Genomic DNA, 288,358 nt, shown 5'->3' with positions numbered 1-288,358 from the left:
TAAAGACTGGAAATCAAAAATATCTCCATGATCCTCACCAATGTTGAAGAGGAGAAATGGATAGGAAGATAGGGAGACCATGCAATCTTCAAGGTCAGAACAGCAGCATTGCTCAGCACAAAGTAACAAGAGGAATTGCTATTTGTGATACATAGCCAACAGAAAAAGCTCTGTAAATTGAGACAGACTCAATTGGAACTTATGCAAAGACTCACTGATCACATAGATGTAGTCCAGAGCTCCATTCTGAGGCAAGTGGAGCGAATTACAGACACACAGCAGGAACAACAACAGAAGCAAAAGATACGATCTTGCCAGAAGGATGTGAAAGAAATAAATATGTAGATCAGAGTTCTCAAAAGTTTTAATGCAGCAAGTGAAAGCAAAACAATGGTGCAAACAGACAGCAGCCCAAAAGGGATTAGTAAGCCACCACAGAGACAGACTGAGAGTGATTGAGTGAATAACAGACAGTATTTGCTCATTACAATTGAAGTTAATGTTAATACCTTTGTTGGAAAATGTTATTGTGTCTTGCAGTATTATGAGGACATACTATTGTGTTTGTTTTCTTTAAAGGAGAAAGATCTGTTATTATGTGTGTACATAATAAAGAACTTCAATTCCCAGTGTGCAATTCAGCTGGTTCACCTGGAACTAGATGTGATGTTGGTGAACTGGTGACATTCGCTGTTGGTGGGCTCGAGTATCCAGAGTAAAATGTGGTTGAGCTGAAGACATTCTGGAAATAAACAATGTCTTAGCTTTTTACCCACACAAGTTTGTCTTTGATAAGAACAAACATTACCAATATAATCACCAATATTTCAGACACATCATGACTTTGTGGCACTGCTCATCAAGATCTATCAACCAGATGACCTCTTTAAAAAAATAATTTCTCTATCCTGGCAATTTCTCTTTCAATATTCTTTGTTAGTTTCTGCATAGGAGAATACAGAGTACAAGAAGATATATATTATAAGTCAAAGGAAAAAAATGAAATAGTACCAAATACATTGTATTAAAAATACAGTTACAATCACAAAACCCTGTATTCATAAAAATGAAATTAAATCATAATATTGAAATATAATAATTTTGTTATACAGAAAAAAACATCTAAACCCACTACCAAAGTCAGCGCTGTTAGGAAAAGCAAGAAAAAAGGGGGAAAAACCTTATCATGTAATAAAATACATTATTAGCCACTATCTGTACTTTTACAACAAATTAAAGATTTTGAAAATAACTCAGAAATGGTCCTCATAATGTATAAAAGTCTTGACTAGATTCAAAAACTGAACAAAGGAACTTCTCTAAACTTAAGAATGACATAACATCGCGTAACCATTGAGCATGAGTAGGCGGAACAGCATCCTTCCTTTTAAGCAAGAGTGTCCTCCTAGCAATAAGAGAGATAAAAACCAAAATATGCAAGTCAGGTGTCTTCAAAATAAAGTTTTTTCCTCCAACAATACCAAGAAATGCGGTCAAAGGGTTAGGCTTAAAATTTAACTTGAAAAGTACCGAGAAAGTTTGGAATACTTTCTTCCAATATCTTTCAAGGCTTGGACAAGTCCAAAACTTGTGAAGCTTCTCCATTATTACATCTATCACAGAAAGGAGATATATCCGAATAAAAACGAGATAGCTTATCTTTAGACATGTGAGCCCTATGAACCACTTTAAATTGTAAGAGGGAATGACGGGCACATAACGATGAAGTGTTCACTAATTTAAAAATTTCATTCCAAGTTTTCTCAGAGATTGAAGTCTGTAAATCTTGTTCCTAAAGGTTTTTTAATTTTGTCTATAGGAACATTTCTCATTCCTAGCAACATACCATAAATATTGAATATTGAATCATTATAAAAAGGTTTCAAATTAAAAATTACATCTAATAAGTACATATCAGAACTTACAGGAAATGTATATAGTTGAGAATGCAGAAAGTCTCTAATTTGTAAATAACAGAGAAGTGAGTTTTAGGTAAACTATATCTAGTTGACATTTGCTCAAACAAAAGAAGACTTCCTCCAACAAACAAATTCTGGAAGCATTTAATACCCAATCTATCCCACTCTTTAAAAAAGGAATCGGTCATCGAAGATTTAAAAAAAATAGTTAGAACAAATGAGAGTAGACAAAGAAAATCTCAATGGACCAAAAGATTTCCTAAATTGTACCCAGATCCTCAAAGTATGTTTAACTACCAAATTTTCAGTTAGTTTACTGAAGGATAAAGGGAATGAGGATCCAAGGAGAGAAATAATAGAAAATTTATTAACAGAGTTAGCTTCTAAAGAAACACATATCAGACAGTCTTCACAGTTAATATAATATGTCCGAAACCTAAGATTTTGTATACTTCTCAATAATAAATCCTAAAATTTGGTAAAGCTAAACCTCCATTCCTCTTAGATTTTTTGAAGATGAACTTTATTTAGTCGAGAACATTTGTTTTTCCATATATAAGAAGATATAATAGAATCGAGAGAATCAAAAAAAGATTTAGGAATAAAAATGAGTAATGCCTGAAAAAGGTATAAAAATTTAAGTAAAATATTCATTTTAATAGAGTTAATTCAGCCAATCAAGGATAACGAAAAAGGCAACCAGTTTGACAGTGTCCTTTCTACAAAATTCAGTAAGGTAAGAAAACTTTCATTAAAAAGCTATTTATCATTCTTGGTAATTGTTGCACCCAAGTAGGTACATTGATTTCTTAAAATTTTAAAAGGAAGGTTAGTATTAATTGATAACAAATTATTCAGAGGAGAAAGTTCACTCTTATGTAAATTCAGTTTGTATCCTGAAAACTGGCTAAAACAAGAAAGCAGAGAAAGCACAGGAGGTAATGAAATCTTGACATTAGAAATAAAAAGCAATGGGTCATCAGCATAAAACGATACTTTATGAACAGTCCCTTTCCTTAGAATACCTGTAATATCATTAGATTCTCGAAAAGCAATGGCTAAGGGTTCTAAAGCCAAGTCAAAGAGCAAAGGGCTCAGGGACAACCTTGTCTAGTTCCACGTTGAGGTTTAAAAGGTTTGGAATACTGAAAATTGATAAGTACCCTAGCAGAAGGAGATATATAAAGTAATTTAATCCATTGAATAAAATCGGGCCCAAAATTAAATTTTTCTAAAGTTTTAAATAAATGATTCCATTCAACCTGACCAAAAGCCTTCTCAGCATCCAAAGAAATCACACATTCCAATATCTCCTTAGGAGGGGAATAAACCATGTTTAACAAATGACAAATATTAAAGTGGAAATATCAATTTTTAATAAATCCCATCTGATCATCAGAAATGATAGATAGTAAAATATTTTCAATTCTACATGGCGGAACTTCAGATAGGATTTTAGCATCAACGTTAAGTAAAGAGATTGGTCTGCATGAAGAGCATCCGGTTGGGTTCTTATTCTTTTTAAGAATAAGCAAAATAGAAGCTTCATAAAAAGATTGTGGCAACCTACACAACTTAAATGAGTCCAAGAAAACTGCATATAAATGAGGTATAAGCAGTGTGGAAAAAGCCTTATAAAATTCTGCAGAAAATCCATCAAGACCCGGAGCCTTCCCCGAGTACAAGGAATGTACAGCTTCGGCAATTTCCTCATACGAAATAGATTGATCCAACTGTTAACAGTTATCAACAGAAAGTGTAGGAATGTTTAATTGATCTAAAAAATTATTCAATACAATGTTATCTTTGGAAGGGTCAGAACTATAAAGATTAGAATTAAACTCTTTAAAAATATCGTTTATTTCTAAATGGTCAGTTGTCCTATCACCATTGGCTTTACAAACTTCTTTAATTTCCCATTTAGCTATGAAGGTTTTTAATTGTTAAGCCAATAATTTACCTGTTTTATCTCTGTGGATATAAAATTGACTTTTATCTTTTAAAAGCTGAGTTTCAATTGGATATGTTAAAAGAACATCATATTTAGTTTGAATTTCAACATGCCTTTTATATATAGCAAGATCTGGAGCCAAGGCATATTTTTGGTCTAATTATTTAAACTGATTAGCTAACTCAATTCTCTCTTTATTAGCTTTTATCTTGACACTTGCAGTATAGGAAATAATTTGACCTCTAATAAAAGCCTTAAAGGCATCCCATATACTAAGACTAGAAGTCTCTTCCAAAGCATTCTCTTCAAAAAAAGGAATAATTTGTCTCTCCGGAAATTTTAAAAAACCTTTATCAGATAACAAAGTTAAATTAAAATGCCAAGATCTGTTTATTTGTGGAAGACCAAGGAGATTTAAAGATAAAAGCACCGGAGCATGATCTGAAACAGCAATTTCTTTATATTCACAAGATCGAACTAAAGGAATCATTTGACTATCAATTAAAAAGTAATCAATCCTGGAATACATATGATGGACATGAGAAAAAAATGAATACTCCCTATCTAGTGGATTTAAGAAACGCCAAACATCAAAAATACCACATTTCATTAAAAGAGATTGAATAAACAAACCTGATTTATTAGGTGTCACTGTTTTAAATGATGACCTATCTAAAACTGGATCTAACCAGCAATTAAAATCACCTCCCATCACCAATAAGCAAAGGCTCAAAATTGGCAGAAACGGGAAAAAAATGCTCAGAAAACCCTGGATCGTCTGTATTTGGAGCATACAGATTGGAAAATACCAATAATTTATTATCTAATTTTCCTGACACTATGATAAAACACCCATTAGTATCAGACACTACTTTATGTTGGATAAAGGGAAGCTGAAACTCCCCTAGACTTAGCCTGGAACGAGGAGTAAAAATGTTGTTCATTCCATCTACTGAAAAGATGTAAGCTGTCACAATTATGTACATGTGTTTCTTGTAAAATAATTTTAGGGGCCTTAAGTTTTTTAATATAGGCAAATATCTTATTCCGCTCACATGGTGATTTAATCCTTTCACATTAACACTGAGTAAGTTAATGGTATAACCCATTATTAATACTATTTAATAGAGAAATTAAAGTAATAACCAATAAGATGAACATTAAAACCAAACAATAGGCCTTGAAATAGGGTAACCAAGCAACAGATTTGGCTAACATCCCAAAACAGCTCCCAGAAAGAGACACCCCTCTCCCCCTCCCAAAGTCAGAAGGCCAGCCAAACAAAGGCTGGCAGCTACAGCCTCCCAAAACAACCTGCTGAATTTGACTCCTAATTAATTTCAAGGTCAACTGTATTCCAAGTTAGACTAAATAACGGCCAAAAAACAATTTAACCCTCATAACAAGAACACAAAAAGATTAATTATTATAGTTTCAAAACAATAGAATGAAAAATACCCAAACTAAGCCATATTGATAAAAAAAACCTCGAGAAAAGTGTATAAAATAATAAAAAACTTAGCAAAATTCATAACATATAATCACAGTCAGTATTAACTCATTAAAATCTTATTCTATAAGTAAAGCATTTAAATCACAAGGAAGTTTAGCTGTGAAGGTTCACCAAAAGTAAGGGAAGCAGTTATTCATATAGCAAGATACTAAACAGTCAATCCATTGTTTTTAAGAACTCCTGGGCTTCTTCACTCAAGCAAAACCATTCTTTAGAACCATCTTGCAAAGTGATTCTAAGATGAGCAGGATAACGAAGAGACACTTTAAACCTTTGTTAAAAAGTTCTGACATAACCTCTTTGAATTTAGCTCACTCATTCATGACTTCGGGTGAAAAATATTCGACAATCCTAATCTTCTGACCCTTGTAATCAATCATTCCTCTTTGACGAGATTCACGAATTAAACGTTCCATTGTTTTAAATTCATGAAAACAAATTATAACTGATCAGGGTTTGGCTCCCGGAGGTGATCTGGGCACTGGTGATCTATGAGCTCGATCGATCATAGGTGCAGATGGTAAGATTTTAGGAAATAATTGTACCAAAAAGCTTGCAAAGAATTCAGTAGGCTGATCACCTTCCGTTAACTCTTCAAAACCCAGAATTCGTAGGCTATTTCTTCTACTTCTGTCTTCTAGATCGATAATCTTCTGTCTTAATTTCTCATTAGATTTAGATTGCTTTTCACAGAGCTTTTGCAGGCCATCCATTCTTGCGTCCAAAATCATCAGAGTTTCTTTATTCTCTTCAATTTGTATATCATGTTCAGTTAAGGTTTTTTGAATAGAATCCAATTTTGCGTCCATCAGTTTAAATTCAGATCTAAGTTGTTGGAACTCGTCGGAAGATTCTTTTCTGTGTTTTCAAAGCAAATCCATTATATAATCCAAGGATGCAGGAGCATCTTCTTTTTTAGTACTTTTGGCGCCCGTCGTACTCATAGTAAAAAATATCACGTTTAAAAGTGAGATTCAAAAACAGATTGGAAACAGTAAAGTAAGTGAGATAGGAACGACTGCAAGAAGCTGTTACTCCATTCACAACCAGCAGGAGAATTCTTCCTGGCAATTTAAAACAAAAATATTTTCTCTATTTTCAAGTTGTATAAAAGGTACTTCTACTTGAAATGCTAACTAAATCTCTTTTTCCATGGACATTGCCTGACCTGTGGTTTCTGACATTTTCCAGTTTTATTTCAGACTTGCAGCACCTGTTTTTGGTTTTCATGTTTTGTTACTTCACATCTGATTAATAATTCCTTTCATACCGATCCTTCTCACTGAACATTAAATTGCTCCTGTTTCTGCCAGCTCACATTGTTTTGCTTTCTAACCTGAACCATTATTCCCTAACTCTTTGACCTTGTGATATCTGTGATTATCAAAGTGAAAAACTTGAAAAGCAGGAAATCTAAAATAAAAGAGAAAATGCTGGAAATCTTCATTAGGTTTGGCAGCTTCTGTGGAGAGTGACGCAGAGTTAGTGTTTCCAATCAACGACTTTTCATCACAATGGCAACACCCATAAAATACTGCAGAAACCAGGGTGTCAGGCAAGTTCACCTGTTCCATTTTCGACACCTCCCTTCCTTTTCCAATCTCTCTTCTTCTCTCTCCAGAGACAGTTTAACTACTGATATCTTTATAAATCCACTGATTCTCACAGCTACCTGGACTATACATGTTCCCACCTTGTCACTTGTAAAAAATGCCACCTCCTTCTGTCAGTTCCTCTGTCTTCGCCGCATCTGTTCTCAGGATGAGGCTTTTCATTCCAGAACTAATGAGATGTCCTTCTTCAAAGGAAGAGGCTTTCCTTCCTCCACCATCAATGCTGCCTTCACCTGCATCTCTTCCATTTTGCACATGTCTGTCCTCACCCCATCCTCCAGCCAGCCAAACAGGGATAGAGTCCTCACCAAACACCCAACTATCCCCCACATCCAGCACATAATTCTCTGTAACCTCCGCCAACTCAGACGGGATCCCACCATCAAGCACATCTTTCCCACTCCCTCCACACACTTCCCAATTTCCACAGGTATTGCTCCCCATGCGACTCCCTTCTCCAGTTGTCCCTTCCCACTGATCTCCTTCCTGGTACACATCTTTGAAAGTGCCACACTTGTGCTGACACCTCCTCCTTAACTATTATTCAGGGTCCCAAACAGCCCTTCCAGTAGTTCAATAGTTCCAGCTATGTCAGAGAAATGAATACAACATACATCCTGAAATTCTTTTTCTTACCAGACATCCCTGAAAACAGAAGAGTGCCCCAAAGAATGAATGACAGGTAAAACATTAGCACCCAAAATCCCACCCTACACCCACCTCCCACGCACAAACAGCAGCAAAGTAATGACCTAACCCCACCCCCACCCACTCAGAACACTGAAAACCGCGTCCTTGGGATATCAAAAACTGGCCGGTCATGACCCCTTGTGGGCGCATCGCATCCCTGCAAAGAACCAAAGTCAGAGTGTAACTCCAGGTCAGGATCTTCAAGTGAACCACATCCACCTTATGAGTCTGTTGGGGTCATCTACTGTATCCGGTGCTCCCAGTGTGCCCCCCACCCCATGTCGGTGACACTTCGCCGAGCACCTATGCTCCGCCCGCCAGAAAAAGCAGGATCTCCCAGTGGCCATCCATGTCAATTCTACTTGCAATTCCCATAACGACATGTCAATTCATGGTCTCCTCTACCTGTGCGATGAACCCAGAGTTAGGCTAGAAGAGCAACTCTTTATATTCCAGCTGGGTAACCCCAAAACTGATGTTATGAACATAGATTTCTCAAACTTCCAGTAATTGGCACACCTCCCCTCTTCTTCACCATTCCCCACTCCCATTTCGCTCTTTCACCTTATCTCCTTATCCACCCATCACCTCCTTCTGGTGTTCCTCAACATTCCCTTTCTTCCATGGTCTTCTACCGCTTCCTCTCAGATTCCTCCTTCTCCAGCCCTATATCTTTTTCCCCATTCAACCCCAGCTCTTTACTTCACTCCTCCCCCTCTCCTGGTTTTACCTAACACCTATCACCTACCACCTGGTAATTTTTCTTCTCCTTGCCCCAAGACATCCTCTGACATTTTATCTTTTTCTGCAATCCTCGTGAAGGGTCTTGGACCAATACACTGACTGATTGATCTTTTCTACAGGTGCTGCCTGGCCTGCTGAGTTCCTTAGGCATTTTGTGTGTGTTCCTTGGATTTCCAGCGTCTGCAGACTTTCTCGTGTTTGTGATGTCAGTCAGCAACTACGGAGAGGAATAAGCAAAGTAAGAAGCAAAGGAGTAAGCAGTCTTGCATTGCCATTTCCTGTTTTCACATCCCCAATTCCTGTTTCTGTTTTTCCATTGTCTATTCTGACATTCCTAATTCTCATTCAATTCTGTTGACTGGCAATGTTGTCTGAGCTGCTAGCAACAGCAGGGGATTCTCAAACCTGTTTTCCTTGTAATTATGTTGGAATTTGCTTTTCATTTTGGGAAAATGTGTTTTTAATTTTTCATCAATGATCTCTTTTGATACCATCAATCAGTGAGAAATCTGTGGATAGATTCAAATTTGAATGATTATCTGATCTGCTTTCACAATTTTTGGCAAAGAAAAGCATTTTGGCAATCAGGAATACTGAAATATCAATTTTGAGTGTTGATGCCCAAAAATCACTTTATTAAGAAAAACAACCTCAGTATATTATTACTAATTAAAAATAATCCAGGAGGCAGATCTGGACTACAGGTTGAACTGCAAGCAACCAAAAGACAAATGAAAAGGGAGATATATCACTGTACTAAGCTTATACTGGTGAACAGTCCATGTTCCAAACCTATACTGGGAACAGTCCATGTTCCAAGCCTATACTGGTATCTGTCCCCCACTTTTCCTTCACTACATCGACTACTGCATTGGCGCTGCTTCCTGCACGCATGCTGAGCTCGTTGACTTCATTAACTTTGCCTCCAATTTTCACCCTGCCCTCAAGTTTTCCTGGTCCATTTCCGACACCTCTCTCCCCTTTCTAGATTTTTCTGTCTCTATCTCTGGAGACAGCTTATCTACTGATGTCTACTATAAGCCTACTGACTCTCACAGCTATCTGGACTATTCCTCTTCTCACCCTGTCTCTTGCAAAAATGCCATCCCATTCTCGTAATTCCTCCATCTCTGCCGCATCTACTCTCAGGATGAAGCTTTTCATTCCAGGACGAGGGCGATGTCCTCCTTTTTTAAAGAAAGGGGCTTCCCTTCCTCCACCATCAACTCTGCTCTCAAACGCATCTCCCCCATTTCACGCACATCTGCTCTCACTCCATCCTCCCACCACCCCACTATGAATAGGGTTCCCCTTGTCCTCACCTACCACCCCACCAGCCTCCAGGTCCAACATATTATTCTTCGTAACTTCCGCCACCTCCAATGGGATCCCACCACTAAGCACATCTTCCCCCCCCCCCCCGCTTTCTGCAGGGATCACTCCTTACGCGACTCCCTTGTCCATTCCTTCCCCCCCATCCCTCCCCACCGATCTCCCTCCTGGCACTTATCCTTGTAAGTGGAACAAGTGCCACACATGCTCTTACACTTCCTCCCTTACCACCATTCAGAGCCCCAGACAGTCCTTCCAGGTGAGGCGACACTTCACCTGTGAGTCGGTTGGGGTAATATACTGCGTCCGGTGTTCCCAATGTGGCCTTCTATATATTGGCGAGACCCGATGCAGACTGGGAGATCATTTCACTGAACACCTATGCTATGTCTGCCAGAGAAAGCAGGATCTCCCAGGGGCCACACATTTTAATTCCACATCCCATTCCCATTCTGATATGTCTATCCACGGCCTCCTCTACTGTAAAGATGAAGCCATACTGTAAAGATGAAGTTGGAGGAACAACAGCTTATATTCCGTCTGGGTAGCCTCCAACCTGATGGCATGAACATTGACTTCTCAAACTTCCGCTAAGGCCCCACCTCCCCCTCGTACCCCATCCGTTATTTATTTATATACACACATCCTTTTTCTCCCTCTGTCCCTCTCACTATACCCCTGGCCCATCCTCTGGGTTTTCCACCCCCCACCCTTTTCTTTCTCTCTAGGGCTCCTGTCCCATGATCCTCTCATATCCCTTTTGCCAATCACCTGTCCAGCTCTTGGCTCCATCCCTCCCCCTCCTGTCTTCTCCTATCATTTTGGATCTCCCCCTCCCCCTCCCATTTTCAAATCTCTTACTAGCTCTTCTTTCAGTTCATCCTAACGAAGGGTCTCAGCCTGAAACGTCAACTGTACCTCTTCCTAGAGATGCTGCCTGGCCTGCTGCGTTCACCAGAAACTTTGATGTGTGTTGCTTGAATTTCCAGCATCTGCAGATTTTCTCGTGTTTATATCACTGGAGAACTGGCTTGTTAATTCTGTTGGAGAAAATAAGCAAATGCCAAATCTGTTCCATATTGCTCTGAAAATATGGTTACTGGCAGATGGAGGGAAACAGAATGTGGTTTCTGAAATAAATTTTGTCCTTCCTACTCATGAGAGGAGTGCATGTCAGCTGTCCTTACTCACACACTTGATTTAACACCAACGGTGTCAAAGAATGAGAAGTCCCATTTCCTCACTGCCAGCAAACTGAACGTGAAATTGTTGATGTCAAATATTTCACATTTTAATAATTTTGTTATTCACATTGATCTGATTAGGTTTGTGTTGCTGAATTCCCAGAGTTCTCTATTTTATGACCATTCTTGATCACAAGTAGACTATGGATAATATCAGTGCATTTTTAGATTAAATCCAGTTTTGACTAATTTGTTGCAGTGCTAGCTCACACAGGCCTTCAGTACCCTGGGGCTGTTACCGTCCAGTCCAGCAGCCTTGTCATGAAGTCATCTCTCCAGCTGACTCTTAACCTGACCTGCGGTCAAAATCAGGCAGGGGAGAGTGATCATCCCCATGAAGGTAGGATACTCCAAGGTTGGGGAGTTTGGAATATAAACACTCACCAGAGAGGAGGAAGGGTGGAGGTAGAAGGCTTTGAGGTCGGAGGATGTGTGGCTTGGGAAAATGGGGAAGGGGTAGCAGGAGGTCCCATGTTGAACCTGTTGAAAAACAAGTACAATTGGTTAGCCCTATCCAGGCAGCCCTTGATCTTCCTTTCCTTAATCTTGAAGCCAGTGATCTGCTTCATGCCCGACCACACATCCTTTATGCTGTTCTGCTGGAGCTTGTACTCCAGCTTCCTCTTGTAGGATTCTTTGCACTTCCTCAGCCTTACCCTCAGTTCACTCCGTACTCGCTTCAGTACTTGTCTATCTCCAGACCTGAATGCTTTCTTCTTCATAATCAAAAGTTCTTTCAGGCCACTAGTGATCCAAGGCTTGTTATTGGGGAAGCAGCGTACAGTCCTGGCTGGAAAGATGGTGTTCTCACAATACTTGGTATAGTCTGTGATACAATCAGTCATTTTGTTAATGTCCTCCCTATGTGGCTCACATAACACATCCCAGCCCATCCTCTCAAAGCATTCCTGTAGTGTCTCATTAACATCTTGATCCATCTCCGTACAATCCTTGTTGACGCAGGCTGCTGCTTAGAGGTAGCTTTGGTTTTGTTTGGGATGGCCTTCACAGTGTCGCTCATTAAAAGTATTGAAGAATTTAGAAAAATTTGCGCAACTAAGCAGGTTTTGGAACTATGAACATTGGTTTCCTCACTGAAAACAAAATGTCCTGGAAACTAATGTGGTGAGGATTTCAACAGGCCAGGAAGCATCAATGGAAAAGAGTAAACAGTCAACATTTTGGGCTGAGCCCCTTAATCAAGATGAAGGATCATTATGAGCATCTTGGCCCAAAATGTCAACTGTTTAGTTTTTTCCATAGGTGCTGCCTGGCCTGCTGAGTTCCTCCAGCATTTTCTGTGAGTTGCTTTGTTTATGATTTTCATTTTCCACCATTAGCTGGTTTCACCTCACCAGATTTATAGGCAGAGCACACTGGGTGTGTCACCTACAAATTATGAAAATGCTGCATAAAGAAGATGAAATTTTCACGTAAAAATTCAAACAATTCCTGGAACATTCTTTCATTCACACAAAATAGCATGAATGAATCACATTTAAGACAGGTCGGTGCCAATGAATTTTAATACGTTTTCTTTGTAAATATGTTGGAATTTGTTTCAATTTTGGGAAAATCTGTTTCATTTTCAACAACGATCTCTTATGATCCCACCAACCAGTGAGCAGTCTGGGGATAGAGTCAAACTTGATTGATTATCTGATCTGTTTTCACAACATTTAGCAAAGAAAGACATTTTGGCAATCAGGAATACTGAAGTATCAATTTTTAATGCCCAGACACAGCAAAAACGAAAAACACAAAGATTACTTAATTCAGAAAAACAAGCTCAGTATGTTATTAATATTTAAAAAGAATTCAGGAAGCAGATCTGAACTGTACAAGTTGAACTGTAAGCAAGCAACAGGCAAGTGAGAAGGGAAGGGTATCACTGGAAAACTGGTTTGTTATTTCTGTTAGAGAAAATAAGCAAATGCCAGATCGGTTCCATATTGCTCTGAACGTGTGGTTACTGGTAGATGGAGGGAAACAGAATGAGGTTCCTGAAACAAATTTTGTCCTTCCTACTCATGAGAGGAGTGCATGTCGGCTGTCCTCACTCACACACTTGATTCAGCACCAACACTGTCAAAGAATGAGAAGTCCCATTTCCTCACTGCCAGCAAACTGAATGTGAAATTGTTGATGTGAAATATTTCATGTTTTCACAATTCTATTGTTCACTTTGATCTGATGAGTTTTACTTTGCTGAATTCCCAAAGTTCTCTCAGTTATGACCATTCTTGATCACAAGTAGACCATGGATAATATCAGTGCATTTTCAGATTAAAACCAGTTTTGTCTCATCAGTTGCAGTGCAAACAAAGTGTGCAAAGCAAGTCAAGTCAAGTCAAACAGAGAGTGGATAAGGGATACAGCCTGTTCAAACCTGCACACTCCAAACTTTCATGGAAATGATTCAAAGGCCAAACAATATTTACGAGACGTTGATGCTTTTCATTCCCAGGTACGAGAACATCATTGGAGTTAGTGCTAAAGCAGATTCTTCTCTGAAATTCTTGTATTCACTTTAGAGTTGCAAAGGCTGAAATAGGTCTCATCAGAAAGTAAGTCCATGCATTCTCTTGACATCTTTTTTTCTATATTATGTTTCTTTTGTAATTATACGGTGGTTCTCTTATCATTTTAGGAAAATATATTCTGTCACATCCCATGCCTTTTTCATACTGGAGAGGGGTTCATAGAAAAATATAACTTAGACATAGCTTTGGTTTTGTTTGGTATTGCTTTCACGGTGTTTCTCATTAAAAGTATTAAAGAAATTAGAATGTTCAGGAGTACTAAAATTATATTGATATATGTTGAAAAAGAGAAATAGCAAAAAAAATTCATGCAACTAAGCAGGATTTGGAACTATGGACACTGGTTTGCTCACTAGTAAAAAACTGTGCTGGAAACTAATGTGGTACAGGATTTCAGCAGGCCAGGCAGCATCAAGGGAAAAGAGTAAACAGTCGCTGTTTCAGGCTGAGCCTCTTCATCAAGATGAAGGGACCTTTTGAAGGGACCTGGCCCAAAATGTTGACTGTATAGTCTTTTCCATAGATACCGTTTGGCCTGCTGAGTTCCTCCGGCATTTTGTGTGTGTTGCTTGGATTTCCAGCATCGGCAGATTTTCTCTTGTTTGTGTAGTGCAGTATTTTCTGCTTTCCCTACTTTACTGTCCAGCTTGACCTGATGAGGGTCCCTCTGCCAGATTCTGTGAGTTTTCTATTTTATCTCCGCTCTTTGTCACATGTGCATCACAGTTGAAGCCAGCAGTGAAAGCAGATTTCCTGGTTTATTTGCATTTCTTCTCTGGGGTAGTATCAGATTTGAAATATCCTGCAGATAACCTTTATTCGAACAATGAAATGTTTGAAATTATTTGGATTATTTGAAAAGGTGATTATAATTTGCATTTTATCTGTCTGGAGGAGGGCAAATGTGATGAACTGAATGGGGATGGGAGGGGAAACACAATACTAGAGTGTTGGGACACAATTCGCATTTGTTACTGATGTCACGTGACCAGCAACAATGACTATATAATTGAGTCAGGTTTTATAAACAAACATGAACATTTATTAAACTCTGCTCAACAATAGAGAAAAGTATTCAAACGACCAACTTAACCGGAAGCTAACTGCTATACGGCAACTCTGGAACAGTTCTTAAAGTGGTAAATTTGAACACAGTTTTAAAATGGTAAATTCGAAAGTCCAAGTGATTTACACAGTCAATAAGGAGAGACTTCTCTGGAAACGGATTTCTTTGAAGACTTGACTTTACTGCTGATTCTCCAAAGGATTCAGGAGGAAGGAAATAAAACGGCTTAAAGGAACTGACCTTTTCCTGGTGAATGAACACTGCACAAACCTTCCTGATCTTACAGGGGTTCTCTCAGATGCAGGTCACTATTTCTGAACGGAGATTCAATAAGGTCGATCCTGTATTAAACCACCGAACGACACCGATTTTACTCGATCCTTCGGGTTCCTGTACTATAGTAAGGTCTTCACTCTCCAATACTAGACTTCCAATAGAAAGTAAAACTCCACTTTAAGACGAAACTGTATCATGAGACGATTATGCAGCATAACGGAGCAACTGACGAATTAAACAACGAATCAACTGCCTAACTACAGTGGTTTCCCGTTATATACCTGTTGAGAACGTGTCATCACGTGGCCTCACACTGGCAGGAAAATTACATCACCCCACCATCACAAGACCATTACACCATGCTCACAAGATACTCAATTAAATCATGGTCATCAGGCAGTCACAAGATACCCACGAGGTATGTAACACTGAAAATGCCCGGCAAGTCGAACAGTATCTGTGGTGCCAGAAGCTGAGATCACTCGGACATCACAGCAGCAAATCTATTAGACCAGCTTTCTCACAACTTTGGCGTATGAACACTGGGTGTTGTTTTTGTGGAGATGGCATACTCTCACTGTGAATTTGCGAATCTCCCTGGCTGCTCCATTTTCTTCCACGTTCCATAAAACCTGCTGGTTGTTTAGTTAATTGTCTGCAATGAATTGCTCCAAGTGTATAAGTGAGTGGTAGTAATTGACAGGAATATGAGGGGTCAGGGAATAGGATTTGATTAGTTTAGAATCAGTGGAAATGGGTGTTTGATAGTCAGTCAACACACACAAAAAATGCTGGTGAACGCAGCTTCGTCAGGTCCTGACGAAGGGTCTCAGCCGGAAACATCGACTGCACCTCTTCCTATAGATGCTGCCTGGCCTGTTGCGTTCACCAGCATTTTCTGAGTGTGTTGCTTGAATTTCCAGTATCTGCAGATTTCCTCGTGTTTACTTGATAGTCAGTGTTGACTTGGTGGGCTGAAGGACATGTCTCCAACTGTATGACTCACTACTGGCCAGAACGATACCAGTGGAAAATGCCTGTCTCTGCAGCAGCTCCATCATTCTCTCTCAAAGTTGCCCTGGTCCACAATTCCACTTCCTCTCTCAGCACATTCAGTGATTCCTTTCTTCCTTCATCTTTGTCATCAAAATTCACAACAGTTCATGAATCCTAATACACTTCAGGCCATATGTTCTGTTGTGTTTACACTGGCAGAACGACACCAGAGTACTTGGTTTCATTTTCCAATGTTCTTCATATTAATAAACTCTTGACTTGCATGGTGTTGAGTTCTTCTACCACTACACTGAACATAGAAACATAGAAAACCTACAGCACAATACAGGCCCCTCGGCCCACAAAGTTGCGCCGAACATGTCCTTACCATAGAAATTACTGGGCTGACCTTTGCCCTCTATTTTTCTAAGCTAAATGTACCTATCCAAAAGTCGCTCAAAACACCACATCATATTCGCCTCCACCACTGTTGCTAGCAGCCCATTCCACACGCTCACCACTTTCTGAGTAAAAAACTTACCTCTGACATCTCCTCTGTACTGACTCCCCAGCACCTTAAATCTGTGTCCTATTGTGGCAACCATTTCAGCCCTGGAAAAAAGCCTCTGACTATCCACATGATCAATGCCTCTTATCATCTTATACACCTCTATCAGGTCACCTCTCATCCTTCGTCACTCCAAGGAAAAAAGGCCAAATTCACTCAACCTATTCTCATAAGGCATGCTCCCTAATCCAGGCAACATCCTTGTAAATCTCCTCTGCGCCCTTCCTATGCCTTCCACATCCTTCCTGTATTGAGGTGACCAGAACTGAGCACAGTACTCCAATGGGGTCTGACAAGGGTCCTATATAGCTGCAACATTACCTCTCGGCTCCTAAACTCAATGTCATGATTGATGAAGGCCAATACACCATACACCTTCTGAACCACGGAGTCAACCTGTGCAGCTTCTTTGAGCATCCTATGGACTCGGACCCCAAGATCTCTCTGATCCTCCACACTGCCGAGAGTCTTACCATTAATACTATATTCTGCCATCACATTTGACCTACCAAAATGAACCATTTCACACTTATCTGTGTTGAACTCCATCTGCTGCTTCTCAGCCCAGTTTTGCATTCTATCGATGTCCCGCTGTAAGTTCTGACAGCGCTCTACACTATCCACAACACCGCTAACCTTTGTGTCATCAGCAAACTTACTAACCCATCCCTCCAGGTCATTTATGAAAATCACAAAGAGTAAGGGTCCCAGAACAGATCCCTGAGGCACTCCACTGGTGACCGATCTCCATGCAGAATATGACCCGTCTACAACCACTCTTTGCCTTCTATGTGCAAGCCAGTTCTGGATCGACAAAGCAATGTCCCCTTGAATCCCATGCCTACTTACTTTCTCAATAAGCCTTGCATGGGGTACCGTATCAAATGCCTTGCTGAACTCCGTAACCACCACATCTACTGCTCTTCCTTCATCAATGTGTTTAGTCACATCTTCAAAAATTCATTCAGGCTTGTAAGGCACAACCTGCCTTTGACAAAGCCATGCTGACTATTCCTAATCATATTATACCTCTCCAAATGTTCATAAATCCTGCCTCTCAGGATCTTCTCCATCAACCTACCAACCACTGGGGTTAGAATCTCTGGTCTATAGTTTCCTGGGCTATACCTACTCCCTTTCTTGAATAAAGTAACAACATCCGCAACCCTCCAATCCTCCGGAACTTCTTCTGTCCTCATTGACGATGCAAAGATCATCGCCAGAGGCTCAGCAATCTTCTCCCTTGCCTCCCACAGTAGCCTGGGATACATCTCATCTGGTCCTGGCGGCTTATCCAACTTGATGCTTTCATTAAGTACCTCTGCTATTTCCTCTGGTTCCATACACACTTTTCCACTGTCACACTTGTTAGGTCCTATTCTTTCACGTCTTATCCTTTTTCTCTTCACATACTTGTCGAATGCTGTGGGGTTTTCTTCAATCCTGCCCGCCAAGGCCTTCTCATGGCCCCTTCTGGCTCTCCTAATTTCCTTCTTAAGCTCCTTCCTATTAGCCTTATAATCTGCTAGATTTCTAACATTACCTAGCTCTCTGAACCTTTTGTAAACTTTTCTTTTCTTCTTGACTAGATTTATTACTGCCTTTGTACACCACAGTTCCTGTACTCTACCATATCTTCCCTGTCTTTTTGGAATGTACCTATGCAGAACTCCACACAAATATCCCCTCAACATTTGCCACATTCCTTCTGTACTTTTCCCTGAGGACATCTGTTATGATCACTATCTCCAAAATGCTCCCCCACAATGCACTTATTTCTTTAGCCAACAGTATTTCAACATTCTGCATACATTTTACAACCTCCATCATCTTTATTCCATTCCTTCTGGCCTTATCCTTTGCAGATCTTTTCAATACTGACCACCAATGTAAAGTTGTTACTCTCTCTGACTAAACTCTCTCTTAGTTCAATGTTTAACAGTGAGTGGACTAAAATTTCTGCTCTTAAGATGAGTGTTGAGCTGATGAAAGACTTTGCAAAAGACCAATCTCAACATCAGCATCAAACCTATTGTTATGTCTGGTCTTTTTTTTGTTTGGTGAGATTACTTTGATCTCACAGAAGCTGAATGGTGTCTCTGAGACATCACCACACTTTACCTCTGGGCCATTACCCCACCAATAAGCATTTGGCCATTGTCAAATGCATGGATCTCCCCACCATCACACCCAAAATAAGTGTATCCATGCAATGGGATGTTGATTGGGTTGTTGCATATGTTATGTGTCTGTTCTGTGCCTGTTTCCTGGTCTGTCTGGCCTGCATGTTATTGCACTGAGCTGCATTTTAAATTTAATCTATAATGCCAATTTAGATTTGAAGGTTGGTTGCTGAAGTCAATATTTTGCAATATTTCCTGAGCACAAAACATGCCCTAAAAATAGTCTGCAAGGTGCTAAACTGAATTAAACTTGCAGCTGAACAGCTTTCCGAATGTGGCAGAGCTGGGCATTTCTGATGAAAGGTCATCAGTCCACAACATTAACTCAGGTTCATCTCTCTACACTGCTGCTGTACACAGAGGGTATTTCCAACACTGTCTCTTCTGTCAGATTTCCAGTAACTGGGGTGTTCTGTGTCTCCTCTCCACTGGTACTGGCACTGACAGAGTCAGAGCTCACATTTGCTGTCTTAGAATGGACACAGCTACACAGACACAACATACACGCAAACTCAGAGATGCAGAGACACAGACATACACACACAAATAAGAGACTCAAGCACATTTATATATGTAAGCCTTTGCATGTGCACACACACACATACTGGGAGGGAGAGAGAGGGAGAGAGAGGGAGAGGGAGGGAGGGAAAGAGAGAGCAAGGGAGATTGGGAAGGAGAGAGAGAGAGACAGTGAGACAGGGAAAGAGAGAGAGAGGAAAAAAAGAAAGAAAAAATGTCATTCATTTACATGGAGAAGAATGCCTTGATGATTTTTGATGGTATGATTTTATCTTGATCCAATGGACGAGTCATGTCTGAGAGCTGACATTTGGCTTCTGCAAATTAGCAAACAGTTCATTCGACTAGAACTGTGGCACCTTTTCAGCAACAGGATGAAGTTATCGCTATCCGTTCTGAGAAGAATGCTGCAGGTTCAGGAAGGGAGTAGGTTAGAGTGAGAGAGGAAGAGTCAATATTCTGGTTCCACCTAATTTCTCTTTGTCAAATGTTGTTTCCATTGACAAATCCACTCCCCGCCCCCCCGCCAACTCACCTTACCTTTTCTGCAACTTCAACTAACTTCTTTTCTCTCATTGCATTTCTGACAAAGGGTTTTTAACCTGGACATTGAGCTTTGATTCCATCTGCGTGACCTGCTGATTGTTTCTGGCATTGTCTATTTTTATGTTACAAATCCTGTTTCTGATCAACTCAAACCTTTCACGATAACTTTGTCATTGTGTCTGTAATTGTTGATGCAATAACTTCAGCGGCACAGTAAATGCTGAACATTCATTATTTCTCAGTTTCTATTTGATGTGTTTTGTTAAAGGACATTTGCTGGCATTAATGATGGGAATAATTGGTGTTCTTTTTTTATACATCTAAATATATTTTAGTTCATATGGTCAATATTGTCAGAACCTGCTTCTTTGTTTTGCAGGAACATTTGACAAAACATCTCAGCTCCACACTCTGATCTCCATGCAGAAGCAATATTTCATTGTCTTAATACTTGCAACTGCAGGTGTGTTGTACAAATGCTGGAATTTGGACGGCAATTATTCCATTCAAAGTTACATTTTTGGAATATCCCGGGTGTAAAACAATGCTGGTACAAATGTTTCTGATCCTCCATTCCCAAATATAAAAACCAGGATTATGTTTCTGGAGTCGACTGACAACGTAGAGCCAACACCATTAGTGATGTGTTCAGTGGAATCTGCTGCTCTCCGAAACCCAGACAAACCAATCTATTACTTCATGAAGGGATTCAGTGGCAACTTGAGCCAGTATCCACAGCCTGAGTACAAAGGAATCTCTTTGCTCGCCTCAGTGGAGAATTTTACCTTTCTACTTTCAAATCTCACTGAACTGTTTGAAAACACTCCAATGAACAGCTGGTATCAACCGAAATATCTGATTTTGTTTGGCAAACTCAGTGTTTGACTCAAAATAACTTGTTTTTAAATGAATGCAGAGTCTCTGTGGGAATGCTGGGAAATACAATATCCAGATCAGAAACACTGAATGCAGTGAAAGGCATTGTCACATCAACAAACATTTCCTTCCTTATTGTGTACTTTTGTACCAGTGTGTTGTTTCTGAGCAGATGTTACTACAGGCCAGATGTTGGAGGTGGGCAGACATGCTCATGGACACCAAAGGGAAAGGAAGATGGTGTATTTTGAGACAAGGTAGTGCTGTACAGAAGAAGGAGACAAAATTAAAGTGTCTAAATATTTAAACTGGACACTCTGGGTCTCAACTGCAGTCTGAGCAGAAATACCTGTACAACAGTCACCTGCCTAACCTGGCTTTGGATTCTCCAGTGTAGAAAGCACAAGAATCCTGATGCAGTGCACTAAAATTGGTAGAAATACAGATAATTTTATGTTTGAGCTGAAAAGAGTAATGGGGTACATTGAAGATAGATAAGAAACTTCTATAAATAATGACCAAAGAGCAGAAATTTTTCCTCTATGTACACGTAAAGGTGCTGTGAGATGGAAAATGATTACTGGTGGTGATAGATGTTACAGGATGGTAACAGGGATAGATAAGAAAGGGAGGGGATGAGTGGAAACCAATAAGCGATAGACAATGAATAAATGTGACCTGTTGACCTGTGGGGTGGAGGTGAGTAAAGGAGCCAGTGTGTAGGTGATGGGCAGATGAAGGAGGTAAGGGAGTGGAAATTAACTGGGTGATATTGAGAGGGAGAGTGGGAGATGATTTGGAAAGAAGTCGGTGTGTGTGTGAGAGGAGCTGAGCAGGTCTAGAGGGGAGAGAGAGGGACGGGGCCAAGAAAGTTAATTAATTCTGATTAGCTCCCATCTTTCACCTTCCATTCCTTTCACAATCAATTATCTGAGGCCCTTTGTTGTCTCCACCTCCCAGCCTCTGTCACAATCTCCACCTTTCTCTCCTTTGCAGGAATTTGTCTGTAAAACCTGCACCATGAATCTGTCTTTCACAGCCCGGAAGGTCCAATCACATGATATATTTGTTATATAGGTCTTGGCCCGAAACGTCGACTGTACCTCTTCCTAGAGATGCTGCCTGGCCTGCTGCATTCACCAGCAACTTTGATGTGTGTTGCTTGAATTTCCAGCATCTGCAGAATTCCTCGTGTTTGCATATTTGTTCAGTGAATATGTACTGTTTCTTATCTCTCTTGTCTCCTTGTTCTACACTCTGACACCAAATGGCAAAGCCCTAATGACTAGTTTAGCAATACTATGAATAACTTTCCCACTTTGTAGTGTAATGGATATCCTTTGTTCTAATTGAACTTCTTTTGTAAAAATTCTGTAAAATTTAAGTTTAATTTATGTTTTGCTGCTTTCCTCATGATATGTGCCTATGATTCTATTGTAAGTACGTTTTTCATTGCACTTGTGCCTAAATGTACTTGCACATATGACAATGAACTCGCTTTGGTTTTGTTTGTCACATGGTCATTACAAGGCCTATTTTGTGATTAGGCAGCACACTGCACTCTCCCAGTAATGAGGGTTTTAACATTAATACAAATTGTACAATTACAAGAACATTCTTACTTTGTGCACTATAGTGAGTTAACGAGTAGTGTGAGTTCATTATGAGGCCCATTTTATACTGACATTTTTCTACAAGTGGGTTGGTAAAACTTATATCATCCCAATAAACAAATTCCAGCAGATTTACATATCCCGTTGCTTCCATTACTGAATATCCTAGTTCCATTCCTATTGTTTCGACATCCAAGAAGTTAACTACATGCAATCCTCTTCCAACAACTCCGAAGAAAGTGTCCATTAAGTTTACTTTATCTTCTCCATGGAGAACGTTGTCTCAGAATCAGAATCAGCCAGGCTTATCATCACTGACTTGCATGATGGGAAATTTGGGTTTTGTTTTGTCCGCATTGTCGTACAAAACATAAAATAACTGTAAATTGCAGAATAAATGAATGGAGCAAAGTAAAGGAATAGTGAGGTAGTGCTGATGAGCTTCATGATGGAAGGAAGAAGTTTCATTGAGTGTAGGACTTTAGGCTCCTGCACATTTTCTATAGCTGATTGGTCAATGGTGTTCAACCTGTATTATACAGTGTCTTCCATTGTAATCACATGCTGCCGACTCTCGGCACTCTTGTGGTTCCCATTTTACCTTCTTCTTAAAGAAGGCCTTACTTTCCTGTCGGCTCTATGACCCTAATAGCCTAATAAAAGCAATGCATAAGATTCCCAACTTATCTCCCAAAAGTATCAATTTCAAATTCTCAATTTGGGTATACATTCATCAGCAAATTTTCCAAAATTTATTATCACTGACATATTGTGAAATTTGTTTTGTGGCAGCAGTACAGAGCAAGATATCTGATAGTAGAGGAAAAGAAAATATTCTTAATACATTGATTTTGGGTCCTCATGTTCTTGTATCTCTTCCATCCCCGAAGGTAATAATGAGGAAAAGAAGCATGTCCCAGATGGTGAGGGTACTTCATGCTAAAGTGGACTTACAATTGTCTGCATTATGGGAAGCAGAAGGTAGAAGTTGAGGATTGCTTTTCTGATTGGAAATGTGTGAGAAGGATCGCTTCTGGGACTTCTGCTGATTAACATCAATGGCTTTGATGTGAATATCAGAGGTGCAGTATGAATCATAAGTTTGGAGTGCGCAGGGATGTCAGTGATACTGAGGAGGGTTGTCTGAGGCTACAGCAAGTTGTAGATCAGTTCGATGGTTGGCAGAGTGACTACAATTGGAATTCAGTCCTGAAACATTCAAGTGATGCTCTTAAAGATAAAAATTAGAATTATTTGTCACATTGAAACATACAGTGAAATCATTGTGTCAAATCAAATTAATGAGATTTGTGTAGGGGTAAGCCTGCAACTGCCGCCGTTCTTCTGGGTCCAATATACCATGCTCACAACTCACTGACCCTAACCTTATGACACGAAGCTGGGTGGCAGTGTTAGCTGTGAGGAGGATGCTAAGAGGATGCAGGCTGACTTGGATAGGTTGGGTGAGTGGGCAAATTCATGGCAGATGCAATTTAATGTGGATAAATGTGAATTTATCCACTTTGGTGGCAAAAATAGGAAAACAGATTATTATTTGAATGGTGGCCGATTAGGAAAAGGGGAGGTGCAACGAGACCTGGGTGTCATTATACACCAGTCATTGAAAGTGGGCATGCAGGTACAGCAGGCGGTGAAAAAGGCGAATGGTATGCTGGCATTCATCGCAAGAGGATTTGAGTACAGGAGCAGGGAGGTACTACTGCAGTTGTACAAGGCCTTGGTGAGACCACACCTGGAGTATTGTGTGCAGTTTTGGTCCCCTAATCTGAGAAAAGACATCCTTGCCATAGAGGGAGTACAGAGAAGGTTCACCAGATTGATTCCTGGGATGGCAGGACTTTCATATGAAGAAAGACTGGATGAACTGGGCTTGTACTCGTTGGAATTTAGAAGATTGAGGGGGGATCTGATTGAAACGTATAAGATCCTAAAGGGATTGGACAGGCTAGATGCAGGAAGATTGTTCCCGATGTTGAGGAAGTCCAGAACGAGGGGTCACAGTTTGAGGATAAAGGGGAAGCCTTTTAGGACCGAGATTAGGAAAAACTTCTTCACGCAGAGGGTGGTGAATCTGTGGAATTCTCTGCCACAGGAAACAGTTGAGGCCAGTTCATTGGCTATATTTAAGAGGGAGTTAGATATGGCCCTTGTGGCTACGGGGGTCAGGGGGTATGGAGGGAAGGCTGGGGCGGGGTTCTGAGTTGAATGATCAGCCATGATCATAATAAATGGCGGTGCAGGCTCGAAGGGCCGAATGGTCTACTCCTGCACCTATTTTCTATGTTTCTATGTTTCTATACGTGATTGGGGAAGAACATACAAGCTTCTTACAGACAGCGGTGGGATTTAAATCCAATTGGTGATTGCAGGAAGCTCATCCTTGAGTGACCAAAGACAACAGATGTAATGTTTTATGGCTCTCACTTCAGCCTTGTGCATCAGGTGACTTTGTTTGTTCTTTCCAGCTCAGACTGGTTCAAGTGACATCCGCCAAACACCTTGTCCTTGTTATGATATACTTGTACATGCACCCGTGAGCAGGCAATTAAAGTTGGTGCGCATGCACCATTGTTTTTACATGAAATATCTGTCTCGAAACATGATGGCAGCGGTGGAGCTCAGAAAATTGCTTTTTTTAACCGCAGCACCCGATATTTTCAACTTGCAGTTGGCAGCATAATAATAGCGCAACTCTGAAACATCGGAGGGTGAGGGTAAGAATAGAAAACTGTCGACCGAGACGAGCAACCAGCCACAAATAGAGACGGGTGCAGTAGCAATGTCTGGAGCTGAGACAGCAGAATCTCAGCGGCACCCAGCACCCGCGGGCGACCCCGTGCCGGGGAACCATGGTCGGGGCGGAAGTCCTCCCCGAGTCAGGGGCACCCGCCTGCCACCGGCCGGGACAGTCAACCGCGGAGTGATAGACGGATGGAAGACATGGCAGCAGATGTGGACTAACTACAGCGTCGTAGCACAACTGCACAAACAAGTTCCAGCCTACCAGACGGCACTATTTTTACAGACAACTGGACCGTCAGGACTTGAGGTCTACAACAGTTTTGTGTTCGCAGATGAGGCTGAAGGCCAAGACCTCACAAAGATTTTAGCTGCATTTGACAGATATGCTATCTGTGAGAAACATGAGATATATGAACGGTACATATGAGAGACAAGATCGTACTGGGCATTAATGACTCCCAATCCAGAAAACGTTTGATACAAGAGAGAAAGCTATCGCTCAATGACTGCATTGACATCTGTAAAAGCACAGAAATGGCTGAATCACACCTACAAGCATTCAGTACAGCTGCAGACAGCAGGTCCGCTACTGTCCATGGCATTAAACCTCGCACTAACAGGAAAGGTTCAAAGCATCCTGGACAGAGGGCTGGTGCTAGTGGTGGAGCCAGAGTAAAAGGCACCTTGAACGGGCACAGAAGCAAAGTGAACCCTTGCGCGTACTGTGACACGGAACATGCACGAGACAAGCAACAATACCCAGCATACGGAACGGCAATCTTTGTACATGCATTGACCCTTGACCATTGAACAACGCGCTGAGGAGAGAACACTACCCCATTCCGGTGATAGAGGATATTTTGCCAGATCTTGACCAGGCTAAGGTTTTCAGCAAATTTGATATGAGTTCTGCATTCTGGCAAGTGAAATTGGACAGTGAATCAAGCGTGCTCACCACTTTCAATACACCTTTCGGGCGGTATAGATGGCTCAGACTCCCATCTGGAACCAAAATCAGAGATTTTCCAGCGCAGACTGCATCAGGCGCTGGAAGGACTATCGGGAGTGATCTGCGTCGCAGACAACATTCTGGCGTACGGTAAAGGGGAAACGCGGGAAAAGGCGATCGCTGATCATGATGTGAAACTTGAGCAGCTATTACAGCATTGTGCAGGGCAGCATATCAGGCTCAACAAGAACAAATCTGTCTTCAGAGCGACAGAGATACCATTTTTGGGGCACCTCATCACGTGAGGGACTTCCGCCTGATCCTAAAAAGGTCGCAGCCGTTCTCAACATGCCAGCAGCCACGGATGTGCAGGGAGTGCAGCGATTGGTCGGATTTGTCAACTACCTGAGCCGTTTTCTACCAAGTCTCTCAGATACCCTTCAGCCAATAAGACAGCTGACAAAGCCAGATGTAGCATGGGAGTGGTCAGCTGAGCAGCAAAACTCTCTCTCCAAGATCAAGCGGATGGTATCCGAAGCACTGGTGTTAGCAAACTACAATTCTAAGGAAGAGCTAACCATCCAATGTGACGCCAGCAACAAAGGCTTAGGGGCAGCACTCCTCCAGAATGGACATCCGATCACAAATGCAAGCAGAGCGCTAACGGACACAGAAACGCGTTACGCAGCGATCGAAAGGGAAATGCTCGCAATCGTTTTCGCACTTGAGCATTTTCATCAATACACCTTTGGCCGCTTCACAGGAGTACTCAGCGATCACAAGCCGCTCGAAATGAAAGTTAAGAAGCCGCCAGTGAAGGCACCAAAGCGCCTATAGGGAATGCTTCTTCGCCTGCAGAACGATGCCTTCGACATCACCTACTGTCAAGGAAAGCTCATGCACCTTGCGGATACACTATCATGAGCAGTTAGCGGTACTCCAGGCCAGGAGAACAGCTTCAACGAAGTCAACATGTCATCGCACCTGCCAATCTGCGATGAGCATCTAGAGCAGATTCGCGTAGAAACAGCGAAAGATGACACACTACAGATGTTGAAACGCATAATCATCAGTGCGCGAATATGACACGCTATCAGAGTAACTCACATCTTACTATAGCTATAGGGATGAGCTCGCAGACCAAGACGGCTTAATCTTCAAAGGTGAGTGTGTCATCATACCGCAAAGTGAGCGAAAGCAAAAGACGGAAAGAATTCATTCCTCACACTTGGGCATAGAAGGATGCCTCAGACGCGCACGCGAAAGTCTTTTTTGGCCAGGCATGAGCAGCGACATCAAGCAATATATTGCTACATGTGATGTTTGTCACACATACGAAATGAGTCAGCGGAAAGAATCGCTTATGAGTCATGGGGTACCTGCTCGGCCGTGGGAAAAGATGGGTACCGACCTGTTTACATTCGAAGGAAAGGAGTACCTCGTCACCGTTGATCAGTACAGCAATTTCTTCGAGGTAGATGATCTTTGCGAAACAACCAGCGCAGCCGTTATTCGCAAATTGAAGGCTCAGTTTGTGAGATATAGTAGCCCAACACAAGTGGTTAGTGATAATGGGGCACAATACACGTCAGCGGAGTTTCACAAATTTGCACCAGAATAGGATTTTGAGACTTGTGTAGCAGCCCCAGAAATAGCAGAGCGAATGGAAAAGCTAAATCAGCAGTTAAAACAGCTAAGCGGATCCTCACAAAGAGCAACTAATTGAAATTGAAATATCTTTATTGTCATTGCATAGTACAATTTGTCAAGCACCAATACAGCAAAAATGAGTTTGCAACTCTCGTACTCAATGCTATAAAACAACAAATAAAATAAATAAACAATAAATAAAATCAAGTCACCAGCCAGTACAAGCAATGTCCAGCATTACAAAAGCACAACTCAGATGCATGACAGCCATAAAACCAGGGTTAAAGTAGCAATATAACAAATTTATGGATGATGCTTGATCGACTGGTTCAGAACAATTATAGCTCTGGGGGAAAAGCTATTTTTCAGTCTGGAAGTGCAGGCATAGAAAATCTTGTAACGTCTGCCAGATGGAAGAAGTTCAAACAGGTGATTGCATGGGTGTGTATTGTCCTTACAGATGCCTGTAGCTTTCCTTAGGTAGCGTGAGCTGTAGGTGTCCTCCAGGTCTGGGAGCTGTGTCCTGATGATCTTCTGTGCGCTAGAGACGACCCGCTGAAGTGCTTTCCTATCAGCTGCTGTACAACTAAAGCCTGATTTATACTTCTGCGTCAACTCGACGCCGTAAGTACTGCGTCACCACAAACCCTACGCAGAGCCGACACGGATCCCTATGCCATAGCCTGATGCGCACCTCTCCCAAAATGTAACTGCACGTCGCAGCAATGCAGACCGTAACAACTGTGATTGGTCCACTTGGTAGCATCGCATTTCCTCCTACGTATTTCCAGTTGCATATTCTTCTCTGCCATTTCAGAATTGAGAGAGAAGAGAGAAGAAGTTTGGAAAATGGACCAAAGCGAGGAGGGGTTAATGGAGGAAGTCCGAAAATATATACATTTGTACGACTCCTCATCACCATACTATAAAGACTGCCAAATGGCATCAAATTCATGGAATGAAATTTCCAAAATCATGGGTCTGGACGTCACGGAGTGCACAAAGAGATGGAGAAACTTGAGGGACAAGTACATTCGCGCCCGGAAAAAACTCTCCAAGAAGAGCTGGGACTCAGGTGGAAAAAAAACCTACGTTTTATTTGCCTCTTTCTTGGCTGACACCACATATTAAGCACTGGGAAACAGAGTCAAATTATGACGACAGCAAGGTAAATATAACATGTTCTTTGTATCATAAACCTTCCTGTTGCTAGGCTAGCTAGCAAGCAAGCAGTACTGTCTAGTTGTAAACACAGCATATTGATTTGCGGAAAGGTAGTTCTTCCGTGAAAGAGAAATGTAATATGTAATAGGCTTTAATTGTATTTAGCTTGCTCATAAAGCAAACACAGCAACCAGTATTCTGTCAATGTAAGCATATGCCATTTTCTCGTTTTCATAGCTCTGCTAATCCGTGTACAGACACTGAATGCATATATTACTTGTATGTATAATAACAAAGACTAACTTAAACTATTTGCAATTTCCTTCATAATCACGGGATGGAAATGATTCAGCCTCTGGGTTGTCCAGCTCCTCAGTTGCTGAGGAAAACCAACCACCAGACATTCCATCTTCAAGTGCAGAATCATCATCAAATAGTGAGCTAGCTCCTCCGCCCCCCCGCCCAGCTCCTCCGCCGCCCCGCACCAGCTCCTCCACCCCCCGCCCAGCTCCTCCACCCCCGCACCAGCTCCTCTGCCCTCCACCCAGCTCCTCTGCCCCCCACACCAGCTCCTCCACCCCACCGCCCAGCTCCACCACCCCTGCGCCAGCTCCTCCGTCCCCCACGCCAGCTCCTCCACTCCCCACCCAGCTCCTCCGCCCCCCGCACCAACTCCTCCGTCCCCTGCCCAGCTCCTCTGCTACCCCGCGCCAGCTCCTCTGTCCCCCGCACAACTCCTCTGCCCCCCGCGCCAGCTCCTCTGCCCCCCGCCCAGCTCCTCCTGGCTACCTAAGGAAAGCTACAAGCATCTGTAAGGACAATACACACCCATGCAATCATCTGTTTGAACTTCTTCCATCTAGCAGACGTTATAAGATTTTCTATGCCCGCACTTCCAGCTCACCAATGATTACATGCGGGATTTTGACTCCTGTTCATGGAAGATTGGCTGGTGGGGGCAGGTTCAGTTTGTTTTCAAGCAGCAAAGAACCAAATCTGCTCTCCCTGAAGATGCCCCCGTCACTTTCACATCCATATCCCCCTACATCCACCATGGTAAACCGATATCTGGCATCGCAGATAGTCATCAGGACAATGGGGTGTGCGCCCTTGTAGTTGTAGTAGTCACTCCCGGTGTGCAGCGGTGCCTTGATGTTCACACGTTTTCCGTCTATACTGCCAACACAGTTGGGAAAGTTCCATAGTCGCCAAAAATCAGCTGCATTAGCTTCCCATTGGGCGACTAAAGGGCAGGGAAGGAACTCTGGCTGCAATGCTTTCCATAAAGTTGTACAGACCTCTGAAATTATGGAGGACACTGTGCTTGATGCCAGTTTGTAGCCAGCTGCTACAGCCTGCTGACTTGCACCTGAAGCTAGAACTCGGAGGGTGATTGCCAGTCTCTGAGTAATGTCTATAGGCATACTGTGCGTACATTGATGTGAAATAAATGGTTGGAGACGATGAACCAAATCGTCAAACCTACCTACTGACATCCGAAAATATTTAAAATGCATTTCCTTGTCCATGTCTCTCAGTGAGTGGACAAGCACGGCAAATTCACCCTCCTTCTGTCTCAATCCGTTCAATGGTTGTACACACCATCTCCTCCCACGTCTTCTCTCTTTTCTGTGTTGCTGTAATTTCAATAAAAGTAACTCTTGTTTGACACTTATAAGCTCCAACTCCAACACGATGCGCTCAGTCGCCATTTTGTTTCAACACGAAGAAACGCAACACAGTGGCATAGAAACCCCACCGCCAACTAGCGGTTTGGCAGTGAATTGCAGAGCAACACAGACACAGCTATGCACAAGTATAAATGCTCACAACGTGCGTAAACCACTTGCGTAGGTTATGGCGTCGAGTTGACGCAGAAGTATAAATCAGTCTTGAGATACCACACAGAGATGCAGTATGTTAAGATGCTCTCTATGGTGCAGTGGTAAAAGGTCACTAACATCTGTTCAGGTAGACCAGCTTTCTTCAGCGTCCTGAGGAAAAACAAGCGTTGCTGTGCTTTCTTAACTATTGTAGTGGTGTTAGTGGACCATTTAAGGTCTTCTGAGATATGTATTCCCAGAAACCTGAAACTGGACACTCTCTCCACTATGAATCGTGAGCAGATCCCTACCTCACACTTCTAGACCATCGCAACACAACTTCGCAAGGGCTCAGCATGAGTCCTGCCCAGCGTTTGATGAATCATCACACACACATGCTCCTGCCTTCAACAGCGAGTTTACTGGAACCCAGAGTTGAATGCGAACGCGAGCATATGAAACAATGCATCCAGCAGCAGGCCGACAATTACAACAAATCAGCCAAAGATCTTGCCCCACTCGACGAAGGGGATACCATGCGCATGCAACCCCTGGAGCAAGGGAAAAAGAATTGGGAGAAAGCAATTGTGTGATGGCACCTTAATGAGCGTTCATATGTAGTTCAGACCCCTACTGGGATCTACCGACATAATCACACACGTCTACGAAAGACAGCTGAGGAACCGCCTGAAAAGCTAATCACATATGAACAGGCAAAACCAGGTCAAACAACCGAGATCAATGACCACAGTCTGCCTACCGCATCAAATGCGCACAGCCAAACACTAGCAGAGCCTAATGACAATGACTACAGTGTGCCCACCGAATCAAATGCACACAGCCAAACACTAGCAGACACCAATGACACAACACAAACACTAACACAAACGTTGAAACATGCAAATAACAAACAACAGGACTCAGACAAAACAGTAAAAACTCGTTCTGGCCGCACAGTGAAAAGGCTACAATATCTAGAGGACTTTGTCCCATATTGAATAATGGCATAAACAATTGAACAATAGTCTGTGACACTATTTGTCATTTTAAAGTCATGTTTATACTCAAAGAAGGACTATGTCCTATTTGAGGTTGTGTAGTTTGTAGTTTGAAGTTAAAGTCGAATTTTAGTATGTTTTATATTTTGAATATATGCTCATACAAACGGAAATAATGAGTGGTATGTATTTATGACAGGCATAAGAGACATAAGGCATGATCAATGAATGCTTTGAAAGTTAATTCCATGAAAATACACTGGAAAGCAGACTTCAGAGATATTGAGTTTAACTGTTAACACAATTGTTCCTTTTCTTTGTTTTGATAAAAAGGGGGATGGTATGATATACTTGTACATGCGCTTGTGAGCAGACGATTAAAGTTGGTGTGCATGCCCCATTGTTTTTACCTGAAATATCTGTCTCAAAACAGTTCTGACAATCAGATCATAGGCTGTCTGCAGTTTCCTTCTGCAATTATGCCATTTTACATAATAAATGGCTTCATATCTGAGAATGAACTCAGGTTTTGCATATCATTAGCAGAAACTCCTTGTGCTCATGTTCATTTGCTCTGCTTAAGCTCTCCCTGAGAAAAAAAAACATGTTCACTAAATTGTGACCTGATATTGCACAATGAGTGACATAATTAAATTGACAGATTTTCCAAACTTACTGTCTAAAAATATATAAAATTATTTTGCCCATAATTGCAATCTAGAATGCATTCATTATGAAACGTGGAATTCTGACCAATGATCCAATCTGTTCCAATACCCCTCTCTTCAATGTAATTGCTATCAAAATTGAAATCCAATTTCCAATCCCAGGTTTACATGTTGTAACTTGACAATGAGAGTATTTGCCAGTGACCATAAAGCAGCTGCTCCACAGTCAGCTCACTGTAGAACGACAAAGCAGAAATCGACAAGCCTTTCAGATGTCAAATATTTAATATTTTTGTATTTCGAAGACTGATTGTTCTGTATTATTAGAGAATGACCAGTTGCATAGGAAATTGTCCATGAATAATTTACATAATTCAAGGAATGATATTTTTAAAAATCAGATAACAAGGCAAATAAGATGATTTCTGTGCAAAGGAAAATACTGATGCTGAGGAAATTTCTGGGAAAACTGAATTGACTCTTGGATACAGGGAAATGATTGAAAAGCATGAGTACCATAAAGTCAGAAACACACAGGCTTACAGTTCACGTTGTACTGCATGAAAAGCTCCAGATATGAGTGTATATCAGTGACTGTCACACAGATGCTCTTGAGATCTTCATTTGACAATGGCAGACAATGGACAATGGAATGGTGAAACTATAATGCACTGTCACATATCATTTTGAAAATTGTGCACTCAGACATTCAGTTTGTTGTCTTCAGCTGATTATGTATGTTGTAAATGTGGCAATAAAATCCAATGCAAATTTTCCTGCCATTCTGCATTCCGTACTCTACACGATAAACATCTTATCTGAGAATGATCTTGGGTGTAGCAGATCACAAAATGGTAGCCCCCATTCCTTCAAGTACAGATATCTGGTTTGTCTACTTCTGGGGAATGTACTGTGGATACAATACGATCTTTCAAGAGATTCTTAGATAGGTACATGGAGCTCAGAAAAATAGAGGGCTATGCAGTAGAAAAATTCTAGACAGTTTTTCGAGTAGGTTACGTGGTTGGCACAGCATTGTGGGCTGAAGGGCCTGTAATGTGCTGTAGATCTTTATGTTCTTTCAACGTTTATATGTTTCAGTGACTACAGTACTGTGGTGCCTTGGGGGTGTGGTCAACAGCCTGCCCCAGCATTCCTCGTAACCAACACTATTTATTGTTCCTGTGATTATGGTGGGATGTTCAAGTTCATTTATTGTTACATTTTAGCTCAGATTATACAGTCATTCGCTTGTGTGTTTGTGGGTCACCCTGACCGTAACCAGGGTGTGGTAATAATCACCTCCCCGTCTGAATGTGACTGAGTTGGTTCTCTCCCTGGGTCCTAGTGCCTGGTTTGATTTTGTGCTTGTCACAATAGAACCAACAGTCACATAGAAAACACAGAAAACCTACAGCACAATACAGGCCCTTCGGCCCTCAAATTTTTGCTGAACATGTCCCTACCTTAGAAATTACTAGGGTTACCCATAGCCCTCTGTTTTCCTAAGCTCCATGTACCTATCCAAAAGCCTCTTAAAAGACCCTATCGTATCCACCTCCACCACTGTTGCCAGCAGCCCATTCCAAGCACTCACCACTCTCTGCATAAAAAACTTACCCCTGACATCTCCTCTGTACCTACTCCCCAGCACCTTAAACCTGTGCCCTCTTGAGGCAGCCATTTCAGGGAAAAAGCCTCTGACTATCCACATGATCAATGCCTCTCATCATCTTATACAGCTCTATCAGGTCACCTCTCATCCCCCGTCGCTGCAAGGAGAAGAGGCTGAGTTCACTCAACCTATTCTCATAAGGCATGCTCCCCAATCTAGGCAACATCCTTATAAATCTCCTCTGCACCCTTCCTAGGGTTTCCACATCCTTCCTGTAGTGAACTGAGCACAGAACTCCGAGTGGGGTCTGACCAGGGTCCTATATAGCTGCAACATTACCTCTCAGCTCCTAAATTCAATTCCACGATTGATGAAGGCCAATACACCATATGCCTTCTTAAACACAGAGTCAACCTGCGCAGCTGCTTTGAGCATCCTATGGACTCGGACCACAAGATTCCTCTGATCCTCTACACTGCCAAGAGTCATACCATTAATACTATATTCTGCCATCATATTTGACCTACCAAAATGAACCACTTCACACTTGTCTGTGTTAAACTCCATCTGCCACTTCTCAGCCCAGTTTTGCATCCTATCAATGTCCCGCAGTAATCTCTGACAGTCCTCCACACTATCCACAGCACAATGTCTGCCACAGTACATTTATTGTCAAGGAACGTGTCAATTATGCAACCGTGAGATTTGTTTGCTCACAGGTAGCCTCAAAGCAAGGAACCCAAAAGAACCCAATTAAAGAGGGAAAAAAAGAACAAATATAAAAATAAAAGACCAACCCCCAATGCTCAAGGGAGAAAATAACACAAATCATACAAACAATTGAAGCAAACAACAGCATTCCGAACCAAAATTAAGTCCTCAGATCCAAACCCCAGAGCAGCCTGCAGCAGGCCCAAAGTCTTGCTTATCAGTTCATCATGTTAGCAGGCACAGAGCACAGCAGCCAGGGCAGTCTTCATATCCTCAGCACCAACGAGAGTGGGGTGACCATCGCGGAGAATGAGTGAAAATGGCTCTCGCTCTGGATCCCAAAACTTTGCTTTTTCAGTCTATCTGGGCTGGTATTTAAATTAACACAACAACAGAACAGTGAAAGGCACCAGCACCCTGGAGCGAGGACTGAGCATCCCGGAGAGTGAGTGAAATTAGCTGTTGTCTCCGATCTGGGTCAGCATTTAAATTGTCTAAACAATGATGACTACATTGGATAATAGCATAAGTAGGTGGATCAGTAAGGAAATTTCAAACTCCTTCTTGATATTTCCCAACATTATGGACCAAACTGTCCTGGAGGCTTGTTCCACACTTGTAGGAACCTAGGGCGATGTCAAGTTGAACAATACTTGCACAGGTCTATATCTTCATACCAGAATAATTTGTTCTTCTAATACCAGTCCAACTCCCTTTGTATCTGTCTAAACCTCATCACCTAACAAGGGACTAGTAACAGTGGCAGTACAATGGTTGTGGTATCAGTTGTTGCCAACTCCACCATGGGGTTAAGATGCATACGGAAGATCTTGGGGATCTGGAGCAATGGAATTTTTGGCCACCAATACAGATTCTTCAACTGTTCCATTGTTCTATCTGCTCCATGATGCCCAAAAATGTCAAGGTAACAATACATAATCTGGTTTCTTTCACCTTCTATTACCACAAATTTATAATCCCATTCCATACCTGTATTCTTGGGTGTTCCCCATAGTCTTCAGAACTTTGTCGTCTCTGTGCCTTTGCTAACTCCTGATTCTGTTGCTGTATCTTGACTAAGTCTGTAGGTGTACAGTTTGCTGTTTTCTGTGTCATCATTCTCTCCATATCTTGATTCCATTTCACCTTGCATCTTGCTTCTAGTTTGGCTAACTCATCAGCCTTCCTGTTCTCTTGTGGGAATGTCTTGAAGTGAGCTTCACCCTTTTTACTCCATTAGTGTTTTCTCTTGTCTTCTCAAACATATATTTCAACAATGGTGCAAATCATATTGGTTTACCATCTGCTGAGACATAGCCTCCAGCTTCCCATGATGGTAAGTATTCTGTCAAACTATTTCAAACATACATACTATCTGAGTATACGATTGCTCCTGAATGATATCTGTCTGGATGGCTGACAACAAGAGCTATAGCAGCAAGTTCTGCCTTCTCATCACTTATGGTTTTCGATAGATTGATTGCAACACTTTTGATCTCTACTCCTTCCTCATCCTTTACATATAAACCACATCCTGTAAGCCTCTCTCCATCCTGAACTGATGATGACCCTTCAACAAAGATCCGTAAAGAGGAATTTCCTGGTCAAATGACTTTATTTTCCTCTCTTGATCTTCAAGTGGGGATGAATGGTTCATTCAGTAGTTGTACTAGAGTCACCTGACACTCATGAAGATCACACTGACAAGTTAAATTGTCAGTGAGCATGGTTGCACTATTATCTATGACATTGTAACACTGTAATAGCAGTGTCCGTTAGACTGGTTGAGATTGTTTGACTACCTCATCCTTGAAACGGCCATCTAGGAAAAGTTAAATTGGAGCATGCTCTATTACAATGGTGAGTGCAATCAGGCCCATAGTTTAAGTTAAATGTTCAACTGACCAAAACTCTTAATTGTCTTTTCACTTACCACAGAGGTTGCCTGACCTGTACTGTCTTTAATTATTTGACAAATTCATGTTTCCTCTTTTGGATCAGCTCAATCTTTTCGAGATACTTTGTCACTGTGTTCTTTATAAAAGAACATCACCTCAACACAGTAAATATTGGACATACCCATATTTTCCTGATTTTTCTTTCTCAACCTTGGATTGTACTGGTAATCTATGATTTGATTCCTTTGAGAATGTGACATTTTGCACTTCTATTCTGTTAAAAAAATATAATTAATGTGGGTGATACAAAAAAAGAAGCTTGTATTTTTTATTTCACAGGATCTTTTGGAAAAAAAAAATCTCAGCTCCATACTACGACCTTTATTCAGAAGGGATGTCTTACTTTCAGGTGTACTGCACAGATGCTGGGAATTGGACAGCTACTATTACTTTCAAAGCTACACCTTCAGAATGTCCAAAGTGGAGAATAATTCTGTTGCAGATGTTTCTGATCCTACAACCCCAGACAAAAAAAATTGAGGATTATATTTGTGGAGTCGGCTGACAACGTAAAGTCAATGCCATTGATGGTGTGTTCAGTGGAGTCTGCTGCTCTCCAAAACTCAGACAAACCAATCTTTTACTTCACGAGGGGTTCAATGGTAACTTGAACCAGTATCCACATTCTGACTACAGAGCCGTCTCTTTGCTCTCTGTAGTGAAGCTTCTTGTCATTCTCCTCTGAACTGTTTGAAGACACTCCTTTAAAAGATGACCAGTAACATGAACTTATTTCATTTTGTGTATGAAATGGTTGACTCAAATTAACTTTGCCCAAGTAGCACCATGCACGTAGTGTGTGAAAATGATGGAAAATGCAAAGTTGTCTGCATCACCTGGTCAGAGGTACTGATTGCAGTGAAAACCTCAGCCATATTAATAAAGATTGCTTACATTTCATTGACCTTTTTGAAAATCAGTGTGAATTTTCTTAGGGCACCTTTTTTATGGCAGAGCTTAATAGGTTGTAACTTTTGATTAATGTAACCGCAAAGTTTAATTAATTTTTAACATTATTGTAGAGCTCAATTTCCACACGTGTACCAGCAAGCATTGATCTGGGGGATCTTCCAGTAATGTCTGTCTTCCTTGTTCACCTCCACTTTTCCTCAAGACCTAGTTGGGTCAGGGTGTCACATTATATCTAATCTTGTTGATTTTGAACATTGAACATTGAACAGAAAACAATATAGCACAATATAGGCCATTTGGCTCCAAAATTTTTCCAATCATTTAACCTACTTGAAGGTCAATCTAACCCTTCCCTCCCACATAGCCCTCCATTTTCCTTCCCTCCATCTGCCTATCTAAGAGTCTCATAAATTTCCTTAATGTATCTGCCTCTACCACCACACCTGGCAGTTTGTTCCTTGCATCTACAACTTCCTGTGCAGAAAACCTGCTTTGGACTTCACCCACCCTATGCTTTCCTTCCAATACATTGAAGTCATGGACCCTTGTATTAGGCACATCAACCCTTGGCAAAAGTCTCTGGCTGTTTACTTCAAAGGTTCAGAGTTTCATTTTATTGTCAAAGTACGCATGTACAATACAACTCTGATATTCATCTTCTCTAGATAGCCATAAGATACAAAAAAACCATGGGTATTGTTGACAGAGAAGACATCACCCCCACCCCCACACAAAAAAGGAAAAGGAACTAAACTCACAGCAGTAGATAGTGAGGAAGGTTTTCAGAGCCTGCAGGGGGACTTGGACCAGCTGGAAAAATGGGCTGAAAAATGGCAGATGGAGTTTAATACAGACAAGTGTGAGGTATTGCATGTGGGAAGGACAAACCAAGGTAGAACATACAGGGTTAATGATAGGGCACTGAGGAGTGCAGTGGAATAGAGAGATCTGGGAATACAGATACAAAATTCCCAAAAAGCGGCGTCACAGGTAGATAGGGTCGTAAAGAGAGCTTTTGGTACATTGGCCTTTATTAATCAAAGTATTGAGTATAAGAGCTGGAATGTTATGATGAGGTTGTATAAGGCATTGGTGAGGCCGAATCTGGAGTATTGTGTTCAGTTTCGTCATCAAATTACAGGAAGGATATAAAAGAGTGCAGAGAAGGTTTACAAGGATGTTGCCGGGACTTAAGAAACTCAGTTACAGAGAAAGGTTGAATAGGTTAGGACTTTATTCCCTGGAGCGTAGAAGAATGAGGGGAGATTTGATAGAGGTATATAAAATTATGATGGGTATAGATAGAGTGAATGCAAGCAGGCTTTTTCCACTGAGGCAAGGGGAGAAAAAAAAAACAGAGAACATGGGTTAAGGGTGAGGGGGGAAAAGTTTAAAGGGAACATTGCGGGGGGCTTCTTCACACAGAGAGTGGTGGGAGTATGGAATGAGCTGCCAGACAAGGTGGTAAATGCGGGTTCTTTTTTAATATTTAAGAATAAATTGGACAGATACATGGATGGGAGGTGTATGGAGGGATATGGTCCATGTGCAGGTCAGTGGGACTAGGCAGAAAATGGTTCGGCACAGCCAAGAAGGGCCAAAAGGCCTGTTTCTGTGCTGTAGTTTCTATGGTTCTATGGTTCTAACCCAAACCCTCAACCCCCTCCCTTGTAAAAACACAGCAACAATAGCATTAAAAACTCCCAACTCCTTTCTCATGCACAAAAACTAACAGATCGTCCATAAAGAAAAACACCAACAAGAGCATCATACCCCAAATCGCCAACCCCTCCCTCACACAAAAAGTAGCACATCACCCACCTGCCCATTATCAACAAGAAATAAAACACTGTAAACTGAAGGATTCCAAGATAAACTACAGTCCAATAATCACATAAATCTCAGAATTTCAAAAACATCTTTGCATCAACATCGAGGAAAGTGGCTGCACAAACTTAGTCCTTTCATGAGGAGCAGCCTCTACGCCACATCTGAACACCTCCATCTCAGCTACCAACCACTGTCAACCCCACAGACTGCTGCCCTCTTCCATATTTGCCTTGATGCTTCAATCTTCCTCATAGCTTCAAAATGGAGTCAATCCTGACCCCGTGCCCTGTCTCTGGTCATCCCCATGATGCAGTTTGTAGTCTCAGTTCTCTCTGGGGACAGCAGAGTGTGAGATCATTCAATAGAATTCCAAACTGTATGCCTTGATCTATGCCTCATCTCATCTTGTCCAACTCTGTCGTCACTGTTCATCCCCCCCCTTCTGTCCAAAGAGAAAAGCCCTAGCTCACACAACCTATCCTCGTCAGACATGTTTTCCAATCCTGACATCATCATGGATAATATCCTCTTCATCCTCTCTAAATCTTCCACGTCCTTCCAATAATGAGGCGATCAGAAATGAACGCAATACTCCATGTTATATAACTTTTATTGTGCTGCAACTTTACCCTACAGCATTTGAAATCTACCCCTGACTAATGAAGGTCAACACATCATACACCTTCTGAACCACTCTATCAACTTGTGCTGCAACTTTGAGGGATCTATGGACCCCCAAGATTCTTTGTTCATCCATACAGTTCAGAATCCTGGTGTTAATCCTGTATTCAGCCTTTTCAAGTTTGACCTTCCAAATTGAATTATTTTATACAACCGTCAGTGACTTGTGGTGTTATGCTCAAAGTTCAAGGTAAAATTTATTATCAGAGTATATACACGTCACCCCATATAACCCTGAGATTCTTTTTCTGTGGGCATACTTACCAAATCTATAGAACAGTAACTGTAAATTGTAAACTGTAAACAAACTGTGCAAATGCAGATATAAATAAATAGCAATAAATAATGAGCATAAAATAAAGATAAAAGAGTCCTTAAACGAGTGTAGTTATCCCCTTTTGTTCAAGAGTCTGATGGCTGAGGGGGAGGAACTGTTCTTGATCCTGCTGGTGCAAGTTCTGAGGCATTTGTACCTTCTACCTGATGGCAGCAGTGAGAAAAGAGGATGGGCTGGGTGGTGAGGATCTTTGATGATGGATGCTGCTTTTCTATGGCAATGATCCATGTAGATGTGTTTAATGGTTGAAAGGGTTTCATCCATAGTGTATTGCGCAGAGTCACAGGTGTGCCCACAACAGGCCATGATACAGCCAGTCAGCACACTTTCCACCACATATCTATAGACCTTTGCCAAGGTTTTTGATGACATGCCAAATTCCGCAGACTCCCGATGGAGTATAGGACCTGTTGTGCTTTCTTCGCAATAATATTTATATGTTGGGACCTGGACAGGTCCTCTGAGAGAGTGACACCCAGGAATTCAAAGTTTCTGACCCTCTCCACCTCTGATCCTCTGATGATTACTGGCTCATGGACCTCTGGTTCGCTCTTCTGAAGTCTACAATCAGTTCCTTGGTCTTATTGACATTGAGTAAGAAGTTGTTGTTATCACACCACTCAGCCAAATTTTCACTCTCCCTCCTGCTTGCTGATTCATCACCACTTTTGGTACAGCCCACAACAGCGGAATCATCAGCAAACTTGCATATGGTGTTGGAGCTGTACTTAGCCAGGGTTTGTTGCCAAGTTTGTGGAACAGGTTGTGTTGAAGCAGGGAGTCTGCAGAAGAGTTGGATAGATTGAGGAGAATGGACAAAGAAGTGGCAGGTGGAATGCATTGAAGGGAAGTGTGCAATCATGTAATTTGGTAAAAGGAATAAAGGCAAAGAACGAGGTGTGTTTGATGGCTCTGGGCTTGTATTCATTGGAGTTTAAGAGAATAAAGATGGATCTCATTGAAATCTGTCAAATATGAAAGACCTAAACAGAGTGTTGGTGCGTGGCCAAGTGGTTCAGGCATTCATCTAGTGTTTTGAAGGTCGCTAGTTCGAGCCTTGGCTGAAGCGACGTGTGTGTCCCTGAGCAAGGCACTTAACCACACATTGCTCTACGACGACACCGGTGCCAAGCTGTATGGGTCCTAATGCCCTTCCCTTGGACAACATCGGTGCCGTGGAGAGGGGAGACTTGCAGCATGGGCAGCTGCTGGTCTTTCATACAACCTTGCCAGGCCTGCGCCCTGGAAACTTTCCAAGGCGCAAATCCATGGTCTCATGAGACTAACGGATACCTGTTAAACAGAGTGAACTTTGAGAGGATGTTTCCAATAGAAGGTGAGTCAAGGACCAGAGGACACAGCCTCTGAATAGAAGAATGTCCCTTTGGAACAGAGATGAAGAGGAATTTCTTTAGTCAGTGGGTAGTAAATGTGTGCAATTCACTGCCACAGACAGCTGTGGAGGCCAAGTCATTGGGTATATTTAAAGTGAAGATTGATAGGTTCTTGATTAGTACAGGCATCAAATGTTACATGGAGAAGGCAGGAGAATGGATCAGTAATGATCCAGTGAAGGAGCAGACTAGATGGATTTATAGTGTCATTTGAAAATTTACTTTTCACTTCCTTATCCAAGTCATTCATAAAAATCACAAAGATCCCTGTGGAAGACACTGGGCAGTATGTGCTCCAACTATTACTGCCCTCTGCCTTCTGTGTGTAGGGTGATTTTCAATCCACAGAGGCAGGTTTCTCTGGGTCCGTTATTTTAATTTTCTGAATGAGCCTACCATGGAAAACCTTGTCAAGGTCCTTACTAAGATCCATATACATCACATCCACTTTTCTGCCTTCATCAATCTTTTGTCACATCCTCAAAGAATTCAATCAGGCTAGTGAGGCATAGCCTACCCCTCACAAAGCTATACCGACTATCCCTAATCAGACTACACTTCTCCAAATGCTCATGAACTTTGTCTCTGAGAATCTTCTCTAATAGTTTCCCCGCCATTGATGTGTGACTCACTGGTCTATAATTCACAGGATTATCGCTATTAGCTTTCTTGAACAAAGGAATAATACTTGCTATCTTACAATCCTCTGTCACTACTCCTGTGGCCAGTGAGGTCACAAAGGTGGATCTGAATGTTCGATGATGTTTCGTTCAAGATCACTGACGAGCACAGAACGCAACTACACGTAGATCAACCGAGAGGCCCTTAGTCTAGAAAGCGGAATAAAGAAGTTCCACCACTACCTCTACGGGCAAAAGTTTACGCTACAGACAAATGACCAGCCCTTATGTCCACTTTCAAACCCAGGAAGAAAATTCCAGTATTGACTGCTACCCGGTTATAATGCTGGTCGCTGTTCCTAGGAAAACATTCTTCTGACGTAGAGTTCAAGGGTACTAAACAACACAGCAACACTGATGTCTTGTCACGTCTTCCATTATTGGAAACTGAAGAAGAAATATCTTCATACTGTACTGTAACCCAGCAAAAGTGTTCCACACCGCTTTGGAGGACCAGTTGCTGTTAACAAATTCCAAAATACAAAGTGAAACATTGTCAAAAGTCTAGAAAACACGATGCAAGGACGGCCAGCTCATGGTAACCCTATGTTTCCAGAGTTTTCAGTGAGACAAGACCAAATATCAGTATGTCAAATAACATTGATGAGTGGATGTTGTGTTGTGGTTACCTCTAACTGTGCAGCAGTGTTAAAAAATCTTCATGAAGGATACCTGGTATAGTCAAGGTGAAGAGTCTCACAGGGAGCTACGTGTGGTGGCTGGGAATAGATAAACTGATTGAAGACTTGGCCAAAAGCTGTTCAGCGTGCAAAAAAGTTCCAAATGTACCCACACAGGCACCGTTACACCCGTGGGAATGGCTGTCATCATAAGGCAAAGAGTACATATTGACTTTACTGGGCCATTCATGGACTCCAACTTTTTGATTGCTGTGGATGCTCATTTGAATTGGCTGGAGGTTATACCAATCAAGTCAACCCCTCAGCAAAGACTGTCTCTGCTCGAGGGCTACCTTCACCAGAAAAGGTTTATAGAACAAATTGTGACAACGGACCACAGTACAAGTCAGATGAATTCAGACTGCTCATGAACAAAAATGGCATCAGTCATTTCAAGTCAGCTCCTCACCACCCAGCAATGGATGGTTTAGCTGAAAGGTTTATCCAAGCATTCAAGAAGTCCATTAAAGCAATGGACAAGGAGGATGTTGCTCTACAGCACAATGTGTATAACTTCCTTTGAGTGTATCAGAACTCTGTTCATGCGATGACAAATCAAACACCTGCAATGCTGTTCATGAGAAGGAATCTGAGATCTTGCATTGACCTCCTCAAACCAGATCTATGGAGGGAAGTGAAAAATTGAAATGAATTGAATTGACTTTATTTCTTACATCCTTCACATACACGAGGGGTAAAAATCTTTATTTTACAATGTGTAATCATAGTGATTTATAATAGTTTATAATAAATAGAACAGTCAACATAGAAATAGACTCAAATCAGCATGAGTTAATCAGTCTAATGGCCTGGTGGAGGAAGCTGTCGCAGATCCTGTTTGTCCTGGCTTTAATGCTGTGGTACCGTTTCCCGGATGGTACCAGCTGGAATAGACTGTTGTTGGGGTGACTCAGATTCCCAATGAGCTTTTGGGCCTTTTTACACACCTGTCTCTGTAAATGTCTTGAATCATGGGAAGTTAACAACTACAGATGCGCTGGGCTGTCCTCACCACCCTGCAGAATCCTGCGATTAAGACAGTTCCTATACCAGGCAGTGATGCAGCCAGTCAGGATGCTCTCAACTGTGCCCCTGTAGAAAGTTCTTAGGATTTGGGGGCTCATACCAAACTTTCTTATCTGTCTGAGGTGAAAGAGGCGCTGTTGTGCCTATTTCACCACATGACTGCTGTGTACAGACCACAGGAGGTCCTCGGTGATGTGGATGCCGAGGAACTTAAAGCTGTTTACCCTCTCAACCCCAGATCGATTGATGTCAATAGGGGTTAGCCCATATCCATTTTTCCTGTAATCCACAACCAGCTCTTTTATTTTTGCGACATTGAGGGAGAGGCTGTTTTCTTGACACCACTGTGTCAGAGAGATGACTCACCTCATTATTGTTTGATATTAGGTCGATCAATGTAGTGTTGTTGGCAAATTTAATTAGCAGATTAGAGCTGTGGGTGGCGACACAGTCATGGGTATACAGGGAGTAAAGGAGGGGACTTAGTACACAGCCCTGAGGGGCTCCTGTGTTGAGAGTCAGAGGGGTGGAGGTGAGGGAGCCCACTCTTACCACCTGCCAGCAATCTGACAGGAAGTCCAGGATCCAGCTGCACAAGACAGGGTCAAGGCCAAGGTCTCTGAGCTTCCTGTTGAGCTTGGATGGAATTATGGTATTGAATGCTGAACTGTAGTCCAAGAACAGCATTCTCACATAAGCATACTTCTGCTCCAGATGTGTAAGGACGGTATTTAGAGCAGTGGCTATTGCATTGTCTGTTGATGGGTTGTGTTGGTAGGTGAATTGTAGGGGGTCCAGTGTGGGTGGCAGCATGCTGCAGACGTAATCCTTGACCAGCCTCTCAAAGCATTTGCTTATTATTAAGGTGAGTGCAACAGGACGCCGGTAGTTCAGACATGTTACCTTGGTCTTTTTTGGTACAGGGACAATGGTGGATAATTTGAAGCAGGAGGATACACTACACTGGGAGAGGGAGAGGGGGAGATTAAAAATATCAGTAAACACACCTGTCAGTTGTGCTGCACACATCCTGAGTACTCATCCTGGGGTGCCGTCTGGTGCCGCTGCCTTGCGACTGTCCACTCTTTGGAAACGTCTGCATACCTCAGCCTCAGAGACGACCAGGTTGCAGGTTGTAGCGGTGGCTTTCCTCGGAGGCTCAGAGTTAGCGACATCGAACTGAGTGTAAAAGCTATTGCGCTCGTCTGGGAGAGAGGCCATGATGTTGGCGGCACCACAACGTTTGGCTTTGACGTCTGCGATAGTATGCAACACTCGCCACAAGTCACACATGCTATTCATTGTGAATCTTGACCCAATCTTGTCCCTGTATTGTTGCTTCGCAGCCTTGATAGCTTTGCACAGATCGCAGCTGCTTTTCTTGAGTTCCTGCTGATTGCCGGCAGTGTCAGCTCAGTGTCGCGCGATAAGTGCTGCTTGCATGGAAATATTGATCCAGGGTTTCTGGTTTGGGAAGACCCTGACCAACATCTGGGGGACAACATCGTCGATGCACTTCCAGATGAAGCACGTGACTCTATCAGTGAACTCGGAGGCATCCTCATCATGGAAGACATTCCAGTCGATGGCATCGAAGCAGTCCTGCAGCATGGACGCCGAATGGTCGGACCAACAGTGGACACTTTTAACTATGGCTGCCCCGTGTTTTAGTTTCTGCCTGTACATTGGCAAAAGCAGGATCGAAGAATGATCTGGTTTTCCAAAAGCTGGGTGAAGGAGAGCTTTGTAAGCATTGTGGAAGGGAGTGTAGCAGTGGTCAAGTGTCTTATCACCACGAGTGCTCACCTGGATGTGCTGACAAAACTTCGGAGAGACTTTTGTCAGCGACACTCGATTAAAGTCACCTGCGATGATGAAGCAGCCTCTGGGTGTGCAGTCTCCAGTGTATTGATGATCTCGTACAGTTCCTTGAGAGGCAGGTCAGTATCAGCATGCGGCGGAATGTACACCTCTGTGATGAAAACAGCCGTGAACTCCCTAGGCAACCAGTAGGGTCTGCACAGCAGCACCAGGTATTCCAGGTCTGGGGAACAAAACAATAAACAGATCAGCCAGTTGTCAAGTGAAGCAGCAAGGAACTTCAAAATTGGGCAGGAAGACAAGTGGGCACCCAGTAGCATAGCTACAAGAACTGGAGCACTGATGTACACAGTGAATGTTGGAGATCATACATGGAGATGTCATGTGGACCAGATACAGAATGCTCAACTGAAGAACACACCTGAGTTGATTGCATCCGAACAAGTAGGACACATGACAGCCACCGGACTTGCCTCTCAGTTATGATGTCACTGACCGAAACGTGACGCCGGCAACTGAGAGCATCGTCTTAGACAAGACACCGACCAAACCTGATGCCACTGCACAGATCCAGAGACACAGTGAGAATGTTACTGTTGACAAGACACCTGCCAAACCTGATGCCACCCCACAGATCCAGGGGCACTATCTGGAAAGAAGCAAAGTGCCACACAAAAGACTGAACCTTTCATATAGTGAAGCTAGTCATGGAAAGCATGTTTATTTGAATACGGTTTGTAAAAGGGAAATTGTTGAATCTTTTGTATGTATACTGTTTCATTAATCTAAAGGGGAGGTAGAGTAATGTATGGATCTATTTCTTCTCGAGTAATGACTCCCCTTAGCACTGTGCATGATCTGTTACCCATGCATGCATTTTGATCTGTGGTCTGTGCATGTGAATTGATCTGTTGACTAAGCATCCTCATTGTTCCCCCCCTCTCTCTCTCTCTCTCTCTCTCTCTCTCTCTCGCTCTCTCTTTCTCTCACACCAGCTAAGGCCATCTCCTGCGTGCATGCTTTTATTTTAATTGATACGCTGCTGCACGCACACAACAGATCCCAACAGGGTGTCACTTGTTCTCAAATGAATTTTCTTCAATTTTAAGCTTTCATTATTCTGATATAAATTTTATCTACTTCTCCCTGCCCCCAACACACACAATGTGCTGTGTATACCGAGAGTGAGATAAGCTTTTTAGAATGTAATTTGTCAGTGCCTTTGTGCCACATAGGCTGTGTCAGTCCCACTTTTACCTTTTATTATAAAGGGAATTTTTTGCCCTCGAGTTAATGGGATTGTTGTTTGGATGCTTCAAGCATGATTTATTATAGATCACTTTAGACTGCAGTTTGTGGTTGAGCCAGTTTGAACCTGTTACAGACTTCCTTTGCCAGATAACAACCCGGTGGAAAACCCATTTATCTGTCTGTTACACGATCAGCTGTGTTTATCTCTCTGCTGTGATAGAGCCAACAATACTCTGTTCCTGGTGGCTGTTTACTGTCCATCCTACATTTCCTCTTTTGGGCTGTGACTAAGCCATTCTTGTCACAGTAACTAACGAAGCTATCGATACCACTAATTGTACTTCCACTAAGATGAGGGTAATTGTTCCAACCCAAGGGCTGATGTAAACATTTAATCACCAATTCCAAGCTTCTTCAAGTGCAGTTTTTTCTCGTGATGTCTCCTCATTTCCATTCCATGGTTGCATATGTGTTTATTCTCTTCTGACCACTCGTATATTAAATCTTTACCTTCCACAGTCAGCATGGAGCAGTAAAATGGGCGTTAACTCTGTAGCCAAAATCTGCCTCAGAGTCTCATCGTTGTCACATCTTAGGATCATGAAGTTCATCATCGTAGATGTTTCTGACCTCGGAACTGCCGATGTTCTTGCCATGATTGATATTGGACATGTAAGTGCTCTGATAATTATGTTATGCCCTCTTCGGGTATAATTTGTGAACTCAGTATGGAACAAAGGTCTTAATTCACAGCTGGTGCGACATCGGCTGAGTTCTGATGATGTACAGGTTTCCCCCGCCATCCGAAGGTAGAGCGTTCTTATGAAACGGTTCGTAAGCCGAGATGCCGTAAAGCGAAGAAGCAATTACCGTTTATTTATATGGGAAAATTTTGTGAGCATTCGCAGACCCAAAAATAACCTACCAAATCATGCCAAATAACACATAAAATCTAAAATAACAGTAACATATAGTAAAAGCAGGAATGATATGATGAATACACAGCCTATATAAAGTAGAAATACTTTTCTACAATCATTGCCGGCACTGTTCGCCGGAGTGAAAATCTCACGCAAGCGCTCTCCACAGAAATACAGCGCAAGCGCTCTCCAGTAACCTTTAAGCTATGAAGCTGCCAAATCATACCAAATAACACGTAAAAATACACAGCTGATATAAAGTAGAAATAATGTATGTACAGTGTAGTATCACTTACCGGAATTGGGAAGACAGCTTGTCGATGATGTGTTAGACTGAGTCGTCGCAGGTTGGGTGGTGCAGTGGCCCCCACCCTCCAGGCTGCCGACCGATACGTTGCCGCAAGGCATGCAGGAGTCCAGCGGTAGCCGGGAGGTGAAAGAGGAGGGATACGCTCAGACTGATAGTTTGAGGTATGTCTATTTGAATGCGAGGAGTATCATGAACAAGGCAGATGAGCTTAGGGCATAGATCAGTACTTGGAGCAATGATGTAATGGCCATTACAGAGACTTGGATGGCTCGGGGGCAGGAATGGCTATTTAGAATGCCAGGCTTTAGGTGCTTCAGAAAGGACAGGGAGGGAGGCAAAAGAGGTCGGGGTGTGGTACTGCTGATCAGAGATAGTGTCGAGGCTGTAGAAAAGGAGTAATTCATGGAGATATTGTCTACAGAGTCTTTGTGGGTGGAAGTTAGCAACAGGAAGGGATCAATAACCCTACTGGGTGTTTTTATAGAACACCCAATGGTAACAGAGACATCAAGGAGCAGATAGGGAGACAGATACTGGAAAGATGCAATAACAACAGGGTTGTCGTGGTGGGAGATTTTAATTTCCCAAATATTGATTGGCTGCTCCCTAGAGCAAGGGATTTAGATGGTGGGGGAGTTTATTAGGCGTGTTCAGGGAAGTTTCCTGACACAGTATATAGATAAGCCTACAAGAGGAGAGGCTGTACTTAATCTGGCATTGGGAAATGAACCTGGTCAGGTGTCAGGTGTCTCACTGGGAGAGCATTTTGGAGATAGTCATCACAATTCTATCTCCTTTACCATAGCATTGGAGAGGGATTGGAACAGACAAGTTAGGAAAGCATTTAATTGGAGTAAGGGGAAATATGAAGCTATCAGGCAGGAACTTGGAAGCATAAATTGGAAACAGATGGTCTCAGGGAAATGTACAAAAGAAATGTGGCAAATATTCAGGGGATATTTGCGTGGTGATCTGCATAGGGACATTCCAATGAGACAGGGAAACGGTGGTAGGGTACAGGAACCATGGAATACAAAGGCTGTTGAAAATCTAGTCAAGCAAAAAGAAAAGCTTACGAAAGGTTCAAAAAATTAGGCAATGATAGAGATCTAGAATATTATAAGGATAGCAGGAAGGAGCTTAAGAATGAAATTAGGAGAGTCAGAAGTGTCCATGAGAAAGTCTTGGCAAGCAGGATTAAGGAAAACCTCAAGGCATTCTACAAGTACGTGAAGGGCAAGAGGATAAGACGTGAGAGAATAGGACCAATCAAGTGTGACAGTGGAAAAGTGTGTATGGAACTGGAGGAGATAGCAGAGGTACTTAATGAATACTTTGCTTCAGTATTCACTACAGAAAAGGACCCCGGTGATAGTAGGGATGACTTGCAGTGGACTGAAAAGCTTGAGCATATAGACATTAAGAAAAAGGATGTGCTGGAGCTTTTGGAAGGCATCAAGTTGGATAAGTCACCGGGACTGGACGAGATATACCCCAGGCTACTGAGGGAGGCAAGGGAGGAGATTGCTGAGCCTCTGGTAATGATTTTTGCATCATCAATGGGGACGGGAGAGGTTCTGGAAGATTGGAGGGTTGCAGATGTTGTCCCCTTATTCAAGAAAGTGAGTAGGGATAGCCCAGGAAATTATAGACCAGTGAGCCTTACTTCAGTGGTTGGTAAGTTGATGGAGAAGATCCTGAGAGGCAGGATTTATGAACATTTGGAGAGCCATAATATGGTTAGGAATAGTTGGCTTTGTCAAAGGCAGATCGTGTCTTATGAGCCCGATTGAATTTTTTGAGGATGTGACTAAACACATTGATGAAGGTAGAGCAGTAGATGTAGTGTATATGAATTTCAGTAAGGCATTTGATAAGGTACCCCATGCAAGACTTATTGAGAAAGTAAGGAGGCATGGGATCTAAGGGGACCTTGCTTTGTGGATCCAGAATTGGCTTGCCCACAGAAGGCAAAGAGTGGTTGTAGACGGGTCATATTCTGCATGGAGGTTGGTGATCAGTGGTGTGCCTCAGGGATCTGTTCTGGGACCCCTTCACTTCATGATTTTTATAAATGACCTAGATGAGGAAGTGGAGGGATGGGTTAAATTTGTTGATGACACGAAGGTTGAGGGTGTTTGCAGATACTGTGGAGGGCTGTCAGAGGTTACAGCGGGACATTGATAGGATGCAAAACTGGGCTGAGAAGTGGCAGATGGAGTTCAACCCAGATAAGTGTGAGGTGGTTCATTCTGGTAGGTCAAATATGATGGCAGAATATAGTATTAATGGTAAGACTCTTGGCAGTGTGGAGGATCAGAGGGATCTTGGTGTCCGAGTCCATAGGACACTCAAATCTGCTGTGCAGGTTGACTGTGTGGTTAAGAAGGCATACAGTGCATTAGCCTTCATCAACCGTGAGATTGAGTTCAAGAGCTGAGAGGTATTGTTACAGCTGTATAGGACCCTGGTCAGACCCCACTTGGAGTATTGTGCTCAGTTCTGGTCACCTCACTACAGGAAGGATGTGGAAACCACAGAAAGGGTGCAGAGGAGATTTACAAGGATGTTGCATGATTGGGGAGCATGCCTTATGAGAATAGATTGAGTGAACTTGGCTTTTTCTCCTTGGAGCGATAGAGGATGAGAGATGACCTGATAGAGGTGCATAAGATTATGAGAGACATTGATCGCGTGGATATTCAGAGGCTTTTTCCTCGGGCTGAAATGGCTAACATAAGAGACACAGTTTTAAGGTGCTTGGAAGTAGGTACAGAGGGAATGTCAGGGGTAAGTTTTTTTACGCAGTGTGTGGAAGGGGCTGCCAGTGACGCTGATGGAGGCGGATCCAATAGGGTCTTTTAAGAGACTCCTGGATAGGTACATGGAGCTTAGAAATAGAGGGCTATGGGTAACCCCAGGTAATTTCTAAAGTAAGTACATGTTCGGCATAGCATTGTGAGCTGAAGGGCCTGTATTGTGCTGGAGCTTTTCTATGTTTCTAATGCAGACAGCTAACATGTTACAAACAACAGGAATTCTGCAGATGCTGGAAATTCAAGCAAGACACATCAAAGTTGCTGGTGAACGCAGCAGGCCAGGCAGCATCTCTAGGAAGAGGTACAGTCAATGTTTCAGGCCGAGACCCTTTGTCAGGACTAACTGAAGGAAGAGTTAGTAAGAGATTTGAAAGTGGGAGGGGGAGGGGGAGATCCAAAATGATAGGAGAAGACAGGAGGGGGAGGGATGGAGTCAAGAGCTGGACAAGTGATTGGCAAAGGGGATACGAGAGGATCATGGGACAGGAGGTCCGGGAAGAAAGACAAGCGGGGGGGGGGGAACCCAGAGGATGGGCAAGAGGTATAGTCAGAGGGACAGAGGGAGAAAAAGGAGAGTGAGAGAAAGAATGTGTGTATAAAAATAAATAACAGATGGGGTACAAGGGGGAGGTGGGGCATTAGCGGAAGTTAGAGAAGTCGATGTTCATGCCATCAGGTTGGAGGCTACCCAGACGGAATATAAGGTGCTGTTCCTCCAACCTAAGTATGGCTTCATCTTTACAGTAGAGGAGGCCGTGGATAGACATGTCAGAATGGGAATGGGATGTGGAATTAAAATGTGTGGCCACTGGGAGATCCTGCTTTCTCTGGCGGACAGAGCGTAGGTGTTCAGCAAAATGGTCTCCCAGTCTGCGTCGGGTCTCGCCAATATATAGAAGGCCATATCGGGAGCACCGGACGCAGTATATCAGCCCAGCCGACTCACAGGTGAAGTGTCGCCTCACCTCTAATGCCCCACCTCCCCCTCGTACCCCATCTGTTATTTATTTTTATACACACATTCTTTCTCTCACTCTCCTTTTTCTCCCTCTGTCCCTCTGACTATACCTCTTGCCCATCCTCTGGGTTCCACCCCCCCACTTGTCTTTCTTCCCGGACCTCCTGTCCCATGATCCTCTCGTATCCCCTTTGCCAATCACCTGTCCAGCTCTTGGCTCCATCCCTCCCCCTCCTGTCTTCTCCTATCATTTTGGATCTCCCCCTCCCCCTCCAACTTTCAAATCTCTTACTAACTCTTCCTTCAGTTAGTCCTGACGAAGGGTCTCGGCCTGAAACATCGACTGTACCTCTTCCTAGTGATGCTGCCTGGCCAGCTAACGTGTTAGTTACTGTAAACATGGAAAACTGAAGGACTGTGTAACTCTTTAACTCTAATTTTAAATCAAGCACAGTTAATTTGCTATTCATAACTAAGTAATTGGATTTATTTACATTTGGGGTTTTCACAAGATTGTATACTCTCACAGAAAACATTCCATCATGAAATAATCACTCTTAATTAGAGAATTCCTCATAATGAGATCACAAACAAATTCTATCTCTTTACTTGAAAAGGTTTAAAATTGCCCATTCTGCAGCTGCTTTCCTGGTGTACAACTCCAGAAAACAGCTCTAACTTCAATCAATGAATTTATATTCAGTCACTTGCTTGGTGCACCCTCCTGTGTTCGCATGGTGCATGAACAAACTGGACCAAGACAACTCAAGGACTTGGATTATATATTTTCCGCTATCTTTGTGACTGTATGTTTTCTTATATTGTAACCATATGTTACTACGTGCAGTGTGCTGTGTGCTGTTGGTAATGTTTTACACCTTGACTCGGAAAGGAACACTGGTTTATTCAGGTATGATTGAATGATAATTAATTAAACTTGAAATTTATATTCCAAGTTACTTTCACCCAGCAGATTTGCTTAGCCTTGTGATTATTATTTCATATTACCACATCTTATTTATTCACAAAATAACAAGCTCTTATTATTACATGATTAAATGACCCCAGCCCAGCTCCTCTCTCTGTCACGATCTACTCCCACGAGTTCATGTGGATGCAAAGCTTTACCAACCAGAATCTTAACAAAAGGGTCAGAACTTGGGCTAGTATCAGAGGAAGCATTCAAGTGAAGGAAAAATCATGTATTGAAATGGACAATAGGATCACAGTTATTTGATTAAATATGTTCCCAAAAAAAAAGTGCAGGAGTTCTAGATATGGAGCTCCAATTCATTACCCTCACAAAACTCCAGCCCACAACCTAATATTGAATCCAGCAGACTCTATTTTCCCTACCCTATGACATCATACAGACCCCAACAGTGTTGAAAAAAAAGGCCTTTGTTTGTGCTCAAAGGTGCAAAGCTCTTTCTGTCTCATGCAGCTTCCCTGTTGTGCCTGACAATGAAGCTTTTCTATTCGGAATCTGTAGACCAAACCAACCAGGATCCATCGCTGCTTGAATGCAGATATTAAGGCACCTTGTCAATTCTTCCCAAATTGTTGTTGTTCCCTCTGGCTATTTATTGATCCATTTCAATAAATGACTGCCCCTTCACCCGAACTATCCCACTGGTTTTTAATTCCCTCTGGTTAACAAACCCAGTATCACAGTCTACTGACACTTACCCAAGTTGTATTCCATTTGGTAAGACATCAGTCTGTTTTGTTTCACCACGCCTCTGTGTGTACCCATTCTCATTGTTCCTTTAGCAAACACTTTTACAAACTGGGCTGGCAGATTCAGAGCACCCCAACTCACATGCAAGTTGGCTAGATTGCGTGCAGGGAGAAGAGCAGATGATGCACCCCTCAGTTTAGATGTTGTTGTTCTGGGTTAGGCCAAGATGAGATGTAGGTGATAAGACAGGAATTTAATGCTGTGAGCTGAATTTCCTTCTCCTGTATCTTGTATGTCAGTAACCTTAAGTGTTCACTCTGTGCTGAAAGCATTAGTTTTCAGTTCCCAATGTTGATGCCCTCTCAATTCACTTTTTATGCCTCTTTTGCAATGGTTTCTCCAGTCTTTTACTAAATTGCCCTGAAACTGAACCAAATTCCTCAGCATCAGTATTTGGACTGCTGTGATTGGAATTCCACAAACAACAAGGTATGTGATTTAATTGGAAACCGTGCATCAATGTTAGTTGAAGGAAAATAGCTGAGGAATCAACAGAGTTTATGGTCAAGGTCAGGGCTCTGCGGAGTCAATGTGGGAGGCAGAAGGGATTGACATCTTGCATCAGAGACCAGACAACAGCAGAATCGATTTCTGGGAGTAGCAGCTCAGAATCTGAGACACGAGCGAGGCCGATTCCATAGTCAAGGGCTGACTCTCAGCTAATTATTTTTTAAGGAGCAAGCTGAAGACCAAGGGAAGCAGGTGAGGGGTCACTGTAGGCCGGATGGCAGTGAAATACAAAGATAAATAACTCATGTGCCCTGGCTCTGCTCTGCGGTGATAAAAACCCAGATATCCCAAGAGCATCCAAAGGCGAACTTTCCTGAGTAAACAGAGCCCAGATTTCCATTCCCAATCCTACCCCAAACAGCATCAAAAAGGGCATGTATTTTAAATGATGCCATCAAAAGTTCCTTTCTATGAAATTCATTGTGGGAATGACAAGGGTGATTTATGACCAAAGTTACCAGTCAACTGTTTTCTATTTTGTGATAGAAGTGTGCCACCTAATGCAGAAAGGTAACATTTCATTGGCAACAGTAACATCCAGTGGGGTGAAACCTTAGCACTTTTGTACAGCAAATCAATTTTTGTAGAAAGTGCTGTGCAGGAAGCAGAATTTGTGACATATATCATAGCAACTTCTCCCAATGAAGGCAAATTCTTCAGAAAAGTGCAATGAATGATTAGGCATAACATGATTAGGAATAGTCAGCATGGCTTTGTGAAACGCAGGTCATGCATTACGAGCCTGACTGAGTTTTTTGAGGATGTGACTAAATACATTGATGATTGTAGAGCAGTAGATGTAGTGTATATGGATTTCAGCAAGGCATTTGACATGGAATCCCATGCAAGACTTATTGAGAAAGTAAGGAGGCATGGAATCGAAGGGGAAATTGCTTTGTGGATCCAGAACTGGCCTGCCCACAGAAGGCAAAGAGTGGTTGTAGACAGGTCATATTCTCTTTCCAATATTTTATTAGTTTCTACATAGAAGAATACAGAATACAAGAAAGTATATATAAAAGGTCAAAAAAGATTTTTTAAAACTACCAATTACATTATATCTATTCATAATAACAATCTCATTATCCCATATTCATGTAAGTTAATCATTAGTTACAGTAAAATATACTAAATTATTACAAAAAAGACTCTAACCCCTACCAAGACCAAAGCTGTTTATTAAGGAGAAAAAAAGGTAAAAGACCTTCTCATATAATAAAAAATAATAATAGCCAAGATCTGAATTTAAACAATGAACTGAAGGTTTTGAAAATAATTCAGAAAAGGTCCCCACAATGTTTGAAAGTCTTGACGAGATTCAGAAATTGAACAAGGAATCTTCTCTAAATCTATTCATGACAAAACATCACATAACCATTGAGCATGAGTAGGAGGAAAAACAGCTTTCCATTTAAACAAAAGCGCCCTCCTAGCTATAAAAGAGCTAAAGGATAAAATATGTAAATCAGATGTCTTCAGCTTGATATCTTGCCCTGCAACAATACCAAATAGGGCTGTCAGAGGATTAGGCTTAAAATTGACTTTGAAAAGTAAAGAAAAAGTTTGAAAAGCTTCCTTCCAATATTTTTCAAGACTCGAACAAGTCCAAAACATATGAATTAATGAAGCTTCTCCATTATTACATCTGTCACAGTAGGGAGATATATCTGAATAAAAACGAGATAGCTTATCCTTGGTCATATGAGCTCTATGTATCACCTTAAATTGTATGAAGGAATGGTGAGCACATAACAATGAAGTATTAATCAGTTTAAAAATTTCATTCCAAGTTTCCTCAGATATCGATGTCTGTAAATCTTGTTCCCAGAGATTCTTAATTTTATCTAAAGGCACATTCCTCATCTCCAGTATCATGCCATAAATATTAGATATTGAACCATTATGAAAAGGTGTCAAATTGAAAATTACATCTAATAAGTTCTCATCTGAGCTTATAGGAAATGTGCATAATTGAGATCTTGTAAATATCTAAAAAAGTGAGTTTTGGGTAAGCTATATTTAGCTGACAATTGCTCAAATGAAAAAAGATTTCCTCCAACAAAGTTACCAAAAACATTTAATATCCAACCTGTCCCATTCTTTAAAAAGTCATGGAGAGTTTAAAAAAAAGTTGGAATAATTGGGACTTGAAAGGGAAAATCTCAAAAAAACAAAGTGTTTTCTAAATTGTATTCAGATCCTCAGAGTATGTTTAACTATTAAATTACCAGTTAGTTTACTTACAAATACAGGAAGTGAGGATCCAAGAAGAGAAATAATGGAAAATTTATTAACAGTGTTAGCTTCTAAAGAAACCCATACTGGGCAGTCTACATGATTAATATAGTACAGTCAAAATATAAGATATTGTATATTAACTGCCCAGTAATAAAACCTAAAACTAGGTAAGGCTAAACCTCTGGACTTTTTAGATTTTTGAAGAAAAACTTTATTTAATTGAGGACATTTATTTTTCCATATATAACTTTATACTTTATTGTTGCCAAACAATTGATGCTAGAATGTACAATCATCATAGTGATATTTGATTCTGTGCTTCCCGCTCCCTGGATTACAAATCAATAATAAATTTAAATTATAAATCGTAAGTAGAAAATAGAAAAATAGGAAGTAAGGTAGTGCAAAAAAACTGAGATGCAGGTCCGGATATTTGGAGGGTACGGCCCAGATCCGGGTCAGGATCCGTTCAGCAGTCTTATCACGGTTGGAAAGAAGCTGTTCCCAAATCTGGCCGTACAAGTCTTCAAGCTCCTGAGCCTTCTCCTGGAGGGAAGAGGGACAAAAAGTGTGTTGGCTGGATGGGTCGTGTCCTTGATTATCCTGGCAGCACTGCTCCGACAGCGTGCAGTGTGAAGTGAGTCCAAGGATGGAAGATTGGTTTGTGTGATGTGCTGCGCCGTGTTCACAATCTTCTGCAGCTTCTCCCAGTCTTGGACAGGACAACTTCCATACCAGGTTGTGATGCACCCTAGAAGAATGCTTTCTACGGTGCATCTAGGTTATTGTCTTCGCACCATGCCACCAGGTTCTTAATTTCCTCTCTGTACTCAAACTCATCATTACCCGAGATACGGCCTACAATTGTTGTGTCATCAGCAAACTTATATATTGAGTCCGATGGAAACTTGGCTACACAGTCATGGGTGTACAGTGAGTACAGCAGGGGGCTGAGTATACAGCCCTGTGGGGCACCAGTGCTCAGAGTGATTGTAGAGGAGAGGATAAAATAGAATCAGGAGAGTCAAAAAAGGATTTAGGAATAAAAGTGGGCAAAGCCTGAAAAGCATATATAAATATAGGTAGAATATTCATTTTAATAGAATTAATTCATCCAATCAAAGATATTGAAAGAGGTGACCAATTTAATCATATCCTTTTTACATGGTTCAATAAAGTAAGAAAGTTTTCTTTAAACAGGTGTTTGTAATTCTTAGTGACTGTTACACCCAGATTGATTCCTTACAATTTTAAAAGAGAGATTACTATTAATTGATACCGAATTATTTAAAGGAAATAATTCACTCTTATGTAGGTTCAATTTATATTCTGAAAACTGGCTAAAATGGGAGAGTAAAGAAAGTACGCAAGGTAACGAGGTCTCAACATCAGAGATGAAAAGCAATATATCATCAGCGTAAAGGGAGATTTTGTGAGTAACACCTCTCCTTAAAATACCACAGATATCATTAGATTCTCAAAAAGCAATGGCTAGGGGTTCTAAAGTTAAATCAAAGAGCAAAGGACTCAACGGACAGCCGTGTCTAGTTCCGCAGTGAAGTTTAAATGGCTTGGAATTTTGAAAATTGGTAAGAACCCGAGCAGAAGGAGATAGATAAAGTAATTTAATCCATTGAATAAAATCTGGTTCAAAATTAAATTTTTGTAAGGTTTTAAATAAATGAATCCATTCAACCCGATCAAAGGCCTTCTCAGCATCTAAGGATATCACACATTCCGATATCTCTTGAGAAGGAGAGTAAATAACATTTAATACACGGTGTATATTAAAATAGGAATGTTGGTTTTTAATAAATCCAGTCTGACCATCAGAAATAATAGAAGGTAAAATATTTTCAATCCTACGAGCCAGAACTTTAGAAAGTATTTTAGTATCAACACTGAGTAATGAAATTGGTCTATATGAAGAGCATTCAGTTGGGTCCTTGTTCTTTTTTAGGATAAGAGAAATAGAAGCTTCATAAAAAGATTGAGGCAAGCTACTCAACTTGAAAGAATCTAAAAAGACTAAGTGTAAAGGCGGTATAATTAATGAAGAAAAAGCCCTATAAAATTCTCCATTTGGACCCTGAGCCTTCCCCAAGTGTAACGAGCATATAGCCTCGGCAATTTCCTCGTAAGAAATGGGTTGCTCTATCTGTTTGCAATTATCTGCAGGAAGTGCAGGGATATTTAATTGATCCAGAAAATTATTTATTACAGTACTATCTTTAGGGGAATCAGAACTATAAAGTTTAGAATAGAATTCTCTAAAGGTATCATTTATTTCAAAGTAATCAGTTATCCTATCACCATTAGTTTTACAAATGTCTTTAAATTGTCATTTAACTACAGAAGTTTTTATTTGGTTGGCCAATACTTTGCCTGATTTATCTCTGTGAATGTAAAATTGAGTTTTATCTTTAAGAAGTTGAGTTTCAATTGGATATGTTAATAGAAGATCATGTTTAGTTTTAACTTCAACATGTCTTTTATATAAAACAAGATCTGGAGCTATAGCATATTTTTGATGTAATTGTTTCAATTGATTTGCTAGTTCAGTTCTTTCTTTATTAGCTTCATTCTTAACACTCACAGTATAAGAAATAATTTGTTCTCTAATATAGGCCTTGAACGTATTCCATACAATAAGATTAGAAGTCTCTTCCTTTTTATTCTCCTCAAAAAACAAAACAATATGCCTCTCTAGAAATTTTTAAAATTCCTTATCAGATAACAAAGTTGTATTAAAACACCAAAATCTGTTTGTTTGAGGAAGACCAGGGAGATTTAAAGATAGAATACAGCAGCATGATCTGAGACAGCAATCTCTTTATATTCACAGGAATGAACTGATGAAATCATTTGACTATCAATAAAAAATAATCAATCCTGGAATATGTATGATCGACATGGGAAAAAAAATGAGTACTCCCTATCTAAAGGGTATAAAAAATGCCAAATATCAACAGTACAGTACCACACTTCAATAAAAAGATTGAATAAACAAAGCTGATTTATTAAGAGACGCTGGTTTAGAAGATGATCAGTCTAAAATTGGTCTAGCCAACAGTTAAAATCTCATCCCATCACCAGAGAATAAAGACTCAGATATGGTAAAAATGGGAAAAAAAAGCACAAGGAATCCTGGATCATCTACATTTGGGGCATACACATTGGCAAATACTATTAATTTATTCTCTAGTTTTCTTGAAACTGTAACAAAACGTCCATTGGTATCAGACACTACTTTATGTTGGACAAAGGAAAGTGTATTATCTATAAGAATTGAAACTCCTCTAGATTTGGCCTGAAAAGAAGAATGAAAACAAAGTCCATTCCAACGGCTAAATAAATGTAAATTATCACTTATGTATGTGAGTTTCTTGTAAGAAAATAATAGAGACCTTAAATTTCCTAATATAAGCAAAAATCTTATTAGGTTTAACAGGGTGATTTAAAACTGAGTAAATTAATAGTTTGAGCAACACACATCAAAGTTGCTGGTGAACGCAGCAGGCCAGGCAGCATCTCTAGGAAGAGGTACAGTCGACGTTTCAGGCCGAGACCCTTCGTCAGGACTAACTGAAGGAAGAGTTAGTAAGAGATTTGAAAGTGGGAGGGGGAGAGGGAGATCCAAAATGATAGGAGAAGACAGGAGGGGGAGGGATGGAGCCAAGAGCTGGACAGGTGATTGGCAAAGGGGATATGAGAGGATCATGGGACAGGAGGTCCGGGGAGAAAAACAAGGAGGGGGGACCAGAGGATGGGCAAGGGGTATAGTCAGAGGGAGAGAGGGAGAAAAAGGAGAGTGAGAGAAAGAATGTGTGTATAAAAATAAATAACAGATGGGGTACGAGGGGGAGGTGGGGCATTAGCGGAAGTTAGAGAAGTCGATGTTCATGCCATCAGGTTGGAGGCTACCCAGACGGAATATAAGGAGTTGTTCCTCCAACCTGAATGTGGCTTCATCTTTACAGTAGAGGAGGCTGTGGATAGACATGTCAGAATGGGAATGGGATGTGGAATTAAAATGTGTGGCCACTGGGAGATCCTGCTTTCTCCGGCGGACAGAGCGTAGGTGTTCAGCAAAGCGGTCTCCCAGTCTGTGTCGGGTCTTGCCAATATATAGAAGGCCACATGGGAGCACCGGACGCAGTATATCACCCCAGTTGACTCACAGGTGAAGTGTCGCCTCACCTGGAAGGACTGTTCGGGGCCCTGAATGGTGGTAAAGGAGGAAGTGTAAGGGCATGTGTAGCACTTGTTCCGCTTACAAGGATAAGTGCCAGGAGGGAGATCAGTGGGGAGGGATTGGGGGGACGAATGGACAAGGGAGTCGCGTAGGGAGCGATCCCTGCGGAAAGCAGAGAGAGTGGGGAAGGGAAAGATGTGCTTAGTGGTGGGATCCCGTTGGAGGTGGCGGAAGTTACGGAGAATAATATGTTGGACCCGGAGGCTGGTGGGGTGGTAGGTGAGGACCAGGGGAACTCTATTCCTAGTGGGGTGGCGGGAGGATGGAGTGAGAGCAGATGTACACGAAATGGGGGAGACGCGTTTGAGAGCAGAGTTGATAGTGGAGGAAGGGAAGCCCCTTTCTTTAAAAAAGGAGGACATCTCCCTCATTCTGGAATGAAAAGCCTCATCCTGAGAGCAGATGCGGCGGAGATGGAGGAATTGCGAGAAGGGGATGGCATTTTTGCAAGAGACAGGGCGAGAAGAGGAATAGTCCAGATAGCTGTGAGAGTCAATAGGCTTATAGTAGACATCAGTGGATAAGCTGTCTCCAGAGACAGAGACAGAAAGATCTAGAAAGGGGAGGGAGGTATCAGAAATGGACCAGGTAAACTTGAGGGCAGGGTGAAAGTTGGAGGCAAAGTTAATGAAGTTAACGAGCTCAGCATGCAAGCAGGAAGCAGCGCCAATGCAGTCGTTGATGTAGCGAAGGAAAAGTGGGGGACAGATACCAGAATAGGCACGAAACATAGATTGTTCCACAAAGTCAACAAAAAGGCAGGCATAGCTAGGACCCATACGGGTGCCCATAGCTACACTTTTTGTTTGGAGGAAGTGGGAGGAGCCAAAGGAGAAATTATTAAGAGTAAGGACTAATTCCGCTAGACGGAGCAGAGTGATGGTAGCCGGGAACTGATTAGGTCTGGAATCCAAAAAGAAGCGGAGAGCTTTGAGACCTTCCTGATGGGGGATGGTCCAAAAAGAAATGGAGAGCTTTGAGACCTTCCTGTTGGGGGATGGTCCAAAAAGAAGCGGAGAGCTTTGAGTCCAAAAAGAAGCGGAGAGCTTTGTCCATTTTTAATATCATTTAAAGGAAGGGTTAAAATGTAGGTTAAAACCAACCCATAAACATTGAGAAATGGTAACCAAGCAACAAGTTGGCTAAAAATTCAAAAATAGCTTCTGAGAAAAAAAAACATACTCCTACCCATCTTCCAAAGAAAGAAGCCATCTACAACTACGGACAACCCCCCAAAAAACCTGGTGATCGCTCCAATTAGTTTCAAGGTTATTTATATTCCAACCTAAACAAAATAATATTCAAACAAGAAATTCAATTCTCGTATATCAAAAATACAGTATTAAAAAATACAAAAGGAAATTAGTTACAAAGGTTTATCAAAAGTAAAAGATACAATTATTCATACAGAAAGACATTAAACATTAATCTTATATCTTCATGAAAAACAGACTAAGCAGTTAGCCTTCAAATTTAAAAAAATCTTTGTGCTTCAGTATTCAAATCAAATCATATGAAAATATTGAATAAAAGGTCATCAGATATCTTCTAATTTAAAGGGAAGCATTCGAAGGATCCATCTTTAATGAGATTCTCAGTCAAACTGGGTAGCCAAGGGACGGCTTGAAACGGCTTGTTAAAAAAAAATCTAACAAAGCTTGTTTAAACTTAGCATGTTCTTGCATAACCTCAAGCGAATGATCTTCGAGAATCTTGATATTCCAACCTATAAGCAATCATACGCCTTCGATGGGATCTGCGAATTAATAGTTTCTCATTTAATCTTGTGTCTTCATGTAAAGACAAATTAAACAGCTAGCCTTTGGATTTTAAAAACCTTTGTGCTTCAACAGTCAAACAAAACCATTTGAAAGATCCATCTTTAACTGTGATTCTGAGTCGGGCTGGGTAGCGAAGGGAAGGCTTGAAACCCTTGTTAAAAAACTCAGACATAACTTCTTTGAATTTAGCACTTCCCTGCATAACCTCAGGAGGTTAATCTTTGACAATCCTAATCTTATGACCATTATAGTCAATCATGCCTCTTCGACGAGATTCACGAATTAACAGTTCCTTTGTTTTAAATTCATGAAAACAGATTATTACTGATCTTGGTCTATCTCCCTTAGGAGGTCTAAACTCGGGAGATCTGTGAACTCGATCAATCATAGGAAAAGACGTCAAAATTTCCAGAAATAATTCTTGCAAAAAGTTTGCAAAAAATTCCATAGGATGATGACTTTCGATTGATTCTTTGAGACCCAGAACCTGCAGGTTGATTCTTCTACTTCTATTTTCTAGGTTGATAATCTTCTGTCTTTTTTTTATTGATTAAAAAGAGCATTGTTACATAACCGGCAACAATCAATATAAATCGCGTCAGGTTATCTAAAAACAACCAAACATTTATTAAACATGGATAAACAATAAAAAAAAACGAAAACCTTAACCAGAAGTTAACCGCTATGCGGCCATTCAACAAATTGTCACTCGGTACTGGTTCTTAAAGCCATAAATGCGAAAACAGTTCTTAAAGCAGTAAAATCAAATACAGTTCTTAAAATGGTAAATTCGAAAATCCAACAGATTTATACATTCAATTGGGAGAGACTTCTCTGGAGGATGATTTCTTCCTAGACGCAACTTTCCTGCTTGTTCTGTCCAAAGGATTCACGATGAAGGAAATAAACGGCTTAAAAACAACTGACCTTTATATCTAGAGAGCAAACCTTGCATGAACTTCCTTGCTGTTTTGGCAGGAGTTATCTTTGATGCAGGTCACTACTTTTTCGACGAAGAATAAATAAGGTTGATCCTTTGTTAAACTGCCGAACGTTACCGACTTCTCTTAATCCTTCAGATCCTGTACTTCGATAAAGTCTTGACTCTCCAATACTACTGTGAAAAGGTACATCAACAAACCCGGCAGAAATTGCCAGTCCGGCACTGTTGTACCTTACAATAGAACGTAGAACTCCATTTTAAATCAAAACTGCGTCATAAAAAAACACACACAACAGAGCAGAATCTCTGACTAACGTTCTAACTGGAAAACTAACTGCATCACCCAAGGGCTCTCACTTTTATATACCTGTGGAGAACAGATCATCATGTGACCTCCCATTGGTGGGAAAATTACATCAGGTGACCTCCAAGAAAAAAAAACTATTACACCATGGTCATAAGATTGTCACAAGATATCCATGAGATATGTAACAGCATATATACAAACAAGAGGCGAATTATCTCAAATATATATATATATATATATATATATATATCAATAACAATACATAAAGGTGAAATAAACATTATCAAAATCATGCATAATATTAATCTGATATAGAATGTATAATAAGTTAATTAATTCTCTTCTTATCCATTCATGAAGGGAAAAAAGACTTTTTGAAATTTTATGTGAAAAACAACCCCCACAGTTCTATGCAAACAAAGACAAAAAAGAAAAAAAAGGACTGGACCCTCCATCCTCAGAGTAAAACCAAGAAAAGAAAGACTTTCTGATCAAATCCAAAACTTCAGAAAAATAACTGGAAGAGAGTCAGCGCAAAAATCAATAAATCAAATCATACGAAAATATTGAATAAAAGGTCACCAGATTTCTTCTAATTTAAACATGTATCAAATATCCGACTTCTTATTTTCTCTAAACTTGAACAGGACATGATGAAGGAAGGCCAATAAAAAACAGAAGGTGGATTAGGATCCTTCCATTTAAGTAAAATGGCTCTCCTAGTCAATAAAGTTGAAAAGGCAATCATCCGCTGAGCTGAAACAGGAATATATCCTGCTTCTGATGGAATAATCCCAAAAGTTGCTGTAAGTAAATTTGGTTGTAAGTCCAGATCCAAGACTTTTGATAAAGTTTTAAAGACATCTTTCCAAAAATTATCCACTTTTATGCAAGACCAAATCATTTGAGTTAAAGTGGCCACCTGAGTATTACATCTATCGCAAATAGAATTGATATTGGGCTTGATACAGGCTAATTTATCCTTTTACATATGGGCCCAATGCACTACCTTGAACTGTATCAAGGAATGATGGGCACAAATAGATGAAGTATTTACCAAATGAAAAACTTTGCTCCATTGATTATCTGAAAGTAATTCTTGAAATTCCAATTCCCAAGCACCTTTAATTTTATTGTTAGGTATCATTCGTAAATTCAATAACCATTTATAAATTGTAGCTATCAATCCTTTTTGAAGTGGTTTAACCTGAAAAAGGGTATCTATCATATTAGGTGAATAAGCAGATGGGTAATTTGGAAGCAAAGTATGTACAGTCCGGATTGGAAGCAGCATCTCCAACACCATCACACTGAGCATGAGGGGCCCACAGGGCTGTGTGCTCAGTCCACTGCTGTTCACTCTGCTGACCCATGACTGTGCTGCAACACACAGCTCAAACCACATCATCAAGTGCGCTGATGACACGACCCTGATGGGTCTCATCAGCAAGAACGATGAGTCAGCATACAGAGCGGAGGTGCAGAGGCTAACGGACTGGTGCAGAGCCAACAAATTGTCTCTGAATGTGAACAAAAGAGATGTTTATTGACTTCAGAAGGACATGGAATGACCACTCTCTGCTGAACATCAGCGACTCTTCCATAGAGATCATTAAGAGCACCAAATTTCTTGGTGTTCACCTGGCGGAGAACCTCACCTGGTCCCTCAACACCAGCTCCATAGCAAAGAAAGCCCAGCAGTGTCTCTACTTTCTGCAAAGGCTGAGGAAAGTCCATCTCCCACCCCCCATCCTCATCATATTCTACAGAGGTTGTATTGAGAGCATCCTGAGCAGCTGCATCACTGCCTGGTTCGGAAATTGCACCATCTCAGATTGCAAGTCCCTGCTGCGGATAGTGAAGTCATCTGAGAAGATCATCGGGTCTCTCTTCCCACCATTAGAGACATTGATACCACATGCTGCATCCGTAAAGCAAACAGCATTATGAAGGACCCTACGCACCCCTCATACAAACTCTTCTCCCTCCTGCCATCTGGCAAAAGGCACCAAAGTATTCGGGCTCTCACGACCAGACTATGTAACAGTTTCTTCCCCCAAGTCATCAGACTCCTCAATACCCAGAGCCTGGACTGACACCAACCTACTGCCCTCTACTATGCATATTGTCTTGTTTATTATTTATTGCAATGCCTGCACTGTTTTGTGCACTTTATGCAGGCCTCGGTAGGTCCGTAGTCTAGTGTAGTTTTTGTGTTGTTTTACGTAGTTCAGTGGAGTTTTTGTATTGTTCATGTAGCACTATGGTCATGAAAAACGTTGTCTCATTTTTACTGTGTACTGTACCAGCAGTTATGGTCGAAATGACAATAAAAAGTGATTTGACTTGACTGAAAAATTCCTAATTTGTAAATATCTAAAAAAGAGTGCATTAGATAAATCATATTTATCTGCTAACTGAGTGAAAGACATTAAACAATCCCCTATAAGGAAGGAACATTGACTCAGACCATGAGAGGCCTGCGTCGGGCATTTTCATGCCTTACAAGGTGCAGATTGGAAGTCTGTGTGGAACGCCCCTATAAATAAATCTGAAGAAGTTATTATTCTTTTAATTTTCCAAATTAAAAAGGCCTGATCTAAAATTGATGGTTTAAAAAAATAGTTAAGATGGATTTTACTAGAAAGAACAAAATTATTTAACTCAAAAGATCTGTGAAACAAAAGCCAAATTCTTAATGTATGTTTAATAATGGGATTAAGGTCTTGTCTACCAATCTCAGAGAGCAGAAAAGGAAGAGGAGCTCCCAGTAAAGAGGCCAAGGAATACCCCTTCACCAAGTTTTTCTCCATATCTGCCCAGGACAGTCAGGTATGTCTGAATAATGAATCCAAAAGGTAATATATCAAATATTAATTGCCCAGTAGTACAATCTAAGATTTGGCAAAGCCATACCACTGTTCTTTTTTAATTTCTGCAATAAAGGTTTACTCAATCTAAGATTTTTATTATTCCAAATATAAGATGAGATTTCAGAGTCTATTCTATCAAAAAACAGCTTAGGAACAAAGGAAGGGACTGCTTGAAATGTTTATAAGAATTTCGGTAGAACTATTATTTTAATAGCGTTAATTCGACCAATTAATGATAGCATCTTAGGAGACCATTTAAAAAGTATTTGTTGCATATATTCAATTAATAGGAGAAAATTATATTTATACAGGTCCTTAAATTTTTTAATAATTTTAATACAGTACCAAGATAATTAAAGTGATTTTTAGCAACACTAAATAGTATTTGATTGTATTGATCCAAGTGATTATTAATAAGAAATAACTCACTTTTGCGTAAATTTAGTTTATATCCAGAAAAACTACTGAATTCAGAAACTATAGATAACACAGAAGGAAGATTTCTTACAATCTGAAATATAGACTAACAAGTCGTCCACATACAACGAAACCTTCTGTACTTTATCCCCTCTCCTAATACCCTGAACATTATTGGAATCCCAAAGAGCAATAACAAGAGGTTCTAAAGTCAAATTAAGTAATAGAGGACTGAGAGGGCAACCCTGCCGGGTACTTCTGTATAGTCTAAAATAAGGAGATTTTTGATTGTTAGTTATAACTGCAGCCATAGGAGCTTGATAGATCAATTTGATCCAGGAAATGAAACCCAGACCAAAATTAAAGCTTTCTAAGATCTCAAATAAATAAAGCCACTCCACCCTATCAAAGGCTTTCTCTGCGTCAAGGGAAACAACACATTCAGGTTGTTTGGATGGATAGGAGTAAATGATGTTCAATAATCTCCAAATATTAAAATGTGAATATCTATTCTTAATAAATCCAGTTTGATCATTAGGAATAACTTTAGGTAAAATATTCTCAAGCCTATTAGCCAAGATCTTAGAAAGAATTTTAGAATCCACATTTAGTAACGAGATTGGTCTATAAGAGGCGCATTCAGATAATTTTTTTCTTTTTTAGGAATTAATGAAATTGATGCCTCATAAAAAGTTCTCGGGACAGTCCCAGAGGATATAGAATCAGCAAAAATTGGACATAGATGGGGTGTAAGTATTTCAGTAAAAGTCTTAAAAAATTCCACTGTATATCTATCCGGTCCCGGAGCCTTACCTGATTGAAAAGAGGAAATAGCCCTTACTATTTCCTCTTGTTTAATATACTGTCTTAACTTTTCGTTGGACTTCGATTGCTTTTCACAAAGCTTTTGCAATTCATCCACTTCCATTCCATTTCCAGAAATGACAAAATTGCTTCGTTATTTTTTATATGTTTATCATGTTCATTAAGAGTTTGTTGAACAGAATCCAATTTACCATCTATTTGTTTGAACTCAGAGCTGAATTGTTGAAACTTCTCAGAGGCTTCTCGTCATGACTTTGCAGCAAATCCAAAATAGAATCCAAAGAAGCAGGGTGATCGTTCTTTTTAGTACCTCCGGCACTCCTTCCAGTCATATTGAAAGAATATCACACTTAAAAAAAAGTTTCAAGACAGGTTGGAAATAGTAAGATAATTAGAGTTGGAGCAACTGCAGATTGCTTTTACTCCATCAGCCACCACCAGGAGTCTCTCAATGTGTCATATTCCGTATGGAGGTTGGTGACCAGTGATGTGCCTCAGGGATCTGTTCTGGGACCCCTACTCTTCGTGATTTTTATAAATACCCTGGATGAAGAAGTGGAGGGATGAGTTAGTAAATTTGCTGATGACACAAAGGTTGGAGGGCTGTCAGAGGTTACAGCAGGGCATTGATAGGATGCGAAAATGGGCTGAGAAGTGGCCGATGGTGTTCAACGCAGATAAGTGTGAGTTGGTTCATTTTGTTGGGTCAATTATGATGACAGAATATAGTACTAATGGTAAGACTCTTGGCAGTGTGGAGGATCAGAGGGATCTTGGGGTCCGAGTCCAGGACACTCAAGGCTGCTGTGGTTAAGAAAGCATACAGTGCATTGGCCTTCATCAAGTTTAGGAGCCGAGAGGTAATGTTGCAGCTATATAGGACCCTGTTCAGACCCCACTTGGAGTACTGTGCTCAGTTCTGGTTTCCTCACTACAGGAAGGACGTGGAAACAATAGAAAGGGTGCAGAGGAAATTTACAAGGATGTTGCCTGGATTGGGGAGCATGCCTTATGAGAATAGGTTGAGTGAGCTCGGCCTTTTTCCCTTGGAGCAACAGAGGATGAGAGGTGACCTGATAGAGGTGTACAAGATAATGAGAGACACTGATCGTGTGGATGTTTCTATGAGTGAAGGATTGTGGATAAATTCAATGTCAGTCACTGACTGCAGTAACATGGAATCATGTAGCAATTCTATGGATTTTTAATTAGCCCTCTTAGGCTCTTCTTTCCATGCTTATCTCAATTCTTCTAATTACCCCCAACAGTTTCAAAATGAGCCTTTTTATGTTATTGTTAGGTTGCTTTTTAAGCAATTTTGCCTGAAAATTGTAAAAACTTTTAAAAAGTAGCATGAGCACCTTTGACTTTCTCAGCTGTTCTGTTACTTAGTAAGATCGTGGCTAATTCATTATCTCAAGTCCACTTTCTCATCCAGCTCATATATAGTATCTTCTGATAAATTGGTGTCCAAAAATTTATAAACTGCAGGATGAGATATACACAGTTGAATATCCACAGCCGTCTGTGGTGGAGACCTTTAAAGATTCACAAAGTTGCACGGAAATTTCTCCTCAGCTCGGTCATAAATGGATGATCAGGAAACAGCCTACTCATATATTTCCTTAAATATACAGACCAATACTACTCAGTTCTCCAGATGTAACCTCATTACCAACATATAAAATAAAGCATGAACTCTCTCTAGTATGACAAAGAGTATGACAAACCTCTCAATTGACCTCATCATGACCCTTGCAACTTATTTGTCTACTTGTATTGCTCTTCCTCTGTAACTCTGACACTATATTCTGCATTGTTATTGTTTGCTGCTTTGTACTATAAATTGAATGATCTATTTGGATGGCAAACAAACAAAGCTTCTCACCGTATCTCAGTATACGTGGCAATAATAAACCAAATACCAATTTTGTATTCAGTTCCCCTAGCAACTGAATGCTTTTGTTTCTGGCTAGCAGAATTATGCACAAAGACACAATTTTCCATTAAAAGCTTCTTCATGCCATGTTTCCACTTCTGAGAGTGTAATTTGTTAAAGCTTAAGATTTGCAGTAATTAATGCCCTGTTAGTCTGCGGGTGATTGTGGATTTTAATTACTAAATTTAAACTGAGTAGCGATGAACAAGAGCACATTGACACTTCACACTTTTATTGTCAAACAAAAGAGGATAACTTCACTCGCCCCAAGATTGAAATGTACCCACAACCAATGGACTCAATTTCAAGGACTCTTCACCTCATGTTCACAATATTTATTGCTTATTAATTAATATTATTGTTTCTTCTTTTTGCATTTGCAGTTTGCTGTCTTCTGCACTCTGGTTGAACACCCCAGCTTGGTGGTCTTTCATTGATTCTCTCGCAGTTGCTATTCTATAGATCTGTTGAGTATGCCCACAAGAAAACGAATCTCAGGGTTGTGTATGGTGACATACATGTACTGTTTTAATAAAAATTTACTTTGAACTTTGAAATAAAGGGAGTTTCTGTGTGACAACCACTGATGGACAATCACACCTGGAGTTGGGCAACTAGTCTTAAACAAGCTGTACACCAGTAAGTTCTCTGACTTTATATCCTCTTTCATTTCAATCAATTTCCCACATCATGAAGTTAAATGTTATCTTTCCTTTGTCAGCATTTTCTTTAGCATTGATAATTTTCTTTGCACACAAACAATTTTTTTATTTTGAAATCTTTATTTTTCTTCCCGTGAAAGCACCAAAGTGCCCTGGTAATCTCAAAAGTTTCCTCTAACTTTAATACTTTTTCACTGAAAGGACTGTCAAATGCTGCTGCTTTCCTGTTCTGCAGTGAGTTGACTGTGGAACAGCCACTGCCCGGTGATTGCCAACTGCCCTCACCGCTACGGTGTATCACACAAACTTGGGATTGAAAATTGGGAATGAGCAATATTTTTATATGTAGTTGGACAATATACCTGGAAAAAGTATTCAATTGGTGCCCCACTTCCAGCAACAGTTTATTTCTTAGCAGAATTCATAAAATTCCAGACATGTGCTCCATATGCAGTTGAGAAAGTGCGATCTATATCCTCCTTTTCCCAGTGAGCATAGGACCTTCTTCTTGCTACACACAGGATTGGGTAGAACCATTCTGTGATCCGTAAAGAGATGCCATTGCATTCTCTGCCAGTGAAGGTAGCTGGATTATCAGTGTTGCACCATTTCTTCAGAACACGGGTAATCGGACAAGGACCTTGTTGACCCAAATCCCTCCAGCGTAATTGGCCACAAAATCTTCCAAGCATATCCAAAAAAAAAAATTATTACTGTTATAAGATCCCAATGCCGCATTATTGAAAGTTCCTCCTCCTTCTAGACAAAGTTGGCAAATGGTATAGACTTCAATGGTATAAAGTCAGTATCCAGTTAGGTGCCCCCACATTTTCAGAGCAATGCTAATCTGGAGCCATCATCAAGCACATGGGTCCAAAACCTTTCCTTCTCTGGATTTACCTGTGGTAGAATAGACAAAGTTTAATTCATTATCTTAATTTCAATTTTTTTTCTAACTTTCCATGTTCCAGTCTCTGTGTCTCCTCCAAGTGTGAAGGACAGTTCAGCCAGAGAGCTCTGCTTGTAGTGGTTACAGTCACCACACAAAGGCGCTACAACCAGTACTCTAAGGGAGCATGTGAAATGTTCGCTCCACACAACCCCACACCGCAGAATGTGCACCTTGCTTCCAAAGAACCATGTCAAACACCCTCAGACTAGTCCCTCAATCCTTGTTAATCTGGTAGCTCCTGTGGGAACTACCAGGGGCTGCCAAATAGAGAAACGACTGTGAACACACTTCTACCAGATGTGGTGCAGAGTGAGGATGCACCGGGCAAAGTATGTAGAGATGCAAAATCTCCTATAGGCACTCTTGCTGCTTGTAGTGACTAAAGTGTCAGTGTCATACAGCACAGAAATGGGTCACCCAGCCCACCACATCTATACCAACCATTATGTTCATATCTACATTAGTCATATTTTCTAGAACTTAGTCTGTAACCTCCAAGTACATGTTAAATACTGTTCACGCATGGTGTTATTCTGACTCCAACCACATTCTGAGTGGAAAAAAAATCCTTCCTCAGATCCACACTAAACTTCCCCTAATTTGTATATGAGTGGCAGAATGAAATGGGTTAGAGAAGAATTAGTGTAAACCAACCCTTCGGATGGCTGATGCAGTTAACCTGGCCTGAAGGAATTACTTGCATGTTAACTCTCTCTACGGACACTGTCACTGTAATGCTTTGCCTGGGTTTTCCCAGTCATTATCTGAAAGGCTTCTCCTGAGAAATTCATGGCAATGAGACTGACAGCCCCTCCAGGGAATACCTCACTTCATTGCCACCTGCTGGCATATTCCATTTGTGCACCATTTCTACCTGGTCTTTCACATTCTCACCAACTGCCTCCACCTACCATCACATTCGAGCCTTCCCTGCTTGCTTCTGATGCATTATCCAGGCTGTAGAGGTCTCAGGTAGAATATCAGCTTCTCATCCTGAGAATACCTTTGGTATTCTCCATAAGAAATTACCGTGGTGTGAAGCTTTCTGCTGTATCATCTGGAACACGGACAGTCCAAGAATAGGGAACACCTCATTTCACAGGCCATAGCACTCCATACGGAGCAAATGCAGAAAGGAGGGCAACATACACTTCCCAAATACAAGGAGGTTATTTAGATGCCACAACTTCATAACATTGATCAGATGAATATTTTTCTGATTATTACATACACATCACATACTAAAGCAGGCACCATCTCAGCAGTTTGGGTACAGCTCCATATTCTGAAGAGGGCTCAGACACCACAATAATGTAGTTAATCACTGCCTGACAGTCCAGAAATGCACCACCCCTTCTAAATTTGCACTACCACTTTGGATTGATAGTGTCTGCTGAAAGAACTGTGCATTTCTAGGAATCAGTGAGAGCTGCAATGCATTGCAAACCTTGACACATGGCTTAGGAAATTCTGACTGCAAGAAGAAAAGCTGGAATAGGCTTTCCAGCCAATCAGTAATATTAGGACTTAACTTTCAGGCTCACTTTTCTTCATTAGTACACTATCTATTAACTCTTCTTAAGTAAAAGGTCCAGTGATTCCTCATGGCTATCCTCCCAAACATACTTCACAGCCTCTTACGCAGAGAATTAAAAAAACTCACCATGCTCTGAGTTAAAAAAACTCTTTTCTGTCATAGAGCCATAGAGTCATATAATCACCGTAAACACCTGTTCTCTCATTCCTGATTCACCACAGAGCATATTAAGCCTACCTGTGCCCCTCGTGATTTTATACACCTTTATAAGAATGCTCCTCATACTCCTATGCTTCAATGAAACAAGTCCCAACCTGGTTCATCTCCCTCAGTACCTCAGTCCCTCAAGTCCCAACATATTGACATATTTTCTATAGTAAAACTGAACACAAAATTCCATCTGCAGCCTCACATAATCCAAAGCACAACTTTGATACTCAGTTCTCTGACTGATGAAATCCAGTATCCTAAAAGCTTTCTTCAAAAGTTTACTGCGTTGCAATTTTCAGGGAACCAGGTACTTATACTCCCAGGTCCCTCTGTTCTGCATCACCCCCAGGGCAGTCCAATTCACTATGAACATTCTACCCTTTTCTACCTGGCCAAATTGCACCACTTACCTGAATTAAACCCAATTTTCCATTTCTCAGCCCATTTACAGAACTGATTAAGACCCCTCTGTAAGTCCTGTTAATCATCTTCACTGTCAAGGACACCACTCATTTTAGTGTCAGCTGCAAATTGACTAACAATACCTTGTACATTCTTATCCAATTCATTGATAGAGATAACAAATAGTGATGGGCCTAAAGACCTGGAGAACACCTCTAGTCTTGGGGCTCCTACCTGAGAAACAACTTTCCAAATCACCCTTCTGAATGTACCTACCTGTTACTTTGAGAAAGTGACTCACTGGTTCCAGACACCTGAGTCAATGGAAACATCATTTTTTCCATCTACCCTGTCAAGTCCAAGAATTTAATAGGTTCAATGGGTTACCTCTCATTCATCTAAGCTCAAGACAATTTGCGTCGATCCTGCTTTATCTCTGCTCTAAATCACAACCTTCAATCCCAATCTTATGCACCTTCACTATACTCTCACTTTGCAAGTAAATAGTTTATCTGATAGGGAGATCAGAACTGTACACAAATTTCCAGAAGTATTCTTAATGGTGCTATATTTAACTCGAGCAAAACGTCTCTGTTCTTATACTCAAATTCTCTTGTAATAAAGACCAACACAGAACAGTTCCATAAAACTTGATGGTTTAGATCTATGCACAATAGCCCTCTTCCCCTCATTCTTTGGTGTCCACGAGCATGTCTGTCTGCCTCCAACAGCTGGCCTGTCGACCCAGATACTGCACCGCCACACTCACCTTGACCACCAAATGGCACCCAACCTCTCCAGGGCTCTCTGTCTGCGTAGTCTTCTGGTTCAGGGTGGTGGACATGATAAGGACTGACAAGTAACTGAATAACTATTGTATAGCACAGCTAAAGTTATAGAGCACTTTGAATGGCCAGCAATCTTATCTGGGCAGAAAATGTGACCAGCTTCAGCAATCCAAATCAGCATTCACAAGGGACATCATCAGTCTGTATGCATACTTCATGTCTAAATGTGTATACTTGGTATGTACTGCAACCAGTAGTGCCAGTTCAAATTATGTATGCTATGACACTAATGCAGAGTAACTGTATCTCATCACTGGAGAACAAAACCTCTGAAATTCAATCACACAGAACTGAACACAAATCATTGTTACGTACGTGGTTTTTGACCGAAGAAAAGATGGATGGAGTTGCTTTGCACTTTCATGCAAGGATGTTTATTCGGTGCGTCAAGAACTAAACTTACAAAAATAGTGAAAAGAAAACTGGCAATATTTACAAGATATTTACCAGAAAACAATTATAGTTACATACTATATCCAGTATGAACTCCTGACAAGTCGATTTCTCTCTCCCTGCTACTCAGAGCAGTCTGCCCATTTTTAGGTACCAGGACATAACTTCTTTAATTAGCCACAAAGTTAACTTAAAACTACATGTGAATTAGAATGCATTCCACAATGTAATTACAATCGTATTAGAAAATAAACATAAGTATCTACCTTTAGTACAGTATACAAACAATATATACACATCTACGCATCCCCATTACTAATGAAATAGAACATTCCACCATGTATGGTAGGAAATAGTCCTGGGTATGACTCTAAACTGCAACTGGTGATGAGGCTCTGATTGGGAACTTTCAGAGCTTTGGGGAAAGTGGAGTTACTCCTTAGTCATTCATTGTTTCCAGGGCCGCTCTGACCTGGAACGGTAGCACCTGCAAGGGTTCCTGCTCAGGATACGAGCGAAGGCTGACGGCAGATCTAGCAGGTTCAGTAACTGAACTTAAGACGGAGAAGGCGGATGAGCTAGAACCTCAAATATCAACAGCTATAGTACAGGCGGATGAACATTTGGGAAGAGAAATGGCAATTTCTTTAGTTTGCCCAACGGAAGGCAATAGCAAACCACCGTTGCTAGATAATAGGTTTCCTAGAATCTATTTGCTAAGAAAACCACGGCCAAACTCACAAAATGTATCACACAACAACAGCGTCAAGAGGATCTTCAAGACAATTCTGAAGATGCTTCGCTCAGTAGGGTTGATTCTGGGCAGCAGGGAATCCCCAACCATCATCAAACTACTGCTCATAAAATTCAAGTAACACAAAAGAAAATTACTGCCATTTGGAATGTATCAAGCAGGAAGATTGGACAATGTGATAAATGAAATGGAAAGACTAAAGATTAACAACATGGGAATTAGCGAAGTTCGTTGGATAGATGCTGGAACATGTCAGAATAGAAATAAAACACTAACTTATTCTTGTGGAACATCCCATACTAATGGAGTAGGAATTCTTATGGATGAAAACATGGCAAAAAGTGATTTAGGACATTGGGTAATATCAGAAAGATTGCTCCTTGTTAGATTCAGAGGACACCATTTAATTTTAGCAATTATACAGGTTTATGTGCCAACAACAGATGGAACAAATGAAGATATAGATAAATTCTATGAAGAGCTTGAACAAGCAAAGAATGGATGCAAATCTCAAGATATTGTTATTGTCATGGAAGATCTAAATGCTAAAGTAGGACAAGGTGCTGATGGAAATACCATAGGAAAATTTGGACTGGGGAAAGAAATGAAAGAGGTGAGAAATGGGTAGAATGGTGCAAGATGAATCAGTCAGGTCATTATGAATACCTACTTTAAAAACTATCCAAGACGCTTGGGGACCTGGAAAAATCCAAGTAATAACACTAGAAATCAGATTGACTTTATTACTATAAACCAAAGATTTAGAAACTCAGTGACTCAATGCGAAACATATCCAGGTGCAGACTGTAATAGTGACCATTACCCAGTAGTATGTCATGTAAAAGTAAAACTTAAAAAACCAAAGAAGCAAAAACCTGAACAATCCATTGACTACTTGCAATTAATTAAAGAAGAAAAATTAAGACAAAAATTTACAATTGAAGTAAGGAATAGATTTCAAAGTCTAGAAATAGAATCTGTTGAAGATGATAGCAATCATGTAGGAATGAAGTTTACATCTCTAAAGGATGCCTTGGTAGAATCAGCAAAGTCAGTGATTCCTAAAAAAGGAAAAAGCACAGAGAATAAATGGATGACATTGTTTGAAATTTGACAGGAATTGTTTGAAGACGATCAAGGCGAAAAACCAGAAATTTAGAAAAACATTGAAGGTCCAAGTATTTTAAAACCTGAAGTTCGTAATGCAATAAATAAGATGAAGAAAGGAAAGGCAGCAGGTCCTGATGAGTTAGTAATAGAACAAATTATCGCTCTTGAAGATTATGTAATTGAAAAACTTACTGATTTAATCAAAGACATTTATGAGACTGGAATAATACCAGACGAGATGAGAGCATCGGTACTTATCACTCTTCCTAAGAAACCTGGAGCAATAGAACGTGATTTACATAGGACCATAAGTTTAATGAGTCATATCACCAAGATACTTCTAAGAATTTTGATGACAAGAGCTAAAAGTAAGATACAAGCTGAAATAGGTAAAGAACAATGTGGTTTTGTGAAAGACAAAGGTACAAGAAACGCAATATTGATGTTAAGGATACTATCAGAATGAGCTATTCATGTACAAAAAGATGTGTTTGTTTGTTTTATCAACTACACAAAAGCATTTGATAAAGTGAAGCACAATAAGTTATTTGAAATATTACAGGAAACTCTAGATCAAGATTTGAAAGACCTCCGCCTAATCAGAAATCTGTACTGGGAACAAACTGCCCCTGTAAGAATTAGAAGAAGAGAGTCAGTTTACAGAAATCAAAAGAGGCATTAGACAAGGGTGTGTTTTCTCTGCTGATTTATTTAATGTGTACAGTGAAACAATATTACAAAAAATAAGAGACATCTTGGGAATCAAAGTTGGCGGTGAAAACATCAATAGTTTCAGATATACCGATGACACTGTGTTAATTGCAGGTACGGAGGAAGAACTACAAAACTTAATTGATATAGTTGTTGAAGAAAGTGCAAAAATAGGTCTATCTATCAATTGCAAAAAGACAGAATGTATGGTGATATCCAAAATGAAAGAGAATCCTATCTGCAGGATGAGAATAAACGGGGAAGACATAAAACAAGTACAGAACTTTTGCTACTTAGGAAGCTGGGTGATAACAGATGGCAGGTGCGACATGGACATCAAAAGGAGAATAGGGATGGCAAAAGACACCTTTACGAGAATGAAGAGTATAACTGACCAATACTAAACTAGGCATGACAACCCGCCTCATAGTACTGAAACGTTACCTTTATCCAGTTATGATATATGGCTCAGAATGTTGGACAATATCTAGTGTGACGAAAGACCAAGTTATCAGAAGATTGATGCTGATGAGAGAGATAAGAGAGACAAAGGGAGAAGCGTCCACCAATGTTAATGAGAGACGAGAGAGATTAACGAAAAGAGACACAGTTCTGAGTATTGACAAACCGGTTGCTTTGAACCCGAACTGTTCGAAGTTTGATGGACAGGCGATACCCCAGCAGGGGGATAAAAGGAACAGGTTCGCTAAGGCAAGACAGACATACCACGAGATCACGAGACCCTGGAAGTGCCATGTGCCCCCACAAGTTGGTGAGAGTTTTGGAGGTCTGCTCGTGGGACCGACCATAGACGCACAGGGTGAAAAGGTATGATCGGTGGGAACCTGGTGTGTGTTTCCGCCCTTGCCTGGGTGCCGGGTTCGCAGTGGAAGAACGATCGTATCCGGAATGGAGGGGTCACAGTCGGTGACCTCAGAAGACAGTAAAAGGGCTCGCCCAAAAGCTAACTGCGAGGAACATCAAAGGTCTGTGAATCGAAATTTGCATATTCACTCTCTCTCTCTCCAACGGCACAACAGCAATTGCTGCGAACTGTACTCAGCTGAACTGAACTCTGCGTCGCTTGAGACTGATCATTTTACCCCTAGACTGCGATAGAGCTTGATTGATTCCTATTATCCAGGTTCTGTGTACATGTGTGTTTTATCATTGCTAACCTGTTGCATTTATATCCATACGATTAGAATACCGTGTTACTTATTTCTTTAATAAAACTTACTTAGTTCCAGTAATCCAGACTCCAACTAAGTGGTCCATTTCTGCTGGTTTGGCAACCCAGTTATGGGGTACGTAACATTAGTAACATGAGGATACGAACTGAAGCAGCAGAGATGTGGTTTTGGAGGAGGATGCAAAGAATATCATGGACGAAACGAATATCTAACGAGGATGTTATTGACAGTGCAAACACAAAAAGTGAAATAACGTACGAGATCATGAAAAGGCAACGTAACTTCATTGGACATGTGATCAAGAAAGAGGAGTTAGAATGCATGGTAATTATGGGAAAGATTGAAGGGAAGACAGCAAGAGGAAGGCAAAGACAAACGATGATAGAGACAGCAGCCAGAGAACTGGAAATGAATACCAATAAATAGATCCACTTGACCCGAAACAGGAGTGTGTGGGCCATGGCATCAAAGCTCAAACTGGGCCCGGCACCTGATGATGATGATGATGATGGTAGGAAAGGCACCACAAAGCCAAACCCTCTAGGAGCCTTTAGTAGAATATACCAGGGGGAAGATATTGAAGTGCACACACTCAGTGCAATGACAGCCGAATGACAAGTGTCTGTGTGTCAAAGACAACTCTCTGTCACAATCTGCATCCAATCTCGCAGCAGTCACATTAAAGAATTGTTATAACAGAGAAGGAGGCTACGCATGATCCCCAGCCCAAGAGGTTTAATCGGACCTTGCTAGACATGCTGGAAACCTTGGAAATCGGTAAGAAGAACAAGTGGAGTCGACATATTGGACATCTGGTCCACTGCTCCAACTGTACATGAAATGAAGCTACCGGGTACTTGCCATATTATCTGATGTTTGGGCGTGAGGTGAGGTTACCAATCAATCTTTGTTTTGGGACTGGCGAGGAAGATCTACCACCGAAGACTTATCTGAAGTATGTGTCTGATATGAGAAGGGAGGTGAAAAAGGCTGATGAACTAGCTGAGGTTGTGGCTGCCAAGCAGAATCAAGGAAATAAGAGGAGGTATGATCAAAAGGTTAGGTTCTCCCATCTCATGCCGGGAGACTGAGTCCCGTGACAAGGTCCTGAATTACCCCTATGAACTGTGCTTTGAGAGAGATAGAGATAGAGATAGAGATAGAGATAGAGATAGAGATAGAGATAGAGATAGAGATAGAGATAGAGATAGAGATAGAGATAGAGATAGAGATAGAGATAGAGATAGAGATAGAGATAGAGAGATAGAGAGAGAGAGAGAGAGAGAGAGAGAGAGAGAGAGAGAGAGAGAGAGAGAGAGAGAGAGAGAGAGAGAGAGAGAGAGAGAGAGACAGACAGACACAAGGGTAGCTTTGGATGATGTTATGGGTTTTCTGCAGCATGTTTACATTTCTACAAGGATGCTGCCTGCTTGTAAATTCTTACAGACAGAGAAGGGAGGAGCTGTTTGAGTGACAGTTGGTATTCGGCATGGTGAGATAAATAGAAGGTCAGATGATAGACCTGAGACACATGGTTTTGGACACTGAATGAGCTTTGTTGTGCCCACAGAAAAAGTGGGTTTTGGAGGATCAATCAGTGCCTCTCGCAGTGTGAAAAGGGTGTGACGGGTGGGGAGTTATTTGTGTGTCCAACCCTCGGCCGGGTTGATAATTCCACCACAGAAGAACGGTCCCCTTTGTTGTGGTCACAGTTGGTGACCTTTAAAGGATTTCGGAGGACAACGGGAAGATCGACAGCGACAACACACCTGAAGACTCAAATCTCTCCCTCTCTCTCTCTCTCCATCACTACTCAACTCAATACCACGAACTGAACTGAACTTTACTCATCACTGTAAGACTGTCTATTTACCCCTAGACTCCAAGAAGCTTGGTTTTCATACATTTCCACACTTACTTATATATAATCATTACTAACCTGTTTGATTTATCTGCATTTATATTACTGTATTGCGTAGTTCCCAATAAATACCATTAGTTAATAGCAATACCGGACTCCGAAGTGTTTTCCATTTCTGCTGGTTCTTTAATCCGTCCTGGGTTCCTATCAAAATTGGGGCCTGTGTCCGTGATTTGAACAAATTGGTTGGGGGGAGGGGGCCTGTTTGAATTGATTGGGGAAAATCCCTTTTGATTTGCTTGTGTGGAATGTCAGCAGAAATGCAGTTTGAGGTTAGTAAGTCTGTGGCAGAACCAACCCCTGAGGCGTTGGATGATACTAAAAGAGATGTGCTGTTGGCAACTGCTCAAAAGTTAAGACTAAAGGTGACCACTAAAATGAGGAAAGCTCAGATGCAGACGGTAATAGCACAGCATTATATAGCTAAGGGAAAGTTTGATGAGGAGGCATTAGAGTTATTCGTTGAAGGTAAGGTACTTACTGAGACTGAGGTTCAGTTGCAATTGCAATTGAAATTAAAACAGCTCGAGGCTGATGAAGCAGAAAAGCAGAGGGTTCATGAGGCTAGAGAGGCGGACAAACAGAGAGAAGAGGCAGAAAGACAGAGACAGTTCGAGAGGGAGATGTGGCAGCTGAGAGGTCCAGTCTTGGACCCTGCTGATTTATACAGCTCAGGAGGGCTTGTGTTGTTTGATGAATTTAAAAAGTTCTGTCCCCTATGATGTAAGGGCATACCTCAATGAAGAGGTGTCCCCTGCGGGGGTCTGCTAAGATAGCAGATGAAGTTGTTTAAACATGAGGTTGAGACTCCAGATGAGAGTTACCCAGAGAGTAGCAGGGAAGTTCGGGGTGACCTTGAATTTGAAACTGGGGCAAGTGATGAAAGCCCAGAAGAGGCAGCTGTCCCGATTGCCTGTGTTCAGGTTGTTGAAGTACCTGTGGATTCACAGGGTACTGAACCTTGTGTTGAAGCTCAGTTAAGATCTGAGGTGTCTGACTTGGTTGGAAAGGAAGGTAGTTCTTTTGTGTCAGATGGTTTTGGTTCAGTGAATAAGGGGTTAACCTTGGTACCAGTGGAAATTGAGAATTCTCAGTCACTTGTATTAGACAGTGTTCTAAAAGTTAGTGATGAGATAAAAATTGGTGAGGTAAGTGTTACAGAAAATAATGAGAAAAGTGTTGTTCCTGGACTTTTGAATAAAGTACTGGGGAAGGTTGGATTGGTTGCGCGACCTTTGACCCTGCTTGCAGGACAAGGGCCTGCTGAGGAAGTATGTCCCCCTCTGTTGAATTTTGCTTTGACATTTGGAGGTAAACACCTTCAAGGTTATGATGTTATTCATGATGATGTTGTTCAAGTTAGGGGTGTGGAGAGACAAAACTTGAGGTGTTGTTGTGACCAGGAGGGACTAACAGTAGTTGTTGCTATGGAGACAAGTCAAAGTAAAGGTCGTAGAAATGAGATAAATGGATTATTTGGCCTCTTCCACAATGTACACGTGGTTTTTATAAGTCTGGTGATGGTGCTAAGTTTAGTAAACAATGTGGGGAGGTTGACCCCTCTACAAGCTAAGGGTGATTTAACAATTCAACTAATGAGCCAAGCTGTTGCTAATGAACCATACAGAAAGACTGATGTTTATCCCACATGCGCAGTTACTTGGAGCATGTTTAGGAAGTTTGCTGAGGCCCATGATAGCAAAACTAGAAGTTTAAAGTATGATGATGTGTCTCTACCTTCCATGTTACAACAGGATTTGGAGAGTAAGGTGTATGAGAAAGGTTTGTCCTTATCGAGGAAGGAATTTATAGAGGAACAGAATAAAGATTCCGAAATGGTGGCTTTAAGGGAGACAGCTCTCACAGAAGAGGAAGTTCAGAGAGACTCAGTAGGATATTATCTTAAAGATGGGGTGTTAATGAGGAAGTGGAGACCAGCCACTGTGCCTGCAAGTGAGGATTGGGCTACAGTGCATCAGGTAGTGGTTCCAAAAGTTTAAAGGGCTGAAATTTTAAACATGGTTTACAGTATGCCTTTAGGTGGTCATTTTGGAGTGGGAAAGACAGTGAACAGAATTATGAAGGAATTCTACTGGCCTAATTTGAGAGGGGATGTTGTGAATTTTTGCAGGACTTGCCATACCTGCCAGGTTGAGCGGAAACTTAATCAGGTTATTCAAGTAACACCATTTAAACCGATACCTGCTTTTGGTGAACTTTTTTCTAGGGTCATAGTGGATTGTGTAGGCCCATTGCTAAAGACTGCAGCTGATCATCAGTATCTGTTAACAATTATGTGTGCTGTGTCTAGGTTCCCTGAAATCGTACCTGTCAGAAACATCAAGGCCAGGACTGTGGTAAAAGCATTCTGTGAGTTTTTCACACTGATAGGTCTGCCCAAAGAAATTCAATTTGACCAGGGTAGTAACATTACTTCGAGAACATTCCAGGGGATAGTTCGAGAACTGGGAACTAAGCACATTGTGTCATCTGCATATCACACAGAGTCCAAGGGAGCCTTGGAACGGTTCAACTCCCCTCTTAAGACCATGATTAAAACAGATTGTGTGAAGAGTGGGAAAAATGGGGATGAGAGGGTTCCCCTACTCTTATTTGCTGTTGGAGATACAATTCAAAAATCATTGGAGGGTAGTCTGTTTGAACCTGCGTCCGGTCACAGGCCAAAAGGACCTTTGACCCTACTCAGAGAACTGTGGTCTCATGTGGAAATATGGGTCAATGTGCGGAAAAGATATAATAAGGTTTGTGACCTTGCAAAGGAAAGTTTGCAGAATGTTCAAATTAAAATAAATCACTTGTTTGATAGGATGGTACTTGTGGGTACTGTTATGAAAACAAATGGAGTCATGGAGGCTGAAAATGAGATAAAAAATCATTTTAACCCGCTGAATCTAGTATCAACAAGATTTAAGAATTCCATTGTTTTGAAAAGTATTACTGATGAGGTCCATCAGTTGGAACCTACACCACAAAAACAAGTGAAGGAACTAATTAGCAAGCATAAAGATTTATTTCCTGACATTCCAAGACAGTGCACCAGTGCAGTGCATGACGTCATTGTAAATTCAACCCAGCCCATCAAAGAGCATCCTTACAGTATGAATTTAGAGTAAAGTAAAATGGTTGAACAAGAAATTGGAAACAAAAAGGAACAAGGAAAGAGAGTGGACGACTGTATTGATAGAGTAGATTTAGATATGCTAAATACCTTACAAGGATTGACTTGTTAAAAGGATACTGGGGTGTTCCTTTGACAGAGAGGGCTAAAGAGATATCAGCATTTGTGACACCATCTGGACTGTATGAATATAATGTTTTACCCTTCGGGATGAAAAATGCTCCAGGGACATTTCAAAGAATGATCAATTTTGTGATTAGAGGTTTAGAAAACACAGGAGCTTATATCGATGATTTAGTAGGCTGGAATGACACATGGAAAGAGCATATTGCAGCGGTAGAAAAACTGTTTGACAGACTTTCCAAGGCCAATCTTACTGTGAACCTTGATAAGAGTGAGTTTGGCCATGCCACAGTTACATATCTGGGCTATGTAGTAGGCCAAGGCCAACTGGCTCCTGTACAGGCCAAGGTTCAAGCTATTGCTGAGGTTCCCGTTCCAACGGGCAAGAAAGCATTAAGAAGGTTTTTAGGAATAGTTAGGTACTATCATAAGTTTTGTAAGAACTTTGCTGACATCGCTCTCCCCCTAACAAAACTCCTGGGGAAGAGTGAAAGACTTGTATGAAGTGATCTTTGCCAGAAGGCATTTGAACATCTGAAAACCATCCTGCGTTATCACCCTGTGCTCAAGGCACCTGATTTTTCCAAGCTATTCTCGATAGCAACAGATGCTAGTGATGAAGCTGCTGGGGCAGTACTGTAACAGAAGGGAGTGGATAACATTGAACACCCAGTAGCCTATTTCTCAAAGAAATTTAATGTGTACCAGAAAAATTATTCCACTGTTGAAAAGGAATTGCTAGCACTTATTCTGGCTTTACAACATTTTGAAGTCTATGTTTGTCCTGCCCAGAGACCACTTGTGGTTTACACGGATCACAATCCAACGGTGTTTCTAACTAAGATGAAGGATAAGAATAGGTTATTAAATTGGAGTCTGATATGGCAAGAATATGACCTGACAATCAAACATGTGAAAGGTACTGACAATATTATAGCTGATTGTTTATCCAGATGTTAAGTTGGAAATTGTACACACTTTTGCTCTGTCATCTGATGATTATATATGTATTGTTTCAAACTCTGAAATTTCCAGTTAAACAAAAATTTTGCCTTCGTCAAAATTTCTTTTTTGAAGGAAGGGGTTGCGACGGGATCCTGAATTACCCCTATGAACTATGCTTTTGAAAAGAGAGAGAGAGACAGAGAGTTATTTAACACCGACATCTTGTTTTTGAGAGAGAGAGACAGACAGACAGACAGACGAAGATAGCTCTAGATGATGTTATGGGTTTTCTGCAGCATGTTACAAGGATGCTGCCTGCTTGGAAATTCTTACAGACAGAGAAGGGAGGAGCTATTTGAGTGACAGCTAGTATTCGGCACGGTGAGATAAATAGAAGGTCAGATGATAGACCTGAGACACATGGTTTTGGACACTGAATGAGCTTTGTTGTGCCCACAGAAAAAGTGGGTTTTGGAGGATCGATCAGTGGCTCTCACAATGTGAAAAGGGCATGACTGGTGAGGAGTTATTTGTGTGTCCAACTCTCGCCAGGGTTGATAATTCCACCACAGAAGAACGGTCCCCTTTGTTGTGGTCATAGTCGGCAACTTTTAAAGGATTTCGGAGGACAACGGGAAGATCGACTGCATCAGCTCACCCGAAGACTCAAATTTCTCCCTCTCTCTCTCTCCATCACTACTCAACTCAATACCACGAACTGAACTGAACTTTACTCATCATCGTAAGACTGTCTATTTACCCCTAGACTCCAAGAAGCTTGGTTTTCATATATTTCCACACTTACTTATATATAATCATTGCTAACCTGTTTGATATATCTGCATTTATACTACTGCATTGCGTAGTTAATAATAAATACCATTAGTTAATAGCAATACTGGACTCCGAAGTGTTTTCCATTTCTGCTGGTTCTTTAACCCGTCACAGGGTACGTGACAGTCCTCATGAGGAATTTGGAGCTACCTGGGAAGCACAAGTTAGCTGACCACTGGGCTTCTACACCCTATGTAGTGGAGAGCCAGATGCCAAATGCACCAGTTTTCCGGGTGAAACTAGAGGATGGGAACGGGCCTGTCAAGATTCTCCATTGGAACCACCTTCTGCCTCTGGGACAAGAGGTGCGTGTTGACCCAGAGCCTGACCTGGAGTGTACACCGAGTAACAGGACGCTGCAGTGACACAGAGTGTCTGAAGGATCAACAGAAGGAGAGGTTAGACCAGCCCCCACCCCTGAATGGGGTATGGACTTGGAGAATGAGGAAATGGGGGTGTGGTATATGCTGCCCTTTGCTAACTCCCCACTGATTGAGGAAGAGTTTCCCAACCCTCTCAAGCTGAGTCAGGTGAAATCAGGGGGACTATCTGTGGACAGACTGGGTTTCAGTGGGACCATGAAGGGATGAAGCGGGGCTCAGCCAAGTGGCAGAGGGATCTCAGTTGGAGGAAGGCACGAGTGATAGACCGGGGGAGGCACCGCCATGTAGACCAGAAGTATCCCAAGGAGTGTCTGAACCTGAAAAAGTAGATGACAGGGTAAGGAGGTCTCAAAGAATCAGGAGACCCCCGGATAGGCTGGGGGAACAGTGTGTGCCACCTATTTCCTTGGTGAGCTATGTCAAGCCATTTATGCAAACATGAGAAAATCTGCAGATGCTGGAAATTCAATTAACACACACAAAATGCTGGTGGAATGCATCAGGCCAGGCAGCATCTATAGGCAGAAGTACAGTCGACGTTTCGGGCCGAGACCCTTCATCAGGACTAACTGAAAGAAGAGATAGTAAGAGATTTGAAAGTGGGAGGGGGATGGGGAGATCCCAAATGATAGGAGAAGACAAGCGGGGGAGGGAAGAAGCTAAGAGCTGGAAAGTTGATTAGCAAAAGGGATACAGAGTTGAATAAGGGGGAGGATCATGGGACAGGAGGCTAGAGAGAAAGAAAGGGGGAAGGGAGCCCAGAGGAAGATGGAGAGCAGGCAAGGAGTGATTGTGAGAGTGACAGAGACAGAAGAAAAAAAGAGGGGAATAAAAATAAATCTGGGATGGAGTAAGAAGGGGAGGAGGGGCATTAACAGAAGTTAGAGAAATCAATGTTCATGCCATCAGGTTGGAGGCTACCCAGACAGAATATAAGGTGTTGTTCCTCCAACCTGAGTATGGCTTCGTCTGCACAGTAGAGGAGGCCATGCCTCCTTTGATATACTGCATCCGGTGCTCCTGATGCGGCCTCCTATATATTGGTGACACCCGACGCAGACTGGGAGACCGTTTCGCTGAACACCTACGCTCCGTCCGCCAGAGAAAGCAGGATCTCCCAGTGGCCACACATTTTAATTCCACGTCCCATTCCCATTCTGGTATGTCAATCCATGGCCTCCTCTACTGTGCAGACGAAGGCACACTCAGGTTGGAGGAACAACACCTTATATTCCGTCTGGGTAGCCTCCAACCTGATGGCATGGACATTGACTTCTCCAACTTCTGTTAATGCCCCTCCTCCCCTTCTTACTCCATCCCAGATTTATTTTTATTCCCCTCTTTTTTTCTTCTGTCTCTGTCACTCTCACAATCACTCCTTGCCTGCTCTCCATCTTCCTCTGGGCTCCCCTCCCCCTTTCTTTCTCCCTAGGCCTCCTGTCCCATGATCCTCCGCCTTCTCTAACTCTGTATCCCTTTTGCCAAACAATTTCCCAGCTGTTAGCTTCTCCCCCCAACAATATCTTCTCCTATCATTTCAGATCTCCCCTCCCCCTCCCACTTTCAAATCTCTTACTATATCTTCTTTCAGTTAGTCCTGACGAAGGGTCGGACTGAAACTTCGACTGTACTTCTTCCTGTAGATGCTGCCGGGCCTGCAGCGTTCCACCAGCATTTTGTGTGTGTTGCTCAAGCCATTTACACCTGGGTTGGACTTGTGGTTTATATGAAAGGATGGAAAATTATCTCAATGTCATGAGGACATGACTAATTTTGGTGGGGGAAGAGTGAAACACCCTGGGGAAAGACTTCACTGCTAACATAATGGTCTTTCTGTAGAAGCAGTGTTTGGGTTATGGTTAGAGATAATGGGTGCTTTGGAATGTGAGCCGTCCAATGAAGGGAGTGTGTTTTCATATTGTGTGCTTGACACTGGTGAAAGCTGGGTCTTTTGTTTGGTGGGAGGTGAAGGGAGAAGACACCAGAGAAAAGAGGTCATAGAACTCAACTTGGAGTGGGGTCATGATTCAATGAAGCCTAGGAAGATGGATCGGCGAAGGGGAAATGATGAGCTCCAACTTGTGCACATTAGACTATTTCATAAAAATGGGCCTTTTCCTGTTTTGCTTTTTCTTTACTAACCCTTTAGTCAAATTAAGAATTACAAAGCTAAATCATTTAATTGTATGTGGAGTACTGTCTGTTATTTCACGGTACTTATTTATAACGGTAACGAATCATGCAGCATCCACACAAACCGGGGGTTTTGGGGTGGACTTGCACCTCAATCTCACACATCTGGAGGGGCTGGGGATAGTCTTCCCTAGACTTACGCAGTTGACATAACCAGAGTCTTTCACTAAGAATCCTGGACAAGAAAAGTATTTCCTCTTCCTCATCAACCACAGCTAATTGTAAGTATACATGAATTTTTAAAAAGTGTTTCAGCCCTAGCTAATCTTCAAATCTTCCCCAAACTTCTCTTTTTATTTAAAAGTGATTCTTGAATATCGCTTATGCCAGATAAAATGGGTCTAAGCCTACAGAGTAAAATTACAGGGGAACAGAGGAAGCAGTGAGAATAAACAGCACCTTCACAACAGAGAAAGTGTGGCCTTAATGAGAGGGCAGGATCAAATAAAATAATTAAGCCTTAATGATGCAGACTACTGCGTTAGAAACCACGATGTCTCCCAGGGTTAAGCTGCTGAAAATTCCAGCCCTGTTTCCACCCAGTCAAATGACCTGTGCCAGTTTTGTTTCCCTCAGAAAGGAGCTGATAGAGGATAACAATCCTTTACAGTCTCATTGAGACCTCCTTGCTTTCCGTTCCAACACTATTGAAAATTCTTTAGCATGAACCAATACAACAAATTGGTATTAGACATTTCAACCCTCGAGGAAATATACTACCTATCTACTCCATCTGTACCTCTCAAATCAGGTCTTCCCTCATCCTCCGCCACTCCAGAGCAACCAGCTCAAGTTTGTCCAACATCTCCTTATAGCTCCTGTCCTCTGATCCAGACAACATCCTGGTTAACATGTTCTGCACTTCCTCCAAAGCCTTGACATCCTTCTTATTAATGAGATGATCAGAAGTGAATGTAATACTCAAAATATAGCCAAACTAGAATTTTATAAATCTGTAATATAACATCCCAACTCTTGAACCCAAATCCTTACTAAGTATACTACATGTCTTTTTTTACCACTCTATGAACTAGTCTAGCCCTTTCAGGGAGCTATGGAATTGAACCATAGATCCTTCTACACATCAACCTGTCAAGGGTCCTGCCATTAAAAGTGTACAGTCCTGTTACATTTGATCTCCCAAAATGCAGCACTTCACATTTGGACAAGTTAAACTTCACCCACTGTATCCTTTACCAGTCTTCTATGCTATTCACAAAACCATCAATCTATTTATCATCAGTAAAGATCGGCTAACTATTTATTTCCATAGATGACGTCTGACCTGTTGAGTTCCTCCAGTATTTGTGTGTTGCTTATATACAGCAGAGGTCCCAGTATAGATCCCGGCAGAATACCACTAATTACAGACTTCTAGCCAGAATAAATGTCATCGAACATCACCATCTATCTTTCATGAGCAAGCGAATGCTGAATCCAATATGCCAATACACTGTGTTTCTGGATGAACCTCCCATGAGGGACCTTATCAAAAGCCTTACACCACATAGACAATACCACAGCTATACCTTCATCACCTCCATGGAAAATTCAATCAAGTTAGTAAAACATGACTTGCCTCACACAAAGCCACGATAACTGTCAATAACCAGACTATGATTTTCCAAATGCTCATAAATCCTATCCCTAAGAATCCCCCCCCACCCAGGAACTTCCCTACTACTAAAATAAGACTCACCAGTCTCTTGATTCCAGGCAAACACCAGGAAATCTGCAGATGCTGGAAATTCAAGCAACACACACAAAAAATGCTGGTGAACGCAGCAGGCCAGGTAGCTTCTATAGGAAGAGGTACAGTCGACGTTTTGGGCCGAGATCCTTCGTCAGGACTAACTGGTAGTCCCAACGAAGGGTCTCAGCCTGAAACGTCACCTGTGCCTCTCGTTTCCAGGAATATTCCTATTTTCCTTCTTGAATAATGGAACAATGTTAATTACTTGCCAGTCCTCTGGGACCTCACCCGCAGCAATAGGGGACAAAAAAGATATTAGTCAAGGCCCAATACAACCACTTTATCTTGAAATTCCTTAGAAAATTAGCACACTCCACATTGATCACCTATCCGCCACTTCCCTCTCCTTGGTAAATACTGATCCAAAGTACTCATTTAGGACCTCATCCACATTCTCTGCCTCAAAGTACATTATTTCCACCCTTATCCCTGAGTGGTCCTTCCCTGCCCCAGTTATCACCTAGATCTTCATGTATGTATGAAGTGCCTTTGGATCCCCTTTAATATTACTTGCCAAAGACTTTTTATGACCCCTCTGAGCTCACTGAATTCTCTTCTTGAGTTCTTTTCTGGTTTCTTTATAATCCTCAAGAGGCTCCACTTGATTTTAGATTCTTAACCTTTACATGCATTTCCTTTTTCATCTTGACCAAATTCACCACAAAGTCCCCTTGCCTTGTCACACTTGTCCTTTCTTCATACAGGAATATACCTGTCCTGTACCCTGTGCAGTTTGTCTTTAAACCACCCTCCATATGTCAGATGTAAACTAATCCAAAAATAACCGTTCCCACTTAGCCCCTGTATAATATTCTTGTTTATGTCCAATATAATATTCCCTAACATGTTCCATACTTATCCATAGTTATCTTAAAACTTACAGAGTTGTGATCACTGTTTCCTAACCATTCTCCCACTGAAAGGTTAGACACCCAGCCAGGCTCATTACCCTAAACCAGGTCCAGTATGGTCCCTCATCTTGTTACAGTATCTACATTTTGATTTAAGAAACCCTCCTGAATGTACCTAACAAATTCTACCCCATCTAAACCTCTCACACTAATGAGGTTCCAGTCTATATTAGGGAAGTTGAAGCCATCCACTACAAAAACCCCTGTTGTTTTTATACCTTTTCTTGATCAGCTGCATCACTGCTCTTCAATGCCCCTGTGGCTATTGAAAGGATCTGCAGCTTAAGAGGACAAAAAAGATATTGGGCAAGGCCCAACACAACCACTTTCTTTATCTTGAAATTCCTCAGAAAATTAGCACACTCCACACTGATCACTTATCCTCCATGACCCTATTATAGTGATTGCACCTTTCTTTACTTTTTTTTAAAAAGAGTTCTTTACTCAGTGAATGAGCCCCTCCTTATGTCCCCTCTGACTGCAGCTGTGATACTCTCCCTGATTAATAGCATATTTCTCTCCCAACCCTCTTTACCTTTATCTTTTCTAAGACACTGAATCATGGAACCTTAAGCATCCATTGCTGTCCCTCTCTCAATTAAGTCTCTGTTATGCCACAAAATTGTAGTGCCATGTACTGATCCACACTTTACATTCATGACCCTTATTCCTAGCTTTAAAATGCACCCACTTCAACCCATCATCCCATTGTATTTTAAAATTCTCCTGCATGTCCTTCCTGGTCATGATATCCACCTTCCTCTCAATCTCTCCACTTTCTGACCTGGTGCTTTGTTCCCTATCCCCATGCCAAACTAGTTTAAAACCCTCCAAGTTGCACTAAAGAGCCTCCCGACCAGGTTATCAATTCCCCTCCAGTGAAAGTGCAACCCATCACTGGTCATCTCAATCCAGAAGAGTTTCCAGTGTTTCAGGAACATGAAACCCTGCTCTCTGCATCAGTTCCCCAGCCACTCAATCATCTATTCCACCTTTCTATTCCTGCCCAGAGATTATTACCTATGAGGTCCTGCCCTTCAGCTTCGTTATACTCCCTACAATAACTGTGCAGGACCTCTTCCCCCTTTCTATTATGGCACTGGTGCCAAGTATACCACCGTTCTCACCTTACCCCTTGAGAATGTCCTGCAGCCACTCTGGGAGATCCTTAACGCCGGCACCTGGAAGGCAACACACCATCCCAATGTCTCTTTCACAGCCACAGAATCTCCTGCCTGTCCCCCAGTCTCCTACCACCATTGCTCTGCCCGACTTTACTCTTCCCTGCTGAAACGCAGAGGCAAACACAGTGCCACTGACCTGGACCTACAGAATAAATGGAATAAGTAGAAGGTGATTTCGAAGGAGTAAACAAAAAAATGCAAGGATCAAAAGGGGCACTAATAAAGGGAAAGAGACAGGTATGAGAAGGAGACAGAAAGGTTACAGCAGTACAACAACTAATACGAGCACTAATGAGTCTAGGACATACCATATACTATACAATGAATGGCAAGTTACTAGGAAGTATTGATGACCTTGGTGTACAAGTCCAAACACCCTTGAAGGTGGTAGCGTGCATAGATAACATGGTGCTGACCAACTACTCACACTCTATCCACAAGTCCTTCATCTCAGGAGAGAAACAGAGCGGTCTCTCAAAAATATTGGAGGAGCTTGTTTTGTTTTGCATTGGCCTTTATGGTGTTAACAAACACATAACGCTCCACTGTTTAATTTTTGACTGAAACATCATGATGCACAGGCATTCCCAAGCAAACAAATGTGTGTGAGAGTGTGAAAGGTATCAATATTATCACAGTTAGAAATAAATGAGCTGCTTTTGCTTATGGTGAATGGATTAAAGCTTCCATTATTCACCAATGAAAGTGACTAGGAAGATTGAAACATCGAGGTGAACGTGAAAGGCGAGCGAGCGTTCAGCACTAGCTACCTGCCTTTTGAGTCCTCTGCAGCCAGAGGAGCCTGTGTGGCTCGGAGGATAGGCCTGTGCACTTACTGTGTTTAGTGTAGGGGGAGGGGAGTTTAGCAGCAGATGTTCTTGTTGCATTTTTGCACAAAAGGGATAGGGGGGCTGTTCTTTTTTTGTGTGTGAGTGGGTTTGTTGTTTCGCTTTGAACTTACTTCTACGGTTTTTCTTTGTTTTGTTGCTATCTGAAGAGTCTGAGAGTTGTATACTGCAGATACTTTGATAATAAATCAATCTTTGAACCTTTTTTTTTAAAAAAGGGCTCATTTACCACAGGTAAGGATGGCAGATTTCCTACATCAAGTAACCTTTGCTAAATATAAAATTTATTTCAAATATTTAAATAAAATTCCCTATATTACATTTAAGTTTCACAGAAAATGAAAAGTATCAAAAAGACATAGAGGCTGGAAATGTTTAATAAAAAGGGAAAATCTGAATAATTAGATCAACCAGTATCCATGGAAAGAGAAACATTAATATTTCCCATAGCTGGGCCAATAATTTTTGCTCTTTGCATAGATGCTGCGTGACGTGCCAAGCTTTTCCAGCATTTTCTATTTATATATTACATTTCACAGATGGCATCTTTGGGATTTGAATGCAGTTCTCTCAACTGTCAGATTATGATTCTAGATTAACACCTGAGGAACATAACTATCAAACAACCTCCATATTCGCTGTATAGCTAAATGTGGACTTCTAAGATCGGGGACGGCAGGGTCGAGAGAGTGGAACTGCCTCAGCATAATGGGTTTTCCACTTTAAAAACTCAGCCGCGCAGGTATCCTGTTATCGTCGGACACCACCACTTTACTACGATACACTGAAATCAAAGTTGAATCAGAAAAGATTGCTTTACTCCACCTGCGTACCTCAAGCTCTTAACTGCAAAGACTAATGACTTAGAAGTCTTTCTTCCCGGACTTGCTGTCCTATGATCTTCTCATATCCCTTTTGCCAATCACCTGTCCAGCTCTTGGCTCCATCCCTCCCCCTCCTGTCTTCTCCTATCATTTTGGATCTCCCCCCTCCCCCTCCAACTTTCAAATCTCTTACTAACTCTTTCTTTAGTTAGTCCTGACGAAGGGTTTCGGCCTGAAACGTCGACTGTACCTCTTCCTACAGATGCTGCCTGGCCTGCTGCGTTCACCAGCAACTTTGATGTGTGTTGCTTGAATTTCCAGCATCTGCAGAATTCCTGTTGTTTGCATTTTTCTTTCTCTCTCTCTCCTTTTTCTCCCTCTGACTATCCCCCTTGCCCATCCTCTGCGTTCCCTTCCCCCTTTTCCTTCTCCCTGGGCCTCCTGTCCCATGATCCTCTCATATCCCCTTTCCCAATCACCCGTCCAGCTCTTGACTCCATCCCTCCCCCTCCTGTCTTCTCCTATCATTTTGGATCTCCCCTTCCCCCTCCAACTTTCAAATCTCTTACTAGCTCTTCTTTCAGTTAGTCCTGACGAAGGGTCTCGACCTGAAACGTCGACTGTACCTCTTCCTAGAGATGCTGCCTGGCCTGCTGCGTTCATCAGCAACTTTGATGTGTGTGACTTAGAAGGGGCTGGTATTGCTTGTCACAAAGTACTTGGTCATGAACGGGAATATGACCAGGTTTCTCTTATGCACTACTGAGAACATTGCAGGACAATCTCAGCAGCGGCAAGATGAGCTCCACGTGACTTTTCTAATAACGCTATATTCTTACCTGGATCTCTTAACATCTTTTCTATTTCCAACCGGTACCACGGCCCTTGAACTTCCTTCAAGTAGATCCTTAAGTAGCATCTGAGCACGAACTCTCCGCGTTTCTTCGCTCCTCTCTCTCACCAGCGTGCATGGAGTGTCGGTGCCGCCATAAGTTTTCACCCATGATGCGAGTGTCCATCCCCACCTCTAACCGCAAGGCCCAACAGAGCAGCTCCGCGACAGCTGCCTGCGGGTTGCAGCGGCTTCCTCATCCCGGCCCTTGATGGTGCTGTCACGGAAGGCGAACGCGCTTGCGCCCTGCTGGAGGGCGGGCCGAGAATCTTGTCCCTGTAGTCTGCTGGCATGGTGTTGAGCGGGAAAAGCTGCGGATCAAGCCGGACAGTAACGAGTGAGTAAACCTGACAGGCTGGGGCAGCAGTGAACTGACGTGCGTGTGGATTTGCAGTTGACAGGCCTTGCCGCCTGGGCACTGTCCAGTGGTTGTGATGGTGACGGGCTGTGGCTGCGCAGGCTTCCCGGACCGGTACGGGCCTCCTACAAACACGGCTCTAAAACATCTTTTAAACCCCCTGGGCTGCACCGTTAAGTGAATTCTTAGCTCCGTTAACTAGAGGGGGCAAAAACACTAATTTGTCTGATGGCTCATTTCGAAAGCTGCAACTTTACTCTAAAGCCTATAAAGTGCTTATAGTTCAAAGGCTTGATCCATACGATCGGCAGTATTTTAGCGTCAATATACAGTGGATTCCGATGAATTGGGGCAGGAGCTTATTTGGGACAACTCTTAAAGAACAAACACAAATCGAGAAATTAGCCAGGATTCGCTCCGTTTGTTTGGAGACATTATGCCACCCATTTGTTGCGGGAGACGGTCAGTAATGTGCTTCCAGCAAACAGTTGCGTATGCTTGTGTTAAGTTACCATTTAGGCCGAAGGACGCTGATTCAAAAAGCAGTGATTTTTTTATATGTTGCTTTTATTTTCACTTTAAAACAAATTTGAGACCCTTGCCGACGTTCCACAAAAAGATTTGACAATAGCCGTAAAAATTACCCTGCTGGACCATCCGCCTAACACCAGTTATCAGCCGACAGAGATAACTGGAGTGCTGAACTCCACATCCGCAAGATAAACTGTGAGAAGAATGGGCTAACAGGGATATCAGGAAACATCCCAACGATGAAAGCGTGATAATCCAGATGTTGAAGAGGCCATCAATTAGTGGGTTTCCATTGTAACTGGAGGTGTGGAAATCGTGGGACCAATATTAAAAAACGTCAGAGAAGCTCGCTAAAAAGCTGGGTCACTAAGATTTTAAAGCAGTCTATGGTTGTCGCGAAGGAAACAACCGTACAGTAAATGCACTACAGTAAATTCAAGAAAAGGTACTGCTGATAGTGTAAACATGGAAATCTACAGAACTCCCCAAGTAGCTTCAATTGTTTTGTGCAGATAATATCTGCAATACCGATGAAATAGGTCTTTTTTTCATTGTGTCACGCAGGACTGTTCCCTTTGCTGCAAACACGCAACACTTATCAGGTTCAAAGAAAGCAATAACGGTGTTGTGCGTTCAATTATGTCAGGAAATGATAAAAGAAAGGCATTGTTTATTATTGGGGAAAAGCATTAAATCTCCATGCTTTAAGGGGCTAAGAGTGGATTTTCAGCATCTGCAGACTTTCCAAGACAAAACAGCCAACTTGATTGGCACCCTGGCAAACACATTCACTCTCTCCACCTGATGCACATTGGTTTGTGTGTGTGTGTGTGTACCCATAACTAAATACACAAAGAACACATTTTGGCTCCTGAAGCATCGACTGTACCTCTTCCTATAGATGCTGCCTGGCCTGCTGCGTTCACCAGCAACTTTGATGTGTGTTGCTTGAAAATCCAGCATCTGCAGAGTTCCTCGTGTTTACATAAAGAACACTGCAGAGTTGCCGAGTTTACTGCAGTAGCACTTCCCAAACCTGCAGTTTCATTGTGAAAATTAACAAGAGCAGCAAATGCAGCTGCAGACCCCCTTCCAACTTGTAAAATTCAAAGTAATTTTTTTAAATCAAAATACAGTACATATACGTCTGTCACCCAGGTAACTTAGAAATATTACCATTCCTTCAACATTGTTGATCTAAGTATTCACTGGCACTGGTGGCAGACTTTCAGCAGAAGGACTGTAGCAGTTCAAGAAGATAGCTCACCTTCGCCAAACAAAATGCTGGAAGAAGTCAGCAGACCAGGCGGCATCTATGGAAAAGAGTATAGTAAACATTTTGAGCTGACCCTTCAGCAGGACTGGAGAAAAAAGATGAGTAGTACAGTTAAAAGGTCAGGAGAGGGGAGGGAAAAACACAGGTGAGAGGTGAAACTGGGAGATGGAGGTGTGAAGTAAGAGCTGGGAAGTTGATCGGTGAAAGAGGTACAGGGCTGGAGGGGGGGAATCTAATAGGAGAGAAGGGAGTGGAGCATGAGGGAGGCAAGGAGATGTGTGAGAGAGAAAAGGGAATGGGGAATGGTGAAGGAGAGGAGGAGGGGGGGCCATTACCGGAAGTTCGAGAAATCAATGTTCGTGCAATCTGGTTGGAGGCTACCCAGACTGAATATAAGGTCTTGTTCCTCCAACCTGAGGGCAGCTTCATTATGACAGAAGAGGAGGCTATGGATAGACATATTAGAATGGGAATGGGAAGTGGAATTAAAATGGGAGGCCACAGGGAGATCCCGCTTTTTCTGTTGGACAGAGCATAGGTGCTCGGCAAAGCAGTCTCTCAATCTACATCGGATCTCACCGATAGACAGGAGGCCACACTATGAGCACCGGACGCAGTAGATAACCCCGACAGTCTCACAGGTGAAGTGCGGCCTCAACTGGAAGGTCCCAGCTCTTTACTTCACCCCTCCCTCTCTGGTTTCACCAATCATCTTGTGTTTCTCCCTCCCCCCCCTCCATCTTTTAACTCTACTCTATCTTTTTTTTCTCCAGTCCTGCTGAAGGGTTTTAGCCCGAAACGTCAACTGTACTCTTCCACTGATGCTGCTTGGCCTGCTGAGTTCCTCCAGCATTTTGTGTATGTGGCTTGGATTTCCAGCATCTGCAGATTTTCTTTTGTTTGTCACCTTCACCAAGGGCAGTTAGGGATGATCAAAACATGCTGGCCTTCCCAGTGATACTCAGATTCCAAAATTGAATTTTTAAACTTAAATTCAGCATTCAACTTTCTCCTACTGGTGCTTTTTAATTTTTTCAAATGGCCAGAATTTTTATAAAGTAATACAGGTTGAAAACAGACCATTCAGCCCAACTCATTCATGTCAACCATGATGCCCATAAAGATAATACCATTTTCCCATGTTTGGTTTGTATCTGTCTAAACATCTATATATGTACTTAACCAAAGTCTCTTAAATGTTGTTACTGTTCTTGCTTCAACCACTTTCTGTGGCATCTCATTCTCTATATGCTCTGACTGCTTCATGAAGAAGTTGCTCCTCAGGTCGTTCTTAAATCTTTCACCCCTCACCTAAAACCTATTTTCTCTAATTTTTAGTTCCTCTTCCCTGGGGAAATGACTATCTGTGTTTACCCTATCTATACCACTCATAGTTTGAAGCAAGTCATGAAGCAAGGGCCTCCGCAATTTCTTCCCTAGCTTCCCACAAAATTCTGAAGATGCATTTGGTCAGGCCTTGGGGATTTATCTACCTAATGTGCTTTAAAGCGACTAGCATTTCCTCCCTGGTAATTTCATGTATCATCCCAGGCATCATCACTTACTTCCCTCATTTCTTTAGCATCTATCATTTTCTCCACAGTAAATCTGAGGAAAAATATTCATAAAAATTTCATCCATTTCCTGTGGCTCCACATATAGGTGACCATGCTGATCTTTAAGGGGCTTAAGAACAATAAAATTAAATATTGTCTCCTTAGCCACCCTTTCAGTTGTAGTATATCTATAGAAATGCTTGGGATTTTCTTTACCCCCATCTGCAAGATCCATTTCATGTCCTTATTTTGCTTTCCTGATTTCCAACTTGTGTATTCCTACACTTGTTATCACTATTGAGAGACTTAATTCCCCATTGCCTAAATCCAATGAATGCTAGTTTCCTGACTAGAGCTCCAATATCTCTCATCAACCAGGCTTCCCTGTACTTGGCCAGCCCTGCCGTTCACCATAGCTGGAACATGCTGCCTCCTCTGGACTCTTGATAGAACACTTTTAAAAGCTTTCTACTTGCCAGTTATCCTTTTACCAGCAAACAATCTTACCTATTTGATTTCTGCAAGATCCCTTCTTGAACACATTTAAGGGATTCCACCCTCTCGAAGTCCATTGTATGATGGATGGTCTAGTCAATATTAGGGAAGTTAAAATCTCCAAATAAAACATACACTATCTATAATTGCTCTACTTATCTGTTCTTTCAGTACCTGCTGATCATTTTGGGGATGGGGGGCTCATATGGTAGTCCCATCAAAGTGACCGTCCCCTTGTTTCTAAGTTCTACCCCTATGGCCTCACTGGATGAACCTCTGGGAATATCCTCTCTGTTACTATGCCATTCCTAATTAAAAAGACAACTGCCCCTCTTACCCGTACCTCTGTAAAGCCTATAGCATCTGTATCCTGGAACATTAAGCTGCCAGTTCTGCCCCTCTCAGCAATATTTCTGTTATGGCAATAATATCCTAGTCCTCAGAGCCAATCATGTTCTGAGTTCATTAGCTTTACCTCTTAAGGCTTTTGTGTTAAGTAAATGCAGTTTAAACCAGTGGTCATTACTCACTTGCTCTTGTTGACTACAGTGTTTTCCTCTGTCTTCTCATTTACCATTCTACTACTCAGGATCCCACTTCTGTACCAAACTAGTTTAAACACGCCTGAGTAACATTAGTGAAACTTCTAATCAGAATATTGCTGTGCTCCCAGTTTAAGTGCAGCCCATCTTGTACACTTCATCCCTATGTCAGAAGCCATCCCAGTGAGAACCTGAATTTCTTCCTCCTACGTCAGCTTCTCAACCACCCATTCATTTGATCTTTCGTGCTATTCCTGCCCTCCCTACAACTATATAACCTATCTGAAACCAGATAATTGTGAAAGACAAGGCAACATGGATTAATGTACTTAACTCGCCCTTTTAGAATTACTTAGCGGAACAGATAGATTTACTTAATAAGTTTAGTAAATGCAAGAAGAATCCCTTAGCTAGGTTAGTAGCAGAACTGGTGGAGCAGAAATGTAAGAAGCTGTAGGGGTGGGTTTGGCCCAATACCTCACTGGCACATCTCTATCCACAAAAATCCCCACCATTCGGGCCATGCCATCTTCTCATAGCTATCTTCAGTAGGAGATACACAAACCTGAGGTCCCACACAATCACATTTAAGAACCACTACTTCCCTTCAACCATTCAATATTTGAACCAACCTACACCACCCCATTCACTACCTAGTTATAACTACATTATGACCACTCAGTGCTACAATGAACTATTTTTGGTTCTAATTATGTTGTGACGAGAATACACATAAATTAAGATGTTTGCTGGCCTGGGCTAGCACCAGTGGCATCAGCAGTTGGTCTGCCACCTGTCTTCAGGGGAGGGAGAGATAAGGAACACAGTGAAGCACCATTTGGAGATGTTAATGAAGGAGCCATCAGTCTGGGTATTGTCAAGATCGGCTCCCTCTTTGAACCCTGAACTGTTTGAAGTGATGGACAGGCGATCTGGAGATGTGTAATGAAGGGACGGGAGAGAGAGCTGTCTAGAGCGGCTCCCCTTTGAACCCTGAACTATCTGAAGTGATGGACAGGCGATACCCCAGCAGGGGGATAAAAAGGGACAGGTTCGTTAAGGCAGAGCACACGACACCACGAGTTAACGAGACCCTGGAAGCGGTGCCCCCCCGCAAGTCGGCGGGAGTCGTTTGGAAGGTTGGTTGCGGAACCACGCCTTAGACGCACAGGGTGGAAAGGTACAATCAGCGGGAACCCGGTGTGTGTCCGCCCTTGCTTGGGTGCCAGGTTCACTGCAGAGGATCGACCGCATCTGGAGGAGGGGTCACAGTCGGTGACCTCAGGTGACATCACAAAGGACTCACCCGAAAGCTGCTTGTGAGCAATATCGCAGGTCTGTGTGTGGAAGCCGTTTTGAATGATCAGTCATTCTCGTTCTGTCTCTCCCTCCCCCCCCCCACGTTGTCCATCGCCATGGCAACGATTACTGCGAACTGAACTAAATTGAACTGGACTTTGTGTCACTTTGAAACTGGTCATTTACCCCTAGACAACGATAGAGCTTGATTAATCTCGTTATCTTAATTCTGTGCACATGTGTTTACCATTGCTGAACTATTGCATTTATTATCCTTTCGATTACTGTGTTGCTTGTTTCTTTAATAAAACTTTCTTAGTTCTAGTAATCCAGACTCCAACTGAGTGATCCATTTCTGCTGGTTTGGCAACCCAGTTACGGGGTACGTAACAATGTTCTTTCTGTATATCTTTTAAATTTATGTTTAATTAACTTTTCTTGTGAATGTTGTGTTTCTAATGCAATGTGCCAGTACATGCATGTACTTGTGCATACGGCAATAAACAGGACTTGGACTTTCCAATGTAGGAGCTGCTCCCAAGTGGTACACATGGCACCTCCCATTGGGATAGATGTCACTCCTAGAAATGGTTATTTTCTCAGCGAAACTGTTCAAGTAGAAGAGTGATTGTTTTTTATGTCATTGATGATTTTCCTATAGACAGGTAAACATTTTGAGAAGACCATGGAAGAAGGGAAGTAGATGCACAGGCTGCTTGCAGATCCCTTACCCTGCTGGGGACCCTGTCTCAATGAACTGATCTTTATTCAGGGGTTTTATTAAAGTTTGACATGTGGTCTTTGTTCAGGAGGATGGTAAGCTGAGACTGCTTTGGCTGTTTGAAGATTTCAGTATCAGAAAAGCTTTTTTTTCCAGTTGATTTGCTGGAAAATTGAGAGCATTTTGGCACTTGGCAAAATTCATGAATTGGAAATCTTTCCTATTGATTTTGTGGCAAAATCTAAAACTACGTGTTTCAGAACTTATTAATACAGCATACTGATACAAGCCCATAGCTGTTCCTGATCTTCCATCTCTTTTCATTTCTTATTTAAAATTTTGTTTTTGGGCTGTTGGAATAAGAAAGTCACAATGAGATCCAACAGAGAATTGAGAACTTTTTTACCCAACAACACTGGAAAATGGGGAACAGGAAATGCTTGAACCAAATATAACTGATGCTTTTAAGGAGAGAGTGGACTAACATGAGAAAGAAAGTAGTTATACTAGTAGGGTTACATAAAAAAGACAAGAGGAAGCTTGTGGGGCATTGCCACTAGCAGAGACCATTTGGGTTGAATGAACTGTACTTGTGCAATGTCTGTTACAAATTGCGAATGGAACTGGACACCCTGTCATCACAGAGTCTGACAGCATAGAAACAGGTCCTTTGGCTTACTGCATGAGAATGGGATACATGAAAACAATTTTCTGTTTTTGATTGTTTCAATATCCTGTGCTAATCTTCAGCCAAGAACATTGTCACAGTTCATTGACTTTGTTATATCCAGTTCATATACTGTTTATGATATTGCAAGTGATATATTGAATTTGTTGAAGATTGGTACCTGTAATGATGTGGATGATAGGAGGCAGCCAAGACAAATTATTAACTTGCTACTGCTGTCTGATTTCACATGCTTCAACCTTGCAACAGCATTCTGGGCTTTGTCGTTACATGTGGAGGCAGCTAATGAAACCTCTTACTAGCTGTTCACTGGACATGCTGAGCTCAAAAGTTTCTATCAAAACCTGTGTTTATAGTATCAGTTACTTTATCAGCATTTTTATCATTTTGTAAATAATTCACTGTGGTTTATGGATTTGACTTTTTGCATGTGTTTTGCAGCAGTTTGAGTTATCTATGAAGTGCTAAGCGATGCAATCAAATGCATGCATCATGACAACAGATGTACCATTATTTAGTCAAGATTGTCAAAAGATGGCAGGAATGCAGAAAGTACCTAACTCCTCGTCTGAATAGTAAGTATGATCATAGGGAAATACTGTGGGGAATTGCTGTGTGATCAGGCAAAAGGAACGCAGTGAAATCGGATTAATATATATCTACAATAGAAGTTTGAACATTACAGCATAGGATCTGGATCTACAGCCCACAATGTCTGTGTCAGCATAATGCTTAGTTAAATTAATCTGTCCTTCCTTCATGATCCATACCCTCACAATCCTTGTATATTCATAAAGTCTCTTGAACAATTGTATCTGCTTCCATTCCCGCTCTGGCAGCACATCTAAACACCTACAAGATTCTGTATTTAAAAAAAAAAGCACAGTATGTCTCCTTTCAACTTTTTGCCTCTTACTTGAAAGCTCTGCCCTTTAGTATTTGACAGTTTTACCCTGGGAAAAGATTCTGTTTGTCTATCTGTGCGTCTCATAATTTTAGAAACTTCTATCGGGTCTTCCTTCACTCTCCAGTGTTCCAGAGGAAACAATCCAATTTTGACCAACCTCTCCTTATAGCTAAAATCCTCTAACCCAGGCGACATCCTGGTCTAGCAAATCTCTTCCGAACTGTCTCCAAAGTTTTCATATCCTTCCTGTATTAGGGGTACCAACACACATGCAATACTCCAAGGGTGGCCTAATCAATGTTTTATACAACTGCAACATGACTTACTGACTTGTATAGATTAGGCCCCTAGTGACGAAGGCAATCATGCCATACACCTTTTTTACCATTCCTTGCTACTTTCAGGGAAGTATGGAATTAATAATAAGACCATAAGATTTAGGAGTAGAAATAGGCCATTTAGCCCATCGTGTCTGCTCCACCATTCAATCATGGGTTGATCCACTTCATCCTGTCATCCCAAGTCCCCTGCTTTCACCCCATACCGTTCAATGCCCTGGCTAATCAAGAACCTATCTATCTCTGCCTTAAATACACCCAATGACTTGGCCTCCACAGCCGCTCGTGGCAACAAATTCCACAGATTTACCACCCTCTGACTAAAGTAATTTCTCCGCATCTCAGTTCTGAAAGGACGTCCTTCAATCCTGAAGTTGTGCCCTCTTGTCCTAGAATCCCCTACCATGGGAAATAACTTTGCCATATCTAATCTGTTCAGGCCTTTTAACATTTGGAATGTTTCTATGAGATCCCCCCTCATTCTCCTGAACTCCAGGGAATACAGCCCAAGAGCTGCCAGACATTCCTCATAAGGTAACCCTCTCATTCCTGGAATCATTCTCGTGAATCTTCTCTGAACCCTCTCCAATGTCAGTATATCTTTTCTAAAATAAGGAGCCCAAAACTGCACAGAATCCTCCAAGTGTGGTCTCACAGTGCCTTATAGAGCCTCAACATCACATCCTGGCTCTTATATTCTATACCCCTAGAAATGAATGCCACATTGCATTTGCCTTCTTCACAACCGACTCAACCTGCAGGTTAACCTTTAGGGTATCTTGCACAAGGACGCCCAATTCTCTTTGCATCTCTGCATTTTGAATTCTCTACACATCTAAATAATAGTCTGCCACCAAAGTGCATACACTTTCCAACATTGTATTTCATTTGCCACTTCTTTGCCCATTCCACTAAACTATCTAAGTCTCTCCAGTGTCATTTTGTATTGGTCCTATATCTACCCTCGACTCTCTTTTACCCTTTATATACTTAAAAATCCTTAAGAGTTTTCATTGATATTAGTCGCCAGCTTCCTCTCATAATTCATCATTTCTTTCCGAATGACCTTCTTAGTTTCCTTCTGCAAGTTTTTAAAAGCTCCTCAATCTTCTATCTTCCCACTACCTCTGACTTCCTTGTATGCCCTCTCTTTTGTTTTTACTTTGGCTCTGACTTCACTTGTCAGCCACGGTCACTTCCCTTGTCTTCCCTTTGAAAAGTTCTTCTTATTTGGAATATATCTGTCTTGCACTTCCCTCATTTTTTGCAGAAACTTCAGCCATTGCTGTTCTGCTGTCCTTCCTACAAATGTCCCTTTCCAGTCAACTTCGGCCAGTTCCCCTCTCATGCCATTGTAATTTCCTTTATTTCACTGAAATACCGATACATTAGATTTTATTTTTTCCCTCTCAAATTTCAAAGTGAACTCGATCATATTGTGATCACTGTTCCCTGAGGGTTCCTTAACCTTAAGCTCTCCTAACACCTCTGGATCATTACACAACACCCAATCCAACACAGCCTATCTCCTAGTGGGCTCAACAAAAAGCTATTCTAAAAAATTATCCCTTAGACATTCTACAAATGTTTTTCTCTTGAGGTCCAGTGCTGGCCTGGTTTTCCCAATCCACTTTCATGTTAAAATCCCCAACAATTATCATGACATTGCCTTTCTGACATGCCTTTTCTATCTCCTGCTGTAATTTGTAATCAACATCACGGCTGCTGTTTGGAGGCCTATATACAACTGCCATCAGGGTCCTTTTACCCTTGCTATTTCTTAACTCAACCCATAGAGCCTCTACATCTTCACCTTCTAATCCTATGTCATCTCTTTCCAATGATTCAGTATTATTTCCTATACACAGAGCCACACCACCCCCCTCTGCCAACTAACCTATCTTTCTGATACACCGTATATCCTCGGACATTCAGCTCCCAATGGCAGCCATTCTTTAGCCAAGTTTCAGAGATGGCAACAGCATCATACTTGCCAATCTGTAGCTGAGTTTCAAGATTGTCCATTTTATTTCTTATGCCACGTGTATTCAAATACAACACTCTCAGTCCAGTATTTGTTGCTTTCTACTTTAACTGCACCAAGTCTCTATTGCCCTGTGACTCATGCCACTGGCTTTGATTAAGCGTCATCTCCTGCCTGTTCTTTTTGTAATCTCAGTTGTACGCTATCTAATAGGTAATGCTACTTCCTAATAATGAAATATGTTTCCAAATTCCTAATTTGTTTATTTTTTTTTTAAATTTTCCAACCAAAAGAGGGATATCCTATTTACTCACCTCTAAAAATGTCTTACTGACTTCTTTCAATTTGACATCCAAGCTAAAGTGGTTACCAAAAAATTGTGGATTGAAGTAACAGGTTGAAGAGCCTGCCAGCCATGCATCCAACTGCTTGCATTTGAATTGCGTGCTTTAACTCTTCACTTTATTGAGAAACCAAACCAGTCAAAAGTAAGTTCAGGTTCCAGAAGGTGCGCAGCAATCTGACAGCAACTGTGAAACTTCCTGAAACGATCACCCACCAGACCACTCTCCTGCTTTTCTGCTTTAACTTTGTCTTCTTTCCAACCAAATGAGTTATGCCGCGCCATTTATCATTTCCTTAAAGATTCTTGCTGACTTCCTATACTCGCCGAACAAACAGGTACTGCTGACTACTGTCCATGTATTGCGACACCAAATATGTGTCACCTATGCCATCCACTCTTTGGGCTTGAATAAAGCCAGATTTACTATGTGGCAGTTTCAGCTATGAAATATCCAGACATAACTGGATTGAAATCTCTTGCCATCTTCCCTAGAATGATTTGGAATTTTAGAGAAGAGATCATTATTAGTGTATCACTGTTGGATTTATACTGAGGTGCGAGGAATGAAAGCATAAAATACGAGTTCAATAAATGAGTCCACTTTATGAGGAAGAGAGCTTCACCTCCTCAGTCTAGGATAGATTTGGATCTAGGCTGCAAGACTAAAAAATAGTAATCAAACCATGGCCCCATGCAGCCACTTTCACCAGTAATTATCCATGCTTGTGATAAACCTTAGATATGAACAGTCATTTCTTTTTGCCATTAAGCGGAGCTAAGGTCCCATGAGTTGAAGGATGTGAAATAGTTGAAATAATATTTTTGCATTTAAAACAGTATTTACATGGATTATAATGCAACTACGCCTATGGAGAGTGAAGTAATCCAGACTGTTACTGAAGCCATGCACGAGGCCTGGGGAAATCCCAGCAGTTCATATGCTCCAGGTATGTTGTGCATACGAACACACCTATGTGACCTCTAACAGGATGTATCAGATCACACTTATTCAAAACATAAAATGCTGGAGATGTTAGGCATCTATGGCAAAAGAAATAGAGTTTCTGCTTTGAAATTGAATAATCCATGTTTTGATGATCTCTTGAAGCAGGTTGTAGTTCATGTTCCCAAGCTTTCAAGTGTATGAAACCGATGTAATGGGAGTTTTGTAGGTAACACAGATTAGATTAAAGCATGGATCAGCATGTAGAATTATGATACTGTAGCCATTAGTGAGACTTGGTAGCAGCAGGAGCAGCACTGGTAGCTCACTGTGCCAGAGTTCCATTTTTTAGATATGATCGGGGGGAAAATAATAAAAGCAGAGGGGTGCCATTACTTACCAGGGAAAATGTCACAGCAGTGCTCAGACAGGACAGACTTGAGAGCTTTTCTACTAAAGCTACTGGGTGTAACTGAAGAATAAGAAAGGGGTTTATCATGTTAATGAGATTATATTGTAGAACACATAATGGACTGATCTGAAGGAGCAAATTTGTAGAGAGGTAGCAGACAGTTACAAGAAAAATAAGATTGTGATATGAAGTAACTTTAACTTTCCACATATTGGCTGGGATTCTCCAACTAAAAGTTTGTCAAATGTGTTCAGGCAAGTTTACTTAATATATAGAAGGAACGAGACAAGGCAGATAACAGAAGTCTGTATAGGGGAACACATTGGATCTAGCAATCATAACTTAATGAGTTTCAAATAATTATGCAGAAGGATGACCTGGGGTTGAGATTCAAAATTGGAGAAAGGCAAATTTTGACGGCATCAGAAAGGATCTGGTGGGTGTGGATCGGGATAGGTTGTATTCTAGCAAAGAGATGTTGGTAAGTGGGAGACCTTCAAAGGTGAAATATTGAGAGTACAGAGTGTGCATTTTCCTATTAGAGTAAAGTACAAGGCTAACAGGTTTAGTGAACCTTGGTTTTCAAGAGATTGAGGTTCTGATTAAGAACAAAAAAGAAGTGCAGAGCAGGTATAGGCAGCAAGGAATGAATGTTGCGCTTGAGGAGTATAAGAAATGCAAGAGAACACAAGAGGGAAATCAGGAGAGCTCAAATAAGGCACTAAGTTGTTCTGGCACACAAGGCGAAGGAGAACCCAAAGGGTTTCTGCAGATAGTTTTAAGGGCAGAAGGATAGCAAGAGACAAAATTGGTCCCTTGAAGATCAAGGAGGTCATCTATGCATGAGATAAGAGAGATCTTAAATGGATTTCTTGCAGCTCTCTTTTCTCGGGAAATGGGCACAGAGTCTATAAACTAAGGAAAGATAGTAGTGAGGTTATGTACCGTATCTGGATTACAGAGAGAAGGTGCTTGCTGTTTTGAGGCAAAATATGGATTTGTCCCCAGTCCCTGGCATGGTGTCCCCTTTCACCTTGTGGGATGCTAGTACAGAAATTGCAGGAACCCTGGTAGAGGTAAGTAAAATATCCTTGGCAACAGGTGAGATGCCAGAGGACTGAAGCACAGCTAATGTTGCTCTGTTTCTGTACTGTAGTGCTCTTTGACTCGATATAATACATATAGTAGAATAAGGCAGCCCATCAGCCCTTTATGTTCAGCCGTTTTAGTCTGATTTTGATGTACGTTACCTTTTCCATAAATAAACTAATATATTTTAAAACTAGGAACATGTTCTGAAAAAGTATGCCAGTAGTGCATAACTGACTGGAATTTAGACATATTTGATTCATATAATTGATTTTTTACACTAATTACCAATTGTGCAAATGCTATTACTTACTTTGAAAACCATAGGACTGCCATATTCACTTTTATTTTGCACGTATAAGAAGTTCAGGGCAGTGACCTGAATAAAGCAGTCTTGAAGTGCAAAATATTCTGTCGCCATCAATAATTTCCGTCAAGATTATCTGGAACTTCCTCATAATTTTGAGGGAAACTGCAATATTTTTTAATAAAATGGGCACTGGTAAAATTTGACTTGTCCTTTTAGTCACTTTTAACCGGAGAGAAAGATCTTTTCATAAAAGTGTACAAGTACAAAATTTTTGATGCACAGAATACCCTATGAGATCCTGACTTCTTGCTAGATGTGATATTGCAGTTACTATCCTCAACGCTGATTTAAAAACTTTCCATAGATGCTCTTCACAAATCATCTACTTTAAACAATGGTTAACTCTAGAAAGCCCACTGCAGTATAAGATGCTTTTCTTTTTCTGAGAGCTCCTTCATTAAAATAGATGGTCCTTTTTTTATTCCTGGCCATTTTACTTTCTCATTCCACTGTTGTCATTGAAGCTGGAAAACACATTAAGAAAACAGAAATTTTTGAAGTTGTTGGTTAACATCTTATGCTATTTAAACTTGCAAATCAGAATATGTTCTACTTTTAAAAATTAAAGACAAGTTCTTGCAACTATTTTTCTTGTTACTAGGTAGGAAAGCCAAAGAATGGATAGATTGGTCAAGGGAAACCATAGCTCAGATGGTTGGAGGTCGCCCACAAGATATAATTTTTACTTCTGGTGGAACTGAGGTAAGAATACTCTTGTATACCAACGTATTGTAAATGCATTCAGGGACTCTCACTCTCAAATGCCACTCAAAGATAACTCACTCCACCTCTGCCATCTCTCACCCTAGTTCACACCCCATCTCAAACAGCAAGCACCCATCTTATCCCCATCAAGCAGAGAGTAAATTCCATGGCTGTTGTACAAGGCATGGATATATCATAAACATCTAATCTGCGTATGGTTCCAACACAGATGGATGTGGCATTGATTATCCTGAGTAATTGATAATTGTGCTTAATTATAAATCCTCTTTGCAGTGAGCTTAGTCCATTTGGTGTTGTGTTGAAAGTCCTTTCAAACAAGGCTTTCTCTGAATAGAGAACTTTTCAAATAGGAATGCAGTGGATTCCCGTTAATTGGGACACATAGTAACCAGTACATTTTAGCTCAATTAAGCGGCTGCTCCAATTAGGCAAAGGTTCATGACAAGAGCCAAAAAGGTATAAAAAAAGATAAACTATTGTTTAACTGAGTAACAAATTTAAGTGAAACACGGAACAAATTAGAGCACTACCAATACCACTGCTGTATTCTGGAACTACGAATTAGTTCCTAATAGATATTGACGAGGTATGGGGTGCCCAGGGAGGGGTAGCACCTCTGGTGAAGGTGCTTGTCATGTCCATTCCATGGGGACTTTTGGTCCCTATCAGACTCTCGGCTGTCACCTCTAGCTCCAAATTTTGAGCGCGGCCACACTGCTTCAACTTCTCCTTCATGTGCCTTGCGCGTTACACGCTTGGGCGATCATGGCACTCCACATCGAACGATCCCTCACAGTGTCAATGATATCTCGCACAGTTAGATCTGTTAGTTCTTTCACAGTGTCCATATATTTTCTTCTTTGCCTTCCTCTACCGCGTTTCCCAAACATATGCCCTTGTAATGAAAGACATTCTATTTCTCCCTTTCTGATGACCTGGCCCAGGAATTTAAGTTTCCCCCTCATTTAAGATTCTCATTAAAGATCTTTTTGTATGGGCATGTTGGAGTACTGCTTCAACAGGCAGGCTAAACCAGGTGAGGGTAGCCGGCAGCCACATACACCAGTGAAATAGGGAGATGCCTGTTCTAGAATGCAAAGTCAGCTCCGGCAGACTGAGTGGATGAAACTTACAGTGATATCCAACGGCCAGGAAGCTGGCTATGCAACGATCTGTGGAAAGCGAAGGTCATGACAAAGCACAGAAGGAGTCACGGTCACCCTCTGCAACCAACGGAGACCTCAGTTGTGATGTTTGTTTGTGCTACTGGACCCGGACTTCCGAGGTCAAGAGAAGGAAACTGTCCCAGTACAACAGCTTTTCCACTTTAAAAAGTTTCACTCACAGGTTTCCTATCATTGTCGAACACAATGGATGGCCACCCACATTTATTGACAGAAGAATTTATTCAATGTACAGTATGTCATATTTTGATTGACTAAATGAACAAAATCAGCGCAGACACCTAATGCAGATAAATGAACTGCCTTCATGCAATGCTTTCGACAATTGCGTCATCCAAATCTTCATCTTCATTGTAACATTCAAGATAATTGTCAATACTTTCATGTTCTTTGTAGTTCCTAAATTGTTGAAATAGTGAAATCTTTTCATTTTCTCTGCTAGTTTTGTCTGGCATCTCCAAACCTAAAAGCTTGAACCCACAGTGAGCAAAACAATTCTGAGTTGTCTTACTGCTTCTTTCTCATCAACTAATAGCAACAAAAGGGATACTTAATGAATACTTTGCTTCAGTGTTCATCAGTGAAAAGGACTGTGGCAATTGTAGGTGTGACTTAAAGCAGACTGAAATGCTTGAGTGTATAGGCATTAAGAAAGGAAGTTCTAGAGCTTTTGAAAGGTATTAAGTTAGGTAAGTCACCAGGACCAGTTGCGATGTACCCCAGGTTACTGTAGAAAGCAAGGGAGGAGATAGCTGAGCCTCTGGCAATGATCTTTGCATCATCAATAGGGACAGAAGTACCAGCGGATTGGAAGGCTGCAAACATTGTTCTCTTGTTCAAGAAAGGGAGTAGAGATAACCGAGGAAATTATAGACCATTGAGTCTGACTTCAGTGGTGAGTAAGTTGTTGGAGAAGATCCTGAGAGACAGGATTTATGAGCATTTGGAGACTTAATCTGATTAGGGATAGTCAACATGGCTTTGTCAAGGGTAGGTCATACCTTACAAACCTGATTGAATTCTTTGAGGATGTAACAAAACACATTGAAGGTAGAGCAGTGGATGTACTGTATATGGATTTCAGTAAGGCATTTGATAAGATTCCCCATGTGAGGCTCATTCAGAAAGTAATGATGCATGGGATTCAACAAGATCTTGCTTTGTTGATCCAGAATTGGCTTGACCACAGAAGGCAAAGTGTGATTGTGGATGGTTCGTATTCTGCATGGAGAACAGTGACCAGTGTGTTCCGTGGGGATCTGTTCTGGGACCCCTCCTCCTGTGATTTTTATAAATGACCTCGATGAGGAAGTAGAAGGGTGGGTTAGTAAGTTGTTCATTTCGGAGGGTCAAATTTAAAGACAGAATATAATATTACTGGTAAAACTGTTGGCAGTGTAGAAGAGATCTTGGGGTCCATGTCCATAAGACGCTCAAAGCTGCTGCACAGGTTGACAGTGTTGTTAGGAAGGTGTATGGTACGTTGGCCTTCATCAACCGTGGGATTGAGTTCAAGGGCCATGAGGTAATGTTACAGCTATATAAGGCATTGGTTAGACCCCACTTGGAGTACTGTGTTCATTTCTGGTCGCCCCATTGCAGGAAAGATGTGGATGCTATAGAGAGGGTGCAGAGGAGATTTACAAGGATGTTGCTTGGATTGGAGAGCATGCCTTATGAGAATAAGTTGAGTGAATTTTGCCTTTTCTCCTTGGAGTGCTGGAGAATGAGAGGTGACCTGTTAGAGGAATATGAGGGGTGATTGATAAATTTGTGATCTGTAGGAGGAGTCAATTTTAGAAACCCTAGCACATTTATTTTTCAACATAGTCCCCTCCTACATTTACACACTTAGTCCAGCGGTCATGGAACATACGGATCTTGGACTTCTAGAAAGTGCCTACAGAAGGGGTGATTGGTAAGTTTGTGGCCTAAGGTAGAAGGAGATGAGTTATACAGCTCTCGTTACATGCACATGCAGTTCAACTCTTTGAGTGATTATGCAGAAAGTTTGAAGTTAATAACTCATCTCCTTCTACCTTAGGCCACAAACTTATCAATAACCCCTGCTGTGGGCACCTTCTGGAGGTCCAAGATCCGTATGCTCCATGACTGCTGGATTAAGTGTTTAAATGTAGGAGGGGACTATGTTGAAAAATAAATGTGTTAGGTTTTCTAAAATTGTCTCCTCCTACCTTAGGCCACAAACTTATCAATCACCGCTCGTATAAGAGGCATTGATTGTGTGGGTAGCTAGAGGCTTTTTCCCAGAGCTAAAATGGCTATCACGAGGGGGTATAACTTTAAGGTGCTTTGAAGTAGGTACAGAGGAGATGTCAGAGGTACGTTTTTCACACGGAGTGGTGAGTACATGAAATGTACTGCTAGTGAAAGTGGTAGAGATGGATACGATAGGGTCTTTTAAAAGACTCTTCGATAGGTAAGTGGAGCTTAGAATAATAGGCTATGCAGTCGGGAAATTCTAGGCAACTTCTGGAGTAGATTACGTGGTCGGCACAAGATTGTGGGCCGAAGGGCCTGTCGTATGCTGTAGATTTTCTATGTTCTATGTTCTAAAACTCACTGCTTTTTGAACACAAACACACGCAACTGAAGCCACTTAAAAGCTGTTTGCTCTAAGCATGGTGTAGTGTCTTATGGCCACACAAGTATACACAACTGATGCTAGTTAAAAACTTTATGGCAAGTCTCCTGTCCCAATTAAAGGGCATAGTGTCCCAAATAAACAGAAGAAATCCCGGCTATTCTCTTGATTCATTTTTTGTTCTTCAAGAGTTGTCCCAAAGAATCAGCTGCTCTGATTAACCAAAGGCCAAATTAACTGGAATCCACTGTATTTAATAATATAGTGCACAATGTATTATCACTTACATTATATCTAACATTGCATGCCAAAAAGTGACAAAAAATACAAAATGTTGAAATTAATACCCTCGTTTTCTATGCATTGGCTCCTCAAAAGATTGATAAGAATTTGAAACACCCAAACTTCGAGTCAGCAACTAGTCTCAACTAAAGTTCCAAAATGTTTGTGTTTTCCAGGCTAATAATCTAGTCTTTCATACAGCAGTCAAGTACTTCTTGGATCATCAGCACCAGTTGGTACAGAATGGTGGGGGAATGGAGCTTGGAGAGATTACTCAGTCATTACCTCACATTATTACATCAAATGTTGAACATGACTCTGTGCAATTGGTGGTGGAAAATCTGGTCAAGGAGGGAAAAGCAAGTGAGACTATATTGATGGTCTTTTTTTTTTTGAAGTACTGTTTAGCTTCTCTCTTTAAGGTGCTAATTGATGGAAAGTTTGTGAATATTACATAATATGCAAGGCTGCAAAAAGCACTGAACAGTTAATGTAGCTGCTATATTGTGACGCTACATTACCATTTGGTTTGACTCATTCTTTATTATTTTGTTAAAAGCAAAAGCAAATTATCAATGACTATATCCTCCCATGTTCAAATAAAAATGACTTGTTCACTGGAGGAACTTCTTCTCTCTCTAGGATGGACAACCATTTAGATATGTTTTGTTTCTTCTTGGTATAATGTAACCCTCATCATCTAAAGATTTAGACAAATTACATGATAAACCTTGGCAAGTTCAGTCCTTTACATGTATATATGTGCACCTGAAGTCCCCAAATTTGTTGACTTAAGAGAGACTGCAGATGCTGGAAATTGGAAGCAACATCAGGCAGTATCTTTGGAGAGAAACGTCTCACCTGCTGGAAGAACTCAGCAGGTGAGAAATTTCCCTATGTAGATGCTGCCTGACCTGCTGAATCTTTACAGCAGTTTGTGTGTGTTTCCCCAAATTTATTGGCAGATCGTGGGATCTAGCGATTTTTCAATCTGCAGGTTATTTTAGGAGACCAAGAATGTGTGAAAACTTGTTGCTCTATGATCATTCAATTTTAAAGTTTAAGGAAAGGAACAGTTGCAGAGCATATGAAGCTAAAGGAAAGAATCTCAGGAAAAGACGAAGACAAGATACTAAGGACAAAGACAGGATGGCAAGTTTTGCAGAGACTGATACTTATATACTGAAATAAAGGCACATTCCTGAGAAAAGCGCAGGACCACTTAGAAGAGGCATAGCATTATGCCATGTGTTAACACTTAGCCAATGAGAAATGAAAACGGGATGAACTGTTATATAACTGCTATACTGGTTTGCTACCAGCAGGTGGAGACAAATCCACATATTGTAAAAAATACAGGTCAAAATATGTTAGTGAAACTACAATTTCAGTCTTGTTTAGAGCTAATTAATTCAGCTAATGCATTATTAAAAGCATAAAAATACCAATTCCAACACAACCTAGTAACTACAATATTCTAATGGCAGAGTGCAAACTTGCTGAGACTTTTCTTTGCATTTAATGCTGGGGAATTTGTACTGGCTTAGACCTGGTATGGGATCCTTGAGCTGTTTTCATATAAGGCTTTATAAAACCTACAAAAGGTTTTATAGTTGCAAGGAGCAGAATTAAGATATCAAATTTTTAATTATTGGTGTTCATTTCTGGTAATATACTTTGGGGAAAAAAACAGCTATGAAAACTATGAAGTATTATTTAATTAAAGTTTTTATTGGACATTTTCTATGGAAACTGCTGGAGATGCTTTTTTATGTAAACAGACAGCTACTTTACCCCCCCTCCACCCAAATTCCCCAGGATAAGCATCTGTGGAGGTTGGAAAAATGATGTTCTTCCATAAACATTGAATGGGTAAAAAATAATCTGATTTCCACCTATGCCACTCAAAAATTAGTTTTGGCCCATTTTTTGCTGACTACCCATATAACATATCATTCTTTGCCACATGTTGGACCTCTGCTTGTAAGATAATGGAGTCTCATAATATTGGCCTATTGATTATGCAAAGCAAATTTCTGTGCCCAGTTCAATGATCTGGAACGGTCTGAGAGTTTGCTGCCAATACCGCCAATGCAATAGCTCTAAGATTTGCTATGTGCCTATAATGTTAAGGGTCAACAAACTTCATAAAGGAGTGCAGTTTAGGAAGGTTGAGTTGACAATTGAAACTTTCAGGCCACCTTATCATGATGAAGTACCTATCCATATTAATCTTTTTCACCAGCACCTCATCCACAGCTTACTATGGCTTGGCAATTTATGTGCTTGGCCAGATAGATACTACTTAACTGTATAAATACCTGCCTCTACCATCTCAGGTAGTATGTTTCAGATTTCACCCACCTTCTGGTGAAAAAAAATTATTCTTCAGATCCCTTCTAAACTTACACCTTACCTTTAACCTATATCCAGTGGTTATAGACATCTCTGCCTTGAGGATTTTTTTGGTCTACTTATGCCTCTCAAAATTTTGTATACCACTATTGGTTCTCCGCCCCCCCCCCCCCCCCCCCGACTCCTCTGCTCAAAGGAAGGAGGGAAACCACGCTTATCAGGTATATTGTCAAAAGTGAAACGTTCCATCCCAGGTTGCATTTCATCTGCACCCTTTCCAGTGCAGATTCAGAGACTTGACAGCGATGGCAGTAAGCAGAAGGTCCTGCTGGTTGGTTTGGCTTCCCATCATAGAGGCTGAACTTTCAAATATTCAAAGCTATTGTATCTGGTGTATTGTGTGCTGTCCAGGTCGTCACCCAATGAGTTGCATCTCATCTGCATCCTTTCCATCTGCAATCACAGCCTTCCTATAGGTTATTACCAGAACAACTTGCATCTGCCCAGGAAAAAAATGGTTGCTATGATTGCAAGACCTACTCAAAGGGTCAAAAATCTTCCAAGAGCATACAGGTGAAATACGTTGGAAGTCTTTAAATATAGTAGATTCCAGTTAATTAGGTCATTGGTTAATCGGGCAGGGCAGCTGCTTATTTGGGACAACTCTTAAAGAACATAAACAAATTGAAAAAATAGCTGGACAGGTAATAGCATAGCAGTTAGCGTGACATTGTTACTGCTTGGAGCATTCTTGAATTCGGAGTTCAATTCCATTCTGTAAAGAGTCTCTGTACTCCACGGAATACATGGTGCTCTGGTGTCCTCCCATAGTCCAAAGATGTATCAGGTGTGGTAATTGATCATTGTAAATTGTCCTGGGATTAGGTTAGGGCAAATCAGGGTTGTGGGGTTGCTGGGCAGCATGGCTTAAAGGGCTGGAAGGGCTTACTCCACAATGTATCACTAAATAAATAGACAAACAAACTTTTAAAGAGCAAAAACTAATCAAGAAAATAGCCAGGATTCCCTTTGTTATTTGCGACACTGCTGCTTAATTGGGGCAGGCGAGTCTCGCTGAACTGTTTCTAACCAGTGTCAGTTGCGTGTGTTTCTATTCAAAAAGCAGTGCTATTGTCACTGACGGTTGGTAAGGAATAAACAGTAAGTCAATTCAGAATTGTTTTGTTCACTGTGGTTTCAAGCTTTCAATCTTGGAAATGCCAGAAACAGTCAGGAGTGAAAATGAACCAATTTCACTACTTCATCAAGTTAGGAACCACAAAAAATTTGGAGGTATTGACAATCATTTTCAATGTTACAATTAAAATGAAGATTTGGAGGTTGCAATCATCCCGACAGTGTTATGTGAAGGCAGTTCATTATCTGCACTAGGTTTCTAGTGCTGATTATGTTCATTTACAGTCAAAAGAACATAGCATGAGTGAATTCCTCCATTGATAAGTATTAGAAACTAATATACAGTTTTATAGTACTGTAGTAGTACAGGTAGTTTTATAATTTTTTTCTGTAATTTATTACATAACTTGTTACTCAGTTTACCTTTATTATACTTTTTTAACTATGGGGCAGCCACTTAAATGTACTGGTCCCGATGTGACTCAATTAACCAGAATCCACTGTATAGCAAAACATTAAGATTATTAAATATATGAAGAGAAAATGATTATATTTCTCCTTTGCAGAAGCTACATTTTTGCCTGTTTCCAAAGAAACTGGATGCATCCAAGTTGATGATGTGATTGCTGCTATTGGGCCAAGCACTTGCCTTATTTCTATTATGCTCGCTAACAATGAAACAGGAGTTCTCATGGTAATTATTTTATTAATTTTGGTTTGGGAATGTTGATCTCACTAGGAAACATAGTTTTTATTATCCAAAACAGTCCTGAGAATGGAGTGATGGGCTGCATTCCTGAACCATTAATAGAGTTTGTATTGCTTAGTCTGTCTCTATGGAGGATACTAAAGAGACCACAAAGTTCATGCAGTAACAAGCTGCTGAAGTACAGGTCATGAGTAGGTTTCCCCCTTGAAGAAACTTTGCTAACAGGTTGGCTATTATGACTAAAACAGAAGAGTGGAAAAATTGAGTGGAAAAGCAAATTGTGCAGAAGATATGAAGAGTCTGCAGAGAGATATAGATAGGTTAAGTGAGTGGGCAAGGGTCTGGCAGATGGAATACAATGCTGGTAAATGTGAGGTCATCAACTTTGGAAAGGAAAATGGAAGAGCAGATTATTATGTAAATGGTAAAAAATCGCAGCATGCTGCTGTGCAGAGGGACTTGGGAGTGCTTATGCTGAATCACAAAAGGTTGCTTTGCAGGTGCAGCAGGTTATTAAGAAGACAAATGGGTGTTGGCCTTCATTGCTAGAGGGTTTGAATTTAAGAGCAGGGAAGTTAAGCTGCAACTGTACAGGGTACAGGTGAGGCCCCACTCGGATTACTGCGTGCAGTTCTGGTCTCCTTACCTGAAGAAGAATATACTGGCTTTGGAGGCGGTACAGGGGACGTTCGCCAAGTTGATTCCAAAAATGAGGGGACTATGAGGAGAGATTGAGTCACCTGGGACTGTACTCACTGGAATTCGGAAGAATCAGAGAAGATCTTACAGAAACATATAAAATTATGAAAGGGATAGATAAGATAGAGGCAGGAAAATTGTTTCCACTGATAGGTAAGACTAGAACCAGGAGGCATACCCTCAAGATTCGGGGTAAAAGATTTGGGGCAGAGATGAGGAGGAACTGCTTTTCCCAGAGGATGGTAAATCTGTGAAAATCTCTGCCGAATGCAGCAGTGAAGGCTACCACAAGGTTGCATAGATTTTTGCATAGTAGGGGAATTAAGGGTTATGAGGAAGAGGCAGGTAAGTGCAGATGAGTTCGTGGGCAGATCAGCCACGATCTTATTGAATGGTGGAGCAGGCCAGATGGCCGACTCCTGCTCCTATTTCTTATGTTCTAAGAGGTTGGGTATCTTTGGGTATGTAGTACCCAAATGAGAAACAGTCTGACTTTTTATTTGTAAGTTTTCAAAAATTTGATGACATGGGTTCTAAATTGTGCATATAGATGAGGGCTGGAGCTAACAAGCAGGGAAAACTGAATGATGCAACGACCTATTAGGTAGAATTGTGTGGCTGACTCTACATAACAGGTCAGGCTGCATGCAATAAGGGAGTGGTACAGGCATAGAAGGCAAATTAAATCTGAAATTATCAAGAGAGATTACAGATGTTTATAGCGCTGATGAAAGACTAACCTAAAATAATAATTTTTCCACAGATGTTTCTGATTTGCTAGGATTTCAGGATTTTTGACTTCATTTTATATTTGCAGCATCTGTGAGATTTGATCTTTGTTATCGCAGCCTGACAATTTTATAATTGCTTTTATTGCTGTTCTTCAGGTCAAAACTTCCTGTGCTGTTGTCTGTCTTGCTGTAATTCTACATTCAATTATTGGAAAATTTATATTTCACATAAAAGCAGAGAATGCTGGAAATACAGTAGAGATAGTATTGTTGACAGTGAAGAAAGTTATCTGAGTTCAAAGTAAATTTATTATCAAAGTATATATGTGTCACCATATACTACACTAAGATTTTTTCTTGCAGGCATTCATAGTAAATACAAAGAAATACAACAGAGTCAATGATTTAATAAGAACTTCAGTAGCAACTTTTTTTACACAAAGGATGGTGTGTTGTGTGTGTGAATGAATGAATGATCTGCCAGAGGAAGTGTTTGAGGCAAGTACATTAACAGCATATTAAAAGACAGTTGAACAGGTACATGGATAGGAAAGGTTTAGAAGGATATGGGAAAACATGCGCAAATGGGACTAGTTTGCATAGGAATCTTGGTTGGCACAGACCAATTGAGCCAAAGGGCCCGTTCCTTTGTTGTGTGACTATGACTCAAAACAACAGCTTATGCAGCATGCAAGCAGAGAGAGAGTTTGAATTTCCAGTCGGTGATCTACCGGAATCAGGAAAGTATTTACTTGCACGTGATTTCAGATTTATTTTGTCATCTTCAACCTAAAACATTAACTGTTTATTTCAGTGTTTACGCATCTGCAGTTTTCAAATTTTTTCCCACCCTCCATTGCAATTTATACATCTTACCTTAACTCTTACCTTTTCCTGCTCCTTCAGCCAATCTACCACCTCTTTCCAACCAATCTGCCATCCCATTCACCTCCTGACCAGTCTCTCACAACCACCTTACTTCCCAACCTGTCTCCTCTCCCCTGTCAATTCCTTATATCTGCTTCCCTCACACAATTGACAACCTGACCCATCTACCCCCTCCCCTCCACTGCTGTTACTCCTGACCCGTTACCTCCCAACCCATCTCCCGCTCCTGTAACGACATCCTCTCCTCACTTACTTCCCCATCTGAGTCAAACCAATATGCTTTGGGCCATCAAAAACATGTCACTTTTCTTTAGTTGTTTAATGGCACTGATTAAAAACTTCATTTGACTCATGTTTTATTGTTTGGTGACCTGGTGTTTTCAGCTCTGCACAGCAGCACCTTCCTGAAATTATTGTTAGCAGAAGTCATGTAAGATTCTGGCCTTGATTTTGTTTTTGCGTTATCTTTTGTTTCAGCCAGTTGCAGAGCTGTGTCAACGAGTTAAGATCGTAAATCACCAGAGAGGCAAGGTAGCACCCAAGATTCTGCTACATACAGATGCAGCCCAGGCACTTGGCAAACTGCCAGTAGATGTGCAAGATCTCGGTGTGGATTACCTTACAATCGTAGGACACAAGGTAAAATACCATTCTTGAAGTTTCTGTGGTTTCTATGTTTTTCTATGGTTTCTGTCGTTTTTCTATGGTTGCTATGTGTGCAGGTCACTGGAACTAAGCAGAGAATGGTTCAGCACAGCCAAGAAGGGCCAAAAGGCCTGTTTCTGTGCTGTAGTTTTTCTATGGTTTCTAATGGAAATCAAAAATAAAACTGAGGATGTAGGAAATGTAAAACAAAATGCTGGAAATGCTCAGTGAGTCAGGGTCCATCTGTGGGAAGGGAAACAAAGTAAACTTTGCAGATCAGAGACTGCTTTGTCAGAATTGAAAGCAGGCAAAAGAAACTTCGGAAGTTGCAGGGAGACTAGCTATCTATGCTTGGTGATCTGTCTGAGCTCATTTACCGTTCAGTCACATCATGGCTGTTCCCTATCTTAGCTATTTACCTTTCCTTTATACCTAAAAGTACTATCCATATTTCAAAGAAAAGAATTACAAATTTTCACTATCATTTTGTAAAACAAAATTCTGAGTGAATGTGAAAGAGATGTGGGGAATAGGTGTGTGCAGTGTGATAGTTCTTTCAGCTGATAACCAGATTCCTTGTACTTGATTAACAGAGTTACTACCTGAACTGGCTTGGCTTAATTTGCTAGTGTTGCCATCATTGCAACTTTGCATGGGATTGATACCATCCGCTGCTTACTTTGCCTGTCTGTATCATGCCTATGTGCTACACATACAGTATGTACTACCCAATTTGCCATGTCAAATGAAGCACTAAAAATATGTATTTGCAATCCAAATTGGGAGCTGATCCACACGCATAATTCCAAATAAAAGGCTGCCGTGCTACCATTTTCATGATCCCATTATGTAAAACAAAATGGCATATTCTAAGTGGTTACAGATGAATTGAACCATAAATCAAAGTATTCTGAGTGCATAACGTGCAAAGCATGTACAATTAAGTATTGTTTCCTTGTTGAAGATTCGTATTCCCGTTGTCTCCTATAGTTTTATGGCCCTCGCATTGGAGCCCTGTATGTTCTAGGGCCAGGCACGAGCTCACCAGTGAATGCCATGTTCTTTGGCGGAGGTCAAGAAAGGAAGTTCAGACCAGGGTAAGTTCTTGGAAAAAGTTTAGTGATACTTGTTCCTTTTCCAATTGTATAATTTATCTGTTAAGTTTTATCTATACAGGTGTCCCCTGCTTTTCGAACGTTCGCTTTACGAAACCTCACTGTTACGAAAGACCTACATTAGTTCCCTGTTCTCACTAACAGAAGGTGTTTTCACTGTTACGAGAAAAGACCGCGCGGAAAAAGCAGCGCGCCCCAAGCAGCCGCTCCTCCCCCGGATTCGGAACGGCATTCTCGCCAGCATTGCTTAAACACGTGCCTGTGAGCAGCCGTTAGCAAGATGAGTTCTAAGGTATCAGAAAAGCCTGAAAGAGCTCGTAAGGGTCTTACACTTAGCGTAAAACTAGATATAATTTAGGGTTTCGATCGTGGTGAACGAAATAAGGACAAAGTGAGTTTGGCTTGTGGAAGTTGACGAAGATGATGTTGAAGAGGTTTGGCATCCCATGACCAAGGACTAATAGATGAAAAGCTGATGTAATTGGAAGAAGAAAGGATAGCAATCAAAACCGAAATCGAAAGCGAACGGACCAAAAGTGAAGTCGTCCAGGAACTGAACGTGAAGCAACTGCGTGAGATTTTCACTGCAATGGTAAAGTGCGAATTTAATTTTGAAAGGGTACGTCGGTTTAGGGCATATTTGCAGGATGGTTTGAGTCCTTACAAAGAACTGTATGATCTAAAAATGCGCGAGGCTAAGCAGTCAAGCAAGCCTTCCACATCAGCCACAGCAGACGACGAACATCGACCTTCGACATCAAAGCAGGCGGACATAGAAGAAGATGACCTGCCTGCCCTGATGGAAACAGACGATGAGATGACACCCCAGTGTCCCACCACCACAACCCCCGGGCCGCGGACAGATACCGATCCGCGAAGAATGTAGCGGTAGCCAGGACACACCCAACACATCTTTAAGAAAAAAAGCCGAAATAAACCAGCTAATTAATTAGGTGCCGCCTGGCATGTAAATGTCGGCCCAGATCAGAGGCAATTGCCGATTGCATCATCTCTGATCTGGGCCAACATTTACGTGTCGGGTGGCACCTAATTAATTAGCTTGTTTGTTTTGGCTTTTTTCTTAAAGATGTGCTGGGTGCATCCTGGCTACCGCTGGACCCCTGCATGCTCCGTGGATCGGTATCAGTCGGCTGCCCGGAGGGTGGGGGCCACTGCACCACCCCATCCTCCGACGACTCAGCCTAGCACACGATCATCAGTGTGTTCGGCACTGTCCTAATTCCGGTAAGTGATACTACACTGTACGTACATTATTTCTACTTTATATCAGCTGTGTATTTTTACATGTTATTTTACATGTATGATTTGGCAGCTTTATAGCTTAAAGGTTACTGGAGAGCGCTTGCGCCGTGTTTCTGCTGAGAGCGCTTGCGTGAGATTTTCACTACAGAGAACAGTGCAGCAATGATTGTGGAAAAGTATTTCTACTTTATATAGGCTGTGTATTCATCATATTGTTCCTGCTTTTACTATATGTTACTGTTATTTTAGGTTTTATGTGTTATTTGGCATGATTTGGTAGGTTATTTTTGGGTCTGCGAACGCTCACAAATTTTTCCCATATCAATTAATGGTAATTGCTTCTTCGCTTTACGACATTCCGGCTTACGAACCATTTCATAGGAACGCTGTACCTTCGGATGGCGGGGGAAACCTGTAGACTTAAAAAGGTGCAAAATACCAGATTTCCAGATTCTTCAAGAGCAGATAGCTTGCTGTTTGTTTTAATTTTATTTGTGACAGAGTTGGAAAACTTTCAGTAATGTATATGCACAAAGAATGTTGTAGAAATAGAAAGAAAGCTTAGATTATTAATTCAATATTTGACTTTGGCTTATTGCCTATCATCCACTGGTTGAGGTCAAACAAGCCATTCATTGCTCTCTTAAATTCTGGAGAAGCCTCTGGGAAGGACAGAATCCCCACGGAGATTTTCAATTCAATGGCTCCAGTTGCACTAAGGGTTTTCCATACCAATCTGAGGAGTATCTGGGAAAATGAAGGCATGCCCAATGAATTCAGAGATGTTTTGATCATACCTGTCTTCAAGAACAAAGGCAGCAATACTGAATATGGTAACTATCGCAGCATCTTGCTGCTGTTGATCACCCACGTCATTTTCAACTGCCTAATTACCACCATGTCAGAGGTGAACCTGACCAAAACACAGTGTGGGTTCTGCCCTGGAAGGAGCACCATCAATATGATGTTCACACTCCATCAGGTTCAAGAAAATTGTATCAAGCAGAACTTGGATCTGTATGTTGTTTTTGTAGGTTTTACCAAAGCCTTTGACAAGGTTAACAAGGAAGTGTTGTGGACAATCTTGTCAAAGTTGGGATGCCCACATAAGTTCATCAGTCTTACTTGCCTCTTCCTCGATGATATGATTGGCCTTGCCCTTTCAAATGGGGAAAAGTCAGAACTGTTCAATATCCCAAATGGTGTGAAGCAAGGGTTTGTGCTGGCCCTTATGCTGTTCAACCTCTTTGTCACATGCGTGCTCAATCACGTGGCCTGGGACCATGAACACGGGGTGTGCTTACAGTACAGACTTGGTGGTTCATTGTTTTACCTGCTTCATCTAAAATCCAAATCTAAGACAGTTAAAAGAGTCATCCTTGAAGCACTCTATGCGAACGACTGTAGCCCGCACAGAGTCTGATCTGCTACTGGTTATTAACAGGTTTGCAGAAGCCTCGTGTCTCTTTGGCTCATTATCACTCTGGTCAAAACAAAGACCTTGTTTTGGCCTGTACCAGGATCTGCTGCTGTTGCCACCTTCCATCAGTATTGAAGGCACAGCACTGAGGATTGCAAAAGAATTTAAATACCTTGGCAGTGTCACCTCCAGCACCTGCAATCACATGTGCTAAGTCAGCACAAATCCAGATGTCCACTGAGATCAACTTGTACAAAGCTGTTGTCCTCAATCGTCTCCTGTATGGTTGTGAAACGTGGATCATATACAAAATCTGGAAGTCGGTACACTTCCACATGCACAGCCTGAGATCCATTTTAGGTTATGTTAGGTAACGTTACCAAGAGGTAATGTTGCAGCTATATAGGACCCTGGTCAGACCCCACTTGGAGTACTGTGCGCAATTCCAGTCGCTTCACTACAGGAAGGATGGGGACACCATAGAAATGGTGCAGAGGAGATTTACAAGGATGTTGCCTGGATTGGGGAGCATGCCTTATGAGAATAGATTGAGTGAACTCTGGCTCTTCTCCTTGGAGCGACGGAGGATGAGAGGTGACCTGATAGAGGTGTACAAGATAATGAGAGGCATTGATCATGTGAATAGTCAGCGGCTTTTCCCCAGGGCTAAAATGGCTAGCACGAGAGGGGATAATTTTAAGGTGCTTGGGAAGCAGGTATAGAGGAGATGACAGGGGTAACTTTTTTACGCAGAGAATGGTAAGTGCGTGGAATGGGCTGCCAGCGGCAATGGTGGAGGCGGAAGCCATACGGTCTTTTAAGAGACTCCTGGATGGCTACATGGAGCTTAGAAAAATAGAGGGCTATGGGTAAAGCCTAGGTAGTTCTAAGGTAGGGACATATTCGGCACAGCTTTGTGGGCTGAAGGGCCTGTATTGTGCTGTAGGTTTTCTATGTTTCTATGTATCCATTGTCGTGACTGTATCACAAATCTAGAAGTCCTCAACATGGTAAAAACTACTGGTTTTTGAAGCCATAATCCTGAAAGCATAACTTCTCTGGACCAGGCATGTGCATAAGCATGAAGGACTCCAGACTCCCTAAACAGCTACTCTATGGCCAGTTATCACAGGGCAGCAGAAACCATGGTAGACCTCGTATGCGATATAAAAACTGTGTAAAAGCTGGCATTACTCATAGTGGGCTTGCTCACTGGCTTATGGAACCTAGGACATGAGATAGAACTAGTTGGCATGCCTTGTTTAAATTTGTTCACAGCACTTAACTTAGAAGATCGTGTCATGCAGACCTGGAGACCTCCCGGCAGAAGAGGAAAGCAGCAGCAACAGCCGTGCCTACAGAATCAGGACAACTTGCTTGTCTCCACTGTGCTGTTGTCTATGCTGTTCAAGAGTTGGTCTCGATAATCACCTCCAAACACACATCTGATGAGATACACGAACACAATCACCATCATCAACATCAACAAACAATCAACACTGTTTTCTACTTAATAATGTTAAGCATTTGAAGTATCTTCTGCACATGAGAGGTTTGACAGGAATGCAAGTTGTTGATTGCACTTCCTGGGACAGTCATAGAAGCATCAGCCTGCATAGTGCCTTGAAGATTTAATTAGAACATAGATCATAGAACAGGAGCAGGCATCTTGACACACGATATTGTGCTGAACTAATTAAATTAGAAATCAAATGTTCAACTAAAGTAATCCCTTCTTCCTACAAAATGGTATAAAATTATTGTATGGTTCCTTTAGTAAATTAAAATGGACTGTTGACCTCACAATCCACTTCGTTATGCCTTATTGTTTACCTGCAATTTTTCTGTGACTGTTACACTTTATTCTGAATTTTGTTATTGTTTTACCTTATTCTACCTCAGTGCACAGTGTAATGACTTGATCTGTGTCAATGGTATGCAAGACAAGCTTTTCACTGCATCTTGGTACATATGACAATAATAAACCAATTGCAATTCCATTTCCAATTTCTCATTCCAACACATGTCCTCTAATCCAGGCAGCATCCTGGTAAACCTCTTCTTCACCGTCTTCAAAGCCTCAATATCCTTCCTATAGTGGGGGTGACCAGAACAGAATACAGTATTCCAGGTGCTGCCTAACTGGAGTTTTAAAAAGCTGCAACATAACTTCCCATTCCATATGCCTTCTTTACCACCCTATCAATCTATGTAGCTACATTCACAGAGCTATGGATTTGGACCTCAAGATCTCTCTACATATCAATACTGTTAAGGATCTTGCTATTAACAGTGTACTGTCACTTTACTTTTGATTTTGCAAAGTGCAGCACTTCACGTTTAGGCAGGTTAAAGTATCATCTTCTATTTCTCCACCCATATCTGCAACTCATCTGTACCCTGGTGTATCCTTTGGTAGTTTTCTACTCTATTCCAAATACCACGAAGCATTGTATCATTTGCAAACTTACTAACACAACCATCTATATTTTCCTCCAGATTTTTATTTATTTATACACACACACACACACACACACACACACACACACACACACACACACCACATTAATAGCAAAGATCTCAGTATGGATCTCTGCGGAACACCATGAGTTGCAGGCCACCAACTAGAATAAGTCCCATTGATCCCTACCCTATGTCTTTTATTAGTAAACCAACTCTGAACCCAAACAGCCAATTCCCCATGAATCCCATGCAGCCTAATCTTCTGGATGAGCCTCCCTTGAGGGATCTTACTAAAATCCATGTAGGCAATGTCCACAGCTCTGTCTTCATCAATCACCTTCATTGCCTTGAAAAAGCATGTCAGACATGACTTGTTCTACACAAAGCCATGCTGACTGTCATAATTGAGCCATGATTTTCCAAATCCCTAAGGATCCTATTCTGGAAATGTACTTTATGTGTAGTATCAAAATGGAACCCGTATTGTACCAGAGTGCTTTGCTAATTGCGTTTGTGCAACATTACACCGATGGGCCTTGAGTATATACAAGCTGCAGAAAAACAAGTGGATTCAGTTACTAAATGAATGCCATGTACAGTAATTAAGTAGACTTACAGAACACACCCTGTCCTTGAACTGGTGCATTTGTGTATAAATAAGTGACTACGCTGTTTGTTTTCTTGAAGCTACCACCGGCTCTTGTGCAGCAGTGCCTTCCTTTATGGCAAGTAAAATAAACACGCTTATGATTGATCCACTCTGAATTAATTGTTGTTTGTTATAAGACATAGCTATCCATTGATGTGCTACTTGCCAGTTCTCCAAGACCTTTCCTGTGGCTAGAGAGGACATGAAGATATTGGTGAAGGCCCTGCCAATCTCATTTCTTGCCTCTCTCAATAACCTGGAATATTTCCCACCAGGCCCTGAGGACCTATCCACTTTAATGTTCTTTAAGAGACCCTACACTAACCATTTCTCTATATTGAAATGCCTTAGCAAATTAGCTGTTCCACACTGACCTCTTCTTCCCCCCCCACACCCCGCAATCCTCGACACCCTCCTTCTTGCTAAACACTTACGCAAGTACTGATTAAAGATCTAACCCACATCTTCCCCTTCCAAGCATATGTTCCCTCCTTTATCTTATAACTTGCTCCCTAGTTATCCCCTTGGTCTTCATGTATATCATTTCTAATTAAATAAGTATAGGACAGACTTAGAATTCTCATCATTTCTCTTCAGATTGGTTTAGAATCAATTGCATGCATTTAAAGAATGGTAATAATACATTAATTTTTCATCTTATACTCACAATTTGTATTTTCATACCTTTCAGTACAGAGAACACACCAATGATCGCAGGACTTGGGAAGGTAAATAACATATTAAGGCTTGTTCTGATTGTATGAAATAGAATAGGCAGCCAGTACCCAATTTAGTTTAAAGGTTTGAATTTATGATGGGAATTGAAAGTCTATTGAAATTTGTGCAAGACCTGTATGACCACGGCTGGCTTTTCTTTGAGTTACACTAAACTTGCTTTTACCAGTTAACAAATAATGCTCTTTGCAGTTGGAACTTTAAACTTAATTTATTGGTGTCAGATCAAGCTCCAGTTTGCCCAAGAAAATGCTTCCTGGTTTGGGATAGAGCAATGTCAAATCAAGTCCTCTTAAATGATCTGAGTGACAGTGAGTTAATTAGGCTGACTTTAAAAAAACAAATAATGAAACTTTAGCTGTACAAATCTGAGACGAAACAGAAAATACTGGTGAAATTCGGCACGAAAGGCAGCATCTGTGGGAAGGTTCAGCTAGACGTTTCATCAAAACTAGGAAATTTTAGAGAAAAAAAAGCTGTAAAGAAGGCAAGTAGGATAAAGACAGAGATTGGGAGAACCATGAGAGCTTGTTGACACCAGTTGATGTTGCCTGGATGATGGTGAAGATGAATTCTTGATGGCAGCTAAACAATATGGAGGAATTGTAAACAAAAGGAGAATAGAAGAGAAAAACAAATAAAATTGTGCAGGAAATGTGGGTTACGATACAGCAGTTGCTGAAAAGGAGAACTATGCGAAACCCTAGCAACTAGGCAATATTTGTGGAGGGAGAGAGAGAAACTGAGTTATATGAGAGTGGTTTGGTATTAAATATCAAAAAATTGCAAATTTTGGAAATTTGAAACAAAACACCTGAAAACTTGAGCAAAATGGATATCATCTAAATCATGCAGGTCATCCATCCTGGCTTCAGAACTCATACCTGAACATATCCCAGTACCACTTCAGATTCTAACCAAGTATCCACAGACTTCCCTGCTACCATGAAACGATCTGGAATATAAAATTTTCTCTTTCCATAGTCGCTAAATCACCTGACAAGTTTTTCTAGCATTTTCTGTTTTTATTTCATATTTCCAACATTGTAGATTTTTGGTTTTAGTTTATGTAAATTATAAAATCCATAAGCATTATGCTCCTGTATATGGACACTGCTTACATTATAATAATTCCTGCCTTACTGTTTAAATGGGCAATTGTAACAAAGAGAGAAAAGTAACATGATAACATTTGTCTTCATCCTCACTTTCCTGACCTGTTTCCCCAGGCTGCCGAGCTGGTTGTTAAGAAGCTGGAGGTGTATGCCAGTCACATGAAGGAAATAAGAGATTACCTGGAAGCAAACCTGATGGTATGTATAACTGTATTTAGTAATGGAAGATTAATTTGGATGATTAATGTGAGATGTTATTTGATTAGTATAGCATGCTTGGAAATCATTGTTCATTTCACAAAACTAAAGCAATGGATACTTTTATTCTCTCATCATGTGCAGAAGTACTGTAGGAAAATCTGTGACTTGGGTGTTTGTGGTAGTGTCTACGAGGACTGAGTTCAAGACCAAAAATTACTATTAAATATTATAAGACTATTTTATTCAATGTTTAAATACTGTAACATGGGTTCTACAAAAACATAAGTATCCATCCTCTAACTGTTAGACAATTGTTCAGATTGCTGTGAGATGTGGACCTTGGTTTCAACACACAAAATCCACCCATGCTCTAAATAAGTCCATTATTATACTGTTTCCTCACGGTCCCAGAATCCATGATGGGGGCCCGGTATTCTCTGAACTCCACAGATAATTTAAAACATGGCCATCTCAGTTGACATGGGTTAATTGATCTATTCATTATCTATTCACTCTGTCTTTCAAGTCCTTGACCATCCCTGAGTCTTTGTGACTGATAATCCAACCATAGTCTTGTTATGAGGAAGCAGGTTCATGGGTTTGGTAAGTGAGACAGAAGGCACTGCTTACGAATAAGCACATTAACCTTTATTCACAGAAAACAGTAAAACATTTGTCCAAACATCTGAGCCACCCTAAGTTACAACATTTACAACACTAACATTCAGTTAGACTTCAAACTCAACAGGTGCCTCATTCAACAAACATATGAAACTAAGTGTGCACATGGACTCTCCTATATCTACAGCATACTTTCCCAATGGTTCTTCAGCACTGGTTGCAGCCTTTGTGAAGAGCAGCCCCTGGAGGCAAAGGAAAGCTTACGAGTCTTTTGCACATGCTATCCTCATACCCGTGAGGCTTCTGAAAGCAGCTTTCGAGCAGCGAGTAAACTAACCCTTCAGATTACAAGTCTCAGTCTTCTTGCCTCATTTGGTCTCCTGCAATTGCACTATCTTATCTAGAATAACTGCTTACACCCACTCCCACATCAAGGACCTTCCACCATCCTGTGGCAGGAGCTACAGGTTCCATGTCAGCTGTCTTAACCCATAGAACTAGAGTGGAAACCAGTCATTTTAATCCCAGAATATTCCTTACCTCTGACACAATCACACCTTATCCACAGTTCCTTTTCGCAATTTTCAAGGGTGATAGATCTCTTACATTTTGCAGGCAAATTGAATATAAAATGGTCTTTGTAGACTTCACAATCTCCAAGGGAAGCAGGCTATTTGATGGAATTTGTTGTTGTGATTAATCAACAATTCCGTTATCATAGTGCCATCGTCAATAATAAAATAAAACAACTAAAATAACGGAACCCAGAACATAGACATACTTACGACTCAAGCATTGTTTTTTTTTAATTGTGCTTAAGCATAAGGATAACAGCTTGGACCCCTGTCACCCACACTATTCTGAAGTCTGAACAGAAAACTGCTATTTTTATATACAAATGTTTGTAGTATTGGAATATCAGCTATGGATATTGATTATTGTAATTTGTATATGTTTGAATTCTTTACTGACGATGAATCATCATTCACAATAGAGGTGATAAAGTTCATCGGAACTTTGAGCAGACAGCCGATGATATTTTGAAGTTACTATAGACAATAGTGCCTTAGTTGTTGGGTATGTTTCACATCCTTCTGTTATCTCGCCTGTCTCTGACACCCCCTATAGTGTAAAGAGGCACTATATTTCTCCTCGGGAGAAGTCACACTATAGAGGCCTCACTCATTTGGCTTGAGTACACACTGCCACAGTCTAATTGATCTGTAGTAAGCAGAGGCGTCTCCGGTGGTTTCACTTCATAGAACACAGAATAGTACAGCACAGTACAGGCCCTTCGGCCCACAATGTTGTGCTGACCCTCAAACCCTGCCTCCCATATAAGCCCCCACCTTAAATTCCTCTATATACCTGTCTAGTAGTCTCTTAAACTTCACGAGTGTATCTGCCTCCACCACTGACTCAGGCAGTGCATTCCACGCACCAACCACTCTCTGAGTAAAGAACTTCCCACCCCTTACCTTAAAGCCATGTCTTCTTGTATTGAGCAGTGGTGCCCTGGGGAAGAGGTGCTGGCTATCCACTCTATCTATTCCTCTTATTATCTTGTACACCTCTATCACGTCTCCTCTCATCCTATTCTCTCCAAAGAGTAAAGCCCTAGCTCCATTAATCTCTGATCATAATGCATACTTTCTAAACCAGACAGCATCCTGGTAAATCTCCTCTGTACCCTTTCCAATGCTTCCACATCCTTCCTATAGTGAAGTGACCAGAACTGGACACGGTACTCCAAGTGTGGCCTAACCAGAGTTTTATAGAGCTGCATCATTACATCGCGACTCTTAAACTCTATTCCTCGACTTATGAAAGCTAACGCCCCATAAGCTTTTTTAACTACCCTATCCACCTGTGAGGCAACTTTCAGGGATCTGTGGACATGTACTCCGAGATCCCTCTGCTCCTCCACACTACCAAGTATCCTGCCATTTACTTTGTACTCTGCCTTTGAGTTTGTCCTTCCAAAGTGTACCACCTCACACTTCTCCAGGTTGAACTCCATCTGCCACTTCTCAGCCCACTTCTGCATCCTATCGATGTCTCTCTGCAATCTTTGACAATCCTCTCCACTATGTACAACACCACCAACCTTTGTGTCATCTGCAAACTTGCCAACCCACCCTTCTACCTCAACATCCAGGTCATTAATAAAAATCACGAAAAGTAGAGGTCCCAGAACAAATCCTTGTGGGACACCACTAGTCACAATCCTCCAATCTGAATGTACTCCCTCCACCACCACCCTCTGCCTTCTGCCAAGCCAATTCTGAATCCACCTGGCCAAACTTCCCTGGATCCCATGCCTTCTAACTTTCTGAATAAGCCTACCTTGTGGAACCTTGTCAAATGCCTTACTAAAATCCATATAGATCACATCCACTGCAGTACCCTCATCTATATGCCTGGTCACCTCCTCAAAGAACTCTATCAGGCTTGTTAGACACGATCTGTCCTTCACAAAGCCATGCTGACTGTCCCTGATCAGACCATGATTCTCTAAATGTCTATAGATCCTATCTCTAAGAATCTTTTCCAGCAGCTTTCCCACCACAGACGTAAGGCTCACTGGTCTATAATTACCCGGACTATCCCTACTACCTTTTTTGAACAAGGGGACAACATTCGCCTCCCTCCAATCCTCCGGTACCATTCCCGTGGACAACGAGGACATAAAGATCCAAGCCAGAGGCTCAGCAATCTCTTCTCTCACCTCGTGGAGCAGCCTGGGGAATATTTCGTCAGGTCCCGGGGACTTATCTGTCTTAATGTATTTTAACAACTCCAACACCTCCTCTCCCTTAATATCAACATGCTCCAAAACATCAACCTCACTCATATTGTCCTCACCATCATCAAGTTCCCTCTCATTGGTGAATACCGAAGGGAAGTATTCATTGAGGACCTCGCTCGCTTCCACAGCCTCCAGGTACATCTTCCCACCTTTATCTCTAATCGGCCCTACCTTCCTCCTGTCATCCTTTTTTTCTTCACATAATTGAAGAATGCCTTGGGGTTTTCCTTTACCCTACTCACCAAGGCCTTCTCATGCCCCCTTCTTGCTCTTCTCAGCCCCTTCTTAAGCTCCTTTCTTGCTTCCCTATATTCCTCAATAGATCCATCTGATCCTTGCTTCCTAAACCTCATGTATGCTGCCTTCTTCCACCTGACTAGATTTTCCACCTCACTTGTCACCCATGGTTCCTTCACCCTACTATTCTTTATCTTCTTCAACGGGACAAATTTATCCCTTGCATCCCGCAAGAGATCTCTGAACATCGACCACATGTCCATAGTACATTTCCCTGCAAAAACATCATCCCAATTCACACCCGCAAGTTCTAGCCTTATAGCCTCATAATTTGCCTTTCCCCAATTAAAAATTTTCCTGTCCTCTCTGATTCTATCCTTTTCCATGATAATGCTAAAGGCCAGGGAGCGGTGGTCACTGTCCCCCAGATGCTCACCCACTGAGAGATCTGTGACCTGACCCGGTTCATTACCTAGTACTAGATCTAGTATGGCATTCCCCCTGGTCGGCCTGTCCACATACTGTGACAGGAATTCATCCTGGACACACTTAACAAACTCTGCCCCATCTAAACCCTTGGAACTAATCAGGTGCCAATCAATATTAGGGAAGTTAAAGTCACCCATGATAACAACCCTGTTATTTTTGCACCTTTCCAAAATCTGCCTCCCAATCTGCTCCTCCGTATCTCTACTGCTACCAGGGGGCCTATAGAATACCCCCAGTAGAGTAACTGCTCCCTTCCTGTTCCTGGCTTCCACCCATATTGACTCAAAAGAGGATCCTGCTACATTACCCACCCTTTCTGTAGCTGAGGTCTCGCTTGAATACAACTGTCCCAGGCTATCTTTGCCTTACTGCAATTTCCACAATAGTATTAAGTGACCACCAAGATCGCGGATGATAAACTCAACAGGTTTCACTTTCTATCCAGTTCCTTGTAAAGTACAATTATGATGAGGTGTGAAATGAATAATCAAGAAGTGATGACTGGAAGATTGTAAATGTTAACTGTAATCCTGTGCCCTGCAGATTGCAGAACTGGACTACAAAACTGGTAGTTGCTGTGTGCATACATCCATTGATGCTTCTGGACACATCTTCAGTGATGTTCCTGGGTGTTTCGGGTCTTTCAACATCATACAACCTCCTCCAGGTGACCCAGCCGGGGCTGATCAGACCCCAGCTTGTGTCCAGATGGCTAGCTACTTATGACTCCATGGCTCCCCTCTTTTGAGCCACAGCCATCTTGAGGCCCTCTCTGCCGCATCGGTGGTACTGCAGATGGCTCTCCTCTTCCTCTCTCCCTTGATGCCCAAAATGCTGAAGGCTCTAACTAAAGAACGGGCTGCGAATCCCCTACAACCAACCTCCACTGTGAGACACCTCGCTCTCCATCCAGCCTGCTGACAGTTGCTGACCAGTCCTGCGTACTTGGAGAGCTTCCTTTCAAAGGCCTTCTCCAAGCGATCTTCCCATGGGACTGTCAGCTCCAGCAGCACCACCTGCTTAGTCGACTCAGACACTAGGACAATGTCTGGTCGCAGGGTGGTGGCTGCGATATGGTTGGGGAACTTCAGCTGCCCCTCGAGGTCCACCAACAGCTGCCAGTCCCTTGCAGAGGTCAGAATGCCTGCAGATGTTCTTTTGGCAGGTATTGGCTGCTCCCCAGCCCTGACAAAGGCAATGGTCTGCTTGGAGGGTCGGGACCGCTTCGCCCACTCAACTCCTGCACTGACGGCTTCAGCGATGGTCTTCAGGACCTGATCATGCCTCCACCTGTACCGTCCCTCACCAAGTGCCCTTGCACAGCTGCTGAGGATGTGCTCCAGGGTTCCTTGCTTGGAGCACAGTGAGCACGCAGATGACTCTGCCTTGCCCCATGTGTGCAGGTTTGATGGGCTTGGAAGCATATCATATACTGCCTGGATGAGAAATTGGATGCGGTGTGGTTCAGCTTTCCAAAGATCAGCCCAGGTCACTTTCCTCTCAACCGCATTCTCCCATCTTGTCCAAGCTCCGTGTTGCTTCATTCCCACCGCCTTGCAGGCTCTCATCTCCTCCACTACTGCTCTCACCTCCTCCTGAACTAGACAACGCCTTTCCTTCCCTCTGGTGTCCATAAGTCGTATGGCAGAGAGACTTCCTGCTCCAGCTTGTTAATTAGTGACTGCTACTGGAAAGGTAAATTTAGGTGTAGAACTGTATTGGCAACATTCACCACCAGAGCTCACAGCAACAAAGCAATTAATTTGGGTGCAGTTCATAGTGGTGGCTGGAATCTATTGCAAGATAATCTGCTTGATATCACTACTGCCAGCCAGATTTAGTTTAACATATTAGTTAATCTAGTGCTTCATAACTGATATTCTGGTTATTGTGTATAATTAAAACAGACTTCTTGTGAATGTATACTTCCCTACAGGCAGCTGCCTGTATCCTAACTTGCATTGCCTTTTTCATCCATTGCTACTTTAGTTCTCAGTTGAGCAAAACCCCTGAATTAGTTCTTATGCCCCACCTCCACCCCAATGCTCCTGTCCCCTGTCCTGATGTAGAATCTCAACCTGAGAAGTCAATTATCGCTTTGCCTCCACAAATGCTGCCTGACCCTCTAAGTTCCTCTCATAGTTTTTTTTTTGCTTCAGATTCCAATATCTGCAGTCTCTTATGTTCCCTTGTTGTTCCTTGTTGTTTCCAATAGTGGGAGAGTCATGAACAAGGTGACACAGCTACACATTAAGTCACCTCCTGAGGTGTGTAAATATTTCTTCTCTCAGAGCTTACTGAATCTTTGGAATTCTCTCCCCTGTGAGTGGTGTTGGCTGGGTTATTAGGTGAATTTAAGGTGGAGTTTGATAACTATCTGAAAGACTGGGAATTGGCAGAAACCAGCAATGAAGAGAAGTTGAAGCCAGCATGGTTTATCTACGGTCATATTGAAAGGTGGAGCAAATTGGACAGACCTGATAACCTACTTCCGCACATGTTTTCTCATGTTTTTGAGTGTGAAATATCTGCACCCTGCATTCTTGAACACATGCATATCCCTGACTTGCATTGGCCCCTCAGTCTGATGTTCCCATATTCAGACTTCTCTCTTTCTGTGACACCTACCTGACAATGTTCTCAGCGTTCTGGTATCATATTAGATTAGAATAGATTCAACTTTATTGTCATTGTGCTGAGTACAGATACAAAGCCAATGAAATGCAGTTAGCATCTGACCAGAAATTCAAAGAATAGTGTTATTTACAAAATAACTGCGAATAAAAAGTAAGTGCTACACAAATATACAAGTACTGAGACAGTACAATATGGATGCAGTACTGCTTAGTGCTGTGATGTGAGGTTCAGCAGGGTCACAGCTTCCGGGAAGAAGCTCTTCCTGTGCCTGCTAGTGCGGGAGCGGAGACTCCTGTAGCGCCTACCGGATGGGGGAAGAGTAAAAAGTCCATGGTTAGGGTGAGGTGCATCCTTGATAATGCTTTTTGCCCTGCCCAGGCAGCGCTTATCATAGATGTTCTCAAGGGTGGGCAATTTGGTGCCAATAATCTGCTGGGCAGTTTTCAGCACACGCTGGAGTGCTTTGCGGTCCAGTACGGGACAATTGCCATACCACACTGAGATGCAGTTGGTGAGTATGCTCTCAATGGTACAGCGGTAAAAGTTCGTCAGTATCCTGGGACAGAGGTGAGCTTTCTTGATGCTCCACAGGAAATAAAGGTGCTGTTGCGCCTTTTTGACCAGGATGGATCATATGTAGCCTTTATAAAGCTCTGGTGACTGCTCTGGAGCGCGTTATTAGGTTACAGGTGTTTTTGAAATGCAGACTATTGTATTTGTATTCATGGGTAATTTTTTTTCTATTGGTTGAATAGTTTTTACTTAAATATGTTCTATTTTGTGCCAGGTGCATCTCACTAAGTAAATTCTCTTTTTATTTTGTATTCTCTAGTTTTATAGTGCTGGCTGTTCAGTCAAAGTGTTGGCCTCTATGCTGACTGTTTTCATTTATAGGAGTTATTATTTTCAGTCATCACTGTAACTAAAAGATTTTTATAGTCTATGCAGCATCTTATTAAGAGGAGAAGCTTGGATGTTGATCCAGCCTGACCTTGTCCCTTACAGACAAAGTAAACTGGTGGTCAGCTCAGATCCAATTCTTATTAATTACAATGAGATATCAATTATAACAAGATGGTCAACTAGACCTTGTGCATTCTAGGTATGTGAACTGTCGTCAGTGGAAATTAAATAGGAAATGATTCCCTGCAATTGTGTACAAGTCTGGATTATATTGAATGTCTTATTGTATTGTTGACAGTATGTACAGTAACATCTGACCATGTGACTGACTAGTTTTTCTGTTCCTGCCCCAGGCTGCCTTTGGAAAGGAAAAACTTCATTTCAACAGCCACTTCCAGGAATCAGACAGGTTACCAAATACCTGCAATGTGTCCATTCTTGGTCCTAACTTACAAGGTGTGGCAAAAATATATGGTAGTCAAGCATAAAATTATACAAGAAGAAGCAAGCAGGGACAATGGGCCCATTGCTTACCACCACATTCATTTTTTTTGTATGAATTATTTGTTTCACCTTGTATAAAGCATATTTTCTTTTTCCATTCCTCCCACGTGAATAACTTCACATTTGCCCATATTTGTCCTTCTTTGCTGACTCTTGGTCTTTACCTTAGTGGTCAATGCCTCTGGGCAAGAACTTTAGCATGCTGCTCAGCTTCCTTCTCCCCTCCCTGACAAAGCTTTACTAGAATATGTTAGGATCATCTGAATCATTAAAAAAGATTTTAAATTGTTTTGTATCTGGTATTGCTTCCTGTGGAATCTGATTGGTAACAATCTTACAGTCTGAAAATCTAGTTTCATCCATGCTGTTGCAGTTGTTTATTCAATCTTCTTTTCAAAGTGTTCAATAACCATTAATTCTATGAACTTTTACTTTATGTAGCACCCATAGATTTGCTGTTAATTATGCTTCTTAACTAATGGTTAATAAAACAGAAATGGAAGTTGTGTTGTTGTGTCCCAGGTCGGAAGGTGCTACAGCACTGCCAAAGGCTTCTAGCGAGCGTGGGAGCTGCTTGTCATTCTGAAAATGTCAGTAGGTAAGTAGATGCTTTCCATAGATTCTGGAGTGGATAGAAGAATAATTTTACATCTATATAATACTAAAACTCTCATGCTCTGTTTGTCTGTTTGTGACCTTCAATTAGCACAAACATATTACAGCAGCACTTTTTTTTAAGCTAAATCGAATTAAAATGCGTTAACTTACAGAATGCAGACAAAGTTCAGGGTTATATATTTGTATAAAATTGCTCATTCACAAAAATCAACAGCCTCCCTTTTAACCCGAGGTCCGATCCGCCATCATGGAAGTCGGGACGCGACAGCCCGATGCATGCGCACGGCCAGCCTCAGCAGCGACATCTACTGGAACAAAAGGGCAGGGCAGCTCTATTTCGAGTAGTTACATTCTGCTAATCACCATCAGCATGTGCAGGATTGGGACAGATCTAACTGCCACTCATCAATAAGAGATAATTTAATCTTATTGTAATGATGTACTTCAAGACACCCATAAAACCCTTTGCTGCAGTCAAAGGACAGCGGTGACTATATCACGTCCATTTAGGAGAGCGCCAACCACTGTCATGCCTTCCTATTCACTGGAGAAACCACACATTTCTGTTATATGAAGGGACAGGTCAGGACAGGCAATTTGCAGCCTCTACCTAATGAACTCCTCAATTTGTACAATGATGAACCTGTTGCAAATGAGTTCTGGAAAAACATCAGACAATACAATTGCCTCTTCTAAATGACAGCCTTTGGTGCCAATGAAGTCATTCCAACTGGGAATTGATGGAATTCTTCTGTGATTATTCAAGGCCAAATCCATCATTATATCAGACATTTAATTCCAGATTGATCCAGCAAGCCCGATCCCTTCAAATTTACTTCATGGATATTTAATGTTCATTCTGGTCACATATTTGTCTTGCTATGCGTCCTTCTTCTTTAATAAGCTGAGTTTCTCTTCTTTAATCTCCAAATCAAAGAGATAGCAATAATATTCAGGAAAATTTAATATTCATTCTGGTCATATCAGACTGCATTACCCTTGTCTCAAAGGGTGCCCCAACGGGTCACCCCGTTGTCTAGTATCTACTATTCCTGCATTGCCCATTCTTGTGGTTTCTGGGGAAATTTTGCTTATTCTTTAATCCTCTGAAGTCAGTAGGAAGAATGCTGTACCGCAGTGGTCCCCAACCACTGGGCTGCAAAGCATGTGCTATTGGGCCATGAGGAAATGATATGAGTCAGCTGCACCTTTCCTTATTCCTTGTCACGCACTGTTGAACTTGAACACTGCCCCCCCCCCCCCCTTTCGGCTGGTCTGCAAGAATATTGTCAATATTAAACCAGTCCGGGGTGCAAAAAAGGTTGGGGACCCCTGCTGTATGGTCTGATGAGCTTTTTTGGCTATCAGACTAAACGCAATGTTTGGCATTGGCCAAATACTGCACATCATCAAAAACACATAATCCCTACCATGAAGCATGGTGGTGGCTGTATCGTGCGTGAGGATGCTTCACTGCAGCAGGCCTTGGAAGGTTTGTGAAGGTAGAGGGTAACAATAATGCAGCAAAATTCAGGAAAATCCTGGAGGAAAACCTGATGAAGTCTGGAAGAGAACTGTAACTTGGGAGAAGATTTGTTTTCCAGTAAGACAATGACCCCAAGCATAAAGACAAAGCTACAGAGAAATGTCTTAAATACAGCAGAGTTAATGTCCTGGAGTGGCCAAGTCAGAGTCCAGGCCTCAATCCAATTGAGAATTTGTGGCTGGACTTGAAAAAGATCTCTATGCAATCTGACAGAGCTTGAGCAGTTTTCAAAAGAGGAATGGGGAAAAACTGCAGTGTCCAGATGTGCAAAGCTGGTAGAGACAGCTTTTTCACTTTGACACGAAAGAGTCTTTTTCTGTTAATCAGTATCAAAAAAGCCAAATTAAATGCATCGTGATTCAATGTTGTAAAACAATAAAACATGAATGCTTCCGGGAGAGGGGGGAAATACTTTTATAGGTACTCTACATTTAGCAATCTGTATCCTCCTCTAAATATAACGGTTTGTACATCCACATTGCTCTGAAACATTCAATGGTATAACTCATCTAAAGTGCTATAATTTCCAAGAATGTGCCTCAGTAACGGTTGGCCCCGGCTCTGAATGAGATGCATGGCACACCACAGACAAGTTCACAGTTGAAGCCTACACCAGGAAAAAGGATATATTACTGATTTTTTTTTTTTAGATGGAGGTTTAGTTCCATTTTTCTTCCCACCATCCCATAGGAAATTTGGACATTTGTCAAATATATATAATGAACTTCAAAAAAAACACTGGAGGTAACCACAATATCTTCCTCTGAAGGAAAAAGAAAACACTCTCATAAAAATAGTAGATATTGTGTTCGTTGAACTCCTTCAGAACAGTCGTTGACGCCTGGCCTCAGTAAGGTAAAGGTCAGTCCGCCAGACTACTATAGCACCCCCCCGCTTTATGTGCAGGTTTGATGGTGAGGTTAGGATTGGTGCAGAGAGACTGGAGAGCAGTGTGTTTGGAAGGAGTGAGAGTAGTATTGGACAGGTGTGTTACAGTTGAGAGGGTTGATGTCTCGTCAGTAGTTAGCAATAAAACGTTCCTGAGCAGGAAGAAGACCAGAGTGTCCAGGAAGAGGAGGAGGGTTGAAGACAGGAGAAGGGGTCAATGGTGCAGGCTGGAAACTCCTGAAGAAGGGTCTCGGCTCAAAATATGCTGTTTGGCCTGCTGAGTTCTTCCAGCATTTTGTGTGTGTTGCTTTGGATCTGCAGCATCTGCAGATTTTCTGGTGCTTGTGATTCTATTAAAATGCAGAATCAGAATCAAGTTTATTATCACTGGCATGTGTCGTGAAATTTGTTAACAGCAGCAGAAGTTCCATGCAATATATAATATAGAAGAAGAAAAAGTAATAAAATATAGTAATAATAAATAAGTAAATCAATTACAGTATATGTATAGTGAATAGATTAAAAATTGCAAAACACAGAAATAATATATATTTGAACAGTGAAGTAGTGTTCACGAGTTCAATGTCCATTTAGGAATTGGATGGGAGAGGGGAAGAAACTGTTCCTGAATCATTGAGTGTGTGCCTTCAGGCTTCTGTACCTCCTACCTGATAGTAACAGTGAGAAAAAGGCATTCCCTGAGTGCTGGAGGTCCTTAATAATGGACACTGCCTTTCAGAGACACTGCTCCTTGAAGATGTCCTGGGTACTTTGTAGGCTAGTATCCAAGATCGAGCAACTAAATTTACAACCCTCTGCAGCTTCTTTCACTCCTGTGCAGTAGCCCCTCCCCCCACACCAGACAGTGATGCAGCCTGTCAGAATGCTCTCCACTGTACATCTATAGAAGTTTTTGAGTGTATTTGTTGACATGCCAAATCTCTTCAAACTCCTAATGAAGTATAGTTGCTGTCTTGCCTTCTTTATAGCTGTATTGATATGTTGGGACCAGGTTAGGTCCTCAGAGATCTTGACACCCAAGAACTTGAAACTGCTCATTCTCTCCACTTCTGATCCCTCTACGAGGATTGGTATGTGTTCTTTCGTTTTACCCTTCCTGAATTCCAAAATCAGCTCTTTTGTCTTACTGACATTGAGTGCCAGGTTGTTGCTGCACCACCACTCCACTAGTTGGCATATCTCATTCCTATACACCCTTTCTTCTTCTCCTGATGTTATACCAACAATGGTTGCATCATCAGCAAATTTATAGATGGTACTTGTGCTATGCCTAGCCACATGGTCACGGGTACAGAGAAAGTAGAGCAGTGGACAGTGCATTGCTTTTAGAAAGCAAACAGTGTACGCTCACTATTGAAGTTGTGAACGTATAATGCTTTGCTTAATTTTGAATTAGAGTGTGTAGACCAGAAGGCTATCTTTATAAACCAATAACAAATCAAAGGTTTCAAGATTGTCATGGACAATCTTCAACCCTTTTAATCTTAATCCCAGTTAATAATTTTTCATACAGAGTCATTGTGATAATTGATAATAGTATTCTTGGTCTCTTCTATGTTAGGCTGCTTAACCATCAAATTTTTCAACAGGTTCTATTTGGAATCAGAAAATATGCATACAAACTTTCCTTTTGATATTTAGGAAGTGATGCTGAGCCCATGATATTTGGGTGAGGGATAGTTCTGCTTATGGTTCTCAGCCCATCACTACTCCTGTAACAAATTGTCTTGTTCTTTCAGGCCCTCACACATACTGCTGAACAGTGGCATTCCGTATGACGTGGCGGAGAACGCCATTCGATTAAGTGTTGGTCGAGCAACTTCGAAAGCAGATGTAGATACCATTATAGAGGACCTGCAGCAAGCAGTTAAAGAAATTGAATTGTGTGCCACTCAGACCAGACAGTAGCACATGGAGAGGAACTGGTTACTGCCATGGAAAAGTAAAATTACACAATGGAACCACAGAGCTTTACCTATCGAAAGGAAAAGACCTAAACATTCCAACAAGTTACACCAGTTCTTTTGTAGTGAGGCTAAAATTGGTCAAGTATTGCAAAAGATTTTGAGGAATTTTAATTGATTAAGACTACAGCTCATCCCTGTTCCTGTTACTACTAAGGGGTGGCATATGGATTTATGTTTGGCATTTTCATTGATTTAAACTTGGATTAATGATGTCATGGAGGAGGCATTGTGTTTATTGTGATTAAACCCAAATTTAGCAAAGTTTGTAAAACAGTTCTTGGTGGCAAGTGGATAATACATGGAGGAATTTTTAAGTGTCAATTTTTAAGATATTTCCCTGGCTAGTGACAGATTTTATGTTTTAAATTTATAATAGTGAAATTTAAGAGACAAGTATATGGAGGAATTTAAGGTGGGGGTTTATATGGGAGGTAGGGTTTAAGGGTCGGCACAACATTGTGGACCAAAGGGCCTGTACTGTGCTGTACTGTTGTATGTTCTAATTTCCTGAGTGGAATTGTAAAAAACATCTTTTAAAAATATTAGCACAATTCTGAAGTGTGTCCTAATGACTAACTTTTAAAGGGTTTAAAGATGAAACACACAAAAATGTGTTTCCGAGCTGCACAGCAGAAGGATACTGGGTGCATGATGCATAAGGGAGCAGGTGCATTCAATTCCTGCACAAGTACTTCCCGATGTCTCAGCCACCTAACAATGAGCAATGGAGACTAGGGCCAAGGTAATACATTGGAAGTAACACAGAGAATATTTAGTACAGCTTTGTACAAGATAGTAAAAAGCAAGTGTATACTTAATGCAGAAAAAAGATATGTAGGAATAAGATGGTTATATGTGCTACATATATCAAAGATTTTTAAAATTGAGTTATTTTAACAGTTATTTTTAAAGTTAATGTAATGTCTTCTCTAAAGGAGTTACGTTTTTATAGAAATAACCTCAGGGTATCTTAAGCAATGCTGGAGGAACTCGGCAGGCCAAGCAGCATCTATGGAAAAAAGTACAGTCGCCGTTTCAGGCTGAAACCCTTCTGCAAGCCTACCGAACCCTACGCCATCCAAAGAGGTCTATGCATTCCATGTATACAGATTTTGTCTGACTGTTCTCAAATATCAGTGATGAACAGCAAGTATTAGGAGAGTAAATCCTAACTCTTTCATCTGATGATGATTGTGCCTCTTGCTTGTGGCTACAGCATGGTTCATGGAAACCGGTGATGGCTGATTTCGAGTGAATACTGGACATGATCATGGAGGACAACACTCAGATGGTGTGGACCCAGAAAGCCCATTCTTGGACTACAACCTCTAAAGCCACAGCAGGTAACAAGGATGCTGATGGCACTGAGGTGATGGCATCTTGCACTGTTTTTGACAAGATACTAGATCTACCCTCCACATATGAGCAGATTACCCCAGGCTAGTCCTTATAGTGGTTTGTTAGGGTGGCATGACACAAAACCTTTTTAACCACACACATCCAGATCCCTTCAAACTCACAGTGTCATGGGAAGCTGAGCTTGCATAGCAGGTGACAATCCATCCACTTCAGGTGATAGTTTATCCACCTTGTTATTGGATAGTTTCTCTTGCAGTGGAAGATGAGACGCTGGCCATCAGATTCTGTATGTTAGTTGGGTCCATGATCATTGAAATGAAGACCACCACCTCTTTTTAATTGCAGCCATTTTTTTGTGAGTATGGCACTGTTAATTCCAGCAATCATTCTGTACATTTAGTTCAATGTTATGGAATTCTTTCTCGAACCTCTTTATACTGGCTGTCTCCCTTCTTTCTTTCCAGTCCAGATGAAGGATCTTGAACTGAAACATTTTTCATTGCCCTCCATGTACAGTATACTGTCTGGCCCACCGAGTTCCTACAGCTCTTTTGGGTGTTGTCCTTTCTATAACCTTTCTGCCATAAATAAAAATCATAAGACACAGGAGCAGAACTCTGAATTCATTTTAATGAAGTGCACACAATGTTATATACATTGGGAGTTCACTATACAGTAAATGCGTTGGTAGCTGTATACAGTTGCAAGAAAAAAATTGTGAACCCTTTGCTATTACCTAGTTTTCTCCATTCGTTACTCATAAAATGTGGTCTGATCTTCATCTGAGACAAGCACAGTCTGCTTAAACTAACAACGCACAGTTGTACTTTTCATGTCTTTATTGAACACATTGTTTAATCGTTCACAGTCCAGGCTGGAAAAATGTATGTGAACCCTTGTATTTAATAACTGGTAGAACCTCCTTTAGCAGCAATAACCTCCACCAAACATTAGCTGCAGACCAGACTTGCACAATGGCGAGGAAGAATTTTAGACCATTCCTCCATACAAAACTGTTTCAGTTTATCAATATTTCTGGGATACCTTGCATGAATAGCTGTCTTGAGGTCATGCCACAACATCTCAAATGGGTTAAGGTCTTGTCTCTAACTTGCCGATTCCAAAACATATTTTCTTCTTTTTACCATTCTGTTGATTTACTCTTGTGTTTTGGATCATTGTCTTATTGCATCATCCAACTTCTATTAAGCTTCAGGTGACAGACTACTACCTTGACATTCTTCTGTAAAATATCTTGATACAATTTTGAATTCATTGTTCCCTCAATAAGCTGTCCAGGTCCTGAGGCAACAAGGCAGCCACAACTATGATGCTCCTTCCACCATGCTTCACAGTTGGGATGAGGTTTTGGTGTTGGTGTGCAGTGCCCTTTTTCCTCCAATCATAGCGGTGTGCATTTCTGCCAAAAAGTTCAACTTTTGTCTCCTAAGTCCACAGAACATTGTCCCAGACACATTGTGAAACGTCTAGGTGTTCTTTTGCAAACATGAGACATGGGCTGTAATGGCTAGCACGAGAGGGCACAGTTCTAAGGTGCTTGGAAGTAGGTACAGAGGAGGTGTTAGGGGTAAGTTTTTTTTCGCAGAGAGGTGAGTGCGTGGAATGGGCTGCTGGCGACGGTGGTGGAGGCGGATACAATAGGGTCTTTTAAGAGACTCCTGGATGGATACATGGACCTCAGAAAAATAGAGGGCTATGGGTAACCCGAGGTAATTTCTAAGATAAGGACATGTTCGGTACAGCTTTGTGGGCTGAAGGGCCTGTATTGTGCTATAGGTTTTCCATGTTTCTATGTTTGTATTATTTTGATGAGATCTGTTTTTGTACCCCAATTACTTTTCCAGTTGTTAACCCATCATAGATTAAATGTGGCTACCTAGCAAAGCAATAAAATTCTTCTAATAAAAACAGCATCTGTATAATTAGGCAAAATCTGTGATGAGAGAAAGACAGAAATGTTTAATTTAGTTAAGTAATATAGCTTTTTTCTTTTGTTTATTCTGATGAAAGTTCACCAACATGAAATATTTGCTATTTCTCTCTCCACTGATACTGCTTGACCAAGGAGGTATTGATGTTGTGTTTTCATTTAAAATTTCCAGAACCACAATATTATTTTTTAGCATGAGGTGAAATTTAAACACGAAGCTGAAATTAACCCAGAACTAAGTCAAACCCTCTTGATAGAGCTCTGCAGATACGGAGGTGATTAGCCCTTGGTCCTATTTATGACAATATATGCTGATATAACTGTAAAAAGATGTTGGACATGTATTCTATCATTCTACATAGGTAGTACTTAGACAATTTACTGTCTCATCAAGTTAAGAACTTTGAAACTATTTCCTTGGAGCATGGAATATCAGACTAGCTTAGAGAGCATGTTTTGGAGGATGGATCGGTAAATGATATAGCTTTGGCTTCAATTGTTTAAATGTACGTTTATTTGTTAAATATGCAAGCAAAACCACAAAACAGAAATTGAAATCAAGAAACAGACAATAGCAGAATGATTTTTATTCAGTAAGTGTCTTTCACTTGTTCCATTCTTTTAAATGAGCATATTGGATTGCTGCAGTTCTCAACAATGCCATGAATAAAGTGAGGTCTGTTACCTTCACAATATCTCCAGCTATCAGTGTGATCACTTTCCTTCACCTACTTCATTCACATAACCCAGGCATCACCTGGTCTGACTGGAAAGGTGGGGCTGTTGGAATAATTCCCTCCTCAATTTATATCATGCATAATAGCGTAGGGTGTACCTCTGCACCGTTTTTCTCTGACACCCAGACCCATTAGGGGCTGAACGCCATTACTCTGAGGCAAGGAAAAATGTGATTACATTCCTCATTATGTTTAGCTTTGCAAAGTTCAAAAGCAAATGAAGTTTAATGATGTCTGTGAAGATACCAACCCTCCAACTCCAAACAAATTATTCTCCAAATTCAGAATAGATTTGATTCATTGATTTTCTTCATTAATTGTTTAGAACATCTTGGATTCCATGAACCAAACTGTTAGCATTTAAAGATCTAAAGTCACTGATGGGCTTTAGTACAATTGGAGCCAAGTTTTGTTTTATCATTGCATGTACATCAGCAAATAGATTTTTCTTCAGTCGCCTGGAGATGTCCAGTGCTTCTGACCTTAGCTCATTAATTTCTTTTCTTGCAGTTCTGAAGGGCATCCTTCAGAGCTTGGAGCACGAGATCTGCATTAGCTTTTGTACTATTGATTCCCATTAATCCAATCCGTAAAACCTAAAGATCAGAAGAAGGATTTCTTTAGTTGTAGATAATTTAGAAACATTAGAGTAAATCTTAATTTCAAGCATTGAATCAGGCTACAATATGAAGAAGAACCTCTATTATGAAAGAGATCTTGACCCATTTTCAGCCTGCTGCTGGTCATCCTGGAACTCCTTATACCTCAAATTTTGGAGAAATAAGCTTTCAAATACCATAAGAAATCTTTGCTTGTCTTTGACTTCAGTTCCTCAATTAGATGATGTGAACCTTTATTAATTAAAGGTTCCCCTCCCACTACATGTGTAGATGAGCAGTAGATGCAATGAAAATGTTTTTGCTAAAAATACACAAATAAAATTACACAATTTACTTAAAAATGTGCATGTCTTTCCTGTGCAATAGGTCACCTTCCTACACCATTTTTCACATACCTTGCCAACAGTGGGCCCCAGTCCTCCAGTGATTTCAATCTGGTACTTCTTCATTATAAAGTCAGTGATATCTTTCCATTCGTAACCATCTGGGACCGCAATAGTTGTTACTGTAGGAAGTCTTAGAGCCTGAAGAATGAAAATAGTTTAGTAATTTTCTTCCAAACTTTCTTAAACTTATTCTCTTGGGAATACCAATTTCATGGGGTTTCATCAGTGATGCCTACCTTTGACAGGGACAAAATATACTTTGTATGATTTTTTTAAAAAGCATTCAATCTCCTTTACAACTAGAAATTAAAACACTCTACGTCATTGAGTCAGTCACATCTACTTTACTTAAAGCACATTCAAAATTTGACCATCAAGTATCTTGCACCTACTTGAAACTACATGAACCATAGAGAGGAGGATGATTTTTTAAACATCATCCACAGGACCAGCTGCGTTATTTCCCCAAACCATTTGCTTCACAGCCCATCTCCTTTGACTCACAACTTATGAAGCATCTATAAAAGTTATCATTTACTGTATACATATTTGATACCTGCTGCATGGTCCTACCATTAACTTATGAGGGGATTGACAATTACAAATACAGCCTCTCCAATAATGGCAAATGTGAAATATTACACTGCACCTAGTTGGTTTCAAAGTGAAATGCTTACCTTGTCTTTGACAAAGAGTTTCAAACCAAGGTCCTGTATGCCTTTATGTAAGTACTCGGCATTTTCTTGGTGAAGTTTCCAGTGTTTTTCAAGGCCCTGCAGAAAAATTGCCACCATTAATTCACAAAAAGTAAAGACTAAAATATGATGACTTCCCAGTCCTTATCAGACTTAAGTGTGTATAGGCAGGATGTGAGGGTAACAGACAGAAAAGAAAACAAATTGGAAGCAATGGCCAGGTATCAGAACTCAGAGAAGAGAGGCAGGCTTGGAGGAAACTGCAGGACTCAAAAGTAGAACTTAGAAAATAGTACAGCACAGAAACGAGCTTTCAGCCCACAATGGTGTGCTGAACTAATTAAAATAATGACACCTAATTAACATCATCCCCCTCTGCTGGCACATGATCTATATCCCTCCATTCTCTGCATATTCATGTGCCTATCCCTCAGCACTTTAAACGCCTCTGTCTAATCCACACACTCCTGGCAGTGCATTTCAGCTACGCACCACACTATTAAAAAATAACCTGCTCTTCCTTAAACAGCCTGACTCACCTTAAATGCAGACCCTTTGGTATTAGACATTTCTCCCTGGAAAAAAAATACTGTTTGTCTACCTATGCCTCAAAATTTTATAAACTTCTATCAGAAGTTCCTCGGTGAGGAGTGAAATAACAGAGTACAATCAGGTAGACATTAACCCAAGACAGGAATGATATTAGATGAATGTTGACCTAGCACAGACTGATCCTGGGAGAGAGACATGCACAGTACTATAAATTTTTGACAGGCTTTGATAGATTTTGACACCTGTGGTTGTTTTTAATAATATACAGAAATATGTCCACAGGCTCGCATTATGGATATCTTTTACGTCATTGTGTATGAGCAACATAGGAAAAAATATCCATGCAAATTTCATAAACACAAAACCCACCTCTTCTGCAAGAATTGCAAGTGCCTCTCTCAATGCAAAAAGACAGGTGATGGGGCTTGTATGATGGTATCTGTGGAAATAAAATGCAGCACTACTATATTTTCAGTACAGTGAGATCATTAAGTGCCTCTTAATCATCTTCCCTTCCAGCTAGGTTCACAGAAGCAATTTCCATCATTATTTTTAATCAAATATAAATTCTCTCTCTTTGCCTAATGTTCATTCTGGGTAAATAATTGAATTAAACGATTAAAAACAAGGATGGAAATTGCTTTTTAATTGTTTAATCAAATATGAATTCTCTCTTTACCAGTTATTCATTCTGGTTAAAGACAGAGAATTTATATTTGATTAAAAACAGGGTTGGAAATTGCTTTTTAATTGTTTAATCTGTTTAATTCAGTTATTCATTTTGTTTCCCATCTGGTCACTCAGTCCCTCTCTCCCCCCAGACACTCCGTCCCACTCCTTCAGTGTGTGTCAAATCCTCTTCCCACTGCAATTCCACACTGTCCCATTCAGGTATCCCCCATATCTTAAATATTTCCGATAATGAAAGAACAGAATTCTATCACACTTTCTTGGACTCCCATCGCAGCCCCAGAAGTTTGAGAGCCAACTCATGTCGAGATAAAGTGAAGTAGGTTTCTTCTTCCGATTAAATATTTTCTGGCTGTAAACAAAAGACAAGGCCACTTTTAGAAATGGATGCAGAATATATGTAAAGATGTATTATTTGATGTTCTGTGTGCTTCTGATGATTGGGACCAAATGTACACTTCTAGCTGTTGCCACATGTCCAAAGTATGTCTAGCTATTAAATGGTCATATACAGAAGTGTTTCTGCAGGTGGGGGGCTGATTAGCAAAGGAGGAAGTAATCTGGAATGTTGTCTTTTGGTTTATTTTTCAGATGCAGTGAACGGCCAAGGGAAATTATGACAATTAAGATGTGAAAGTAACATTTTGTTGAAATGTCATCTAACAAGACCCTGCAGTGTATAGTGAGGTCAGCTGAGAAGATCATCGGGGTCTCTCTTCCCGCCATTACAGACATTTACACTGCACGCTGCATCCGCAAAGCAAACAGCATTATGAAGGACCCCACACACCCCTCATAGAAACTCTTCTCCCTCCTTGACTTCTCAAACTTCTGCTAATGCCCCACCTCCCCCTTGTACCTCCATATAACCATATAACATCCGTTATTTATTTATATACACACATTCTTTTTCTCTCTCTCCTTTTTCTCCCTCTGTCCCCCTCACTATACCCCTTGCCCATCCTCTGGGCTTTCTCCCCTCCCCCTTTTCTTTCACCCTAGGCCTCCTGTCCCATAATCCTCTCATATCCCTTTTGCCAATCAACTGTCCAGCTCTTGGCTCCATCCTTCCACCTCCTGTCTTCTCCTATCATTTCGGATCTCCTCCTCCCACTTTCAAATCTCTTACTAGCTCTTCTTTCAGTTAGTCCTGACAAAGGGTCTCGACCCGAAACGTCGACTGTACCTCTTCCTAGAGATGCTGCCTGGCCTGCTGCATTCACCAGCAACTTTGATGTGTGTTGCTCTTCTCCCTCCTGCCATCTGGAAAAAGCCACCATAGCATTCAGGCTGTCAAGACCGGACTATGTAACAGTTTCTTCCCCCAAGTCATCAGACTCCTCAATACACAGAGCCTGGACTGATACCAACCTACTGCCCTCTACTGTGCCAATTGTCTTGTTTATTATTTATGATAATGCCCGCACTGTTTTGTGCACTTTATGCAGTCTTGGATAGGTCTGTAGTCTAGTGTAGTTTTTGTGTTGTTTTACGTAGTTCAGTGTAGTTTTTGTATTGTTCATGTAGCACCATGGTCCTGAAAAACGTTGTCTCATTTTTACTGTGTACGGTACCAGCAGTTATAGTCGAAATGACAATAAAAAGTGACTTGACAAGGCACGTTTAAGAATTTGTACCAGGTGATAGGTACTAAGCTAAGGACGCCATGGGTAGTAACTCATTTCAGAAGTAAAAGCAATGCATGGTTAAATCAGAGAATTGTGAGAAAAGTGCACCATTGGACAGGTGTGGATTTTAGGGTCCCTGAGATTATTCTCATAGAAGTATGGAGCTGTGTATTGATAATGTTTGTGTGAGCACTTCTCTCACAGGTGGGTGCGCAATATTCGGTGACTGAGAAACAGTGCTAGACTAGCTGTTGATAGGACTGACTGGTTAGCACCCCATTTGGTTTCTGCTATCTCCCTGATCATGGCCATTCTAGATCTTGGTTTCTTTGCAACATTTTGAAGGTGCATCTTGTATGAGAGGGTTTGATCTAGTGTGACTGACTCCTAAGTACTTTGGGTGTGGATGTTTGCCATTTAGTTTGATATTAAGTCTAAGTTTGGTTAGTCAGTTGTCCAAATGAAATATGGATGTTACTGTTTTGTTGACATTCATTTTTAGGTACCACTTTGGGAAGTAGTTGGATAGGGAGTTGATATCTTCGGTAAGGTTTTTTTTAATGGATTTGACATCATCTGATTGGAAGGCTTTGGGCCAATCCAAATTTAGCAGATTTAGTTTTGGGGAGGTCACTGAGGTACAGATTCGATAAGGTTGGAACCAGAACTGACCCTTGGGGGATACCATTGCAGAATTTCATAACGTGTCTGGTGTTACTTCCTAGGCACATGAAGAAAGAACAGCTGCCTCTCATTGTGTGGCGGAGACGTAGGATCTTTTTACAAGGGATGGTTTGGGCTAGATTTAACTTTAAGCCTTGGTTCCAAGCCGTGTTGTGTGCAGCAGATAAATCAATTAAAAATTGCTCCAGTTTACTTTTTGAGTTCAAAGCCTGATCTGATCTATGATGTGAGTGCGAGAACTTGTTCACAGGTATTGTGGTATTGTCTGAAGCCAGCTTGTTCGATCGGTATGTAAGGATCTATCAGAGGTAATATTCTGGATAAAATAAGTCTGTATTTTATCAAGAAGTTTATAGGTACAGCAGAGAAGAGAAATTGGGCGGTAACGTGGGATCATCTGTAGGCTTTCCTGGTTCAGGTATCGCAATGACTTTGGCACACTTCCAAGTGTCGGGGTATTTTCCTTTTGTTATGACATCAGTGAAGGTGCTCGTTAGTCACTTTATACCCTCTTCTCCGAGATATGTTATTAAGTGATGGAGGATAAATATGGACTTTGGGACAACTCTCCTATTCCTCAAAGGATTATTTCTTTGTGACAGCTTGTGGTCTAGCAAAAACCGGGAGAGGGTATGAAGTCAGTCTGCATTCGCGTCAACAGTTATAATTATGGGTTGCAGATTGGAGGCAGGACATTGCCTCTTACAGTTTCCAGAGATCATTGAAGTAGCAGAGCATATGACAGAAAAAAAGCAGTTACAAACCAGGCTTTGTCATTAAAAGAGATTGGTGCTGTTCCAGGGGGACAGTTGAGGACTTTCTGTGACCCAGAATAAAGGATGTCAATGCCTGAGTAGAGAAAGATGATCACATCAGTGTGGAATAACAGGCTAGATATTCAGCTAAATCTGCAACGCAAGAAAGTACAGGGTTTTGCTGTTACATAATTTACAGGGAGATCCAGGAAATTGAAGAGATATGGGAAGCATCAAGATTGCTGTTTACTCCCTTAGTAGGATTGTTGATCTAAGGAGGAGGAGGAGAAGATGGCGGCGCGATGCAGCTCACAGCGGCCACTCCGGTGGTGATATCTGTTTTCCTGTCAAGTGGGGTGCCGTGCGCAATCCTGATTTGATAGAGACAGACGTGAGAGCACGGAGGAATTTCTGGTGAAACTTCTGAAATGCCTGCTTCGCTGCCGCTGCTACTGTGTGATCCAGAATCTCCGGAGGGGAAGGCCCCGAGTCCTCGGCTTTGTTTGTTGCTCGGCGGCCGGGGCGGGGTCGAAGCGCTTGACAGAGGATGGTGCTCGGTGTCGGAGGGCTGGTCGGAAGCGTCGTTTTCAGACGGACTCAGAGTCCGCTGTGGTCGGGTGCTTCCAATGGCACGGCATCGGCAAGTTTGCGGCGCTTGGAGGTTCTCCCTTCTACCGTCTGCATGAGATGATGAGGCTATCGGAACTTTGAGACTTTTTTTTTACCGTGCCCATGGTCTGATCTTTATCAAATTATGGTATTGCTTTGCACTGTTGTAACTATATGTTATAATTATGCGGTTTTGTCAGTTTTAGTCTTGGTTTGCCTTGTGTTTCTGAGATATCATTCTGGAGGAACATAGTATCATTTTTTAATGCATGCATTTCTAAATGACAATAAACGAGGACTGAGTGTCCTCATAATCTAATCTAATCTAATCTAATTACCTTTCAATACACACGTAATTATATATGCTATACCATTTCTACACAAATCAGACATAATCTGTAAATTCACCAAAGACACCACTGCTTCTGGCAGAATCTTGGATGGTGACAACGAGGTGTACAGGAGTGAAGTAGATTGGCTGGTTGAGTGATGTCACAACAACAGCAACAACCATGCCCTCACCATCAGCAGGACCAAGGAACTGATGGTGGATTTCAAGGATGGGAAACACTTATCCTCACTGAGGGGTCACTGTTACATACCTCATGGATATCTTGTGACTGTCTTATGACCATGATGTAATTGTGTATCTTGTGTGCCTGATGTAATGGTCTTGTGATGCTGGGGTGATGTAATTTTCCTGCCAGTGTGAGGTCACGTGATGACATGTTCTCAACAGGTATATAACTGGAAACCCCTGTTGTTACACAGTTTTGTTTGTTGTTTAATTCGTCAGTTACTCCGTTATACTGCGTATTCGTCTCATGATGCAGTTTTGTTTTAAAGTGGAGTTTTACTTTCTATTGTAAGTCTAGTATTGGAGAGTGAAGACCTTACTAAAGTACGGGAACCCGAAGGATCGAGTAAAGTTGGTGTCATTCGGCGGTTTAATACAGGATCGACCTTATTGAATCTTTGTTCAGAAATAGTGACCTGCATCTGAGATAACTCCTGTAAAATCAGGAAGGTTTGTGCAGTGTTCATTCACCAGGAAAAGGTCAGTTCCTTTAAGCCGTTTTATTTCCTTCGTTGTGACTCCCTTGGAGAATCAGCAGTGACGTCACGTCTTCCAAGAAATCAGTTTCCAGAGAAGTCTCTCCTTATTGACTGTGTAAATCACTTGGACTTTCGAATTTTTCCATTTTCAGACTGTGTTTAAATTTACCAATTTAAGAACTGTTCCAGAGTTGCCGTATAGCAGTTAACTTCCGGTTAAGTTAGTTTAATGTTTATGTTTGTTTATAAAACTTGACTCAATTGTATATTCATTGTTGCTGGTCACGTGACATCACCAAAGGAAAGGATGAGCAGCTTCAAGTTCCAAGGCATCATCATTGGAGAGGGACTGAAATGGGACTGCAAATTTGACCTGAAATGTTAATTGCAGTGCTATGGGATGATAAATTCAGAAACAAGTCCTTTGTCCAATTGAATCTGTGCCAAACATCAAGTACTTATTTTATTCTAATCCTACACTTCACACATTTTATTCTTCCCACATTCCTGCACACTAGAGGGTAAAACCTTACTGACTTGTACCTCTTTGGGGTTGGGGGAAAAGGTAGAGCACCAGGAGAAACCCCCAGAGTAACAGGGAGAATTTGTAAACGTCACACAGACTGAGCCAGAAGTCAGCATTGAACCCACGTGTGTCTGGCGTTATGAGGTCACAGCTCCACCACCAGCATCACTGTGACATTCTTTTTTCTCTGCTCATAGATGCTGTTTCATCTACTGAATATTTACAGCCTTCTCCATTTTCACTTTATGTTATAAATGAAATGATAAAGGAAGGCAGAAAATTTAAATAGCTCACTTTTGTGAACAATGTTGGGTCTGATACATACCCTGCTTATCCATGTAGAGAGGTGCTCCGCCAAGAGAAGCAACAGAGTCGACCAGCAGCAAACAATTATGCCTGGAAACAAATAAAGCGACACTTGAGATGGATGAAGAGGAGATGTTTAAGCATCACAGTGCTAGCTAGAGTCGAACAGCTAGAAAGAGGCCATTCAGCCATCATGTCCATACTATTTGTTATGCTAATCTATATTGAGTACATAGTCTTTTGTGCCTTGGTCATTAAGTACTTGTCTGAATGCTTCACAAACACCATCAGAGTATCTGCCTCCATCATCTCTATAGGCTGCTCATTCCTGACAATAAACACCCTCTGTGTGAAAAATCTGCTTCAGACTCTAAACCCTCTCAATTTATGCACATGCCCTCTTGTCCCAGACAATGACAAAGAGATATCTACCCTATCTATCCGCCCTATAATCTTATATACCATTATCAGGTGACTACACCACCCAGCAATTGATTGTTTAAAAAGGCATAATATTCTTAACAATACTGATTTATGGCCAATATAATAAAGCTTTTCCAAAGGGTATACGCGTGGCCAGATTCTGCTCTAGCACCATCTACAAGTTTGCAAACGACACGACTGCAGTCAACCCAATCTCACATAACAATAAAACAGATTACAGCAAGGAGATAGAAAGCCTAGTGACATGGTGTCATTGCAATAACTTTTTCCTCAATGTCAGCAAAGCAAAAGTGTTGGTCATTGACATCCAGGAAGCTCCAGAAGTGCACATGCTCCTGTTAGTATCAGTGCCTCTGAGGTTGAGATGGTTGGAGCTTTAGGTTCCCGGGAGTGAACCTTACCATGAGCTTGTCTTGGTCCAACCATGTAGATGTCATCGCCAAGAAAATGCAAGGGCATTCCAGTTCCTCAGGAGGCTTAAAAAATTTGGCATGCTCTGTTGACCCTCACCAATGTTTAAAGATGCACCGGAGAAAGCATGCTTTCTGAATGCATCATGGCTTGGTAAGGCAACTGCTCTGCCCATTATGGCAAGAAAGTTGTGGTCACAGTTCAGCACATCACTAAAACCAGCATCTCCTCCAAAGACACTGTGTACACTTCTCGCTATCTCAGTAGAACAGCCAACACACTCAAAGATCCTTCTTACCACAGATATTTTCACTTCTCCCCCTTTCCTGGGGGAAGCGACAGTGGCCGTGCCTCTGGCACGGAGTCCGGCCCTGTAGCTCAGAAGGGTAGGGAAAGGAAGAGGAGGGCAGTTGTAATAGGGGACTCGATAGTAAGGGGGTCAGATAGGCAATTCTGTGGACGCAGTCCAGAGACCCGGATGGTAGTTTGCCTCCCTGGTGCCCGGGTCCGGGATATTTCTGATCGCGTCCAAGATATCCTGAAGTGGGAGGGTGAGGAGCCAGAGGTCGTGGTACATATAGGTACCAATGACATAGCTAGGAAAAGAGAAGAGGTCCTGAACGGAGAATATAGGAAGTTAGGAAGGGAGTTGAGAAAAAGGACCACAAAGGTAGTAATCTCGGGATTACTGCCTGTGCCACGCGATAGTGAGAGTAGGAATGCAATGAGGTGGAGGATAAATGCGTGGCTGAGGGATTGGAGCAGGGGGCATGGATCATTGGGACCTCTTTTGGCGCAGGTGTGACCTGTACAAAAAGGACGGGTTACACTTGAATCCTAGGGGGACCAATATCCTGGCGGGGAGATTTGCGAGGGCTACTGAGGTGACTTTAAACTAGAATGGTTGGGGGGTGGGAATCAAATTAAAGAGACTAGGAGAGAGGAGGTTAATTCACAACACGGGGATGGGAACAAGTGCAGAGAGATAGAGGGGTGTAAAATGAGGGTAGAAGCAAAAAGTAGTAAGGTAAAAAGTAAAAGTGGCAGACCAGCAAATCCAGGACAAAAATCAAAAAGGGCCACTTTTCAACATAATTGTATAAGGGCTAAGAGTGTTGTAAAAGCGAGCCTGAAGGCTTTGTGTGTCAATGCAAGGAGCATTCCTAACAAGGTGGATGAATTAAAAGTGCAGATTGTTATTAATGAATATGATATAGTTGGGATCACAGAGACATGGCTCCAGGGTGACCAAGGATGGGAGCTCAACATTCAGGGATATTCAATATTCAGGAGGGATAGACATGAAAGAAAAGGAGGTGGGGTAGCATTGCTAGTTAGAGAGGAGATTAACACAATAGAAAGGAAGGACATAAGCCGGGAAGATGTGGAATCGATATGGGTAGAGCTGCATAACACCAAGGGGCAGAAAATGCTGGTGGGAGTTGTGTACAGGCCACCTAACAGTAGTAGTGAGGTTGGGGATGGTAGTAAACAGGAAATTAGAAATGCGTGCAATAAAGGAACAGCAGTTATAATGGGTGACTTCAATCTACATATAGATTGGGTGAACCAAATTGGTAAAGGTGCTGAGGAAGAGGATTTCTTGGAATGTATGCGGGATGGTTTTTTGAACCAACATGTCGAGGAACCAACTGGAGAGCAGGCTATTCTAGACTGGGTATTGAGCAATGAGGAAGGGTTAATTAGCAATCTTGTCATGAGAGGCCCCTTGGGTAAGAGTGACCATAATATGGTGGAATTCTTCATTAAGATGGAGAGTGACAGTTAATTCAGAAACAAAGGTTCTGAACTTAAAGAAGGGTAACTTTGAAGGAATTAGCTAAGATAGACTGGCGAATGACACTTAAAAGGTTGATAGTGGATATGCAATGGCAAGCATTTAAGGATCACATGGATGAACTAGAACAATTGTTCATCCCAGTTTGGCAAAAGAATAAATCAGGGAAGGTAGTGCACCCGTGGCTGACAAGGGAAATTAGGGATAGTATCAATTCCAAAGAAGAAGCATAGAAATTAGCCAGAAAAAGTGGCTCACCTGAGGACTGGGAGAAATTCAGAGTCCAGCAGAGGAGGATAAAGGGCTTAATTAGGAATGGGAAAAAAGATAATGAGAGAAAACTGGCAGGGAACATAAAAACTAACTGTAAAAGCTTTTATAGATACGTGAAAAGAAAAAGATTCCCCTACAGACAGAAACAGGTGAATTGATTATGGGGAGCAAGGACATGGCAGACCAATTGAATAACTACTTTGGTTCTGTCTTCACTAAGGAGGACATAAATAATCTTCCGGAAATAGTAGGGGATACAGGGTCCAGTGAGATGGAGGAACTGAGGGAAATACATGTTAGTAGGGAAGTGGTGTTAGGTAAATTGAAGGGATTAAAGGCAGATAAATCCCCAGGGCCAGATGGTCTGCATCCCAGAGTGCTTAAGGAAGTAGCCCAAGAAACAGTGGATGCATTAGTGATAATTTTTCAAAACTCTTTAGATTCTGGACTAGTTCCTGAGGATTGGAGGGTGGCTAATGTAACCCCGTTTTTAAAAAAGGAGGGAGAGAGAAACCAGGGAATTATAGACCGGTTAGCGTAACATCGGTGGAGGGGAAACTGCTAGAGTCAGTTATCAAGGACGAGATAACAGCACATTTGGAAAGCGGTGAAATCATCGGACAAAGTCAGCATGGATTTATGAAAGGAAAATCATGTCTGACGAATCTCATAGAATTTTTTGAGGATGTAACTAGTAGAGTAGATAGGGGAGAACCAGTGGATGTGGTATATTTGGATTTTCAAAAGGCTTTGGACAAGGTCCCACACAGGAGATTAGTATGCAAACTTAAAGCACATGCTATTGGGGGTAAGGTATTGATGTGGATAGAGAATTGGTTGGCAGACAGGAAGCAAAGAGTGGGAATAAATGGGACCTTTTCAGAATGGCAGGCAGTGACTAGTGGGGTACCGCAAGGCTCAGTGCTGGGACCCCAGCTGTTTACAATATATATTAATGACTTAGATGAGGGAATTAAATGCAGCCTCTCCAAGTTTGCGGATGACATGAAGCTGGGCGGCAGTGTTAGCTGTGAGGAGGATGCTAAGAGGATGCAGGGTGACATGGACCGGTTAGGTGAGTGGGCAAATTCATGGCAGATGAAATTTAATGTGGATAAATGTGAAGTTATCCACTTTGGTGGCAGAAACAGGAGAACAGGTTATTATCTGAATGGTGGCCGATTAGGAAAAGGGGAGGTGCAACGAGACCTGGGTGTCATTATACACCAGGTCCTTGAAAGTGGGCATGCAGGTACAGCAGGCAGTGAAAAAGGCGAATGGTATGCTGGGATTCATAGCAAGAGGATTCGAGTACAGGAGCAGGGAGGTACTACTGCAGTTGTACAAGGCCTTGGTGAGACCACACCTGGAGTATTGTGTGCAGTTTTGGTCCCCTAATCTGAGGAAAGACAACCTTGCCATAGAGGGAGTACAAAGAAGGTTCACCAGATTCATTCCTGGGATGGCAAGACTTTCATATGATGCAAGACTGGATCAACTAGGCTTATACTCGTTGGAATTTAGAAGATTGAGGGGGGGTCTTATTGAAACGTATAAAATCCTAAAGGGATTGGACAGGCTAGATGCAGGAAGATTGTTCCCGATGTTGGGGAAGTCCAGAACGAGGGCTCACAGTTTGAGGATAAAGGGGAAGCCTTTTAGGACCGAGATTATGAAAAACTTCTTCACACAGAGAGTGGTGAATCTGTGGAATTCTCTGCCACAGGAAACAGTTGAGGCCAGTTCATTGGCTATATTTAAGAGGGAGTTAGATATGGCCCTTGTGGCTAAAGGAATCAGGGGGGTATGGAGGGAAGGCTGGTACAGGGTTCTGAGTTGGATGATCAGCCATGATCATAATAAATGGTGGTGCAGGCTCGAAGGGCTGAATGGCCTACTCCTGCACCTATTTTCTATATTTCTATGTTTCCATCAGACAGAAGATACAAAAGTCTGAACCAGGAACCACCAGGCTCAAGGAGAGCTTCTATCCTGCTGTCATAAGATAGACTCTTGTCCTCAGAATCTAACTGTTCTTGGCCTTGCACCATAATGTCTGCCTGCACTGCAATTTCTCTGTAATTATAATGCTATATTAGTAAGTTTGCTGATGACACAAAAGTTGGGGTGTTATGTATAGTCTGAAGGGTTGTCAGAGGTTACAGTGCAACATTGATAGAATGCAGGACTGGGCTGCGAATTGGCAGATGGACTTCAACCTAGATAAGTGTGAAGTCATTCATCTTGGTAGGTCAAATTTGAAGACAGAATATAGTATTAATGGTAAGATTCTTGGCAGTGTGGAGGATCTGAGAGATCTTGGGGTCCATGTCCATTGGACACTGAAGGCTGCTGCATAAATTGACAGTATTGTTAAGAAGGCATATGGTGTGTTGGTATTCATCAACCATGGGATTGAGTTCAAGAGCCACGAGGTAATGTTACAGCTGTAGAAGACCTTGGTCAGACCCCACTTGGAGTACTGTGTTCAGTTCTGGTCACCTCACTACAGGAAGGATGTGGATACTATAAAGAGAGAGTGCAGAGGAGATTTACAATGATGTTGCCTGGATTGGAGGGCATACTTTATGAGAATAGGTTGAGTGAATTTAGCCTTTTCTCCCTGGAATGACAGAGGATGAGAGGTGACCTGACAGAGGTATATAAGATGATGAGAGGCATTGGTCATGTGGATAGCCAAAGGTTTTATCCCAGGGCTGAAATAGCTAACATAAGGGGCCATAGTTTTAAGGTGCTTGGAAGCAGGTATCAAGGGAATGTCAGGGGTAAGTTTTTCACACAGAAAGTGGTGGGTGTGTGGACTGCACTGCCGACAGCGGTGATAGAAGTGGATACAATAGGGTCTTAAAAGAGCCTCTTAGATAGGTACATGGAGCTTAGAAAAATAGAGGGCTAAGCACTAGGGGAATTCTAGGCATTTTCTAGAGTAGGTTACGTGGTTGGCGCAACATTGTGGGCCAAAAGCCTGTAATGTGCTACAGGTTTCTATGTTCTGTCTTATATTATGCATTTGGTTATTGTTTTTCCCTTGTACTATCTTAATGTATTGATCTGGTGAAATGTTCTGCATGAATGGCAGGCAAAGCAAAATGTTTCACTCTACCTCAGTACATTCAAGATTCAAGTACATTTATTATCAAAGAATGTATAAATTATACAACCTTGAGATTTGTCTGTTTATAGGCAGCCACAAAGTAAAAAACCCGATAGAACATAATTCAAAAAATAAATAAAGACCAGCACCCAATGTGCTGAGAAAGAGGGGATAAAAACACAAATCACACGAAAAATAGAAGCAATCACAGCATTCTGAACCACATTCAGTCCTTAGATCCGAATCTCTGGAGCAGGCCTGAGCTGGCACAAAGGCTTGGTCTCAGTTCATCATATTAGTAGGGCAGATCGCTACAAAGCTTGCAGACATGAAGCACAACAGCCAGGGCAATTTCACAGCCTCAGCGTCATGGAGTGAGGAGTGAGGAGGGGAAAAAAGATTACGAGAGAAAACTGGCAGGGAACATAAAAACTGACTGTAAAAGCTTTTATAGATATGTAAAAAGGAAAAGACTGGTAAAGACAAATGTAGGTCCCTACAGACAGAAACAGGTGAATTGATTATGGGGAGCAAGGACATGGCAGACCAATTGAATAATTACTTTGGTTCTGCCTTCACTAAGGAGGACATAAATAATCTTCCAGAAATAGTAGGGGACAGAGGGTCCAGTGAGATGGAGGAACTGAGCGAAATACATGTTAGTAGGGAAGTGGTGTTAGGTAAATTGAAGGGATTAAAGGCAGATAAATCCCCAGGGCCAGATGGTCTGTATCCCAGAGTGCTTAAGGAAGTAGCCCAAGAAATAGTGGATGCATTAGTGATAATTTTTCAAAACTCGTTAGATTCTGGACTAGTTCCTGAGGATTGGAGGGTGGCTAATGTAACCCCACTTTTTAAAAAAGGAGGGAGAGAGAAACCGGGGAATTATAGGCCGGTTAGCCTAACGTCGGTGGTGGGGAAACTGCTGGAGTCAGTTATCAAAGATGTGATAACAGCACATTTGGAAAGCGTTGAAATCATCGGACAAAGTCAGCATGGATTTGTGAAGGGAAAATCATGTCTGACGAATCTCATTGAATTTTGAGGATGTAACTCGTAGAGTGGATAGGGGAGAACCAGTGGATGTGGTATATTTGGATTTTCAAAAGGCTTTTGACAAGGTCCCACACAGGAGATTAGTGTGCAAACTTAAAGCACACGGTATTGGGGGTAAGGTATTGATGTGGATGGAGAGTTGGTTAGCAGACAGGAAGCAAAGAGTGGGAATAAACGGGACCTTTTCAGAATGGCAGGCGGTGACTAGTGGGGTACTGCAAGGCTCAGTGCTGGGACCCCAGTTGTTTACAATATATATTAATGACTTGGATGAGGGAATTAAATGCAGCATCTCCAAGTTTGCAGATGACACGAAGCTGGGTGGCAGTGTTAGCTGTGAGGAGGATGCTAAGAGGATGCAGAGTGACTTGGATAGGTTGGGTGAGTGGGCAAATTCATGGCAGATGCAATTTAATGTGGATAAATGTGAAGTTATCCACTTTGGTGGCAAAAATAGGAAAACAGATTATTATCTGAATGGTGGCCAATTAGGAAAAGGGGAGGTGCAACGAGACCTGGGTGTCATTATACACCAGTCATTGAAAGTGGGCATGCAGGTACAGCAGGCGGTGAAAAAGGCGAATGGTATGCTGGCATTTATAGCGAGAGGATTCGAGTACAGGAGCAGGGAGGTACTACTGCAGTTGTACAAGGCCTTGGTGAGACCACACCTGGAGAATTGTGTGCAGTTTTGGTACCTTAATCTGAGGAAAGACATCCTTGCCATAGAGGGAGTACAAAGAAGGTTCACCAGATTGATTCCTGGGATGGCGGGACTTTCATATGAAGAAAGACTGGATGAACTGGGCTTGTACTTGTTGGAATTTAGAAGATTGAAGGGAGATCTGATTGAAACGTATAAAATCCTAAAGGGATTGGACAGGCTGGATGCAGGAAGATTGTTCCCGATGTTGGGGAAGCCCAGAACAAGGGGTCACAGTTTGAGGATAAGGGGGAAGCCTTTTAGGACCGAGATTAGGAAAAACTTCTTCACACAGAGAGTGGTGAATCTGTGGAATTCTCTGCCACAGGAAACAGTTGAGGCCAGTTCATTGGCTATATTTAAGAGGGAGTTAGATATGGCCCTTGTGGCTAAAGGGATCAGGGGGGTATGGAGGGAAGGCTGGGGCAGGGTCCTGAGTTGGATGATCAGCCATGATCATAAAAAATGGCGGTGCAGGCTCAAAGGGCCGAATGGCCTACTCCTGCACCTATTTTCTATGTTTCTATGTTTCTATGAACATTGTAGGGCAGTGAGCACAATAAACCAATCTATTGATCTTGCCTTGCTGATGCTAATATGTTGATGTTCACTAGATGCATGTATTGAAAATTCCTGTTCATTTCTATAGGTAAATACTTAAAAATTCTAGGCTAAATTCCCATCATCAATTTTCCATTTGAATTTGATGTGCCTCCTATATGGTTGAAATTATTAGATCCAATTACTCCAGATTTTGGATGTTTCATTATCACAAAGAATTACGGTTTAACTTTATACAGAGATTTTGTTGATATAATAGGAATCTTTAAATTAATAATAATATTAAAATGAATGAACAACTACGGGTTGCTATGAGGATAAATTAAATAGCCCTCAGTAGTATTAGGTGCCTTTCAATTTTTAAAATCAAAATGAAAAGAAGAAAATGATGAAGGTTAAATAAATCCGCTGTCATTGTGTGATTGACGTGCACTCACTTGTGACAGAGAGGTCCTATCCCATCCAGCTGCTGAACCACGCCTGCAGAGGACTCTCCATGTGTAATGAAAAACAGAACAGGCTTATGCTGTTCTAGAGCCTGCAGAATAAAGCAGATCATTTCTACGCTGCCCACACATGACCAAAATCAATACTGATTAGTATAACCCCAAAGCTAATTTCAAAAGCATTGCTTCTGCCTCCTTTACAGCCTGGTATTGATTAATATCATTCTATTAACACTGGTTCCATTCAGTTTGGAACAGAGTTCACCACTTGCCCAATAGGATTCTTTGCTTCTCAGGTTAAATCTAATGATTGATTACTTTCTCAATGTCTTTACCCACTCTGCAAAAGGATTTAATTTATCACTCTCCAACTAATGGGGCTAGTATCATTTGTGAAGCTTGGTGTAATGAAAAGGATGTAACTCAGTACCTTTCCATAACAACAGAACCTTTGCCATAAATTGTGTTACCATTTGGTAGGAGAAATATTGCAAGAGGAATCTGGTTTGAATGCATGTTGAAATAAGGTGCAAACATTTCACTACTTATGGGTTATTGCCCAGGTGTAGATGTACATGAATGTTCACTCAAGTTTCTGTTCCTTTGAGCTGAAAACATCCGTTAAAACAATTAATTCTGGTAGTCAGCCATTATGTTTCTCCATAATCTGACTAACCACAAGAATATTTACAAGCAGAGTTCTCTATGATTTAGAGAGGGGAAATTCATCAACAGACTAAAGAATTGTTTTCTGCTTGATCATTGGCAATTTGTTATTTAAATTTCCATTGCTGAAGCCCAAACACAAACAAATCTGGATGCCACAACTGTGCATACACATTTTCATGGCCAGTTTTGCACACTTACAGAAAGAAAGTCACAAACCTGCTCAATTTCTTGCAAGTTGAAACCTTCCCCTGGAGGCTTTACAAATCTCTTGACATCTCCACCTTAAGTAAAAGTGAAACGAAAATGTCACAGTTACAAGATAACGCTCCCAGCCTCTATAGAGCATAAAGTACGCAATGATAGAATTTTCAAAGGATGACCTTACCATGGCCAATATTAACTTTTTAACCTTACTCAGTCAAAGGCTCAGTCTATAGTAAAATAACATCAATCTCTACATGTTTTTGTCATTGGCAAAGGTCCTAAGTACCTCACTGTGCACAGTGAAAATAATCTTGACCCTGCTTTGCGAAGAAATATTAGACTTGGTGACCATTGATTTGGCTTGTCTCCAGGGAAAAGCAGCAAGTTGAAAGAAGGATTTTGGAATTTAAGGCTGAGAAAACTACTATTGTTTTTGCAAACCAAAGCCTTCAAACACACAGAATAATCCTGTAGACTGGGAGAGTACCCTAAGAGTGATATAACAATGAGTTAGAGTCAAGGTCAAGTTTGATTACTTCTGCATAACAATATATAAAGGAGATGACTACTTCCTTGAGGCACCTTGCTAACTTCAGAAATATCAGTATTAATCTTCCTCATTTCAGAGTCTGGACTGGGAGTTCAGGCAGCAGCTCATTTCCCACTCAGTCCACATTCCTCCCAGGGATGTGGACTTTGCAGACTGAGCCAGCATTAAATTGCCCTTCCCTAGTTGCTCTTGAGAAGATGGTGATGAGTTGCTTTCTTGAACCACTGTAGTCCTTGTGGTATGGATATATACACAATGTTGCTAAGAGAGGGAGTTCCAGGAATTTGACCCAGTGACGGCGAAAGGATAGTGTTGTTTTCCCAAGCCAGAAAGCTGTATGGCTTGGAGGACAACTTCCAAGTGGTGATGTTCCCATATTTTGCTGCCCACATCCTTCCAGCTGTTTGATGTTGTGGGTTTGGAAGGTGCTGTCCTAAGAGACTTGGTGAGACTTGCAGAGATGCTCTGAGTAACCTCCAACCACCACAACTATCCTCCTTTGTGCGAAGTATGATTCAATCCACAGTGCCTTGATTTCATTAGGAGTTTGAGGAGGTTTGGTATGTCGCCAAAGACACTCACAAATTTCTACAGATGTACCATGGAGAGCATTCTAACTGGCTGCATCACCATCTGATAAAGAGGTGGGGCTGGGGGTACTGCATAGGATCAAATTAAGCTGCAGAGAGTTGTAAACTTAGCCAGTTCCATGATGGGCACCAGCCTCCATAGTATGCAGGACATCTTCAAGCAGCAATGTCTTAAAATGGCGGTGTCCGTCTTTAAGGACCTCCATCACCCAAGTCATGCCTTGTTCTCATTGCCACCACAAGGAAGGAGGTACAGAAACCTGAAGCCACACATTCAATTATTCAGAATCAGCTTCTTCCCCTCTGCCATCCAATTTCTAAATGGACATTGAACCCGTGAACTCTATCTCACTACTTTTTCTTATTTCTATTTTTTTCACTACATATTTAACTTATATCTAGTAATGACAATATCTAGTAACATGAGGAAAGGAATTGCAGCAGCAGAGATGTGGTTTTTGAGGAGGATGCAAAGAATATCATGGACAAAATGAATATCTAACGAGGATGTCATGAACAGAGCAAACACAAAAAGAGAAATAATGTATGAGATCATGAAAAGGCAATGTAACTTCATTGGACATGTGATTAGGAAAGAAGAGTTAGAATGCACGGTAATTATGGGAAAGATTGAAGGGAAGAGATCAAGAGGAAGTCAAAGACAAATGATGATGGAGCCAGCAGCCAGAGAACTGGAAATGAATACCAATGAATTGATCCACTTGACCCGAAACAGGAGTGTGTGGGCCATGGCAGTCAAAGCTCAAACTGGGCACGGCACCTGATGATGATGATGATGATGATGATGATGATGATGATTTAATTTAACTATTTTATACAGTGTGTGTATATATATATTCACAGCTATTTTCTCAATGACAGTGTATTGCATTGTCCTGCTACTGCAGACAACAGATTTCACAACATGTGCTGGTGATATTAAAGCTGATTCTGATTCTGATTCTGATCCAGTGAAGGGTTACCCCTGATTCCCATTGATTCCGGTTTTACGCTGCCCTGATGTCAAGGGCAGTTACTCTCACTACACCTCCAGAGTTCAGCTCTTTAGTCCATGTTTTGACTAAGGGGCTGTAACAAGGCTAGGAGATGTTGTGGCAGAAACCAAAGTGAGCTTCCGTGACCAGATTGTTGATAGTCAAGTGCTGACTGACATCACCATTGATTATCTTTTTCATCATTTTGCTGATAATCAAGAGCAAACTAATGTTGTGGTCATTTTTGGGATGGATTTGTCCTGCTTTTTGTGGCACTTTTTTTTTACCCATAGCTGGGTATATGAATTCTGGGGTAATGCAACAACCTGGCCCATGGTGCAGAAGGTTCTGAAGCTTTCTCTTTTGCACTGATGTACTGCCTCCCCCACCCAGTGAGAATGGTGCTATTTGTGGGGCCTGTGCCTCTGGGGAGCTGTTTAATTGTTCACCAGCGTTCGTGACTGGATGTGGCGGTCCTGCACAGCTGAGATCTGATCCACTGGTTATGGTATAACTTCACATACTGCTTATGCTGTTCGACATGCCAGTAGTCCTGCCTTGTAGCTTCTCCAGGTTGATTCCTCATTCTGAAGTGTGCCTGGTCTATCAGCAAAAGTAGAGGAGGCTCAACCCAAAAGCAAAGCAACGGAGACAACTTAGCAGTAAATGGTACTTTACCAACAGACTGCAAAATAACAAGCCACGACGGGCCACAAAGCCAGAGAGAACAGAAACTAAACACAAGCAGCAACAAGGTACACTTTAGGCAAGGAGAATTAAGGCCAGGAGCAACTGGTTGAGGCTGGCTGGCTTGATGTGTGAACAAGGACAGTGGATGAGAACTGGCTGCTGGTGATGCGTCTGGAATGAGCAGCAGGTGAATCCAATTGTCTGGTTGTAGACTGGGAGTTACCTGCATGTGCAGGCCTGACATTATACTGCTCCTGCCATAGCCTCTTGCTCTCTGCATATCACCTGCTCTGCTCAAACAAGGGATGTTCTGCCCAATGAAGCAGTGGAAGCTACCTCAGTAAATATATTTAAGATGAAGTTGGATAGATTTTTGCATAGTAGGGGAATTAAGGGTTATGGGGAAAAGGCAGGTAGGTGAAGATGAGTCCATAGCCAGATCAGCCACGATCTTACTGAATGGTGGAGCAAGCTCGATGGGCCAGATGGCCGACTCCTGTTCTTATGTCTTTATGACATCAGAGATTGTGGTTGAGTAAAATTTGCAGAAGCTCATGGAGTCAAGCTCTTATTTGCTGGGTTTGTTTCCCTTCTTTCCCATTTAGTATGATGGTAGTGCCACATGACACAATTGAGTGTATTTTCATTGTCCCAGACTCTCACATTACTTCATTCCATCTCCACTTCAATCTCCTCCCATCTGCTGTCTGCTGATTCAGCTTGATGAAGCCCTCAGAATTTTGCCTTTCCTCACTCCAACAATATAGAATGAATTATCTCTTCACATCATGTTTGTCAAACATCAATGCTATTGCTTTTGCAGACATCCTATATTCTTTCTTCCTCCTGACACAAGCTCAGCCACATGCTCTTATCTATCTCTTGCTTCATCTTCCTTTCCCAAATACACAAAGTACAGCAGCTCACAACTGGGCTACTATCCAACAACTTGAAAACTACCTCCTCACTGTGAGGTGCACAGAACAGAAAACTGTGAGTCTGAGAAGCAAATGGAGTATAAGGACCACCACGCTGAGTGGCGGCTCCTGAAATATGGGAAGTGATCCGCATTGTCCATGGCTTCATTTTGAACAGTGTGGTATATTGGGGGCAGTTCATCAGAAGAGCTTATCTTGCAGATATTGCTTGCAAAGCCCCTTCCTTCAAGGCTTGGCTTTCAATCATGAGCATATGCAAGTGTTTTCTGAACACCGAACGCTAAAGTTCAGCTACTACATCTAGATGCAGTAAAAACTCCCAAAGCTTAATTCTGTAGGAACTCCAGGAAGAAAGAATATTACTTGTTGAACTTTTGAATATTGGTGAATTAGTTCAGTATTTTGCATCATAGTCAAACTGAGAACACAGATACTGCACGGGCAATAAGGGTGAGATGTGATTTCGCGAGCATGGTGGTGCTGGAGGTAGTGCAGTTGTCTCACCGCTCCAGCATGCCTGGTTCAATCTGGTGCTATTGGAGTAGAGAGAGACAAAATGTGCACATTCTTTCTTTGACCACATAGGTCTTCCCTGGGCAATCTCGTTTCCTTCATGGCTCAAGATGTACTGTCTTTTAGGTTAAATGTCTGCTGCAATTTGCCTCCCTGTAGGGAGTTGGTGAGATAATCAGAGAGTGCTATTGGGTATGTGTAAGGTGCAGGGATGAATGCAATGTGGCAAATCATCTCCTTCTGCATAAGTCAATGTAAGTGGCCATTGTATAAATTCATTTTATCAGAAAGGCCCAAGTCTGATAGTAATATCAGTGAAGATATTTGAACTTTTTAAACACTGTAGACATGAATTATTCACTGGCAGGTATAAACTAAATTAGATTATAAGTGAAGAGACCTCAGGGGACATTATCAAGCTGATTGAAAGGGCAATAACAAGGCATGTGGAATAATGTGAGCTCATCCAATTGAGGTACACAAAACAAAAAATCAAGGTACTTGTTAAATGGTGAGAGATTGGGTAGGGCTGATAATTGAGGAACCTGGCTATCCATTTTCACAGAACTCCTGGAGAGAGTGTGATTGCGGGAATGAGGAAACCATACTTACATACAGCTTGGAGTATTGTATACTGTTTTGGTCTCCTTACCTAAGAAAGTGAATACTTGCCGTAGTGGAAGTGCAGTGAAAATTCACGAGATTTGTCCCAGGATTGAGAGGTTTCATGTACGAGATCGACTGAATGGACTGGGACCCTTTTGTCAAGAGTTAGAAAAATGAGAAAAGATCTGATCAAAACTTACAGCAAAATTTTTAAAGGTCTTCTCAATCTAGACACAAGGATGATGTTTTCTCTAACGAGGATAAGGAGGTAACAGTTTCAGAATAAGTAGCATGCTATCTAGGACTGAGATGAGAACTTTCTTTACTCAGTGGACTGTGGAAGCTTGATCATTGTGTTCATTCAACAGATCAATAGCATTTAGAATATTAAGAGAATCAAGAGGTGTGTGTATATATATATATAAAATATAGGGACCGCCTCTCCCTCTCCTCAGTCCTTGATACATAAAGGATTGGTGAAAGGAAAAAGAGAGAATAAAAGTAACTAATATATTCAGGTTAGAAGACTATTACTGATCAGGATCAATTCTGAGTCCTTTACTATTCAAACTTTAGATGAAAGTCTTGGTGTAACGTATTCATGTCTGCCGTTGGTACAAAACCACTGTGCGGTAGAAAATAAGAGACCTCGAAGGAAGAAAGTAAAACAAAACTTTTCAATGAAGGTAATCTAGATAATCGTATACAGAGAAGCCTTGTTCATGGAACACAAAAAGTAAATATGCAGGAACAGCAAACATTTGGGAATGCAAATGGTATGTTGCAAGGGGCTAGAGTGCAGAAGGTTGTCTTTATACAATTGCACAGGGTTTGAGGAACACCGCACACTGGGGTATATGTGCAGTTTTAATTGTGATACCCAATGAAAGATCTACTTGAACTGAGATCAGAGAAGTGTGAATTTACAAAATGAAACTCTGGGATGAGGAGGTCTGGCATGAGGAGGAGACGTTAATCTCATGGACAGAGTGGTTGTGGCAAAGTTGTTTCCCATGATGGGGGAGCCTAGTACAAGAGGGCATAACTTAAGGATTGAAGGGCGCCCATTCAGAACAGAGATGTGAAGAAATTTTTTTAGCCAGAGGGTGGTGAATCTATGGAATTTGTTGCCACAGGCGGCAGTGGAGGCCAAGTCATTGGGTGTATTTAAGACAGAGATTGTTAGGTACCTGAGTAGCGAGGGCATCAAAGGTTATGGTGAGAAGGTGGGGGAGTGGGACTAAATGGGAGAATGGATCAGCTCATGATAAAATGGCAGAGCAGACTCGATGGGCCAAATGGCCAACTTCTACTCCTTTGTCTTATGGTCTTAATCAGAATATCCCTATTATCACTGGATTTAGGACTTTCTGAAAAAAGAGGTGTGAGTGCATTGTGAGGTAAAGATTCTGAACAGTGAAATACAAAGGCACTGTTTCTTCAGGCCAGAAAAATATACAACTGCAGGATAAGGGGTCAGCCATTTAAGACTTGTATGAGGAACATTTATTTGAAACTTTTCATTTTCACATTTCTCTCTGTTTGTTCCCTGAAATCTTTCATTAATCTCTGGCAACCCTGATTGCACTCTATCCCATGGTCCCTACAATATAAAATCTGTTCTTTGCATTTTCCCAGTTCTGATAAAGGGCCTTTAGACCTGAAATATAAACTGTTTCTCTTTCCACAGATGCTACCTTTCTTGCTGAATACTTGCAGTATTTTCTGCTCATATCTTATTTATATTCCAATGCTTGTAAATGTTTAGAAACCTTTTCCCTCCACCCATGCGATTATTGAAGGAGAACATTTTTCAATTTGCAAACATTAAATCATTGGAGGGGAAAATGGATTAGCGGTGTAATGTTATTCAATAGTGCAGAAGCTTGAGGTTATGTGTGGAGTATTTATTATCCTTATTAGATAATAGCCTAGATATTCTGGAAATATCAGCATTTATCTCTGAAACTGCAGATATTTCTCTGTGTACAACTTTGGGAATTCTAGTTAAACATGAAGGTGAAAAAAATGCTGCTTTTTCCAAGCAGTGATAATTGTGACTAAAAGCCCTGTGCCACGTTAGGTCTAAGCCAGAAAACCCTTCTCCATTTGTTTCATAGTGAGTTCAGCTGAGAAGATCATCGGGGTCTCTCTTCCCACAATTACAGACATTTACACCACACACTGCACCCGTAAAGCCAACAGTATTGCGAAGGACCCCACGCACCCCTCATACAAACTCTTCTCCCTCTTGCCATCTGGACAAAGGTACCGAAGCGTTCGGGCTCTCACGGCCAGACTGCAACAGTTTCTTCCCCCAAGCCATCAGACTCCTTAATACCCAGAGTCTAGACTGACATCTACATCATTTATTATTATATTGCAATTTGTCCTCTACTGTGTCTGTTGTCTTGTTTATTATTTATTGTACTGCCCTGCACTGTTTTGTGCACTTTATATAGCCCCGTGTAGGTCTGTAGTCCAGTGTAGTTTTTGTGTTGTCTTATGTAGTCTAGTGTAGCCTTGTGTTGTCTCACTTAGTCTAGTGTAGTTTTGTATTGTTTCATGTAGCACCAGGGTCCTGGAGGAACGTTGTTTTGTTTTTACTGTGTACTGTACCAGCAGTTTATCGTCCAAATGACAATAAAAAGCGACTTAACTTGACTTGACTGAATTCAAGGGACCAAGGACAGAAGTTGCACGATCATCTACTTAAAATGCTTGAGAAAAAGTACTTTTTAGCATTTCTTACATATTTTGATGGTTTATTTATTTTTGAAAATTTTTTCGAAGGTTCATAGTTTCATTCATAATCAAAGTATGTATGCACTACACAACTCTGAGGTTTGACTTCTCCAGATAGTCATGAAACAAAGAAAACCATGGAAAGTCATTCAAAGAGAAATTTTCCCCCCGCACAAAAAAAGAACAGCAAATTGATAATCAAATCCTAAACCCTCCCTCACCCACACAAAACATAATAGAACATCAATCCACAAACTCCCAGCCCCACAAGAAAAACAACAAGAAAGAATGGGCAACAACACAGAATATAAAAACCATAAGACTGAAGAAGTCTATTGTCCATAGTCCAATCCATAAACATCCTCTGACATCATCGAAAGAGAGCGACACCACTTAAATGTAGAGGTCTATACTATTAGAAATATTGTTTTTGACAGATTCACAGTTCTGAGTAAGCAAAGAGCATGAACTCCACGGTGATAAGGTAATTGTGTGCTTGTGAAGGAGCAGTGAACTGAGGCCTCTACTGCTGTCTCAGGTGGAGGGAAAAGGTACAGTAGCCCTATTTAGTATAGGATGCACCAAGTCCAATGGCCAATATTCATCATCTTACCAACAACAGAAAGTGGTCCAAAATCTGCTGTGAGAGGCAAGCCAGCTGCTTTCAACAATGACCACTGATCAACATGTGGACTTGCATAACCTGCTTTACCCCAGTGGCAACTTTGAATGGTGAATTTCCGCTATGGTAAAGCAGATTACACAGGTCTGAATGAGTCACCTCCACCCCTTGAAACCAGGTCCTGCATAGCAGTAGCTCAGTGGGATTGTGCAGGAGTGAATGGGGAGGGGGGTAGTAGAAAAGTTCCTCCAAGTAATGACTTTGCCACACTATTTACCTACATATATAACATCACATAGTATTTGCTCTCTGATCAGATTTTTCCTTAAAATTCAAAACTTTGATAGTGCATTAGCTTTGTAGCCAGCAGAGACCTGTCATTATCTTTCGTAATCAAACATTACTTAGCTCAAGAAGCTTCAGAAAGAAGGAAAGAATTTATTTATATTATTCATTTTCATTTTCAAATTCAAAATCAAATTCATTTGCTATGGGTGACAGATGATTTTTCCTTATATGGGAGAAATAAAGTTGAATGCACACACAATTTTCTGAATAAAGAACGTACCAATTCTCTCAGCGATGTCTGCTGCTCTTTCACCCCATATGCCATGGATTGCAATCAGCACCACATCTCCTGGCTCCACTACATTAGATAAGGCTGCTTCCAAAGCTGCATGCCCGGAGCCGCTGATTGCCAGAGTCAGGTTGTTTGTGGTTTGAAAGGCATATTGTATCCCTGCCTTAATCTCATCCATAATCTGTAACAAGAGAGGGAAGGAGGGAAACACCACACAGGGAAGCTTATTACTGTCACCTGTACCCAGATACAGTAAAAATCTCTTGCATACTCTCTGTACAGATCAAATCATTACACAATGCCTTGAGCTAGAATAAGGCAAAACATTAACAATACAGAATAAAGTGTAAAAGCTACCTAAAGAGTGCAATGCAGGTAAACAGAAAAGGGCAAGATCATAGTGAGGTAAATTGTGAGGCCAAGAGTCTATTTTATAGTGCAACAGGTCAGTTCAAGAGTCTGATAACAGCAGGATAGAAACTGTCCTTATACTTCGGTTTCTGTCCCTCCCCTCCCTATTCACTCCTCTACTATTTCATTGAACAAACTCAGATTTTTATATAACATGAAAATGTTTAAAATTGGACAATTTAAAATCTGACAAATACTCTTGGGAAGAACAGGGCATTCCAAGAATAAGGTCGTAGAACTATACAGGAATTCAACCAGGAGAATGGATTTCCCCCAAACTCAACTTCAGGGTTAGTGGTTTGCAAAGAAACTATTTCAATATTCAGTTTTACATTGGATAGGTGGATGAAGCAAAGATTAAAGGGTTATGACTTGAATTATTGGCATATGCCAAGGGTAAATGCTATTGGACCGTGTTATATTCAATGTATTATCCTTGTCCTGTTTCCCTGTCACATAGCATTACGGACCCAGATGCACCAAAAACAGACTGAATAATTCAATCATATTGATTCACATAAGTTTTCTCTCATCTTGCAATTACAAAATAACTGTTCATTGCTGCCTTCTTTGTATCTACCTTAGATATCTTAATCAGATCCTGTGGCAGTTTTATATAAACTGTCATTGATTTCTGATTTCCTGGTAAACATTGTTACATTTTGTAACTTCAAAACATTAAACTAATTCAAAGGAAGACAAAAGAGTTTGAAATGTGAGTCTAACGTCATCTTTACTTTAAGCTAGGTGCATACATAACACGTGATAGCTTAATGATGTATACAATTCACATATTTATACATATGACCCATAATGAATTATTTAAATGAACAAGAATGCTTAATTAACCAATACATATACAAGATTATTGAAATATTAAATGCACAACAAATGTCTCATATTGCACGTCCCCACAAGTGGAAAGATTCGACAGGGATGGCGAACCTATGGCACACATGCCCAAGGTGACACATGCTAACATTCTGTTGCCACACAACATGCAGCCCTGTTCCTCAATTCTTTAAATCCCATCCATAATAAAAAGATACATAATGATTCTTGTTTTCCTGCCAAATGAAGCAGCAAACAATTTTTTTTCACAACATCTCATGTTGGTTTGGTGCCAGCTCGACAATTGCGAAAACACATAATGTTGAATGACACATATTGAAGTCTTCGCAGACCAGGTATACACATCAGTGTTTGGATAGTAAACAGTTACAGTAATAATACTATTTGGAAGTGATGTTATCCTTCAATTGTCTTTTTAAATGTTTAATACTAATAGTGGGACATGGAATTAAAATGTGTGGCCACTGGGAGATCCATTTTTAATTCCACATCCCATTCACACTCTGATATGTCTATCCACGGCCTCCTCTACAGTAAAGATGAAGCCACACTCAGGCTGGAGGACAACACCTTATATTCCGTCTGGGTAGCCTCCAACCTGATGGCATGAACATCGACTTCTCTAACTTTCGCTAATGCCCCACCTCCCCCTCGTACCCCATCCGATACTTTTTTTTTTCTTTCTCTCTCTCTCTCTCTCTTTTTTCTCCTTTTTCTCCCTCTGTCCCTCTGACTGTACCCCTTGCCCATCCTCTGGGCATCCCCTCCCCCTTTCTTTCTCCCTAGGCCTCCTGTCCCATGATCCTCTCATATCCCCTTTGTCAATCACCTGTCCAGATCTTGGCTCCATCCCTCCCCCTCCTGTCTTTTCCTACTATTTCAGATCTCCCCCTCCCCTTCCCACTTTCAAATCTCTTACTAACTCTTCCTTCAGTTAGTCGTGACGAAGGGTCTCGGCCCGAAACATCGACTGTACCTCTTCCTAGATATGCTGCCTGACCTGCTGCGTTCACCAGCAACTTTTATGTGTGTTGCTTGAAATTCCAGCATCTGCAGAATTCCTGGTGTGAGGCAGGAACATTAACATTTTTAAGTGCTATGTGGATATGTACATGGATGACAAGAGTTCAGAGGGATATGAGCCACATGCTGGGATGTGGAATCAGCTTGAATACACATCCAGGCCAGCATGGACAATTATCAGCTGAAGGGCATTTATCTCATGCTGTATGAATCTATAAGTTATAATATCATACAGCATGATATTATAACTTCAAAAGATCCCCCATCGAGGGGTCCATGTGGTCTGATTCATGAGTTAATTTAGTGAACAATATTTCTGTCAACAAGGCAGGTGACAAGACCAAACAGCAAGATTGTATGAAGAACAAAGAGCCAACAGGCAAACAATGCATCAAATTATTATAAGACCGGATCAATGAACACCAAGAAACGTATCAATACTGGCAACACACAAGATGCTGGAGAAACAGAGCAGGCCAGGTAGCATCTATGGGAAAAAAAAATACTGTCGACATTTTGGGTCTAGACCCTTCAGCAGGAAGGGTGTTGGCCCATAATCTCAACTGTACTTTTCTTCATAGATGTTGCTTGGCATGCTGAGTTCTTCCAGCATTTCATGTGTGTTGCTTGGATTTCTGGCATCTGCAGATTTTCTCTTGTTTAATAATACTGGCCCTGGGCCACTTCAGTTCACATTACTGTGTCCAAGTACTGGCCCTGGGCTATCTCAGGACACATAATTGCATCAATTACTTTGTTTGTACTGAGGTGGCCCAAGCTATGAGGTTTAAAACATGAAGAAGTGTCAAAATCCAGCATTACAAAACAATGAAGTCGCCTGTCAGACACTTGTCTGAAACCTAGTACTATGTATTTTATATGACTACCTGAGACAAAGTTCTTCTTCAGTGAGCCTTACATCTGTGGTGGGAAAGCTGTTGGAAAAGATTCTTAGAGATAGGATCTATGGGCATTTAGAGAATCATGGTCTGATCAGAGACAGTCAGCATGGCTTTGTGAAGGGCAAATCGTGTCTAACAAGCCTGATAGAGTTCTTTGAGGAGGTGACCAGGCATATAGATGAGGGTAGTGCAGTGGATGTGATCTACATGGATTTTAGTAAGGCATTTGACAAGGTTCCACACGGTGGGCTTATTCAGAAAGTCAGAAGGCATGGGATCCAGGGAAGTTTGGCTAGGTGGATTCAGAATTGGCTTGCCTGAAGAAGGCAGAGGGTCATGGTGGAGGGAGTACATTCAGATTGGAGGATTGTGACTAGTGGTGTCCTACAAGTATCTGTTCTGGGACCTCTACTTTTCATGATTTTTATTAATGACCTGGATGTGGGGGTAGAAGGGTGGGTTGGCAAGTTTGCAGACGACACAAAGGTTGGTGGTGTTGTGGATAGTGCAGAGGATTGTCGCAGATTGCAGAGAGACATTGATAGGATGCAGAAGTGGGCTGAGAAGTGGCAGATGGAGTTCAGCCCAGAGAAGAGTGAGGTGGTACACTTTGGAAGGACAAACTCTAAGGCAGAGTACAAAGTAAATGGCAGGATACTTGGTAGCCTGGAGGAGCAGAGGGATCTGGGGGTACATGTCCACAGATCCCTGAAAGTTGCCGCACAGGTAGATAGAGTAGTTAAGAAAGCTTCTGGGGTGTTAGCTTTCATAAGCAAGGGATAGAGTTTAAGAGTCGCGATGTAATGATGCAGCTCTATAAAACTCTGGTTAGGCCACATTTGGAGTACTGGGTCCAGTTCTGGTTGCCTCACTATAGGAAGGATGTGGAAGCATTGGAAAGGGTACAGAGGAGATTTACCAGGATGCTGCCTGGTTTAGAGAGTATGCATTATGATCAGAGATTAAGGGAGCTAGGGCTTTACTCTTTGGAGAGAAGGAGGATGAGAGGGGACATGATAGAGGTGTATAAGATAATAAGAGGAATAGATAGAGCGGATAGCCAGCGCCTCTTCCCCAGGGCACCACTGCTCAATACAAGAGGACATGGCTTTAAGGTAAGGGGTGGGAAGTTCAAGGGGGATATTAGAGGAAGGTTTTTTACTCAGAGAGTGGTTGGTGCGTGGAATGCACTGCCTGAGTCAGTGGTGGAGGCAGATACACTCGTGAAGTTTAAGAGACTACTAGACAGGTATATGGAGGAATTTAAGGTGGGGGGTTATATGGGAGGCAGGGTTTGAGGGTCGGCACAACATTGTTGGCCGAAGGGCCTGTAATGTGCTGTACTATTCTATGTTCTTCTTCTTTTTTGTTTTATGGCAGTTGACAACCAGTTTTTCAGTGCATTACCGCCACCTGCTAGACTTGTGGTGTTCCAACCAAATATGTCCTGGAGTTCTCTACTTTAGACAATCTAGTTCAGCTTGCAGTTCTCTATTAGCATCACTCTGTAGTTGCAGTTCCTCGTGAGTGCTTAATGTGCTCATTAGATAATGCTGCAAACTGCTATTCTTCCTTAATTTTGTCATGTTTTCATGTAGTTGCATTACCTCACTTACATTGATTTCATCTACATTACTTGTAAGACTAAAATCTTCTTGTTAAAGAATAATAATTATCGCACGTTATACTTTTAAAATTGCTGTTTTTCCAAGTCTATCTGCTTTTTCAGGTTTTCCTTTTCTTGGATTGTAGCCTGCAGTTGTTTACTGAGACCTCGGAGTTCTTCTTCATTTGCTTCCATGTTTTCATATTATAATCTGAACATAGATAATTCATTTTGCAACAAATTCCTTTTCCTTTTGTATCCTTGTAATAATTTCCTCCATTTTCCAATCTCTTTTCCAACTCACAGTTGTTCTTGTCGGGTACTTCTATTTGTTATTGGAGTTCTGCACATTTACCCCGGGTTTCAACCATAAAGTCTGAGGATTTTCCTTAAGTTCTGATACATATTTCTTAAACTCTTGACCATTTGCGATAAATACACTGCCATTAAGATTCCATCTCCCTTGCCTGTGAACTGTTGGTTCCTCCATTCAGCATTTCTTTGACTTCTTCCCACCTAATCCCTTTAATACCAAGATACTTTTCTGTAGACTTGACTGTAATTCTAATTTTTTCAGTTCTTTTTCTTGTTTGCACTGAACAATTCTACCATAAAAATTCCACCAGCATCTGCCATAAAAAGTACAAAATCCTTTCTACTCATTCATAGTGTATCCTTATTTTTCATATTACAGCCCTCACAATTCACAAGTGTATTATTCCCTGTATCTGTTTGCTTGACAGCCTTTTTTCCAGCAACTTCTTTCACTGCCTCTGCATAACTGATTCCTTGAGTTGCTTTTGCATGTTGTATCTCAGCGGCCTTCTTGCTGCAAGTGCACCCTCGACAAGCTGCGCTGTGATCCTCGCCACAATTGCAGCATTTCAGCCTAGCGCCCGCTTCACATTTCCCGTATTCATGTTCTGCAGCACATCTCCCACATCTTTGTTTTCCTCTGCAGACCGCCGCAATGTGCCCGAATTTCTGACACTTATAGCATTTTAAAGGCAGTGGTATATATATATATTCTAACCGCATAACATATATACCCTAAGTGAACGTTAGTCGGCAATCCCTCTTCATCAAAGTTAATCATTACCAATAAACTATCACTCTTTTCCCCGTTTCTTGTAACTTTCAAACATTTGGCCTCAATAATTTTTGCTCCTTTTATGTTCTGTTTAATCTCATCCATAGTAACTTTTGTTGGTATCCCGGAAATAACTCCTCTAGTCCACCTTCTATTGTTGGATATTGAGCATTGTACTTTTTGCCGTCTATTTTACTTAATCTTGCCTTGCTGAGCACTATCCTGACAAATCACTAATAGCGATCCATTTTGTAAAATCTTTGCTCTTTTAACCTCGCCTATAATTTTGTTGAGCATCTTCGTCAAACGAATCGGGTTCCACTCACCAAAAGACACCCCGTCCTCGCTTAGTTTTATAATTGCTTGAATCTCATCTTCTTTCCATTGTTTTGCTGTCCTGTTTTGGTCATCCACTGACTCCTCAGAGTTTGATATCCCGTACTTCTGTTTTCTTTTCTTCCTCTTTCCATTCCGTTCCTCTTTCCCGCCAACCTCCATCTCTAGTTCACTTCCACTCTCGCCAAAAACTTCCTTCAACAGCTTGGCTCTTTCCTTGATGTTCTCCCTCTCTTTGCCATTTTCCAGTGAGCTCCACACTTAACTCCCGCTCTCTGTCCTCGCAAGACTCCGTCACCACTGTTCACAATCAACCAGCCCCGTCGAGACAAAGTTCTATTCATTAGAGTGTTGATAAAACATTTCTAAATCATTCACAGACCCTGATGATTTTGTTGTTCACTACAGAAATTTTTATTGCTCAATGGTAATATTGCAAACTTCTTTCTCTTTTGTTTCCCACAGATTACTGTGTATTTAAAACTGTTTACAAAAATTTGCATTGTACAGCAATTTATCACAGTTTCAAGCAAACACTTATTTTCAGAAGGCGTACAAAACAAACAGAAATTTTTAAAAATTACCTGAAAAATCTCAGTGTGCATGTGTCCAATGACCTGCATGCCCCCTGCCTCCTGGACCCGAGCAGGGATATTGGATGGTCCTGGTCCCAGCAGGAGTTTTTTGGGAACAACCAGAGGTTTAAAGAGGGTTGATGGTGGAGGCACTGTAAGTTCAGCATAGGCTGACATGCTGTGGCTGAACAACCTGTACTGGGAGCCCAGTTGTGTAAGGGGACTAGAGCTTCGCTCAGCCTGAGCCAGGAGACCACAGGTTGTCAACCGATTCACAACGGCACTCCGCAGTACAGACCCAGTCATTGCTGAAAACATCACACAGGAGCACACTCAGCAATCACCCCTACAACTGAGCCTTTGATTATTTTTCTGCTGTTTTGCAAATGAGAATAAAGGTATGTGACCTCACAAGCAGTGACCTGTTCACCTTAACCCTCCAATTTACGTAGAAGCTTTTTAAATACTTTCCAATCTACTCTGTCTCCCAGGTCCTGCAAGCTTGAAGAGAAATCTAAAAAGGAAATGAAACTGATTTGATTACACAGAAAAGGATCAACTAGACCCCTTATCAATAAATAACTCGAACTGAAAGAAAACATTCTGATTAATGGTTACTTATTCAAACAAATACATTGTTAATTAATAAATTAGCCCAGCTTCTGAGAGAGATGCTATCTATTATCCCATTCTGAAGATTATGGTTGCAAAATCAGAAGTGGTTATTTGCCAAAACGTGTACTTTTATAGAGGTTTGAAGGTAACTCATGCGTCTTTCTGTGAGCGAAATGACCAGTTGTTTATTTGTCTCATGCCGATCATCTACAGGTATATAGAGGCGGTGGCCCAAAGACTGTTGCTGACTGGCTGTGGAGCACATGGGATGAGTCAGGTAAATGGACTGGAGCCAGGCTGGTTTAGCAGGGGCATTCTCCCAGTTAAAAAAAATTTGTCTTTGTATAATTTGACATGTTTTTGGGAAATTTCCATAATTATCTATAATCATACTGAAATTCCACGGGTACAAACTGCAGACATGAATAAGGGTCTCCACTGTTCTTTAAGGGGATCCTTCTTGTCTCTCATTGAAAGTTACAGCAAAAGTATTACCTCCAAATGTTTGAACCATACTCTCTTTTTTAAATCTGCACATGGTCAGCTTCTACATTAAGGCTAACACTGCTCCACTCCACTACCTCCTCAGCCTGTTTTCCTATTCCTCAAAGGGTCTATGAGTCATTACTTAAAGTTTGATGTGTGCAATAAAGGAGACAAAGTGGGAAAAAAACACATACACAGACGTGAAATGAAAAATGACAACTGTAGTATGTGAATGTAATCATATTGCTCTCAGTATTGCGGACATTGAGTGAAGGGATCTGAGAACCAAATCATAGGAGGCTGTTTATTGGCCACCTATTCAAAAGCCTCACAGAGAGCAGCAGTTGAAGGAACCACAAGACTTGTTGATGATGACAAAGTTATTGCAAAATCCTGAATAATCCAAGCAGTGCTTTCTATGAAGATCTGCTTCAAAATATTTTTGATTCACATATATTATTAGAAATAAAAACAGAAAATGCTGGAAATAATTGCCTGACAAAGAGTTACCAACCTGAAAAATTAATAGTTTCTTTTACGACAGCTGCAGCCTACGCTACTGAGCACTTTCTGTTTTTATTTTAGATTTGGAGCAACTTTGGATTGATTTTCACTCATGTGATTAGAAATACTCACCTTTGTGAAAGTTTCCTGAGCATTACATATTTGGAGCTTTCACTGGATGGTTTGAAAGAAGGAAAAATTGCAACTGCTAACTCTTAGACCTAGAGATGATTGTTATTACACAATGTACTGGTAAACATACTTCAACGCAAGGTTATGCTCAGGATTGCAACAAAATCATGATGGAGATGAAGTAGGCATTCTATAGGGCAGTTACCACATACTCTCAAAACAATCCATTACAGACCTTTCATTATAATAAGCATGTTAGCAAACTGGCACATGACTGATCAGAATATAATTTTAAAATTAAATATTATCCACTTGTATCTATCCAGTACCGTGGAGGGAATTGGCTACAGTAGCTTCTTTTCCCACATCTGCAACTGTAACCACTGCAACACACAAATTTCTATTCTTTTCCTACCTACATATTATCTCATGGTGATACCAAGCAAAAGCATCGCAGATCTCAGTGCACAGTACATTAATGATATGCCCCTCCTTTGACTCTGTCTGATTTACTCTTTAGTTTGTGTGGTATCCAAAACAGATGAGCTATTGTTTTTCGGCTGAAATTCCACTAACTTGTTATATTTGAGTCTGAGTAATCCCAGGTACACCTCAACTCAACCTCTCCCACAGCTACTAGCACTTCTGTAATATTGATGGTCTCTATCTCTGTCATATCTTTATAGCTTTAAGCTTGACTAAAATGCAATTTTAATGATTTCCTGGTCAGTTCATATCCATCCTGGAGTTTGACTAGACACGGCTGGGGGCTATGAGCTCCTTGCACCCTTGACACAATTCTCCACATTAGGTCACAACTGTTGAAGACCATAAGAAATAAGAAGAGCAGTAGACTAGCTGCAACTCGCCTGACATTAATTATGACAAATCCTCCACCTCAGTGCTATTTTCCTGCATCTTCTTCTTACCCTTTGATTGTTGTTTTGAATAAACTCAATCACACCACCTACACCATCTGTAGAGAATTCCAAAGATTCACCATCTTCGCCAAAATCTTTTGCTTACTTCAGTCTTAAATAGCCAACGTTTTATTCAGAAACCATGATCCCTGATTCTGGATTCTCCAGGAATGAAAACATAGAAACATAGAACCATAGAAAACCTACAGCACAATACAGGCCCATCAGCCCACAAAGCTGTGCCGAACATGTACTTACTTTAGAAATTACCTAGGGTTGCCCACAGCCCTCTATTTTTCTAAGCTCCATGTACCTATCCAGGAGTCTCTTAAAACCCTATCGTATCCGCCTCCACCACTGTTGCTGGCAGCCCATTCCACGCACTCACCACTCTATGCGTAAAAAAACTTACCCCGACATCTCCTCTGTACCTACTTCCAAGCACCTTAATACTGTCCCCTCTCATGTTAGCCATTTCAACTCTGGGAAAAAGCCTCTGATTATCCACATGTTCAATGACTCTCATCATCTTATACTCCTCTGTTAGGTCATCTCTTATCGTCCGTTGCTCCAAGGAGAAAAGGCCAAGTTCATTCACCCTATTCCCATAAGGCATGCTCCCCAATCCAGGCAACGTCCTGCTAAATCTCCTCTGCACCTTTTCTGTAGTTTCCACATCCTTCCTGTAGTGAGGCGACCAGAACTAAGCACAGTACTCCAAGTTGGGTCTGACCAGGGTCCTATATAGCTCCAATATTACCTCTCAACTCTTAAACTCAATTCCACGATTGATGAAGGCCAATGCTTGTATGTCTTCTTAACCACAGAGTCAACCTGCACAGCAGCTTCGAGTGTCCTATGGACTCGGACCCCAAGATCCCTCTGATCCTCCACACTGCCAAGAGTCTTACCATTAATACTATATTCTGCCATCATATTTGATCTACCAAAATGAACCAATACCTGGGTTGAACTCCATCTGCCACTTCTCAGCCCAGTTTTGCATCCTATCAATGCCCCGCTGTAACCTCTGACAGCCCTCCACGCTATCCACAACACACCCAACCTTTGTGTCATCAACAAATTTGCTAACCCATCCCTCCACTTCCTCATCCAGGTGATTTATAAAAATCATGAAGAGTAGGGGTCCCAGAACAGATCCTTGAGGTACACCACTGATCACTGACCTACATGCAAAACTTGAACCGTCTACAACCACTCTTTGCCTTCTGTGGGCAAGCCAGTTCTGGATCCACAAAGCAAGGTCCCCTTGGATTCCATGCCTCCTTACTTTCTCAATAAATCTTGCATGGGATACCTTATCAAATACTTTACTGAAATCCATATGTACTACTTCTACTGCTCTACCTTCAACAATGTGTTTGGTCACATCCTCAAAAACTTTAATCAGGCTCGTAAGGCACAACCTGCCTTTGACAAAGCCATGCTGACTATTCCTAATCATATTATGCCTCCCCAAATGTTCATAAATCCTGCCTCTCAGGATCTTCTCCATCAACTACAACCACTGAAGTAAGACTCATTGGCTTATAACTTCCTGGGTTATCTCTACTCCCTTTCTTTAACAAGAGAACCCCTTGCTCTAAAAGATAGCCCTTGCATCCAACTTGTCAATCCCTTAAGAGTTTTCTATTTTTCATGACATCTCTAATTCTTCTAAATTCTAGACCTATACATAGATAGATATACTTTATTAATCCCGAGGGAAATCTGGTTTCGTTACAGCCGCACCAAACAAGAATAGAGCGTAAATATAGCAATACAAAAACCACAACAATCAAACAACAAAATGCAAACTATGCCAGATGGAAAATAAGTCCAGGACCAGTCTATTGGCTCAGGGTGTCTGACCCTCCGCGGGAGGAGCTGCACGTTCGATGGCCACAGGCAGGAACGACCTCCCGCGCCGCCAAGTGTTGTATCACGGTGGAATGTGGCCGAAGTCCAACAGTAAAAATTTCAATATCCAGTCTGCAAATAGTCAACTTGGTCTCTTTTTATACAGAATTCTGCTATCCTTAGAACCAGTCTGGTGAATCTCTGCTGCACACTGGGCTACTGCACCAGCCAGCTCCATCACAGGGACAACCCTCCCATCATCAAGAACAGCCTCAAGAGGTAGAGCTGCAGGAAGGTGGCATCCATCTGGAAGGGTCTTCATCATCTGGGGCATGCCCTCTCCTCATTACTACCACCGGGGAGGAGGTACAGGAGCCTGAAGATTCACCCTCAGTGATCTAGGAACACTTCACCATCAGTTCTCTGAACAGTGAATGAGCTCGTGAACACTAACTCATCATTCCTCTTGTGCCTTATTTAATTTTTGTAATTTATGGTAATTTTATGTTTTACACTGTATTGCTGCACCAAAGCAACAAATTTCACATCGTGTATTACTGATAATGGATCTGATTCTGATCTCTTTTAGATAAGGGAACCAAAACCATACTCAATACTCTAGTTGTAACCAAGATAATTGTAATAAGACATCTTTACTTTTGTACTCCAGTACTCTCGTAATAAAAGCCAGCATACCATTTGCCTTTGTAATTCTTTGCTACACTTAATATGTGAAAATATTAGTTCTGAACCTGACCTCCCACTTTCCACTGCAATACCCCATCAGCTCTTGCCAACTTACTCCAACCATGCTTGTCACAGTAAAGTCCTCATCAGGCCTGCCACTGCCGATTTCCCCATCATAGAAAAAATATTTTATATGCCTTTTTGTCTATATTTTTGGTTTATTGTTTTGTCAGACTTAACAAGCATTAACAGGACTTTGGTATTGGCTCTTGTGGAAAATCTACTGATTTATTCTTTGGACTCCACCACAATTTTACTTACAAATACAGATGTCCTTAACAGATTCCTCACATATCAACGCATTCTTTTCATGCTTTGGAAACATTTTTCAATTCCTAATTGTTGCTAAACCTACACAGAGGTCAGTTTACCAGCATTTTGTTTGCATACTGCTTGTGTTATCTGCGTAAATAAGGAAGATAAAAGTTCATGAGATGAAAAGCTAGGATATACGGGTATACCTTTTGTGTTAAAAATCTGAGTGATATTGGTGTATCGATTTGTCTTAAATATATGACAGACTGTGATAAGTAGGTCAGATCATTTATAACCAAATATCCTAACCCTGACTCTCTCTCCATATTAAAAATCTTGGAATACATCCCCAGTTTCGATGAAATGGGTTAAAGATGAATAACTGGAATCACTGCCTTCCATCCGGACAATGTTTAAGTTTGCAAAGTCCAATCTGTCACATGCAGATAAATAAAATTATTTGGAAACAAAACCAAAAAAGAATAAAATATACAGAAAGGAGTCCTGAGTATGAAGACAAAAATCAGATGGTCTCATGGTCCTCATGTGTGATACAGAAAAGATGGGATTTCAATAGTGCTACATATATGTCCAAGGCTGCCAAGTGAACTAAAATGGGATAGATTTAGAGTGTGTAATATGTTAGATTTCAAGAGCTGCCAGCATTTAAATCAGTTGCATTTCCCTGCCACAGAGGTTTGTGCACTTGAATGGATACAGTTAATTCATATAAATTATGACCAAGCCTTATTCTTTTCCACCAAGACTGCTACATACCAAGATCACTCTGGACTGCAGCGATAATTGCTGGATCCCTTTCTTTACTCTCCTATATTCCCTTCTTAAACCTATCCACTATTCCTCCCCAGCTTTCCTCTGCTTAATAGAGTCACAGTCCGATACAGAAATAAACAGGCCCTTCAGCCCATCAATTCATGTCAACTATGGTGTGCACCCAGCTGGTGCCAATTTCCTGCGTTTATCCCATATCCACCACAGCACTCTACAGTAAATACTACTGTACTTGCCTCAACCACTTCCTCTGGCAACTCATTCCATACACTCACTACAGTCTGTGTGAAGAAGTTGTGCCTCAAGTCCCTTTTGAAACTTTCCCCTCTCACCCTAAATGTCTGGCCCTTATTTTTGGATTCCTCCGTCCTCCTCTTGTTGTATGCACAGTTTGTTGTCTTTCCCTTATCGGTTGCTCGTCCATCCTGTTGGGTGCAGTCTTTCATTGATTCTAGTATGTCTCTCGGATTTACTAAACATGCCTGCAAGTAAACAACTCTCAGGGTTGTACTGCATATGTAATCTGATAATAAATTCACTTTGAACTTTGAGGAAAAGTTTGCTACCATCCTCCTTATTTATGGCCCTCATCATTTTAAAGACTTCTATAAGGACACTCCTCCTTCTCCTACATTTCAAGAAGTAGATACCTAGCCCGGCCAACCTCTCCCTGAGCTCAGGCCCCCAAATGCTGGCAACATCCTTGTAAATCTTTTCTGCACTATTTCCAGTTTAACAACATTTTTTTTATAACAGTGTGATCAAAACTGTACTTTGTACAAGTGTGGCCTCATCAATAATGTACCTGTAATGAATTCCATTTGCCTCTTCTCAGTCCACTTCTCAAACTGATTACGATCCCCCTATAAACTACAATCCATTTCTTCACTATCAAATTTGTTATATCTGCAAACTTGCTGATTAAGCTTTGCACTTTTGCAAGCAAATTATTTATAACATTATTTATAAAAATAATGATTAACAGGAGTCCCAAAACTGAACACCACTAATCTCTGGCCTCCATGCTGAAAAACAACTTTTAATGATCATCTCTAACATTTATACATTTGTCATAAAGTTGGGCCCCTCGAGTCTGTTTTTCCCCTTTGTCCTCTTTGCTGTTAATGCTTCCTTGGGCCAACATATAAAATTTTCATCTTGCTCTAATTCCCCTGCTATTTCCTATGAACTCCCTCTGCAAGCTTACCTAGTCCATGAGAGCTGCCTTCTCACTGAAACCCCTCTCTACTGAAATTCTGACCATTCAGCACTTTTTCCTGAGATGTATAGTTGTTGATATTCTTAAGTTCCTGGGTTCTGTATGCTTCTCTTGTATCATAATTCCTCAATAAAATATTAGACCTTTCCCCTGATGAAGGTAGCAGAGTGGATGTAGTGTATATGGATTTCAGTAAGGCATTTGATAAGGTTCTCGATGCAAGGCTCATTCAGAAAGTAATGAGGCATGGGATCCATGGAGGCCTTGCTTTGTGGATCCAGAATTGGCTTACCCACAGAAGGCAAAGGGGGAGGGGCGCTTGCTGATGGCTCGTATTCTGCATGGAGGTCAGTGACCAGTGGTGTTCCCCAGCGATCTGTTCTGGGACCCCTCCTCTTTGTGATTTTTATAAATAACCTGGATGAAGAAGTAGAAGGGTAGGTTAGTAAGTTTGCTGATGACACAAAAATTGGGGGTGTTGGGGATAGTCTGGAGGGTTGCCGTAGGTTACAGCACAATAGTGATAGGATGCAGAACTGGGCTGAGAAGTAGCAGATGGAGTTCAACCCAGATAAGTGTGTAGTGGTGCATTTCGGTAGGTCAAACTTGAAGGCAGAATATAATATTAATGTTAAGACTCTTGGCAGTGTGGAAGATCCGAAAGATCTTGGTGTCCATTTCCATAGGACTTTCAAAGCTGCTGCGCAGGTTGACAATATTGTTAAGAAGGTGTATGGTGTGCTGGCCTTCATCAACCATGGGATTGAATTCAGGAGCCATAAGGTAACATTTCGGCTATATAAGACCCTGATTAGACCCCACTTGGAGCACTGTGTTCACTTCTGGTCACCTCACTACAGGAGGAATGTGGATTTTACAGAGAGGGTGCAGAGATTTACAAGGATGTTTCCTGGATTGGAGAGCGTGCCTTATGAGAATAGGTTGAATGAATTTGGCCTTTTCTCCTTGGAGCAATGGAGGATGAGAGGTGACCTGATAGAGGTGTATAAGGTGATGAGAGGCATTGATCATATGGATAGCCAGAGGCTTTTTCCCAGGGCTAAAATGGCTAACACAAGGGGGCATAGTTTTAAGGTGCTCGGAAGTAGGTACAAGGTGGATGTCAGGAATATGTTTTCCACGCAGAGTGGTGAGTGCTTGGAATGCGCTACCAGCAACAGTGGGAGGGGCAGATACAATAGGGTATTTTAAGAGACTCTTAGATAGGTACATGGAGCTATAGGAACATAGAGGGCTATGCAGCAGGGAAATTCTAGGCAGTTTCTTGAGTAGGTTACATGGTCGGCACAACATTGTGAGCCGAAGGGCCTGTAATGTGCTGTAGATTTCTATGTTCTATGTTCCATCGTTACAAACCTTCATGTTTTTGAGATGTGAGTGGAAGGTTGTCTGCCAGTGAAGGTTGGTGGCTGGAGTGGGAGGGGGTGGGTGTGTAGAACCTACATAGTCACTGGGACAACGATACACGACCTTTCATAAATTAACAAACTAAGCTCCAGGTTCATCCTACTGTCTTCATCAATTCTACACAGCCTTACTCTCACCTCTATCCTAATCCTGCCCTAAACTCTGGCATTTATTCCTTCTTTTTTGCTCAACTTCATTCCCCGACATGAATCCTGTCGCCATCTCTGTGGCACAGATATTGTGGGCCAAAGGGCTGATTTCTGTGCTGTTTTGTTCTATGTATTGTACTCCCCTCTCACCCTCCCTCATTCTTCCCCCCTACCATTCTCTTCCTCCCCTCCTTCTCTTTCTCATCCCCTTTCCCTCTCCCCTTTCTCCCTCCTCCTTCCACCCTTCTCCCCAACTCTCCCTCCCTCCTCTCTCAACTCCCACTTTCTACCCCTCTCTCGCTCCTTCCCTCCTTGCCATCCCTCTTCCTCTTCCCCTTATCATCCCTTCTCCCCCTCCCCTCCTCATCTCCCCTCCCCACCCCTTCACTCTTCCCATCCTGACCACTCTCCCCCTCACTCCTTTCCCTCCCTCTTCTCTCTCCCCCTTCCAAACCCCTCTCCCGCCCACTCCCCCCTCACTTCCCTCTCCCATCTCTCCCCTCCTCCTCACTCCCTCCTTCCCCTCCTCCTCACTCCCTCCCCTTACCCCCTTCCCCCTCTCCTTCACCCTCCTTCTCCCCAACCCTCTCTCTCTGACTTTCCCTTCTTCTCCCTCCCTATTCCTTTCTCTCCCCTCCCCTCCTTACTTCTCCCTCCACTCTCTCCTCTCCCTCCCTCACCCATCAACTCTCACTTTCTACCCCTCTCTCCCTCCTTCAGTCCTTGCCATCCCACTTCTTCCCCTCCCCCATACCATCTCCTTCTTCCCCTCCCCCATACATCCCCTACTCCCCTTCTTCCCTCTGCCCTCCTCTCTCACCCTTCCCCTCCTTCCTTTTCTCCCCTTGCCTCTCGCCCTCCCCTCCCCAGCCCCTCTCCCCCTTCCCCCAAGTCTCCTCCTCCCACCTCTTCACCTCCCCTCTCCCCTCGCCCACTCCACCCCCACCCCACCCCCCACTCCCCTCCTGCCTCCCTCAGTCATCAAGAAATGGAAAGAATATGGCACAGCTGTAACTCTGCCTAGAGCAGGCCATCATCAAAGACTCAGAGACTGTACAAGGAGGAGACTAGTAAGGGAGGCCACCAAGAGACCTGTAACTACTCTGCAAGAGTTATAAACTTCAGTATCTGAGATGGGAGAGGTTGAGTACACAACAACTGTTGCCCAGGTGCCTCATCAGTTGCAGCTTTATGGGAGAGTGGCAAAGAGGAAGCCACTGTTGAAAAAAAACTCACATAAAATCTCAGCTACAGTTTGCCAGAAGGAATGTGGGAGACTCTGAAGTCAGCTGGAAGAAGGTTCTATTGTGCAATTAAACCAAAATTGAGCTTTTTGGCCATCGGACTAAATGCTATGTTTGGCATAAGCCAAACACCACACAACATCAAAAATATGTAATCCCTACCATGAAACATGGTGGTGGCTGCATCATGCTGTGGGGATGATTCACTGCACCAGAACCTGGAAGGCTTGATAAGGTAGAGGGTAAATTGAATGCAGCAAAATACAGAGAAATCCTGGAGGAAAACCTGATACAGTCTGCAAGAGAACTGTGACTTGGGAGAAGATTTATTTTCCAGCAAGACAATGACCCAAAGCATAAAGCCATAGCTACACAGGAATGGCTTAAAAGCAACAAAGTTAATGTCCTGGAGTGGCCAAGTCAGAGTCCAGACCTCAATCCAATTGAGAATTTGTGGCTGGACTTGAAAAGGACTGTTCACTCACAATCACCATGCAATCTGACAGAGTTTGAGCAGTTTTATAAAGAAGAATGGAGGAAAATTGCAGTGTCCAGATGTGCAAAGCTGATAGAGACCTATCCACACAGACTCAAGGTTGTAATTACTGCCAAAGGTGCATCTTCTAAATACTGACTTGAAGGGGGTAAATACTTATGCAATCAATTATTTGGGGTCTTATATTTGTAATTAATTTAGATCACTTTGTAGAAATGTTCTAACTTTGATACAAAAGTGTCAGTGTCATAAAAAGCCAAATTAAATCCATTGTAATCCAATGTTGTAAAACAACAAAACTTCCAAAGGAGTGAATACTTTTCATAGGCACTATATAAATCACCATATACAACCTTGAGATTTATTTTCTTGGGGTTATGCTCAACCATAATAAAATTAATGAAAGACCACACCAACAAGATGGACAACCAATGTGCAAAACACAACAAACTGCAAATAAAAAAGAAAAATAAATAAGCTATAATTATTATGAACATGAGATGAAGAGTCTTAAAAGTAAGTCCTTAGGTTGGGGCAAGGGGTGATGGACAAGTGAAGTTATCCTCACCATTCCTGCCCTCTCTCCCTCATACTGCCCCTAATCCACTCCACATCCTCTGTCTCTCCAGTTAACCTGTTCTATTCTCATGATCATACCTCTTTCCAAGCCCTCTCATGCTTCTCCTCCCATCATTCTCTCCCCTTCTTTCCCTCCCCTCTTCACCCTGCCCGCCTTCGTCTCTTTCCCATATACTCTTCCCTTACCCTCCTCCTCGTACCATCACCCCTCTCTTTTCCTCTGCCTTCCTCGCTCGCTCATTCATTCTTTTCCTCTCTCCCCTTCCCTCGCTTTTTTCTGATTGGAGATGACGTGATGACGTACATGAAGCGCCGGTGACGCTGTCACGTCTGGGCGGAGCAGCGAGCGCGGCGCCGGCTGTGACGGACCGGTCCGGGTAGGTTTTTGTGCCCAGCTCGGCGTTTGCGCGGGCAGCCCGTCCATAGGGGCGATGTCGGTGCAGCTTAGGGTGGAGTGGTCGAGGGAGGGAAGCCGCACTGGTGGTCTGGAGAGCAGCAAGGCGCCGCACCGGCCGTGGGTGCAGGCTCCTTGGCCTGGTGCTCAGGGCGGGAGCCCTTGATTAACGGGATGATCCCACTTGCTCGGAGCACCTGGACATTTGGCAAGAGTCACCTCCAGTGTGCAAATAAGCAGCACTGAAACTGCATTGCATCTGAGCGCCAAGGGTTCCGAGTAAATCAAACCCACCAGCCCTCTGACTCATTCTGTACCTCACGGAGACCGTGTCACTTCCTATCAAGTTCTCAATTCAGCTCCCGCCAAGAAAAACAATGAATGAATATCATATCCATAGCTTTTTAGAAGAGAGATCCAAATACATGTAAGCTGTAATAATAAGTAGAAATTGTTGGTCGGAGCGCATCGATGGAAGTTTCAACGGTCAACGTTTTGGTTTTCAGATGCTGGCAAACTCTTCCCTTGGTCTCATGGCAGCGATGCTTCACTACATACACTCTCAAAAAGGTTCACCATCCCTGCTATGCCTTGTACCCTGTATAGTAGTTAAGCAACAGAACTTAATGTGTCCCTAAATGCCTTATTATTCACTGAGATATAATCAGTAAAAGTAAGTTTGTGTTGTAGCTACCTCCTGGGTAATCCTGTCCACCTTCTGTTTCTATGAATGCTGCTTGAACTGCTGAGTGTTTGCATTTTTTTTGTTTTTGTTTCAGATCACCAGCATTCGTATTTATTTTCTTTAAATTTGGAAACATTCATCCTGGGTTTCTTCCCGAATTATATGTTTCATCTCTCTGCATAGAAATTTTGCCCTGTTAAATGATCTGCATTGCTGGAAGCTTGCAGTGGAAGTTGCACAAGACATGTAGGAACAGCTGGATGTAAAAGTGACCAAGGTCTAGCAGATAATCCTTTTATTTATAGGATGCTAATAACAAAAGATCTTGATCAATTAAACAAGAAAATCATGGGCAAGCGTTTTTAAGCCCCAGTCAAGTTCTTCTGCCACTTCTGGATAATAAAATTAAACAGTGTTACTGGCTGGCATGCAAGCTTTTCTTTCTAAGTGCCTGTTCATCTGTTGAAGACCTATTTGTGAATGTGCAGCAGTCCATAGGACTGTTAATGGAATTTATTTCTTTTGGGATGGTTGAAAGAAATGGCAGATATATAGTCAAGTTATCAGGGTGGTAAAATGAACACAATATTGAAAGAAGTGACAGACAATTTGCATCCACTTGATTTTATCCAGAAATTTGTTGGCATGCTGCATGCAGTGCTGCCCCTCGATTCTTTAAACGCTACCCATAATAAGAAGATGCATAATGATGATCTTTATTGCCAAATGAGCACCGAGAGATTTTTTTTACAACCTGAGAGCAGTGAAATGTTTTCACTCTGCGCAGCCTGACATCTGAGAAAATACGTGTTGTTAGATGATACATTTTGAAGTCCTCACAGACCTGGCGTATGTACACATCAGTACTTGCATAGTAAATGGTTACAATAACAATACTGGTTAAAATTGTATTTATTAATTGTCAATTTTACAAAATTTTGAACAAGTTTTCTAGAATGCTTCATTTATTTCAATTAATAAATACAGGCCTCATCTTTTTCCTTAAAAAAAGTCATTAATTGTTGTTACTAATACATTATTACATTAATCTGTGTTCAAAATTACCATGCCATGCAAAAGATTTTTTTTTTGAAAATTATCACCAACTTAGACACACACGCTCAAACAGGTTCATCATTCCTTCTGTGCCTTGTACCCTGTATAGTAGTTAAGCAACAGAACTTAATGTGTTTCTAAATCTTATTATTCACAGAGATATAATCAGTAAAAGTGAGTTTGTGTTGTAGCTACCACCTGGGTAAAATACAGTACATTCTGAATCAAAGAAATTTTATAAGTGTAAACTTTTTTTTCCACAAATTTACATATCACTATATTCCCAGTTTCTCAGCTAACTCTACCAAGTCATTGCGGGGAATACCCCTTTTCTTCATCTCCTTTTGCATCACTTCTTTAATTTCCAAGCACAGGACAACGTTCTCCAATATCCTCAAGCTTCATCATTGTCTTTTCAGCCTCTTGAATTTTAGTTCTGGCTTCTCTGGGAATTTCAGCAGTGTCTTCTCAGACTGTGAATTTTAGTTCTGCCTTCCTTTTTCTTCAAGAAGTTTTTCAGTTCTTTCTGTGATGTGTACATGTTCCTCATCTGCAAACTAGTCAGCAGTGGAAGCTTCAGAGGTCCATTGCCAGAATGACTAAATGTTCAAAGCTCAAAGTAAATTTTATTATCAAAATATAGTGGCATGCAAAAGTTTGGGCACCCCAGTCAAAATTTCTGTTGGTGAATAGCTAAGCGAGTAAAAGATGAACTGATTTCCAAAAGGCATAAAGTTAAAAATGACACATTTTTTTAATATTTTAAGCAAGACAACTTTTTCATTTCCATCTTTTACAGTTTCAAAATAACCAAAAGGGAAAAGGGCCCGAAGCAAAAGTTTGGGCACCCTGCATGGCAGTACTTAGTAACACCCCCTTTGGCAAGTATTAGAGCTTGTAAATGCTTTCTGTAGCCAGCTAAGAGTCTTTCAATTCTTGTTTGGGGGATTTTCTCCCATTCTTCCTTGCAAAAGGCTTCTAGTTCTGTGAGATTCTTGGGCCGTCTTACATGCACTGCTCTTTTGAGGTCTATCCACAGATTCTTGATGATGTTTAGGTCAGGGGACTGTGAGGGCCATGGCAAAACCTTCAGCTTGCGCCTCTTGAGGTAGTCCATTGTGGATTTTGAGGTGTGTTTAGGATTATTATCCTGTTGTAGAAGCCATCCTCTTTTCATCTTCAGCTTTTTTACGGACGGTGTGATGTTTGCTTCCAGAATTTGCTGCTATTTAATTGAATTCATTCTTCCCTCTACCAGTAAATGTTCCCCGTGCCACTGGCTGCAACACAAGCCCAAAGCATGATCCATCCACCCCCGTGCTTAACAGTTGGAGAGGGGTTCTTTTCATGAAATTCTGCACCATTTTTTCTCCAAACATACCTTTGCTCATTGCAGCCAAAAAGTTCTATTTTAACTTCATTAGTCCACAGGACTTGTTTCCAAAATGCATCAGGCTTGTTTAGATGTTCCTTTGAACCTTTTATATAGAACTTCATGCAGAATTTCATGAAAAGAACACCTCTCCAACTGTTAAGCACGAGGGTGGATCGATCGTGCTTTGGGCTTGTGTTGCAGCCAGTCGCATGGGGAACATCTACTGGTAGAGGGAAGAGTGAATTCAATTAAATACCAGCAAATTCTGGAAGCAGACATCACACCGTCTGTAAAAAAGCCGTAGATGAAAAGAGGATGGCTTCTACAACAGGATAATGATCCTAAACACACCTCAAAATCCACAATGGACTACCTCTAGATGCACAAGCTGACAGTCCCCTGACCTAAACATCATCGAGAACCTGTGGATAGACCTCAAAAGAGCAGTGCATGCAAGACAGCCCAAGACTCTCACAGAACTAGAAGCCTTTTGCAAGGAAGAATGGGGGAAAATCCCCCAAACAAGAATTGGAAGACTCTTAGCTGGCTACAGAAAGCGTTTACAAGCTGTGATACTTGTCAAAAGGGGTGTTACTAAGTACTGACCATGCAGGGTGCCCAAACTTTTGCTTCGGGCCCTTTTCCTTTTTTGTTATTTTGAAACTGTAAAAGATGGAAATAAAGCTTTCTTGCTTAAAATATTAAAGAAATATGTTATCTTTAACTTTATGCCTTTGGAAATCAGTTCATCTTTTACTCGCTTAGCTATTCACAGTAACAGAAATTTTGATCAGGGGTGCCCAAACTTTTGCATGCCACTGTATGTCACCATATACAATCCTGAGATTCATTTTCCTGTGAGCATAGAATAGTAACTATAACAGGATCAATGAAAGATCAGCTAGAGGGCAGAAGTTAACAAACTGTGCAAATGCAAATATAAATATAATAGCAATAAAGAGCAAGAACACGAGATAATGAGATAAAGATTCCTTAAAGTGAGGTGATTGATTATGGGAACATAACGATGGGGCAAGTGAGTGTTGTTATCCCCTTTGTTCAGAAGCCTGATGGTTGAAGGGTAGTAACTGTTCTGAGGCTTTTGTACCTTCTACCTGATAGCAGCAGTGAGAAAAGAGCATGACCTGGGTGGTGGGGATCTCTGATAATGGATGCTGCTTTCCTACGACAGCCTAATGTACTGTTAATTATTGAAAGTCATCAAGCCATGTTAAAACTTTTGTTGACTGATGTTCTGTAGGAAGAATATTTCTTCATCTTATTTCATTCTTAAATAATTCCGGTTTCTCCGGCCTGCACTTACCTTCTGCATCCTCCCTATAAGTATTTACCATAATGTATCTTTTGCAAAAAGGGGTTGGAGTTGATGGAGCATTTAACCCAATCTGTTTAATGCTTGCTCGTGGTAAGTATAAGAAGCTGAATGCTACCTACTTGATTTGGGAGTACTTGATGGGCTATTACTCTGCACAGGAGATATTTCACTATCTTAAAAGTGCTATGAATGTGAGTTGTTGGCAACTCCTGTGTAATTAAATATTGAGGCATAGATTTGACCTATCTTCCCCAAGCAATTACTGAAGAATTGGTGTTTTATTGTCGCTCATTCCATAGATTTAATTGTGGAATATTTCATTAGAACTGTATTTCCTCCATTTGAATAATGGTGGATTGTTTGTTTTAACTTCCAGCATTACCTACTATGAGAGATGAGTTAGGGCACATAAGTCTTCACATTGGGAAGAATTCTGGGCTCTTTATAGAGTTTAGTGGGAAACTTAACTGTGGGCTACTGGTGGTGAGGGAAGCAAAAGTTAATAATTCTCCTCTGTTTTGATTGTCTTAGATTTCCGAAAATGCTGAACTGTCGAGTACTGAAGGCGGTAAGGATGTTTGCATCGTCACGTAGTGGACTTTGTGTAATGAAACACTGCTCGTGGAAACGAACACAAGCATTACCCTGTTCAATTGCGCATAGAATCTTTCAAAAAGACAGGTTGACCATCAACAACAGATACTTTCCCACTTCTGTGAGTTGGGGTATTGGAATGTATGGAAGCCCCTCAGTTACTCCTGTAAGGATGCTGTCCTTGGCCTCCTGCTTGTCTGCAACACCAACGTCAGCTCCCCAACCTAGCTGGTACGAGAGTTTTTCTGATTCAGTGCCTGTTCACCTGATGGAAAACCTATTGACTGATGTGCAGCAGAGCACAGGACTGCCATGGTGGGCGAGTATAATTTGCACCACAGTGGCATTCCGAGCAACGGTAACATTCCCACTCGCTGTTTATCAGACATACATTATTGCCAAGGTAAGTGAAGAGCTTAGCCAGTTCCCCATATTTTGAATGAACATTGGTTACATTTGGCTTTGGTCATTGCATTTAAAGATGGATCACTGTCAGCGACCAACTGGACTAGTGAATGCATGTGGTGATATTTATCGTTAATCAAGGCCATAGCGTAAGTGTAGATTGTTGGCGTAGATCAGAATACATCCAGTTAAAAAAAACAGTTAAATTTCCAAAATGAGCTAACTGGTAACCATTCTTCACAAGTTCCAGTAGCATATTCTTGCTGGTGGATGTTAACATACGTGCTGTGCTTTTTTTTCGGTTAATAAAATATCTATCATACAGGTCTGAATATTCAAAATGTTCTACTGGATTAATTGCATTTCCGTCTTTAACACTATCAAGCCCATCTATTCCAATATTCTGAAAGTCAGTGTTGAAAATGTTCAGCAGATCAGGTAGCATCTATGGAAAATGAAACAGAATTAATGTTTCAGGTCAGTGACTCTTTATCAGAATTGTAAGAATGGGAAGTTGAAGTTGCGAGGATGGGGGAACGGTGGAGAAAACAAAGGCTAGTCTCTGAACGGGTAGGTATCAAGGTGACCAGGAGACATAATTGCTTTCAGTGCCATCTAAGAGATGGCCTTCTACCCTCTCCTATCAGATTCCCCCCTCCTCCAGCCCTTTGTCTGTTTCACTAACAGCTTCCCAGCTCTTTACTTCACCCCTCCTCCTCTCTTGGTTTCACCTATCACCTGCCACCTTGTACTTCTTCCTCCCCTATCCCTGCCTTCTTACTCTGACTTCTCACCTTTTTTCCTAGTCCTGATGAAAGGTCTTGGCCCGAAATATCGACCGTTTATTCTTTTCCATAGATGCTGCCTGGCCTGCTGAGTTCCTCCAGCATTTTGTGTGTATGCTGATTAATCATTGCTTATTGATCTGGAGGGTGTAAATCGGGGTTCTCAACCTGGAGATCACAGACCCCTTGGTTAATGGTAGGGTCCATGGCAAGAAAGAGGTTGGGAACCCCTGGTGTAAATAGTGGAAGATGCTGAGAACATTTAGGGAGATAGGAAAACAAGCTGTGAAATGCAGCACAGAAGGATCTTGAAATAAAAGTCTATGATGGATATATTCACCTGATCAGAAGGTGTAATCACATCCTTCCTCTAGTATGGCAAAGAACTGTATACAATGCTCCAAGTGCAATTTCACCAATGTTGTGCACACTGTGACATAACTTTTGTAGTAAATGCACTTCTCAACCCCAGTTTTCCTACCCCATCCTCTTTTAAACAACCTATAAATTTGCAGTTCAAAGTTCTTATTGTTTTATTTTTTGAGGCAGTTAAAGTTCTTCCATAGCTACAACCAGCAAAAGAATGTCTGTGTACATTGAGGAAGTGAAACAGAGTCCATTAAGTTATTAATTGGATTTGAACCTTAAAAACAAACTGCAGATGCTAGAAAGTTGAAACAGAAAGAAACAGAAGATGTTGGAAACTCGCAGCAACTCGGGCAGCATTGATGGAAAGAAAACAGTCACAGCCCAAAGCAAAACACTGCCTGACTAGCTGCCTTTTTCCAACATTTTCTAATTTTGGACAAGGTTTTACCACATGCTTTTATCCCATTCAATAGGTTGAAAATCTACAGCCAGAAATTGCAGAGCTAGCCAAGCGATTACGTTATGAAGTATCTGTGCGTGCAAAGCAAGTTGGGTGGTCAGAAAGTGTAGCTCGGTATGTATCTTTTTTCCTTCTTTCTAAAGCATGAGAATTAATGTAGCTGGAGCAGATCAGATGTGCCTAATTGCTCAGAGGAACTAGTTAGGCACAAAGACTCAAGATAAAGGGTAGGACAGCAAAAATCTGATAATCCAGAACCTTGGGAATATATATTTTCTAGATATTGTATGTTATTTCTATTCAAACACACGTGTTATACAGAAGTGTAATATATTTTCCAATGAGCCCATTTGATTCAAAGGGAGCAGGAAATGTACAAGAATCCATATCCCGGTTAAACCACAAACCCGCTCTGGTTTCTGACCCTTGACGTTTTGGACTATTGCCCTGTTCCAGCAGCACACTTGGTCATCTAGTTTGGCAGTGCACCTCATTTGCATTTGATTATCTTAACCCTTCATGTCCTTTCTGCTCTGTTAAGATTATCCCTAAATTGTCAAACAATTTTTTGTTGATCACTTCCTATAATTACAATTTGATTGATTAAAATTTCTCCAAGTAATAGATTAAAATTTCACCCAGGCTAATTCATTTTCAATGCATTGAAAATGGTATTTCGCAGTGTTTTTTTGTTTTACCCTGGATTGCTTTGGCTCTGTTTCATTAGTTAACATTATCCTCCACGTTGAACACCATTTGCAAGAAGTGCCAAGGGTACTAAACATACTGAGAATGAATCAGTAAGATTTCTGTTAATGAAATTTGTTAGATCTGAAAGATAAGCCTGCCAGTTTCAGCTTGAGGCACATAATGATAGAACCGATGCAAGGGGATAAAACCAAAAGAACTTGACCTGCAGTAACTAGGTTAAAGAAGAAGGATTAATGTGAAATTGTTGTAGGCATCATCACTTGTGGAGTTTCACATGGAGGACGCCTCTTGTGTTTATGTGACACAACCATTTGTATTAAATAGGTGAGCTCAAAACTTCAACACATTTTAGGGTCTGTGAACATCAGCAGTAGCAAAATTGTATGTTATAATAATCTTTATAACTAAAACATCTGGCATTCATAAAACTGAGACGTCATCCTAATGATGTTGTAGTAATTGCGCAACAAATGGTTTACAGCAGTATAGAGCTGCAATGTCTAGTCATGAATAATGATGGCAATTAAATATCTTCATAAGCTTTCTCATGCCAACACGGTTAAGTGAACACAGTCCTTACGTGAAAAGATATTAGACCAAATCGTCTAACCACTTACGATCAGGAACGCCAAATGATTAATTTATTTTGGTCTTGTACTAATGTCCATGACCTTTACAAGAAATCTGTAAAGTTATTAGGGATGCCAAGAGACAGTACCAGTCCAAAAAGCAAGTCCCAGAACAGCTGTCAGTGAAACCAGTGCTTGCATGTTATAACTTGACAGCCCTGACATCATTGCTGATGTCAGGACATTCTTTCCCGACCACTTTAGTGTGTTCTGTGCATGTTTTGAATAGAAAGGGAATGAGATGTTACCATCCACCCCAGCAGCCTGAACCCACAGTCACTATTGTAGACATAAGATTAGTCTTCCAGAGAGTGTACTCACAAACAGCAATTAATCAGGATGATGTCCCCAACCATGTCCGTAGACTCTCCACATTTCGGCTGGAGGAAGTACTAGCAGACATTTTTAACATCTCCCTGCTTCAATCTGCCATAATGACAACTGCACTGTGGCTCTGACACTCACCGTCAGGAAGTGCTTTTAAGAAGCCAGTCATTGCATGCATTAATTCCAGCCTCCCAGACAACCTCGACCCACTGCACTTCTACTGCTGAAACAGATCTAAGGCAGATCCCATCTCCCTGGCCCTACACTCTTCTCTGGAGCATCTGGTCAGTAAAAACATCTATGTTTATCTATTGTTTATTGACTACATCTCTGCCTTCGGTACTATATTACCAACCAAACATCTCAAAATTCTTAGACCTGGAATTGCACACCTCCTTTTGCAACTGGATCCTTGACTTCATGACCAACAGACACCAATCAATAAGAACCAGCAGTAACACCTTTACCACATGATAATCCTGAACACAGGTGCCCCATAGGCTGTGTCCATAGCCCCTACTCTATTCACCATTCACTCACAACCGCCTGGCCGGATTCTGCTCTAACTCGTATTTACAAATTTGTAGGTTATACCACTATAATGGACAGTATCTCAAATAATGGGGAGTCAGAATATAAGAAGGAGTTAGAGAGTCTAGTGACATGGTGTCATGACAGCAACCTTTCCCTCAATGTTAGCAAAACAAAAAAAAACTGGTCATTGACTTCAAGAAGGAAGGTTGTACACACGTTCCTGTTTACTTCAATGGTGCTGAAGCAAGAGGATTTAAATCTTCAAGGTCCTTGGTGTGGGCATCACCAATACCCTTTCCTAGTCCAACCATGTTGATGTCACAGCCAAGAAGTTCACCAGCACCTCTTCTTGCTCAGCGTGCTCAAGAAACTTACCCTGTCCTCTTTGACCGTCAATAATTTTTTGTCAAAGTACCATAGACAGTAACCTATCCAGACGCATCAGGGTTTGGTACAGCAATCCCTCTGCCTGAGACCACAAGAAACTGCAGAGAATTGTGGACACAGCTCAGCGTATCATGGATACAAGCCTCTCCTCCATGGACTCTGTCTACACTTCTTGTTGCTTCCAAGAAATCCAAAGCCTCACACATTCCAAGTATTCTCCTTCTCCCCTTGCTCCTTTAGTTAGTCATAAGATACAAAAGCCTGAAAACATGTATCACCAGGCTCAAGGACAGCTTCTATCATATTGTTGTAAGACTCTTGAGTAACTCCCCAGTACAGTAAGATAGACTGTTATCTACACAGTCTACTTTGTTGTCACCTTGCATCTTGTGGACTCTTGATCACACATCTATTTTGTTGTAACCTTGCATCTTACTGTCCACTGCATTGCACTTTCTCGCTAAGTGTAACACTTTATTCTGCACTCGGTTATTGTTTTACCTTGTACTATGACATTGCACTATTTTAGTGAATTGATCTGTATGAATTAATTGCATGCAAGACAAGATTTTCACTGTATCTTGGGTCATGTGACAAAAATGGGCCAACCACAGAAAGGATATTTGTCCTTACAGTCTATACACCATTAAAAATGGATGAAATTTGATGTAACAATATTTGGCTATGGTTCTGATACCTTGCTTTCCATACCAGCAAGTGCAGTGGCATCCAGCACAAAATGTAGAAGGTTGTATAGATATGTTCAGTCTACAAATACAGGGCAAATCAAATCTAACCAATTACTACCTCATCAGTTCAATTTCAGTTGCCAGGAATGCGATGAAAATTATTAATAAACCTATCAAGCAGCACTTGCTCAGCAGCTCACAGGTTTCGTGTTCGGTATATGATCAGAAGAGTGAAATTCCAGAGGATGGTTGTAAACCTTGAAATCAAGGTAGCATTGTGGGAACATGGCATCAAAGAACCTTGGTGAAACTGAAGTAGAAAGAAATCCAGAGAAAAGATGTGACTTGAACAATTCTGATTATAGCACCTCATGGCAGAGAATTAGACATAACGGTTTCACCGAGGACCTGTTCCATCATATAGTTAGAATAGGATGTTTGCTGATGATTGTGTGCTGTTACAACAGTTCACTGCTGTCAGAAAATAAAAGCAGCCCCTGCCTGCGTGCAGCAACACATAACCTTCCCGACATGGACAGATGCAGAAAGTGACACAAGCAGTGACCTTTTCCTAATTACTGCTCTCCTTTTTCAAGGGTATTAAATCCATTAAATCCCTCACCATTAATATTCTTGGGGTCACTATTGAGCAGAAACTTAAGTGCATCAACCATGTACATTTTGTGGCTATAGGAGTTAGTACCTATCTCACTGTGAAGAGCTTTGCTATTCTCCCCAAAGCCTGTTCAGCCTTCTGTAAGTTGGGAATGTGATGGAATATGCAACTTCTAAGCAGGTGGTTTTTATGAGGTTTTAAATAATTATTTTGTCCCTTGGGTGTCAGTTTCCATTTTAGGAAAAATTTGAAAAGGATCATCTCGGAACTGTATGTGCGTGACAACTGTCATCCTTTCAAAGCCAGTCTCCTTGTCTGGGTCCAGCTGCCACTTTGGATATGCATCTCTTTTGCTTTGAGGAACCTCAGTCTGGCAGCATCTGATCCTTCAGCAGGTACTCAGCTTCCTCAGCATGTTAGACGTACTACGGTTATTCCTTGTTTAAGGAAGTTGCATTCTGGTAGTCAAATGGCTTGACTTGTTTTTTTTTTGGAATGAGGCAGTGATGTCACAGTAGAAACAGAAAAACCCCTCCAAAAAATGGCAGACATCCAAAGTCTGAAATTGCTTAATCATGGTTGATCATTTATAAATTTAACATGATTTGCACAAGATATTTTCTGAATTCCAGTTGTTCAGTCAGTTTGATAATCTGTCCTCAGCAGAACTGCATGCAAAGAGTCGCCACTTATTAATGCCATCTGGATTTCCAGAAAAAAATCCCATATACCCTATATTGTATGCTCTAGCATGGTATGCAGTGGAACACATGTTGGACGGGTGAACTGAAAAGAACTGTGTGTTCTCTCCAGTAACCTTTCTGCTAGGAGCATTTGAAAAAAAAAATTAATGAAACTGAAAGGCTGTAATTCCCCAGGATCCAGTAACCGACAGTCCAGGTTTTTAAAGAGGAAACTGTTATGGTAAAGGATATAGTGGTTGTCATTTTCCTAGTCATACTCATAGTCATAACCATACTTTATTAATCCCGGGGGAAATTGGTTTTCGTTACAGTTGCTTCATAAATAATAAATAGTAATAGAACCATAAATAGTAATATGTAAATTATGCCAGTAAATTATGAAATAAGTCCAGGACCAGCCTATTGGCTCAGGGTGTCTGATCCTCCAAGGGGGGAGCTGTAAAGATTGATGGCCGCAGGCAGGAATGACGCTCAGTGCTGCATCTCGGTGGAATGAGTCTCTGGCTGAATGTACTCCTGTGCCCACCCAGTACCTTATGTAGTGGATGGGAGACATTGACCAAGATGGCATGCAACTTAGACAGCATCCTCTTTTCAGACACCACCGTCAGAGAGTCCAGTTCCATCCCCACAACATCATTGGCCTTACGAATGAGTTTGTTGATTCTGTTGGTGTCTGCCACCCTCAGCCTGCTGCCCCAGCACACAACAGCAAACATGATAGCATTGGCCACCACAGACTCATAGAACATCCTCAGCATCGTCCGGCAGATGTTAAAGGACCTTAGTCTCCTCAGGAAATAGAGTCGGCTCTGACCCTTCTTGTAGACAGCCTCAGTGTTCTTTGACCAATCCAGTTTATTGTCAATTCGCATCCCCAGGTATTTGTAATCCTCCACCATGTCCACCTTGACCCCCTGGATGGAAACAGGGGTCACCGGTACCTTAGCTCTCCTCAGGTCTACCACCAGCTCCTTAGTCTTTTTCACATTAAGCTGCAGATAATTCTGCTCACACCATGTGACAAAGTTTCCTACCGTAGCCCTGTACTCAGCCTCATCTCCCTTGCTGATGCATCCAACTGTGGCAGAGTCACCCGAAAACTTCTGAAGATGACAAGACTCTGTGCAGTAGTTGAAGTCCGAGGTGAAAGTGGTGAAGAGAAAGGGAGACAAGACAGTCCCCTGTGGAGCCCCAGTGCTGCTGATCACTGTCGGACACACAGTGTTGCAAGCACACGTACTGTGGTCTGCCAGTCAGGTAATCAAGAATCCATGATACCAGGGAAGCATCCACCTCCATCACTGTCAGCTTCTCCCCCAGCAGAGCAGGGTGAATGGTGTTGAATGCACTGGAGAAGTCAAAAAACATGACCCTCACAGTGCTCGCTGGCTTGTCCAGGTGGGCGTAGACACGGTTCAGCAGGTAGACGATGGCATCCTCAACTCCTAGTTGGGGCTGGTAGGCGAACTGGAGGGGATCTAAGTGTGGCCTGACTATAGGCCGGAGCAGCTCCAGAACAAGTCTCTCCAGGGTCTTCATGATGTGGGAGGTCAATGTCACCGGTCTGTAGTCATTGAGGCCGCTGGGGCGCGGCGTCTTCGGCACAGGGACGAGGCAGGATGTCTTCCACAGTACAGGAACCCTCCGGAGCCTCAGGCTCAGGTTGAATACATGGCGAAGTACTCCACATAGCTGAGGGGCACAGGCTTTGAGCACCCTGGTACTGACACGTACCTTCCAAAACGGCATGTAGTCTTAGCTTCCTTCCACAGATTGGAAAAATGGCAAATATGTCCCTAGTATTTAAGAAGAGAGAAAGAGAAATCAGGGAACTACAGGCCAGTTGGCCTCATATCAATAAAACAGAAAATGATAGAATCTATTATTAATGAAGCAGTAAAATGGTACTTCAAAAATGATAATAGGAATTGAGAGTCAACATACTGTAGATTAATGAAAGTGAAACACATCATGGCAGACGCTCTCCACACGGCTTGAGACCACCTGGACAACATAAACACCTATGTCAGGATACTGTTCATCAACTATAGCTCAGCATTTAATACACCATTCCCACAATCCTGATTGAGAAGTTGCAGAACCTGTGCCTCTGTACCTCCCTCTGCAATTGGATCCTCAACTTCCTCACCAGAAAACCACAGTCTGTGTGGATTGATGATAACATATCCTCCTCGCTGACGATCAACACTGGCGCACCTCAGGAGTGTGTGCTTAGCCCACTGCTGTACCTTCTATATACATGACTGTGTGGCTAGCATAGCTCAAATACCATCTACAAATTTACTGATGATGTAATCATTGTTGGTAGAATCTCAGGAGGTGACAACAGGGCGTACAGGAGTGAGATATGCCAACTAGTGGAATGGTGCTGCAGCAACAATGTTGCACTGAACGTCAGTAAGACAAAAGAGCTGATTGTGGACTTCAGGAAGGGTAAGACAAAGGAACACATACCAATCCTCATAGAGGGATCAGAAGTGGAGAGAGTGAGCAGTTTTAAGTTCCTGGGTGTCAAGATCTCTGAGGATCTAACCTAGTCCCAACATATCGATATATAGAAGGCAGGACAGCAGCTATACTTCATTAGGAGTTTGAAGAGATTTGGCATGTCAACAAATACACTCAAAAACTTCTATAGATGTACGTGGAGAGCATGCAGACAGGCTGCATCACTGTCTGGTATTGGGGGAGGGGCTACTGCACTGTACCGAAAGAAGCTGCAGAGGGTTGTAAATCTAGTTTACTCCATCTTGGGTACTAGCCTACTAAGTACCCAGGACATCTTCAGGGAGCGGTGTCTCAGAAAGGAAGTGTCCATTATTAAGGACCTCCAGCACCCAGGGCATGCCCTTTTCTCACTGTTACCATTAGGTAGGAGGTACAGAAGCCTGAAGGCACACACCCAGCAATTCAGGAACAGCTTCTTCCCCTCTGCCATCCAATTCCTAAATGGACATTGAACCCTTAGACACGACCTCACTTTTTTAATATACAGTGTTTCTGATTTTTGCACGATTTTTAACCTATTCAATATATGTATACTGTAATTGATTTATTTATTATTTATATTTTCTCTTCTATATTATGTATTGCATTGAACTGCTGCTGAGTTAATACATTTCACGTCACATGCCGGTGATAATAAACCAGATTCTGGTTAGATGTTTCCGTTTTTGAGGCTGTAAGCAGAATGGTAAGGAAGAGTCGGAAGGTATTTGTACTTTCAGAAGTCATCTTACTTTCATCGGGTGCAAATGTGGTTATTAAGGATGTTGCTAAGGGTTAATTCTTTGCTAAGGTTGGTTAATGGCAGGCTACTTAAATAACAAAGTAACTTATGTATGGCAGTGGTAGCAACTCCTGGGTTTCATCGGTAATGTTTCTGATTATCTTATATCTATGATTTCTGCTTACTGGTTATCCTGTCAATAGCACATTTATAACGTGTGTGCAGCATGGCAGGAGATTACAGACAATTGGTTTTAGAAAGATTCTTGTAAGTCTTGGTTGATGATAACTAATGTTATTCCATTTTGTGTTATAGTATCTGGTGCTCAGGACCTATCAGTGGGTGGCACACTCTGGTTTCCTGATTTGACTTTGCCTGATTCAACCTGGATAATGCCCATATCCTTGGGGCTCATTAACCTTTTAATAGTTGAGGTAAGAATGTTGTTTTGAAAATGTGTTCACCATTAAAAAAGAACATTGCTTTCTCTTTCCACGAATGAGAAAATCTGCAGGTGCTGGAAATCCAAGCAACACAATGAGTTCCTCCAGGATTTTCTGTGTGTGTTGTATTGCTATCTATTTAACATTTTAGTGTTATTTTCACCAACAACACACACAGCTTATGGCAAGGTCTGCACACCATCACAAACTTCAAAGCTAAACGCAATTGGTGCTGCCAACATTGCTGTCTCTCTCCCAGATGAGCTAAATCTTTTTTACGCTCAGTTTGATGTCGCTGACACTGAGCCGCTGATGCGACCTGCACATTGGTCATCTCTGAGGCTGAAGTACGTAGCTGTTTCCAATGAGTGGACAGCCGCAAGGCTGTGGGAACGGATGGCATCCCAGGTGGGTACTCAGTGTGTGCACGGCACATCTGGCTGGTGTGTTTGCAGGTATCTTTAATCTCCCTCTTCCAGTATAGAATGCCCTCCTGTTTCAAAACATCCACTATTGTCCCTGTATCTAAAAAGATCAAGGTTAGTATGTCTGAACGACTGGAGTCCTGTCGCACTCACCTCAATAATAAGAAAATGCTTTGAGAGGTTAGTCAAGGACTACATCTGCAGCATGCTACCAGTCACGCTGGACACCCTACAATTTGCCTACCGACACAACCAATCGATAGACAACGTAATAGCCACAGCTCTACACACCATCCTTACACACCTGGAGAAGAGGGATACTTATGTGAGAATGCTGTTCTTGGACTACAGTTCAGCATTCAACACCATAATTCCACCCAGGCTCGACAAGAAGCTCAGAGACCCAGCCTTCACCCTCCCTTGTGCAGCTGGATCCTGGACTTCCTGTCAGATCGCCAGCAGGTGGTAAGAGTGGGCTCCCTCACTTCTGCCCATCTGACCCTCAACACAAGAGTTCCCAGGGCTGTGTCCCAAGCCCCCTCCTTTACTCTGTGTACACCCATGACTGTGTCACCACCTGCAGCTCCAATCTGCTAATTAAATTTGCAGATGATACTACATTGATTGGCCTTATCTCAAATAATAATGAGGCAGCCTACAGAGAAGAAGTCAACACCATGACACAGTGGTGTCAAGAAAACAACCTCTCCCTCAATGTTGCAAAAACAAAGGAGGTGGTTGTGAACTACAGGAGGAACAGAGACAGGTTCACCACTATTGACATCAATGGATCTGGGTTGAGGAACAGCTTCAAGTTCCTTGGTATACACATCACCGAGGATCTCACTTGGATTGTACATACTGGCTGTGGTGAAAAAAGCACAATAGCACCTCTTCTCAGATGGTTGAAGAAGTTTGGCATGAGTCCTCAAATCCTAAGGACTTTCGATAGGGGCACAGTTGAGAGCATCCTGACTGGCTGTATCACTGCCTGGTATGCGAACTGTACCTCCCTTAATCGCAAGACTGGGCAGAGAGTGGTGCAGACAGCCCAGCGCATCGGTGGATGTGAACTTCCCACTATTCAGGACACTTACAGCGACAGGTGTGTAAAAAGGGCCCAAAGAATCATTGGGGACCCGAGTCACCCCAACCACAAACTGTTCCAGCTGCTACCATCTGGGAAACGGTAATGCAGCATTAAAACCAGGACCAACAGGCTTCGAGACAGCTTCTTTCACCAGGCCATCAGACTGATTAATTCACGCTGACACTATTGTATATCTAAACTATAGTGACAGTTGTTTTATATAATCTTACTGTACGTGCTATTTATTACAAATTACTGTAATTTGCACATTCAGATGGAGGTGTAACAAAGATTTTTACTCCTCATGTATGTGAAGGATGTAGGAAATAAAGTCCAATCAATTCTTGGAGCAGTGAGTTAGTTAAGCATGTTTCCTGTGCCAGAATAGTAGCTGGTGACTCATTGTCTCTTTATAGTTCCCATGATGGCTTGTACTGTATATTGCTACCCTTTTACATAAATTTTACTTGATGTAAAATGGGCACGGGTACATGCATATCACTCCTCCTGCAAGCAGTACAAAGGGTCTCGGCCCGAAACGTCGACTGTAACTATTCCTAGAGATGCTGCTTGGCCTGCTTCGTTCACCAGCAACTTTAATGTGTGTTGACTGAATATTTAATCTTCTTGGCATTGGCATTTTCTCCTCCACAGACTCACTAGATTTTAAATATGCTTTGAATGAAAAAATTGCATGTTTTCATTTTCTCATGCAGTCATTTTAAAAATGAACCTCTGAACTGAAAAGCTTGTGAGCAAGACCTGTAGGAATTGATGGGGAAGTCAAGTGTGGTTTCAAAAATTTGCAACCTGTACTTAAGTAAGCTTTTGTAGGATGTATCATTTAATGGACCTCCGCTCTTGTTGAATAAACTAAAGTGAAGATCTGGCATCATGTCCTTCATATATTCTGCATAAATGATCCAAATGCAGATATTGTGAAGGATTTTGTAAAGTAAATAAATGTGCTATTAACAGGATGACCAGTAACTAGAAATCATAGGTATAAGATAATTTTGGACAGAATGGCCATGCTTTGCAATTCCCTCAGCTATCACACCTGAAGACTTAAAACACTGCATTTATCCTACTTTGCATCGGGAATTCGTGCTTTGTTATTGTCCTTTACCCATTGTATATATTTGGATGTATTGTGTAGGTTCTAACATATCTTTTCTGATATTTGTAGTGGCTCTGAGTAGATTGTGTCAGTTGTTTTCCATAGTGCACTTATTGAATCCACTTTGTTTTACCTAGACTATTTTAAATGCAGATGATACCACCGTAGTGTGCTGTATCTCAAATAATGATGAGTCAGGAGTACAAGAAGGAGATAAAGAGCCAAGTGACATGATGTTATCACAACCTTTCCCTCAATATTAGCAAAACAAAAGAGCTGGTCATTGACCAGGAAGGGGATAGTGCACATGTTCATCTTTATTTCAGTGATGCTAAGGTCTAAAGAGTTGAGAGATCAAATTCTAGCAATGAACATTACCAAAAACCTGCTCTGATCCAACCATGTTGGAGCCTCAGCGAAGAAAGCTCACCAGTACCTCATGAGGCAAAAGAAATTTGGCATGTCCTCTTTGACCCTAGCTATTTTTATTGTTGCACCATGGCCTGGTGTGGCAATGGCTCTGCCCATGAGCACAAGAGGCTGCAGAGTTGTGGACACAGCTCAGCACATCATGCAAATCATCCTCCCTGTCCACATTTAATGATGGTGTCGAGACTAGCGCTTGATTTGGATTTAAGTGAGGGAGAGTTGTGCAGTGACAGCCTCACTCTCTCTTCCCATTTCCCATCTGGATCTAGTGGCAAGACAAAAGTTGAGACGGCTGGAGATGGGACTAGGCACGATGGATGACCAGGACATCTTCTGTGTCATGTCGTGCTCTACGCGTTCCACAACACTCGCAGAGACCGCCTTCATGACCGTTGGACCTTCCATTGGTCTCGTCCGCTCAATCGGCCGGAGTCTGCCTTCACATGCTGGGATAGACGACTCCCTATCTCACCAAGGGCTTGAGACCTATCAGCTACCCTCACCTGGTTTAGCCGGCTTGTTGAGGCGGTTGCCCAGCCAGGGTGTGGCCGCTGTTGCATGCAAACAGCTACAGAGAGCCACAGGTGAGAGCTGCGTGCCAGGTGGGGACCAAAGGTGGACAAACCGCCTGAAAAGACGCGACATGTTCCCTCAGCAGAGGAGCTACCCCTCCCTGACACCCCTAAAAGCACATACCACCAGGCTCAGTACAGTCTCTGGCTCTCCATGATTGAATATTATCCTAGTAAGATAAGATGGACTCCTGACCTTACAGCCTACCTTATTGTGATTTTACTGTCTAACAGCACTTTCTCTGTTCTGTAACACTGTCCTGCACTCCATTATTGTTTTACCTTGTACAGCCTCAGTGCACCATTGCAATGAACTATGCAATGGATGGTATGGAAGGCAGTGTACCTCAATACATCTGACAACAATAAGCCGATTTACTTTAATTTAATTTGCTATCATGCAAGAAAAGCCTATTAATTATGCTTTATATATTTTACAAAATTCAAACTAAATTTATTACCTCCATAAACAAGCCTGAGATTCGTTTTTTTTTTTGTGGGCATGCTCAGTAAATCCAAGAACCATAATCGAATCAAAGAAAGACCGCGCCCAACAGGGCAAACAAGCAAACAACTAATTACCAAAAGACATCATACTATGCAAGTGTGAAAGAGAAAATAAATAATTATCAAGAACATGAGATGAAGAGTCCTTAAAAGTGAGAAGGGATATACAACCCGTTACAGTTTTTATTTATATTTGCATGATTAATTATTGTACAACCTTAACTTTAGTCAAATACTCACAGAAGTTGTAAAAGGCACTAGAATTTAATATATGCATTTTTGAATATAGATACAGGAACAGCATCACTGTCTAGATCCCAGTACTGATTGTTGGAAATAGGATTAAGATGAGGTTATGGTGCTTTCCATGATTCAGGATGTCTTAAATATTTTATGCTCAATTATATACTTCAGAAGTATGGAATATTATCTATCTTAATGTGCCCATAGCCAAACCATCACTTTCAGTAATGCTGGTTAAGGTATAGACCTTGGGCAGAATATAGTCTTGAATTTCATGTGCTACTGGAAGTTTTACCTCCACCTGAAAAGGCAGATGGGGTATTAGTTTAACATATAAAAAATGCATGAAATGTAAGTTATTGTTCAAGGTTGTTCTTTGTGTACAACTGAACTCATCCATTCTAGATACATAACAACGCAAACAACAGTCCTGATGAAGGGTCTCGGCCTGAAACGTCGACTGTACCTCTTTCTAGAGATGCTGCCTGGCCTGCTGTGTTCACCAGCAACTTTGATGTGTGTCACTCTAGATACATGAATGGTCGTACTTAAAAACTTAGAGATTGTTTGATCAGTACTGAGGATTGTGATTATTTTGTGAGCTTATAATGTATGAACAAATCATTTTAGTAAGTCAAATAATTTTTCAATGCTCTATGACCTAATAATTTCTCTGTTCTTAAAACATAGTTTCCAGCATAATAATAATACTTGCTCTAATACTTATTCTGGCAGATATCATTTCAATTTATGTCATCTACTACCATAAGATAGTCTTAAGTAAATATTTGCATAGGTTACGCCTCTTAACTTTAAAAGCATGATGCTAATAGTTTATTGTGATTAAAAAAATTGTTTTAATCATATCTTTGATCATATCTGGCTCTTCTGCTTCAGAACCTTAATGATGTTTTTATACCCAATGTTCAAGTACAGATTTTTGCTCTCCGGAAAATAGAATTGTCAAAATTTCAGAAATACATCACCTACATGATCCGTGGATTTTCAGTGCTCATGGTCCCAATTGCTGCAGCAGTCCCTTCGGTAAGTGATAGCTGCTCTTATGCTTGCATTTAGGTGAAGTCAGCTATTACTGCTTATCTTCTTACCTCTAGTTTCTGCTAATTCTGATTAAAATGATCTATACATTGACTAATATGGCAAATAACACTCATGCTACAAAATTGCCTGGGATTTTTTGTACAGTCATTTGATCATGAAAACTGTCACTATTTTGCTCGTTATGACTCTCACAAAGCTAACTTTTTTTTTTAATTAACTTTTTTATGAGTTTCTACAATACAACAAAAACACCCAGGAGCAAAAAAAAGATTTATACAGTGCAAAACAAACATGTCTAATATATAATTCATAACAGTAAAGAAAAAGCACCCAAAATAAAATCATATAAAGTTAGTATCCTCCCCAGCCTCCCACTACACGACTCCAAGCCAACCATTTTGATGTAAAGAAAAGTTAAACAGAGCTTTTGTCACCACAGGGCTGTAAATATAAAAAAATATATTGCCTACTACTTAAACTGTAATATATTTCACATGAAAAAACATAGAAACATAGAAAATAGGTGCAGGAGTAGGCCATTCGGCCCTTCGAGCCTGCACCACCATTTATTATGATCATGGCTGATCATCCAACTCAGAACCCCGCCCCAGCCTTCCTTCCATACTCCCTGACCCCCGTAGCCACAAGGGCCATATCTAACTCCCTCTTAAATATAGCCAATGAACTGGCCTCAACTGTTTCCTGTGGCAGAGAATTCCACAGATTCACCACTCTCTGTGTGAAGAAGTTTTTCCTAATCTCGGTCCTAAAAAACTTCCCCTTTATCCTCAAACTGTGACCCCTTGTTCTGGACTTCCCCAACATCGGGAACAATCTTCCTGCATCTAGCCTGTCCAATCCCTTTAGGATTTTATACGTTTCAATCAGATCCCCCCTCAATCTTCTAAATTCCAATGAGTACAAGCCCAGTTCATCCAGTCTTTCTTCATATGAAAGTACCGCCATCCCAGGAATCAATCTGGTGAACCTTCTTTGTACTCCCTCTATGACAAGGATGTCTTTCCTCAGATTAGGGGACCAAAACTGCACACAATACTCCAGGTGTGGTCTCACCAAGGCCTTGTACAACTGCAGTAGTACCTCCCTGCTCCTGTACTCGAATCCTCTCGCTATAAATGCCAGCAGACCATTCGCCTTTTTCACCGCCTGCTGTACCTGCATGCCCACTTTCAATGACTGGTGTATAATGACACCCAGGTCTCGTTGCACCTCCCCTTTTCTTAATGGGCCACCATTCAGATAATAATCTGTTTTCCTATTTTTGCCACCAAAGTGGATAACTTCACATTTATCCACATTAAATTGCATCTGCCTTGAATTTGCCCACTCACCCAACCTATCCAAGTCACTCTGCATCCTCTTAGCATCCTCCTCACAGCTAACACTGCCACCCAGCTTCGTGTCATCCGCAAACTTGGAGATGCTGCATTTAATTCCCTCATCCAAGTCATTAATATATATTGTAAACAACTGGGGTCCCAGCACTGAGCCTTGCGGTACCCCACTAGTCACCGCCTGCCATTCTGAAAAGGTCCCGTTTATTCCCACTCTTTGCTTCCTGTCTGCTAACCAATTCTCCATCCACATCAATACCTTGCCCCCAATACCGTGTGCTTTAAGTTTGCACACTAATCTCCTGTGTGGGACCTTGTCAAAAGCCTTTTGAAAATCCAAACATCCACTGTTACACAACTTAACCAAAAAAAAAGCTGAAAGTAAGGGAATAAAATGCAAAAAAAAAAGGATAGACCTTTAAATCTAAAGAGGAATTATGAAAATATTCAAGAAAAGGCCCCCATACCTTATAGAACTTTATATCCGAATTAAGAAGTGAATAATGAATCTTTTCAAGGTCTAAGCAGGACGTAATGTCTCTAAGCCATTGAACATGAGTGGGTGGGGCAACATCTCTCCACCTAAGAAGAACTAGACGTCTAGCCAAAAGAGAGGCAAAAGACAATGTTCAACGTTTAGTCGGACTCAATTGCATGTCAACTTCATCCGAGGTGCCAAAAAGAGCAATCAAAGGGTTGGGTTCTAAGTGGCAATTAAGAATATTGGATAAAGTTAAAAAGACATCTCTCCAAACTAGGACAAGCCCAATACATATGGATAAGAGAAGCCTCGCCCCCTTTACACTTGTCACAAAAGGGAATAATATCAGGATAGAACCACGATAATTTAGTTTTAGACATATGAGCCCTTTGTACAAATTTGAACTGCAAAAGACCATGGCGAGCACATAAAGAGGTTGAGTTAACTGACTTAAGAATTGAATCCCAAACCTCGTCGGACAGAGAAATATTCAAATCATGCTCCCAGGCAGTTCTAATTTTATCAAAGGGAGCACGCCTCAAGATCACTAACTTAATAAACCTTTACCCATTGGATTTATACAAGGAGATAAGTCTACGACGCTTTTTTCAGGCATTTCATGAAAATTTGGTATTAAGGGCTTAATAAAATGTCTAATTTGAAAATATCTAAAAAACTGAGTATTAGGTTGGTTAAACTTTGCAGACAGTTGTTCAAAAGTTGCAAAACAATTATCTATGAAAAGATCTTCAAAGCGTCTAATGCCCTTTCTGTACCAGACAAGAAACGTTAAGTCTTGCATAGAAGATCGGAAAAGATGGTTATGTAAAATAGGGCTAGAGAGAGAGAAACCATGAAGACCATAATGTTTTCTGAACTGAGCCCATATTCTCAGAGTATGTCTAATGAGAGGATTAACAATTAGTTTAGGCAAATGACAAGGAAGTGCAGATCCAAGAAGTGTGGAAATGGAGGAATCCTTATAGGAGTTCAACTCCATTGCCTCCCATTTTGGGCAGTCAGACTGATTATAAAAGAAAGACCAAAAAGTAAGACAACGTATATTGGCTGCCCAGTAATATAACTGAAAATTGGGCAAGGCCATGCCACCTTCCCTTTTAGGTTTTTGAAGGTGAACTTTCTTCCATAGTTAGGACAAAATAATAGAATCGAACAAATCAGAAAAAGCTTTAGAAATAAAAATTGGTGAAGATTGAAATAAATATAAAAATTTAGGAAGGATATACATTTTTAACAACATTAATTCAACCTACCAGAGACATGGACAAAGCTAACTCTTTATCTCACTTTTATCATAAAAGCTTTAATACTTTATTTACTGTGATATCACCAGGCAGCACAATCGCATAGTGGTGGGCACGATACTTTACAGTACCAGTGACGCGGGTTCAATTTCTGCAACTTTCTGTAAGGAATTTGTATGTTCTTCCCATGCTGCTTGGGTTTCCTCCAGGTGCTCCGGTTTCTTCCCACAGTCCAGAGACTAGGTACTAGATCTTAGATGTTGGATCCCAAAGGAAATTACAGTGTCGTAGTAGCATTACAAGTGCACAGATACACATATATTAGAAGAGAAGCAAGAAAGAATAAAAATAAGTTACCTTAAAAATAAGTTGGACAAGATTTACAAGTCAAAGATTACAAGATCGCTTCCCCGGCTGTAGGTTGACTCATTATGGAGCCTGGTGAGGGTAAGAATGACCATGTAGCGGTCTTTGAAGCAGCACAGTTGTCTTTAGTCTGTTACTGAAAGTGCTCCTCTGTTCAGCCAAGGTGTCATGCAGGAGATGAGAAACATTGTCTAGACTAGCCAGGGCTTTCCAGAGGGTTCTTTGTTCTACCACAATCTCCACTATGTCCAGTTTGACTCCTATAACAGAGCCAGACTTTCTAATCCGTTTATTGAGCTTGTTGGCATCACCTGTGTTGTGCCATTGCCCCAGCACACCACCACATAGGAGCTAGTACAGGCGATAACAGACGGGTAAAACTTGCGAAGGAGAGGCCTGCATAAATTGGTCATTGTAAATTGTCCCATGATTAGGCAAGGGTTAAATCAGGGGTTGTGGGGGTGGGGGGCATGGCTCAAAGGGCCGGAGGGGTCTATTCCATGCTGTATCTCAAGAAATATTTTTAAAAACTCCCTTGCATCCCCTCTCTACATGCTGGTTACTTCAACATTGCCCTGCTACTGTAACCACTGATAATATACTCGGTGGCCACTTTATTAGGTTCCTCCACTTCATTAGACTACTGAGTGTACGTTCGTGGCTTTCTGCTGCGTTACTCTTCCATTTCAAGGTTCGACATGTTTTGCAGAGATGCTCTTCTGCACATCACTGTTGTAACGCGTGGCTACTTGAATTACTGTCACCTTCCAGTCAGCCACCTTCTTCAGTCCCTTACCTTTTCCACCTATCACTACCTGTCAGCTTCTCACTTCATCCCCCCTCCCAACCCACTTGGCTTCACCGATCACCTTCTAGCTTGTTCTCCTTCCCCTCCCCCCGTTCTTATTCTGGCTTTTTCCTCCTTCCCTTCCAGTCACGATGACGGGTCTTGGCCCGAAATGTCAACTGATTATTCCCTTCTTTAGATGCTGCCTGAATTGCTAGTTCCTCCAGCGTTTTGTGGCTGATTAAATATTTGCCTAATAAAGTGGCCACTGAGTGTATATTGTAGGTGCAGGGCTGCGGCAAGTTGAGCGCCTCTGTGTTCTGTGTAATCAGGGAAATGCAGCTCTTAAATACTCTCACCCATCATATGTTTTATTTTTTTGCTTGGGGATCATGTTTGTTGAATCCGTATGCTTCCTAGAGTTAGTTGCTGGGGTTATAAACCAAAAACACCATTCTTTGTGCATGGCATGGTTGGAGAAAGGGGAAGAGAAACAAGAAAGGAGGTGTGATGTTGTCGTAGTTAAGTGTGCTTATTATTTATCTCTCTTACAGTCAATGGCTCTCTATTGGCTGACATCCAGCTGTGTGGGTCTTGGACAGAATTTGCTGCTGCGTGCTCCTAGTGTTCGTACACTTTGCCGGATTCCTAAGATGAAGTCCGATTCAGACACTCCCTTCAGAGACTTATCTGCAGGACTTCTTGCAAAATATTTCCCTAGAAAGTGATCAACAGAAGATGCGTGCAGAATTCAAGTTGTAACTGAATGGAATGCAGCATTTTTTACAAGCTGATTTCTATCATAAGCTGCATCAGACGTGCTCTGCTCTAAGCAGCCGTACTTGTGTTGAAGACATCACTTTCCATGCTATGCTAGTCCTTGAGGGACTGTAATTATTAAAGAGACTTATTTTAATTTTTTTTTCCACATCCAAGGTTACTCCTGAACAGAGGAAGTGAAATGAAACCAAATGCTAAATAATTGCACATTGCAGTTTGTACAGTTTTACTTTTGCGTCATAAATATTTATTGATGATCATTTGGGGAGTGTTACTGAGTCTATTTATCTGTAATGTCAGTGTGTCTGTATTTTCATGCATTCGTCTTCCATATGTTCATTAGACTGATAACCTCAGTGCCTGGGTGATTGTGATGGTGACCCATAATTTGCTGTTCTGGCTATTTTAGTACACTATTTCCTTTCCCCTCTCAGAATGTATTCTGATAAGCCCCCCCACCCCCAATCAGTTCATTATCATAATATCATTTCATGAATTGATTTAAAGTTTGACAAAAGAGAATTGCAATTGTCTTGACATCAAATCAAAAGAATCATTATCCAATAAATACTGGACTTTTATCATCATGTCATGTAATGTTTTGAATTTATGTATCTAAAAATGGACCTCTCACTGAAATCATTGGAGCATCCTTGAACTTGCAGCCGAAAATTGAAGATAGTACATGTGGTTATAACAATCTGTTTAGCATGAAAAGCTTTTGAAGTTACTCAGGGCTCCACTTCACTTTCCCAGTTGGAGGACTAAACTAAATGGCACCTTGCTGTTGGTTATTTTACTCTAACTTTGCATCTAAAAGTCATCACTTTGATAATGCAGGTGGATCAATTTTCAGTGTCTAACATCTTTTATGAAATCAACATGAGCTTCTGACTTCATGATGCTTGGTGCTCAAAGTATTTCATTCTGGTTAGCATTATGTTTCCCTCCCTGTTGCATGTATTCACTCTGGTTTACTATTTGACTGCAGATTTTGTAATGTATTGTTGAGCAATGGAAACTTACAGCAGTCATTGAATAAGTAATATATAGCAATGTGATTTTCTACACTCCCTTCAGTCACCTTTTAGCTGTTTCAGATTCAACTTGCAGCAATTAGCAGGTCTTTTACTACCATGATGTTCAAGATGGTAATTGGCAGGGTTTATAGTGTGCAGGCTGAAATGCTGTTTCAGCAGTAATTCTTGGAAGTAATATTTTACATTTGGGGTTCACCTGCATGTTGATTGGGTCTGGAACTGACCTTGTGACCGTGCTATAGTTTACAATGCCAGTAATTGCAGTGGCCATCAATAAATTTCTCACTTGGAAGGTTTGTGGTACTTTTTCAGTGGCATGCTGATTTTTAGATCTGTGCTCTTTTGACTATCCTTTCTTATCATATGAACTGGAATTTGTCCTCCGGGAGAATTAGAGTTAAAGAAATATCACCTCCAAAAATCACTTCCTTAGATTAATTACCAGCTTTTTTTTTTGTAATACCACTCCCTCTCTACAGAATATAACAAGAAAGACAATAGTTCTATTTATTAATGGAAATGTATGCAAGATACATCCGGAATTTTTTGTTCTTCACAGACATCCATGAAAGCAGAAGAGGGCCACAAGGAATAAATGACAGTAAAAACATTAGAACCCCAAAGGCCCCCAGTCTTCACAGGCGACAGTAAAACAACAACCCTCCCCTATCCCCACCCACTTATGCAAAAAAAAAGCATCAGCATCCTCCACCCACCAAGCAAGCAATAGCAAAGCCCCCAAGAATGACCATGATGTGCGGTACAGCAAAAACTAATCGTTCACCCAAAGATTTGATGTACCACAAGGCTCTCTCTCCCTCTAATAAAGGCATGCTCTTCTAGGCCACGTCCTTGGGAGTTGGTGAAGTGGTTGGTCATGAGACCCCCGGGAGTGGGTCCCACCACCACAAAAAAAAACAGTCTGAGTGTAGCTCCAGGTCAGGGTCTACAACAGACCCCCATCCACCATGAGACATCAAAGATAGATATTAAGCTGTTTCTGCAGATAAGCTTGAATGAATTGCTTTTAAGTAGAGTTGATAAAAACTCCTCTCAAAGAAACATTACATTTTCTTTTGTCAATATTGTGCTTTTAGTATCAGGGCTTATCCTGTAACAGCACTGTTTCTCCACTAGATGGTGGCATGTAAAATGTATTTTTATTATATTTATGAAAGAACTACACCCAGTGGCTGCTTTATTAGATAGAGGAGTGTTACCTTATCTGTGTTGATCTATCATCAACTGATCTAAATTAGCAATTCCCTACACAACTCTTAATCAATGCTTGCACTTTATTGCTTCTGTGCAAATGTTAACGTAACTATGTTGATCCCAGGAACATCTCACAAATGACTTTTATTTTAGAAATAATCTCTAGTTCAACAGATTATCAGGGGCATCATTGTGACACTTCAAAGCACGTTGATACAGCTATTCCTGAGCAAAACCAGTTCAGAAACTGGAGGTTACAGAGCAGCTTCACAAAATGGCAGCCTCCATTCCTTCAACCATATGACAAGGACAAAGATATTCAGTTTGTCCAGTTCTACTGTCCTTGACTCATTTGAGATAGATGGTTTCTTTCATATTTTAATTTCTTCATGGCCAGTATCGCTCCTCTTTTGATCCACAGAAAATTTTGTGGATCACACTAGTGTTTATATGTCTGAATGAATTAAGTACAAAAGGAACAGCAGTGTTAATGTCTACATCAAGTACTTATTTTTTTATTTAGCGATACAGCATACAGAAGGCCCTTCCAGCTCTGAACCACGACAAACTTGATTAACCCTAATGGAATCACAGGACAATTTACAATGACCAATTAACCTGCCTAGTATGTCTTTGGATTGTGAGAGGAAACCGGAGCTCCGGGGAAAATCCACATATTCCATGGTGCTGGAATTGAACTCTCAGCTCCAGAACGGCCTAAGCTATAATAGTGTTGTACTAACCACGATGGTGCCCAATACTGATAAAAGCACTAACAAAATATCAAAGACAGTAAAACAAATAAAAAGTAATATCAAACACTGACATTTAAAAATAATATAAGTGGCTAAAATATGTAAAAGAAACATGATAAAATATGTAAACTCTTCTCGGGCTTCCAGCTGGCTACAAGTATTGACTTTAACAGACGTTGGATGACGAACACTGCCATCTTCATCAGGGATAATGCCTTGGTATGTCTAGTCCGGTGGTATTTATTCCCAGTGGAAAACTGATTGGATGAGGACTAACCAATCAGGAGGGACGGCTAACGGGGGTATAAATACCACTGGACTAAAATGCCCAGGCATTATACCTGATGAAGACTGGCTATCAACCAGTTGAACTGTAGCACGTTTTTCTTCGGAAGAGAGAGGGAGTCGTTCAAATTAGAAAAAAAGCAATAAATAGACAAAATAAACAAACAATGAGTTTTAGGGTGTTTTCTGGACTTTTGATACATAGCAAATGCATATCAACAGCAGCCAGTCTTGAGACCTGAATGTGGATCGTAGATCGAATTTAAAATACAGCTCTCAACAATGACCTTCCATTTGACTGCAGACAACAGCAAGTGCATGAACACAGCCCAGAGTCAGTGGGAATTAACGTTTATTTTGGGTGTCTAGAGTGTGGGTGCAAAGAAGGAGGTGTTTGAAAACTATATATAATTCAAAGGAAGCATTGTAGATAGTGTACATTGTAATTATAAAATTGTCCTGCTATTACCTTTGATCTTTAGCATATTAAAATGTCATGTAATATTGGGTTGAGAAGGCCTCTTCTTCTAAGTGTCTCAGTATGAAGCCTGTTGCTCATTTTTCCTGAATAAAACACTTCTATATCCAATAGCTTCAGTGTCTCTCGGTGATATTGTTCATGTCACAACATTATGTATGGACATGGATTCATAAGCAGTGAGTACCAAGTGATAGTAATTACTTTTTTTAAAAGCAGAATTGGCTGGCTATATTGGAAAGATAGATGGGTGTGATTGCACAACAGATAATAGGATGATGTATACTGAACAAATTGAGCAGTATTTTGAAGGAAATGAAAGAACTGATGAAAAATGAGTGCTGGTATTGAGTGCAAGAGGTGGAATAGCATACAGTTTGTTTAGAAGTTTAATTGCTCCAACCAAACCAGCTGAAATGAGCTTTGCTGATGTTATGAATCTAATGCAGGAATGTTTTGAACCAAAACCATTGTGGATTGCTGAACACTTTAGGTTTTATAAGTGAATCAAAAGGAAAGTGGGCCATTTTAGCTTACATGGCTAACGTGAAGAAGTTTTCTGAGCATCGTCAGTTCAGTGATGGGCTTGATGCATTGAGAGATTGTTTATTTTGTGGAATCTTATAAGAAAGCATTAAAAAAGTGCCTCCTAACTGAAGCACAACCTACATTTAAAAGAGCAGTTGAAATAACTGTATCAATGGAAAAAGCAGAAATAGACATAATTGAGATGCAGTCAGGAATGAAAGAATGCATAAACATAACTGCAGAATAGAAACCAGCCTGGCCAAACAAATTTTGTTACTGTTGTGGCAGGGGCTCACATATACCAGACCAATGCAGATTTAAAGACGAAGCTTGCAGAAAATGCAATCATGTAGGACACATGCAAAGAGTATGCTGAACAGATAAAAATAAATGGGCTGCACAGGGAACAGAAAAAGATCAAGTGTCAAGTTGCGGTTTCAAAAAAAGCACTAATCTTCACGTTGTTGATGAAAAATCTGATAATGATGAGAGTAATTTAGGACTGAGTAACCTTGAGACTTACAATGTGAAAACTAACAAGACACAAACAATATGGCTTACACCAGAAGTGAATGGCAAATTAATTAAAATGGAATTGGACACTGGCTCGGATGTTCAGTCATTCTACTAAATGAGTTAAAATTATACTGAAATGAAGCCTGCAGATATTCAATTAAGACCCTATACTGAAGAAAATATAACACTTTTGGGAATGACTGTTGTAATGGTGAAATACAAAAACAGACAAGACAAATTGGGCTTGGACTGTATGTGGTATAAACAGGAGGGCCAGCATTGGAAACTCAAACATATCAAGGATAAAAGTGTTAAATGAGAATGCCATACCCAAGTTTTACAAAGCCCGTTCAGTTCCTTATACCATCTGTGATAAAGTAGCCAGTGAGCTAGATCACATGGAAGATGAAGAAATTTTGCTACCAGGTTGAGTGGAACTTATGGGCAATGCCAGTAGTCCCGGTAGCTAAGAAGAATGGGTCTATCAGTGTCTGTGGTGATTCTAAGTTCACCATTAACCCAGTACGGAAAATAGATCAATACCCTCTGCCCAAGATAGAGGATATCTTTGCAAATCTTTCAGGAAGGTATTAGGGCATATTCTGGCATTATGGTATTCAGCAAATACTAATTGCAACAGCAGTAAGTTTTCAGATCTGAACATGGATTGTAGATTGGATTTAAAATTCAACAGCTCTGAACAATGGTCTTCCATCTGCAGCAAAGTGGACTTAGATGAGGCCTACCTACAGATAGCAATGGAAGAAGAGTCCAAAGTGTTTCTCACCATGAACAGTCACAAACAGCTATATCGCTACAATAGGCTTATTTTTGGAGTAGAATCTGCATGTGCACTCTGGCAGAACGCCATGGACCGGGTGTTGCCAGGCACTCAGTGTTACCTGGATGACATCATTGTTACCAGTGAGGATGACAAGGAGTATCTCCACAATCCTAAGCCACTATTAAGAAGAGTAGAAGATAGTGGGCTCAGAGCATGATGCGACAAGGGTGAATTCTTTAAACCAAGCATCACTTACTGTGGTCACACCATTGACGCACAAGATTTACACAAATGTGCTGAGAAAATGGATGTGTCACGCTTGTGGCCCTTTTTAGGATTTGTCCATTACTATAACAGGTCCCTGCCAAACCTAGCTTTGTGCTCCATCCCTTGAACTCATTGCTACAGATGAGGGAAAAAACGGCAATGGATAAAATGTAGTGGATACTGGAGTGTATTTAATATTTCAATAATATTAGAGTGTCATTTATAATGTGGGGAATATAGGCATTCCAACCCCATCACCAACCACTCCTCTTATAGATGGCACTGCCAAGCACGTTGGCAGCATACTCCATTAGGCACACAGTCACCTTTCATTTTGCCACTGCACATATAGGGGCCATTTTTGAACTCTGTTTCACCTTATCTTCCTTAGTACTTTTTACCCTTACTTCCTTTTCCAATACTCATACCATCTTTCTGAGAACTGATGCCTCAGAGAGTGTGGAATCCATGGAATCAAAAATGTCACACACTCTTCTGCTCTCCTCAGCACTGTGCCCAAGGAACTTTGCCAATTACTAATCTGCTGTTGAGTCATATTCTGCCGATCATAAATGAGCCCCTAACCACACGAGAAAACCAGCCACAATGGTACACTCTCCTTTCCACTGTCTGCACTTGTGCAAAGCCTCCACCAGGTCACTTCACTTCATCCCGGCAGCTTCTGATACAGCCACCATCATTGTCAGTCCTTGCCCCAGATGCACATATGAGCGCTGACTCCGCAGATTCGCTCTCTGTTTTAAATACTTGGTGTGATCGGCACTGTCTTTCTTCTCAGCTGCTGATTTCTGCATGCCATTCATAGCAGTCCATAAATCCTGACACTAACTTTTCCATTTCTCTACCTCCATATTCACCTTTCTGCACTCCTCTTCACTTTTCTCCTTTTCTCTTGTCATGCATTCACACTGAGCCTGAAACTGATTAATGTGTATCAATTTCACCTGACCCTGTTCTCTCAGAATTTAATTCTCTTTTCTCTCTCTCTCTCTCTTTCACTAACTCTACTCTGCGCTTAAACAATTCATTTGCGAGTTTCTGTTTTTCTGTCTTCACTTCAATTGTATCTTCCAGCATCCATCACGTTGCAACAGCCTTTATCATCCCTTGTAATTTCTTTGACTTTTTTTCACTAACTGCTTTTTACAATGTTGTCACAAGCACTGCTTCCCCTAATTCTGTAATGCTCGCAGCTTCCTTGTCGTGGAGGTCTCAGGCCCATGAACTTAAGGCGTTTATCAACTCCAGTGTAGCTGGTAATCTCGTGCTCATCTCTAGCTCAAAGATGGGGAGTTCCAACTCAGGAATTAAGAAAAAGGATCAACATCGAGGTGCTGGATGGTCGACATCTGATCACCGGCCAAATCCACCTTTCCACTAACCCTTCCAACTTGTACTCAAAGGCAACCATCATGAAGTCTTTCTATCTGGTTAATTCACCTGAACTGCCACTGGTACTTGGTGTCCCCTGGTTACCCTGACATAACCCACAGATCGACTGGTCTCTGAAAGTACTCTAAGGGTGGGGACCAGAATGCTGGTCTACCTGCTTGGGCGCAGCTCAAGCTCTATTCCATGAATCCCCTCCTGTGTCAACCAAGGATGTGGGCCTGGCTGAGATCTGAATATGCAGATCTCATTGAGGACTTCAGAAAAAGGAAGGCCACTACCCTCCCCCCAAACCGGCCATACAACTGTGCCATAGACCTCCTACCCGGCACTAGTCCTCTGCAGGGCTGGCTGTTTTCCCTCTCTCGCCTTGAAATGGTGGCCATGGAGGAGTACATCAAGGAGGCATTGGCCATGGGGTTTATCCGTCCATCAACCTCGCTGGCAGGAGCGGGCTTCTTTTTTGTGAGTAAGAAAAGTGGCAAGGTCCGTCCCTGCATCAATTATCGGCCCCTGAACAACATCACTGTGAAGAACCACTACCCTCTTCCCTTGCTGGCGTCTGCGCTTGAGCATCTCCAGGGAGCAACCATATTTTCCAAAATTGATCTGCACAATACTTACAATCTGATTTGCATAAGAAAAGGGGATGAGTGGAAGACAGCTTTGAACACATCTAATGGCTGCTATGAGTATCTGGTGATGCCTTTTGGCCTGGCCCCTGCTGTATTCCAGGCCATAGTTTACAATGCACTCAGGGACATGTTGAACCAGTCTGTGTATTTCGATGATATCCTAATCTATTCCTGCTCTCATCAGGAACATGTCCAGTATGTCCAGAGAGTTCCCAGTGGAAAGCGGCCAGAGCGTGAGTGAGCCAGTGAAGGGGTGGAGCTTTGAGACTTTGACTCGAGAGGCTTCGACGAGAAGAGGCGGAGGACAAGCTAGCTCGCAGTTAGTTTTTACAACGTCCCCTGAGACAGTGATGTGCCTCTCATGTGAGATGTGGCAGTCTTGGGGGAACGCTCCTCTCCCGCAGAGTCATATCTGCCAGAAGTGCATATGGCTGGGCGATCTGGAAGACCGTGTAAGGAATCTGGAGCAGCAGCTGGATGACAGCAGCAGGGAGAATGAAGCAGTCATAGATGAGAGCTACAGGGAGGTAGTCACACCTAGGCTGTCGGAAGCAGGTCGTTGGGTGACAGTCAGAGGGGGGAGAGTGAAGGTGAGCAGGCAGGTAGTACAGAGCACCCCTGTAGCCATTTCCCTGAATAATAAGTTTACAGTCCTGGATACTGTTGGCGGGGACGACCGACCAGGTGTGAGCCACGGTGGCAGGGCCTCCGGCACTGATTCTGACCCTGTGGTGCAGAAGGGTGGGACGGAGAAGAGGAGAGCTGTCGTCATTGGAGACTGTATAGTCAGGGGAGCAGACAGGAGGTTTTGTGGTCATGAGAAGGACACCCACATGGTTTGTTGCCTCCCTGGTGCCAGGGTCCGGGATGTCTCTGACCGGGTGCACGACATCCTGGTACGAGAGGGAAAGCAACCAGAAGTCGTGATACATGTTGGGACCAATGACATAAGCAGGAAGAGGGATGAGGTCCTGAAGTGTGAGTTTCGGGAACTAGGCAGAAGGCTGAAGAACAGGACCTCAAGGGTGACGTTCTTGGGATTGCTGCCAGTGCTACGTGACAGAGATGGTAAGAATTGGAGGAGATGGCAGTTGAATGCGTGGCTGAGGAGTTGGTGCAGGGAGCAGGGTTTTAGATTTTTAGATCATTGGGATCTCTTCTGGGGAAGGTGGGACCTGTACAGATTGGATGGGTTGCACCTGAACTCGAGGGGGAGCAATATCCTTGCAGGTAGGTTTGCTAGCATGGTTCGGGAGAGTGTAAACTAATTTGCAAGGGGGATGGGACCCAGAGCGATAGAGCAGTGAAAGAAGTGCATGGAGTAAAGCCAGATCTAACATATAGAGAGGCTTTGAGGAAAGAGAAGCAGAATAAACAGTGTAAAGACAGTAAGGTAGAAGGGCTGAAATGTGTGTACCTCAATGCAAGAAGCATCAGGAACAAAGGTGATGAACTGAGAGCTTGGATACATACATGGAATTATGATGTAGTGGCCATTACAGAGACTTGGCTGGCACCAGGGCAGGAATGGATTCTCAATATTCCTGGATTTCAGTGCTTTAAAAGAGATAGAGAGGGCAGAAAAAGGGGAGGAGGGGTGGCATTACTGGTCAGGGATACTATTACAGCTACAGAAAGGGTGGGTAATGTAGCAGGATCCTCTTTTGAGTCAATATGGGTGGAAGTCAGGAACAGAAAGGGAGCAGTTACTCTACTGGGGGTTTTCTATAGGCCCCCTGGTAGCAGCAGAGATACAGAGGAGCAGATTGGGAGGCAGATTTTGGAAAGGTGCAAAAATAACAGGGTTGTTATCATGGGTGACTTTAACTTCCCTAATATTGATTGGCACCTGATTAGTTCCAAGGGTTTAGATGGGGCAGAATTTGTTAAGTGTGTCCAGGATGGATTCCTGTCACAGTATATGGACAGGCCGACCAGGGGAAATGCCATACTAGATCTAGTACTAGGTAATGAACTGGGTCAGGTCACAGATCTCTCAGTGGGTGAGCATCTGGGGGACAGTGACCACCGCTCCCTGGCCTTTATAATTATCATGGAAAAGGATAGAATCAAAGAGGACAGGAAAATTTTTAATTGGGGAAAGGCAAATTATGAGGCTAGAAGGCTAGAACTTGCAGGTGTGAATTGGGATGATGTTTTTGCAGGGAAATGTACTATGGACATGTGGTCGATGTTTAGAGATCTCTTGCCGGATGTAAGGGATAAATTTGTCCCGGTGAGGAAGATAAAGGATGGTACGGTGAAGGAACCATGGGTGACGAGTGAGGTGGAAAATCTAGTCAGGAGGAAGAAGGCAGCGTACATGAGGGTTAGGAAGCAAGGATCAGATGGGTCTATTGAGGAATATAGGGAAGCAAGAAAGGAGCTTAAGAAGGGACTGAGAAGAGCAAGAAGGGGGCATGAGAAGGCCTTGGTGAGTAGGGTAAAGGAAAACCCCAAGGCATTCTTCAATTATGTGAAGAAAAAAGGATGACAGGAGTGAAGATAGGACCGATTAGAGATAAAGGTGGGAAGATGTGCCTGGAGGCTGTGGAAGTGAGCGAGGTCCTCAATGAATACTTCTCTTCGGTATTCACCAGTGAGAGGGAACTTGATGATGGTGAGGACAATATGAGTGAGGTTGATGTTCTGGAGCATGCTGATATTAAGGGAGAGGAGGTTTTGGAGTTGTTAAAATACATTAGGACAGATAAGTCCCTGGGGCCTGACGGAATATTCCCCAGGCTGCTCCAAGAGGTGAGAGAAGAGATTGCTGAGCCTCTGGCTAGGATCTTCATGTCCTCGTTGTCCACGGGAATGGTACCGGAGGATTGGAGGGAGGCGAATGTTGTTCCCTTGTTCAAAAAAGGTAGTAGAGATAGTCCGGCTAATTGTAGACCAGTGAGCCTTATGTCTGTGGTGGGAAAGCTGTTGGAAAAAATTCTTAGAGATAGGATCTATAGGTATTTAGAGAATCATGGTCTGATCAGGGACAGTCAGCATGGCTTTGTGAAGGGCAGATCATGTCTAACAAGCCTGATAGAGTTCTTTGAGGAGGTGACCAGGCATATAGATGAGGGTAGTGCAGTGGATGTGATCTATATGGATTTTAGTAAGGCATTTGACAAGGTTCCACACGGTAGGCTTATTCAGAAAGTTAGAAGGCATAGGATCCAGGGAAGTTTGGCCAGGTGGATTCAGAATTGGCTTGCCTGCAGAATGCAGAGGGTGGTGGTGGAGGGAGTACATTCAGATTGGAGGGTTGTGGCTTTAAGGTAAGGGGTGGGAAGTTCAAGGAGGATATTAGAGGAAGGTTTTTTACTCAGAGAGTGGTTGGTGTGTGGAATGCACTGCCTGAGTCAGTGGTGGAGGCAGATACACTAGTGAAGTTTAAGAGACTACTGGACAGCTATATGGAGGAATCTAATGTGGGGGCTTATATGGGAGGCAGAGTTTGAGGGTCGGCACAACATTGTGGGCCAAAGGGCCTGTACTGTGCTGTACTATTCTATGTTTTATGTTCTATGTTCTATAAATAGCTTCTTGAAAATAACCTGTATGCCAAGCCCGAAAAATGCAAGTTCCATAAAGACCAGGTGTCGTTTTTGGGCTGTATATTTACCCCATCCAGTGTTCAAATGGACCCTAGTAAAGTTCAGGCAGTTGCAGAGAGACCCAAGCTGTCTACAGTCAAACAGGTATGGTGCTTCATGGGGTTTGTGAACTTTTATTGCCACTTCATCCAGAATTAATGCACTCACCAAGAAGACCTTGGCAGGATTCCATTGGACGGACAATGCCGACCAAGCATTTTCCGAGCTAAGCAATGTTTCAGCACTGCCCAGCTACTGCAACAACCAGACCCATCTCTGCCATTCATTATCGAGGTGGATGCATCTGATGTAGGCGCTGGAGCTGTCCTCTCTCAGCGCTCGTCTGTGGGTAGCCAACTGCACCCTTGTGCCTTTCTCTTCTGTCACTTGACTCCGACCGAAAGGAGTTATGACGTTGGGCACCGGGAGTTTCTGGCTGTCAAGCAGGCCCTGGAGGAATGGCGACACTGGCTGGAGGGGGCAGAGCATCCATTCTTGGTCTGGACAGATCACAAGAACCTTTCCTATATTCAGGATGCAAAAAGACACAACTCCCGTCAAGCCCGTTGGGGTCTCTTCTTCCCATGGTTCAATTTCATCCTCACCTTTTGCCCCGTCAGCAAGAATACAAAGGCTGATGCTCTCTCCCAGCAGTTCAACAGATGCTGATCCAGAGCCCATTCTTCTTCCTCGCTCGTGTATTGCTGCTCCGGTGATCTGGGGCTTAGAGGCAGAGGCGAGGGCCGCCCAACAATCGGACCCCGGCTCGGATGAGGGACCTCCCAATTGGCTATTTGTCCCTGCTGCGGTGTGTTCCAAAGTGTTGGAATGGGGTCACTCCTCCCGTTTGGCTGGACATCCGGGAATTCAACGGACCCAGGAGTTTATAAAGAGACAATTTTGGTGGCTAATGATGTCCCAGGCTGTCCACGACTTCGTATCTGCCTGTTTCACCTGCACTCGGAACAAGACATCAAGCAGCGTCCTGCGTGTCTTTTATGTCCGCTGCCTGTGCCCCACTGCACCTGGTCCCACCTCTCAGTAGATTTCATCACTGCTCAGCCCCTGTCTAATGGAAACACCATCATTTTGGTCGTTGTGGATCAGCTTTCCAAGGCTGCCCACTTCATTGCCCTCCCCAAGCTCCCATAAGCTCATGAGACTGCCACACTCATGGTTCAACGTGTGTTCAGGCTCCATGGCTTCCCTCAGACAGAGTGTCTGATGGTGGACCACAGATCACTTCCTGCTTCTGGAAGGCTTTCTGCCCTCTTGTAGGAGCCACGGCCAGCCTCTCATCTGGTTTTCACCTGCAATCCAATAGCCAGACTGAGGGAGTGAACCAGGAGTTGGAGACAACCCTGTGCTGTCTTGCCTCTTCCAACCCCATGTCCTGGAGCTCCCAATTGGCTTGGGTAGAGATTGCCCACAATAACCTCCAGTCATCCTCCACGGGTATGTCTTCCTTTGAATGCCAGAAGGGATTCCAGCCCCCGCTCTTCCCTGATCATAGATCGATGTAGGAGTTCCTGCAGCTGAAAAGCTGATCCAGCGCTACAAGCGCAGCTGGAGACGAGCCAGGGCTCCTCTGCTGCACGCCCAGAAACAGCATTCCCGGCAGGCTGATCGGCTCCGTCGACAGGTAAGGCCATTCAAGCCAGGACAGGAGGTCTGGTTGGCAGCACGCTGCATGGGACCATTTGTAGTGGAAAAGGCTGTCAACAAGATCTCATATAGATTGCGTCTATTAGCATCATTGAAGATCCACCCAGTATTCCATGTTTCCCAGCTCAAGCAGTTACTACCTCTCCCAGTCACCCCATCTCCCCGTCCTCCCCGTCTAGTAGACGGTTCCCTGGTCTATACGGTGCAGTGCCTCCTGGCATCTCGCTGGGTACGTGGTAAGGTCCAGTACCTTGTGGACTGGGAAAGGTATGGTCCAGAAGAACGTACTTGGATCCTGGCGAAAGGCATCTTGGACAAGTCATTCATCCGGCACTACCATCAGACACAGGTTTGTGGCACCTAGCGAGAGGGGCCCTATCACAACCACGGATTCGGCAGCACAGCAAATACAGCAATTACATTCGTGAATATGCACATGTCAGCTAACTATTATTTAATTATGATGGCATTTAACTCCATTCTTTTTGTCGTAGTGCTTGTCGAGACTTGAGCAAAGCATGGCAATGTTTCGCTGCCTGCTTGCATCCAGCTTTGTCTGAGAAATTAGACTGTCGAGTCAATTGGCTCTAAAGACTAGCAGTATTCATTTTATATTTAGCTATTCCTTTCAGCCACAGTGCTGGCTTCATTTTCGATTAGAGGGTTTTAGTTAACAACCCTCTTTGGCTTTGCGTTTTTTTTCCTTTTCCCCTCTAACTCTGTTTGCATTAAAGTCTGTGAACTATTGACCTGCTTCAATATCTCTAACTCAGCACTTGGGCCATATCCAAATGTAATGACAAATACGTCCCTATAGGTCCCGGACCCTCCACTCACAGCTTTTCCTAGCTACTCCTCAGTCAGGTCATTTTCATGATATATGATTATGAATATAATCTTTCCAGTCCACTGAACCCCCGGTTTCTTTTTGTCCTTTTCTTTCCCTATTTTAATACCCTAACCTCATGGATGATTCAATTCAAAACGGGGGTCCCAGACCTCTATTCTTTTTGAACCCACACAGGGCCAGCTATTTCTGTTGACCTATCATCAACTGATTTAGGTTGGGCAATTCACAATGCAGATCTTAATTAATCAAAGCTTGCACTTCATTGTTTCTGCACAAATATCTATGTCGAACCCAGGCCAACAACTTAAACCATGAATTCTACTGTTCCTTCTATACATAGAAAAATAGAAACATAGAAAATAGGTGCAGGAGTAGGCCATTCGGCCCTTCGAGCCTGCACGACCATTTATTATGATCACGGCTGATCCTCCAACTCAGAACCCCGCCCCAGCCTTCCCTCCATACCCCGTGATCCCCGTAGCCACAAGGGCCATATCTAACTCCCTCTTAAATATAGCCAATGTACTGGCTTCAACTGCTTCCTGTGGCAGAGAATTCCACAGATTCACCACTCTCTGAGTGAAGAAGTTTTTCCTAATCTCGGTCCTAAAAGGCTTCCCCTTTATCCTCAAACTGTGACCCCTTGTTCTGGACTTCCCCAACTTCGGAAACAATCTTCCTGCATCCAGCCTGTCCAATCCCTTTAGGATTTTATACGTTTCAATCAGATCCCCCCTCAATCTTCTAAATTCCAACGAGTACAAGCCCAGTTCATCCAGTCTTTCTTCATATGAAAGTCCTGCCATCCCAGGAATCAATCTGGTGAACCTTCTTTGTACTCCCTCTATGGCAAGGATGTCTTTCCTCAGATTAGGGGACCAAAACTGCACACAATACTCCAGGTGTGGTCTCACCAAGGCCTTGTACAACTGCAGTAGTACCTCCCTGCTCCTGTACTCAAATCCTCTGGCTATAAATGCCAGCATACCATTCGCCTTTTTCACCACCTGCTGTACCTGCATGCCCACTTTCAATGACTGGTGCATAATGACACCCAGGTCTCGTTGCATCTCCCCTTTTCCTAATCGGCCACCATTCAGATAATAATCTGTTTTCCTATTTTTGCTACCAAAGTGGATAACTTCACATTTATCCACATTAAATTGCATCTGCCATGAATTTGCCCACTCACCCAACCTATCCAAGTCACTCTGCATCCTCTTAGCATCCTCCTCACAGCTAACACTGCCACCCAGCTTCGTGTCATCCGCAAACTTGGAGATGCTGCATTTAATTCCCTCATCCAAGTCATTAATATATATTGTAAACAACTGGGGTCCCAGCACTGAGCCTTGCGGTACCCCACTAGTCACCGCCTGCCATTCTGAAAAGGTCCAGTTTATTCCCACTCTTTGCTTCCTGTCTGCTAACCAATTCTCCATCCACATCAATACCTTACCCCCAATACCATGTGCTTTAAGTTTGCACACTAATCTCCTGTGTGGGACCTTGTCAAAAGCCTTTTGAAAATCCAAATATACCACATCCACTGGTTCTCCCCTATCCACTCTACTAGTTACATCCTCAAAAAATTCTATGAGATTCGTCAGACATGATTTTCCCTTCACAAATCCATGTTGACTTTGTCCGATGATTTCACCGCTTTCCAAATGTGCTGTTATCACATCTTTGATAACTGACTCCAGCAGTTTCCCCACCATCGACGTTAGGCTAACTGGTCTATAATTCCCCGGTTTCTCTCTCCCTCCTTTTTTAAAAAGTGGGGTTACATTAGCCACCCTCCAATCCTCAGGAACTAGTTCAGAATCTAACGAGTTTTGAAAAATTATCACTAATGCATCCACTATTTCTTGGGCTACTTCCTTAAGCACTCTAGGATGCAGACCATCTGGCCCTGGGGATTTATCTGCCTTCAATCCCTTCAATTTACCTAACACCACTTCCCTACTAACAAGTATTTCGCTCAGTTCCTCCATCTCACTGGACCCTCTGTCCCCTACTATTTCTGGAAGATTATTTATGTCCTCCTTAGTGAAGACAGAACCAAAGTAATTATTCAATTGGTCTGCCATGTCCTTGCTCCCCATAATCAATTCACCTGTTTCTGTCTGTAGGGGACCTATATTTGTCTTTACCAGTCTTTTCCTTTTTACATACCTATAAAAGCTTTTACAGTCAGTTTTTATGTTCCCTGCCAGTTTTCTCTCATAATCTTTTTTCCCCTTCCTAATTAAGCCCTTTGTCCTCCTCTGCTGAACTCTGAATTTCTCCCAGTCCTCAGGTGAGCCACTTTCTCTGGCTAATTTGTATGCTGCTTCTTTGGAATTGATACTATCCCTAATTTCTCTTGTCAGCCACGGGTGCACTACCTTCCTTGATTTATTCTTTTGCCAAACTGGGATGAACAATTGTTGTAGTTCATCCATGCAACCTTTAAATGCTTGCCATTGCATATCCACCGTCAATCCTTTAAGTGTCATTTGCCAGTCTATCTTAGCTAATTCACATCTCATACCTTCAAAGTTACCCCTCTTTAAGTTCAGAACCTTTGTTTCTGAATTAACTATGTCACTCTCCATCTTAATGAAGGATTCCACCATATTATGGTCACTCTTACCCAAGGGGCCTCTCACGACAAGATTGCTAATTAACCCTTCCTCATTGCTCAAAACTCAGTCCAGAATAGCCTGCTCTCCAGTTGGTTCCTCGACATGTTGGTTCAAAAAACCATCCCGCATACATTCCAAGAAATCCTCTTCCTCAGCACCTTTACCAATCTGGTTCACCCAATCTACATGTAGATTGAAGTCACCCATTATAACTGCTGTTCCTTTATTGCACACATTTCTAATTTCCTGTTTAATACCATCTCCGACCTCACTACTACTGTTAGGTGGTCTGTGCACAACTCCCACCAGCGTCTTCTGCCCCTTAGTGTTACGCAGCTCTACCCATATCGATTCCACATCTTCCCGGCTTATGTCCTTCCTTTCTATTGCGTTAGTCTCTTCCTTAACCAGCAACGCCACCCCACCTCCTTTTCTTTCATGTCTATCCCTCCTGAATATTGAATATCCCTGAACGTTGAGCTCCCATCCTTGGTCACCCTGGAGCCATGTCTCTGTGATCCCAACTATATCATAATCATTAATAACAATCTGCACTTTCAATTCATCCACCTTATTACGAATGCTCCTTGCATTGACACACAAAGCCTTCAGGCGCTCTTTTACAACTCTCTCAGCCCTTATACAATTATGTTGAAAAGTGGCCCTTTTTAATGCTTGCCCTGGATTTGTCGGCCAGCCACTTTTACTCTTCTCCTTAGTACTTTTTGCTTCTACCCTCACTTTACACCCCCCTGTCTCTCTGCACTGGCTCCCATCCCCCTGTTGTGAACTAACCTCCTCACGCCTAGCCTCTTTAATTTGATTCCCACCCCCCAACCATTCTAGTTTAAAGTCACCTCAGTAGCCCTCGCTAATCTCCCTGCCAGGATATTGGTCCCCCTAGGATTCAACTGTAACCCGTCCTTTTTGTACAGGTCACGCCTGCGCCAAAAGAGGTCCCAATGATCCAAAAACTTGAATCCCTGCCCCTTGCTCCAATCCCTCAGCCACGCATTTATCCTCCACCTCATCGCATTCTTACTCTCACTGTCGCGTGGCACAGGCAGTAATCCCGAGATTACTACCTTTGCGGTCCTTTTTCTCAACTCCCTTCCTAGCTCCCTATATTCCCCTTTCAGGACCTCATCCCTTTTCCTACCTATGTCATTGGTACCTATATGTACCACGACCTCTGGCTCCTCACCCTCCCACTTCAGGATATCTTGGACACGATCAGAAATATCCCGGACCCTGGCACCAGGGAGGCAGACTACCATCCGGGTCTCTGGACTGCGTCCACACAATCGCCTATCTGACCCCCTTACTATTGAGTCCCCTATCACAACTTCCCTCCTCTTCCTTGCCCTACCCTTCTGAGCTACAGGGTCAGACTCTGTGCCGGAGGCACGGCCACTGTCGCTTCCCCCAGGTAAGCTGTCCCCCCCAACAGTACTCAAACAGGAGTACCTGTTGTTAAGGGGTACAGCCATCGGGGTACTCCCTATTACCTGACTCATCCCCTTCCCCCTCCTAACCGTGACCCACTTGTCTGCCTCCCGTGGTCCCAGCGTGACCACCTGCCTGTAACTCCTCTCTATCAACTCCTCACTCTCACTGACCAGACGAAGGTCATTGAGCTGCAGCTCCAGTTCCGTAACGCGGTCCCTTAGGAGCTGCATCTCGATGCACTTGGCGCAGATGTAGACGTCCGGGAGGCTTGGAGACTCCAGGGCCTCCCACATCCGACACCGAGAACAGCAAACTGCCCTCACACTCATACTGCCCCTCTCCTGAAATAACAGAAAATGAATACCAAACCCTCTTCGACTCGCCCGTTTCCGCCTAAGCCCGTTGAGCCGAAGCCCTTAAGCCTTCACTCTGCTCCCGGCTCACTCCGCAGCCCGCAAACTACGCTGCCCGCTCTATGAGGCTCTGTTCCTTTTAAATCTGCCGTGCTGCACAGCCCGACGTCACACGCCTGCGCAGTCCGGCCTCTCAGAACGCCGTTGGAGAAAAAAAATAACGAAAATTTCAAAAATATCTTTCTCGGCACTCCCACTCAGACTCTCAGACTCCTTCTTTGAATCCAATGCTCAATCAGATCACTTCTCTGATTTATGACCCTGCAATAGGGGATCTCTCGTTGGTCGAGTAATTGATCCTTCTTCTCCCAGCCCCAGGCATGGGGGTCTTTATGATAGTTAGTATCCAGAGTTCTGGCTGTTTTGCATTCAAAGCCCCTCAAATGCTGTGTTTCAATCTTGTTGGCTCAGGCCTATCAGGCTAATGTGTGTCAGTATTTCATTGGCTCTGATCCAGGCCAGCATCATTTTATTGTCCTTCTCACAAGTAGCAGCTTGTATTAATGTCTCTTTGTTCAGAATCAGAGCAGACCAGCTAGTCACTGGGCTCGGGTTACTCCCATCAGACACAGGCACTCCTATTTATAAACCTGCATGTTATAAAAGAACACCTCACAAATAACTTCTTATTTGGAAGTGATCTCTAGTTCAGCAGATTACCAGGAGCATCACTGTATACACTTTAAAGCAGTTTGATACAGCTATTCCTGAGCAAAACCAGTTCACTAGACAGCTCACAAAGTGGAGATTACAGAGCAGCTTCACAAAATGGCAGCCTCCATTCATTCACCACATGGCAAGAACAAAGACATTTAGTTTGTCTGCTTCCCCTGTCCCTGACTTATTCTAGTTGGGTGTTTTCTTCCATATTTTACTTTCTTCCTGGCCAACACATTGTTTTCTGCTGCTGTAGCCTACCCATTTCAAGGTTCAACGTGTTGTGCATTCAAAGATGCTCTTCTGCATACCACTGTAACATATGGTTAATTGAGTTACCGTCACCTTCCTATCAGCTTGAACCAATGTAGCCATTCTCCTCTGATATATAAACTCTAGGGACTATTGTGCACGAAAATCCCATGAAATTAATAGTTTCTGAGATATTCAAACACCCCGTCTGGCAACAACAATCAAGCAATCACATTTCTACCCCATTCTGATGCTTGGTCTGAACAAAAAATGGTATTTATGACCATGTCTGCTTGCTTTAATACACTGATTTGCTGCCAAATGCTTAGCTGGGTAAATATTTGAATTAATGAGCAAGTGTGCAGTGTGCCTAATGAGGTGGCCATTGAGTGTATGTCTTGATTTTCTAAACTACAGTCCATTCCATTTGCATTCTTCACCTTTTCCTTTATTATCAAGGTAACTTTCTTCCCCTACCTCTATCCTTTATACATCTGAAATACTTAATTCCCATCATGGTTCACTCTTCAACTGCTTGGCCAAAAACGAGAGGGAAGCTGAAGAAGTCTACCTAATAAAGTGGCCACTAATTGTAAATGGGTGAGTTGTTGATTTTCACCAACTCTCTGAACTGTGCTCCTTGTAACTCCGCATCTAGTTTTAGGCTCTCCTCAACTTTGCACTTGAGCTTGACGAGCATGTTTTAGAAATTGTTGCAATTTGGTATAGTTCATTTAGCAAGATTGGCAAAGACTATTTTCACCTGGTTGATGTTCAGTCTGGGTTGTTCCTAGAAAGCACAAACAATTATCAAATTATGATTTTGTTTCACAATATGACTGCATTAGTGGTCAACACTTGATCCCCTACAAGTAGTGGACTCGTGTCTTCTCGATTAAGTGTTAATCCACTAAAATTTTTCAAGCAAATTTAAGATTAATTGGCTGGAAAGAACTTTATTCTGTATTTAATCAGAACTAGAATGATGCTCAGCTGTAAGTTCAAGTATATAAAGAGAATTAAGATTTTGACTCCCCTTGTCTCACATATTCACCCTCAGAATCACTTTTTCCCATCATTTTTATCTTTTGTCAGATTATGTGGATTGATCGTGTACATATTACGGTGCATAAGGCACAATAGTTGTGAAACAGGCAGTAGGGCCAGTAGGATTTCACATGTCACATTTTTGAAATGTTCCTATACACATGCATTTGTTGTAGACGTGATTATCTCTTTTGGAGATCCTGAAAATATCTTAAACTGTTGTCCATTACAACCAACAACAAATATTTTAAGGTAAAATCAAAACCCAACAGCTCAGCAGTTCAGGCAGCATCTATGGAAATGACCAAATAGTTGACGTTTTGGGCCGAGACGTTTCTTCAGGATCTTCCTCCAACATGTTTGCTTGGAAAAAATGGATGGAGAAATGGCATAAATAGTTGACGTTTTGGGCCGAGACGTTTCTTCAGGATCTTCCTCCAACATGTTTGCTTGGAAAAAATGGATGGAGAAATGGCATAGGTTGATCCTCATTAATTGGGTATGGTTGTAAAATGAATCTTAATCTAGTTCATTGAATATCATTGGACAAGATGCATTTTCCAAGGGGTTTGTTGGAAAATTTTCCTTGCAGGTATACTATCTTTCCACGGACAATGGTAGCAAAAACCTCTCCTTTCAGTCGGCGTCCAAGATAGGGAGTCAGCTGGAAGAGAAATAGATTTCTATATTTTTAATTATCTAAGTCATTGTATTTGAGAAGTATCTGATGGGAAGAAATTATAATGCAGCCAACTTGAATTTCTTTCTATTTCAAACTTGAAGTGACAAGACTAAGATAACTGCAATGTATAGTGTTGTGTGGTGTGCATAGCTGCTGAGAGGAGGGTTCTTTGACCTGCAGAATCTGGAAGTGGGAGTTGTATCCTCAAGGATGAGGCTGGTGGTTTAGTGGCATCCATACTAGACTTGGAGTGAGTGGTCCTGGGTTCGAATGCAGACGGCCTCTTGCACACTTTCCATCTGTGCTGGGTTGACCGTCAAGCTAGCAGCTCAGCCTTGTAAAAAACAGACAAATGCTAAAGAACTGGCATGGTTGCCTCCCTATGTGTAGAGAGAAAAGAGAGTTTAGGAATGAGATGAAGAACTTCATTTAAGAGATTAGGAATCTTAAGGAACTCTTCAAACTGTGTATTGCAGAAAGAGTTACAGGGAGACGATTACACTAGCAGTGAAACATTTCCCAGGGTGTTACACAGATATTAAGTTGTCAAGGATATTAAAGAAAATGATTGATAGGTTTTTGCATTCTTAACAGATTTAAAGTTGTCTTTACATGGATCTTAGTGTACAGTGCAGCAGAGTGAACTGTATAGCCTACTTCAGTCTTGATCAATTTCATTTAAACCACCTTCCACCCACTCTCCCCTCCCAAATACAGAAGCAAGTGGTGAAAAGAGAAGGTTTACTTTGTAAGTAAAGTTCCTTGATGTGTTTTGTTGATGTAGTAGAGAAAAGGTAGGATCAGTTATTTGGGGTAGGATGGGGTTTGGGGTATGGTTCACAATGTTTGCTCATTTATATTATTCATTTATATTGTTCATTTATATTATTTGGGGTAGGATGGGGTTTGGGGTATGGTTCACCATGTTTGTTCATTTATATTAAATTATTTACGTATCCATGGGTGGGAGTCTCCAAGGTGGAAAAACTGTCTAATTAGGAACAGCTTTTGAAGGGGAAGGTATAACTCTGTGTTCCTTGCTTTGTGCAGTTAGCCTGCATGTATATCATTCTATTCAATTCTTAGAGAAATGTGTCCTTGCAGAAGCAATAACATAAGACATGGAAGTAAGAGCGGGTCACTTGATCCTTGTGTCTGCTTGGCCGTACAGTTGGGTCATGGCTGTGAAATGGATTTCAAAATAGAATAATCAAAAATATACTATCCTGTTATCCGAAACTACAAATGGTTCAGCATCTGGCTCACTGGAACCCCATTTCCACACACACTTTAATCTCATTGAAGCCTCATCCCCACTCTGCGTCTAAACTCACTTAACCCCATTGCCTTATTACTTTTAAACTCTCTGAAGCCCCACTTCCCCTGCTCCTTGTTAAGTCATTTGGCTCCCCAGAAACATTATATGAAAATGTGACATTTTCTTTATTCCAGAAGCTCAGAAAATGATCCAGTCTGGTACTTCCAATTTCCTGAGTTTTGTTACAGGAGTTTTACTGCATCTTGATTTTTTGGCATTATTTAGGTGCTGTGACACCAATCCCATGTGTTCATAGCCATATGAGCCATTTCTCTCATCGTTTTGAGTTGTCTCTTGTAGTTAGTCCTGCCAATACTCAGATTGACTTCATAATTAGGAACAACTCATTATGTCAGGCAGAAACACTACCCAGGCCACAGTTACAATATAGATCAATTCTATTATGCACTCCAGTTGAAGCTGAAGGCCAACCTAATCAGTTAAAATACTTACTTTATTTTTATGATGAATTAAGGTTTCTGTCACCTGCAAGCAACAATGGCAGTTTACTGAGCTTGCACTTAGATATGGGAACATCTTGTGGTGAAGCTGATAATGCTTTGTAACTTACCTCAAACTCCCTGTCAGGATCCCATATTACCATGTCAGCATCCTTACCAGTGACAAGAGAGCCCTTCCTGTTCTCCATGCCACATAACCTGGCTGTATTTTTACACATCAGGTTCACTGTGTCCTGTATAGTGAACCCGCGCTGCCGTGCCGAAGTCCAGAACAGGGGAAGGCCTTTTAACAGAGAATGATATTGGAGAGAAAAAGTGAGTGAATCTGAGGAATCTTGGACAGCTTGCAAATACTTAAATGGTAAGCAATGTTAGAATCCAGATGTCAGCATGCTTCCTGATGTGCTTTTGCTAAAGGACCTTTTGACTTGGGCAACGATGTGAATAAATAGCGCCTTATAAAAGTATTCAGCCCCCAAACCCTTGTTCAGATAAATCAGTATTACAGCCAGGAATTTTTGATCAAATTAACTGAGCATTTCTATTTGCGAATCAATCACATGCCCCTTTTTTTCCCACAGTAGAGTCCAAATAACAGTGAAAATTGTAAAGCATGGAAGACTAAAAATTCCAAAATTGAAATATCAGTTCAAAGTATTCATCCCTCTTTCCTCAGTACTTAGTTGAACCACCTCTTGACACTATTATAGCCAGTAACCTTTTTGGATAAGTCTCTATTGGCTTTGCAAAATGTGATAGCAGGAAGATTTTCCCATTCCTCCTTGCAAAATTGCTCAAGCTGTGCCAGGTTAGTTAGGGAGCAGCAGTGCAGAGCAATCTTGAGCTCTTGCAAGAGGTGTTCGATCAGGTTAAGGCTGACTCAGATTCCTTCATCTGAAGCCATTTCATGGTTGCTCTGGCAGTGTGCCTTGGGCCATTGTCCTGCTGAAAGACAAATTCCCTCCCCAGTTTAGGCTTTCTGACAGAGGTGAGCAGGTTTTTATTGAGGATCTCCCTCTAATGAGCAGCATTCATCTTTCCATCAATCTGATCAGATTCCTAGTCCCTTCTGCAACAGGGCTTCATTTCCAGATGAGCTCAATGCCTTCTATGCTCACCTTGACCATCAAAACATGGAGGATCCATCATGAACTGCCACATCCCCCGATGATCCTATGATTTCAGTCTCTGAGGCTGACATACGAGCAGCTTTCAGGAAGGGTGAATCTACGAAAAAGTTCTGTTCCCGCGTGGGGTACCTAGTGAAGTACTAAAGGCCCGTACTAATCATCTAGCTGGAGTATCCAGTAAGATCTTTAGCCTCACGCTTCAGCAGTCTGAGGTACCCACCTGCTTCAAGCAGGTTTTAATTATATCAATGCCCAAGAAGAGTGTGGTGGCCTGCTTCAATGGCTATTTCCCAGTAGAACTTATATCCACTGTGATGATGTGTTTTGATAGGTTGGTGATGAATCATATCAACTCCTGCCTGAGAAGTCACTTAGATCACCTCTAATTTGACTACCGGAGCAACAAGTCCACAACAGTTGCCATCTCATTGGCTCTTCACTTAACCCTGGAACACCTGGACAGCGAAGATGGATAAGGAGCATATCAACTACAGTTCAGCATTCAACACCATCGTGCTTAGCACCTGCTCTACTCGCCTTACACTTATGTCTGTGTGGCTAAGCACAGCTCAAATGCCATATTCAAGTCTGCTGATGGACGCCACTGTCGTAGGTCAAAATAAAGGTGGTGATAAATCAACCAGCATAGAAGGGAGATTGAAAATCTACGTAACAACACTTGATGTCAGTAAGACCAAGGAGCTGATTATTGACTTCAGGAGAAGGAAACCAGAGGTCCATGAGTCAGTCTTTATTGGAGGATCGGGGTGGAGAGCGTCAGGAACTTTAAATTCTTTGGTCTTATTACTTCAGATGATCTGATTTGGGCCCAGCACCCAAATGCAATTACAAAGAAAACACAGCAACGCCTCTGCTTCCTTCAGAGTTTGCAGAGATTTAGCATGACAACTAAAATTTTGACAAACTTCCATAGATGAGTGGCACAGCATATGTTGACTGGCTGCATCACAGCCTAGTATGGAAACACCGTTGCCATTGAATGGAAAATCCTACAAAAAGTAGTGGATACAGCCCAGTCCATCATGGTAAAGACCTCCCAGCCGTTGAGCACATCTACATGAAACACTGTGACAGGAAATCAGCATCCATCATCAGGGACCACCATCACCCAGGACGTGCTGTCTTCTTGCTGCACCGGGAAGAAGGTTCAGGAGTCACAGCATTCGTACCATTACGTTCAGGAACTGTTACCATCCCTCAACCACCAAGCTCTTGAACCAAAGGGGGTAACTTCACTCAAATTCACTTCCCCTTCATTGAAAGCAACACTCACAACACGCTGGTGGAACTCAGCAGGTCAGGCAGCATCAGTGGAAAAGATCGGCTGATGTTTCGGGCCGGAACCCTTCGTCAGGACTGTGGAGGGAAGGGGCAGAGGCCCTATAAAGAAGGTGGGGGGAGGGTGGGAAGGAGAAGGCTGGTAGGTTCCAGGTGAAAAACCAGTAAGGGGAAAGATAAAGGGGAGGGGGAAGGGAAGCAGGGAGGTGATAGGCAGGAAAGGTGAAGAAAGAATAGGGGAAAACACAATGGGTAGCAGAAGGAGGCGGAACCATGAGGGAGGTGATAGGCAGCTGGGGGAGGGGGCAGAGTGACATAGGGATAGGGGAAAGGAGGGGGAGAGAATTGCCGGAAGTTGCAGAATTCTATTTTCATACCAAGGGGCTGGAGACTACCTAGACGGTATATGAGGTGTTGTTCCTCCAGCCTGAGTTTAGCCTCATCATGGCAGTAGAGGAGGCCATGTATGGACATATCTGAATGGGAGTGGGAAGCAGAGTTGAAGTGGGTGGCTACTGGGAGATCCTGTCTGTTGTGGCGGACGGAGCAGAGGTACTCGACGAAGCGGTCCCCCAATCTGCGTCGGGTTTCACCGATGTAGAGGAGGTCACACCGGGAGCACCGGATGCGATAGATGGCCCCAACAGACTCACAAGTGAAGAGTTGTCTCACCTGGAAGGACTGTTGGGGCCCTGAATGGTGGCAAGGGAGAGGGTGTAGGGACAGGTGTAGCACTTACGCTTACAGGGATAAGTGCCAGGTGGGAGATCCGTGGTGAGAGACGTGTGGACCAGGGAGTCGCAAAGGGACCGATCCCTGTGGAAGGCGGAGAGGAGTAGAGAGGGAAAGATGTGCTTGGTAGTGGGGTCCTGTTGAAGGTGGCGGAAGTTGCGGAGGATAATGTGTTGGATCCGGAGGCTAGTCGGGTGGTAGGTGAGGACAAGGGGAACTCTGCCCCTGTTGTGGTGGCGGGAGGATGGGGTGAGAGCCGAAGTGCAGGAAATGGAGGAGATGCGGGTGAGGGCATCATTGATGACAGCAGAATGGAAACCACGATCCTTAAAGAAAGAGGACATTTGAGATGTCCTGGAACGGAAAACCTCATCCTCAGAGCAGATGCGGCGGAGACGGAGGAACTGGGAAAGGGGAATGGCATTTTTGCATGTGGCGGGGTGGGAAGAGGTATAATTGAGGTAGTTATGAGAGTCAGTGGGCTTGTAGAAGATGTCAGTGGATAGTCTGTCTCCAGAGATGGAGACCGAGAGATCGAGAAAAGGGAGAGAAGTGTCCGAGATAGACCAAGTGAATTTGAGGGCTGGGTGGAAGTTAGAAGTAAAGTAGCCACTAGCCACCCACTTCAACTCTGCTTCCCACTCCCATTCAGATATGTCCATACATGGCCTCCTCTACTGCTATGACGAGGCTAAACTCAGGCTGGAGGAGCAACACCTCATATACCGTCTAAGGTAGTCTCCAGCCCCTTGGTATGAACATAGAATTCTCCAACTTCTGGTAATTCCCTCCCCCTCCCTTCCCCTATCCCTATGTCACTCCGCCCCCTCTCCCATCTGCCTATCACCTCCCTCTTGGTTCCGCTTCCCTCTACCACCCATTGCGTTTTCCCCTATTCCTTCTTCACCTTTCCTGCCTATCACCTCCCTGCCTCCCCTCCCCTACCCCTTTATCTTTCCCCTTACTGGTTTCTCACCTGGAACCTACCAGTCTTCTCCTTCCCACCCTCCCCCCACCTTCTTTATAGAGCCTCTGCCCCCTTCCCCCTACAGTCCTGACGAAGGGTTCCGGCCTGCAACGTCGACCAATCTTTTCCACTGATGCTGCCTGACCCGCTGAGTTACTCCAGCATGTTGTGAGTGTTGCTTTGACCCCAGCATCTGCAGATTATTTTGTGTTTACCCTTCATTGAAATGTTCCCACAGCCTATGGACTCACTTTCAAGGACTCTTCATCCCACGTTCTTGATATTGATTGCTCATTTATTTATTATTATTAATTTCTTTGTGTATTTGCATGGTTCGTTGTCTTCTGCACTCTGGTTGAACAGCCAAGGTGGCGGTCTTTCATTGATTCTGTTGTAGTTATTATTCTGTAGATTTTCTGAGTACGTCCACAACAAAATGAATCTCAGGGCTGTATTTGGTAACATACGTGTACTTTGAAAATAAATTTACTTTGAACTTTGAAAAGCATCGCCACAGCACGGTGCTATCTCCACCATACTGTACAGTAGGTATGGTGTTACCCGGCTGATGCACAGTATTAGATTTACGCCACACCTACGACCCAGTGTTGAGGAAAAAAAATTTAACTTCAGTCTCATCGAAGCACAAGATCTTTCTCCATATCTTTACAGTATCTTCTAAATGATGATTTGCAAATCTCTACAGGCAAGGATATGCTTTTTTTAAAATCCAAGGCATCTTTCTTGCCACTCTTCAGCAATATCTTTTTAGAGATTGTGGAGCCATGAACTTAATCTCCTGTTGCAGCTGCTGACTTCTGCATTTCACTCAGGGTGACTGATGCTGTCACTGTGGCCTCTTTTACTAGTGCCATTCTTCTCTGGTGATTAAGTTTAGAAGGGCAGGCTGAACAAGGCAGCTTGGCTGTGGTTTCATACTTTCCCACCTTTACACGATGCACTGCACAGAGCTCCAAGGAACATCCAGTGCCTTTGAGATGGTCTTGTGCCTCTCCCCAGATTTGTGTTTTTCTATTATCATTTCCCTGACTTGTCTTGAATGCTCTTTTGTCTTCGTTTTGGTTTGGTCTGTTGAAAATCTACCATACTGTTAGATCTTTCAAAGAAGGGGTGTTTATTTTTATGAATTCCTCCAATTCTCTACATCAACAAACTGGGTGAGTTGGAAAGGTAATAGTATATTGCACCTGAGGAAAGTTAGCGTAGTAATTACAAAAGGGATGGATACTTTTTCAGCCTCACAATTTTGGTTTTTAATTTTTAATAAATTGTTGATGGGTTTTGGAATTTTTCTTTTAATTTAATATGACACACGTTTTGTAGATTAGCTCAAAAATCCTACTTCAATATATTTCAAATTTAGAAAATGAAACAGTAAAATGAGAAAACAGTTGTGGGGCCGGATACCTTTTCTGCTAAGTAAATGATGTATGTGCTGCAATATTATCTGTCAGAATCTCCATTGAAAAATGTCTGTTACCTAGTCAAGTTCTTCATAACCTATAAACTAATTTTGAAAATTCTTCGTTGTTTCTGTCAATAAACGTGGCCAGATGCTTGAAAAGAACAATAAGAAAAACCAGTTAATCTACTTTGATGTTTTGGATTGAGAGATAAATAATGGGTAAAGCACCCAGGCCCCAGAATCTTCTATGTTGCTTACATTGACAGAGGAAAACTTGTGATAACATTCTACCTGAAGCGCAAAAATCACAAGTGCTGCTGTCTCTCTGCACCATGTGCTTAAGTTATTGGAATGGGGTAAATGTGCACCCAACTGTCACAACCTGACATCACTTTAGTTAAGTAGTCAATTTGCTGACAGTATTGTCAGGCTACAGATCTGACTCACCAAACTGCAGAGAAGAAATCCCTCCCCAGGCTTTGAGGAAGTCTCCAGATCTGAGTAGTTTGAGATCAGTGGTGCATGGAGAATGATCAGAGACCACCATATTGATCTTTCCAGCTTTCAGTGCAGACCACAGTTGTTCCTGTGTGGGCACAGATAGGAATTAACTGACAGCACCATTACTCTGCTCTCCAATACAGACTTTTGCACATGGGGAGACACAAAATGTTTATTAAAGAATACTCAGTAGGTTGTGGAGGGAGAGAAATAGTTAAATTTAAGGAAAGGAAATTAGAAGATGAAAAAGTTTAAAGTTACAGTCCAATGGGGGGGGGGGCGGGGGAATGGGGACAGAGAGAAACAATTCGCAGCAGATGACAAAATGAATAAGTTTAAAACAGAAACTTGTCAGGGCCTTGGACTTCCAGTAAGATGGTGGCACGTTTGATCACAGCAGCTTCTACACGGTCAACCAAAGGTGTTTAACATATTTTTTACAATTGCAAGACTCTGTTAGATATTGTTAATGTAAAGTTCTGCAAGTGCAATTCGCTGATTTATTGGCAGGAGTGGTGGGCAGGGGGAGCTGCGTAGCCTCAGTTGTAGCGCGGACTAAGCCTCAAGGTGCAGTGTCACCTGTCTACGGTCATCAAGGAGAGAGGCTGCAGGGTCAATGCGCTCCAATGGCTGTGGCATGGCACAGCAACCAAGCTGAAGTTGGTGCTGCCACCAGTGTTTGCTTGGCAGAAGACAGGTCATATTGTGTTTGATTGCAGATTGCTGCGACATTCAGTGACTCAGGGTTTTGGACTATATTTTTTTGTGTGACTGCATGTTACTGATATCTTATATGTGCCTGTTATTTTCTACTTTATATGTACCTTATGCTGTGTGACTGTTGCTACTGTGTTTTGCACCTTGACCACGGATTAACTCTGTTTCATTTGGCTGTATTTATGGGTATTTGTGTATGGTTGAATAACAATTAAACTTGAGTTTAAACTTATAAAGGAGACGGGAGCTTAGCAGTCAGGACACCCTTTAGATCAGGGGTTCCCAACTTCTTTGTGTGCCATGGGCCCCCACAGTTAACTGAGGGGTCTGTGGACCCCAGATTCGGAACCCCTGTTGTAGATGTCACTACTTTTCATGTTATATGTTAATGAAATGAATGATGGAATCGATGGCTTTGTGGTCAGGTTTATGGATGACACAAAGATAGGTGGAATAGCAGGTAGTGTTGAGGAAGCAAGGAATCTGCAGAAGGACTTGGACAAATTAGGAGAATAGGCAAAGAAGTAGCAGATGCAATACAATGTAAGGAAGAAAATGGTCATGCACTTCAGTAGAAGGAAGAAAAGGGAGGACACTTTTCTAAATGAGGAGCAAATTCAGAAATCAAAGGTGCTAGGAGACTTCAGCATACTCATGCAAGAGACCATTAAGGTTAACTTGCAAGATGGGTTAGCATTCGTTTCGAGTGGACTGGAATATAAAAGCAAAGATGTAACGCTGATACTTATTAAGGCATTCATCAGATCACATTTGGAGCATTGCGAACAGTTTTGGGCTCCATGTCTAAGAGAGGGTATGCTGGCGTTGGAGAGGGTCCAGAGAAGGTTTAAGAGAATGATCCTGGAAATAAAAGGGTTAATGAATGAGGAATGTTTGATGGATCTGTGCCTGTACCCGCTGGAGTATAGAAGAATGAGAAGGTAATCTCTTTATTACTGAATATTGAAAGGCCTCTGGTCCTTCACTCTCTCACTATTAAAAACATCCTGGACGTGAATGGACCAGAGTTCACAGCCTCAGAGTGAAAGGACATCCATATAAAACACAGATGAGGAGGAATTTATTTAGCTAGAAGGTGGTGAATCTGTGGAATTCCTTGCCACAGATGGCTATGGAGGCCAAGTCATTGGGCCTGTTTGAAGTGGAACTTGATAGGTTCTTGATTAGTGAAGGGTGTCAGAAGTTATGTGGAGAAGGCAGGGTAATGGGCTTGAAAAGGAAAATAAAGCATTCATGATTGACTTGATGGGCCGAGTGGCCTAATTCTTGTCCAGTGTCTTATGGTCTTATCCTTAATAAAATAAAGAATCCATACTTGATTGTTTTTTGTCCGAATCGGAGGGCAGCACTTGAAGTGTGTGGCTCCATTTGGTATGTCTTCAGCAGCCAGCAGGAGATAATGCGGTGTGGTTTCAACAGTCAGCAAAGCTCCTGCTTTGCGAGCTTCATCTATGAGGGGTAGCGCTTTCGCAGTAGAAAGATGGACAATGTGACAACGGACCCTGGGACAGAACAGAGCAGAGAGCAAGGATAACTTTTGAGAACAACTATCTGTTAGTGAAATAAACAGAGCTGAGACGTATACACCATTTTCCTGGTTTGTGAAGGGCCCTGTGCTGTCAGATATTTAGTGTGTGGTCCATAGCTCAGTGAAGGAGTTCAGCTTGCTTGTGTGAATGCGCCAGTACCTAGCATCAGACTTGCAGCCCACTAGCGGCCAGTTAAATCCAGGCAGCTTTGAATAGGTAGCTGAATTATTTGCAGACTAGGTCTTGGCAATACAACTTCTGGAACTGGGTTGGAAGGATAGTGATGTGAGGACAGATAGTGGTCAGGGAACCATCCATGAGTGAGGATGCCCTCTCACCCTGTTAAATCAGAAGGGGAAGTCAGGAAAGGAAAGGCAGGGATGAGAGAGAAAGTCAGGGCAGCTGGGGAAGGGAGTGCCTTAGAGGGAGGAGTTTTGAGCTGAGAAGAAGCAGTGTGTTGGGAAGGAGGTAAAAGGAGGAGATTGGAAGTGCATGTCTCTGACCCGTTTATCAGCTGGTGTACAAAGGGCACCCCACATTAGATCAAGACAAGGGCTCATTTTCTTCTCAAAATGAATTTTGGGACCTGAAATACCAAGACCCTTATTGACAATCTTAACAGTGACTGACCTGAACTGCAGCACTCTCATCATCCAGGAACCAAATCACTTTGTGGACATTCTGACCCATGTGAGACATGGCTGTCACCAAGACAGCCAGCTCAAGAAATGAGGTGGCTGGCATGCCTCCTGCAAAGGCAAACTAAAAGAGGCACAGTGTCTTTTTGGGAAGCCTTTCGTTCTGGCATGCACAAGACACCTCATTACCATTTGACATACCCTACTTTTGAATCAGCATGCTATGTACGTGCCCTGAACTTGGGAGCGGCAGATGCAATCAATGAGCAGTTCTGTTACAGCTTTGTTTACTTTTGTACCCAAGTTCCAGTTGGTGTCAAGCTGGCTCTTCTTGAAGATCTCAATACCAGAGCTGGAAAGTGCATGAACCTTTAGAAAGATGCATTTGACAGTGGAGGAATAGAAAAGGTTATTTCCATGCTGTCCTTCTGATGAAATGCTTATACCTTGGTGAGGGTGTAGTGGACATGCAGTGTACCATCTTTGTTCTTTCTGTGCTGAGTACTGTAGTGGGTTGTCTTTTGCTGTGGTGTTGAGATCAGGGTTTCTGCACACCAATTTCTTACCTGTACTGGAGACAAAGTTTTATGACTGTTCGAATTGCTTCCACTTCCATGTCATCAGGCCGGGTGGCCAAGAAGGTTGCGTATTCACAAGGGTCTGCAGGATCGGCGTGGCACAAGAAAAGACCATTTAGGTACAGAGGTATGGCCCAAGTGACCAATACAGTGAGGCAGAAACACTTAGAAAGAGAGGCCCAGTGATACCTTGTGAGAGATGAACAAAGAGAAGATTGGTGACAAGGAGAGAGACCTGGGAGAGGCAGTGATAAGGGGAGAAATGGAGACACTGAGGAGTAAGAGAAGCAGTCGTAAGAAATGAACAGAAGTAGGCTACTTGGCCCTTGACCTCACTCTGGCATTCAATGATCATGGCTGATCCAATCATGACCTTAACATCACTTCCGCCATATCCACTGATGTCCTTGCAGAACATCTGTAAGTTAATGTATGAAGTGATTTCACCTTCACAGCTCAGTATCTCAGTGGAAAAAAATATCTTCTTCACATCCATCTTAAAAGGGACCAAGTATTCTGAAACCGTGTCTCCTCGATCCAGATATCTGCATGCGAGGAAGCATCTTCTAATCCTGCTCAGAATCTTTACTGTTTTAATACGATAGCTCATTCTTAAAAATGTTAATTAGTAAAGGCCCAACCCCCTTAACCTCTCTGCACTGCCTCTAATACAAGTATGTCCTTAAACCTAAATTCTATGCAAAACTCCAGGTATAGTCTTTACTTTAATATATCCCATTGCAATAAAGACCAATATTTCATTAACCTTTCAAATTATTTGCTGTGGCCTACATGCCAACCTCACATTTTGCTACATTATACTTCACCTGCCAATATTTGTGCATTTATGTAACCTTTACAGATTCTTTGCATCTTCTTCATAACCTACCAACCACCTATCCTTTGTATCACTAACAAAAAAAGGCTCCAGGACACCCAGCTCTTTATCCAAATCATTGATACAGGTTGCAAACAGATGAAGCTTCAATACCAATCACTGTGGTATCTGATGAGTTACAGATTGAAAATCCAAAATATGAACTATTTATCCTGACTTTCTGTTTTCAGTGAATGGCCACTCCCCTATCTATGTCAAAATATTACCTATGAACTCCTAATGCTCTTGTGCAATTAGCTTTTATAGGGCACCTTATAGAATGCTTTCTGGAAAACAAACACATCTAAATGGGTATACCCCGTTACAGTTTTCTGTGTGTGACAGGGTCCTGGATTACCCCTATGAACTGTGCTTTTGAAAAGAGAGAGAGAGAGAGATAGTTGTTCAACACCAGACACCTTGTTATTAAGAGAGAGAGAGGCGAAGACTGCTTTGAGATGGTGTTATGGTTTCTCTGCAGCATGTTTACACTTTTCAAGGACACTGGCAGCTTCTAAGTTCTTATAGAGAGAGAAGGCAGGAGCTACTTGATGGATAGCTGGTGTTCAGCACGGTGAGATAAATAGAAGGTCAGCTGATAGACAGACAGACACATGGTTTTGGACACTGGATGATCTTTGTTGTGCCCACAGAAAAGTGGGTTTCCCGAGGATCGATCAGGAGGGTTGATCAGTGGCTCTCACAGTGTGGAAAAGGTGTGACCGGTGGGGAGTTATTAGTGTGTCCAACCCTTGCCTGGGTTGATAACTCCAACACAGAAGATAGTCTCCTTCTTGTGGTCACATTAGGTGACTTTAAAGGAAGAGAAGAGGGAAGAGGAAGGCTTGAAACAGAAGAAACCTAGTGACAAAGAGGTCACTGTTTGGACTCCTTCTCTCTAAGTAGCCCGTAAGGGTGAGTTTGAGTTCCATTCGAATATGAAGGTGTGACTGTAACATAGTTAATCCACAAGAGTGGGTTCTCTGGTGAGGGGAGTACCTTTGTGAATACCACTTGTGTGTTACCCTTGTTTGGGTGTGGTAGTTCACTGAAGAAAGGCACCCCTGTAGCAAATCACTGCTAGAGTTATTTCGTATGTTGTGGAACTGGATAAATGGCTATCACGTTGTGTGTTGGGGTTGATTCCCTTGAAGAGGGTCCCCTTAGTGATAAGCTACTGTTGGTGATAATCCATAGGTGGATTCTGTTTGAGTATCCTGTGACCACCACTTTGGAATGACCCATAGCTGAATTTGGGTGTGGTACCACTTGTGCTGAAAGGATATTCGTTGAAGTTCACTGTCGGTGATATTTCGTGTCTGGAGTGGAACAACTTCGGAGATAAAACCTACTACTATTGTTATTTTGCATTGCTGTCATGGAATCTGTGGAATATCAATGTAATTGCCTTCTCTCAACATTTACCCTGGATTACAAATCTCTCTATCATTACTCAACGAAATACCACGAACTGAACTGAACTTTATTCATCACCGTAAGACTGTATCCATTTACCCCTAGGCTTGAAGAAGCTTGGTTTCTATATTTCCACACTTATATACATATAATCTCTGCTAACCTGTCTGATATATCTGAACTTATATGACTGTATTGTGTAGTTACTAATAAATAGTATTAGTTAATAGCAATACCAGATTCCAAAGTGTTTTCCATTTCTGCTGGTTCTTTAACCGGTCACGGGTTACGTGACATGTAGTAAACATGTCAAATAGGAATTTCATTGCTTTATTAATTGTCTTATAATTTTTATAAAACAGATTCTTGCATTTTCTTAATGACAGATGTTAAGATAATTAGCCAATAGCTTCCCTTTTTTTCATGAATAACTGCATCACATTTTCAATATTCCATTCGTCTGGGATCTCTCCAGAATCCAAGGATTCTTTGCAGGTTACAACAAACATTTTCGATGAATTCTGCAGCCACTTTCTTTCAGATCCTAGGGTGAAGCCAATAAGTCTTCAAGTCCAGGAGATTTGTTCATCTTTAGTCCACTAGTTTGGCTTATAATGATAGACATTGTTTTAAGTTCTTGATTCTCTATTACATTTGGAATGTTTCTAGTGTCTTCTACAGTGAAGAATGATCTATGTCATTATTTAGAATCTCTATTTCCCGTTGTTGAATCCCCAGTTTCATCATCCTTTTCATCTTCCAGTGGAGGTTTCCACTTTGTATTATTTTCTTGTTTACTCTCATATGGTTACCTTTTCTTTTATTATAATATTTTTATTCATCATTTTCTTGTTCCCAAAAGGTTCCCAATTCTCTGCCCACTGTTAGTCTTTGCAACATTTGATGCATTTTCAATCTGATACAATCTGTAACATCTTTATTTAGCCACAAAAGCTTCTTATATAACCTTACACACTGCTAAAAGATATCTGACATAAAAATCTGTATCAGGTGATCTACTCTCTTGCTCTTCAATTTATTGTCCCAGTCCACTTTAAATATTTTGCCTTTTTACCTGTTGGAATTGGTTATTCTTTCTGTTTGAATAAAGTACTAACTAGATTAATGAGTTTTTAGGAAGACTGAAATTGTAGTTTTGCTAACCTATAACTTGTATTTCTAGTTTGTATTTTTCACAATATATGGTGCTGGACTCCACCTATTGGTAGCGAAATGGTATAACAGTTACATGACGGTTTATCCTTCTCATTTTTTCATTAGCTAAGTGTTAAACATGTTATACCTGTGTGTACTTGCAGTAGGCTCTCGCTTATCTTAGGAATTTTCCTTACTCATTATAAAAGTGTCTGTTTCTGCAAAAATCATCTTAGTTCTTAGTTGCCTTTGTTCTTTAGTTTAATGTGTTCTGTGCCTGTTTCTTTATTCGTACTTTCAATAAACCATTGTGAAGCAACACATTTTCAACTCTATCTTGGACTCCTAAATGAACCTATGGATTGGAAATCACTAAATTCATAATAATTACCCCTATTTAAATTCGTGACTCCTGTTTTAGATCCTGATATCTTATTAAACTGAACTTCACATTTTTTACTGTGCTCTGATCTCATATTCCTAGGGTTGCTTTACTATGATTTCATTCCTTAATTTGTGGCGATTGAGAAGACAGCAGTAGACAGAGGAAGAATGATGGTGATTTGAGATTCATGGGAAAAAGAGGTAAATGTAACATAGGGAAAAATAAGGGAGAGGCATGGGGAGAGGTGGTGATTTGGGAGGAGAGAGAGAGAGAGAGAGAGAGAGCAAGAAATGGGCGGTGATATGGAGAGTGATAGATGCAATGAGAAAGGTAAGGCCATAAAGAGAGTTGGAAGCGATGGGCAGCCAAAAGGAGGGATTCACATGGTGCCAGAGATCAAGAATTAAAGAAAGAACACTGTAATGCAGCAAGAAAGGTCATGTTATAGAGAGGTACTGGCACAGATGTTATGCCTTTGGAGATTCAGTGGTGGAAAAAAAAATCAAATGTAGATGTAACTTGTAGACATCCTTCAGAACACTCTATTTAAGGAAACGATTTAAAATTCAGAATTAATCTTTATCACCTAAATTATTGCTCAATCCATAATAAAATACCAAGTGATACAAATGATCGGTGTATCCATGGGAGCATTACTAAAATGCAGCTCTGCATAATTGGATGACTATAAAATCAAAAGTATTAGAGAGTATTTTCTTTGCCTTTACGTCAATAATGCGTGCTTATCTTGATGACATTATACAGAGTTCATGCTATTATATGTATTCGTATTGATATATATTGTACATGTGATGTGCTGTGCATTGTCTTGGGTGGGGAAGCATCTCAAATGGAACTTGTGGTTCTTTTCCTCCTGTGTTTCTGGATGTTGCCATAGTTATTTCAGAAGCAATACCCCAAAGACAAATAACTCTCAGTTTCTCAGAGGTTGTTGTATGTAAAATGTTTGCCACAGTGTTGGTGTATCCATAGGAGTTTTATTTTTGGATGCTTTAAGGTCAAGAAATATATTAATTTAAGGCAAATCTTCCTTGTATTCTTTGAAAGACATTTCGCACACAACAACAAAAGAAATGTCAGTTTAAAAGAGAGGTAAGTATTGGTCAGGGCTCTGAGAAGAATGTTTGTTTAGATTCTTTAACAGCGGGAGGACAGAAGTGAACTCTTTCAGCATGTAATCAAATTGACGATACTTCTGATTGTGTGCCTCCCTCTCATACCATTGTGAAATATCATCTTAGATCATGTACTCCAAACTAGATTTTGAGCTGAAACCTGTTATTCGATTCAGAGGTGACAGTGGCCTCTGCATTGTTAAGCCAGTACTTGTGGGTATAGAGGTAACTGATTTAGAATATCCCTCTTTAAATATTACCATACTAACACTAGTCAAACCCTTTTTTTTTCACAACTTCATCTTTTCATGGACAATCTTCAATTTTCCTTTATCTCTTTATACTTACTGTTTTCTGGAGGCTTCACATTCTTCATTTCTTTTTCTGCATGGAACTGATTAAGCAAATAAATACTGTCAATAATTTCAGGCCTTGAAATGCTTCCTTATCTGTTTACTTCACCTTTGTCAGTTCTTGTAATTTGTACTTTTGTCATAAATTCTATTGTATTTCTTTATTTTTCAGTAAATGTCTGCAAGGAAATGAATCTCAAGGTAACATATGGTACGTAATTTGATAATAGGTTTACTATGAACATTGAAATCTGTCCCAGTAAGAACCGGACACAGAAAGCTACTGATACATTTTGTCAGTAAAAAGTCCCAAGTTGCAGCATTGGTAAAATCTTTGTTATATCTTGGGTGGAATGTTAACAAGAATGTGACTTTTAGAATACTTTTCGTGAAGTAATAGAATCATATTATTTATTCATTCATTTACAGGACGTGGGCATCACCAGCTATGCCAGCATTTGTTGCCCATCCCTAGATGCCCCTCAGACGGTGGCGATGAGCTGCCTTCCTGAACTGCTGCAGTCCCTGAGGTGTAGGTACATCCACAGTGCCGTTAGCACAGTAAAGGTGTTTGTGCGTTGACTAAAAGTCATCCAGTCACACTAATTCCTTGTACTTCTCCCCACATTCCCATCAACTCTCCCACCTTCTACCACACACCAATATACTAGGGGCACATTACAGTAGCTAATTAACTTAGCAGCTGCACGTGGTTGGGGTGTGGGGGGAAATTGGAGCACCCAGAGGAGAACCACATGGTCACAGGGAGCATGTACAAACTTCATGCAGACAGCACCAGGTTGAACTTGGGCTCCTGGAGCTGAGAGGCAGAGTCTGTACTAATTGTGCCACTGGGCCTTCTTTCAATTTGACAATTAAATATGAGTTTGCACTGAGTCAATCGATGAGGTGGGAAGAAAGAAAGTGTGTCCGTGGTGAGCGCCTAGCCATTATCGTCAGTGTGAAACGCTTCCTACAATACATTGGGACTGCAGCAACTTGTATGGGGAGACCAGGAATTCACTTCAGGCATTAGACTCCTGAGACGGCAGTGATTTTATTTGAGGAAATACGTTTGGCCAAGCATACAAAATGCATTTTTTCTTCTCTCAGCTAAAATGCAGAGCCTGAGTATTCACTCAGCTTCAGCCCTCGAGCCTCTCACCCAGGCAGAAGTACGCTAGCCACCAGACCGCAGATGCTGGAAGCTGCAGCAATAAACCCACAGCTGGAGGAACTCAGCCAGTCAAGCAGCACTTGTGGGGTGGGGTGGGTGGGGGAGAGGAATTGTCAGCATTTCAGGTTGAAACCCGCAGACCCAAACGTGAATTATTATCGAATGTCTCATATAATGGCACCGAGAACCTTTACTTGAGTCAGGATACAGTAACTACCTGCACAGATTAATGTTCGTTAAAGTGATGGGGAGAGTTACAGGCTGTGGCAATGTGAGCTGATAATTACAGCTGCTGTGTTCACTGATAGCACTGAGAGTACCCTGAACTCGATGGGTATTGAGTTTGCAGGACTGGCTCTGTGCCACACTATCCAGTGGAGCTTTACTTCGCACTGTATCTGTCTATCCAGAAGACACTTAAATGTAGCGGATACTGTTTCACTCTAGGTATCCACTGGTCCCATGTACATAGAAATACGTTTCTCACTGTCTGTCAATCCAGTGATACTCTGTATATAGGACTGTATGCCACACTGCTCATTTACCAGTGGTACACCTGTATACAGATTGCTGTCTTTCAACCTATCTGCTTAAAAGGTGCTCAAATAGAACCCTGTATTTGAGATTGAATCTGTGTATTTCTGATAACTGTGTATATATTTCTATCTTTGTGTTTATGCGTGAGTCCAGCCTTCGATTTTGTCATGGGCAGAACCCTTGAACATTGACCTTTTCTGACGTGAGGAGAAATGTGATAGTGTGAGTCCACAGTGCATTTAACTCTACCATTATCTATCTCAAGAGGTCAAGATGAAATGGTTGAGAGATTATGTATTTACCAGTAATACTCGGTCAGTACCCTGCACTTGAGCAAGTGATGTTCTCAGATCCTCTTCGTTAACGTGAAGAAATTCGTCCACTCCACTGTGAATGAGGAAGCACTTGAATCCTGGGATGCCAGCTTCAATCATAGGGCGCAGTGCAAACTGAGAAGCAAATGGATAGTTTAACAGCGGCAATCAGTGCTTTTGGAAGTGGTTAATCAGTGTAGCTCTATTTAAACTCTGGTTCTGAGTATCACTGCCCATTCCTCCTTTTGCACTAGTTTAGGATTTCACACCCTAGAGTGATTCAGTTGACTTGCCTGAAGGCAAAACAGCCTGAAATATCGATTGGCATATTGTCAGGTTTCTCACCAGTGGTGACCACTGAGTTAGAACGGGATAAAATCATTTCAACCGGAAGTTCTGTAAATGGGTGATGTTTTCCTTGGACTCTAGGGCCCTCTCTTCCATCCATCTATCTCCCACCAACCACCACTCTTGCTCAGACTGTCTTTCTTAAGGAGTCCTGATTGGAGAAATGGCCAGAAGAATGGCAAGTCAACTCTTGAACAGCTGGAGGGTACATATCAGATGTGCCGTGTGCCAAGCATGTGCTGAGTGCTTCTATGATCTGCACTCTATCATGTAATATCCCCGCTGTGGGAAGACGTTTCTGACAATTTTGCTACTTTGGTATTGATAGGTCTCCAATGAGCTGACCACCTTGTGTTGTACTTCATTACCACACTTCTCAATACACCTAATGACACAAATTAACAGGTTACAACTCAGAAGGGAATCTGTCCTGTGGTGCTGTTAAGATCCATCCTGCTGACTCACCACTTCCTAACTGTGTGACACACTGACAATCCAAGGGAAAAATGAGACTGCTCAGTTAATAATGAATATAGAATTATTTTGATGAGGTTCACCTGATTGCCTGGCACAACACCTCCCCAGAAACCAGTATCAACAAAACACTTGTCTCTGGCAGCGTGGAGTTTAGTCTGGAAATGTTCTAGTGTAGTTGTTGGAGGAATGCTGTTCCTGCTCACAACATGAAAGCACGAAGTTAGAACATTACATTACATGGTACACATGATAATAGAACATTACACATAATTATCCATTGGAGAAGCCAATCAGTGTACACAATGATATTTACATTAATATCCTATTACTTCCATAACCTTCACTCCAATCCAAGCTAAGCGATGAAGGCTCACCGTGGTAACTTGCACATTTGAATTCAGTTTACAAAATAAATTTTGGATTAAAAAGTTACAAGTGACAGCAGGGAGAATGAAATATTGGATTGTCATAATTGCCCAGCTGCCTTTATGGGCTTGCTTCACAGAGGGGGAGCTGCCTTTCTTACTTAGTTTGATCGACATGTCAATTCAGCAATCCAGGAACGTTCAACTACTTCCAGCAAGATATCCAACAGCAACAAAATTGAAAATTCATTTCTACTTTGACCCAGATTTTGTGGGTGAAATTTGTGCCATCATCTTTTTACTCAACTTTGTCCACCCAGCACCAGCCTTGCCATTTCACATGTTGATATAAGAACATAAGAAATAGGAGCAGGAGTTGGCCATCTGGCCTGTCGAGCCTGTTCCGTCATTCAATAAGATCATGGCTGATCTGGCCATGGACTCATCTCCACCTACCCGCATTTACTCCATAATCCTTAATTCCACTATTATGCAAAAATATATCCAAACTTGTCTTAAATATATTTACTGAGGAAGCCTGCACAGCTTCACAGGGCAAAGAATTCCACAGGTACACCATACTCTGGGAAAAGCAGTTCCTACACATCTCCGTCCTAAGTCTACTCCCGCGAATCTCAAGGCTATGTCCCTAGTTCTAGTCTCACCTACCAGTGGAAACAAATTTCCTCCCTCTATCTTATCTATCCCTTTCATAATTTTATATGTTTCTCTAAGATCTCCTCTCATTCTTCTGAATTCCAGTGAGTACAGTCCCAGGCGACTCAATCAGAATACTTGCTCATCTGATGCAATTTCAGACCTTTGCGAGCTGCAGTTGACGAACTGGTACTTTGTGAAGCTATCACTGCATCACTTCTAGGTGATGTTGATTGTCTTCAAGCAAAGGAACCCATTCCACAACTTCATAAAAGAGGGACAAAGACATGGCAGAGCCCTTGTATTCTGGATGTTACAATGCAAGATATAGTAGATATGGGAGATAACTTCCACTCCACCAGCATCCCAATCAGTACTTCAAGATACATCAGTGGCATGTAGTGACTGCTGAGGACGGTACCCGGGGTGTTGTACCCATGACCCTCATACACTTTTTTAAAAAGTTCAAGAATCTCACCCTCAGGGTCGAGATCAGAATCAACAAATCTCCTATCCCTGCAACCGCATCTTTAGACTCACCCTGTTGCTACTTTATGCACACGCTAATGACAATCAATTGGAGCTCTGACGTATCATGCAACTGTTCTCCACGTAGGGTAAAAGCTAATGAGAAATCCAGAACGAAGTGACATGTCAAGGAACATGAGCAACCGAGCTCTAAACATACTCGGGCATTACAAGGTGCTGGGGTGGTGCCAGGGGTCGGGGGGCGGTCACCCTCACTGACACGGAAATGCAGACTGTTTTACTTAGGTACCTGTACAGCTTTTGTTGACTGACATCTTATTCCCCTTGCAGTGAGGCAGGAGTCACATCACAGTAAACACAAGAAATTCTGCCGATGCTGGAAATCCAAAGCAACACATAGAAAATGCTAGTGGAACCCAGCAGGTCAGGCAGCATCTGGGGAAATGAACAAACATTTCGGGCCGAGACCTTTCTTCAGGACTGGAAAGGAAGAGAGAAGACACCAGAGTAAAGAGGTGGGGGGAGGGAAAGGAGGCTAGCTAGAAAGAGATAGGTGAAGTCAGTATGTTATTATGTGTGTACATAATAGAGCTTCAGTTCCCAGTGTGCAATGCCAGAGCTGGAACTGGGAGCACGCTCTAGGGTGTGGAACTAGAAGCGTTCATGACTGTAATGTCTTGTGAATAAATGTGTTCGTTTTTTACTCACCTAAGTTTGTCTTTGTTAAAGAACAAACGTAACAACAAGGTAGGTAGGAAAAGTAAAGGGCTGGTGATGAAAGGGGAGGAGAGTGGACCATAGGAGAAAGGGAAGGAGGAGGGGACCCAAGGGAAAGTGATAGATAAGAGGTAAGAGCCCAGAAGAAGAGGGGAGGGGAAGGGAATTCTTTTACTGGAAGGAGAAATCGATATTCACGCCGTCAGGTTGGAGGCTACTCAGAGAGGCTTTGCTCCTCCACCCTGAGGGTGGCTTCATCATGGCACTAGAGGAACCATGGACCAACGTGTCAACATGGGAATGGGGATTGGAATTAAAATGTTTGTCCACTAAGAAGTTCCTTTTTTGGCAGATGGATGCTTGATGAAGTGGTTCCCGAATTTACAATGCAAGCTCAGCCTGTTACAACATGGCTCTGGATTCCATTGTTCAAGACTGCTTTGAGGAAGTGAGGTCCTTGGCAATCCATCCTTCAGCAGGTTATTAGGATTATAATTCTGGGTGATGCGAAGAAACAATACAATGCAAATCTATTCCTTGTACCAGGATATCACTATTGATGATTTCATTATGATAGCTCCACCAAAGTTCTTGTCCATCACCAGAGTCTTCTCTCTCATAGCATCAGAGTGCAGTCTGAAGTTAGGCCACCTGTGTTCAGGGCTGCCAAGATTATCCTGTGAGCTCTCTGTAATTTCCTTTACTGCAAGAAGCCAAACTCAAGGTTGGCTGGGGATATTGAGAGAAAATGTACAGAAAGATAAGAAGAAGAAGACTCATAGGTATCTGTTAGGACAATTAGGTTGCTTATGAGCCTTAGCTCTCGATTGGTTATATAACCTATAGTTTACAATAACGTCTTCACAATAATGTATTTATTAGCCAAGCTGTAGCAAATGTTGAGCTGATCAGAGACACAAGGAAAGTAGCATGGTAACTGTTCATTTATATTCTCATGGATGCAGGGTCTACAAACAGGTCAGCTTTTAATAATTAGAACCCAATCATCCATTAGTAGGTACCTTCTCCCACTGTAGTGCTCATGATGAAGGTGGTACCGTAGTGACATTTGTTAGGAGCTCCAGATGGGATTGTGGGGGAAATGAACAATGAGATAGTTTAAATGAGTGGTCAGGCAGAAGGGACATTTTTCTGTGTTCTATCTGGCAATGACTCTATGATCCCAGCAGCTGGCAGCATTGTCACAGCATTTTCACTAGCATCTCATTGACTGCCACTGACTGCATTGGCTCAGCTGGCCATGAGTAAAGATGGGTTGAGGGGAATTAGGCTCCTCCCAGAGAGAGCTTTGTGAAAAAATGTTATAATTTGAAAGCCTTGATTTCATACAGCTAAGTGCATATATATAATTATAAGTATTAAGAATTATCTGCCAGTCTTAAGACATTGCAGAAGTTCAGACATAAACATAAGGCACTAGAGAGCAGATGTTGAACAGGATATAAGGCTGCAAGGACCTGAACATTGCAGCAACACACTGTTGACTTTCTGGGGTGGTGTGGTGGTTAGCACAACACTTTAGAGTACAGACGACCCGGGTTCAACTCCTCTCACTGCAAACTGTAAGGAGTTTGTACCTTCTACCCATGACTGCATGAGTTTCCACCCACAGTCCAAAGATGTACCAGTTGGTAGGTTAGTTGGTCATTGTAAATTGCCCTGTGATTAGGCCAGGATGAAATCAAGAGCACTCCACCCTGTAACCAGTTGTCTACCACAGTAACTTACAATGTGGGTTCTAACACAGTAACAAACTATGTGATTTGGGTAGGTTTCAATGATTAGGAACTAGTTTAATAATAACAACTACTAGAACTCATGCAATCTAACACATTGTGGGCTCAGGTAGTCGTGTATAAATTCAACACAACCACATACTGTTATGATGATGCACAAATTTGATATTCTAAACTTGGGATATTGTTATTTTAAGCAAATCAGAATGCCTCAGCTCCTTACAGTGGCATGTCAATAAGAGTTGTTATTCCTCCGGCTGCCGCTGCCCTCGTTGCTGTCCAATAACCTTCCCAATCTGTACGTCCAGGTTCGTTGACATGGACATGACTATCTACCACACCGGGCATCACCACCAGATCTCCAGCATCTAGGATCTACAATGAGAGAATAATTGACAGAGATTCAACCTGGCAAACAACACAAAGGAATTGTAAAATTCGTTATTAATCACTGGCTCACCTCAACCCAAAGAAAGCATCTTGAAAAGTACCACATTTGTTGGATGCTTTGGGAGTGTTTGGACAAGGTTAAGCCTGGGACAAATGCATTGTGTACTCTTCACTTTAGTTTATGGGATCTGGACAATCCAGCACACATTGATGGGAAGAAATTGTCTCTGTATTTCCATATTATTATAGCAACAAACATTTTGCAATATTTGAAACTCTCCTTCAGAGAAGCACCAGGATGGCAGGATGAGCCCAAAAGCTCCCACACCCATTTCAAGCAGGCAAAAAAAGTTACACTTAAATGCATCTCCAATCCCCCGCTGGCTTTCCTGTACATCTCAGTGGCAGAATCAGATCAGCCTTAACAAAAGTAAACTCTTGAAAACTAGTCATTTACCACCGGAAAGCAACCACCCTGATGGAATCCCTGGACGGGTTCTGAAACAATGTGCCAATTAGATGGCCATTGTCTTCCTTAACACTGTCACCTTCTCACTTCAATAACTCATTTTTCCCATCTGCCTCAAGGAAACCGATACCACTCCATTTCCCAAGAAGTTAAGGTGCCCCGTCTCAGTAAGTCTAACATCAACCAGAATGTACTGCTTCAATGGAATGGTAATGACCCTTGTCTCCAGCTCCCTCCCAGATAATCTAGCCCCCCCCCCCCCCATAATTTGTATACAGGAAAAATAGATCTACAGGGATGCCATCGCCCTCCGGATCACATTGACAATAAGAACGTGTATATCAGGATGTTATTCACTGATTAAAACTCAGCCTTTAACACCATAATACCTAATAAGATCATCACTAATCTCTTGGAACTTGGCCTTGGGGGTCCCCATATGTAAATGACTTCTAGACTTTCTGACTAGCAGACCTCATTCGGTTGGAACTGGTATTAACCTTTCTCTACCTTTAGCTTCAACATTCATAACTTCCTGAAGATTCGGCTTGTCGGCAATGAACTTCTACAGATAGGCCATAGAAATCATCCTGATAAGGGAGCTGCTGTCTATAGAGAGCGGTACATATAGCCCAGTGCCTCACAAGTTCGTCATTTCCTTCCATTCTGCCCACCTCCATAATGCACTGCATCATGAAGGCTAGTAGTATTGGCAAGAAGACCTTGCCACCCTACCCATTCCCTTTTCTGTTTTCTACCTTCGAGAAGAAGGTGCACCAACATGAAAGTCTGGGCAACCAGACTCAAGAGCAGCTTCTTCCCCGTTGCTCTCAGACTTCTGAGCCAATCAGCTCTTTTACACCCCTTTCTTATTGGTGCTGCCACGGTCTCAAAACCTTAATTCCACTTCTTCCATTATTGGCACTTGAGCATTTCTTTTCACAACTTCAGCTTGAACTTCTGAGTACCATCCTGTTGCTTTGACACTGTACTTATTGTGTTTACTCTGAACGTTATGTGGGAAAGGAATTTTATTGCACCCTGGTGTACGTGAAATTAAACTGATCTTGGATAGAGGCCATTGTGTGTTCATTAGTTTGTGATGCTGGATTTGATTTAGAATTGGACAGTGCTATTCACCATATGACTAGATTGGACAATTAATATGAGGCCATAGCCAGTTGATTAGATGATTAATATGACATCATAACCAATTTACTAGATTGGACAATTAATATGAGGTCATAGCCAGTTGACTAGATTGGGCAATTAATATGACATCATAGTCAGTTGACTAGATTGGACAATTAATATGACATCATAGCCAGTTGACTAGATTGGACAATTAATATGGCATCACAGCCAGTTGACTAGATTGCACGATTAGCATTTTGGTCAGTATACAGAAGAACATTATTCTAAGTTATTATAAATAATGTTATTCTTTCGTTATTTATGCTGAAGCTGCATGGAAGTATTTAGTGTCGTAGAATGCTCTTACCTCCCTAGGTAACAAAAAGATAACAAAGCGAGGAATGAGCAGATGTTTAGACGATTTAAACACCAGGCCAGATGAATTGAAGAGTCAATAAAGACCAGAGGCGAGGGTCGGACCAGTTCTGCTCACTGCTCCACAACGTTTACTCTGCTCTTTGCTGCAGTGAGACCGAGACTGTGTTCCAGCTGCTCCAGGCCTCATGTCTGACGACTCACTTTTGTTCTAAATGCTATTTGCTTGCTTTGTCTGCACGATTTGTATTTTTTTTTCCTCTGTGCACATTATGAGTTTGATGGGTTTTATTAAATGGGTTCTTTTGGGTTTCTTGTTTTGTGGCTGAAGGTTGTATAATGTAGACTGATAATAAATGCACTTTAACTTTATTTTAAAGACAGCTGCAAAGTGCCACTTTAGTGCCACTGGGAAATATAACTACTTTTTCACCATCTGTGGCGAAATCTCAAATAAACACTGTGGTATTTAGAAACAAAATGGTTAAAATAATTGTAGGATGGCAAAAGCAGCAATCTGGAAATGTCAAGAATCTCAGAAACTAAAGACAAGAATTGAAATTAATATAAAAAAGAACAGAGCAATGTATTGAATGTATGTGAAGAAATGTATAGACATTGTCTTATGAAATGACCAGCAGTAGTGACCCTGGAGACTAACCACTGATGAAGAAAATGTTGATTCAGGGATTTAGAGAAGAACTCACTAAGATCAAACCCTGGCCAACTCATCAAGAGAGGGTAATATCTGAAAACAAGTTTTGAGTCTTGAAAGTTGTGAAAGTGTCTGAAGTGTTTGTAACTAAGAGTTGTGAAACTAAGGAGTCTTGTAGCTATGTTGTGAATCTGCCTGAATTTTGATTAATAAATGAAGTAAGGTTGCCAGGCAAAGGCAATATCCAATGCTGTATTTAATTAGCAACAACCATAACTTAGCTGAAACGATCTGAAAACTCACTGAAACCCCAGTCACATGGAAGTGGCAGAACGACTCGCCTTTGTCAACCACAAAACCCAATTTGAAGAAACTGTCCGCCCACCTTTGCAAAGGAAAGGCCCATTGATAACCCACACAGAGTGTGCAATAATCCAGTGAGGCTGCAGAGACTGCAGATGCTGTAATCTGGATCAGGAACCAAACTGCAGGAGAAACTCAATGGGTCCAGACCCTGCAACAGCAGGGCTGAGAATGAAAGGGAAGATAGCCAGTTTTCTTTTAATGTGGGGATGGATAAAAAGAAACAAAAGAAAATGAGAGCAAAGGCTATTGCTTGGGTCCAACGACTCTCCCTCCTGATGGGAAACATTGCCTGTCTCTGTGCCTCCAGGGTATTTTCTGTCCAAGGAAGCAGGCTAGGCTACCTCATTAAATTTTTTAAGGCACAGTTAGATAGATTTTTGCATAGTAGGGGAACTAAGAGTTATGGGGTTAAAGTGGGTAGTTAGAACTGTGTCTACGGCCAGATCAGCTGTGATCTTATTGAATGACAGAACAGGTCTGGTGAACAGATAGCTTACACCTGCTCCTATTTCTTTTGTTCTTACATTCCATCACTGCTGCCTGACCTGTTGAGTTCCTCCAGTAGTTTATGTTTTGGTGCAGGTTTCAGCATCAGCGGTCTCTGTATCCTCAGCCACCTGTGTAGGTCTGCACTATGACTACATCAACATACTGTTATTAGATGGCTTAAGTTATTGATAAGTCAGTGAGCTAATGCCTTTCCTAAAGTGCTAATGACAAAAAGACAAATACTAGACCCACTTACTAAGCAAGGAACGAAGTGGATAAAGTAAGAATAAAAAGTTCAGTATTTAGTAACATCAGTCTATATCTTAATGGATTTTTGTTCTTGATTACTGTTCATGGAGTAGTTGTTGGGTATGTCAGATGAAGTTCTCACTGTACTATTGCAATGTTGCATTGTCTTTCTGATACCCTTGGTCAAGGCATTACCCATGAAACACCACCTGCAGGAAGTTCTGGAGGGGTCCTTGCAGGAGATATCGATGCATCACATATTATGTCTTCTTCTCATACTTTGCTGGTAACTTTCATTATCTCTCATAGACTCCGATAGCCAGTTTACAAAAATAACATTATTCAAAGACCCAGCCTAGCTTTCCTCTTGGACAGATACTGCAAGGTTTGTTCACTTGATCTGTAAACTGGACGATTGCTGGGAATAAATTAACTAACTCAGCAAATATGGACTTCATTCGGTTAAGCAATATCTGTTGGTCACTTCACCTATGCAGACGGTGGGATTCTCTCACTAAATCTCTGCCCTTCCAGCTCTTTCATAGAATCATCGAAATCTACAGCACATTGCAGGCCCTTTGGGTTGCAATGTTATGCCGACCATGTACCTACTCTAGAAACCAGAATTTCCCTAACGCATAGCCCTCTACTTTTCTAACTCCATGTACCTATCTAAAGTCTCTTAAAGGACCCTATTGTATCAGCAAATGGTGCACCAAAGAGCTGATCTGTTTTATGACCCTGTGACTGAGGGAACAGTTGGATACAGGAGTCATACAGGAAAATAGTAGATCAGCCACAATCTTGACAAAGAATGGAACCAGCTCACAGGCTCAAATGGCTCATCACTGTTCCCATCTCTCAAATTATTTTAGAATCAGAATTAGGTTTAATATCACCAGCTTGTAGTGTGAAATTTCAAACAAGAGAAAATCTGCAGATGCTGGAAATCCAAGCAACACACACAAAACACTGGAGGAACTCAGCAGGCCAAGCAGCATCTATGGAAAAGAGTACAGTTGGCGTTTCAGGCTGTTACGTACCCCATAACTGGGTTGCCAAACCAGCAGAAATGGATCACTCAGTTGGAGTCTGGATTACTAGAACTAAGAAAGTTTTATTAAAGAAACAAGCAACACAGTACTCTAATCAAAAGGATAATGAATGCAACAGTTCAGCAATGATAAACACACATGTACACAGAATTAAGATAACAGGATCAATCAAGCTCTATCGTTGTCTAGGGGTAAATGACCAGTTTCAAAGTGACGCAAAGTTCAGTTCAATTTAGTTCAGTTCAGTTTGCAGTAATCACTGCCGTGAGAGATGAACAGTGTGGGGGGAAGGAGAGAGAGAGAAAAACGAATGAATATTCAAAACAGCTTCCACACACAGACCTTCGCAGTCAGCTTTCGGGCGAGTCCTTTGTGATGTCATCTGAGGTCACCGACCGTGATCCCTCCGTTTCCAGATACGATCGTTTCTCTGCGGTGAACCTGGCACCCAGGCAAGGGTGGACACACACCAGGTTCCCGCCGATCGTGCCTTTCCACCCTGTGCGTCTATGGCTTGTCCTGCGACCAGCCGTCCAAAAACTTCCCACCAACTTGTGGGAGACGCACCGCTTCCAGGGGTCTCCTTACCTCGGGGTGTCGTGTGTGTCCTGCCTTAGCGAACCTGTCCCTTTTTATCCCCCTGCTGGGGTATCACCTGTCCATCACTTCAAACAGTTCAGGGTTCAAAGGGGGAGCCGATCTTGACAGCTCTCCTTCCATTACTCTCTCCCGTCCCTTCATTAACATCTCCAAATGCTGCTCCATTGTTTTCCTTATCTCTCTCTCTCCTGAAGACAGGTGGCAGACCAACTGCTGATCCCACTGGTGCCAGTACAGGACAGCTAACATCTTAATCTATGTGTATTCTTCTCACAAGGCCGAGACCCTTCATCAGGCTGGGTGAAAGGGTTCAGCCCGAGCTGTTGACTGTACTCTTTTCCATTGATGCTGCCTGGCCTGCTGAGTTCCTCCAACATTTTGTGTGCATTGTATCGTAAAATTTGTTGTTTTTGCAGTGCAATGCAATACATAATAATAGAAAAAACCTATGAATTACTGTAAGTACATATATATATATAATAGTTAAATTAATAAATAGTACAAAAATAGAAATAAAAAAGTAGTGAGGTAGTGTTCAATGTCCATTCAGAAATTGGATGGCAGAGGGGAAGAAGCTATTCCAGAATCACTGAATGTGTGCCTTCAAGCTCCAGTACCTCCTTCCTGATGGTAGCGATGTGAATATGACATTGGGTGATGGGGTCCTTAATGATGGATGCTGTCTATTGGAGGCATTGCAGCTTGAAGATGTCCTGGATACTACAGAGTCTAGTGCCCATGACGGAGATGATGTAGTATACAACTCTCTGTAGCTCATTTCAATCCTGTGCAATGCCACCCCACCCCCTCCACTCCCCCACACCAGACAGTGATGCAGCCAGTTAGAATGCTCTCCATGGTACATCTGTAGGAATTTGCAAGTGAGTTTGGTGACATACCAAATCTCCTCAAACCCCTAATGAAATATAGCCACTGTATTACCTTCTTTGTAGTTGCATCGCTATGTTAGGTCCATGATAAATCCTCAGAGCTGTTGACACCCAGGAACTTGAAATCGCTCACTCTTTCCACTTCTGATCCCTCTATAAGGACCGGTGTTCCAAGTTTCAGATCATGTATAACACTGTATGAAATATTTGGTTTATTGTCAGCACAAAATGCCTGTTTCTGTGCTGCATCTCTTTATGACAGCTGTCTCAAATCAGGTTGAGGTTACTATCATATGGACAATGGTACTGCCAAAAACCTGCCTGCAGCAGAATCACAGGCAATTACGTTCAGGGAACTCAGAAAATATCAATCATATATAAGTTATACATTAATTATACAAGGCAGTGAAGAGAAAAAAGACTGTGCAAAATCAGGCTTTATTACAACCAACACAATCATGGTAGGGTAAGAGGTGGTCAATAGTACTCTGTTGTTGAGGTAGGATTAGGATTGTGCAGATCCCCACAAGACCCTGAAAATAAAGGAAATTTCCTGGACATGATGTTTTGTGACATCAGGCTTCTGTACCTCTGCCTTACGGCAGCAGTGAGATGAGGGCATGACCCAGATGGTAGATAGGTGCTGCCTATTAATGCCAGATGCTGTCAGTGGTGGGGAATACTGTGCCTGTGCTGGACTGGGCCCTGTTGACTACTCTCTGCAGCTTCTTGTGTTTCTGTGCATTGGAGTTACCACACCAAGGCATGACACAGCCAGTCGGGATAGTTCCAACAGTGCACCCGCAGAAGCCTGCTCGAGTAGCTTGTTATTTTTGTTCTTCTCTGCATCTTGTAGCACATCAGGTGGCAATCTTGCTGTTTCTTTAATATTTATTTGTTTTTTATGAGGCAAAGTTGCTAGTTCAATGCTTAACCCACCTTTGGTTGAAATGTGCAAGAAGCTGGCCAGATTGGAACCTACAACCACTCGCCTTGAAGTCCAGTGTGGGTGCCACTACACCACTGGCCAGTGAAGACTATTTTGTGACATGCGAAAACCTCCATAAGCTTCTTAGTACATCTTCTTTATGATTGCATCTACGTGCTGAACCCAGAGCTGGTCATCCAAGATGTTACCACCCAGAAATTTGAAGTTGCTAACTCTCTTCACCTATGAACTACCAATGAGAAATGGTAGGTGGTCCCCTGATGCTATTGTGGAATGTTTTGGAATATTTATTATATAAAAGTGACTGCATGAAGGTCAGTTTGAGTTGTTGGAATGATATTGGAACACTGTTTTGAGAGGTGAGAAAATAATTAACCCAATTGAAAATATCACTGAGAAACTTAAAGTGAACTCCCTGACTCACAAATTGTGTGGTAAAATTAAAATATTTTGCATGTAAAAGCAATGTTTGTCATAGCATTCTTGTCAAATTATGGCTGTTATAGACCCTAGAGCAGTTGGAGATGGCAAAGGGCTGTCAGAGGTGGAGGCAGGAAAAGGGAGGAAGGAAGCAGAAAGTTACAATGCACCAGCCATGTGGCCAGTTGGGAAATGTACCTCTTCTGTCCCCTACTGGGAGATAGATAGATAGATACTTCATTGATCCCAAAGGAAATTACAGTGTCACAGTAGCATTACAAGTGCACAAATATACAAATATTAGAAGAGAAATAATAAATAATAAAAAATAAGTTACCTCAAACAGCCTAACAGGAGGGTATCATCACTTCCGCAGTTATAGGTTGACTCATTATAGAGTCTAATGGCCAAGGGTAAGAATGACATCATGTAGCGCTCTTTGGAGCAACACAGTTGGCTTAATCTATTACTAAAAGTGCTCCTCTGTTCAGCCAAGGTGGCATGCGGAGGGTGAGAAACATTGTCCAGAATTGCCAGGATTTTCCAGAGGGTCCTTTGTTCTACCACAGCCTCCAGTGTGTCCAGTTTGACTCCTATAACAGAGCCAGCCTTTCTAATCAGTTTATTGAGCCTGTTGGCATCACCCAGGTTGACGCCATTGCCCCAGCACACCACCACATAGGAGACTGTACAGTACTGGCAACAACAGACTGGTAAAACATGTGAAGGAGAGGCCTGCATACTCCAAATGACAATGAGATCGCATCATCATTCTTCCCTGGCAGAGTCTGATGTGGATCATGTAGAGCTAGACTTCAGAAAAAGACTGAAATAAAAGAAATACTCCAGATGTTAGAAACCTAAAGTAGAAGCAGAAAGTGCTGGAAGCACTCAGCTGCTCAGGCAACATCAGTGGAACAAGAAACAGACCTAGTGTTCCAGGTGTTGATCTTTCTGCTCAGAATACTGGAAAAAGCAGGTGCTTGGTACAATGCAGAGTCAACAGAAAGCACATGGATTGTGGAGGGACTGGAGGCTCTGGCCCGACCTTTGTTTGTCTTAGTGTTTGGATTCCATCATCTCTAGAACAGAGAGAATGTGCTGCCCAACTCTGCACCTGTGGAGCCCAAGTCATGCGAAGCCAGCTGACTGAGGTTGATACTTCCACTAAGGCCAGAACAGTTTCCGTGAGACCCATATCCTGCTGCAGAATGACAAAGTGCAGCAATGAAGTTGAAAGAGCTCCCAAATAGTAGCTACCATACTCTGGACTCCTCAATTGAAGGAGTATTGTGAATTCTCAACCGCCGGTGGCCTGCTTTCCAACTGATCAGTGATTGGTGAAAGAGGTGCCCTGCAATGGAGTGACTGGAATCATGGACCAGAGTCAAGTGGGCCTTGGCCTTCTGCTTGCTGAGCCATCAGTTAACCAGGTTAACCAAACACATCAACCAACGCTGTACTGGTACAGTTTGAGGTGGTCTTTCCTGAGGGTAGGAGCCCTCAAGTTTGACCAAACCACTGCCATGTGGATTACATTCAGTATAAGGGAAAGATTACTTTAGGATGGTGGGCATGTGGCCAAGTGGTTAAGGCATTTGACTAGCTACCTGAAGGTCGTGAGTTCGAGCCCCAGCTGAGGGAACGTGTTGTGTCCTTGAGCAAGGCACTTAATCACACATTGCTCTGCCACGACACTGGTGCCAAACTGTATGGGTCCTAATGCCCTTCCCTTGGACAACATTGGTGTCGTGGAGAGGGGAGACTTGCAGCATGGGCAACTGCTGGTCTTCCATACAAACTTGCCCAGGCCTGCGCCCTGGAGAGTGAAGACTTTCCAGGCGCAGATCCATGGTCTCACAAGGCTAACGGATGCCTTTGCTTTAGAATGAGCATTAAGGATAAGCATCAGGGTTACTAATGTAATTATTTGTAAAAGCTGTTTATTGTGTCAAATAATCATGGATAGTGTTGTGGAAAGTGGCAGTGCAGCTAAGTCTAATGAGATATTTCTCTAAGACACCTGAAGTTTTGATTGAGCTCCCAGGTGCGAATCATCCACCAAGAACTCATACCTATTCTCTGTTCCTCTTCCTCCTTCTTTGCTTGCAATTCCCATGTGTAGTTTATGTTAGGTGCTGTTGATGACTGCAGCAAATCACATCATCTACCATGGACTTCACTTGCCTATCCCTTTTCTGCCTCCTTTCTTCCCTCTTCTTTGCTCCCTTCCTTCCCTCCTCTGATATCTCATTTCTTCCCCCCCCCCCCAATTTTCTATCCTTCCTTATTTCAGTTCTTCCATCTCTTCCTTGTTACAGTTCTTCTGTCCTTTTCATGCTTCAGTGTCCCATTCCTTCCTTACTATGGTTGCCCGTCCTTAGTGGACGACAAAGTGCACTAAGGTGAATTCTGCGGAGTAACTGGAAAAATTGTCGGTGAAACTTGACAAGATGTTTAGGGTTTTCTCTTCTCAAAGTGACGTAGGAAGTCAGTTTCTAAAAGAGAAAGCTAAACAATTATGTGATCGCATTTGTAATCCACACTAATAATTTCTTTACCCTTTTTAAATTGCTCATTGTTAGCAAATTGGTGTGTGAACCAGCAAAATGGTTTCAGTTTCTTCAATAAGCCATAGGAAGCAATTTGGTTGGTAATCAGGATCTTAATCATCCTCGGGTAAGTCATTTTTAGCACTTAAGCATTTACCAATGTGAAGCAAAGAGGAGTTAAATGGAAAGTCAGACCTTACTCTAAAAAGATTTGAGAGAGAGTGAGGGATAAACTTAGCATGATTGATGTAGATTTGACATCCCTCTCACTGGAGTGCCCAAATTCAGGAACCACAGTCTCAAAATAAGGAGTTGAACATTTACAAAGCGGATAGATTCAGTTCTTCGCCCTTCTGCCCATTTGCGCTCCATATTGCCCTATTCCCTACATATTGATGTGTCTATTAAAAAGCTACTTGATTACCACTATCATCTCTGCTTCCACTATCATCCTGGCAGGACTTTCCAGGCATGAACACACCCCCTTTAAACTTTACCACTGTAGTCGCGCTGATACGCAATGAGCAAAAGCAACACACTGAGTCGAGCAGGGTCTGTTTGAACTGTTTACTGTTTCAATCCGCACGCGCTTAAGTGCCTGCTGCCAGCATCCCCCGCTTTTTGCGGGGCGGAAGTGACGTCGGCTTCAGGGCTGAAGTCTGCCCTGCACTCAGAGCCCTCTCGGTTGCTGCTGGCTGTGGACTGGCCCGTGACTGCTGGAGCCGGTTCGCTTGCTGTATGGGCGAGCCGTCACATGAACGCCCCCAGAACTGGCGATAGGAGGTGCAGAGTCTGCAGCCTGCACACTGTCAGTTCTTTTAGGTGGCCGGCCTCATCGTCATGGGGGTGGAACCACAACTGGGGGCTTATGGTCTAGATGCGCCGGTTTGAGACGGTCAATGGTAAAAGTCTCTTCATGACCGCCGATGTCGAGAACACAGGTTGTCCCATTATGGTGCACCACCTTGTGGGGTCCTTCGTATGGTCGCTGCAGGGGTGGTCTGCGTGTGCCTTGGCCAACGACAACATACTAGCTCTGTTGTAGGTCCTTGGGCACGAAAGAGGGTGTTGTTCTGTGGACCGCCGTAGGTGTGTCCTCCTGGCCATGGGGTGCTGGGAACTGAGAGCAGGGCACCGTAAACCAGTTCAGCCGATGATGCGGCCAGGTCCTCTTTGGGTGCCATGCAGATGCCAAGCAGCACCCAGGGGAGTTCATCAACCCAGTCTGGGCTCGGAGGCGTGCCATCAGGGCTGACTTCAAGTACCTGTGGAAACGTTCCACCAGGCCATTGGACTGCGGGTGGTAAGCGGTCATTCAGTGGAGCTGGGTTCCAAGGAGTTGTGCCAGTGCAGACCACAAAGCCGATGTGAACTGCACATCCCTCTCTGAAGTGACGTGGGCTGGGAGTCCGAACCGTGCCACCCAGGTGGTAATCAGGGTTCTGGCACATGCCTCCGTGGCCATGTCGGCGAGTGGGATATCTTCCGGCCACCTCGTGAACCTGTCCACCATGGTGAACAGGTATCTCGCTCCTCTCGAAACCGGCAGTGGGCCGACGATGTCCACGTGGACATGTTCAAACCTTACCAGCGGAACAAGTGCTACACATGCCCTTACACTTCCTCCCTTACCACCATTCAGGGCCCCAAACAGTTCTTCCAGGTGAGGCGACACTTCATCTGTGAGTTGGCTGGGGTGATATACTGCGTCCGGTGCTCCCGATGTGGCCTTTTATATATTGGCGAGACCCGACGCAGACTGGGAGACCGTCTTGCTGAACATCTATGCTCTGTCCGCCAGAGAAAGCAGGATCTCCCAGTGGCCACACATTTTAATTCCACATCCCATTCCCATTCTGACATGTCTATCCACGGCCTCCTCCACTGTAAAGATGAAGCCACACTCAGGTTGGAGGAACAACACCTTATATTCCGTCTGGGTAGCCTCCAACCTGATGGCATGAACATCGACTTCTCTAACTTCCGCTAATGCCCCACCTCCCCCTCGTACCCCATCCGTTATTTATTCTTATACACACTTTCTCTCACTCTCCTTTTTCTCCCTCTGTCCCTCTGAATATACCCCTTGCCCATCCTGTGGGTTCTCCCCCCCCCCCCACCTTGCCTTTCTTCCCAGACCTCCTGTCCCATGATCCTCTCGTATCCCTTTTGCCTATCACCTGTCCAGCTCTTGGCTCCATCCCTCCCCCTCCTGTCTTCTCCTATCATTTTGGATCTCCCCCTCCCCCTTTCAAATCTCTTACTAACTCTTCCTTCAGTTAGTCTGGATGAAGGGTCTCGGCCTGAAACGTCAACTGTACCTCTTCCTAGAGATGCTGCCTGGCCTGCTGCGGTCACCAGCAAATTTGATGTGTGTTGCTATGTTCAAACCTCCTATGTGTCGGCTGGAAGGATCGCACTGAGGCCCTCACGTGGCTCTGGATTTTGGAGGTTTGACAGTGAGTGCATGTCCTGGCCCAGTGCCCGGCCTGCTTGCGTAGGCCATGCCACACAAACCTCTCTGCGATCAGCCAGATGGTCGCCCGGATGGAAGGGTGGGCTAAACTGTGCAAGGCGTCGAAAATGCAGCGCCTCCAAACAGTTGGGACAATGGGCCAAGGTTGCCCGGTGGACACATCGCAAAGGAGCTCATTACCTTTGGGCCCCATGGGTACATCTTCGAGGCGGAGTCCTGACACTGCGGTTCAGTATGCTGGCATTTTGCTGTCCAGTCGTTGCCCCTTAGCTAACATCGCATAATCCACCCCCGGAGACAGAGAGAGCACTGATTGGACAGAGGTGCGTGACAGCGCGGTCGGCCACCATGTTGTTCTTCCCAGAGATGTGCTTGATCGTGGTGGTAAATTCCGAGATGTACGACAGGTGGCATTCCTGACTGCCCGACCACTGGTCCGACACTTTGGCAAACGCGAAAGTGAGAGGCTTGTGGTCTGTGAAGGCTGTGAACTCCCTCCCTTCTAGGAAATACCTGAAGTGGCAGATGGCAAGGTACAGGGCCAGCAGGTCCCTGTCGTAAGTGCCGTACTTAAGATCTGGGGGTCGTAGGTGCCGGCTGAAAAAAGCGAGTGGCTTCCACTGGCCTTCGATGAGCTGCTCAAGCACGCCGCCAGCTGCCTCGTTGGAGGCATCCACAGTGAAGGTAATGGGGATGTTGACCCGAGGGTGGGCCAGGAGCGTGGCATTTGCTAGCATGTTCTTGGCTTGTTCAAAAGCCACCGTCGCCTCCTCTATCCAGGGGACCTCTTTGAACTTGCCGGACATCAAGCCGAAAAGGGGCCGCATGATCCAGTCCACTGAGGGCAGGAAACGGTGATAAAAATTAACCATCCCAACAAATTCCTGCAGGCCTTTAACAGTGCTAGGTCTGGTGAACTGGCAGATGGCTACAACTTTTGCCGGCAGGGGCACAGCTCCATGGCAGTTGATCCAGTGTCCCAAGAAGTCGATGGCAGGTAGGCCGAACTGGCACTTAGTGGGGTTGATAGCCAGGCTGTAGTCGCTTAGGCGGTGGCAGAGAAGGCGTAAATGTACTAGATGTTCCTGAGTGGCTGGTGATATGTATGTCATCCAGGTAGATGAACAGGAAGTCCAGCTCTCGCCCTACTGCATCCATCAGGTGTCTGCACCACATTCTTGAGCCCGAAAGGCATCCTGAGGAACTCGAACAGGCCAAAGGGGGTAATGAGGGCCATCATAGGTACATCGTCCGGGTGGACTGGGATCTGATGATTCCCTCGGACCAGGTCAATCTTCAAAAAGATGCGCGCCCTGTGCAGGTTGGCCGTAAAGTCCTGGATGTGTGTTACCGGATAGCAATTTGACATGGTGGTGTCGTTCAGCCTCCAATAGTCACCACACGGTCTCCACCCTCCCGCGGACTTGGGCACCATATGGAGTGGGGAGGCCCACGGGCTGTCGGAACGCCGCACAATCCCCATCTCTTCCATCTTCTTGAATTCCTCTTTCGCGAGGCGGAGCTTGTCGAGCAGTTGCCTGCAGGCCCGGGCATGAAGGGGAGGTCCCTGTGTGGGGATGTGGTGCATCACGCCATGCTTGGGGTCTGTTGAGGAAAACTGTGGCGTGATGATAGATGGGAACTCCGATAACACTCTGGCGAACTTGTTGTTGGAATAAGTGGAGTCCAGGTGCGGGGCCGGTAAAATGGCCTCACCGAGGGAGAAAGTCTGGAATGTCTTTGCATCGACCAGTCATCGCCCCTTCAAATCCACGAGCAGGCAGTGCGCGCGGAGGAAGGCTGCACCCAGCAATGGCTGTGATACTGCGGCCAGCGTAAATGTCCATGTAAAGCTGCTGGAACCGAACTGCAAGGGGATGGTTCTTGCTCCATAGGTGCGGATGGTGCTGCTGTTGGCTGTCGTAAGTTCCAGTCCTGTTCTTCTAGTTCAGGTATTGTGGCTCGAAGCGGGTAGGACACTGATTTCCAACCCCGTGTCCACCAGGAATCTACGCCTGGAGTGCTTGTCCCAAACGTAGAGGAGGCTATCACGGTGACCAGCTACTGTAGTCATCAGCAACGGCTGGTCCTGGTGTTTCCCTGGAAACGAGCATGGCGGTCGGCAGCAGGGGTCTCCGGAACCCCACCTTTGATGATAAAAACACCAAGACTCAGAAGTGGTGCTGTCCCTTATTGTGGGTGTTACGTGCTCCGCTGCTGGGGTTTGGAGGGCTGGACTTCCAGCCGTGCTGCAGAACTAATTTCAATGGTGGTTCCGCCATTTTGTTTGGCGCGCCAAAGCACGTCCGCATGGGCAGCCACCCTGAGCGGGACTCTGAAGTCTTCATCTGCTAGCAGGAGGCGGATGTCTTCTGGTATTTGCGCCAAGAAGATCTGTTCAAAAAGCAGGCAAGGCTTATGGCTGTCTGCCTGTGCTAGCATGTTGTTTGTCAGGGCTGATGGCGCGCGGCCGCCCAAATGTAGCAACCGTGCTGCCCATTCGCGGCGGGAGAGGCCAAATGTGCGGATTAACAGGGCCTTGAGTGCCTCGTACCTGTCTGTTGCTGGAGGCTGATGCAGAAAGTCAATAATGCGGCCTGTTGTCTCCTGGTTGAGGGCGCCCACCACGTAGTAATACCTGGTGGTGTCTGAGACAATTTGCCTGACCTGGAACTGGGCCTCTGCTTGCTCAAACCAGGCCAGGGGTTGAGTGGTCCAGAAGGTTGGCAGTTTAAGGGAAACTGCATTCTGCAGAGCCGAGTCATTCATGCTGGGTCCAAATGCTGTTGAACCATTGGGGTCACCAATGTAGTCGTCCTGAAACACGACGAGCGAAAGCAACACACTGAGTCGAGCGGGATCTGGTTGAACTGCTTACTGTTTCAATCTGTGTGTGCTTAAGTGTCCGCTCTCAGCATCCCCCGCTCTTTGCGGGATGGAAGTGACATCGGCTTCCGGGCCAAGGTCTGCCCCGCACTCAGAGCTCTCTCGGTTGCCGCTGGCTGCGGACTCGCCCGACTGCTGGAGCCGGTTCGCTTGCCGCGTGGGTGAGCCGCCACACCACCATGCTTTAAAGTTGCTCCTCCTTGATGGATAAAATACTGCCTGAATGACAGAGACAGCAGGATTTTACTGCCAAATAATGTGACCAGCATGGGTTAGATTTATTTCCCGAGATCATAGAAGAGAACTGCACTACCAGGACTAGAAAAAGCTGATGGCAAGTTGGATCCGGGCAGAAGAACCCTAGTAAGTGTTACCCTCCTTGGGATTGTTTCTCCTGGCCCGATACCGAAATTTGGCCTTTGGGATTTCTTTCCCTGTCACTGACTGCAATTGACTCGGATTACTCATCCAATGATCACTCCCTTCCAAATAGCATAGCTTTACAGCTCCTCCCACACAATCTCACATCGCTTCGGATTTGCACATCATTTCCATCCACTGGAGGTGGTTTAGGGGTGTGTAAATGCACCCAGAGAGTTTACACACTGAACTAAGCAGTAGAGATTCTTATACTGAAGCAGTCCACAGCTGAGAGAGAAAAACCAACAGTGAGGCAAAGCAGGGAGCCTACAAGGTGCCCAAAAGGCTATTAGTGAACCAGTTAATTTTTTCACATTTCCACTGGATTTTCCCATTTGAACCAGTTAGGCAAACCTGTAGGAGGTTCAAATGGGGATATCGAGTGGAAATATGAAAATACCAGTGGGAATGTGTTATTTCCATATAGTTAATGTCAAATCTCCAAAGTTTATGCAAGACTCACCTGTTGACTCTGATGTTGAGGAGCTGTGATTTCATCAGAGTAAATACCCACAATCTTGTCCCCTTCTATGACGATATCAGCTGGGCCAATCCATGAATCCAGTACAACATTCCTGCTTCTCACCACTGACACTTGTGAGCCGACTTCCATTTCAGAATGAAAGCCTCCCCGACTCTTTTGCATCCAGTGGTCATGTGACTAAATATTCCTGCACCTAAGCCAACTACGTCAATCGTTAACTAAACATACAGGCACGATTGAAGGCAAACCAATGTAAAATCAATGATTATCAACCATGTATTTAAGTAGCAACATGTCAAAACAGCCTAGGATAATTATTAAACCAAACATGACAAAGCCCCTATTCTCTGATGAGCCGCGATTCAGAATCTAGTACTGAAGCAGGATGAAAAAGGAATGATTCATAAGAAGATAACAGACAAGGCATGGGATTAGTTACACGTGTATAAAGATCATTGTTGTTACTGAAGAGTACTGTGTGCATCAGGGACAAGAAGAATCTCAGATAGATCAAGATATCTGCCCATGCTGTACTCCTGGAGTAGTGTGAGGGATAAGGATACAAAAGTTCACAATCAATAATTAATCCCTCCTGAATAACATTAATTATGCTACATGGAACTCTGAAATCAATGGAACAGATTTCACAGCCACAGTCCACAGCTTTAAGTTTTATTTAGCCATGCCAACGAGGGATGAATTTCTAGGCAAAAGCCTCTTGAAAGACTTGGAAGTTTACATACACAAGCATTTCTCTGGCACGAAATGTTAGAATGAAGACAGCTTATATTATGATCCGTGGTACATCTCACCTACTGTCTACACTAATTTGGTCACACAGTGCACAGCACAGGTTCTCCCATGATGGATACAACAGATGGTATTGGCACATTCCAGAAATTACTTTTGAATAGTGGGATTTTTGTAAGATAGAGGTTTCCTTCCCACTGTGCACGTCTCCCTCAGCATTCTAGCAAAAGGAAGTGTTTCAACGTCTTTGCCCACATCCATTCTCCAGGCATATCGTCATCACAATACTGCTTGACATGCACAGCAATAATACCTGTTGACTATAGACTGCTGCAGAACATCTTCAGGATAAGAAAGGTATACAAAAGATATAAATAAAAACTTCCTTACTATTTCTGATTTGCTGTCGGATTGATAAAGAGAAGCAAGGACTCAAAAGTTCTCTGCCGTCATGGCTTCCTCCTGCTAAATGTAACTTATAAAACCCCATAAATGAAGGAATAACAAAGACATCTCAAGTCTTCAATATTTCCCAGAGAAATTATTCTAATATCAAATGAAACCTCAGGAGGTTAACTCTGAAGACTCCAGAGAAACTACAGATGCTGGATATCTGGAATAACAAACACAAAGCACTGGAGGAACTCTGCAGAAGTGTCAACATTGCAGGCCAAGACCCTTTATCAGGAACTATTTAAATTTGAAAGCTCCCAAAACATACGTAGGGATTGTGAAGTGAAATAAATTGGTGTTCTTTGTTTGCATGGCAATGCCCTGCTTCCTGCTATTTAATGTAATTGTAGTGTGTAGCCAATGACAGCTATGCTGCTTAATGTCTTCAAGGTGCCAATTTCATAGGCGAAGAATACCTGTCGAAACTGGTCTGGACAATTTAAAGGCAGTGTTTATCAATCAGTGGAAATACAGTGTGGATGGGCAAATTGGTGGAGCTTCAGGGTGCAATGTTCCCTGATGGTGCCTCCATGGAGGTGTGGAAAAGCATGTGACCCCCCCATTGCAGCAGGTTTTACGTGGTTTTCTAGAGCTGGTGCATTCCTACCTGGCCCTCTTACCTTGAGAACACTTTTGATATTTACCTCGACCGCTTCCCACTAGTTTGTTAGAGAAAGAGGGAAAGAGAAAGCAAGCATGCAGGTACAGCAGGCAGTGAAGAAAGCTAATGGCATGCTGGCCTTCATAACAAGGAGAATTGAGTATAAGAGCAAAGAGGTCCTTCTGCAGCTGTACAGGGCCCTGGTGAGACCATACCTGGAGTACTGTGTGCAGTTTTGGTCTCCAAATTTGAGGAAGGACATTCTTGCTATTGAGGGAGTGCAGCACAGGTTCACAAGGTTAATTCCCGGGATGGCAGGACTGTCATATGTTGAAAGATTGGCTGGGCCTATATGCTCTGGAATTTAGAAGGCTGAGAGGGGATCTTATTGAAACATAAGATTATTAAGGGATTGGATACGCTGGAGGCAGGAAGCATGTTCCCGCTGATGGGTGAGTCCAGACCAGAGGCCACAGTTTAAGAAATAGGGGTAGGCCATTTAGAACGGAGTGGAGGAAAAACTTTTTCACCCAGAGAGTGGTGGATATATGGAATGCTCTGTCCCAGAAGGCTGTGGAGGCCAAGTCCCTGGATGCTATCAAGAAAGATGGATAGAGCTCTTAAAGATAGCGGAATCAAAGGTTATGGGGATAAGGCAGGAACTGGATACCGATTGTGGATGATCAGCCATGATCACAGTGAATGGTGGTGCTGGCTCGAAGGGCCAAATGGCCTACTCCTGCACCTATTGTCTATTGTCAAGTCGTCAAGTCACTTTTCATTGTCATTTTGACCATAACTGCTGGTACAGTACACAGTAAAAATGAGAATGTTTTTTCAGGACCACAGTGCTACATGAAACAATACAAAAACGACACTGAACTACGTAAAAACAACACAGAAACTACAGACCTAACCAGGACTGCATAAAGTGCACAAAACAGTGCAGGAATTACAATAAGTAATAAAGACAATGTGCACAGTAGAGGGCAGTAGGTTGATGTCAGTCCAGGCTCTGGGTTTTGAGGAGATTAGATTAGATTATGAGGACGCTCAGTCCTCGTTTATTGTCACTTAGAAATGCATGCATTAAAAAATGATACAATGTTCCTCCAGTATGATATCAGAGAAACACAGGACAGACCAAGACTAAAACTGACAAAAACCACGTAATTATAACATATCGTTACAACAGTGCAAAGCAATACCGTAATTTGATAAGAGCAGACTATGGGCACGGTAAAAAAAAGTCTCAAAGTCCCAATAGACTCATCATCTCACGCAGACGGTGGAAGGGAGAAACTCTCCCTGTCATGAGCCTCCAGCACAGCAAACTTGCCGATGCAGCATCCTGGAAGCACCCGACCGCAGCCGACTCTGAGTCTGTCCGAAAAACTTCGAGCCTCCGACCAGCCCTCCGACACCAAGCACCACCTCTGCTGAGCACTTCGACCCTAGCCCTGGCCGCCGAGCAACAAGCAAAGCTGAGGATTTGGGGCCTTCCTCTCCGGAGATTTCGGATCACACAGTAGCAGTGGCAGTGAAACAAGCATTTCAGAAGTTTCACCAGATGTTCCTCCGTGCTCTCATGTCTGCCTCCATCAAATCAGAATTGTGCACGGCCCCCTACTTGACAAATAACAGATATTCATCACCGGAGAGGCCGCGCAACTGATGGCTTGGGGGAAGAAACTGTTACATAGTCTGGTCCTGAGAGCCCGAATGCTTCGGTGCCTTTTGCCAGATGGCAGGAGGAAGAAGAGTTTGTATGAGGGTCTCTGGCACTGTGAAGGTGCGTGGGGTCCTTCATAATGCTGTTTGCTTTACGGATGCAGCGTGTGGTGTAAATGTCTGTAATGGCGGGAAGAGAGACCCCAATGATCTTCTCAGTTTTCCCACATTTTCTCGGTTTTTCCAATCTGCATAGTCTCTTTGGTGTTTCTCACCATTTTCTGCAGCTACTGGTTTCACATATAGCTCCCACATCCCCTGCCTTACCTCTGGTGTCCTACAGGAAGCAGGCAGCCAGCAGAAAGCAGTGGTTACAGAAGAGGGACAGGGCAGTGGTGCAGATAGTAGAACTGTTTCTTCACAGTGCCAGAGACCCGGGTTCAATCCTGAACTCTGGAGCTGTCCGTCTGAAGTCTGCATGTCTCCCAATGAAAACATGGGTTTCCAGTGTTCTCCACTTCTCAGAAATGGGCTGAAAAGTAAGTTAATTCATTGCTGTAAATTACCCCCAGTATGTAGGTGAATAAAAATCAGAATAATGTTGAATTCATAGAGATTGGTAGTTGATGGTTGGCGTGGGCTTGATGGGTCAAGGCTGTATCTATCTCTGACCACATCTTCTCGGACTCTATGTGACATTGAGTATCAGCAACATAAATGAGAAAGCAATCGGGGACAAGACTGTACCATCTGTTCTCAGCTAGGTGCTTGCTACATTGTTCTGTCTGCCAGTCCACAGCTTGGCACTGTTTACCAATAGAGGCAGGAATATAGATGTGGTATTCAGTTTGCTGTTGGCTCTTCCAGATTGTCCAGCTACACCAACAATGCAGATGAGGTCAATGCAGTGTGGGTTTCTCTGGGTGCTCCAGTTTCCCCCAACAGTCCAAAGGTGTACTGGTTAGTCAGTTAATTCATCATTGTGATTAGGCTAGGGTTAAATAACTTCTTTATCTATGTCAACAAGACAAAGGAAATGGTTATCAACTTCAGGAGAAGTCACAGCCCTCTTTACATTGGCTGCTCAGCACTGGAAACTACAGGCAGTTTCAAACTCCTGAAAGTGCACAACCTTTCATAGTCCCAAAATATTCTACTCAACTAGGAAAGCTCAACAATGCATCAGTGGATGTTGTTTATTTGGATTTTCAGAACACCTTTGACAGTGCCACACATGAGGCTGCTAAACAAGATAAGAGCCCATGGTATCACAGGAAATGTACTAGGGATGGAGAGAAGATCAGCTGACTGGCAGGAGGCAAAGAGTAGGAATAAAAGGGGCCTTTCCTGTTTGGCTGTTTTTGACTTATGGTGTTCTGCAGGGGTTGGTGTTGGGACCACTTCTTTTCTTGTTACTGTATATATCAATGACTTGGATGAAGAAAATTATGGCTTTGTGGCCAAGTTTGTGGAGGATACAAATATAGGTGGAAGGGTAGGTAGTGTTGAAGAAGCAGAATGTCTACAGAAGGATTTAGACAGATTGAGGGATTGGGCAAGAAAGTGGCAGATGGAATATAATGTAGGGATGTGTATGGTTGTGCACTTTGGCAGAAGGAATCAAAGTGTGGACTATTTTCTAAATGGGGGAAAATTTTAAAAATCAGAGGTGCAAAGGAACTTGGAAGTCCTCGTGCAGGATCCCTTAAAGGTTAATTTGCAGGTTGAGTCACTGGTAAGAAAGGCGAATGCAATGTTAGCATTTATTTAGTGAGGACTAGAATATAAATGCAAGGATGTAATGCTGAGGCTTTATAAGGCATTGGTCAGCATGCCCTTGGAATATTGTGAGCAGTTTTAGGCTCCTTATTGGAGAGGATCTTGAGGAAGTCCTCGAGAATGATCCCAGAAATGTTTAGAAGAGTGGGGGTGGGAGAGTCTCATTGAACCCTTTTGAATATTGTAAGGCCTAGATAGAATGGATGTGGAGAAGATGTTTCCTATACTAGGGCAGTCTAGGACCAGAGGGCACAGCCTCAGAATAGAGGGACATAAATGTAGAATAAAGATGAGGAAAAATTGCTTTATCTAGAGGGTGTTGAACCTGTGAAATTCATTGCCACAAACAACTGTACAGGCTGAGTCATTGGGTACATTTAAGGCAGAAGTTGATACGTTCTTGGTCAGGGTGTCAAAGGTTATAGGGAGAAGGCAGGAGAATGGGGTTAAGAGGGATAATAAATCAGCTGTGGTGGAATTGCAGAGCAGACTTAATGGGCCGAAAGACTTAATTTTACTACTATGTCTTAAGGTCTTTTGGTCTAATAAAATACTTATAATTTCCATGTCAGACTAACTCCACTCAAGCACTGTTATTTTTCCCCCTTTCTCCTTCTTCAAAGTGTGGTTACACTTGTTGCCTTTCAATCCAGAAAGAACTTCTTAAAATTTAAATGGAGCAGGAAAATTTCAGAGCCAATGTGTATGTTACCTCAGTTTTAAAACATTGGGATTGATGCAAGACTTCATTTCCAAAGAAGTTAGCTCTTGGTGTCTCAATAAATTCTCTGAAAATGATTCTATATAGACACTAATTACAAAACTCCTCATAAGACCCCTGGTTCCACAGCATTTTCTGCTACTTTGCCTTCTACTGCATTGATATTTCGTTTACCACTCTGCCATTTCATAATTGCAATCATGATTTCTCCTGGCTCTTATGCCAATCTTCCCTGTTAGAGAAGCTTCAATGTTCTGTTTCTATGCCCACTCTTGCTCATCCTTTTCCAAAATCTAAATCCTTCCCATTCCTCAAGCTTTCTACCCTATTTGGAATCATATTAATTATTCAATCTAATGTTATTTTGATTCTTAATAGCCATAAAAGAACCATTTTTTTTCCTCAGTTACCTATTTGAGTTATTTCTTTAAATGCTTGATATTGTTAATTTATCATCATTTTTTAAGCATTCAGTATATATTGGCCAACCTGCCCCTTACGCTACATAATTCATGTTGTTTTCACTGTGGTTTTACACACATTGCACTTAGATAAAGTATAAAATTCTCCCGTATGATGACCATTCTTCCTCAGAAGACCTTTATTGCAAGTTTGTGAATTAGCACTACACAACATGAAATCCAAAACAGTCTGCTTCTAGATATTCTTTTAAAAATACTGGTCCAAAATGCTATCTTTTAAAACATTCCCAGTATATGCATCACACTAATACTGCAGGTTCAGTTTATTCAGTCTATACGGAGGTTAAATCCCCCATGAAAAACCTTGCTATGAACACTACTAATTTCCAGGTCTATGATCTGTCTGACTTCATGTTCACTGTGATGAGGCCTATATTCCAATACAAATACATAGGCTGAACCTATATACTAATACAAAATATATTTTATGTCCCGTGCAACGCACACAGAACGCTGGAGGAACTCAGCAGGTCAGGCAGCATCTATGGAAATGAATAAACAGTCGATGTTTCGGGCTGTGACCCTTCTTCTTGGCTCAAAATATCGACTGTTTATTCATGTCCATGGTTGCTGCCTGACCTGCTGAGTGCCTCCACCGGTGGTTTGGATTTCCAGTATCTGCAGACCAAACCAATTCTATGTCATATTTGCCTAAACTACATTCCATTCCCTTTGCAGTCTTCACCTTTTCCTTTACTACCAAGGTAAATCTCTTTCCCCACTGCTATTATTTATATGTCTGAAATACTTAATTCCCATCCTTGGTCCCTACAAGTACTTTGCAAAAAAGAAACAAAAGGCGGCTATCAAGTCGGCTCCACAGTTCAAAAGGATGGGACAAGGAGCCTGGAAGCAGGTAAAGTGAGTTGGCAAGAAACTAACAATGAAGTACAATAAAGGGAAATCTGAGTTTACTCACTTAGGCCTAATTATTTCTTGCACGATTCACATATTGTCTAAAGAGCTATCAATTTCTGTCTTCATCCTTTAAGCTCCCGGGATAGGGAATTACACAGATTCACAATGAAAGAATTTCTCCAGATCTTATCCCAGTGGATCAGTCCTTACCCAATGACAATGCCTCCTAGTTTAAGACTGTGCAGTCAGGGGAAAAATCTCTCAATAAGTGCTTTGTCAGCCTCTTACAGAACCCTATCTTTTGAGAGGTCAACACTAATTAATTGGTCCTTCTAGGGCATCACTCATTTTTCCATGACTAGTGGCACATTGCATAAGTTATTTGACTACCAGAGTTCTGCATCACTGATTCTGACATGTGAGCTTAAATCCCATTAGAGCAGCTGGGGAATTTAATTTCAACTAATTAAACAAAAACTGGTGTAAAAAAATAGACTGGTGATCACAAAAGTACAGAATTTTCACAAAGCTTCTTCTGGTCTATCTTCACTCATTCACAGCTCAAAATATCACCAGTTTTCAAGTACAGTCGATTACTAAACTGGAACCTTGTCCAGAGGGAGAATAATAACAGAAATTGTTCACCCTAGAGGAAGAGTTTAAAGGATATATCAAGGGAGGTTTCTAAATGGTACTGGATTTGAGTAATTTTCTATCTCTTACTGCAGACATTAAATTTTTTATTAGAAGATGGGCTGACTCATTTCCTCTGTAAAATATATTTACCACAACTGCTTATAATAATTTATCCACTATACACGTCTAACAATTACGTAATGAAGTGTTCCTCGTCATTTACTCCATATAAAAACACGTAGTTTTTTATTGTTGGCAAATAATGCAAGGAGCTAAAATGGTTGACACTTCTACAGTGAGTTTCAAGCTGGAGTGTAAGTGAGGGGCTACAAATGGTTGTCAAAGATAAATGCATTGAATCAATGGACTCAGAGGATCAGAACGAATACACCACGATTGTCAAGGACTTCATAAAGACACTCATGGGCAAGTGTGTTCCAACGAAATCACTCAGTCTTCACCAAACAGAAGCCCTGGATGAAACAAGAGATTTGCAAATTGCTAAGGGATAGATTGGTGGCACTCAAGACCGGCGACCCAGGATTCTAGGTATGTCCTCCAGAAGGCCATCTCACAGGTGAAGTGGCAATTCTGGACCAAATTTGAATCACAGAACGATGCTCCACAGGTGTGGCAGGACTTCAATGCCATCATCTCCTACAAATCAAAGCCAAGCAATTCGTACCCAGGTGTGCTCAAAAAGTTTGCTAGCTTTGACCGACAG

The 288,358-nt window shown here is 42.0% G+C and overlaps 4 protein-coding genes and 1 pseudogene across 9 annotated transcripts; 2 read left to right on the top strand and 3 right to left on the bottom strand.

Annotated features, from left to right (window-relative positions):
• Positions 1-67,108: 67,108 nt before the first annotated feature.
• LOC140197044 (alpha-1,4-N-acetylglucosaminyltransferase-like) lies at positions 67,109-74,546 on the bottom strand (annotated as a pseudogene).
• A 19,825-nt stretch (positions 74,547-94,371) lies between these two features.
• On the top strand, positions 94,372-147,612 carry scly (selenocysteine lyase). Of its 3 annotated transcripts, XM_072255718.1 has the most exons (14): positions 94,373-94,998; positions 101,038-101,100; positions 102,569-102,702; positions 106,540-106,649; positions 109,118-109,218; positions 113,490-113,676; positions 117,372-117,499; positions 120,310-120,471; positions 121,468-121,574; positions 128,079-128,115; positions 129,352-129,435; positions 137,488-137,590; positions 138,161-138,236; positions 142,451-147,612. In XM_072255718.1, exons 3-14 carry the CDS (start codon positions 102,599-102,601, stop codon positions 142,617-142,619), a joined length of 1,368 nt encoding a protein of 455 aa, XP_072111819.1. In that variant the 5' UTR covers positions 94,373-94,998; positions 101,038-101,100; positions 102,569-102,598; the 3' UTR covers positions 142,620-147,612. The 3 variants fall into 3 exon arrangements, with proteins under 3 accessions (XP_072111821.1, XP_072111820.1, XP_072111819.1); XM_072255720.1 differs by lacking the exon at positions 101,038-101,100 and having other exon boundaries at positions 94,372-94,998; positions 102,572-102,702; XM_072255719.1 differs by lacking the exon at positions 101,038-101,100 and having other exon boundaries at positions 94,372-94,998.
• agxta (alanine--glyoxylate and serine--pyruvate aminotransferase a) lies at positions 146,480-181,067 on the bottom strand. The gene is made up of 11 exons (XM_072255721.1): positions 180,546-181,067; positions 173,730-173,922; positions 164,925-164,989; positions 164,031-164,131; positions 155,252-155,322; positions 152,745-152,829; positions 149,925-150,020; positions 149,348-149,417; positions 148,409-148,504; positions 147,741-147,869; positions 146,480-147,321 (listed from the first exon to the last, which is right to left on the bottom strand). The coding sequence occupies exons 1-11, from the start codon at positions 180,852-180,854 to the stop codon at positions 147,217-147,219; spliced, it is 1,320 nt and encodes a 439-aa protein (XP_072111822.1). The 5' UTR covers positions 180,855-181,067; the 3' UTR covers positions 146,480-147,216.
• Positions 181,068-192,296: 11,229 nt separating this feature from the next.
• Positions 192,297-219,675, top strand: cox18 (cytochrome c oxidase assembly factor COX18). 3 transcript variants are annotated; one of them, XM_072255717.1, is made up of 7 exons: positions 192,297-192,339; positions 197,340-197,376; positions 199,435-199,535; positions 203,543-203,709; positions 207,587-207,705; positions 213,037-213,144; positions 217,971-219,675. In XM_072255717.1, the coding sequence occupies exons 2-7, from the start codon at positions 197,350-197,352 to the stop codon at positions 218,142-218,144; spliced, it is 696 nt and encodes a 231-aa protein (XP_072111818.1). In that variant the 5' UTR covers positions 192,297-192,339; positions 197,340-197,349; the 3' UTR covers positions 218,145-219,675. The 3 variants fall into 3 exon arrangements, with proteins under 3 accessions (XP_072111818.1, XP_072111815.1, XP_072111816.1); XM_072255714.1 differs by having other exon boundaries at positions 192,304-192,339; positions 197,340-197,805; positions 217,971-219,672; XM_072255715.1 differs by lacking the exon at positions 192,297-192,339 and adding an exon at positions 193,260-193,318 and having other exon boundaries at positions 197,340-197,805; positions 217,971-219,672.
• Positions 219,676-238,563: 18,888 nt separating this feature from the next.
• On the bottom strand, positions 238,564-279,834 carry LOC140195973 (allantoinase, mitochondrial). Of its 2 annotated transcripts, XM_072254658.1 has the most exons (11): positions 279,663-279,834; positions 263,048-263,199; positions 258,920-259,034; positions 258,003-258,149; positions 255,982-256,027; positions 250,653-250,746; positions 249,235-249,421; positions 247,128-247,266; positions 241,237-241,409; positions 241,119-241,151; positions 238,564-239,329 (listed from the first exon to the last, which is right to left on the bottom strand). In XM_072254658.1, the coding sequence occupies exons 1-11, from the start codon at positions 279,810-279,812 to the stop codon at positions 239,195-239,197; spliced, it is 1,371 nt and encodes a 456-aa protein (XP_072110759.1). In that variant the 5' UTR covers positions 279,813-279,834; the 3' UTR covers positions 238,564-239,194. The 2 variants fall into 2 exon arrangements, with proteins under 2 accessions (XP_072110759.1, XP_072110760.1); XM_072254659.1 differs by lacking the exon at positions 241,119-241,151.
• Between the last annotated feature and the right edge of the window lie 8,524 nt (positions 279,835-288,358).

Source organism: Mobula birostris, chromosome 4 (genome assembly GCF_030028105.1).
Source record: "Mobula birostris isolate sMobBir1 chromosome 4, sMobBir1.hap1, whole genome shotgun sequence".
Taxonomy (NCBI): domain Eukaryota; kingdom Metazoa; phylum Chordata; class Chondrichthyes; order Myliobatiformes; family Myliobatidae; genus Mobula; species Mobula birostris.
This window is presented reverse-complemented; position numbering and strand designations above follow the sequence as displayed.

Bases quoted from the DNA above. Each gene is read 5' to 3' on its own strand.
- scly (XM_072255720.1), top strand. From the start codon at position 102,599: ATGCAATCAAATGCATGCATCATGACAACAGATGTACCATTATTTAGT. The intron at 117,500-120,309 runs GTAATTATTTTA...CTTTTGTTTCAG, and splicing joins ATGAAACAGGAGTTCTCATG to CCAGTTGCAGAGCTGTGTCA. The intron at 128,116-129,351 runs GTAAATAACATA...CTGTTTCCCCAG, and splicing joins TGATCGCAGGACTTGGGAAG to GCTGCCGAGCTGGTTGTTAA.
- agxta (XM_072255721.1), bottom strand. From the start codon at position 180,854: ATGTTTTCAGCAATGACTGGGTCTGTACTGCGGAGTGCCGTTGTGAAT. The intron at 149,418-149,924 runs GTGTGATAGAAT...TTATTTCCACAG, and splicing joins TGCGATGGGAGTCCAAGAAA to ATACCATCATACAAGCCCCA. The intron at 148,505-149,347 runs GTGGGTTTTGTG...ATTTTTCTGCAG, and splicing joins TTGCAATTCTTGCAGAAGAG to GGCCTTGAAAAACACTGGAA.
- cox18 (XM_072255714.1), top strand. From the start codon at position 197,350: ATGCTGAACTGTCGAGTACTGAAGGCGGTAAGGATGTTTGCATCGTCA. The intron at 197,806-199,434 runs GTAAGTGAAGAG...CCCATTCAATAG, and splicing joins AGACATACATTATTGCCAAG to GTTGAAAATCTACAGCCAGA. The intron at 203,710-207,586 runs GTACTCAGCTTC...TTTGTGTTATAG, and splicing joins AGCATCTGATCCTTCAGCAG to TATCTGGTGCTCAGGACCTA.
- LOC140195973 (XM_072254658.1), bottom strand. From the start codon at position 279,812: ATGGAAGTCGGCTCACAAGTGTCAGTGGTGAGAAGCAGGAATGTTGTA. The intron at 247,267-249,234 runs GTATGGATTCTT...GTGCCCACACAG, and splicing joins TTCGGACAAAAAACAATCAA to GAACAACTGTGGTCTGCACT. The intron at 241,152-241,236 runs GTAAGTTACAAA...TGTTGCTTGCAG, and splicing joins ATCCTGACAGGGAGTTTGAG to GTGACAGAAACCTTAATTCA.